General features: G+C 42.4%; 4 long non-coding RNA genes across 13 annotated transcripts; 2 read left to right on the forward strand and 2 right to left on the reverse strand.

Annotated features, from left to right (window-relative positions):
• Positions 1-68,636: 68,636 nt before the first annotated feature.
• LOC140641835 (uncharacterized) lies at positions 68,637-96,560 on the forward strand. 2 transcript variants are annotated; one of them, XR_012038447.1, is made up of 4 exons: positions 68,638-68,684; positions 70,953-71,030; positions 90,671-90,754; positions 96,164-96,560. It is a non-coding gene; the product is annotated as an uncharacterized lncRNA (long non-coding RNA). The 2 variants fall into 2 exon arrangements; XR_012038448.1 differs by lacking the exons at positions 90,671-90,754; positions 96,164-96,560 and adding an exon at positions 82,464-82,808 and having other exon boundaries at positions 68,637-68,684.
• Positions 96,561-97,537: 977 nt separating this feature from the next.
• On the forward strand, positions 97,538-138,334 carry LOC140641834 (uncharacterized). The gene is made up of 3 exons (XR_012038446.1): positions 97,538-98,227; positions 136,796-137,200; positions 138,197-138,334. It is a non-coding gene; the product is annotated as an uncharacterized lncRNA (long non-coding RNA).
• LOC140641832 (uncharacterized) lies at positions 129,583-157,289 on the reverse strand. The gene is made up of 3 exons (XR_012038436.1): positions 157,156-157,289; positions 137,026-137,146; positions 129,583-130,088 (listed from the first exon to the last, which is right to left on the reverse strand). It is a non-coding gene; the product is annotated as an uncharacterized lncRNA (long non-coding RNA).
• A 17,726-nt stretch (positions 157,290-175,015) lies between these two features.
• Positions 175,016-238,933, reverse strand: LOC140641833 (uncharacterized). 9 transcript variants are annotated; one of them, XR_012038441.1, is made up of 4 exons: positions 238,257-238,400; positions 218,057-218,092; positions 182,404-182,498; positions 175,016-180,563 (listed from the first exon to the last, which is right to left on the reverse strand). It is a non-coding gene; the product is annotated as an uncharacterized lncRNA (long non-coding RNA). The 9 variants fall into 9 exon arrangements; XR_012038439.1 differs by lacking the exon at positions 238,257-238,400 and adding an exon at positions 238,613-238,933 and having other exon boundaries at positions 175,036-177,858; positions 182,404-182,494; XR_012038442.1 differs by lacking the exon at positions 238,257-238,400 and adding an exon at positions 238,613-238,933 and having other exon boundaries at positions 175,036-177,858.
• Between the last annotated feature and the right edge of the window lie 49,425 nt (positions 238,934-288,358).

A 288,358-nucleotide genomic window follows, 5' to 3' on the forward strand; every position in this document is an offset into this window, starting at 1 on the left:
TAACTCTGTGAATGACTTTGGACAAGGTATTTAACCTCTCTGAGTTTCATTCTTCTCAATTACTAAGTGACGACCTATTTGCCTTCGTTGTAGGGTTGTAATAAAAATGAAAACAACAGAGATGACTATGAAAACTCAGATGCAGAAAGCTTATTAGTTATTATCATTAAATATGAAACCAGATCTTTTCCTCGAGTTTTGGGTGGTATTTCTACTGGCAGAGGCACTAGGTCTTAAGATGGAAGTTTCATTTATTTAACAAGCAGTGCTGAGGCTCATATCAGGCACTGGGAACAGAAAAATGTGAACAAAATCCAGTCTCAGCTCTTAAAATTTTGTGGGATCAGCAATTATCTAAGCCAATTACTGCAAAATATTGTGGTCAAGCATACAAAAGAAGCATATTTTCAAAGTCCTGGGAGCACAAACAAATGCCTTATTCTGCCCGAGGAATCGGAAAATGCTCAGAGAAGTGATGTCTAAGATGAGTTTTGAAAAGGCAAGAATTTAATAGATGTAGGAAGCAGAATAATGTGCTCCTCCCCAAAAGATGTCCATGTCCTCAACCTTAGCCTCATGCAGAAGAAAAGGGACTTTGCGCATGTGACTAAGATTAAGGCCTTCAGGTGGGGAGAGTGCCCTGGATTATCCAGGTGAGCCCCATTTCGTCACAGGAGTCCTTAAAAATAGAGAACCTTCCTTTCCTTGCTAAGTTCTGGGGGAGATGCAGAGACAGACATATGGTCAGAGGGATGTGGTGGGAGAACACAGAGCCACTGTTGCTGCCTTTGAAGATGGAGGAAGGGGCCACGAGCCAAGGGATGAAGACTGCCTAGGAAAGGTGAGGAAAGGGATTGTACACGAGAGCCCTGGAAAGGAACGCAGCTCTGTGTTGGACTTCTGTCCTCCAAACGTGTAAGGTAATAAATGTGTGTTTTTTCCACCCACCAAGCTTGTGGTAATTTGTGACAATTGCAGGAAACCTACAAAATGGTGGAGGAGGTTTACCAAAAATGGAAGCCTGAGCGATCGCCCAGAGGCCTACGAGAGTATGGAGTTACTGGTAACTTCCAGTAACTGCAAGTAGGTCCACGTGCTGGAATGCCAATTGTATGTGAGGGGAAAGATGGGAGGAGGCCTGGAGGGAAGCAGGCGCTGGGTGACAGCACCTGTGGTGACAAACAGCAGCCACAACATGATTACGGTCATGGTCACGATGGCTGGGCACCTAATGTGAGCCAGGTTCACGTCTCAGGGCCCTACATGTGTTAGCTCTAAACTTTGAAACCATCCTACAAGAGAGTGACTATCATGATCTCTCTGAAACCAAATCCTAGAGAAGGCAAATGACTCACTCGGGCCAACACAACACCACAGGACCAAAGGATTCAAATCCAGGCTCCCACTGCCACCCCAAACTCAACACACTGAAGGGCAGGGGTGGAGGCCCCGTGGAGTGTAGACGGGTGGGAGAGCACCAGAAGTCAGGCTTTGGGAACACAGGGGCCAGAAACAGAACTCAGCTTCCATTGTGTGTCCGCACTCTGTCTGGGCACTTATGGCTCATGGTGGAGACTCAGCAACACGGGAACAGAGCGGAAACTAAAAAAGGCTAAGGGGAAAGAAGGCAGTTGAGGAAAGTGAACCAGGGCCAGAGAGAGATTTCTCAAGGGTGGGCAAATCTCCTGCACATATTTCCAGTGAAATCTGTGCTCCTTATTTCACAACTCCCAGCACCTCTGTCCTTCCTGCTTTTTGACAAGAATCAGGAACTTCTTCCTTTGTCCACACTTCCTGTCATTCAGTCAGTTGGCATGTGTGTGCGTGCACGCCGCTGTGCACTTAACTCTTAAAGGCCAAAATGTTGGCAGACATATATTGCAACGTTGTTAGATCGTTTTGAAAGAAGCAGTATTATTTTGTCTTCCGCTGGGCCCCAGTAGAGATCCCATTTGGACGCCCGTCACACCACATGTGCGGACAGACTACCACAGGTCAAGCGTCTTCTACTTGCTCCTCACCCTTGTCTGCTCAGTGCTCTCCCCAGTGAGTAAGTGGATAAATGAATGAATGAATCCTTCTAGAAGCAGACTTTATGCTAGCTGCAGATGAACTAGGAGCTCTATGGGAATGCTGTAACACAACAACAACAAAATAAACAGGTTCCATCTTAGACTCATCTAGAGATTTTAAGGTATTTCGGTGCCCAGGACCCATCCCAGATCCATGAGAACAGAACGGTTAGGAGTGGGGCTGGTTATGATTATTTTTCAAATGTCCTGCTCCCTGGGTGATTCCAGCCATTAGGATTGATTAGGAAACCACCTCTCTAAGCTTGTGAGAGCTCTCTCACCTTCACGGAGAAAAATCATGCCTTTGGAGTCAGGAACACAGACTAGTTTGTTCTCCCTCCTTCAGTAATTTGAGGAAGTTTTTCAGTCTTTCTGAGCTTTGGAACTTCATCTCTAAATTGTGATTTAATACGTCTCCCACAGAGCTTTAGGAGGAATTAAATGACATCAAATACGGGAAGCCACTGGCCCAGCCTGACACATAGTAGGTGCTCAGGACATTGGAATTCTTATCTGGCTTTCCCATATTTCCTTCCCCAGAAATCCAGGTAGGACATCTGTGGGGAAACAAGCATGCTGTCCTCTGATGATCCCAGTGCCTCCCTCCAGCCAGACCTGTGCGCAAACTCTGTTACTCATCACGTCCCCAAGGGAGCTTCCCAGCACTGCCCTACACCTTTCCTGAGAAGCTGATGCCCAGACTTGGACACACTGTCCCTACCCTTTTTTGTATCTATGATTTTTTTTCTAAATTTTTTATTTAAATTCAATTTAGTTAGCATATACTATTGTTATTAGTTTCGGGGGTAGAATTTAGTGATTCATCAGTTGCATATCACACTCAGTGCTCATTCCATCAAGTGCCCTCCTTAATGCCCATCACCCAGTTACCTCGTCCCCCCACCCGCCTCCCCATCAGTAACCCTCAGCTTCTTTCCTAGAGTTAAGAGTCTCTTATGGTTTATTTCCCTCTCTGATTTCGTCTTATTTTATTTTTCCTTCCCTTCTCCTATGTTCATCTGTTTTGTTTCTTAAATTCCACCCATGCATGAAGTCACCCGATACTTGTCTTTTTCTGACTGACTTATTTTGCTCAGTATAATACCTCCTAGCTCCATCCAAGTCATTGCAAATGGCTGTAGACTTGTAAGAGCACACCCCCTCTTGCTCTGTAACAGAGGGGCTTGCTGGAGTGGTCCTTCTTTTAGAATGTAATCTTGCAGTATTTTTAGCTGCGCCCCAGCCCAGATCCCCTTTGCACTGGGCACTCATGCAGCCTGCTGACCCTTCTGCCTTTGAGTTCCAGCCTATAACAAGGGATCCTGCCTGGCATTTGCCAGAATGCTTTACTCAACACCATCTCGCCGGGAGCTTGCCAGAGACCAGTGTTTGAATATCTCTGCCACAAGGATGAGTTCTGGGGCACAACTGTTCAATAGCTCTCGCCATTCCAATCTCCTGTGGGCATCAAGCCTCTGGTATCCGGCCACATACCTTATATGTAAAATCTCCCTGAGATGCTACACTTCTGCTCCCAATTCCAGTGTGTGGCTTTCTCCCCGTACTAAGCAAAATCTGACACCCGATGGATGTCCTGTAGTTCAACTCAATTCTGACACCGTCTACCAGGAGATAGCATCACCCCAGGTGAGGGGCTCGGTCCTACAAGAATGCTCCTCGCCACTCAAACACCAACTGGAAGTCCAGATTGTTACTTGTACTTCTGACTGACTGGTTCCAAGATCCCCCTCCTTGAATTCAAATTATTTGCTAAAGCGGCTGGACGAACTCAGAGAAACATCTTACTTACTAGATTACGTTTTATTACAAAAGGAAATAACTCAGGAACAGTCAGATGAAGAGATGTGTAGGATAAGGTGTGTGGGAAGGGGCACGGAACTTCCACGGCCTCTCAGAGCACACCAGTCTCTCCCCACCTTCATGTGTTCACCAACCAGGATGCTCTCCGAACCCTCTCCTTTGGGGTTCTTCTGAAAGCTCGTGTGTAGGCATGATTCATTAAATCACCATCAACAGGTGACAGGTGATTGGACCCAATCTCCAGTCCCTCACTCCCCAGAGGTCCAGGGAAAGTGGGACTCAAAGTTCCAACCCTCTAATCACACAGTGGGTTCCTCTGGTGATCAGCTCCCATCCTTAGGGCAGGTCCAGAAGTCACTTCATTAGCATAATAAAAGACACCTTGATTGCTTTCAACAATTAGGAAATTGCCACGGTTTTAGGAGTTCTATGCCAGAGGGGGCAAATGAAGACTAAGTATATATTTATTATAAATCACAATGTTATAGATGCACTCAGGAGTTTGTCCTTCACGGCGTCACTGTCCCTGGACAGTGCTCCTATCCTATTGGAGGAGAAAAAGCAAAACCACTACCTCTTTTCCATTGACTCACAAATGCCACATTGGTCCTGAGAGCTCGATTCCCAGGCTAATGTGCCCTTAACGCGTACAACACTTTACAGTTTACAGACACCTTCACTGTCTTAATTTTCTTTAATCTTCCCTCAACTGCTATTGGGATAACAGGAAAAAAATTGTTAGCACATCCCCATTTCACCATGGAAAACTGAGGTTCAGAATTGGACTTCAAAGCTATCTCCTCTCACCAAACCAAGCACAAAATCAGACAAAGATGCTTTATATGCTTCAAGCCAGGAGTTGTGCGTTTCATTTACATACAGGCCTGCTGGTAGACTTGAACTCTCAAATAACACAGTTGAGACAGGAACCGTAGCTCAGTGGGCGTGTGTCATTATTCCTCTTGAAAGATGAAAAGCACCAAAATCTGGATTGACACAACCAGGAGGCCAGTGAGGAATGACTGTCCGTTTCTATTCTACCCAAATCCATAGTTAGCAACCAAGCTGTTCCAGATCTATTTGTTGACAAAAGTTCCAGAAAACTGATAGACCCTGCCACTCTTTATTTGCATGACAGGAAGAGTTTCTCCTGTGCAGTAACTCCTGCCCTGGCTGGAATCTGGGACTAAAATCCCCTCCCATTTGGAGCTACCCAGTGGCTTTCCTGGGATATATCTCTGGCGTGGTGGAGTGGATGGGGGCTCCTTCGCTAAGCCCCAGCTTTTCATGCCTGAAACCACAGACTTCTTTGCAGTAAGACCAATGAGCAGGAATTCCTGGGGCCCTGGAAAATACGTCTTTTTCCAGTTCTAACTACTGGAGGATTTGGGCTGCCTCTCTGGGTGATGCATAAGCCAAAAGAGAGTGAGACAGAGACAGAGAAAATCCATCCCTGTGGGGAGTCCCGAATAGCTGCCTGATGAGTTGTTTGCTGACAGTCAGCAGATCCTTCAGAGGCACCATTTGGATCTGAGAGACCCTCAGCTGTCCTGTGTCCTGATGTCACGGCCCACCTAGAAAGCCAGGTCTGGGGGCGGGGTGGTGGTGGTGGTAATCAACAACACTCCAGTGCCTCCGAGGAGATCCTCAAGGAGAGATTTGCTGGGTGGACACCGATAAGGAAGACAGATGTCCTAGCGCCCCGACTCCACAGTCACCAATAAACGGTGACAGCTAGTGCAGAAGAGCTAGGCGTGGGAGAAGGAGTAGCTCTGGCGGGGGGCGGAGGGCGTGTCTGACTCTCACTGGGCAGGTGCAGGTGGCTTCTCAGGCCTTGGCCTGGCCTCAGCGACGTCACCGTGCTCTCCGAAGGCTGCACAAGATCCCCACTTCTCAAATACCACCAACAGGGAAGTCAAAACTAAGCAGAACAAAACTCGCCTCATACTTCGAGCTCCAAAGCCCACTGAAGGCTGGAACTTGGAATTGCCTCCAGCTTAGCCCCCTTGGTGAAAAGTGTGCTAGCACATTTAGAAATCTCTTCTCGCTTGTCGGAATTGTGAAAGAAGGCCCAGCTTATGGCTATATCTAAGTGGGCCCCGACGCCGCAGCTAGAGGCATCCTCCAGAGACACCTGGAAGCTGCCCCTTGCCAATTAGGAATGGACCCGAAACATGTTTTTTCATTTCAGGAAGAAGCCAGAGCAGATACAAAAGTTCCAATCGAACCCTCGATGGTTTTACCATCAGTCGGTGAAGCATCCACCATGCGAAGCAAGTTCTTGTTTTCTCTTCTCTCACTCCAGGTTGTGGGGTGCCCGGCCTCCAGCCTGTGGGGACAAGGACGGCAGAGGGACAGTGAGAGAGTCCTCCCTGCATGTGCTTCCCCGGGCTGCTGTGTGCATCCAGGAGGTGACCGACTGGCTCCCTCCGGGGTAAAGGGCTCCACCACGCTCTACGCATGCTGTTCATTCGCAGTAGGGGTGCTCTTCCTTCCCTGCCCAAACTGGAATGTCTTCAGTGATCTCCCCAGCAGGGTGAATCTATTCTGGAGTGCTGTGTTCCCCCGACTTGAGGGAAAGCATGATAACCTACGGGCTCCTCTAGCCACAATGCCAGCGAAGGGTGGGTGCTCAACGTGCTTGGTAAAGACAGATGGAAGCAATGAGCCAAGGACACGTGCAAACATGGAGTGATCCTCCTGCTTCCTGGTCCAGGGGGTCAAGTGGGTCAGCTTGAGCTTGGGCCTGGGAGCCTTGTTCTCATGGGCCTTGGTCCCTGGAGACCTAGCAGTCCTTCACCCAGGAAGGCCCTTGGGTGTCAACACCACTGTGGGAAAGGGGCTTGTTCCTGCCTCCCTCACACCCCAGGAGGGAGGAGGATTACTCCCCGGGGGTATCCTGTTGTGCTTTAGTCAATCTGGGGGCCCTGTTGGAAATGCAGCAGGTGAGCAGGGCTAGAGATAGGAAAGGCTGCTGGGTTGGCCGACAACGTTGGTATTGACTTAAGATAGTGGTATGCTGGAGCCAGCCCAAAGTAGGGGTGGGGGTGGGGGGGAGAGACAAAGACAAAAAGAGACAGAGACAGAGAGAATTGCCAAATTCCCATGTTGGTATCTTGACTTTGGCTGTGGCCAGTGGTACTGACCCCGTGAAAATTGGTCACTGCTCCAACCGAGACCTTTCCTTTGCTTCCAGAGAGAGCTGGTCGTTCAATATTTACCAACACGCCCCTCACCTGAGGTTGCATTCAAGTGTGGAACTCACACTTTGTGGAACTCACAGGTGCTTTCGGAATTATATTCTTTTCTCCTCCTCCCAAGGTGGCTTTTGAATTCCACCCCCCCCACCCCCCACTCTTTGTGTGTACTTCTGGAGAAATCCTAGTGTTAGGTTTACAGAAGTCAAAGCCATCGGTTGTTGATTTGTACAAAGCGTTTACCTTGTTTGAAGTGATTGCACACACCGTTGTTCATTTTGATCTCTCCCACAACCCCGAGAAAGGCAGGGTTCATTCTCTTATTTCCAGTCTGCGGGTGGGAAACCGATGGTTCCCAGTAGATCCACGGGAAGGATGGGGCAAGGTAAGGGAGAGGACTCAGGGATTTTCCCACCACTTTGCTGCCTCCTGAAGCCACCAGACAAAGCAGCCACTATTCCTAGGACAGACTGTGGCCAGGGACAGCCAAATGGCAGTGAGAGCAGAAACAGCTTTTATGTGGTTTGGGGCTGCATTCTGTGATTCTTTATGTAGAAGCAAATCGTCCTTTTAATTATCGTGTGGGCTGTACTAAAATAGACGCGCATTCCTTGAGCCACTGGCAGCAGCCAGAATGGCCCAGGTGTGCTGCCTAAAGATCGGCCAAGTTTCAAACTGGATGCTTATAACTGGGAGTGGTATCTGGGTCTCTATGCAGAAAGTTTTGCTTTCTTCAACTAAGTCTTTGGAATATTGTAAATGGGAAGCACAATGGAATCGCCAGGCCATTCACCGCATATTCCATTATGAGAAAGAGCTGGGGACAAGTTAGTAGGGAGCCGGGAGCAGAGGGTGTTCACTGAGACTTTAAGGGACTCAATCCTGCCCATCCTGATCCATCTCAGCCCTGGGAACATTGTCACTGTTACCAAAGGGTAAGCTCACTTGGTTGAATGGCTGGGACCCACTTTTTAAAAAATACCCTCCTGTAGTTTATTTTTTAATTTTTTAAATTTTTATTGGAGTTCAATTTGCCAACATTTAGCATAAACACTCAGTGCTCATCCCACCAAGTGCCCCCCTCAGTGCCCATCACCCAGTCATGTAAGTTTGATGCAGGGAAGCATGTTGGTCTATATGGAATGAGGGTTTCCAGACAATCAAAGCAAAGAAAAAGCCAGCCCCCCTATCACGTATTCTTCTTTGTCCTTCTGCCTTGAGGCCTGGGTGATCCTTGCCCACTTGCTGCTGCATAGGAATGACCTCCCAACGAGGTTTGATCTCACCCCCCAGGGGGATGGGGCAGGGTCACAGAACTCCCAGAGCAGGTGTCGCTGTCTCCCCAGGACCCCTTCCCTCCTTTTTCTCAACGTCATTCAAATTGCTCCTTAGGAAACTTCTGCTCCTTCTTGTCATGTTGTATTTGTGGGACTGAGAGTCAGCCTTGGTAGAAACTTTAATCAAGTGCTCCTCCCCTCTCTTGGCCAAGGAGAGACCCCCGGCCCATCTCCATCACTCAGACTCTCTGGCAGGATTTCTGAACACAGTTCCACAGTTCTGAACAAAATTCCACAGGATTTCTGAACACAGTTCCACAAGGGGAACCGATGAGTGCTAGCTCACCCTGGGGTCTGAGCTGTGAGGCGCCCATCCACAGGTTCCTGAAGCCTTGATCCACAGGGCTGCCCTGGATCCGGGTTTATCTGTACTGTCAATCCTTCCTGCGAACTTACACTTTTCCAATAAATTCTTTTTTGGTTTGGTTTTCTCAAGTCAGCCTGTTGATCTATTGTTCTAGTCTAATTGGTAAAGTCCCAGATAAATGAATATCTTATCTGCCGAGGTGGTGGTGGTGGTGGGGCTCTAGGCACAGACCTCTGGCATCTCTGGCAGGTCTGAATGCACCGAGCAATAACATATCCCCACTGAGCTACAACAAACCAGAGATATCTTGCCCCAATTTGTTTCTAAGCTCATTCAGCTGTGATCCAATGGAACTGGGCCAGATGCACAGATCCTGAAAATAATCTATGATGTCACCACTGATGTTTTCTTTTATTTATTAACTACAAACTGAGGACCTTCTCTGTGCTAGGAACTGGGCCGGAGGGATGGATAGCACGCACTCTTGCCCTCAGGTGACGTGGTCAGAATGGTGTCTGAGGAAAACAGCCCAGGCTGGAGCCACAGAGATTCCGGGGGAGTGATGTCCTGGCACAGTATAGTCAGGGCTGCAGCATGCCATGGAGGCAGGAGGGGCTCCAGTGACCTACTGAGTAACCTGGGGGGAGAAGCCTGCATGACCCCATTTCCTGACTTAGGTGACAACGTGGCCCTGAGATATGGACGGGCCACCTTTCCCCCTCTCTGGTGGGTGATTGGAAGAGAATTAGGCTATGAAGGCTCAGAAGTCAATCCTTTTTTATTGTTTTTCAGGACACTTGCATTTCTCCTGGCCCCCCAAGAAGAAAGGCCCCTCCGCTCCAGAGTACTCGGAGACCACACAGCAGAACCTCCCTGACACCTGCTTTTCTCATAGTCCCTGTGCTTCCTAAGGCCGCAAGCAGCACACACAGCAGGAAACCACTAAGCAACTGCAATAGGAAATCAGAATTCCCAAATATTCCTGGGGGTTTCTTCCTCCCTACTTTTTCGCCTGTGTTGTTTTCAGTTTTTCAGCACTCAGTCATCATTCCATCCCGCAGCACACGAACCTGTTCTGTGGGCACCCCCACCCCGACTGCCCCACAGAGCACAGAGCGGGCCAGGGGGCTGCAGGGGCTCCAATTCCGGGGCTCCTGGGGTTCTCTGGGGCTGAGCTGACCCTGTTGGAGTTCCCTTTACTTTCACCCCCTCACCTCTGTGCTCTGGCCACCTCCCAGAGCTTCCATGCTCTCTCTCTCTCAGTCTCTGCACAGGCCGAGCCCCCGTCCCTCACCGTCTCTGTCCCTGTGACTGTGTGTCCCCATCTGGCATCTCTCTTGTTCTGTGATCCTGGGAGTGTGAGCTACTGCCCACCCTATTTGCTCCCCACGCTCTGTGTCTCTACTTGGGTCTCCCTTGGCTCCTTTCTATTTCTGACTCTGTGTGTCTCTAACATTCTCTTTCCATCTCTAAGTTTCTGTCTCCATCTCTCACCATCTCCCCGTACCTCTTGGTGTTTACTTTCTCTTTCTCTCTTCCTTTTCTTGTTCTTCCTCCCAGTCCCCCTCTGCCTCTGTCCTCTTTGTCTCTCTACCCGCCCCCCACCCCGTCCCCTGTCCTGCTGCTGACCCCCTCTCTTCCTGGAGCTCAGCAACTTGGCCCACGTCCTGCATGAAATGGGCTCAGTTTCTGGGAGAGCTAATAATGCACGTTGAGGGTTAATTTTTCTCCCTCCTCATCCACTCTCCTTCCACTTGGGGATCCCTGAGGCCAGCCAGGAGGGCTTCCTCGGAGATTGCCCACGTGCCATGGAAGAAGCCACGCAGCCACCCGCGGCCCGGAGAGCGCCAGAGAGGGTGAGGTTGACAACTGTGGCCTGCGACGCGCCCGGATTTCTCTGGCGATGCTCCAGCCAGTCAGAGCCAATTAATATGAAATCAATAGGCCAAATCGACGTTTTCAGAAGTTAGCTCAAAAAAAAAAAAAAATCCCTGAAGATTAACCAGCCTGTGGCCTTTGCTATGAAATTGTTACCACACCACTTTCTTTTCTTTTGAAAGTCCAGATGGGCAGATAAATCCAAAGTGGATCAACCACATCTGTCATTCCTCCACACAAATTACACCCCCCACCACTTCCCTCTTTCCTCCCCAACATGCAACAGCGCTCAGAGTCTGGGCTGGATTGATATTTCATGCCGCACTGTATGTTTTGAATTCCCCATTGTATTAAGAGGAACCGCATCGTGACCCCTCTGAGGCAAAGAGCTGGCACATTCTGAAATCTGCTTTTTCCACAGGCCAGGACGGCAGGGTGGAGGGGGACTGCTTTCTTCCAGGTTCCCAATGGCCCAATGGTAGAATCCAGCCCCGCCGGCAACCTTCTGCACCGTGCTGAGCCAGTGCTCAAACCCAGAAAGCTTAGGTGGCTATTCTTCATTCACGAAGCCCCCTTGTGTACGTTTGCCAGGTAATGTAGTATCATGCCCGACTGACACCAGGTTACTACCAAAGTCCTTCCCCGAGAGGGAAGCAGGGAGGTGGGAAGGGGAGAGGGCGGGAGGGTTCCTTGGGTGAGTAGGTCTTCCGCAGAATGGCCGGTGCTGCTGGAATTAGGGTAGTTGGGGGGTGTGGTGGGGGCTGGGGGTTAAGCCAAGTCTGAAAAGTTAAGACTGGTACCCCAGGAGGCCTGTCCAAGAGGATCCTTGGAACAACGAGGACTTGAAGCAGGTGTCAGAAACCAGAAAGCTTGGGAAGACCCAAGTCAAGATTGCATTGGGAGCACGGTGTTAGGAAATGCTTAAGAGACTGATGTCCACACTGGCTCTTAAATGTTTCATGGCGGGGACACAAAGGGGTGTGAAAAGTTTGAAGACAGACGGAATCTTGAGCAGGGTCAGGAGACTTCCCAAGGCCAAGCCTCCAATTCCGGAACACATGTTCCTCAGGTAAAACAAGTGTTTGCCACTTCCCTTATGAACTAAGCGGCCAAGTGAATGTACAGGGTTTCAGGTCAAGGGCACCTCCCGAAAGCTTACTTTCCCTTTAGAATTATAGAGAAAACTATAGGAAAATGTTTTATTTTGTGTGAGCTGGGGCTCTTGGCATGAAAACTGAGGTTTCACGTGAAAAACTAAAATTGTAGAGTCCCAGAGCTGGAAGATGCTTAGCAATTGATTGATTCATCCTCCTGGTTTGACACGTGAGGACACAGAAAGCAGGAGTTGAAATGACCCACACTCTTCAACTCCAATGTTGCAAGTTGGTCGTGTGGTTGTGACACTTCTTCATGCCATGTTTGGGGGACCCAGGGAATGAAACGAGCAGTACCTGCATAGATTGGCCCTCATGGGGTTTGAGGCTATAAATGATGGTTGTTTGAAAGGTTGAGAGAGCCTAGACCTACAGAAAAGTGTTGGGTTTGTATGGCTGTCACAACAAGCAGCAGGCCTGGTATGGTTCTGAGCTTCTAACAATGGTGACCTTCATGGTTTGCCCTGAGTCCTCCTTTGCTCTTGACAAGAGCATGGCTTGGGTAGTGTCCCCACTCCCTGTCTCTTGCTGCCTTCCACAATGGATCCTGAGAAGCCCTGGCTGTGTCCATGGCTTTCTTGACTCTGCAGACCTGAGCGGATCTGCCCCTGCCTTACCTGGCTTGACTCCAGAGCCTGCTGCTTGGTCCTTGACTTAATGTTGCCTCGAAATGGACAGTCTCTGTTGTTGTCTCTGACACAGGTTCAAGGCTACGTATGGAGATGACACACTGGCAGCAGGAATCATCAGCTGAGTGGTCCAACCTCAGTATCTCCCCACCTCTCCTGTCACCCACCAGTTCACGCACGCACATCACATACCTGGGTGCGCATTTTACGGATTAGTAATCAGAATCTCACAAAAAAGAAGTGACTGGCCCAAAAGCACACAGCCTGCTGTGTCAGAGTTTTGGCTCAAGGTAAAGACTTCACTATACCAAGCCACCTGTCTGGTTTCCATTCTCACTTCTCATGCAGAGATTCCCCTCGGCTTCTTGTTTCCAACCTACAGTTTATAGAATCCCGTCCTTAGTTCCAGTCTAAATGTGAAGTGATATAAGCCGAAGAACAGAATGGCGAGGTCCGGGTCATTTCCTATAACCGCAAAGTAGTTGGAATACAAGAATATTTTTTTTTTGAAAAATGTTAAGTGTTAAAGAGCCAATATCCATTAAGTGTTCCCTAGTACCAGGTCCTGTAACAAGCACTTTATTTGTATTAACTCATTCATTCCTCACGATAGCCCCATGAAGTGTGTATAGATTGTTCCCGACTTAGGACGGTTTGATATATGGGTTTTTGACTATACAATGATGCAAAAATGATACACATTCGGTAGAAACCATACTTTGAATTTTTGATTTCCCCCACGCTAATGACATATAGTGTGATCCTCTCTCCTGAGGCTTGGCAGTGGTGGCCACAGCTCCCTGCCAGCCATGAGATCACAGGGGCAAACAACCGATAAACTCAACCACCATTCTGTGCCCACACAACCACTCTGTTTATTACTTTCAAGACAGTATTCAATAAATTACGTGAGATAGTCAATACTGTATTATAAAATAGGCTGAGTGTGAAATGATTTTGCCCAACTGCAGGCTGACATGTATTGAGCACATTTAAAGTAGGCTGGGATAAGCTCTGACGTTCAGCAGATTAGGTGTATTAAATGCATTTTTGACCTACAGTATTTTCAACTCGCAATGGGTCTATCGGGATGTAACCCCATCGTAAGTCAAGGAAGATCCACACTAGCACTTTCCAGCTTTATGGATGAGGAAACTAAGGAACGCGGAGATTAGGTTACTCGCCCAAGACCACACTGCTAGTAAATAGCAGAGCTGGAATTCACCCCAGGTGGTCTGGCTCCGGAGCCACACTTTTAAGTGCTATGCTGGGCTGTCAAAAATATTGTGGCAGCTGAAGAAATAGTCCAAATCAAATACAACTCGAATTGTTGAGAATAGCCACTAACCTCTGCACAGCTCCCTGCGTGTGGCTTTCATCTGCTCTGTCAATGAATGGTCTCTCCCTGGTGCTCGGACCCCATGCAGAGTGTGGGAGACTCGGAGATGGAAAGTGACTTATGTGGTAAGTGGCAGAAACAAAATTTGAGCCCGGTCCAAATCAAGGACTGTTATTTCTTCCCCATTTGACACAAGGGGAAATTGAGGCTCGGAGGGGCTAAGTGAGATCTAGGCCTGGCTCTGCAGGAAGCCTGGCTCGGCCATTTCCTTGCATGGGGCCGAACATGTGTGAAGCCCTAAGTCAAACCCCGTCTCTGGACTGAACGGTGCCAGGTTACTGGACTCCTCAGACTCTTGGGGGGAGCCTGGGGTCTCCACCGCACTCATGCTGCGGAGGGGAGGTTTGCCCATGACCCAGGCAACCACTATAGGAGAACGGGAAGAGATTCAGGGAGAGGAGTGAGGGGCAGCATGAGCAAGGCTGAGGCCCTCTGAGAAGCCGGGGTCTAGGCTTCTGTGTGCAGGGGTGGCTGTGGACCCTTGGCCCGGACACCCTTGGAGCTGAGTCAAAGTGCATCAACTCAGTCCCACAGGACATAGCGTTTGCTTTCGGCCCATGTGATTCCAGTCCTAGATCAGCTGCTCTGGAGTCTTGCTTGATTCATTTATAACACGGGGTTGAAATGCTACGGATCCTGCTCAACTGTTCAGTGGTTAAGCGCGATGATGTGGCGCTTTCTCCCGATGGCACCTGGGCCACCCGAACGTTCTTCACCCACCTTCTCTGTTAGACCCTAGCCTCCTTGATGGTGGTCTGGAAAGGACACCCAGGGGATTTGATTTCCTTGCAAGAATGACATGGAATGAAAAGCAATTTTTAATAGCTTGCGGGTGTTAGGGGCTTTCGACGGCCACGCACGACTGGCAGCAGGGTCTAGTGCGCTAGTTTCGTAGGGCTGTCGGACGAAATCGCCACGAACTAGGTGTCCTAAAGCAGGGGACTCGTTCACAGTTCAGGAGGCCAGAAATCCAAAATCAAGATATTTCAGGGTTTGGTTCTTTCTGGAAGCTCTGAGAATGCTTTTTTGTGTCTGTCCTAATTTCTGGCGCCTACTTGGCACTCTTCAGTGTTTTTCCTTGGCTTGTCCACACTCCACTTCCAGGCTCTGCTTCCATCTTCACTGTGTGTCTTTGCCTTTTTTGTATCTTATAAAGACACTTGTCACTGGGTTGAAGGCCCACCCGCATCCAGGATCATCTCATTTTGAGATCCTTATCTTAATTGCATCTGTAAAGATCCTTATGCCAAAAAAACCCAAAAAGTTACAATCCAGCATTCAGGGTGGAAGGAATTTCGGGAGGTGATCACTATTGCACCCATTTCAAACCAAGTCAACAAGAGGCCGTAGATACATACTGGTCTGGCCGTGGATCCTATCTGTGCCTCTCACCGCTGATTTGCTGAGTAACTGGCCACACCGCTCCCCACATCTCCTTTTAACGGGCCCTCATGTGGAAGAGAGTGTTGTAAAGTGTTGCCTGAAACCGAGTGGGTTTTATGGCCACACAGTGGAGGCACACGAACCCGAGGGAAAAAGGAACCCCTGCGCTGAGATTATTTCCCCAGTGTCCTACCTGGTTGGACGGCCCTTTGCTAAGTTGGCCACCTCGACCTCTTCCTAAGTCAGCAGCTCCAGCTTTCTGGAACTCGCATGTCTGGGGCTCATGCCAAGAGAAGGTGACACACGAGCTCGCTGCCGGCTTGTCCACACTCCCGTGGACGGGTGTGCAGATCTCGTACAGCTGCAGTGACGGACAGCCCTGTGACCTGAAGCCCGTCCCCCGCGACTGTCGGTGGGCTCCCGGTATAGACGAGAACGGCTGCAATGCATGGGCTCCAGATGTTTATCTCCTAATTACAAGTCTCTGATGTGCCACTTACAGTAATATGCTTGTCCACGCTAAGATTTTCTCTGCTCCCGGAGGACCTGCCAGGGCAGATGCGATGAGAGAGACAGAGTGTCTCTAGCGTGTTTTCATTAGGCAGTGGCACCCCAGTCACAGCCAGCACCAGGTGGCTGGTGACGGATTGCAAAGCAGTTCAGATCAACCACCCTCCACTGATGCCTGAGATGAACGAGGCGGCCTTCGCTTTGAGGGGGACGCTCCGCCTCCAGGGAGGGGACATGACAGGCGCAGACCACTAATGAGCACGGAAGGTGATCAGGGCTCCAAACCAATCCTGGGGAGCCGGCTGTGAGGACTCCATTTGAAGTGTGGGTGCGGATGGGACACGTTAGCTGGGCTTTTCAAATGGGACAAGAAGGACGTGGTTCGGTAGACGTGGAGCAGGACGGCATTCCCGGCAGAGGGCACAGCTTGGATGAAGACATGGAGGCATAAAAGGCAGGGATATTTGACATGTGGCTGACGCTATTTGGGGAGACCGGGAAAGGGAGGAGGCCCAAGAGGGAGGCCGGGGACAGATCACAGGGGGCCTTGGAAGTCAGGCCAAGGAGTCGTTGCTGTAAACACCAAAGGAGGCATGGCCAGCTTTCGCTGAGAAGGAGCACAGTCAGGACAGTCTGTAGGTGAGTCACTTGCTATAGGCCAGGAGGCTGATGAGGGGAGGCCAGGCGAAGGACAGAGGGGAGGGAGGCTGCGGCAATACTCCAAGTTCAAGATGATGGCAGCCTGAACGGAGCAGTGCCCAGGGAACGGGCAAGGAGAGCCAAGAAGAGAGACCTGTCCATGGGAGGGTGAGGCAGGCCGGAGGGAAGAACGAGCCTGACCTTTCTGGCTCGGATGACGTAGAGGTGGTCCCTAAGTTGAGATGAGGGCTCCCGGAGCAGGTGCAAGTCTGGGGAAGCAGTGGAAAGGGTGCCGTGGAGATGAGGAGGGTCAAGTTTGGAGCCACAAGGTCATAAGTGTGTAAGCTCCCTCCAGGCCCGGTGGGCCATTTCTGGTGGCTACTGAGAATCTCAGTTTGCATGTTCCAGAAAGCCTGGACCACTGCCAGGACTACAGCAGGTGTTCCAACCAACCCACCACTCTGGCCTCACCTTCCCCAATCTTCTCCATGTTTTCATAAGTGTCCAGGGGGAGTTGCTCTCCAGCCCAGGACTCCAACCTCAGACCTCAGCTTCAACTCCTCCCCTTCAACCACAGGTCATTTGCCCAAACCCCTTAAGAGCCCACGCCCACCTCTGTTCCTTCAGAGTTCTCCCCTCACTCTGCCTCTCCCTCTTGTCCTACTGCCTTGTCCAGGGACACCCTGAGCCTCCCACTCTACTGGGCCCAGGGTTGGGGTTTGGTGGATGGTGGGGAAGCACTGGGCAGGAAGAGGGTAGCATCTCCACGGTCCTCCCTTTCACTTTCTCCCCCGACCTTGTTCTTCATGTTCTTCTTTTCCACCTTTCCAAGGAAGGAAGACTTTGTGGTCAGTTGGGGCTATGGGTTGAGGCTGTGGGGAGGGAGACAGTGAGGATGCTAGATGGGCCTGAGTGATTTGAGGTGTTAAAAGCTGACCTCACCGTAAGAGGCAACGCACAGTGAACCCCTGGCCTGCTAGACTCAGCGTGTAGCAGGTCTTCCCCAAATGCAATCACCAATCTCATTTTCTCTCCTTCTCCCATCTCCTTCGGTCCTTCTTTCATTAAGTGTGAACAGGGCACTTCCCCTATTGCAGCATGGGGCTAGTCCCTGGGGACACAGAGGTGGGGATGGCACGGAGGGTGTCCACCAGGAGCACTGGGTCTAGAGGCAGAAAAGGAAGCAGGTGCTCACCACTCCCCACACTGAGATCCCCGACAGAGGGAAGCCCAGAGGAAGGGGACAAGTGGTTTCAGAAGAGAGCTACTTCCCCCCAAGGAAATGGCACTGGAGCTGAGACCTGGAGGGCGAGCCTCCCCAGGGAGAAGGGGAGAAGAGTGTTCTGGCCTCTGCTGCATTCCCTTCCTGCCTTCCTCACCTTCCTCACACCCCTCTCCCATGGTGGCTTCCCAACGAAGCACTGATGACTCTACTCTGCTGGGGTGCTAAACCCTTCCTGGGCCTTGTGTTTATCCAATGCTGCCTAGGATGGCGAAGACACCCCCACTCTCTTATTCCCGCTCTAGGGATGAGGACAACGGGGCTCTGAGATATCCGGTGACCTCTTAGGAGGTGGCTCATGAGTAGTGGGCCCGGGCCGGATGACAGATGTCCTCCTTCCCCAACCGTGTCTGTCACCTCCCTTCAGACACTGGGAAAGGAATGTGTGTTTTCATCTAACCTGTGTCAGCAAATGCCTTCTTGCCTTTAAATGAGAAAGTGATGTAAATGGAGTAAGAAAGGCACTAAGGGGAAAGCCAGGAGACCCCATCCCATTAGCGATCCCCCGGGGGCATGAGGATAGGTCTATCTCTGCACCCCCTGCCCTGCACAGCTTGGGGTTCCCTGAGCAGAACAGACCAGACGGAACGGCCACACAGGCCAGGGGTTCGGTGTGGCTCTTGGGGTGGCCCAAGGCCCGCATGTGGTATAACGCCCTGCTGGCGCCATCCTAAAATTCTTAATAATTTTAACAAGCGGCTCACATTTTCCTTTTGCACCGGGCCCTGCAAATTATGTAGCCAGTCGTTCTTGGGAAACCCGCTTTCCTGCCCATTCCCTGTCACTCTCTGGCTGCCGCCCTTCAAGCGATTCCCCACCAGCTCCCCTGCGGCCCGGATCGCTCCTTTGATCTGAGACACGGGCTGGTTCCTGGGTCCACACAGAATAGCAGAATGATGGTGTCCAGCACCAGACGTGATTATCCAAATCATTTCCTCCTGTGACCAGGACCTGGTTTAATACTTCCCAGGTACCAGGTGTTCCCCAAATATCTGCATGTGGAAGGGTTTGGGTGGCTCCATTCTTTTCTCTTTCGATAAAACAATTAGGTCATTTAGAATATGAAAAGCTTTGAAATCATGAAAGTACTTTATTTGAAGTTAGGGAAAAAAGGACTTTGATGGTGAAAGGAAAGACAGCTATTTCCATTTTAAACAAGGAAACAGCAGGAGAGATTTCTCTAAGAAGGTAATAGCTCAGACTCCATTGTCCAGGATACTAGACTCACTCTTTTACTAACTGGGGAGGAGGCCTAATAGGTAGAAAGCATGGAAAGAAATCTCTGGATTCAGAGTGATGAAGGGCTTCTTTAGCATTCGGAAATTTCTGGAAGGGGATTTGACCAACAACACCTAAGGGCATGTCTCTGGAGGCATCAAGGACATTGCCTGTTCAAGGACATTCCGCACAGGGGTAGAGGAGCTTCAAGCATCCAATGGACACTTGGACCAGATGGGGCTTAAGGGTCCTAACAACCCAGGCAGTATGTGTTTAGTGGATTATAATGACTCTGGGACACTGAGTTTTTCTGACCCATGGTTCGAGGGTTCTTCACGTTTATACTTAAGCTAAGGTCACTAACCTTTTTTGTTTTCATTTCTACACAAGACAAAGGTAGAGTCCACATTCTCGTATCTACCATCTAATTCATAAACAGGAGAATATTGATTGCTTCAAATTCTGTCCAGATTCCCTGAAGCTGGGGACCTTCTCTGAAATGAATGAATGAATGAATGAATGAATGAATGGAGGGAATGGACAGGCAATGTGGATCATTTTAAGAAGAACAAAGTCAGAAAGACTATGACTCCAGATGGTAGTTCTCCCTGGATATGGCATCCCACAGTCTCAGCCAATCCTCCTGTCCCAGCTATTGCAGAGCCAACCGGATTCTGGGGGCGTCTAGCTCCCCCTCGAGTGAAGCTAAAAACATTAGCACACACACACACCAGGCCAAGGGCCTGGGGAGAAGATGCTCCTGAAACCTTAACAGAAATGTCATGGTGTTCCCAGCATTTCCTCAGGCACCAGCAACGTCCTGGAAACAGGCCGTGTACGGCGTGTACGGGTACATGAAGATGCAGCTGGAACATGCCTGTGTTTATTCAGTTGGAAGCATGGAAAACACAGGTGGTGAGTCAGGAGGCCTGGGTGCTCATCCTGGCTTGACTTTTGAAGGCCTAGGTGGCTTTGGCCAAATCCCTTCCCTTCCCTCCTTGGGGCCTTACTGTCCCAATTTGAAACCCTAGATAGTTAATAGTCCTACCCTACACTTGGGCTTATAAGGGTTGAATTAGTTAACATTTGTAAAATGGTTAGAAAAGGGTCTGCAGTTTTATAAACACATGTAAATAATGAAAACAAAAGAATCACTAGTCTTCACAGCAACCTGTTAAAACAGGCCCATTCCCATCGCCACTTTACCTGAGGAATTTGCCCCTCAGGTAGCAAGTGAGGTACTCAAGATCCTATACCTGGACCCGCCTTCCCATTGCCACCACCAGGGCTAGAAGAGTCTATGAGATGACTTCTGATTCTGATATCCAGTGATCCTGTCTGTCTAAACTGACAATGTTGCCTGGATTTCATTTCTCCCTTGGTTCTGATGGACACCAGTTAGACTCAGAAAAAGTTCCCCTTCAAGCTCGTCTCAAATCTCATGGATGGAGAAAGCCATTTTCAGCATCAACGTTTTGCTCAGTGTTAAATCTGGCCTTGGGAGCTCTGACGGGCCCTTGGCTCTGAAACCCAGAGCTGCTGGGCCCCCTCACTTCAGTGATACGGAGCCCAGTTCTTCAGCTCGGTGGTAGATCAGAATATCTTTTGGGGTTGCCAAAATAAATGTTGCATCTTGTTTCTCCCCATGGAGTCCCCATGTGGGTCAGTGGCATCAACACCCCAAGCCTTCCAAGCCACTAGATTGCCAGTGCCATTCTCTTCCCTCAGCTCTCATGGGCAATCAGTTGCCAATTCAGTCTGAAAGAGAAGTCCCAACATGCTTCTTGAAATCCCTGGAAGGATCTCCGTGACACATAAGGCATGGCCCAAACACGTCATTCCAGGCCCTTCAAGTGCGAGCCTCTCCCCAACTTCCCTCCTCTTTCATTCTCTTCCCTCATTTCTTCCCGTGAGCCTACGGGCCAGCCAGTCCACCAGCCGTGAGAACCTCTCACTATTACCTGAATATAACTCATCCTGCCCGGCCTTCTTGTGTTCTACACCAGATACTTCTGGAAGAAATGCCCATCCTTTCCTCCTCTGTTGTTACTATGGTAGAAGAGCTCCTCCTTCTCTCTGGCATTGGATCCCATCCCCCGTTGGCTTTCTTAGACACCCCTTCTGTCTCTGGTTTCTTCCTTTATCACTTGTTCCTTTCTGTAAGTCAAAAAACGCTCACACTCTCTCATTTTATTTTTTTAAAGATTTTATTTATTTATTCATGAGAGACACACACACAAAGAGAGGCAGAGACACAGGCAGAGGGAGAAGCAGGCTCCATGCAGGGAGCCCGACATGGGACTCCATCCCGGGACTCCAGGATCACACCCTGGGCTAAAGGCAGCTCTAAACCGCTGAGCCACCTGGGCTGCCCACACTTTCTCTCATTTTAACAGCACCTCCCAATACCCGTGCATCCCTCCAGCTGCCACTCTTCACAGCCATTACTTCCTGCCTATAATTCTCTACCTCCTATGTAGGCCTCCATCCCTTATATTCTGCTTCTGACCTTTCCAGTCTACTGAAATGACTCCTCATGATTTCCCCATACCGTCTTTCTCCTAAACCTAAAAACCCAATCACTACCATAATATGACCTCTCAAAGGTATTTTTCACTATGGATTACTCCTTACTTCTTGGAAGACTCTCTTCCTTAATCCTGAAGTTTGTTAGTCTTCCTTCTATCTTCCTGGCTACTTGGTTTCCATTGTAGGCTTCTCTGCCTTCCCTTTAAATGCCTTTCCCCTGCCTGATACCTTTATGAGTCAGGAAGGGCTAGGTTACACTGCACCAAAAAGCAACCCTTAAAATCCAGTGGCATACACTTATTTTTTGTTTTGGTTACATGCTCAATGTAAAGCAGTAGGGCAGATCCAAGAACCGTGGAAGAACCATTCCTTGGCATGAATAAGACTAATACTAATACTAACAAAGGAAATTCCAACATTTAACTGGTTAGAATTCGGAATTGCTCTGGTGACCTTTTTGAACAAGAATGTGTATAGCGGGTACCCTAAGCCCGTGCCACCACTGTGTGTGGGGGCAGATAATTTGTCTCTTTAGTTCACAGGGGTTCAGATCAAGAGGACCTGCACTCGCGGAACTATCCTTTAAGGAAATACACTGCAAAGTTTTTTCTGCATCTAAAACAGATTTGAATGATTAAATTCTGGACTTCAATCTGATGTTGTAATAGAATGAGATTTGGGGGAGCCTTAGAGAGGGGTATTTTTCATGTGTAAAGAATGTGAACTATTGGGGGCTGAGGTCAGTCTGTCATTGCCAGCCTCTAAGGTAGCCTTCAAGGCTCCTAGCCTTCTGGTATTTATTTTGTTGTAGAGTCTAATCTCCTCTCACATTGGATAGGACTATGTATATGACCAATAGGATATTTCAGAAAAGATGGAGTGTGGCTTTTGAGGCTAAGTTATAAAATATATAGCATCTTGTGTCTTGTTCTCTCCCCCCCCCCCCTTTGGATCACTCACTCTGGAGGAAGCCAGACGCCATATTATGAGGGCATCAATAGCCTATGGAGAGCTCCACATGGCAGGAAACTGAGACCTCTGGCCAACAGCCTTGTGAGTGAGCCATGCTGGCAGAAGAACCTCCAGCCCCATTCAAGCTTTCAGATGACACCAGTCCTTGTCAACTTTCTATGACAGCCTCATGAGAAACCTTGAGCCAGAACCTTCAGATAGGCTGTTCCTGAATTCTTGACTCAGAAGAACTATGTGAGATGTGGATGTTCATTATCAAGCCTTCATTCTCTCTACTTTCACCCTGCCCATGTTAATTCTTACCCAAACTATATTAGCTGCTTCTCTAGGGTGCCTCTTTGCTTTCAAGTATATGTGTTTCCCCAATTTCACTTTCCTTACAGGGACATGAGTGAAATGTCAAAATGTGAATCTTGTGAAGTTCCTTTAAAGATTTCCCATTGCCCTCAGGGTAGGGTCCAAACTCCTCCTCAATACGGCCTAAGACTTACATAGTCTGACCCTTCTAGACTTACTTCTCAGTGCTCTTTGCATTCAACTCAAAACTCAAACAACCAGATTCCTTCCTTCTTTCCTTCCTTCCTTCCTTCCTTCCTTCCTTCCTTCCTTTCTTTCTTTCTTTCTTTCTTTCTTTCTTTCTTCTTTCTTTCTTTTTTTCTTCTTTCTTTCTTCTTTCTTTTTTCTTTTTCTTTCTTCTTTTTCTTTCCTTCTTTCTCTTTCTTTCTTTCTTTCTTTCTTTCTCTTTCTTTCTTTCTTTTTTTATTCTTTCTTTCTTCTTTCTTTTTTCTTTTTCTTTCTTTCTTTTTCTTTCCTTCTTTCTTTTCCTTCCTTCCTTCCTTCCTTCCTTCCTTCCTTCCTTCTTTCCCTCCTTTTTTTCCTCTTTTTAAAATAGAATAACCCTTCCTTTTTCTTGACCTTTGGTTGTAACTCTCACACAAACTTCTTTCTGCCTGGATTACTTATCTGTTTTTTCCTCCCAAATCTTTATTCATCTCCCACTGATCCCACATTTCTGATAAGCCTGTCCCAACTTTTTTGTCCAAATGTGTCATAAGACAAACTATACCAAATCCTGGTTATAGTATTAATCATTCTGTAATATCATTAACTCATTATAAATAGTAATATTAATAATACCTACTTACAACAGCTGTCTAGGCCTACCTCTGAGTCATTTGCAGACATTTCCTTTATTTAAGAGCTCCTTTTGCCTCTATTTGAAAATGTTCTTTGGTTATAGAGCATGTCTGACCCATGCCTAGGGCAGGCTGAAAGTTCTGCAAGGCTGACCTCAATCAATGAGGCATAAGAGTTGGCAGATAAATCCTCATAGCTCTATTAGAAAAATCCTGAGGTGTGCTCTACACTGTGCTTCAGAGAGTCCCTGGTGCAAATGAACACCGGTATCACACAGAAAGTAACCTGCTCATTCATTAGCCTTATTAGTTTCTTCTTTTCACTATGTCACTTCCCTCCTCATAGCTTCTTGCATCCTTTCCCAAATAAACTACTTGTAATCTTGTCTCAGGGTCCGATTTTGGAGTAACTCACGCTAAGTCACAACCATTTAGTCAGCACTTACCATGAGCTGGATGCTGGGTCAAGCTCTTTATGTGGATTATATGTTTTAATTCTTTTAGCAACTCAAGAGTTAGGTGCTAATCTATAAAATTGGGGTAATACTACTTACTTAAAGGATTGTTCTGAGGATTAAACAAGATGATGCATATAAAGAGCTTAGCGCTGGAAGAGAAGATGAATTTTGAAGAGTTTTTAGCACAGTTTATTGCATAGGAAGCAATTGGTCATTTGCCTGAGATCACGCACATGCTAAGTAGATTTTTACCAAATTCAGTCAGATTCCAGAATCCTCCATTTTTATTCTAGACTGTCTAATGAGTTGTAATTTCTTTATTAAAAAATATTACATTTATTTATTTATTTGAGAGAGAGAGCACTAGAGAGAGAAAGAACAAGCACGATGTGAGGGGCAGAGGGAGAAGGAGAAGCAGGCTCCCCACTGGGTAGGAAGCCCAATGTGGAGCTTGATCCCAGGACCCTAGGATTATGACCTGAGCCAAAGGCATACACCTAACCAGCTGAGCCACCCAGGCACCCTTACTTGCAATCTCTTATTCAACTAGCTTCCACAGAAGATTGTGAACTCCATTGGCCCAAGAACCAGTTTTATCCAGGGAAACTTGTGTTCAGTAGATTACAAGATATTTGTGAACAAATTCCTCCCTTCTCCTCAACTAAATCTGTTTTATATTCAGTTTAGGGTACTCATTACTCAAAATAATTCTTTGAGGCATCAGTTAGAATAATCCTACAAATTATATACGAAAAAAAATGTGTCTTCCTTGGAAAGTCTGATTTTTATGTTTATCACTTCCTCTTGAAAAAAAAAATAGTACATTTCCATCATGGGAAGGTGATATATTTAGTGGGAGATCATGCTAGGTTTGAAGTCAAAAAGGCCTGGTTTGAATCCAGTATTTTCAACTGTCTGACCTTGGGTGGCAGGGGGTGGGGAGGGGTGGGAAATGTAGCTTCTCTGATTTGTAATTTCCTTCTATACTTGTTATCTACTGTTGCATAACAAATTATCTCAAGACTTAGTAGCTAAAGACAACCAACGTGTTATCTCACATAGTTTATGAGGGTCAGGACTCTAGTAGCTTAGCTGGGTAGTTCTAGTTCAAGGTCTCTCATGAGGTTGCAGTCAGGTTGTCTCCCGAGACTGTAGTCATCTCAAGGCTTAACTGGGGCTGGAAGATCCTTTCCAAGTTCACTCACATGTTTGTTGGAAGGAGTCTCAGTTCCTCTATGTGAGCCGCTCATAGCATGGCAGCTGGTTCCTCCCAAAGCACAAGATCTGAGAGGGAGAAAGAGAGAACACCCAAGAAGGGAACCACAGGGTCTTTTATAATCTAATTTGGAAGCAATGTACCATCACTTCTGCTGTATTCTGTTGGTCGCACAGATCAATGCTGGCACAATTTGGGGTGGGCTATGAAAGGATGGGAATAGCAAGAGACAGGATCCTTGCAGGCCATCTTGGAGGCTGAGTACAATACTTCTCATATATAGTTGTTGTGGAGGGTTTCATGTGCTGGTTGTCTCTCAAAAAGCATTAGTTCTATTAGTTCTATTTTGTGTATTCAAAGGAAGAGTGTATAAATTCTGGAACCTGAAGAATACATTCATCCACCCAGAGTTTAGCACCTTAACAACTACCCCAGAACAGTTAGCATCAAACAAACCTATTTACTAAAGCTCCTATTCTACTGAGGACTAAGCTCTGTGATACTGGGGACAGTCAACATCTACCTGCAAATCTCCTTATAGCCTCTAACATTTATTTACATTTATCATCCATTTTTCATTTTATGTCATCCTATATTTCATTTATCTCAATAACTCTATGGCATATTAGTTCTTATTGTCATGTGTTCCAAGTAAGGACATGATTTGTCTAAGAGAACGCAGCTACTCAGTGATAAAGTCAATATTCAAACCCAGGACTTCTGACCACAAAGTCTATTCTTTTTTAATTATCTTATGCTGCACCAGTAGCAAGTAACTCATACTATTAAAAAAAAAAGAAAAGAAAGAAGAATGAGACAATGTTGTTATTTTTACTCTTCAGAGTAACTTCTATATAAGCACAGAGCAGTTTCCTTAGGATTCTCTTGCATGTGATGGTTGTTGTTAAGTGGCCACGCATCTCCCAGAGCACGACCAGGTTAGCATATAGATCCCTGAGGTGTGTTGATGTGATTGCCTTAGGGAGTTGTTTTCATTTCACAATACCACAGGTGGAGGCTGGTGCATTTTGCTTGAACCAGCTCTCCACATTTCCCCTCACTGTCTATCACACATACAAACCCGGGGAGAAGAGGGCACATGGATAAAATCTCTCAGCCCGCAGATTCCCAGTAATTAATAATAGGGAAATGCTTTCTGTCAAGGGCCTGCTGAGACGTGGTGTGGTGGATGAGGTCTGTGTGTGTAAGCGGCACGGGCCTCCAGCCAGCAAAGAACCCAGACGGAGCCTCGGAGTCCTGAGAGCAGGTAAGGACAAGATGCAGATCTGTGGGTGTGGTACCTATTCCAGGGACTTGGACTTGCTGCATTCATAGGTCATGATGACAGCTTTGGTGCTGCTATAGGGGCAGACCCACCATTCAACCTGCCAAGTGAAGCATCAAGGAAGCAAGGGCAGGAAGACACAGGATCATACCAGGCCAAGGGACTGGAAGTGCTTCCTGTTTTGTGCTGGCCACTTCTGAACACCTTCTCACCCAGGTTCACTGCAGCCTCACCTGTTAACCTGTGTGGTAGCCTGGAAAGGGCTGTTCTTATCCCCGTCTGACAGATGAGGAGAATGTAGTTCAGAGACACAAACGACTTGGCCGAAGCCTAACAGCTAATAGTAACCACAGAGTAATGAATTCTAAGCTATTAATGAATTTTCTAACCATTTGCACATAAGAACCTGATCTCTTGGTTGGAACTCATTCCTGAGTCTCTGTACTTCCTTTGTCAAGGATTATTATGCAAAGCCCTTTCTCTGCACCCTGGGTTAGATGTTCTTAGCCTTTCCTTTCTTTCATAAGTTAGAGCATCATCTGAGGCTTATAACTCACTCACAGCAGCTGGAAGAGGCCTGCCATTTCTTAAAGGAATATGGCAAAGCCACTGTGATGACGTGGAGGAGGAGTCTTGGGGAGGTAGGAGGTTGAAATAGTCCCTTGCTAAGAAGCTGTCCTTGGGCAATCTTTCCTCCCCATCTCTTCTGTCCTCAGGGCCCATGTACTACAACTTAAAGAAGTAGTCTCCTCCTACTGCTCCTTTTTTTCAAAGAAGAGTCCTTGATTGAAGGAGGTGCTTTGAGCAAACAGGGACCATCTGCCCTGGAGATCAACCACTCCCTTCTTAAACTCACCAGGAGGTACACCCATTTGGATGTACGTTTCAACCATCCCCTCAAATCACCATGTCAGACTGAGTAATGATTATCTAGGGGAACATGAACTCATGGCCAACATAACTAGATGGGTATTGGCAGTACGAAAGAAAGACAACATTCATTATATATAAAGTAGAATTGCAGAAAGGACAAGAATTTAAATATGCATTAAAATATCCTAAAAGAAAAAAAAATATTGACAACACAAAATGTGAATAAGTTATAAAATTCCAAGTAATAATTTTAGGAATAAAAAGGACAATAGTTAAAATAAATGAAATAAGATATGGGACAAATCTTTTGGGGAAAAATACCAGAATGAATATAGGAGAAGAATGATTTAGAGGGTGTGAGGATTAGATTCCTTATAAAATAAGTCATTGCATATGTACAATGGAATATTACTCAGCCATCAGAAAGAATGAAATCTTGCCATTTGCAGTGATGTGGATGGACTGGATTGTATTATGCTCAGCAAAATAAGCCAGTCAGAGAAAGACAAATACCATATGATTTTACTCATGTGGAATTTAGGAAACAAAACAGATGAACATGTGGTGGTGGGGGGGGTGAGAAGAGAGACAGAGATAAGGGGAAGCAAACCATAAGAGACTCAACAGTAAAAAACAAACTGAAGGTTGATGGAGGGATGTGGGTGGGGGATCGGCTAGATGGGGGATCGGCATTACGGAGGGCACTTGTGATGATGAGCACTGGGAGTTATACATAAGTGATGAATCACTAAATTCTACTTTTTTTTTTTTAATTCTACTTTTGGAGCCAGTATCACACTGTATGTCGACCAACTGGAATTTAAATAAAAATTTGGAAAAAAATAAATACTATAAAATAAAAGAAGTCACCAAGGGAAGGTGGAGAACCATAAAAGAAAAGCTAAGGGGTCTAGAAATTGGAAATGGACTTGCTGGTGTTTGAATAATAGCAGTTTGAGAAATAGGGAAGTAGAAAAAAAACATGAAGGAAAAAAAAGAAAAACACTTTCTGAAAATCAGCAGACCATGTCCAAGAAGGCCCCACCTCTGTTCTGAAGTTCTGTTCCATCTGAAACAGCTACAGCGAAGAATAAACATTCTGGATTTTTAGTTCACTTTTGAGATAATGTATCTAAAATTTCTCCATCGAATGTGACATTTGCAGTAGTTTTTTAAGATTCCTTTTCCAGATTCCACTTGGTTTATATTCGCCTGATGTAGCTTTCTCCATCATGAGGTTTTTAAACTTTCTTGCATCTTGTTATCTAAGTGTATATGTTGAAAACACTGCTCGTATTCTTGAAAATCTAAAAATCTAAACCGGGACTCTTCCAGTTGGTGAGTTAAACCATTTATACCTACTATACGTTTATGTTAGTACTTCCTAGACATTTTATTGTGCTTTCTATTATGAAAATTGCTTTTAGGGTACTGTATAACTAAAACTCATAAATCAGTCTATAAAGTTTGATTTATCCAATAGACAAATAACTTGGTTCCTCTTTTCTTTTCTGTTTTCCAGTTTATACTAAGTTATTATCAGTGCTTTATTACACTGTATTTTCAATGAATTAATATTTATGTCTTTCATGAATGGGAAAGATTGTCTAGCATATTCTTACATTAATTTAGTCTCTGCCCCTTACTCTCACCCTCATCTCAGTTGTAATTGTCTAAAATTGTCATTCTAAATTCTTTTTCTTTTTCAACAACAACTTTATTAGGTAACTTGATTATTCTTCCATTCCATACCTCTTGATTTTTCCTCCTGATTTTATTTTCTGTCCATATGTGAGAACTTATACCGGAAGTGTTTCCAAAATGAGGTTTTGTGTCATAGAACTCCTGAGGCTGCTGCAGAATTGTGCTCCTTCATTTTTGCTCCCTACCCTAGACTTAAGAGGTAATGCTGGGATGATCATCATCTGCCCCAGCATGAAAAGCCCAGCAGGTCCTCAACGTTCACTTCCTTATAGGTCAGAGTGCAGTGAGTGCTTATTTTGAAATCACACTCTCAATTTCAAAATCCTAATGGGTCCATTTTCAGAAATGGGTCTCAGTGCTCAATTTCAGTGTCAAACCTTCTCCCTGCCCCATGTTGAGCTGTTTTGGGTCTGAAGCCTGCAGTAGAAAGAAGAGCATGTCAGCTTCTGGGTTTCTCTGCCTTATACTTCTCCAGCTGTCCCCCATCCCTACTCTTGCCATCCACTGCTCCCCTTACTGGTTTCTCCTAGGTTTCCACTAAGGTCCCAGGTTGAGGAGGGAGAGGAAGGAGAGATAAAGGGACAGGTAAGTTGTTATTTACAGATACCATTCTAAGCTGTCTCTGGGCTCTCTGAACCAGGCAAATGTCTAAATTTTCATAGACTTTTTGGGGGGTCCTTCTTGCACCCTTCTTTTTTGCCATTTCTAGATAAGAATGAATATTGTAACTCTTCTAACTGGTCCCTTTCAGTTCTTTCCTCAGCCATAGGATTCTAGTGATCCCTGTCTCCCAACCACCATCACCTGTTCTGTCTCCAACTCAAAATGACACCAATGAATAAATGGAAAGATAGATGCCACCCCCCTTCCCCTGCTCCTATACATATACACTCACAGAATTTTCTCTCCTATGTGGCTCACAACAATCCATGGAAAATACCCACAGATCCCTTGCTCCAACTGATGTCAAAGCAAACATGCTCTCCTGACTTTGGTCTGAAAGTTCTTAGTTGCTCTTCTCCCGAGATTTCCCAGGCAGCAGGGACATGGATTTCTGCACCAACCAATCACAGGTAACACATTTCAAGGCTCTCCTAGTGGTCCTACGGCAGTCCTATCACTTATCTTGAGTGAAAAGTCCCTTCTTTTGTCTAGCTCCAGGGTATCTGGCTTCTGCCTGGCTACGTGGTCTCCTTGGATTGAACCCTTTGCCCATATCTTAGCATTGGACAGTGCTCACCAAAGAATTCTCTTAACAAAATCCATCTACTCATTTTCAGAAGTGGTTGGGGAGATGGAGACAAACCACAGCTTGGGCTCTTAGTGTCAACTTGCCCAATTTCAAATGCTTATGTCAGATGACCTGGGATGAATTATGTATTTTCTCCATGCCTCAGTTTCATTATCTGTAAAATATGGGTAATAGTTGGATTTAGCTATAGACTTTCTAGGAGGATTTAATAAGGTAATGTAAGGGGAACACTTACCAAATATACTGAAAGTGCCAGCTCTTATTCTCATAACAAACTAAATCTCTGTATAAATAGTAGATGCTATCATTGTAACAGAATGATCCAGTAGGTTCCTCATGATTTTGGAATCAGAGTTTATAAATTTCCCTGAATCTGTGAGCTTAAGTATGCATGAGTATGAATCAGCTTGAAGAAAAGCCCTAGATAATATTATCATTATTTCCATATAATTTGCTGACAAATTGCAAAGTGCAGTGATAACATTTCTACAGAAAATGAACGAGGTGGCTCCTCCTTCACTCTCTGGTGTGATCATTTATCTCCCTGGCTGCTGGACAATGATGACAGGGGCTTGGGGATACCCTGCTTTCCTTTAGAGACTGACAAGTGCACATTCGTCAAAATTCAGTTCAAGTTTCATAACTTCAGTGAAAGTTGACCTTGACCAACTCCCACAAATAGAATTGTTTCCTTCTCACCTAGATTCCCATCTGGTTCCAGAGTATTTGGGGTTTCTACCTGTCTATGTGGCCCCCTTGGATTGAGCCTTTCACCCTTACCTGAAATAGGACTTTGAGTCTGGATACTGTCCTTCACATCTCCGATTCATCCATCTCAGGGGCTGGTGCAACCACACACTTGGGTGTGTCTCCTCTTCCTATCTTGATAATTTCAGCTTTTGGACCCCCTACTTGTATCTGATACTCCAGGGTCTCCTTGTCACTAATGGGAATTTAGAAACTAAATAGAGATGGAAACAGAAGCTAAGAGAGCATAGAAAAGTAATTTTTACATCTGGGAATGAAGAGGGTGGGGAAGAGAGGAAGGCAGAAGTATTTTCTGGGTGGAGATGTGTAAGTGTGGGTTTCCCTAGGGCAGATGGAACAGCATTGGCAAAACATGGAGGGGTGTAGAAAAGACAACTGATGTGTGGGAGTATAGGCTGGGAAGAGTGCTGGGGAGAATGACAGAAGGTGACACCGGGAACAAAGCACGAAGGTCAGTGGATGTTGGCTCCAAGAGTTTAGGTTTTGTTATGTATACGTTGTGGTGACATCTAAAGTTGTTAAAACAGGAGGGATGGGGGGCCAAAGTAGGAGCCGTATTTCAGAAAGATCACTCTGACTATCCTGAGGTTGGCTTAGAGGGAACATTCTATAGCATCAGCCTGGAAGGACCAGTCCCTTCAATCTGTTATAGCACCACGGATGTCTCCCATCCCTTGGCCAGCCACCTGTTATGGCTGAGGAGTGTGTCTAGAAATCGAACATAATGAGGAGGATTCTTTGCCTGGAGTGTGCACGCGGGGATTGGGGGAGACAATGGGGGTGCGGGAAGGAATGCCCAGGATGTTTGATCCTAGTGAATATTGGAGAATGTATACAGACAAGTCTGTGGGCCTTAATCAGGAAGAAGACAAGATGTCCAGGAGGAAACTGCTGGGAGGCAAAGGACAGGAGGGGCCCCAGGGCAGCAGATGGTCAGGAGAGATACGGGTGTTCTCCTGGGTCTTTGTGCCATGAAGAGGAGGTGCGCTTCATCGGTCCACTTATCTGTTCTGTTGGGCATTTCCCTGAGGCCTCTTCCTGCTGCTCTGCAGACAGCAGGGGAGTCACTGAGTAATGTGCCATCCTTCTGGCCAGAATCCTCCGTTCTTGGTGGAAGGCCACAGCTCCAGTCCAGCCTCTTCTGCTCCTTGCAGAACGGGGATGGTCAGTAAGAGTTTGCTCAGCAGCCTTTGTGAGAACTGGACCCTGGCTCCCTAAATTTTTCGCTTCTTCCTCTGGCTCAGGAACTTCAAGGGATTGTACAGGGAGGTGGACCCTCGGTGTAGAGTGTAAGGGCTGCTCGTTTTTTGGCTAATATTGCAGTTTGCTTTCAAGTTTGGAAGTATGTACAACTAAGACCCATCCTTAATAATTGTAAATTCATCCTCTGGCCTCCAGAGAAAAGGAGTTACCAGAAAGCATTTCATCAGTATGGAATCCTAATTGTGGCCCCAGGTCATTAGATTTTAATAAATCAGTGTGGCTGAATGATGGCTTAAGAGACTTTCTATTTCCAGGAGAACTGACAGGATTATGAGAAAAGCTACTAATGACTAATATCTCATGGAAGAATCTTAATTACTACAAAATTCATGGGAAGCACCTGATAGCTCCACAGATGATTTGATTAGAAACCACATTTTTAAGTCTGTCCTGGATGAGTCAGTGATAGCATCCTTTGGGAGCCAAGTCTGTGTGCAAGGTCCCATGAAGGCAATAAATCTCAACATTGAAGAAAAACAAGATTCCTTCAAAACCTCCATTTTTAATTTCTAGCCTAAAAAAAATATATTGTTACTTCTTTTTTTTTTTTTTTTTTACCAGAACTTTCTAGGCTAAGGATAGGTTGGAGCTAAAATGCTGGTGTACTCAATATTTTGTCATTCATCAATCACTGTAGCTAGAGATCAGGTAAGTGGCATGGCCTGATATGTGGGGCAGCACACCGCATGAAGCCACCCTACTCATTCATGCCTATATTTAGCAATCAATAGCCACTAGGCCCCTGGCACAGCTGCATGCTGGATATAGGAGCAGAGACAATGCAAAACCAAACACAGATTCTTGCTTTCTCGAGCTTACCATTTATTGGAGCAGTTACACCTAACAGAAAGGCATCCCTCCCAAAAAAACTAAATGGCAAGGAGCAGATACTGGTGCAATGAAACCAACGATGCACAGAATTGACCCATACAAATCAGAGAAGCCTGGCTTTCTGAGAAAATGATCATTGAGCTCAAATCTAGAAGAATAGTAGAGGGTGATTTAGTGAAGGGACATCAGGGGAAGGATTGGGTGGCGGGGGTAGGGGTGAAGCTAGGAGTCACATTCTGAAAACAGGGAAAAGAAGGCACAAAGGCCCTGGGGCAGTACAGAACTAGAAGAGGGTCAGTATCCCACACTCCTATGTTTTCCCCTGTCGCCCCAGTCAAGGTGGGTCACCTGTCACCTCACTTCCATGTCTGGGTCACCCGTCATCTCACTTCCTCCACCTGGGATGTTTTACCGTAGGTCATGATCACCAATCCCTGGCTACCCCTATTCCTCCAAATATCACCTGAAACATTATTTCCAGGAAACTTCCAGATCCCCACGAGGAAGGATTCCCTTTCCCCTCTGTGCTCACAGGGTCCCTGCACTCCACTTTGTCTTGTATGCAGGGAGAGGCAGAGGCTCCGATGTAGGGTAAGCAGGGTAAACATGCTCTCAAGGGAATGGACAGTAACAGTAGAGTTCATCTTTTCTCTGTACTTGGAATAAGATCTCAGCAAGTGGCCTACTCCTGTCTGTCGCCTTGATAGCATGTGGCAATTATAGGAGCACAGTAGGATTTAGGTGCTTTGTTTTTGTAAGGTTTACATGAATGAATCAATAATTGAGACTCAGTGAAAACTGAACTGGTTACATCCAATGGCTCTCAACTGGGGATGAAAATACTCCCCTGGAGGTGGGTGTTTTGAAAAGTGTCTGGCGTTCCTGGTCATTCTTAATGCCTGGTGGGGGCTCTACTCACCAGAGCGGCAGGGACCAAGATGGATAAATACGTTAAATCAAGGCAGAGTCCATTAGGACAAGAAAGTGGCTCCACCCCAGTGCCACCTGCGCCACTTAGGGAGGACGGCCGGCTCTAAATGTTGAGAGGCTAGAAAATGTTTTGAAGAAAGTTGTAGATCCTTTGGCTCTGAGGTAATTAAAAGAAAACAAGAGAATGTTGTCCCCATGGCCTTTCTCAACCCTGCCCAGTCCTGTGATACTCAACTCCCGGGGAATGTAAAATCCAGGCCAAATGGTCCGGACACAGAAGACCCACCCCTCTGGCTCATGCAGGGGCAGCCTCAGAGATTCCTGCTCCTGTCGGAGAGGCTTGGGCCTGGGCTGCACTCCCTCCGGCCAGGGGAGAGGCTGCCCGCTGCATGTACTTTACTCCTGGAGAAGCGACTCAGGGGGGTGCACACGTTTATATCTGGCACCCAGATAATATCACAACACGGGCTTCCCAGCTCAGCCTCGCATTTTTGCTTCTTCCTTTCTCCTAACTAAGCAAAGAGCAGGAGTTAGCTGTTGGAAGCAAGGCACAGAATGTGGGGAGGAATTTGAGCTGATGGCAGGAATAAGGGTGGCACAATGTCTGAAAGGAGAAATGACGGGCTTTGCAGGACTTTGTGAAGCCCCCTTTCCCATTCACCATGATGGAACTGATCACTCCCTCCCTTACATCGTCTATATACATAAATACATATATATATTTTATACGAGTATTTTATAGAGATAAAAATATACTTATATAATAAATATATCAATATGAATAATATATAGTATAGTTATATTCTCAATCAATAATTGTATTGATTGATTCTCATCAATAATTGTATTATAAAATTTTATTTTGATGTTATAACATTTTATTTAATAATATATTATTAATATTATCATGATGAATATAGTAATAATAATATCATTATTATTTTATTGTGATGAATAATAATTTTATGTTCCCTTCGAGTCCTGGAGGTCCCCGAGAACAGTGATATTTTATTTATTCCTGTGTTTCCAGGACCTAGAATAACACCTGACCACGTCCTTTCTTATACTTCATATGCATTCCGTTTTTATTCGAGAGCACATATAATTCTTAAGAAATGACACCCTTGCCACAACCTATGACACAAAATCTCGAGAGCCTTGACTATATACTATACTCACTTCTGTGTCCCCAGAAGCCAGCTGCGTTCCACGTACTCAGGAGTTGCTCAGCAAATTTTGGTTGAATCAAATCAAACCAAATCAGAATGAAAGGCCTAGTCTGAATGATCTGAATGATGCATGAGAATACTACTGAAAAAAAGTGTATCTTTTTTTTTTTTGAGATTTTATTTATTTATTCATGAGAGACACAGAGAGAGAGGCAGAGACATAGGCAGAGGGAGAAGCAGGCTCCCTGTGGGGATCCTGATGAGGGACTCCATCCCCGAATCCTGGAATCACGACTGGAGCTGAAGGCAGACGCTCAACTGCTGAGCCATCCAGGTGTTCCAGAAAAGTGTATCTGTTGAGGACAGGGGACTGATTGGGCTAGGGAATGAAGGGGATCTGACAAATAGGAAATAAATTTAGCTGCCTTGTAAGGGCATGGGGTTTTCTGACAAAGCAAGTGCTCAGGCACAGGGGTGGGAACCTCGGGTGAAGAGACTGAGAGACTCAACCAGCAGTCAGGGCAGGTGGACTCGTTGTCTAGAGATGTGTGATTGAAAACATCCCAGGAGCTGATGGAAACATAAACCAACTTTATCTGCTTGCTCTACAAATACAGACTCATTCACAGAGTTTCAAGAATATCCTGCTCTATGAGCCCAGTTCAGCTCAACACACTATGGAAGACACTAGGGATGAATAGAAAAATAAAATCTATTCCATACTTTCAAGTCATTCTGAGCCATCTCTTCCTCACAATTATATAAGCCAAGATGTTCTTTCTTTTTTTTAAAAAAAATATTTTATTTAAATTCAATTTGCCAACATATAGTATAACACCCAGGGCTCATACCATCAAGTGCCCTCTTTAGTGCCTGTCACCCAGTCACCTCATCTCCCTACCTACCTCCCCTTCTGCAACCCTTTGTTTGTTTCCTGAGTTAGGAATCTCTCAAGCTTTGTCTTCCTAATTTTTCTCCACTCAGTTTCTCTCTTTTCCCTTATGGTCCCTTTCACTATTTCTTATATTTCACTTAGGAGTGAAACCATATGATAATTGTCTTTCTCCAATTGATTTATTTCACTAAGCATAATACCCTCCAGTTTCATCCATGACAAGACCTCCTTTGACTTAAACTCTCTTGAGTTAGATCTCTGTGACTTTGAGTCAAGAGAATGTGGGCGAACAAGAGTACCAACCTTTGCTTCTCCCAACATACCATTTTTAAACAGCTTTTGATTTCTTGAATGAAATATAAAGATAATTCATTGTTTTGAAGAGAGAGGTCTGTTAAATATTGTTTCCCTTCCCCTTCCTTCTAGATTTATTTATTTATTTGAGAGAGAGAGAAAGTGAGCACACACTAGTCAGGGGAGGGGCAGAGGCAGACTCCCCACTGAGCATGGAGCCCAACGTGGGGCTTGACCCCAGGATCCTGAGATCATGACCTGAGCTAAATCAAGAGTCCAAAACTCAACTGACTGAGCCCCTCAGGAGCCCCCCTTCCCTTTAAGCAGCTACTTGGAGGGCTAACAACTCCTGAGTGTGTTTGAGAAAGGTCGATTGCTCTAGGTCAATGGGTTAGAAATCAGACTTTCTTGACAGAGACATTACTGATCGTCCTGGATGTTTGTTCTCAATCAACAAGAAGCAGGAAGAGCTACAGGCAGAAGGGGAGCCAGTGAGGAACTTCCGCTGTGCCCTGCCACCAGCTAGCCCGTCCTGCCTTTTTGACACATGTATCAACACCTGATTGGCCTCTCCTTGGGTTTTTATTCTGAGTGAAGGGAGCAATGAGTGAGTATATAAACCCACCAGTCCTTTCTTGACTCCACAGCAGAAAAGAGAACAGTATTGCTTAACTGGTCAGTATCTCTGCATTTTGTTGTCTGTCTCTCTGAAAATGCAGGTTCATTGTGGCAGCAGCATCTCTTCCCTGTTTTGACCAACACTCTATAAACATCAGTAACCACCTTCTTTAGTCAGGACAATACTAACTCCCTCCCGGCTTAGTGATGACACCAGTAATCATAACCGTGATCTGGGGAGACATGTGTTTTCCGTGGAGAGTATCAACATGCTATTTTCAAGACATTTCTTTGGCCCCTTTAGAATTGTGTGTCTCAGGGAACATGTTTACAATGAAAGCTTGTGAAAAATGACTCACTAGTTCCAGCCCCAAACAGTTACAGTTCTCTGACGACTCATGTATTTTTGTCTTACAGGAAAGGGAGAGACAGACTCATCTTGTTTGATCTTCCGGAAGCCAAATCTAGGAGACTGGCCTCTGGTCAATGGCTGCATCATCTAAAATATGTTATCAGAGACATTTGTGCACCTGCTGTGGCTGAGCCTTTTTGACATAGTTACATTCAGCCCTGACAAAGACGAGTTGGAGGCGGTCCTGATCATTCAGGCTGACAAATGAGAAGGCCTGAAAAATGCCATCCATGGAGCACTTACTCGATTCCAGATGTGACACCAACACTTTTCTAAATATTATCACTTTCTGCCCATCCTCCACCCCCACCCCTACCCCACCCCCCCCAAAAAACCCTCTGTCATCTTTAGGGATGAAGACATTGAGGCTCAGAGAGACAAATTGCTCAGGGCCCACCAGCTAGTGATTATGGAGCCCGGGGAACTCTGGAGACCGTGCTCCTCCTGCACCAGAGCAAGTAAGTGTTCTCCCTAATGTCCCTCACCTGCTCTTGGCGCAGCCCTCCAGCAGAGTGGTTCCCACAATGGACTGTCATTTTCTACTTAAAGCCCTGACTGCCCCACCAGTTTCTAAACTCTCAATTTTGCTAATCTCTCTACATCTTCAACCTTGCTCGGCCATTGGTAGGGACTCAGTAAATGTGCAGTGATGGAATGAATGTGTGAGTAAATGCACACATAAAGAAATGAAAAGACAAAAACACCTAAAATAAATGGATACTTTCTTCCGTAGATTCTTACTTGAAGTCTCTCCCAGGCCTTTTAAGATCTGCTTTACCCCAGATACACTGGAGACTATGAATCACGATTCGTACAATTTATGAACCTTTACAGAATGGAACCCTGGGCAGGTCCTTCAGGTGCAAACCTAGACCGAGGCCAAATCCTGGTCAGAAATGTTCCTTATGTAGGGAGGTGGGTAGGAGCATAACCATCCAACTATCATTGGTGGGTGCCGAACAGGTTTGTGTGAAGAATCCATGTTAGCAGGATTAGGTATCTGAAGGTTTCACATAGTAGTTAGTGCTTGAGGTGGGCCTTGAAGAATGCAGAGGATCAGAAAATTGGCCTTTTACTGTCAGAGGGAATTTCTTTCTTTCTCTAAGAATTGCATTTTTCTTAATTGCTCTTCAGCATTTCTCATCGGAAAGGGAAAGGATCGACAGACATGGTCACCGCTAGAACTGTTTATGATGTTAGGAACAAATCCACGGCGACGTGGCTGGGAAGAGTCCATATTGAAGCCCTGAATTCTGGGCTGTGAGCAAACTTCCCATTGCACTACGACTCTCTTTGAGAGTAAGAATGCAAAGAAATAGTCTACATTCCTCACCGCAGTGTACTCAGCAACTCCCCCTGCAGAGTACAGCTCTTCCTCCTGTCAACTGTGAATGGAAGTAATTTGTTTATGGTTAGCAGAGATGCTATCAGGCAGGGAGGAGACAAGGAACCACATCTTATCATCCAATCTGCCACTGCCTTTCTGCGGTATCTATAACTGTGTTACAACCATGGAACCCAGACACTGGAGCAAAACAGATGCATGGGCTGGCCATATAATCCTCCTGTTCTATACTCCAGCCACCATGTGTGGGAAGGGGCCAAATGAGATACACATCTGGTTAAGACCTAATGGAACAACAGCACAGAGGCAAGTAGGGGCCGCGAGACTGCCCAGAGCTCACATGTACTTGAGGGTTTGCCCACACCCTCAGAGCCAGGAGAGAAGCTTGAGGGTTGAGGTTTTAAGCCAAATGGGACTCATAACTGGAGGTGAGATTGATTTCTCCCCCGATTCCCATCAGATCCCAACTGACAAACTGCATTGACGACCATGATCTTCGGTCTTTCAACACTCCATGAACTGCCAAGTATGACTTGGTTCCCTCTCGCATAGTGACTGTCCATGCTCCGATTCTGGTTCTCATCATCCCTTTCTAGAATATCATAGTCACCTCCTCACAGGTTTCCCTGCCTCTGTATTACCCACCTGAAATCTATTCTGCACACTACAGGCAAATCTACTCATGACCATCTCTTTGAAATCCATCACTCACTCTCTGTAGTACTATCCATAGTATATAATAGCACTATCCACAGAATTTCTATGATAATGGAATTGCTTTGTATCTAGCTGTCCAATGTGGCAGCCACCAGCCACATGAACTGATTAAACATAGAAATATAGTTAGTTGGATAGAATATTATGCATTCAGAAAAAGGATGAGATCATGCCATTTGAGACAACATGAATGGACCTAGAAGGTATGACACTAAGTGAAATAAGACTGTGAAAGACAACTGCCATATGATTTCACTCATAAGTGAAATCTAAAAAAGAAGAAGAAGAAGAAGAAGAAGAAGAAGAAGAAGAAGAAGAAGAAGAAAGAATAAAAAAGCAGAATCAGACCTATAAACACAGAACAAACTAATGGGTGCCAGAGGGGAGGGAAATGGGGAGTTGTACAAAATGGGTGAAGGGGAATGAGAGATACGGCCTTCAGTTATGGAATGAGTAAGCCACGGGAATAAAAGGCACAGTATAAGGAATATAGTCAATGATATTCTAGTAGTGATGTAATGGGACTGGTGGCAGCTACACTCTGGTGAACGTAGCAGAATGTATAAATTTGTCGAATCACTATCTTGTGCACCTAAAACTAATATAACATTGTGCATCAATGATACTCAAATTTAATATATATATATATATATAATTAGTATGCTTGAGAAACTGAATTTTTTATTTTAATTTTCACTAACTTTTTTTACAGAGACACGTATGTCTAGTGACTGCCATAATAGATATTGTCAATCTTCAGGATGGTGTTCGAGCTCCTTAGCCTGGCATCGAAAGTCTTCAGGGATCTAGCCCCAATCAACATTACCTGTCCCATTTCTTATCACAATTCCTATCTGATTTCCCCCCACGAATAAGCAAGATTCTTTATTTTATGCCTAGCTATTCCCTCTATTCCAGTATCCTTTCCCTCAACACCTACTTAATTCAGATTTCAAGACCTAAATTAAATGCCACATCCTCTGGGAAGCCTGTCTCCACTTCTCTTCCCAGACATAATGAGGCCCTCCCTCCCCGGTGCTCCCAAAGCTCACCACATCTGCTTCTATTACAGCACTTAGCACACTCTATTGTAATTATTTGTTTACTGGGGCCTCTCATCCACTAGTCTGGGAACTCCAGAGAGCAGAGACTAACTCTTCTTCATCTCAGTAAACCTATTGCCCAGGGAAGTCTATGGTGGTAAATGTGTGGTGAACAGATGCAAACCTACAGAATGAATTCATCATTTAATCAATCAGTGTTTAGCTCAAAGAGCTCCCTGAACTGACAGAGACATTAGTAAACCCTTGGTACATCAAAGCTACTGAGGCCAACCTGTGAGGTCAGGGACAGATTTGTATCCGTGAAATGGTGCCTCCACTTTAAATCTGAAAACACTTGAGCTTGGATGGATGGTGCTCAGGGCTAGGAGATTAAGCTCAGGGCTAGAAGATGCTGGAAACTGCAGATGCCTAGGATAAGAAACCAGAATCCTGAGGCCTCTTGGTATTCAGGATCTTTGAACAGTTACTTAGACTGCCTTTATTTAATAAGCCAGACACAGAAAGATAAATGTTACATGATCTCACTTTATATGTGGAATGTCACAAATAAACAAACAGAAAAAAGAACTCATTATCCTTTACTAAAGAATGAGAAGAGGACCTGCTGTATAGCACAGTACATATAGTTAACAAGATGGTATTGTGTACTTTAAAATATGTTAGAAGGATCGATCTTGTTAAATTCTCTAATTACAGACATAAGAAGAACACAAAGAAATTTGGGAGGTGATGGATGGATATATTTAGTACCTGGACTATGGTGGTGATGATGTCATGGGTATATCTACATTCAAACTCATTAAGATGTATACATGGAATATGTGCCATTTTTTGGTATTTCAATTATATCTCAAAAACTATAGCTATATGGATATGTATATATGTATATGTATATGATCATGTACTAAAAAAATAGGTAAGAAGAAGGGAAGCCATTACATTTTCCTCTATAAAGAGAACTACTGCTTATTGAGCTCCTACTTTGTGCCATGTTTAATAGACATTACCTCATTTGACCTTTTAAAAAAACCCTGTAATGTCAATATCTACCTTCCACAGAGGAGGAAACCAGAGCTCAGAAAGGAGAAATGATTTTGCATGATCTCCTGTACCGTAAATGGTAAAGATAGGATCAACACCCAAGTTAATCTTTAAAACATAATTTCCCATCTGCCTTTTATATACACCTGGAGTAACCACGTGGAAGCTTATCCAATTTAGATTCTGGGCCACCTATTGCCTGAAGAGGTTCCAAACTCTCCCAAAGTGTCAGGGAAAACTAGAGTTGGAAAAGCCTACACGATCATCTGTGCAGCCCCGACATTTCACACTTGAGAAATCTGAGACCCAGAAAGAGCCAAGCATTGCCCCAATGTCACCTGGTGCCATTGGCCGAGCAGGGACCAGGTTTCTAATCTCAGTCCAGGGTCTTTCCGGCTTGTTTTCAGGTTCATTGAAAAGATGAGCTTCTGGTACTCTGCTTGCTGTGCATCACTGTATTAGCAAGGCTTTGAGGCAGCAGCAGGCACATGCCCTACAGTCCTGAAGGTACACTGGTGTCAACCTTCTAGAAAGCACTTTTGCCATCCATAGCAGGGACCTTAAAACTGCTCAAAAGAATTGACTAACTAGTCTGATTGCCTCAAGTCACCCTAAGGTCATTATCTGCAATGCGGGCAAAATTGATTATGTCAGCTTTACCTATGATGGCAACACCCAAACAGAACACTAAAAATTAAAAAAAAAAAAAAAAAAAGGCAGCAAACTTAAATGTTCTCAAATTAGAATAATAAGAGTTCCTGCCATATGGGAGAGCTAGGAGAAATACCAAATATAAAATACACGTAACCCAGTGCTTGGCCTACAGTTAGGGCTGGTTAAATTAGATTCTGCAGGCCTTCAAATTTGTCACTTCTCAGAGAATAATGAACCTGAGGACAAAGTATGTGAACTGAGCCAGCCTAAAGAGAGAAATTTCAGGTCTGAAGGGGGCCAAAAATGAAAATTCAGATTTGGCCAAGTGTACTTTTACCACAACCAGGTAACAAGGAACGCTCAGATCTCAAGTACACCAGGGAGTAAGCGTGCTTCTGGGAACCTCTTACAATATCTTTGTAAAGGTATTTCCAAGTTCTCAGTTCCCCTCAGATGGTGCAGAGTGAAAAACAGGCCAAGTCTGAGGAGCCCAGACCAAGGCCTTACTGCTTTTTATGCCATTTTCAAAGGAACAAGCATTCGAAGTTCCACCTGATTGCCATAAAAAGGAATTTCTTGCCATGCCCCTGTTGCTCTCTGTGTTTTCTTCCAGGATTGCTTTCTCCCACTGTCTTTAGGTCTATTTGAGGTTTGCTGGTAATGGGCCTATCCATGGCTTAACTCTTCATGGTACATTAGAGTAGCACTGGCTTTGAAGGGTTAAAAAGCATCCCTCTTCTCTAAGAACTGTGTTTAATCTCATTGACCCTCTTTCTCTTTTCTGCAAAAACAGGGATAATACTATCTGGAGGTTGTGTACGGATCGAATAGTATATGTATGAACGTGTTTGCACAGAGCCTGGCACCCAGTAGGGACTCTACCAAAGGGAATTCCAGCCACCTTGATCTTTAACAGCTTATGCAAAAGAAAGGAAAGATAGGAAATGTAGGGCTGGGGCACCTGGGTGGCTCAGTGGTTGAGTGCCTGCCTTTGGCTTAGGTTGTGGTCCTGAGGTCCTGGGATTGAGTCTTGCATCAGGCTCCTCCCAGGGAGCCTGCTTCTCCCTCTGCCTGTGTCTCTGCCTCTCTCTTTGTGTCTCTCATGAATAAATAAAATCTTAAAAAAAAAAAAAAAAGAACTGTAGGGCTTGTGCACATGATGGGGAAGCAGAGACTAAGCATGAGTGGCCACAGATCCACCAGGTGCCTTAGGCATCCAGGTAAATGTGGTGGAAGAGTCAGACCAACTGGTTAATATTCACCTAGCTCATGAACCATTTGCACTTCTGTATTATTATTATTATTGAACCATTTGCACTTCTGCCCCTTCTTAGTCTGCCCTGCATGGTTCATCTTTTGCAAATAAGGAGCCTCAAGCTTTAAGAGACTATCAAGGTCACTGTGAGTGCAAAGCAAAGCCAGGACTCATGCTGAATCTCCAGCTGTTCTCTTTCTTCCACACTGAGCTGCTTCTGCATTAAACATGTCCAGGAGGATGGTGCCTCAGGAGTAAGGTACATGTGAGGTTAATAATTAAAAAACAAAAGTCTATTTGAGGTGGCTTTGTATTTTCTCTGGCAGTATCTGCATAGGAAGCAGCCCAGCTAAACCCAGGGAGAAAAAAACCCCAAGCAATTGCATATTATATATTCACATGTAGACATATGTGTTCATCTATCCACAGACATGCACCAGAATATAAAAATGCCTGTCATGGTTGATCTGTCTTCATTTTTCAACTATGTGCTTTGCAACATGTAGTCACCGTGTATTATCCAGCAAGAGCCAGAACTGAAGATGAAATATGACTGTCAGAGTAGGAGCTGAGTTACCTGATTATTCATTTGTGCAATTATTCAGCCTCATTTTACTAAGTGCTTACTCAGCATCCTGAAATGAATAAAAGAAAGTAAAAACCTCCTCATTATTCTGAAGGCCCTCCCAGTTCTTATTTATTTCTGAAATGAAATAAACATTTGTCTCTTTGTATGGTAGGTCTAATAAACCATGACCATAAGCCCTATTTTTTTTATTTTTTGGTCCTAAAAACAGGCCAGGTGACCCTTCAAACAAATTAATAGTCTCCAGTCATCAAACTCATTGGCTCACAAAGCAATGTGGAAAGGGAAAAAGGAGGAGGTCAGAGAAGAAGGCAGAAATGAATCAGGAAAGATCCAGTTCTCAAAGATGTGAAAACTGGAATTTCTTTTTCTGGGGCCAAACGAAAGCCATGACAATAAACCATATATTATTATTTAAAAAGAATAAAGGTCATAGGGGGTAAGGGTGGAGAGATGAAGAGATGGAGTACAGAGGATTTTTAGGGCAGTGAAAATACTCTCCATGATCCCTTAATGCTGGATATGTGTCATTATACATTTTCTAAACTCACAGAATGTACAGCACCGAGGGTGAGCCCTAATGCAAACAATGGACTTTGGGTGCTTATGATATCAGTATAGGTTCATCGACTGGGACAAATGTACCACTCGGGCGGGGGAGGCTGACGATGGGGCGGCTAGCTTGTGTAGAGGCAGGGCACACACGGCACATCTCTGCATCTTCCTCTCAGTTTTGCTGTGAACCTAAAACTGCTCTAAAAAAAAAAATTAAGTCTTAAAAAATGCATCTATATAATTTAGGGCTCTAGACAATAAGGATTTAAGTCCGTTTACAATAAGGGCCAGACATACGGAAACTCTCTAAAAAGTAAACAGTAAAGCCGAACCGAAGACCTGAGGGAAAAGGAAAGTTTGGGAACGTTAAGGGATGACATAATTCACTGTGACCTGGTGAAGCATCGCAGTGGGGGTGCTCCGGGGTTCCCAGCAGTGGGGGATACAGAGATAGCAAAGCCTATAGCTCTTTTAATCTGGGCAGCAAAAAGTGTGAACGTTGCTTAAAGAATATAAAAGTTTGTTTTGGGGGTTGTGGCAGTTCTGTTTTTTGGGGGGGTCTTTCTTTTCCTTTTTCCCCCTGAAGTTGCATTTTCAAAGAAACATCTTGTTTAGGACCTCAGGTAAGGAACCACTGATGAGCAGAAAGACCGGCTTCTCGCCCTTGCAGTGTGAGCTTTTGGGAAAGGGGCCACATTCCCTCTCATCTTTAGATTCCTGGAGCCCAGAGGGGTTGGTGGCTCCGAGGAGAAGCTCAACAGGTGATTGCTAGGCCACACACTCCCCACTGTAGTGTTCCCGTTAATACAAAAGCAAATCTCAGGGGTACCTGGGGGGCTCAGTGGTTGAGCGCCTGCCTTTGGCTCAGGGCCTGATCCTGGGATGGAGTCCCGCATCTGGCTCCCTGCATGGAGCCTGCTTCTCCCTCTGCCTGTGCCTCTGCCTCTCTCTCTGTGTCTCTATGAAGAAATAAATAAAATCTTTAAAAAAATAAAGCTTTTTTAAAAAAAAGCAAACCACAGACAAAGAAGGCTGGTACTAATATTTGCAAAATCTCAGTAGCAGATCTTAAAGAGCAAATTGAGGAAGGGAAGGGATGTGACCCAAGTCTACAGACTTCCATTCATCTAATTTTGAAGGAATAACATATAGAATATACGAGAGGCAGTACCAATATTCAGCCCGAACCTGCCAGAACAGCAGAACTTCTTGCTTTCAGCCAGAGGCCACTGGGAGCGATGGACGGTTGTTAAATATTCTGATTATTCTGCTGCAGAGGGGAAGGGGCACACTACTCCGGGCTTGAACAATGCTTCTCCAATTCATTTCCTACATTAAAAAAAAAAAATTGCACGATAGAACCTTGAATGCCACACTATGAAGCCACTGTACTACTTTATAGTGTGAAATACAGTGTCGCGTGGGATGGATGCTTAGGTTTGTTCAAGAGCCCAATCTCTTTACAGATGGTTCTCCTACCTGGGTAGTCAAAATATCAGAAAATCACTTAATGACCCTGGAACCAAAGTAGGTGGAGTTTGCTGAATTTTCTACATTCTTGGCACAGCCCTTTGGGTTTGACTGCTGAGGTTCCTCTCCAACACTAGAAAACTTCCGGCCACAAGGCGCGGCTGGGGTGAGTGGGTCACAATACCCTCTCCCTTGGAGCCTCACTTCTTCGGCCAACATTTTTGGACAAAGTGCACGGAGATTACCCCGCGTCACCAAATAAGCCAGACTGCCTGTCGTGTCGGACTTCCATACAAGTAAGAGAAAACCTGTCGGGCCCCAATCTTCTGGAGTTGGTAACAGCCATCCAGGACATCCGTGCTCCGCAAGAGCTCCTGTTCACTGTCATTTTGTTTCTAAGTTTCCATCTGAGCATTATCCAGGAGAACAGAAGGAGTAGAAGATTTGGCCCAAGAGCTCACCAATAAACTATTTCACAAGAAAGAGGAGAAACCATAAAATCTTTAAAAAGCTTTTACAGACAAAGGGTTTCTGAGCACGACCACAGTCCTGAAACACTCGATGGTCTTGAGATGCAGGGTGCTATTGGAGCGCTTCCAAGACTTTAGATTCTCTGAAGATTGGCCATTATCCTTGCCAGACAGGCTTGTCCATCTTCCCATCAGTGGCAAGACATTTAATAAAAACAGGCTGCATTCATTCATGCTTGTTTTATGGACTGCTCCACGGGGCCTCAACTGGGTAAGCCTGCAAGACCCAGCCGTGCATGGCAAATGGCTAAGCAGATGGTTTCAGTTTAGATAGTGGCTGTCAATGGTTTGGTGTGAACAGCTCTTGCAAACCAGCATGAAGTGAACAGATTGCATGGTGGCTGGGAGAAGCATATGTAATTGGAAACAGTAGCCACTTACAATGGGGGCACATTTTCAATCTTGATCAGAGTGGCTCCAGCTTCGGGAAAAAGGGGTGATTAACCAAACGTGTTTCTGGCTGTGATGAACCCAGTATTCAGAAAGTTTGGGTAGCATCTCAGGAGTGTGTTGGGCATGGCTGGTCTGCCGCACGAATCAAGGCTGTCAGGGTCCCAGAGCTAATCCTGTTCCCTGGAGTCCGGGAGGCACGGAGAGAATCAGGAAAGCAGGCTCAGATAAGCCCCAAGTGGCAAGCTTAAGGTCGCAAGCGCTGAACGGGTGGTGGCGGAGAAGGTGGCCTGGCTCAGGGAAACTGTCTGCACGGGCAGGAAAGACCAGGAGAGGTAGAGATCCACAAGGGTTTTCTGGGGACGGAGAGCAACGGGGGGGCCGTGATTTTTTGGAGACCCCACAGGGAGAGGCCATGTGAAAGGCTGCAGCAGATGGTCTGGGTCTGGCCACAGGCTCCAGGCCAGGGTTAGATCAAAGACTGCGGATGGCGAGGGGAAGTAGTATGGGCAAGGCAGGGGTACTTCCCAGAATGACAGAGAAATAAAAATATTTGCTGAAACAGTTACTGGATGAATGGACCAAGGCGGGGGCTACCTCATGGCCTCCGAGTCGACTTTGCAGAAAATGCAGCCTCAGTATTTACAAACGTTTACTGAGTAACAGGGTGTAGGCCCTGAGATATCTCAGGGACACAAGGAACAACGAGACACGGGTGATCCTCCTCGACCCCTTCCCTGCACTGGCGGCTCCTCAGCAATGCCAGCACTCCTCCAGGGCGGCTTCCCCTGCCCTCCCGGACTGTATCAAATTCTCCCTCCATCCAGTGTGCCCAGAAATTGTGCAGTTGTCATTCCTAGCACCTGGAAGTCCTAGTTTCTCAAGGATCAGACCATGCATTTCTGGTACTGGACCCGTAACACGGGGGACCATGTCTGAGGTTGTTTTCTTCAATATTTTGCATCTCTTGGGGAATAAGCCCAAAGAATGTTTGCTTAATTGTCACATGGATGGGCGAAAGGGGCGAAGAAAAAGAATTTCTGTTCTCGAGGTTCTCAGAACCCAGGAGATAAACGGTGATAATGTCTAGGCAGAAGGAAGCACCAGGTCCGATGTCCAAGCCAGACCATGGGAAGTCAGGGAAGGCTTCCTGGAGGAGGTGATCCCTGAGCTAAAGTTTGAAGCTTAAGATGAAGCTGGGCCAGAAAGACCTGGGCAAATTTGATATAGCACCTGATGATGGGCTAAAGGTGCTTCCACGCCTTCTGTCCAATGCTCCCTGATTCTGGGAAATGGAAGATGGAATGGAATGCCCATTGGGTGTCCCCTGGCTCAGCAGTGGAGCATCCGGGAGCAAGAACTGGGGTCCAGGTAAGGTCTGCACAGGAGAGAGAACCAGACCAGACAACCAGACACGGGAGGTATAGCTGAGTTTTTCTTGGGGCGGGGGGGATATCGCCCTTCTCTGGCAGGGTAACTGAAAGCAGTAGCAGAGCTGGGGGCCTGGGTCACTGGCCATGGTGGGGGCCCACAGGAAGCCACCCACGCCTCTCTGAGCTCTCAGCATCACCAGGGCCTGAGCCAGTCTATACTCACCCACAGTGGCCTGGCCCTGCCTCTGCTGAAGGTCTGCTCAGCGGGTGGCACCCTTGGCAAGAGGCGCTGGGATCGTGGGGCTGCCCACCAACAGCCTGGCTTTCTCTGATACTGAGGCACTGTCTCCTTGAGCCAATTTCCTCCAGCAGTAACCTCAGCCCCGCACAAACACCCATGTGAAGGAGCCACTCTGCTCTCAGCCATATCCATAGTCTGGCTCTGCCCATTTGGCAAAGCTTGGCTTGTTGATGTGACAAGGCCACCCAGGCCTTGTGAGCCACCTCTACGCGCTGGACCGAATCAAAGGGAGCTGGATGCCACCTGGCCTAACACCTTCACTGACAGATGAGAAAACCGAGGTCCAGAGAGGAGAGAAGGGGACGGTCTCATGGACAGTCATTAGGAGCGTGGCGAGGACCTGGGCCTTTTGAAACTCTCCCCTCAAGTGCTGAGCCACCCGAGGAAACAGTTGGTGGAAGAAATAAGTCACCATCTGCAACCCCAGTTTCAGAAAAGCAAACAGTTAGGTTGGGTCTTGAGATAGTAATTGTGCCTCTGGACCCCTTACCACACCTGGAGACGCAGCTGTGTGCCTTTGGGCAAATTGCTTCAGTCTCTGAATCTGTGAGAGTGGCGTAAAAATCAGCCTGCTTCTCGCGTGGCTCTGCCCTTTAGAGGTTCACAGTTTGTTGGAAGGACAGGTGCCCCAAATCAATCGCAATATGAGTAGGATTCCAGAAATGTGCACAAAGTACACAACGAGTCTAAGGGATGAGAGTTTCTAAGAGTCCCAGGGAGGGCTCCCCAGAGGAGGTGACACTCGAGCAGAATGTTTCTGCAGTTCTTCGAGTGCACATGATGGATGGGCACTAAAGGCATAAGCAACAATTTATACCCAAAGGCACATTGTGGGAACTGGCCACATGTGCGGTGATCGGAGTACCAAGTGCAAAGAAGTGGGCAGGGGCCCGGGCATAGGGCTGAAGCAGGAAGAGCATGGGCTGAAGCGGGAGTCCAGAGTCCAGATAAGGAGGAGGGTGGCCCCATCTGAGGTGAAAGCAATCACTCTAGTTTGTCAGGTTCGACATCAAAATAGCCAACCCAACAGAGAGAGAAATCTACTTCTCTGAAATTTTCTGGGAAAAGTCAATTTAATTATTCAACACGCTCCTTATATCTCCTTACCTTGTTGGTTTGAATTGTATTGTTTCCATAGTTTAAGCTTGGTAGTTTTATTTATTCATCTATATATATATATATATATATATATATATATATATATATATATATTTTTTTTTTAAGCTTGGTAGTTTTAAACAAGCTACAAATGGAGGGAGTTTATAACTACTTTTATGCTTGCACATATTTAAAGAGCACGGAGTTAAGTTTTGTAAAAGCTCATCCGGAGATTGCTACGGAGGATGGAATATTTGGAACTGGACCCGAGTCAAGAAGGCCAGCCAGAAGGATGTTGCAATTGTCCGGGTGAGAAATAGTCCCTGAGACAGACTATAGTACATGGTTTTAAGATGTGGGGCCCTGTGTCACACTCTCTGGGGATGATTTTAGCTTCTAACTCATTTAAAATCACTTCTGTAAACGTCAGTTTCCTCTACTCTGAAATGGAGATAATACAGTGGACCTACCTCACTGGGTGACTATGAAGGTTAGTGACCATCCAGACGAGGTCCTTAGCACAGAATCTGGCTAAAGAATGTGTTCAAGGGATCCCTGGGTGGCTCAGCAGTTTGGCACCTGCCTTGGGCCCAGGGTGTGATCCTGGAGTCCCGGGATCGAGTCCCACATCGGGCTCCCTGCATGGAGCCTGCTTTCTCCCTCTGCCTGTGTCTCTCCCTCTCTCTTTCTCATGAATAAATAAATAAAATATTTAAAAAAAAAAGAATGCATTCAATAGCAATTAAAAAGGAAAGTTCACAGCAAATAATGCCAATGAAAGGCCGAGGACAAGACCATCGCCCTGCTTGTTGACATAGAGTTTTGGTGCAGAGGGAGAGAAGGAGAAATGGGGGAGAGAAATCCTCTGGGAGCCCTGCCGCCGCGCAACCAGCCCATGGAGCCCTGTGGTCGTTTCCTTTCTGGGCGTTTCTCTGGTGCAAGGAGGGATCTTAGCACTTAACACCACAGTGAGGTGAAAAATGGTGCCTTCACATCTGCAACTGCACCTCACTCCAGACCATCATTGGCTGTCTGCTGGGGGGGGGGGGGTTCAGTGAGAACTCTCAGGGTGAAGGCTCCTTTGCCTTCCGTTGAAATATAAGGTTCTTTTAGAAGAGTTCCCTGCGCATGGCACTGCCTTTGTCAAAGTAAGACATTTCTTTTTCTTTTTCAAGATTTTATTTATTTATTCATGAGAGACACAGAGAGAGAGAGAGGCAGAGACACAGGCAGAGGGGAAAGCAGGCTCCTCATGGGGAGCCCGATGCGGGACTCGATCCTGGGACCCCAGGATCGCAACCTGAGCCAAAGGCAGACTCTCAACCACCGAGCCACCCAAGTGCCCCCAAAGTAAGATGTTTCTAAATATTCCCACAAATCTTCGGGGCTCCTAGGCTGGGACTTGTCCATCCAGTATCCATCTTTAGTTCCTCTCTCTCTGCTCTGTAGCAGAAGTAAAGGCTATTAAAACTGTAAATGATAAATGTGGACGTTCCTTTCAGATTCACATTTTAACATTTAGGGGAAAATAGTCAAGGGTTGCCTTGACTCTTTTATTAGACCCTCCACTTTTGTCACAAATTCTATGTCCTATAACTTCAATGGGGGAAATGTTCCAATTTCTTAGCTTCAGTGATGCGGGAAGGTAAATTGCTTGAACATGAATATTCCTTTGCATCGGAGCAACACTGTGCCCCTGGTCAGCTTAAACCCAGTTTCCGAGGAATTAAAGAAGTCCAGTCTAGCGGAATTAGGAAACCACTCTGATCTAATTCAGAAATTAGAGAGAGAACTGGCGCTCATTCATTCACTCATTCGTTCATCTACTGAGCAAATGCTTATTGATCTTTAACTTTTTGTCACACCCCGTGACCTGTGCTGGGGATACAACAATCCGCTCAAATCAGTTTTGGACCTCAGGGAACTGTTCTTCCAGTAGGGAAGGCAGAGATTAGTCAAACTGAATTCATGACAGTGAGATGGCACTTAGCATCCCAAGTGGGGTAAGTGGAACTATGCACAGCTATAAGAGTATTCATTTATTAGGGAAATTTGATCTCTTCTGGCGGGGGGTGAGGTGGGGGTGGGAGGGGGTGGCGTGAATCACAGTCCCACCACTTTCTAATTACATGACCTTGTCAAGGATTTGAACTTCTGGGGCCTCTCTTTCGCCATCTGTGACCCAGGGCTCTGCCTTTCAGGGTGCTGTGAGGATTCCAGGAGGCCAAGTGTGGATGTGCTAGCACAAGATGGCTCAGTAAGTAATCTCCTCCATTGTCCCTGTGTCTTTGAGGTCATTAATATACCAAGTAAGAAAACAAGTTCTTCATGAGAAACTCCTAACTCTGGGAAACAAACAAGGGGAAGTGGAAGGGGAGGTGGGTGGGGGGACAGGGTGACTGGGTGACAGGCAATGAAGGGGACACTTGATAGGATAAGCACTGGGTGTTATGTTATATGTTATATGTTGGCAAATTGAACTCCAATAAAAAAAAATACAAAAAAAAAAAAAGAAAGAAAGAAAAGAAAACAAGTTCTTTCCAAAATGGTTTTGAAATTACAGAGGGAGGAATTAGTATATGTTTTCAGGTTGGTCACATCACTATCAAAATACTCTTTCTTTTCCTTCTTTCTCTCCCTCTTAAATCACTCTAGGCCTGAGCTCCAAGGCCAACAGAGGTGGGAGGCAGGGTAGTGGGTGGGCCCCTACAGCTGGAAGCAAACCCTTGACACTAGGGGGAAAGCACTTGCCAGCACTCGGGGTCTGGTTCATCTCTACGCACTGTCCATCGGTGTGCCATAAGCGTTCTCGGTCTGGCTAAGAGCATCTTGGGCAAAAAGTAGGAGTGGGGCACTGTTAATATTTCACCAAAACACCTCTTCCCAGTCACTGGTAACTCGGACACTGCACGAGGGGAGAAGTCGTTCTCTGATCACCAGCCCTGATCTGAAGTGGTGGCTAATGAAGCAGAACCTCCATAAAGTATGGACTCAACCAAACCCGAAAACAGCACATGCGGGGGAAAGAATGGAAAAGAAATGCACTAAAAGCATAAGAATCAGAAACGTGATTTTGTTTTTCTCCCCCTTTTACTTCCAGATCTTTGCCTGAACATTAATATCACGTATTCCCTTTTAAATGTTGAGATAAAGAATTACTAAAGAAGTGCAAATACGAGTGTGAGCTCACAGAGAAACTAGATTAAGCACATCTCTAAACCATGATAGCAACAGCAGCACAGATGCCCTACTCATTTTAGCAAAGCAAGAATGCCAGCTCTGGGATATTATCTAGGTGGGGGCTCCTTTGAAGCTCCCCCCAACCCCCGTTTCCTCCCTCTTTTCCTGTAAGTCTGCTTTTCTGGAAATGTATCTCTTGTGCTTGTTATCCTCCTTGAAACTCTTCACAACTGGAGTGTGAGTTCTCCAAGGTCAATAATCTTGTCTTGTTCAGTTTTGTTTTGTTTTGTTTTTAACCCTTGTACCTAGGACAAGACATCTACAAAACAATAGGATGATGATGATGATGATGACGATAACAGTAGGGAGAGGAAAAAGAGGGAAAAGAAATGAATACTTAACCACTGACGTGCTAGGTCCTTCCATGGATCATCTCATTCTGTGTTCAGAACTAACAAATTAGGTGCACACTGTTCATATTTCTAACTTTGATGACAAAGGCGAGCTCAGAGCTACTGTGTCCTAAAACCTCAGCAGGAATGTGTGAAGCTAAGCTCAAACCCAGAGCCCATGATGCTCTGCTATGCAGTGCGTGCTAGGCTGGGTTACATGTGGTGGACCAATTGACTCACTTTGACGTTAAACACATTTACTTTTAAAAGTTGTGCCATTATTGGATATCTTGAGGATCGCATGGAGATAAAAGGCAAATTACACACTGATAAGGGATAAGAAAGTGAAATGCTTTTGGGGGCTGAGTAGCAATGGGGGAGCAGTGGGATGAAGTTGAAACTGCATGTCTCATCCTTGGTGGGGGGGGGGGTCCTATGAGCCCTATTCAGTCTTTTGATGTTTTTCAAAGAGGCTCATCAGAGCCTGATGGTACAAAACAGAGAAATCCTGACAAAGCTTGAATAGACCTATTTTTCTTAAGCACACTTAATAGAGAACTTCAAAAATTCTTAGGAGGAATTGGAAGTTGGCATCAGAACCACACTGACTGATAATGATCACTTGTTCTAAACATTTATATTTAAATTAATAAGATGGTGGCATACATCAATTCTGAGTCCCACTTGTAATCAGTAATCTTCAATTGATCCTTCTGTTGTCGTCATAAAATATGGGGTACAAATATGGATACAAATGAGCCTCATTGCAAATCAACAATTCCTTTTATTTTATTTTTTTTAATTTTAAGGTTGAATTTATTTATTCATGAGAGACACAGAGAGAGATGCAGAGACACAGGCAGAGGGAGAAGCAGGCTCTCTGTGAGGAACCTGATGTGGGACTCGATCCCAGGACCCGGGATCACACCCTGAGCCAAAGGCAGATGCTCAACCACTGAGCCACTCAGGTGCCCCTCAACAATTCCCTTTACACATGAGTAACCTCAGCAGGCTACTTCTGCCTCTATGTCTCATGTTAACTGAGAAACAAGGGTTTCTGACTCAGGCTCTTTCTTAGTCACTCAAAAGAAACTCAGAGAATGGGGACTTCTAGAGTTATTTTTGTGCCTTCTCACCAAGGTCAATTCTGAGTCTTGGGTTCAAGTGCTACATTGTTCTTTGTGCCACTATAATTGAATTATTGTGGAGGAGGAGAAGTAGCTGAATATCTTACAAGGTTTTATCAAATACAGTATCTTCCAATCAAGTTAGTGAACACGTGCCAGGTAGTTTTGGAAAGTAAATACGGTTTTAAAATACATGTTGTTTCCTTAGAAAAGAATAAAGCAGTAAATAGCAAAAGCTAGTTAACTGAAATTGTTGTAGGAAAGTCAGGTTAGAGGTCGTATTTACTTATCTGTTTAGTTCAGGGGAATTTCTGAGAGCAATATAGATGTAGCTTAAATTTCTGCTCCCTCTATGTCTTTGCATCCTTCAGCATTCATGGAAATTCTACTATGTGCCCGGCACTGCTCTCAAGACTGGTCCTGCATTAATATGCTTACAACATAATGAGGAAGCAACTTACAACCAGATTACGTATTATAGAAAGCACCCAGGGGCGCCTGGGTGGCTCAGTTGATTAATCATTTGCCTTCAGGTCAGGTCATGGTTCCAGGATCATGGGATCCCAGGCCTGGGATTGAGCCCTGCATTGGGCTATCTGCTATCTGCTCTATAGCGAGTCTGCTTCTCGCTTTCTCTCTCTTTCCCTCTGTGATCTCTCTGGCTCTCACTCTCTCTCAAATAAATAAATAAAATCTTTGGGGAAAAAAAAAAAAGAAAGCACCTGGTCAACCCCTAATCATCCTTCAAAATATCTCAGCTGCCATCATCTCCATAGAATTTTCCTTCTTTGGAAGAATGAGTAATTATTTCTAATTGCATTTGTTAGTGTACATGCTGGGCTATCTTGAAATTTTTGGTTATATATCCATCTCTCTACTAAAGCAAGTACTTCCATCATGTAAGGACTATCTCTTTTCAAAATCTCTGTTTACGTCAAAGGGACTACAGATAGAAAGATGAAAAGAATAGACTTCTCCTAAATGTATGCATTTCTTAAATGTTGTAAATAGATTTTTCTTAAAACACATGGTAGGTGTGTGTCATGTGCAAAAAAAGCAGCAAGAAGTTGCATTAAGTGTAGTGCATGGTAGGGATAAAGGAAAGACACATAAAACATGGCAGAGAGGCTGATAAATATTGGAAGTAAAATACAAAAATATATAGAATATAAAAGTAAAGGGACTTATCTTCATGTTGTTGACACTGAAAGACAGAGTAAAATTATAAACACTTTGGCAGTTTTAGATTAACCAAAAGGGAGATAGGGAAATTGGCAAGAAGCAGGATACATTTAAGTTCAGCAGAATGTATGCTTAAAAGTAACTTTATGACTTTCTTTTTTTTTTTTAATTTTTATTTATTCATGAGAGACATAGAGAGAAAGGCAGAGACACAGGCAGAGGGAGAAGCAGGTTCTATGTGGGAGCCCGACATGGGACTCGATCCTGGGTCTCCAGGGTCATGTCCTGGGCCGAAGGCAGAGCTAAACCTCTGAGCCACCCCGGGCTGCCCACTTTATGACTTTCTTATTATTATCACCAAGATTCCTCAAGGGGAATTTTATTCTTGTATTTGTTCAGTATGGCACCTGACTCCTAGTAGCTCTTTCATATATCATATTGAATCAGATTTTAAGGCAAGATATAGTGGACAGAGATGATTAAAATAAGACAGTAAGAAATTCAGTGAATAAACCTGAAAAAAATTACTTTGAAAAGCAAGCACAGACTTTTAGTAAAGATTGTTAATTATACACATGCATTTCCCTCTACTTCGGTCTCAAAACTCCATTGGAACAATAGTTTGGGACTAAAAAATAAAGAAGAAAACCCAGAAGGATAAAGAATACAAAAGAAAACAAAAACAGTTTTTTTGAGGATGGAAAGCAGATGGAAACTGAATTAACAGACCCTGTAAAGCTGAATTATAAGCCAGCAATGGAGAAAGCTGCAAAATCCCCAGACTTGGTACCATAAAGTATCTCTATAAAGGGGGTTTGAAATAAGAAGACTAGTTGAAAGTATATCTAAAAATTAGTGAGACCCCTTGCCTTTCTTTCACCATGTAGCTAAATAACTGCTACTATCACCTCCTGGCAAGAATATTGGAGGCTTTTTTTCTTTTAAGAGGGTCAAACAGCACATCTCAAGATTGGAGAACATTGAACAGAGTCGAAAAGTGGGTGTCATACTGAAAATAAGTTATTGAATAAAAGTACATATTACATGTTATTCAGACTCTCCCCTCACACAGCTTCCAGGATCCAGTGATTTATACTTACACCTGCCAGACAGGATGCAGGAGGGGACTTTTTGGGGGGAATATGATCACTATGAAAGACAAGAACCTATAAACACTAACAATGGGGTGTGAAACGACCTGAGCAGATAACCCTATATTGAAGCCCACAGCACATCTCTCCAAGTACACAGAGCTTCTTAGTGTCCTACACTTAAATGTGGAACATTTGAAGAAAGCACTTAACATGAAACACAGAGACCAAAATAAATAAGCAAAAAAGAGATATGGCCTAAAAGACATGAAAATTTTAGAAAACTCTCATTAATATTCTCTAAGAGATGAAAGAAGAATTTGTATCAGTGGAACAAGAACAATATGTAAGAAATGAGAACATAAAACACACAGGGAACAAATTTTAAATGAGAGCATAAACAAAAATATTAAATGAAAGTGTTTCAAGGTAACCCAAGGAAATCATCCAGAAAAAAATATAAAGAAAAGAGATGGAAAATAGAAGAAAATAAATCATTCTAGAAGGGGTAACGTCTGAAAAAAAAGGACTCAGAAAAAAAAAGAAGATACAAAACAGAAGATTAGATATCATTACAGAAATAACTGAAGAAAAACATTGCAGAATTGAAGGGTGAAATTGTCAAGTTGAGTGGGTCCAGCACGATGGATGAAAATAAACCCACGGCAGAAAAATATCATCACAAAATTTTAGGTCATTGAGAACAAAGAGAATAAATTCTTCAGGAAGAGAAAGAAAATGTTTTCACACAAAAAGTGAAGAATCAGAAAGATAACAGACTTTTCCACACATATCCAAAACCTAGAAGAAAACTGAGGAATGTATTCAGAACTGATTTTTGATTCAGAATGTTATAGCTGGCCAAACTATCCATTAAGTGAGATAATAAAATAAAGATATTTCCAAACTTGGGGCACCTGGGTGGCTCAGCGGTTGAACGTCTGCCTTTGGCTCAGGTCATGATCCCAGAGTCCTGGGATCAAGTCCCGCATCAGGCTCCCCATAGGGAGCCTGCTTCTCTCTCTGCCTATGTCTCTGCCTCTCTGTGTTATTCTCTCATAAATAAATAAATAAATAAATAAATAAATAAATAAATAAATAAATATCTAAAAAAATCTATTTCCAAACTTGAAAGTCCTCAAAAAGCGACTGATGATATACCCTCACCGACGGAGCCATTTAAGAATGGACAGCAGCAAGAGACAAACAAGAAAGAAGCAGAATCAGTAAACAGCTGCTCCAACAGAAGAGACAGGCAAGGAAAAATGCCCGAGAGCCCAAGGCGTCAATCATGTAGGAGGGCGATGTGTCTACATAAGAGAAGTTCAGAGGACTCTGAAGGATTTCTTCAATATGAAATCAGTATTACCTACTATATTTGAATGTCCTAAGAGATATGTCATAACCTGGAAAGGATTTGGGAATACATTAGTGATGTGTATGTGAGAAACTAAGCAAAAAGAAAAATCTGTAGGAAACTAAAAGATTGTGCAGGAAAAGAAATGTACAACATGGATCGACTGTGAATGGCATTTCTGTAAATCATGTGACATAAATACTGAAGATTGATCAAACCACAATTAAAGTGTGGTTGTGTTGGGCTAAATGGGGAATCAAAATGTGCCTGGATTAAGTGGAACAAAAGGTGAAAGAGAGCTAAATCCTCATTTCCCAAAATGAGCAGTTAATTTACAATTCCTAAACTAAAATAGAAATTAAGAAGTATCACTATAAGCACGTTACCCGGAGAATATGGGGGCAGATATATGACAAAAATTAGCTAAAAGAATGAGTGAGCGTAATTGCAAGTGGAATTGTTTGATACTCTATGTGTGAATCACATTGATGAAAATACCAACTCCCTTTCTTTTGAATGAATATATCAAATTATGGAAAAAGGTAAGACTTTAACCTCTACCCTTGGTTCTCAGGGACATTTTAATTTCTAAATATTTGCATTCTCCAACACTCTTGCTCTTTCTTTAAGGATTTAAGATAACCTTTGGGACAATTTAACGTTTTAATTGCATCTTAGAGACTTATAAATCATTGCTTTTGTGATTAAAGTTGCTGTGGAAGGCGAAGCCTGGTGGCCACATTGTCTGTTTGCCTTAGTGAATTAGGTTACAAATGCTGAGCAAAGGCTTTGCCTCTCCTTTCTGTATTCGTGTTTACTCAGGCAGGTACCATTTTGTGGCAAAGCAGATAAGATCTGTTCCCAGGCCTGTAAGGGGTGACAAGTATATTATTTGAACATGTGGGAAAATTATTTAAATAGAAAACGCACGGGATTATCAACACCCCTATCACTCAGTTCAAACAGGAACCAAATAAATGTCACTCTGCCATCATGTACTTTGCAGCATATTCCCCAAATGTCTACAGAGGACGGGAGGAAAGGTGTGATAGCATTGAGAATTCACTGAGGTGTGTAGAGGGAAAATAAAAGCTGCAACACTATTTATTGGTTGTTCACAAGTTTTAAACCACGAGTATCTTATTTAATCCTTCGACCAACCCTATCAGGTACGGGATAGTATTCCTGATTTACAAATAAGGAAACCAACACTTCAGAGTCTAGGCATTCCCTAGGTCTCAGGGAAAGGGTCGGGAATCAAATTTATGTCTCTTTCACTACAAAGCCCAATCTTTTAACATTTACACTCTTTAGATGGGGACTTACAAATGCTGTTCATACAGCGGGGAGTTTTTATATTTTTATATGCGTGTGCATACGCATGTGTGTTCTTTGAGAGAGAGAGAGAGAGAGAGAAATAGAAGAGTACTAGAGGCTTCTGACATCCTAGTTTGATCTATCACTCCTGGGTCCCCTAGTAGTTTCTAAGGGGGAAAAAAGGTACCAAGGATAAAGCCCAGTCCACGTGCTGTCTTTGTAACTGTGTGGCTTTGTTCTACATATCTACAGGGTCCCTTGGTGAGCTAGGCTGAGGGGTGTGGAACATACCTACTGCCCATTGCTCTACTAGAGACAAAGCTCATCGTCTGTTCTCCTCTGGCCATTTTTCTAACCAGTTTTGTTGTGCTGGAGAAGCTTATACGGGCTTGTGAGAGCTGATAGCTAAATTTTCAGGAATTGTGCAAGCCAGTTGATGTCAAGTTGGTTGCTTAACACGGGCCAGGGTGGGATTATGTACACCACAGAATATGGCAAATGCTACAACTAAGGACTTCTTTTTCTTTTCTTTTCTCTCTCTTTTTTTTTTTTTCCTTTTGTGGTTAAACTTTCACCAGCAGATCACTGCCTAAACCAGCACCCTAGTTCCCTGCACCTTACCACCCTTATGCAGAGGAAAAGCCAGTCTGGGAAAGGAAATCTGCCAGGTGTGAATGCAGAGAGCTTTTCTGGAAAGGCTAAAGCCGAGCTGATCTTGGTCTAGTGGCCCAGATCTTCTTAAAGGGGGACAATGACAACGAGAACTTCCAAGTTTTTGTTGAAGATTGGAGCGGGCAGTAAGAGAAAGAATGAGAAAGTCAAAGTGAGCCAAGACAGATGGCAGGATCCCTTCCAGAACAGCAACCACTCTCTGCCTGCCTCCCCACCTCTGGCCTCAAACTTAAATCTCTTTACTCCTTCCCAGAGACAGTCCTCTCAAGAGCTGTGACCAAATACTACCTTGGAACTTTACCTATCATAAAGGATCCCCTTTTAAGTGGGGGGGATTTCAGCTTTCCCAGGGCTACAGCAACTTACTAGCTCTACAACTGAAAACAAATCATACCACCTGTTTGACCCACAGTTTCATTCGCTGTAAAACAGAGCTCTGAACACCCACCCTGCCAGGGATGCTGTGAGGAGCAGTGTCAAGGTCCCTCATACACTGCCCAGCAAGACAAATGTGAATGATTGCTATTGTCATTGTTATTATCCGTATTAGGATCATGAATTTTGGTATTTCCATCAGGGAAGATATTCGGAGATCAGAGGGACTCTAACTGATATCAGGCCATCCATTTCAGAGACTACAAGTTATTTAATGAGCCTTGTAATGAACAGGAGGCTCAAGAGCTGTCAAAGCTCCAGAGCCATCACACCGAAGATCAGATTAGCGCTTCCTTCCATCCCCAGCAGAATGAAAAGAGTGCATTATACTCAACAGTGGGTTTTATGATGATGCGCCACCACGTAAGATGTCTCTGAGAGGCACGTGTGAGCCACGAAGACCTTCTTTGCCAGTCTATCCATTTCTTTTGCCTAATCAATCTTTAAGAGCTGGTTTAAGACCTGGGGCCCTTGAATCCTTGAGCGATTTTTCTTGGGATACAATATGAATTTACAGGGGTGTTGTCCTCACAGAGGGCATCAGGCAGAGGTGTCTTTCTAGGTATTCCCTTCAGGTGGCTGAGTGATGGGGAGTTGAGACTAGAGTTATTCTAATTTGGTTGCTTACAGACCAATGGGCCTATAGACCAGTGGGCACGGCCTGTATATTTCTAAGCCCTCTTGATAAACAGTGATAGCATCACAGAATGGCTGGGGTTGGGAATGGCTGAGGATCAGTTACACAATCTCTCTAACACCTCTTCCTCTGAATCAACACAAATAAATGCCAAAAAGATGTCAGGACAGCATGCTCGATACAGAGAGGTAGCATTAAAACCAGCCCTCCAGCCCCTGAAGCAGCCAGAATGCCACCTCTCAGCTCCTACACAGGAAGTCTGGAGCTGCTTCTTACAACAGCCCTCATCAAACAGCCGAAGGGCTATGGTTTGAAGGAAGAAATGGAATCAACTGATTGACAATGAGTGGGATCTGCAAGGAAGCAGCTATGGCTCTGCAAAAACAGACCTTCTCCATCACGAAGAGTTCAGCAAATCAGGATGCTAGTGGCTGGGGAGGCGTGATATACACAGCCAGAGTGTTGAATAATACGGTTGGAAGGACACTTTGCATTTGATCGGCCATACCCAGATAGACTTGGAAACTTGCTCATAAGGAGGCCATCTTCACAGAGGGAAATTCATTTAGGAAGTTTGATCTCTTTTAATCTGGAGATTTCTCCATTGACAAGGCCCAGGAATGAACTACAAATGACCTCCATTTCCCGATAGCCAGTCCCTACCCTTGAAAGCTCTGTGAATAGCACATGAAAGGAACTTCATTGCTCTTCTCATTTGTATCACAGGTGGTTTTGATGGTTCTGTTAACAACAATGACTGTTATATAAGTGTCATGAATGTGTGTGCGTATGTGTGTGTGTGTGTGTGTGTGTGTACACAGAAAACAGTGGATGAATTTCTCTTTTAGTTTACTGCTTGGGAAAATTTTGTCTCTACCTATGAAACTCATACACTTCCTCTTAGTCTGATCATGACAATAAAGCTACATTCTGTTTCCTTTTTTTTTTTTTTTTTAATGCCTTGGCTAATGAAAGATTCAGTTCAATTTGATCCTTGCCTGTAGAAATTGCCTATGAATATAATTTTGTTAAAAGTATTCATTCCCCACCTCTTTTCCAAAGGCTACAAAAGGCAGCAAACTCCTATTGTAAATCTGGTAGAAACTGAATGAATAAATAAATCAAATAAATATTGAAAGGGTAAATTTACATATAAAAGGTACGAGTGAGCTGGTCTCTCAGAACTCTACTATTGGATGGCTTTTACCCGAGTGTTGTCTATTACAGTTGCCTAAAGGAATAGAAAAGTTTGATAATTGCTTCAGATGTATCATGTCTTAGTTTTTCCTCTTAGTAAAATAAGACAACAATATCTGTACTTTTCTTAGTGTATAAAAATACTGTCAGATTCAACAGGTGCATATTTGAGCACCCAGGTTATACATAAAATTTGTGTTACCTGTTTTGCTTCTGGGGGGGTTAAAAATAAACATCCCTGTTCCCTGAGAAAAGAAACACCTTTTGAAAAAAATGAATAATAAGCGTGTCAAATGTTCAATAAATTTGTACCCCGTACTCTTTGCTGTCAACATAACATTTTGCAAGGCCGGATATGAATTTTGCAGTAGCTTTGTGAAAGAATATGGGTGTCACTTTTGTCAAACAAACCAACCTGTAATAAAACATTCTATGTTTGATAAGCCTTCTGTCACCAACATATCATGATTGAATTATCGTCATGCAAAACATGGACTTGGCAGTGCAAATGCCAATATTGATATTGACCTCACCTTGGCCACCTAGCACAAAAGAATTTTTTCCTTTTATTTGACTTGCTACTTTTTTTTCATAAACATGGTCTTGTACATATTTACCCTCTCGCTCTCCAGCACCTCATACCCACAGATACTGGGAATAATCAGGCTATCCCATTTCCTCAATATTCATCCAGCTTTGCCTAGATTTATTATTTATAAGATAGGGCATTCATGTGAACAAATCCACCCAATGATAAACAATAACCAAGCAAAAAATTAATTCTCAAAATCACTTCCTGTGGTATACATGATGGCTTCCAAGACTAAGAGTTCAATTTGTTGGATGATATTGATCAAACTGTACACACGTATACACACACACACACACAATGTAAATTTGTACATGATTTTTTCATTAGGTGGATCAGTGAAGTAATAATTGGTCAAAATTGCATGTATTGTAAGTCATAAAGGGAATAATTGAAAACTTCAATTCAAACAATTTAACTTAATTTCAAATAATTAAGACCAATAGACATGGATAATACTTCCATATATTTAAATCTAGAGGAATTATATATTAAGAGTACTATCTACCCAAGAAGAGATTGAGTTGCATTTTTCCCAATGTAAATTCAGGGCTCTATCAGCCAGAGGACTAAATACCCACTGCTATGACTGACCCCCCTGCACAATCTGTACACCATGGAGAGACAAAGGTTACTTCATGAGATGCCATGAAGAAATGTCAGTGAGATGTGGATTGTCCCATTATCCCCTATTTACTGCTCAAGGAACAACTAGGAGACACTGAGTCAAGGGAAAAACCTGGAATGAGTAGATCCTAAGTGACCCTGAAGATAGAGGGCCTTACTGTCCACAAGTCTCAAGTACCTCATTTGTAAACTGGGTAAAAATTCTGTTTACTATGACGCCGTGATGACCAGTGAGGATACGTGCCCAATGTTTTGTACGGTGCTGGCCTATTTCTCTTCCCTAATTAAAGATGAAATTAGCCTCAACACATCTTCTCAGCTTTGAATCAGACAAAACACCTCTTTTCACACATGCTCTGAGTACAAAAGGCCCTGAGCAAGGAGTCTGAGAGTCTGGGCCCAGGTCCCAGACATTAACCTCTGTGAGAATTTAGTCACCTCATTTCCTCAGTTTGAGTTTGTTTCCCCACCCATAAAATGTGGCCTTGACAATTTCACGTATCTATCTGGTTTGGTCATTCTGGTCTATTCTGGGTTCCTGAGAGTGTTTCCTAGTAAAGGGTGTTATTAAAGTGGATATTCTAGTATTGTCCTGACCCTGGTAGAGTGCTTTAATTATTTACTATAAGGAAGGACTAATATCCAAACCTCTTTATCCTTGCAGAATATTTTTCAGGAGATCTGTGATGGGAATCCGTAAGGTCTAGGAGCAGGATAGCAGAAGCAAGAGAAGCCCATGTCTGTTATCTAGTTAAATTTGTTGCCCATCACTCATCATTCCTCTTCTTGGCACATTCTTGCCACAGTCTGCCTGTCTGGTAAATTCCTTTGGGATTAAACTGCAAATTGCATCATAAGAAAAGGAAATGTCTTGTCTTATTTCTCTTAGGTTGTGTTTGATATCCTTTCTTCTCTCCACCCTCAGTGCTTGACCCTTAATAACTTAATACCGAGTAGCAATGGGCAAGTCGGATGTTCAGGTTTACACATCAAAATGATCATTTGAGCGGCATTAGAGAGCGGGACCTGAGTAGCAACTATCTGCCTCGTATTCCATGAAGTGTTCAGGGTAAAATGATGACTGGCCTACGCTCCCACTCTCAAGAAGCCCATGGTCTCTTGGGAGAACACGCATCTTCACATAATGTGGAGGAAGGCATAAAAGAAGGATATTTTAGATCACAATATACTTTGTCTTCAGCAGTGAAACTCATTTTCCAAGAGATTTCTTCCCATGCAATACAATAAATACATAATATACTGCAAAGTCTTTCTCCTGGAACCCTTCTCTCAACCTAAAGGTTAGATGGAAGCAGTAACAAAATAGCTGAGGAGAATCAGAAGTAGGAGGTACTTCTGACAGAAGGAGAAGAAGGAAGCAGAAGTCTATCCTTCTATGTTCCAGTCCAATCCTGGCTTCCAGGGAATCCCTGACTGATGGGGCCTATCTGGTTCTTGGCTCCTATTAACTGCAGTTGTGTTGAGTAGGACCGAGTTGAATTCAGACTATCACAAGCTGCCTTCTTTCACAAGACGTAACATTGTCCACTCTTGTTCCATGGACTGCTGGACCATTCACCTCTCAGGGCAAACCACTCTGGTCATATTTCAAAGGGTCACTATCTCTAAGTTCTGGGAACATTTTATGCCTTCTATACTCTGATATCACCCCTTAGATAAATGCTCCTTCTTCTGGAGGAACTTTTGTAGTTTCATAAACTGGTGTAGTAAGTATCCTACATGGTTGTACCCCTCACTTCCTGAACCTTCCACCCACTACCTTAAGAACCTGCACATTTTGTCATTTAATGTTTTTAATCTCTGAGACAGACGAGGGATGTCATCAAGTCTTGAACACGTATTTCTTCGTTCCTAGCACCTGGTATATTACCTCAAATATTAGAGTCACTAAAATGTTTTGGGGTGTTTAAAAAAATTTTTTTTATTATTATTAAATGCAGACTGAATGAATGATGAATCAATGAAGAAGATAAAAAGAGTCTTTTGTGATTGTCCAGACTGCTTTAAGATTTCCAGACTAGATTTGGAATTTGGAAGAAAGAAGCTGAACATTCTGCATGTTCTCACTGATTCTCCATCACACATTTGGGGGTGAGTCTTCTCATTGCCATTTTGCAGGTGAGAAGACCGAGGTCAGGATCCCACTGTGAGACCATACGAGAGCTGATGCTCCCACCTGGAGCCCGTAGGCCTGAGCCTGTGTTCTTTCCACTCCTAACATCACCCTGCCTTCCTCCTGGTGAGTGAAGCGGCAACAATAGCCCAATTTCCCGTGGAGTTCTCCGGAGTGGCCAGGCGCTTTCACAGCCAGGGCCTCTTTTGTGCCCGCGTGGCAGCTGTCACTTGGGAGACACACACCGAGCCCTCTGCTCTGTGAAAGAGCCAGCTGCAGAAGGCACAGCCAACAGCTCCCAATCAAAGGAAATCCTGAAAAAACAGCTTCGGGGATCCTCTGTGCATTCTCCCCGTCATAGTCCTTGGCAATAAATAATACATGAAAAGACATCAGCTCATGCCAAGGTAGACTTCAAAGAGGGTGGGGTAACAACGTTGGAACCCTCCATTTGGCGTGTGGGTCGCCTGCCCATTCCAGAAGTTAATTCACAGAGAGTGGGATGAAGGGAAGGCCTGCCTCCCCTGCAGCTGATTCGTGGGAACTCTGTGTCTGCGTTAACAGGAGGCAAGAGCAGCTTGCTAGGCTTTAAAGAAAGTTCTCGCAGCTCCAAGCCTTAGAGCTAGGCCTTGAACTGCTGCTGTGACATGTGTTCTGAACGAGTCCCAAACAAGCGCAAACACAACAGCCTCCCCTGATCAATGCGGCAGGACGGAAGGATGGAATCCAAACCATGAGCCCAGAGAACAGAAAGTCCCAGCGCTCGCTCTGTGCAAGTTGCCATGAGCTCCAAGCCGTGCATCCTGCGGCCAAGGATGGGTGGCCCCCGAGCAGGAAACTCTTTGGCAGCCTCTGCTGCGTGCTTTGCCTGCTGACAAGAGCACACCCTGGCCTCGGTTCCTGCCCTTATAAAACAGCTCGAGAAGGATGGGAGCCAAATGTTTTAAATGTGCCTGGAAGAAAAATGTTAACTATGAATCCATGCGGTAGAACAGTACAGTACAACTGCAACAACACGCAGCAGCCAGGGGCCCGGAGGAAGGCGCAGCTGGGCGCCCAGGCTCCCAGGGCCTGCTCCTCTTCCCTGCGCAGCTGGCCTGCGGGGCCCACGGCTGCCTGGACACCCACTCTGCAACAGAGTCTGAGAAATGGGTGCTCGTGCGGCTGTGGATTAGAGGCATTGAATTTTCAGGATGCTCCCGATTAGGAGAGATGGCACTAACCATTTAGTAAATGCATCTAAACAGAGGAAGAGATTGAAGCCCACAGGGGTTAGCAGTAAGGTCTAGCATTTTTTATTAAAATTAATTTGCAGTGTTTTCTTTCTTTTTTTCTTTTAAAATTTTATTTATTTATTCATGAGAGATACAGAGAGAGAGGCAGAGAGATAAGGCAGAGGGAGAGGCAGGCTCCATGGGGGAGCCCAATGTAGGACTTGATCCCAGGACCCCGGGATCACCCCCTGAGCCGAAGGCAGACGCTCAACCACTGAGCCACCCAGGTGTCCCTCTGCAGGGTTTTCAATCCATACTTCGCAGAACAAAACTAGTGGGGATAGCATGCCTTTCACGACTGGTGTCTACGAACCCCCTAGGTATTTTCCCCCATATCTTATTGAATCTATAATACAGTTCTATAAAGGAATATTAATGCCTACATATTAGAGAGAAAGAAATGAAAACTGGAGGTTTATGTGCAAATTGTTTACCCAGGAAGTGCTGGAATAAGCATTCAAACCTGAGCACCCCTGACTCCAGAAAGTAAGTGTTCTTTTCGTTGTGCCATGTGAATGGCATTGGAGGTGTCTGTTCTATTTCTGAGTTATTTGGTATGCATTTTTTCCTAATAATTCTAATGAAGATATTCAGAGGAGGTGATGAGAACAATTTACCCATGAGGAGAAAATCTACTTTGCCCTACTTTTTGGTGAGAAACCAGAAGCATCACAATTAACAGAAAGAAAAAGATACTGGGAGCCACTGGTGACATTAATACTTATTGTCTTTCTGGACAGCTTACCAATATGATAAAGCAAGAATCAGAAAAATGAAGCAAAAAATTCCAGCGAAAGAATGTAAAATTGTTAATTTTTTTTTTAGAATTGATTATATGTGCAAAACTAAACAAAAAAAAACTGACAAGACTATCAACACTAATAATAGAACTTGGTAACTTAGCCAAATAGGATTGAGAGTAAGATCAATAACTTTTCTTTATAGAAACAACCTCCATTTAAAAAACAGAGTAGATAAAGATTGATTATAGTCACATTAAAATATACTCATAGAGAGATTTACTAAAATTATGTGCTTTGTTGAAATAAAACCTCAAAATTTTATAGGAACTCAGAAGAAATTTTACAAAATCAAGAGAGATTTCAAGTCCCCAGATGAAATAAATGAATGAGGATGCCAGATGTTCCAAAATTAATAAACAAGCTAATCATGGCAATAATGGGGTTCTTACATTAAGAAAATGGTTGCAGGGATCCCTGGGTGGCGCAGTGGTTTGGCGCCTGCCTTTGGCCCACGGTGCGATCCTGGAGACCCAGGATCGAATCCCATGTCAGGCTCCCGGTGCATGGAGCCTGCTTCTCCCTCTGCCTATGTCTCCGCCTCTCTCTCTCTCTCTCTGTATGACTATCATAAATAAAATTTAAAAAAAATTAAAAAAAAAAAAGAAAATGGTTGCAAAGTTACTCAGAAGAGGATGAAGGGATGAGAGCACCTGCTAAGAACAAGCTTGAAATAAGAAAAATGAGAGGGAGTTTGTCCACCAAAACATTATAAATACTACTATTATTAAAACAGAATTATGTTGTCAAGAGACTAGACAGCTATATCAGTAGAACACAACAGAAAGTTCTAGAACAATTTAAAACACTATGGAACTTAATATATGATAGCAGTGGAAGCAACAAAACTCAGTGAAGAAAAGGTATAATATTCACCAAATGATATTGGGGAGTGTGGCTAAAAAATGGGGGGGAAATAAACTTTTACCTTAACCTCACCTCACATAGCCAACAATTCAAATTCCATCTGTTTTATAGATCTAAATGAAAACGAAGAAAACCATTGTTAAAAAATGAAAATAACAGTAAATATTTCAGTTGTCTTGAAAATGGGTCGTAACTTCTAAATATAAATGAAAGAAATCACAAATGACAATGTACTGATCACAGGATAGTAGACATTTTTCCTACAATATAAATACAAAAATAGATGAGAAATAAGAAAGTGGGAGAGCAATTTCAACAATTATGAACAAGAGTTTTGTCTCCTTTATGCCCTCTTTAAAAAGTGGAAGTATAGTTGACACACAGTGTTGCATTAGTGTAATTTCAGGTGTACAACACAGTGATTTGACAAGTCTGTACCAAATGCTGTGCTCACAAGTGTAGCTACCATCTCTCACCACACAGTGCTACTACATTGACTATATTCCCTGTGCTGTGCCTTTATTTTTATTTTTTTAAAGATTTATGGATTTATTTTTAGTTATAGAGTATGTGAACACACAGTGGGAGGGGCAGAGGGAGAAAGAGAGAGAGAGAGAAGCAGAGTGCAGAGCCCCGACCCAGGCTCCATCTCACCACCCATGAGATCATGACCTGATCTGAAACCAAGAGTCAGAGACACTCAGCTATCTGAGCCACCCAGGTGTCCCAAGGTCCATTGTCACCAAATACAAACATTCATCTAGGTGCTCTCTATCCATCATCCAAACCTCACATAAAACATAGTAGATAAAGATTGATTATACTCACATTAAAATATACTCATAGAGAGATTTACTAAAATTGTGTGCTTTGTGGAAATAAAACCTCAACATTTTTTTTTCCTAAAAAAAACCCCAGGGTTTTTATTTGGGTGTACAAAGTGAGAGTATTGAGACAAAGGGTGGTTACGTTATGTGCACAAAGTCACACAGCTAAGTTGGGGGGAAAAATCAAAACCAGATCCATTTGTCTGTAAAGATCTCAATTCTCTACTGGACTGCATAAAAGTGGCCAAAGTCAATGAACACCTATTTCAGAGAGGAAGAAATACATTTGACCAATAAATGTACGATAAATATTCAGTCTGCTAGTAATCAAAAACATGTAGGGGATACCATTTTTTAGCTATTAAATTGACCCCCAAATGAGAAATAATATGCAGAATTACTCATTGTTGGTAAAGATAGACTCCTTAGTGCTTGTGGAGTCAAAATTTTATGAAACCTTTCTGGAATGGAATTTGGCAAGATAAATAAAAAATCCTCAACATGTTCTTACCCAATAACTCCACTTCTAGGAATTCATACTGAGAAACCCATCACAGAAACTCATAAAAATGTTTTCATTTGTAAGGAAACTCATTACACCACTGTTTACAATATTTAAAATAAAGAATTGAAAGTAAAATTAAATTGTGAAACATCCAAAAAAATGGGTGCAGTAGGCTACATAATGCCCTTGCTACCCACCCACCCCCACCCAAAAATAACCCCTCATCCAGGTCCTAATCCTCTGAACTGGTGAATAGGTACCTAACCTGGCAAATGGAATTTGTGGAAGTGGTTAAATTGAGGATGTCGAGATGGAGAGATTATCCTGGATTACGAAGTTGGGTACAATGTAATCACAAGGGTCCTTATAAGAGGGAGGCCAAAGGGTCAGAATCGGAGCAGGCACTGTGAGGATGGAAGCAGAGGGAGGGGAAACAATATTATGATGGAAATAGAGGTCAGAGTCATGTAGGGCCATAAGCCAAAGAATGCAGGCAGCTGGAAAAGGCAAAGAAACAGATTGTCCCCAAAGCTCTCAGGAGAACCACAGCCCTGCCAATGCTTTGATTTCAGCCCACTAAGACTGATGTAGCACCTCTGACATCCAGAACTACAAGACAATAAATGTGTGTTGTTTTAAGCCACGAAGTTTGTGGTCACTTGTAATAGTGGCAATAGGAAACTACTTTTAGTACTGAAATATCATTAAAATCAAATTTTCAAAAGTCAGTGATGATATAGGGATAATTATCAGGATGAATATTATTTGAAAACAAAGATTAGAAAAGATTGTATAAATGTTAACTCAAAAGTTTCAACTATCACCAAGATTCAACAAATACAACATTTCAGAGGGAGGTGCAAGATGCAACTTTCTAAAGGAAATGGATATAAAAAGGCTACATGACTCTTTAATTTCTCATCCACATCCAGGGTATGAAAAAGATCCCATTTTGGAACTAAAGAAAGAGGAATCAGGGGGAAAGTTTTGAAGAGATCTGTCATGGTGGGGTAAGTACCCACCACGTGTCTACACAAAGTGTGTAAGCATGTGTATATGGGGGTGCCTGGGTAGCTCAGTCAGTTAAGTGTCTGCCTTCAGCTCAGGTCATGACCTCAGGGTCTTGGGCACTCTCTCTCTCTCTCTATGAAATAAATAAAATCAAAAGAAGAAGAAGAAGAAGAAGAAGAAGAAGAAGAAGAAGAAGAAGAAGAAGAAGAAGAAGAAGAAGAAGAAGAAGAAGAAAGAAGAAGAAGAAGAAGAAGAAGAAGAAGAGGAAGATGAGGAAGAAGAAGAGGAGGAGGAGGAGAAGAGAAGGAGGAGGAGAAGGAAGAAGAAAAAGAAGAAAATGTGTGTGTATATATTTTGGGGGTGGAGGAGAGTCCCTGAAATTCATCTAGAACCAACTGAGAAGAGATTCAACAAGACTGCCCAGAAACTTAATCAATGCTTCTGTATTTGGGAGTCGTAGAGTGGAACATCTCAATGAAGAGAGCCAGCTTGGCTAGCCCTATGGTGGGGGCGGTGAGGGGGAGTGGTTGGGGTGGATGGCAGGCACTCCCGCGGGAGCAAACATCAAGAGGGAATGAGAGAGGACCCCCACGGGGCTTTGTCCTGAGGAGGAAAACCTAACTCTTTCTTTCTTCTGTGTCTTTCCTGCACTCTCACACCACTGCCACACTCACAACACTTCTCACACCGGGTGTGTGTGTTTTGCCCACACCAAGCAATCCTGCAATGCCAGCTGGGTGTCCTGCAACTTAACTCAATTCTGACGTCATCTACCTGGAGATAATGTCACATCCCACAGTGTAAGGGCTCAGTCCCATCAGACAGCCTCTCCACCCACCCCAGATGCCAGTCCAAAGGCCAGGTTGCCCCCTGTGCTTCTGAGCAATCTGTTATAAATCAGAGGTTCCCACGACTCCTCCCCAGGTTTGATTAATTTGCTAGAGCAACTCAGAGAAATGCTTACTTCCATTTACCAGTTTATTAAAGGACATGATAAAAGACATAGATGAACAGTTAAAGTGGGTCTCGAACGAAGTAGCTTCTGTCCCTGTGGATTTGGGGTATATTACCCTCCCCATAGGTGAGTAGCATGTGCTGCTGACCAGACAGGTCTCTGAACCCCACCCGATTAGGATTTTATGGAGGTTTCCTCATGTAGACGTGATCAATTATTGATTTCTTTCCCAGCTCTTCTCCCCTCTCTAGACGATGAGGGGTAAGCTGAAAATTCCAAGCTTCTAATCACGGCTTGGTCTCTCTAGCGACCAGCTGCCATCCAGGAGCCATCTGGTAGCTCACCCAGAGTTGCCTCCTTATAACAAAAGATGCTTCTAGTTCTCTTATCACTTAGGAATTTACAAGCATTTCAGGAGCCCTATGTCGGGGTTGGACTCGAAGACCAATTATTAGAATAAGGGACGTTCCTGGTGCTCTTCTCACTTAGAAATTACAAAGGTTTGCGGATCCCTGGGTGTTGCAGTGGTTTGGCACCTGCCTTTGGCCCAGGGCGCGATCCTGGAGACCCGGGATCGAATCCCACATCGGGCTCCCGGTGCATGGAGCCTGCTTCTCCTTCTGCCTATGTCTCTGCCTCTCTCTCTCTCTCTCTGTGACAATAAATAAATAAATAAATAAATAAATAAATAAATAAATAGAAATTACAAAGGTTTTAGGAGCTCTAAGCCAGGAACTGGGGTAGAGAGCGATACATGTCTTATCCTCACAAGTCTATCCACCAGGACCCCTGGAGGGTAGAGAGGCCCCACTGCAGAAGAGCTGAAGTCGTGCTGAATTAAGTCAGGGCTGAGAAAGGAGTGGACGTGAGCTGTACATGAAGAGTGTATCACCAACATCAAGAGAACCGCAGGTAAAAGCTCTCGGGAGGTGTGCTGTGGAGGCAAGAGCGTCCTGAAGAATACATTACAGGCCAACGGGAGCTCTGACTTTAGACACCTGCCTGCTCCAGGGAGTGGGAAGCCTGCTGTGGACCGTGCCAGTCACATAAGAAACTTCTAGCTCCTCCCCTGACTCCAGACCTGGAGGGGTCAGAAATGGACCAAAGTTAGGGTGGAGGGCAAAAACTGAGCGTGGAAACTGACCGCACCCTTTGGGCCTTCTTCCGGTTTTGGCAGCCAGCCTGGCTGGGGAAGGGCAGAGGACCATCTCAAACCAAAGTTTCGATTTCTGTCAAGGCCAAGGAATCGCAATTTCTGAATTGTGACCGTGGTGAAAAAAAGGCCATCCGTTCTCCGTTCTCTTGCCACTTGGCCGTGATCAGAAGAGTCATGAGGCTGCCCAGGGTTTTCACTGTAGGGCAAGGGAAGAAGGATTGTTTCTAATTAATTTTAAAGAGATAGAGGAAGAGGAGAGGAAACAAAATAATTTTGTTTCGTGATTGTTGTCTCAAGATGTATTCTGTCCAAGATATTGGTTACAGTCCATTTTTTTTTAAAACACACAGAAAGAAAAGAGGAAGGAAAGAAAGGAAAGGAAAGGAAAGGAAAGGAAAGGAAAGGAAAGGAAAGGAAAAAGACTCCTACCAAAATATTAGCAGTGTCCTTTTGCCTTGATTAGGTGATGCTTGAGTTTTATTTTTTCATTGTCCCCTCCTCCTAATATCTTGCCACCTTTATAATTAGACAAAAAATTCTTACGCGCATCCACCCTCCCGGGCCAAACATCCGACTCTCGGTGCCTGCATAGCACCAGACTTTATTAAAGGAGACTTCCAAAAATGAAAAGGTCTTGGCCATCGAGGGACTGGGCAAGCTTCTTCATTCCCAAGTATCACAGGTTTAGGTCTGTGTGTCTACAGGAACTTTCGGTACTTGACTCTGTAGCACCCTTGCAACTGGACTGACTCTTCCTTCCAGAAAGAACCCACACACGGTGGGCAGGAAGCAATTGAACAATACAACTCTGGCAGCCAAAAACATGAGCCGGCAGTTTTTAGCTTCAGTTCCTAAAAACCAGGGTGGCATTTTGTTAATGGGATGCAGAAAACACCAAGAGACACGAGGCCTTCTGGGTAACTGAGAGGGACAAAGAGGGAGATTCTCCTAAGTTAAGGCAGCATGTTCCAGTAACATGTTCTATTCCCACCGCCCCCCTACCCCTGTCACACAGCATCCACCTTACAGCACAAACGTCTAGGCAGGCAAGCAGGAGCTGAAAGAGAATTTGGGACATCCCTGCCTCCCAAAGGATTCTTGGGATGGCCAAGGGCAGAAGGTGTCTCGGGCCCAGTGCTTATCCCATTGTAGGTGCTCCAGGAAAGTGAGTGCTCTTTTCTCCCAGAGGCCTCTCCTCCTCCCCCTGCCCCCTTCATAAACACATGGGCACCTCACTGGGGTGGTTTGGCACCAGATGTCTCCTCCTCTTTGCTTTCTTTATTCCATTTCAGACTCTTGGGTGAATTGTCATGCCTGATATGGTTGATTTCAAAGCCAAGTTTAGACGATGTGAATAATTAAAATCATGAAACTTAAACTCTCAAGTGAAACATTTCTGAGTCCTGCACACAGAGGAAACTTGAACGTTGAATTGGAAAGGAGATGCCAAACCGCAGCCAAACGAAAAAGGCTACAAATCCAGCATTTTAGGGACCACAGAAAATTAAGCACAGCAGGCAGAGAGGCAGCAAAGTTTATCTTGAGTCCGGGCCAAGAGTGAGCCAGGAGGAAAACAAACAGACAAACAAAAACTCTCGAGCAAAATGTATTATTCAACTAAGGTTCAGGAGATACCGGTTCAACCTTTGAGCTGATCCCCACTGGGCGATGGTCTGTCTTCCAAGGCCACTGAGCCACTGAGCATTTGCAGATCCAGCTCTGCAAGGCCATGCGTCGTCTTTAAATACAATAGTAAATTAAAGGTCTTTGGGGAGACCCAGAATAGTTCACAGAGGGTTCTGTGGTTATCCTGGTGCCTCCGCTCTTTAATTCTGCAAATGCATGTGCTGAAAAACGCAACAAAGATCCCTCCTGATAGACATGTGGCTCTTGTGGGATCTAAGAGCTCCTTCCGTCAGACCAGCGCACTCACAAGGAAAATACACCCACACTCGTCCGCACACATACGCACCCGCACACGGGCCCACAAGATTATCCCAGCTGGGTGAGGGTGCACAGACACACACACACATTCTGACAGACGAGCATGCATGTACGTGTGGGCACATGCTAGCAAGACATTCAAAAGGGAGTGTGGAAATTCAATGTTAAAAATAAAATCCAGCAATTTCCTCCTGAAGTAAAAATAATAAATAAATAAATAAATAAATAAATAAATAAATAAATAAATAAATAAATAAGATCTGAGGAAAAATCTGATCATAGTTTTAAGTGGCTACCCCCATCTTTGGTTCCACCCATTTTTCAATGTACTTCGCGGTATTTAGCATAATGGCCTCTGATGAAACTGGAAAAATTCAAACACTTAGGCTCTGACACTACATTTCGAGAAATACAACTCAGAATGTGTATTGGAGTAGGTTCGGGGGTACTAGCAGGGTTTCCCACCTAACAGGTAAATTCATCAAAAAATTTTTAAAAATCAAATTCTTATTTTTTCTCCTTTCCCCTTTATTCCCTTTCACTATTTTTTATATTCCCCAAATGAATGAGTGGGAACTATCAGAAAGGGCGACAGAACATGAAAGACTCCTAACTCTGGGAAACAAACTAGGGGTGGTGGAAGGGGAGGTGGGCAGGGGGTGAGGGTGACTGGGTGGCAGGCACTGAGGGGGGCCCTTGATGGGATGAGCACTGGGTGTTATTCTGTATGTTGGCAAATTGAACACCAATAAAAAATAAATTTATTAAAAAAAATCAAATTCATCCATGGAGTTCATTCTCTTCAGTGGCTGATGAGATAGGTAAAAGTGGGAAGATCTTGGCACAGTTGCCAATAATCTTGCTTAAGACAGCCGGTGTCTATTGTACGGGTTACTACTTTAGAAACTCTATACAACTACATTTGGAGTAAATTGACTTTTGAGGACCTACTTATTTGATACCCTGGGTGTCTACTCTTTGTTGGCCTCTACTACGGAGGCTACAGTTCTTCCCTCCAGGAGCTCACTACCCATAGGGTTGCACACTCCCCATCTCATTCAAAATACTTGTCCTTACCACATTTACCAAAGATGAGAAAGAGGAGTTGCTATTTCCCTACTTGGCAAAAGAGGAAATGGAAGTGAATCACTCTGGAAGTAAGTGGATTCAAAGGCATGCTGGAACTGGCCTAGAAACTCTGTTGGAACAGACCGTTCTTGCACTGGGCTGAGCTCTCTGTACCACGTGCAGGACAGAAATATTCACTTACCAGCTGGAAAATGGCCTGGAAAGTACATGAGTTGCCTTGTTAGGTTTAACCCTGATGGCCGCAGCAGAACTTCACAACTCCAGGACTGGCATCACTTTAGAACTATAACCAACATTTAGCTTTTCCTCCCCTACATCAACCAATATGAGATGTTCTGTGGTTGCACTGGCCAAACTGCCTAGTAAAGCTGAAAGGGGTGCTTTTGATTTCAGCTTGGGGCCTACTGTGAGGACTTGAGCAGCAGCATCAGTCACTCTGAAGCAAAGGGGAGACTGTGGCTGGAGGACCCTGGGCCTTTGTGCTCAGTGAGACCCCTGCCCCACATACTAGAAGATGAAGTTAATGCACCCTACAGACCCCTGTCCTTCTTCTTATGTTTCTATAAGATGAAATCAAACACTACTGACTTCCAAACACTATACATCCTGAGCTAGATCTCAGAGAGTACTGTACATCACAAATGGTATCTTCATTTTAGATTTTTAGCCACCATGTTGCTTAAACATGGCCGCCAAAGCCACAGCTTAACCACAACCTACTCAATCTATATGTTTAGTCATAATTTTGTGCCTGAGTTCCAGGCTTATAACTACAACTTCCTGTTGAATGTCTTCACTGGAATGTTCTACAATCACCACAAACTCAGTATATTAACAGACGGAAGCTATTTGCCCCAATATCCTCCCCCCAACAATAACAAATATGTATTTTCTATAGAGCAAGATTCAGCCAACATTTTTCTGTAAAGTGCCAGGTAGTTAACTTTTGTAGGCCATATAGTCTTTGCCACAACTCCCTGACTCAACCATTGTAGTGTGAAAGCATCCATGGACAATGTGTAAAGGAATGTGTTTGGCTGAATTCCAGTAAAACTTTATTGAAAAAAAAAAACCAACAAGGAGTAGTCTGTTTTCAAACAGTCTATGAGCCACCCACTCATAGTCATTCAAACTGGAAATTCCTAAGTTATTCTAGACTCCTCCTTTTCCCCTAATGTTTTGCACCTTCTAATCATTCACTAAATCTTGCTGGTCTGTACTTTTTAAGAAAAAAAAAAAAAATCAAATCTCTTTTCTTCCACTCTACCACTAATACCTTTAGATCAATTATGGTAATTTGTGCTATTTTGAGCATGACCAACTGCTTTGGGCAAAAGCAAAGCATCATATGTATGTCCATTGACCTATTTCCCCATTGTTTTTACTTTTTAACTCAATAGCAGCCACTTAGGGGTGCGTGAAGAATGAGACATGGTCCTTCCCCCCGCACAGAGCTTCCATAAAGTAAAAGGAATATAATTTTAAAGAGTATAAAATATCCCAGTCTCTGAAAGTGGTTTTTGTCTACATATCAAAAAAAAAAAAAAGTTTCCCCAATTTAAAAGCCAATTTAAAAAGATAATTTGTCAAACATTTACTAAAGAGAAATAAACTACAGCTGACCCTTGAACAATGTGGGGGATTAGGGGCACTGAACCCCACCCACAGGCAGTCAAAAATTTGCATACAACTTTTGACTCCTCCCAAAGAACTAAAATAGCCTATTGTTTACAGAAATCCTTATTGGTAACGAATAGTCGATTAACACATATTTTATGTTATATGCATTATATACTGTATATTTACAATAAACTAAGCTAGAGAAAATGTTACTAAGAAAATCATAAGGAAGAGAAAATATATTTGCAGTACTCTACTGTATTGATCAAAAAAAAATCCATGTATAAGTGGGCCCGTGCAGCTCAAACCTGTGTTGTTCAAGGATCAATTGTGTATATTTGTGTATATTTGATATATATATACACACACATTTGTGCATATGTATATAGCATATATATACAAATTGTATATATATAATTGTATATATATACATTTCATATATATATATTTACATTTCAATATAAACCAATTGTTTAAAGTAAATAAGTATGGAAGCAGAACTATCTTAGGTATTGAAAGAATAAGGTATTCCTTATCCTATAAAAATTTTTAAAGTATGTATTAAAGGATTTGGGGATATTCTTACCTCACCTCTCCACATTTCTGAGTATTCTAAATACCAAAGTTGGTGTGTATTGATAGAAATTGCTAAATAAATTTAATTTACCATAGAAAAGATCATGCTGTTATGTTAAATCTAAAATATATTCCCATTTGGAGAGTTATAAGTTAAGTAGTATAAAACAAGGAGAGGGGTGAATAATAGTATACAAACTCTATTTTTTATTGCAGATAGACTAGAGCACCTTCACAAATGGCAACTGAGATGTTTTGAGATGCAAAGAGCAAACATATTAAGAGTAAATTGAGTCATTTGAAGCTACAAAATATAAGAACTGGGGACCATAATCTCTGCATGAAAATAAAAATCTGGCATAGATGGATGGATAAATAGATATAGAGAGTTTGATATTTTATATGTTTTATATATAGTATTATATATGATATATAATATGTAACATAAAAATATCTAGAAATAGGGGCAGCCCGGGTGGCTCAGTGGTTTAGCGCTGCCTTCGGCCCAGGGTGTGACCCTGGAGACCCGGGATCGAGTCCCACATCGGGCTCCCGGCATGGAGCCTGCTTCTCTCTCTGCCTGTGTCTCTGCTTCTCTCTCTCTCTCTGTGTCTCTCATGAATAAATAAGTAAAATATATTAAAAAAAATCTAGAAATATATAGTCATAAATAGTATATAAATGGAATATAACATTATAAAAGATACATTGTTTATATATTTCATATATAAAAATATATTTCATATATATATATAGGATTGTAATCCTAGGGGCACCTGGATGGCTTAGTGGTTGAGTGTCTGCCTTTGGCTCAGGCCATGATCCTGGAGTCTTGGGATTGAGTCCTGTATCTGGATCCCTGCAGGGAGCCTGCTTCTCCCTCTGCCTCTCTCTGTGTGTCTCTCATGAATAAATAAATAAAATCTTTTAAAAAAAGCATTTTAGTCCTATATATACATGTATACATACATTATAGGATTACATATTCATATATATATGATTACCTTTATCTTAAACTATAGCCCCAAGAATGAAAGCTCTGCAAGAGAGACCCAACTCAGTGTAGAGATACTTCCACAGTTTGAGCTGTGCATAAATGGCCTGGCCTTCCTTGGGTGGGAGGTGTTAGACAGAGTTGCATGTGAGAGGCTGCCTGGCTTCCTGGTAGGATTCTGTAACAAGGAGGCCATCCTTGGCTGGGAGCTGGCCTTGTGGCCCTAAGAGTCTATGGGATCTCTAAAGTAATCCTTGTGTGTAGAAGCACAGATCTCCTCCACCCAGAAAGAAATAGCATGCAAACTAGTAATGCGCCAGTGGAGGAAGCATTCAGTGAATATTGTGAAATGTTGTGTTGGCTGGAAAAGTATGAGTACATGCTTAATGCTCACAATGGCATTTTTCGTGGTGGCAAAAGAATAGATCGTAAGTTCCAATCTGGGTTCCAAGGACATTTCCTAGCATCTGATCATTGAGAGAGAGTAAAACAGATACGTTGGTTGCGGTCGCTTTGGAATCACATTGAGTTCAACTCCTGCTTCCAGAATTTACTTGATGTAGGAACTTGAGTAAGATACTATCAATGGTAGACTGTTATTTGTTCAATATATTATGCACTGGGCCTTCCCTGCTGGAGTAGCTTACTATCTGCCTCATCAGTGGCAGGCTTGGCCATGTCATCCGTTTCATGAATAGAGTCGAGAAGACCTTCTCAGTCTGTAGCTTTAAGAGCCATTGTGTGTTGTACCTTTGCGATATTCCATCTGCTAGGACACAGCTAGGTTGCAGATAAGGGCTACTCTTTTCAACGTGGTTCCCTCTAAAAAAAAACTAACATTAAGTTACAGCACATGCACAACATGAGAGGGAAATAAAGCTTTCCTGTTGTGAGTCAGTGAGACTTGCGGTTGTTTGTCACTGCAGTACAATTTAGGTTATGCTGTTTAATATTTTTAAAAACCATTCTCAGTTTATCTCTCTGTAAAATAAGGATGATGAAAAATATATTTTAGGAAAAGTGTTGGAGTGAGTGAGTTCATGCATGAAAGTTACTTGGTCATTGTCATTGCAATTTAACTACATAAAAATTCCGAGACTAATGCCTACAACTTCTTAGTGCATGCTTTGCCATCAATGCCTGATACACAGGGAACAATCAGTAACAAGGAAGATCCCACCGAAAGTTAAATTTAGCAAGACCAGTCCTGAACGAGCTTTTATAAAAGATATTTTATGGAGGAGAAATAATATGTGGAGGCAGTGGGTGCCACCACCATGCTGGGAATGAAGAAACCAGGCTTTAGAACCTTCCACTCACTGGGCCTCAGCTTCCTCCACTTTGAATGAGGGGGTTGGACTAGATGGTTTCCAATGCCCTGGCAACTTGCACGTCCAATGACATTCTAGCAGAATACATTTCCACATCACAAACGACACATTCAGAGGATGAAATCGTAGAAGGCGGCCCTGGGGTACATTTGTTTATTCCGGTTCAGCAGTGGTGGAAATTTGAATTCCAGGTGTCCAAGCAAAGTTCTGGAACCCAGAAAGGCTCTGTAGCATACCCAGGAGATGCCCTGCCTTTCATGGGCTCCCAAGCCTTGCAGGGGATGGCAGGCAAAGAGCCAGGCCTTTGTATTCCAGCTTTGCCGACATTTTGTGGCCGAGTCTTATGGGAACTCTAGCTGACATGTTTGACAAACATATTCTACTCATTTGTGTCCCCAAAGCACTGGCATGTGGGTAACAATCCAACACCTGCCACAGAGGGACAGATCAAACTAAAAAGGCCTCTGACATCTCCAATGTTTATTGCCATGATTTCATAGTCAGTCTCTAAGAATTCACACAATAGCTGAGTGGCAAGTTTTTAGCCACACTTCAACTGGGAGAAACCTTCCCTTAACAAATTCAATTTAAAAGACATAAGACAACCTACAGTGCTAAGTTTGTAGTGGGAAATGGCTTATGAAAACACTGCTGGTGGTAGTGTAAATTGATAAAAACTTTTCTGGAAAGCAATTTTACAATATCTACCAAGAACAGCAAAGTAGTTCATTTCGTTAGACCACGTGACTCAACTCCAGGAAATTTATTTTAAGGAACTAGTTTCCTAAAAGGGTAGGGGTGGAAGAAACTAAATACAAAACGAAATGTATTGCGGTGACTTCCATAACAGTGAAAAATTAGAAACAACTTTAAAGCCCCCAAAGAAGACACTGGTTAAATAAATTGTGCTACATCCCCTCAACTGAATTTGATGTGGCAAGTAACATTATCCTTTAAAATAAGACATGTTCACAGGAAGTGTCTATGACATAGGGTTAGGGGAAGAAAGCCAGATATAACATGACTCCATATGAAAAAGGAACAATTAATGTGCTTGATTCACTAAAATGTTGAAATAATCTTTTTTTTTTTCATTTATCCATCTGTTGATTGCTGACATGGTTATAGGACTGAATATTCCAGAACTACATCTTCATAAGTTAGAAAACATCCAAGAAGAGTCATACCATTCTACTTTTACGTATCCCATTTGTTCTTTTTTCTACCTTATTCAAGACTTACGTTTTTTTTTTTCTTTCTCTAGGGAAGAAGAAAATTTTAGTACCATATGGAAAGTAGTACAGACCTATGATTTTTCTATGCATTTGGTGTTTTTGGAAAAGAATGCATGTTGACTTTCGTGAATTTATTTGTAAATACATTGCAGTCTAGCTGCAATGCAGTTTGAATACTTTAAAAATCCACAGCCAAGGTGAAAGGGTCATGGTTTACAAAATGTCTAACAACTTCTTTCTTTTTCACTGCTAAAGCCAATGCTTGTATAAAAAAGGCAGCCTGGGAAACATCACACAGGCAGAAGGAACCATCAAATGAAAGCAAATTGTGTCGCATTATCCCGGGCTGACCATTACTTTCCATCTGCTATGAAGAAGGCAACTCTGGCCAAAAGCGATTTCACTGGCCAAGCCATCCTCACAGGGCACTGCTTTTCCAGGCAGCCTTGTTCAGCCCTTGCAATTAAAGACCCTCTTTTTCCCTATCCTGCCAATCCCCACTTCCTGAAACAAATCTACGGTTTCATTTCAGAGCTGAGATTCCCATTCCCTCTGCCAAGAAACCTGTGGGAGCGATGCTTTTATCTTTGAAGGAATGTACCTGTGCAGGAAGCCAACACCCGTCCGAGTAACATTGACTCAGGTCTATTCCAACGTGCTAATACTCAGAGAAGGTGTGGCACTGGTGGCAGAACTTTCTAGGTTACACAGACAGGGAGTGAAGATCTCGGTTCTGTCCGCTGCTTGGTTGTACAGCCTTCCCCAAAGTCGTTCTCCGGGCCTTAGTCTCTTCTTTTGTGAAATGGGGATCATTTCGACCACGTTGCCATGATGATTAAACAAGATAAGGCATGCAAAGCATCTGACACACAGTAAACACTCAGTAAGTGCTATCTCTTATCATTATCTTAGGTATTTCATTTAGCAAGAATAACTGGTGCAATCTACCAGTTAGTATGTGAGCCAATCCATGTGATTAAAAAAAAAATGGACACTGTGTCATTGCTTCATTTTTTTTTGCTTCATTTTTTTTTAAAGATTTTATTTATTTATTCATGATAGACATAGAAAGAGAGAGAGGGGGGCAGAGACAGACACAGGCAGAAGGAGAAGTAGGCTCCATGCCGGAAGCCCGACGTGGGACTCGATCCCGGGACTCCAGGATCACGCCTTGGGCCAAAGGCAGGCACCAAACCGCTGAGCTACCCAGGGATCCCCCATTGCTTCATTTTGATATTTCTTTTTTTTTCTTTTCTTTTTTTTTTTTTTGTCCCCCTAGTGACTCTCACTTGGCAGTGCCTTGTGCTTCATACAACGTACAAATGTTGGAAGTCACAAGGGCAAATAGGTAGGGGAGGAGGATAAGAAATAATAAGAGGGGGAGGTGTGGTCTAGGCAATTTGCAATTTATCAGCAAGAAGGCATGCAACTTGATCTTAATGTTTTTTTAAATGATCATAGGACCAAGTAAATACCCACTTTGTGATGACAAAACGTTTTTGTTGGTTTTGTGACACTTAATACTTTCAAAGGCCCATTTAATTTGGGCATTTGAATGTTACATCTCAAGAGGCATCCTGGATGCATCCATCACTTGTATGTGAATACATTTAGGCGGCCCATTATTCAGCTCTCCTTCCCCTGGAGGATAAGAGGAGGAGTTCCCATCACATGTTTCCTGGATGGTAAAATGAAAGACTATCTTCCCTCTCCCATTGGCAGCCAGGGCGCAGGCACATCCTACGCTGAGGCAGAGATACATTCCCACTAGGAGAATAGAATCAGAACTGAGAAATGCCAAAAAGCAGCAAAGTTGGAAGCGATGGTGGTGTCATGCAGCAGCCATGGTGCCCAAGGTCAGTGTCAGCAGTGGCAGTGATGACCTGTCGTGCAAAGCATTGTCTAACGGCAGTGCTGTGTGGCCCCGATCAGACTGCTATTGCTCCCCGGTCCCCAGACACTCTCTGAATCTCATCTGTTTGCCAAACCTACCTCATCAAGCTTCCGTGAATGACACAAATTCTCTTTTATCCCAAGGGAGTTGGGTGCTATTGTCTGTTACCAAGAAGTCTGACTGGTACACCATTTCTCCCCCTGGCCCCAAACCACCTCTAACATCTGTGTCTTCATTCTCTGCGGATCCTGTCCAACCCAGATTATATAACATCTCCAGCCATGGCTCAGATTTCAGTCTCCATTGACCCTTCCTCTTGAAAACTATGGGTGACAAGGACCTTGCCTGGGATGTAGGGTGTGGGTGTTGAACAGGATCATTGATTTTAATGTTGATCTTTGATTGTGTTTGTGTTTTTCGTAGACCTAGTGGGCTGCTTGGCCCTATGTCTCTTCACTTGCGCTGTTGTGTCCTGTTTCGACTCATCTGCTTGTAGTCCTTAATTTCTACTATGCACATCATGTTTGGTGTATACGAGGGTTTAACTGTGTATACCAAGGCTAGAGTTGAATTCTTTTAGGGTACTTAATGTACAATTTTGTTATACATTTGTAAACACAGTTCTCATAATATTGGGGTTGGTTTTGTTTCATTTGTGCAGAATACAGCCATGGAGTTTTCAGCCATCCACCAAATATGGTCACCCTGCCAGAAATGAACATAGGGCTTGCCCTAGTCAATAAACATAAAAACCACAGTTCAAAAAGTCTGATTGACATGATGATCCAAGTGGAGTCTTTCATGAATGCAACTGGTTTTAATGCAGTGAAAAATGACTCTTGAGGGCACTATCTAAATTGTCTACCCTGTTCTATAAACTGGGACCTACCATTCATTTGTAAATATTAGGCTCCTAATAATTCCACATTAGCTCCTCTTAATTCCATATCTTCCACTCCTACCCACTACCCTAGGAAATAGGAAAGATTTCTCTGGGTAGTCTCAGCTTTCTTCTCTCCTTTTTTGCTGTGTGTGTGTGTGTGTGTGTGTGTTGTGCTTTATATGTGCTTCAAAGTGGAAGTATATCTGATTCAGAGCCCAGAGGCATGTCTGGAGACTCAAATCTCTGTTCTTATTTTGAGGCCTTTCAGGTGTGCGGTGGTCATGTTCCTCGAGGCTAAGTTGGCTGTTTAAGTAAGCATACTGAATGCATTCCAAGGTCGAGATTTGAGGACAAGGAGGAGGAAGATTGCCCAAACCACATTCTCTCCTTCAGCATTACTAGCAAAAATAGTTATTTTTGTCTCCATCGTTCTGACTTCTCTCTCAGCTGGTTTCAAACACCCTATGTATGCGTGTGTGTGCATGCTTGTGTGTCCGTGCACATGCCCGGTGAAGTTGGAAGAGGTAAGTGAAAGTAGAACTTCATGGGCATCATTCCAAACTAAGAGAGAGAAAATAAATAAACTTTCATTTTTTCTCTCTTTCTCTGTGATGCCAAAAGTGTTATCCTATCTCCTTGCATCATTTGGGCTGCAAGATGACATCCCTCAAAGAACACTTATTACATTGTTTAATTGACATTTGTTTAGTGCTTGTCTATACCAGGCACTGAAGTGGACCATGCCTCAGAATACAAAGATGGATGCAAAGGATGGGACTGGGAAGGAGGACATTATGAAGGACCTTTAATAAAGGGCTAAGGAATGTTGACATGACCTGGAAGTTACTCACTACCTGTTATCTCAGCCACCTACTTATCAAAACAAGTGTGCAACCCGTAGCAAGACTCCAAACTGACCCTCAGAGCTCTAGGACTTTACAGAATCACTTGCGGGTCAGTCAGTGTGAGGAATAGGTCAAGTGTAAGGGCTTTTGGTCTCACCAACTCCAATCAGGACCTTCCAGATTCCCTGAATTGTATACTTAAATGTTACTAAGAGTTCTTCTGAAGAAAGGGCATTTCAGCTAAAACAAAATAAAACTCAACCTTTTATTTTTTAAGGATAAAACTACCAATTTACAACACTTTTTTTGGAGGATCCTGCTGCAAGTACTTAACATTAAAGACCCAACTTATTTTGTGTGGAAGTGTGGATCTCAATTTGCATCTCCAGGTGTACAAGAAATAGCACACTTCTGTTTTCTCTTTAAATCAAACTGAATATGACTCTGAGTGGTCATTTTACCAGGGCAGCAAGAAGTCAATCTCAGTAATGAAGGGTAGCCCCATTCCTCCCCCATGGCCATGTCAAAAATCTAAGAGTTGGGCAGCTCGGGTGGCTCAATGATTTAGTGCTGCCTTCAGCCCAGGGTGTAATCCTGGAGTCCCAAGATCAAGTCCCATGTCAGGCTTCTTCCATGGAGCCTGTTTCTCCCTCTGTCTGTGTCTCTACCTCTCTCTCTCTCTCTCTCTCTGTCTGTCTCTCATGAATAAATAAATAAAATCTTTAAAAAAAAAATCTAAGAGTCTTCTTTGGTGTTTCCAAAAGAGGAAGGCTCTCTAATTCCCAGTCTATCATGGTCATCATGAACATCTTCACTAAGCCTGAAGCAGCTCCTTGAAGTCTAGCTGCTTCTATGTCAGGTGTGTGGGACTCAGCCATTCCAGTGCCAGAATCCTGCCCTCTAGATACACCAAGAAGCCAAACATGGTCAGGTTTGATCAACTTCCTAGAGAACAAAACAGGGCAGGGCATGAGCCTGAGCTTATCATTGTACTCAGAGCCTTTCTTCATCTCTGAGATGCCCCCATTTTCCATCTCTTTCCTCAAGGACACTGAGCATAATGCTCTCAGTTAAGGCTTCAACGAAAGGCTACTTGCTATATTGCAAAATTCTATGAAATGTGAAATTGATTAAAACTTGCTACCTGCTTAAAGTAGAGGTCAGAGAAAACATAAGGAATATCTTCATAGGTTAGCACTTCAATAATATAAAATGCAGGGGTTTGTTTTTAAATCACTGCATAAATTGCCAATTTTGTCTTTCTAATTGCTGACTCCTCTTCCTGGAAAATAACAATTTTGAATAACTGAAGAAATTACTTTGCACAGCTTTTAGTCACCCTAGGGACTTATGACCTTTTATCTTCCTTTTCAAACAGAGACAGAAGTCATCTATCCAAGGGCAGTCTTCAGAGAAGCTCCCTGGAAGAGGACAGAACATAGCATTGACTTTGCAGTTTGGGAAGGGGTTTCTCTTTCCCTCTGAGCCAGGTCATTACACAGGCGCTGCATGAGGCCAGAGGACTCTGAAAGTCTCTATTGTTATTCCAGTTCTTCATAGTCTCAGTGAGAATTCAACCAGCGTCACCAGTCACTGATCTCTTCTTCACTGGCATGTGGGGCTGGAGTTCTTGACTCAGAAAAGGGGTGGACTGGGAATGGCTCATCTGCAAAAGTGCAAACCCAAGGAAGATTCAAAAGCTCCATCAAGAGCCAAACCAAAGCACCAACACAGCTGAGCAGATAGAAGGGAACCAGGTACAAGAGAAAAACAGAAATAACATCAGAACAGAATAAGCAGCTTCAGAGTGCTCATTGCCTTTCTGTGCAAGGGTGTGGGTTGGCTGTGAAGGTTAAAGTAACAGGATCCTGACTGGGGCAGTGGGGGCTGGGGGTGAGGGGAAAGCCAACAATCCCAGGATAGCTACAGTGCTCATGTGCCACAGTTTGTATCATCTTGGATGTGAACCACATTCAAGAGTGGCCACATCCCCTCTTGGTCCTTGCTCCATCTTTCTTTCCCTCCATCTAATGGAAGTGGGGCAAATTACCTTGTTGGTAGGCCACAGCCATTATTTTCAACTAGTGGAGCTGATTCTCTCAACTTATTTTAAAATTTTTAGATTGTCTCTATTCCCATCTCTATGTAGACCAGCGGGAAGGAGGTCTGTGGCCAGACAAATGCCTTCTGCTCCTTAAAGATGTAGGCTCTAAGAACGCCATGACAGAACAGGAGAGAATGAATTACCAGTGGTTTACAGCAAATCCCAGGGACTGATAGAAGTGCCAAGATCATCAATAAATGGTAGCTGCAATATTGTCACTTACATATGACTCTGTTAGTCATTTCCAGGGACAGACTCCAAAGGCAACATTAGAACATGATTTCCAAAGAAACATAAGAAATTCATATATGTTAACTATCTTCTATGTGCCAGGATCTGTACCTACCTTGCCTCATTTAAACCTTAAATATCCCTGCAAAATAAGCGTTATCTCCATTTTTTACAAAGGATGAGATGGGTGATTTGCTCAAAGTCACCATTTGGTAAATAGTATAGCTGAAAATTGATGTCCAGTACTTCTGGCTCTTTCTAGTACACTATGCTCCAGAAGAGACCATCTCAAGGGGGCTGGCTATCATTTTGATATCTACTTTCAGATTTGCAGGTTAGAGAAAAACCAATCCTATTGTCTATACTCTATAGTCACTGCTTTTTTTTTTTTTTAAGATTTTATATATTTGTTCATGAGAGACACAGAGAGAGAGGCAGAGACACAGGCAGAGGGAGAAGCAGGCTCCATGCAGGGAGCCTGACTCGGGATTCGATCCCAGGTCTCCAGGATTATACCCTGGGCTGCAGGCAGCGTTAAACCGCTGTGCCACCAGGGCTGCCCCTATAGTCACTCTTAATAGAAATGTTCTAATGATAGCTAAGAGCCTAGAAATGCATGGGCCAACCAACTTGTCATCAAATCAAAATGGGAATTTACTGTATTTCTCCAAAAAGAGAGGGAGAGAGAGAGAATGTGGTTATATGGCTGCCTATTTATTCCTCATACCCCATTTTGAAAATTGTCTTTGAAATTGGTGCAGAAGCCTTTTAGAAAAACCCCAAATTGCTCCAGCCTTGGTTCATGGTTGACGACAGAACAGAAATAGGCAGCAAGGCAAGAGTTAGGGGGTCAGCATTCCCCCTGGTGGAGTATATACAGCCCAGCAGCTCATCCATGGTCTGCTAGAAAGATGGTGTCATGATGTCAATGCTTTATTTCAACCTCCAGAACCACAGAGATGTATGGATTCAGAATAGAAAAGACCACCAGAGTGAGTTTTCCAGAGCTTTTAAGAGAACTCTTTGGCCTGTATGAAATTACAGACAGCCAGAGCTGTCTGTGGTACTCAGAGAAGAGTGCCAGCATCTTCCCTGGGTTTTAGAATACTCGAATTTTCATACATATCAAGCAAGGTCTATAATGGAAGCTTGAAGAACCTAGGAGAAATGATTCATTTCATTCATCATTCACTCATTCATTCATTCATTCATTCATTTTTCCAATACTTCTGGAGCACCTCCTTGTGCTAGCTTCTTGAAATACTGAGATTGCAATAAACAATATAGATGAGCAATATATAGTCCCTGTGTCTTGAGTCCCCAGCACATAGTAGGTATTCAATAATTATTTTCTGAATGAAAGAATGTTCTTGAAAGACACATTTAAAAGAGAACATATTAGTATGTATTATTGTGCTGCTACCATAGGATTGCATTCAAAGTATTGTGATGTTTCAGAGAAAACTATTGAAAGGAAAAACCATTTGATCTGGGTTTTGAAGGACAAACAGGAGTTTGAAAAACGTATAGGGAGAAAAGAATTCCAGATAAGAGAAATAATATGCACACAGATGTGGAGATGGGAAAAAAGATGGTGTGTTCTAGTGCCCACCAGGATCCCTGTGACATGGGGTTATGAATGCATGGGGGTGGATGAGCTGTGCAGGGGTTGAAGCTGAAGAAATCACCAGGGCCATACCTTGCTAAGCTAAAGGACCTGGACTTATCTTGTAGGCAATAGGGCAAGGAGGCACCCAAACCGACCAATATTATTTTTAGGAATGTAGCTTCCTAGCAAACAGCGATGACTCAGCACAAGCTATTAGTGTTCCCAGAGCCATGCTCAGCCCTCTTCTCCTGCTAGTGGGTGGGCATGATGTCTCTGGGCAGGAAGACCACCCGCCTGGTGTCATTGCACAGACATCTGACTTCCATGGGGATTTTTCTAAGCCCCATGGCACGAAGAAAGCTTATTTAGAAATCTGGAAGGCAAAATTCTCCCATGCTTTCACTCATACTTTTGTTCTCCCTCCCCCCCATTTGGTTCACATTCTTTTATTATTAGAGTCATAGGATTACTTCTTTCTGCAGCTTCTTTTACTTTTGCAACAGAGAAACTATCACCTTGAACATCTCTTTCTCTGATTGGCAGATAATTCCACCCACACTTCAAAGCCTAGTCAAATACCACCATGCATTTTGTCCAGCAAATGTTTAATCGTCACTTACCTGACACTTCCTGACCCAAGTCCTGCAGCAGAAGTGAGGCATTTTCATCGGAGCTTCATATGGGACCCTTCCATCAGCTACTCTGCACTCCCCTCCCTCCAGACTCATACAGAGATTAGTCTCCTGACCACACCCCCTGGATACCACCCCCATCTGGCATTCACTCTGGCATATGCTGACTCAAACCTTGATTAGGGGTAGCAGAAATATGAGCAGCAAGAAACACAAAGAATAGAATAAGTGCAAAAGGTAGCAAACATTTATTCAGTGCTAACTCTGAGCCAGCCACTGCTCTAGGGATTTTCATATGTATTAACTCATTAAGGGATAGACAGTAACAGAGACCCTCCAGCTGGAGGGGCTGACCAGGAAGAGGAGGATAGAAAGAGGAGGAAGGCTGCTGTCAAGAGAAGTGTCAGCTTTCACTGCTTGCCTTCACTACCACATAGCCTACTCATGTCTCTGCTCAGTAATGGTATTCCATTGTTTCCCATCCACCAAGGATTTTGTTTCCAGTGCTTCTGTTCTTAAGCTCATTCCTCTTCCCTAACAGAATCTGCAATGAAGGGGGAATCTCAGCCTTCCCACTCAAGGAGGTTTATTCTGTTGGAAGGGCCTCTTAAAATAAATCTTGAAGGTAAGAGGAAGCCATTGAAGGTGTTGGAATAGGGAACAACGTAATCCAGGTGGTGTTCTAGGATTTGTGGCAGAGGGTTTCCCCCTGAATTTCTGGCTTCACATGATGGTAGAACATTCTAGAAGAGAGCTATAAAGTATAAGAGCACAATCGCAGCTACTCAGGAGAATAGCACTGTCCATATAGAATGACAGTTGGCATCACACCTGTTCGCCAGTGAGCATTTAAAAGATTTTGAACATCTTGAACCAGCACTAGTCTGCTCTCTCCCCTCCCCACCCCACCACCTTTCACCAGGCTGGTAATCAATGAGAGAGAATCAGCAACTCGCCAGCTCACTAAACACTTGACATGGAATCGTAGGATTTCCTTTGAGTCCTCTCCCTCCCACCCTGAACATTCTTGTCTTCATATCCTACAGCCATGCTGCCATCTTCCTGAGTACCCAGTTGTAATGACCCAGTCAGGACCTACCAACTATCCCTTCTTTTGCAACCATTCTGACTGTTTCTCCTGTCCTGATCACTCCCTACTCCTTCTTTTAGGCATTCATTCAACAGAAAATTATTTAGCACTCACTATGGACTAAGTACTCTGCTAAGAAAGGAGGATACACCTCCTGGAGCTAAAGAAGAGGAAAGTAAACAGATAAACAGACCTGGGAAAGGGATCTTGATTAGGAAAAACTAGGAGATATGGAAGCAGAAAGCCTTTCTAATGTTACTGACTGCCGAGAACAGAAGAACCACAGAAATCACAAAATTTAGATGAAAACTCAGCAGACATCACAAATATGGGTGTAAATTTCATAGTAATTTCACTCGAAGAGGGACAAAGTGGTAACTTTGTCTGAATGAAATTTAATTAAAATCATAGCAAAATTAGTAGCTTCTTTATCTAAATGTGGCCAGTTCAAGATAAAAACTTGGTCATACTAAGGTTTTCTCCTCCTCCCCTTCCTTTCCCAGCATAGTCTAAGTTGGGGTAAAGATAGCAAAGTGGTGGGGAGCTGCCTAGCATGGGGGTGGAGCCATACCTGAGCCTCCACCATGCTTCTGCACTTCCCCTGCATCTCCCATCACCCACCAGCCACCATGTTGCCAGGCCCACCCTTATGACACCTGGGTCCCTCTGAGTCTCCTCTTCACTCTGTCCTTTAAAGCCCCAGGCTCTACATCTCTAGATTCTCTACCTCCAGAGGCTACAAAACATAGCTCACACTCAATCTCTCCTCTCAAAGAGATTACTTTACAGGCAGAGAAATTGGTCTTCCCTTTGTCTCTTAGCATCTCCCCTCCATTCTAGGTCCCCAGGCTTTATATTTGAATAACCTGTGGCCTTGTCAAAATATGTTTTATAACAAAACATCAATATTCCTCCAAAGATGATGAACTCTGCTAAAATATATAAATAGATACAGTTCTTTAAAAATGAACTTCTTTCCCTTTTGTTCTGCTTCCTGTAAAAAAGGTGAAGTCCAAATCTACTCTCTTCCCCCTGAACTGTGCAGCCCTCTAAGCATTCAGGCCACTTTTCAGTCTTCTTGAATTTATTGAGGCTTGTTTTGCAGTCTAACATGTGATCTATCCTGAAGAATGTTCTCTGTGCACTTGAAAAGAATGTGTATTCTGTGGTTTTGGATGAAATGCTCTGTATCTATCTATTAAGTCCATCTGGTCTACTGTCATTGAAGGCCAATGTTTTCTTACTGATTTTCTGTCCGGATGATCTATCCTTTGATGTAAGTAGGATATTAAAGTCCTCTGCTATTACAGTATTACTGTCAATTTCTCTCATTTCTATTAATATTCACTTTATATATTTAGGTGCTTCTATGTTGGGTGTGTAGATATCTACAATTTTTTAAAAAAGATTTTATTTATTTATTTATGAGCCACACAGAGAGAAAGAGAGGCAGAGACACAGGAAGAGGGAGAAGTAGGCTCCATGCAAGGAGCCTGACGTGGGACTCGATCCTGGGTCTCCAGGATCAGGCCCTGGGCTGAAGGCGGTGCTAAAACAGCTGAGCCACCCAGACTGCCCAATATCTACAAATGTTACACCTACTTTTTGGGTCGACCCATTATCATTATGTAATGCCCTTCTTTGTCTTTTGTTACATTCTTTGTTTTAAGGTTTATTTTGTCTAATATGAGTATTGTTACACTGGTTTTCTTTTCACTTCTATTTGCATGGAGTATCTTTTTCCGTCCCTTTGCTTTCAGTCTGTCTTTATTTTTTTTTTTTCAGTCTGTCTTTAGATCTGAAGCGAGTTTCATATAGGCAGCATATAGATGGGTCTTTTTTCATTATCCACTTGGTAACCCTATATCGTTTGATTGGAGCATATAGTCTATTTACATTTAAGATAATTATTGATAGAGGTGCCTGGGTGGCTTAGTCAGTTAAGCATCCAACTCTTGATTTCAGCTCAGGTCACGATCTCAAGATTGCGAGATGGAGCATTGGGCTCTGCGCTGGGCGTGAAGCCTGCTTAAGGTACTCTCTCTCCTCCCAGCCTTCTCCCTGCTTGTGCTCTCCTCTCTCTCTCTCTCTCTCTCTCTAAAAATAAAAATAAAAATTTAAAAATTCAAAAAATAAAGTAACTATTGATAAGTATCTAATTATTGCCTTTTGTTCATTGTTTCCTAGTTGTCTTTGTAGCTCTCCCCTATTCCTTTCTTCTTCTCTTGGTCTCTTCCTCTGTGGTTTGATGGTTTTCTTTATTGTCATGTTTGGGTTCCTCTCTCTATTTTTTGTGTATCTATTGTAGGTTTTTGGTTTGTGGTTACCATGAGGTTCATATATATCAACCTACATATATAGCAGTCTATTTTAAGCTGATAGTCATTTAAGTTCAAACATATTCTAAAAGGACTACATCTTTACACCCTCTTACCATGTTTTTGACATCATATTTTATATCTTTTATTTTGTGTATCCCTTAACAACTTATTGTAGCTATATTTGATTTTACTGTTTTAATCTCAAAACTATCTTTTTTTTCTTTTTAAGATTTTTTTAAAGTCATCCCTATACCCAACACAGGACTTGAACTCACAACCCTGAGATCAAGAGTCACACGCTCTACCAGTTGAGCCAGCCAGGCGCCCCATAACCTTCATACTATCTTTTAAGTGGCTGATCCACTGCCTTTACTATATATTTGCATTTAGCAGCCAGATTTCTTCTTTCAGATATTTTCTTATTTCCAGGCATGGCCTTTTCTACTTCTGTCCCTTTACCATTTCTTGTAGGTCCAGTTTAATGGTGATGAACTCCTTTAGTTTTTCCTTGTCTGGCAAACTCCTTACCTCTTTTGATTCTGAACAATAACCTTGCCATATAGAGTATTCTTGATTGTAAGTTTTTCCCTTCCAGTGCTTTAAATATATCTGTCACTTCCTTTCAGCCTGTAGAGTTTCCGCTGAAAAATCAGTTGATAGTGTTATGAAACTTCCTTTACTTGTGACTATTTTCTCTCAGTGCCTTTCAGATTTCTCTTTAACTTTTGCCATTTTACTTTTTTAAAGATTTTGTTTATTCATTCATGAGACACAGAGAGAGAAAGGCAGAGACATAAGCAGAGGGAGAAGCAGGCTCCCTGCGGGGAACCCTACGGGGGACTTGATCCAGGGACTGAAGGATCACGACCTGAGCCACAGGCAGCCACTTAAACTCGGAGCCACCCAGGTGTCCCAACTTTTGCCATTTTAATTATATATATTGGTATGGATTTCTTTGGGTTCATTTTGTTTGGAACTCTCTAGGCTTCCTGGACCTGCATGTCTGTTTCCTTCCCCAGCTTAGGAAAAGTTTTCAGTCATTATTTATTCAAATAGGTTTTCTGCCCCTTTTTCTCTCTTATCCTTTTGGGACCCCTATTTTGTGAATGTTCATATGCTTGATGTGGTAGATCCCTTACACTACCCTCATTTTTTAAAAAATTATTTTTTTCTTTTTGCTCTTCTGATTGGGCAATTTTACTATTCTGTCTTCCAGATTACTCATCTGTTCTTCTGTATCCGCTACATGCTGTTGATTCCCTCTAGTGTATTTTTCATTTCAGTCACTACATTCTTCAGCTCTGTGTTCTTTCTTGCAGTTTATAACTCCTTGTTGAAGTTCTCATTGAGTTCATCCATTCTTCTCTTGAGTTCAGTGAGCATCTTTATGACCATTACTTTGAACTCTTTCTCGGGTAAACTGCTTATGTCCATTTCACTAGGATTTTTTTTCTCCTGAAGTTTTATCTTGTTCTTTTGGGGAATTTTTGTTTGTTTTTTAAGATTTTATTTATTTATTTGAGAGAGAGAGAGACAGCAGGAGGAGAGTTAGATGGATAGGGAGAGACAGACATCCCCTGCTGAGCAGGGAGCCCAACGTGGGGCTCAATCCCAGGACTCTAGAATCATGACCTGAGCTGAAGGCAGATACTTAACCAACTGAGCCACCCAGGTGCCCCTTGCTCTTCTGTTTGAAACATATTCCTCTGTCCTCATTTTGTTGGATTATTTGTGTTTGTTTCTAGGAGTGAGGTGGAACAGCTACTTCTGCCAGTCTTGAAGGAGTGACCTTATGTAGGACCATCTCCTGCATAGACAGCATGTGCCTGGCAGCTGGCCAGCTGGAGCTGGAGTGGGTGTAGGCCGGGGGGGTGGGTCCCAGGACATACTGAACAGAGTTAACTTTGGCAGGTTGGCTAGAGCTAGAGTAAGTTCCCAACAGAGGGTTCTAGGGAATTCTGTACTGGGGCTGCCCTGGCAGGATGGCTGGAGTTTGATGGGGATCTTGGGGTGCTCTGTGCTGGGGCCACCGTGGTGGCACAGCTGGATCTGAAGTGAAAGCCTACTTTTGTATGGAAGGATTTTAATGTTGGTTGTTTGTTCAGTTTTCCCAGGTTCCAAGGTGATAAAAAATATTGCATGAATTATGGGAGTAAATTTGCCTACAGATCCTTAACAATGGTTATGAAAGCCCTTCATCCCACATAGACTATTTTGCATTTTCCAGAGGTACATGTTCTACTAGTTGTGCCATGAGCATAATAAATTCAAAATATAAATATCAAGGACTTGGGGTCTATATGGCCTCCTGGATTACCCATGTCTGTGTTCCTTCTTTAGCACAGGAAATGAAAGGTAAGCTCTCTCCTTATTATTTTAAGAGAATATATTTTCAGGGGCCCATTTCCTTAAAAAGCTAAAGATCAGTCAATAACACAAATAGAGAATCAAGACATGTCTACGGTTAGTCCTATGGTTAATTTAAAAACAGAAGGGACTGTTCCTTTCCATATATATCCTCTCACAACCACACTCAGGCTTCCAAATATATCCACTGATTGAATTCCAAGAGAAATGTTCTACCTCCAGTTCCATCAATTAAATTTATATTCCATCTGAACAGGTTAGGCTGCACATGGGTAATCTGAGTTGGAGAGCTGCTTATAAGGAAGACTCTAGAGTGGAGAGGATCCTACAGCCAAGGTCAAAGTAAGAAGGGCGTTACACAAGTCAGCCTGGAGCAGCTTGGCCAGGTTATCAGGTTTTTCCCCAGGAAACCAAAAGCTCTTTGGGCATCAGGACAGCAGAGCATGTAGTGAAATCATAGATGGGTGTGAGATAAGAGCTACTGATGAGGAAGGTGCCAGGGTAAATGCATATTGCTGAGCTTCACAGGGCACTGGTATAATGCTGGTACTAGTGAACGCATTCTTCGTGGGTGCCTACCCTCTAGGATCCAGGCTGACACATGGCCTTTCCTGAAGGCCTATGAGAAGGCCAGGCCCACTTTCCACTCAGAAAGTAGGGAAAACACACCTTACATGTGGTAAGCATGAAGTTAGCTGCATGCTTAGGGCCGTGTGGTCCCCATCACTTCTTGTCTCTCTTTTCCAGGCCTGTGCCGAGCTATAAATTTTTTAGAGAAAGATTTCAGATAAACACAGTCTCCTTGTTATTGGTTTAAGTTCAGAGATCCTTTAAAAAATGACGAACAAATTATTTCCTTGTTCAGCCACACAAAACTCAGCAGCTGTGCTCTCATTGCAAACTTATAAGGTGTGCAGGCAGTCAGAAGAGGCTTTGATGTATGCCCTCTAAACAGTAAAAGTTTATATTCCATGGGCCCAGAGGTACCCCTGGTATTCTAGATGGGAAGAAGAACATCCCTGATGGTCTGTTCTCTGGGCTGGGAGCCTCAAAACATTTGGTTGTACCTAATACTCAGTTGCCCTTTACCACTTAGGGAGAGGAAATGGAGAAGGGGAAGGAATTGTGGGTCGGTCTCACATTCACCATCCTACCCATCCCTTTCTAAAACGGAAATTGTAGCCTTTTAATGATCATTATAAACCCATTTTATACATGATTCTTCCAAGATCACACAGCTGGCATCATGGATTTAGAATTTAAACACAGATCCCCAAACCAAATATCTACCATGCCTTTTTTTTTTTTTTTTAAAGGACTGTTCCTGCCAAAAGGAAAGAGGGGTGGAGATGGAGAACATGACTTATTTGCCAAGGTCCCGGGATATCAAAATTCACAGATTTTCAAAGATGCTGCTAGAGTCTTCGATAGAGTATGTGGTCCTTTTGAAGTAAAGCCAGGGTAATGGGAAACACTGAATTTGCTTTGTTAGAATCCCCTTGTTTGACTCTTCCAAGGTCCAGCTTTTTCAAATAAAATGGCACGCTAACAGCATTTTTGCTTTCCTGAGTCTGAATGGCCCCAATGTGGCAGCTTCCCAGAGCATGCTGGGAAAAGGCAGAGTTCCAAGGCATGTCCAGTGACCCAGCATCGCCTCTTTCCTGACCAGAACCTGCTGCTGCTGAGGCTACAGATGAGTCAGTCTCCTTCCAAACCAAACGGTAATTAAGAGAGGATGCATTTTTAGACTGCTGTGGTCTGGTACTTGCTGGCAGCTTTTGAAAGCTGTCAGAGCTCTGCCAAGAAAAAAAGGATGGGACTACCATCTATTGGTTGAGGAGCTATGACAGACTAGGCGCTGTGCTAAGTGATTTACATACGTAGTGACATTTCATCATAAGAGCATTCTTGTAGGATAGGACGCTCCTGCCCCACTTTTTAGGAGGATGATAATAAGATTCAGAGAGGAAAACTGACTTGCTCAAGGTCACCCAGCTGTGGGACACAAAGCTGCTAGGATTTAACCCCAGATGTGCCTGACTCAAGAGTCTATTTTAATCTTACACACCAGTCCTTGGAGCCAACTTTTAATGTCCCTGGAATTTGCCATATGCTCTGGATTCTGGGCCTCAAGAAAAGAGATCAAAACAATGGAGACCCAGGAATTCCACATTCCATTGTTAAAGTTCACGTGTGTTCTTCTAAATTCGACGTGTCCCTTCTCTTGAGGACTGTGCTTCTTCCTCAATATGTCACTTGTGGACCATGCTGTCTGAGCACTCTCACTGATCCATGATGAGACAAACAACAGAAACCTAAAGTAAGTAAATATTTATAGCTACGTAACAGAGTCATTTTTTTGCAGCAAATCCAATTACAAGGTATTTAGGGATGTATTGTGTGTATCTTTCCCTCGTTTTATTTTTCGTAATTCGTTTTTCATATGCTTTCCCAAAATATCAGTATGTAATGGGTTGGAAATTAAAGAAATGAGATGGATTCTTTGTCTCAAGTTTGAAAAGCACTGTCCCAAAGTTTGAGAGATCTTCAAAAGGACCATCATTCAGTGTCTATCAAATGAGTGCTTTGATGTAGGTCTGGGTAACTCAGTAATCTACCACTTAAGGGACAGCTTCTGGCTGAAAACCATTTCTGACCTATACCACTGGCCACTTCAAGCATTTCTGATCTGAAGGGAGGCAAACCAGTGAGGCAATTAAAAGCATGCTAGAACAAAAAAAAAAAAAAAAAAAACATGCTAGAGTCAGAGGAAATCGGACTTGGACTTGAATCCTATGTCTACTATTTAGCAGCAGTGTGATCTGGAGAAGTTACTTAGTTTTGCTACGGCTTAGTTTCCTCCTCTCAAGAGACAAACATTAGAAAAATGCAAATCAAAACCATAAGGAGATACCAATTTGCATCCATTAGGTTGCTACAATAAAGAAAAGGAAAATAATGTGTTGATTAGGGTGAGGAGAAATTGGAACCCTTGTGCATGGCTGGCTGGAGTGTAAAATGGTACCGCAGGCATGGAAAACATTTTGACAGTTCCTTAAACAGTTATACATAGAATTTTCATATGATCCAGCAATTCTACTTCTAGGTATATACCCCCAAAGAATTGAAAACAGGATCTCAAACAGGTACTTGCACACCCATATTCAAAGTAGCATTATTCACAATACCCCAAAGATGGAAAAAACACTAATATCCATCAATGGTTGAATGGATAACCAAAATATGGTGTATACATACAATGGAATGTTGTTAAAAAATAAACTGAGACATTACAAACTTTGAGAGTTTGGGCAAAAAATCTATGTGAATCAGACAGACCAAACAGGAAATGGTTAGGAGTGTTCCACAAACCCAAGGTAGGGCAAAGATTTCTAGAGAAAGTGAGGAAGAAAAGCAAGTGAATCATTCGAATGGCTCTAGCTTAAGGGTTTGCTTTATTTGAGAAAGTCTAGCTGGCACTTTGTGATTGGTTGTGACTAGGTTTTGATTTCTTAACCTTGAGGCATTTACAGGCGGCTAAGGCATTAGGGCCACCTCAGTCTAATGAGTTCCTTATTTAATGAATTTAACACCTTTAGAAAGGAAGAACATTCTGACACACAGCCCAAAATGGCTAAATTTTGAAAACATTATGCTAAGTGAAACCAGCCAGACACAGAAGGACAAAGACTGTATGATTCCATTTCCATGAGGCATCTAGAGTAGGCAAATTCGTAGAGATAGAAAGTGGAATAGAGGTTCTCGGGGGTTGGGGGGAAGAGGGAACAGGTAGTTATTGTCTAATGGGTCCAGCGTTCCAGTTTGGGACGATGATGGAAACTGAAAACCGATATTGTCCATGGCTGACATGACGAATGTACTCAATGCCACTAAATTATATACTTGAAAAGAGTTCAAATGGTAAATTTTGTGTTCTGTATGTTTTGCCACAATAAAAAGAGAGAGATAAATGGTATTTTCCCTCTTATTCTATTTGTAACTGCTGTTGGCATACGAGTCATGTCGAGCAGAGGCTGGCAGGAAACGTGCCAGAGCATTCCATGAGGGGCTTTGCCATGGTCTGTACTTCCCAAGGGTTCTGTAGTAAGCGGACATTCTTCTCATGGCTGGCAAACAAAAACTAGGCCCTAAAATTTTGTTTGAAAAACAGGATTTAAAAACTGACGCTCTCCGCGGTCAGAGCTAAGACGGCTTTGCCTTTGCTATAGGATCAAGCCACGGAGTGGCTATTTTTATCCAGAGGCACCACCACAATCAGCTCAACCCAGCCACATTTTGTGTGTGTCCAATGTGTTGGGCTGGTTTTCAGACATCTCCATGATTGGGGAAACCCAGCGGCGCTTGTCTGGAAGATATTGGCTCTTATTTTCTAAGGTAAATTTGAGGCACATGTATTGCCATCTCTCTTCTGTCATCCGCCCTTGAAGTGGGCTTGCCACTGAGCTGAACTTCAAGGTTTACCCCAACGGCACTGCCTTGGTCTCCCCTAAATTACTTCCTGTGGTTGGCAGCAGAAAGGCAGGCAGCATTTGGAGGGTGCAACTCGATGTACTCATTCAGCAAATACTAGGGAAACAGCTCTTGGGGCCCAGGCATGAGAGACAGGGAGCACTGGGTGAGGTTTCTGCTGCTGATGGGCTCACAGTCCACAGGGAGAGACAGAGAAGGAAACAAATGAATATCTGGAGTATGACAGGGGTTAGTTACAAAGCTAGCCAAGGACAATGAGAACACCACCAGGGGTCAGACAACTCAGGAAATCTTCTTGTGGCCCTTCCATCTCAAGTGGAAAAGCCTGGTGGCCCTGCCTGAGCTTCCTCTCCCACCTCCATCTGTCCCTCTGCGTCATATCCCTGGTGTAACTGCCTTCGTAGTAGCTCATGCCACCTTGTGTATTTGCTTGTGATTTACATGGTGACGTGGGCTCTGGCGTTGGGGATGCCATGTCTCTCTCGGTCACCACTGCATGTCCAGCATCTAGAAGAGTGCTTAGCTCTGCACAGTGGCACCTACAGAGTTTCTTCCCAGAAGCAACCTACACGGAACGAGAGTCAGGCTAAAGCTCCACTTTTCAGCAAGCCCTTTTATTACTTGTTTGTGATCACAAGTATACTTGGCATGGCTTTAGTAGGGAGGCTGTTAGGGATTCCGGAAAAGTAACTGAAGACACCTCTCTCCTAGCTGCCCCCTTGTGATAACCACTGTCCCATAGCCTGTTAGAACTCCAAGGGGGTGTGGGGGGGGGATGCTGCATATTCATTGGTTTTCGACTTCTAATGCAATTCAAACTGAAGCATTCCAGAAAGAAATTACAAAACTTATGCTGCTTTTAAAATGTTTGCATATAATGAAGGAATGTTTTAATAACAGAAAGAAATGTTTTGCTCTTGGTCACAGAATAATTCAAGTATTTTTAAAAATTTAATAATAATGTGCCTTGAATAATGTGTTCCTACAATGGGGCACACATTTTAAAATTGCATGGTAAATGGCTTCCCTTCATCCTATAGATCACCTCATTTTGAGAAAATGCCTCAAGCCCCAACCTATTCTGATGAGGCCCATGCGAAGCAGTCCCTAGGTCCCAACCCCCCATTTCACCATGCTCAGTATAGGCCCTTCTGGACACATAAATACTGATCACCAAGTGGCTTATAATTAGATGCTAAATGAATACACAAATGAAGGAATGACGTCAAGAAAAGACAGTATATGGGTTGGAGTTTACAAAGATAAGCAGCATCCCTGGAGGCTTGGTGGTAGGACGATAAAGAGCCTTCTAGGATAAGGGGACAGGCAGGTGAAAGTTTGGAATTGACAAATAGAACCATGTGTTCTGGAAACTGCAAACAAGACAGAGCTACAAACAATGCAGAGGGTTCAATGCAATCTCCAACGTAACAGGTAGCAAGAAGCCAAATCCACTGGGCTTTGGGAAGGGCTTGGAGGCACGGAAGGTCTTTAAGCAAAACAGCAAATATGATTCTGCTTGCCTTTTGGAGTCATCCCACTGACCCTAGTATAGAGCAGGGGCAGCCAACTCTGGCCTGTGGGACAAATCTGGCCATCCACCTGTTTTTGTAAATAATCTTCTGTTGTAACACAGCCATGTTCATTCATTTGTGTATTGTCTAGGGCTGCTTTGCCCTGCAATGGCAGTGTTGACTAATTGCAATAGAGACCACTGAGCTCACAAAGCCAAAAATACGTACCCCCAATCCTCTTAGAGAAAAAAGAATTGCTAACCTCCGGTCTAGAGGAAGAGGGAAGATACAGTGAGATCAGAGGCAAGGAGACTAGTTGGGAGCCTGCCAGGAACCAGCAGAGTAGGGATGGAAAGGAGGGAACAGATCAGGAGATACTGAGGGAGTAGAATCATCAAGAGAAAGAAAGGGTGTTCAGATGACTGAACTCTCTCTTGGGTGACCAGCTAGAGGTTGCATCTTCATTGAGAAAGGAAAAGAGATACTGACTTTGGCTTTCAACTTGTTGAGCTTGAGGCTCCTCTGGAACATCTAGGTGGAGTGGTGCTCTAGGCAACAGGAAAACCAAGCCGGGGGCAGCGTGGAGACACAGATCTAGGGGTCTCAGCATACCCAAGGAGGTGGTGAAAGCAGTAGGGGAGAATGTACACCCAGAGAAGAGTCGTGGACTGAGGAGGGAGCTCTGGGAACATCTCAAAGCTCAGTTGGGGGCAGACAGAGGCGTGAAGAACCCAGAGCCTTGGGGAAGGCTACCTTCTACCCAGAAGCTGGTGCTCGGCTTCCTCTAGCCTTGCCCACCAAGACACAGTGGGGTTTGGGGCTTGAGGGAGCCCTGCCCCCCAGCTCTAGGAACACCATCATTTCCACACTGAGAGGCCTGTGGGAGTCTAATCATTTTCTATTTATCACCTCACGCGTTGCTCCCAAGCCATGCCAAAGTGACGCCAAATGCCAGGATGAAAAGAGATCGCTCTGTGAGATGCTTGGAAGCCTGCAGTGATGAACTAGGTTTCTCTCTGTTCATCCAGGCAAAGGAATACCGGTGGCCATTCATTCTCTCAATGTTCACTTAAGGAACTGTCTAGATATTGTCTTCCAGAGCCATTTCAGTCAGGCCTCTCTCCCCAGGATCATTACCTTAGCTCTGGGCTTAGAGGAACCATATAGAAATACAACATATGCACATATAGATGTACGAATGTGTGTACGATATACAGTGTGTGTAAATATGTATATTCACAAGCAGGTATGTACTCGGTTTTAGTCCAACTGACAAACTGATACCCAAAAAGGCGAAGAAACTTGCAAGAAGGTCACCAAGTTAATGGCAAAGCCAAAAATAGCCCATGTCTTTTTATTTTTAAGATTTTATTTATTTATTCATGAGAGACACACAGAGAGAGGAGAGAGAGACAGAGACACAGGCAGAGGGAGGAGCAGGCTCCCTCTGGGAAGCCCGATGCGGGACTCGATTCCAGGACCCAGGGGTCACACCCTGAGCCAAAGACTGAGCCACCCAGGCGTCCCTATCCCATGTCTTCTGACTCAGATCCCAGTGTTCCCTTCAGCCTGTTTTCTCCACTGTTCCACAGGCCTTCACTGCCTGGATGTGGATTTGAAGGGTGTTCCGCTCTCCTTCCCACATCTTCCACTCAAGCCCTTCACCCCCAACCCCCAGCCCAGGAAGGTGTCACACAGACACGTGCAGGCATAATATTTAGGTTTCAAGGGGGGTGGAAACCTTATTCTCCACGCCTCTGAATTTTCTTGAGTACTTTGGCCTCCTGCCCCGGCCTGACTTTTTCTTCAGAGATGCAATGAGTCCCTCAGTTGGAGGGACAGGCTTGCTGTGTGGCTCCCTATGGGTACCTTCATCAAAAATCTTGAGCCTAGGGGATGCTCCCCTCCCACCCAGTGGTTCGGAGGCAGTGATTGTGGCTTAGTGGGTCTGCTCTGCAGACTCCAACCTTCTCATGGCTTAACTATCCCAAAGTCAGGCATGCTTGGCTCTAACACAGAACCCCGTGCCACCACAAGGTTTTACCATATTGAAAGTCGTCTCCTGGTATCCGTCATGCTGACTCTTGCATCTGTCTTTCAATTTGTTCCAACTGTATTTGAAAATTAGAGACGTAGTCCACTTCTCAGAACTTCGGAGAAGCAGGAATTTTCAAAACAAAACCTACAGGGTATCTGTGTAAGGTGTGGAGAAGGGGGAGGTTGTCTCCAATATTTTGTCTTTGTGGTAATTTATGTGAAGCTCACATGCTTTACCCCTCTGAGAAAGAGGAAGTCCAAAGCTGAAAATATTGTATTTGGCTTGGGAACGAGGCCTGTCGCAATCTGGCCTCGGCCTGCCTATCGAGCCTCATTCACCATGGCTGGTTGCTCTGCAGCCAAATTCTTTTTTTCCCTCAGACATGATCCAAACCTTTCAGCCACTAGGCCTTTGCTCACTTGGGTCTTCCCACAGCTACACTTCCAGCCTGAGTCTGAGCGTCTGTGAACCAGGTCTCTGGGAGACATGAAGAAGAATGAGGTATCTCAAGGCATGAACCCTCTGGTCCTGTATTCGTTTCCTAGGACTGCCAGAACAAAGTACAGCAGTCTGGGTGACTTGGAATTTATCCTCTCACAGTTCTGGAAACCGAAGTTTGAAATCAAAGCATCAGCAGGGCCATGCTTTCTCTAAGGGGTAAATCCTCTCTTGCTTCTTCCTAGCTTCTGGTGGTGGCTGGCAATCCTCGGTGTCCTTGAGCTCACAGCTCTATCACTGAATCTCTGCCTCTGTTGTCACATGGCATCTTCCCTTTATGTCTGTGTGTCTCTGTGCTGTCATAGGTAGGGCATCCTTCTCTTTGTGTCATGCTGGATTACGGGCTCGCCCTAAAGACCTCATCATAACTTGATTACAACTTCAAAGATCCTATTTCCAAATACGGTCACAATCCTAGGTACCTATGGTGAGCGTCTCTTTTTGGAAGACACAATTAAACCCACCACAGGTCCGATGCATTTTCTGAGACTCAGTCTAATATCTTTGGAGAAAATTCCCTGATGCCCGAACCAGATAGGGCCTTTCCTTTCTCTGGCCTCCCAGGAACCAGTCTCCGTCTTCTGGTACTTGTCTTATACTGCCTTATAGATGTGGAGGGAATGTGCCCTGTAATTTGGAGAAAGTGACCAAGAGAAATGGGCTATGCAGGGAGAATAAAACATTAAGTTGAGCCCAAGATACTACTTCAAGCTTACATAGCCTTTCATTGACTGTAGAGTTTTTGCATTTATTCTTTGGCTTGACCCAAAATTCTGCATGGTGACCTGGCCCAAGGAAGCCTCTCACGGAATCCAGGGTTGAATGGAGGCACTGGCCCAAACTCCCCACAGCTGGCCAGGAAATCCCTGGCTGACAGATGCCCCATGGGTCCCTCTGTGGTGTGTGCCTCAGCCTGCCTGCCAACCAGTGAGCATCCCCCTACTGCTTTCTCTGGATATTGCTGAATCCAGAAAGCGGGCTCTTCAAGAGCAGCATGTGGCTTGGCTGACTCAGGCCCACTTCCTATCCCCACCCTGGTATTCACAGCTCCCTGTAGCAGCCCAACTGGCAAGTCCAGGCTGCTTCTCCACCTACGTTCCTTAGCCACCCCACGTGGCCAAGATGAATACCTGTAGTCTTGCCTCCAGTACTGGAGAGAGGCTTGCTATTCCTTAAGAGGCCAATTACTGAACTGGGTTGAATCCTAGATACCTACAAATGTCCAAGTTATAGCATTGTCTAGCCCGGGCTACAGGGCAGGAGGACTTTGTAATATAGAAATCATCAGAATGGGATATCTCTGTGTTCTGAATCCCAGTTCTGTCCTTTCGGTAAAGCTCTGGCTTCAGACAAGGTCGTGTAAGTCTGTGATTCATCTCATGTTGAGATGGGTTTAATGATAATTTCTTTGCAGCATTACTGGAAGGCAGCTTAGTGGCTATGAACATGGGTTCTAAAGTAAGCCAGCCTAAATGCCCATATTCAAAAGCAAACCGTCAACATGAAACACATCACTTACCCTATCAAGTTTTAATCTCTTCCACGGGGGCTGTTACTAGGACAACCGTACTAGTTTCCTATGGCTGCTCTAACAAATGATCACAAACTCACTGGCTTCAAGAACGTGTATCTCTTTGCTTATAGTTCTAGAGGCCAGAAATCTGAAGTCGGTCTCACTGCGCCAAAATCAAGGGGTCAGCAGGGCTGCACTCCCTCCAGGGCTCCAGGGAAGAACCCATTCCCTGTTCCTTTTCAGCCTCAAGAGTCCATTCCATGGGTTGTGGCTACTCTGTCCATCTTCAAAATCAGTGGCATGGCATCTCCAGATCTCCCTCAGCTTACATCATTACCTCATCTTCAGGCTTCTGTGTCAAATCCCCCTTTGCCTCCCACTCGCAAGGACACTTCTGGTTGCACTCGGGGCCCACCAGGATGATCTCCCCTCTGAGATCCTTAATTTAATCACATCTGCAAAGTCTCCTTTGCTGTCTGTATAAGGTAACATTCATAGATTCTAAGGGTGAGGACTTAGATAGCTTTAGGAGACATTACCCAGCCTACCCCACAACATTAAAAATATATATTAAGCAGTGTAATGTGGCACAAGCCTCTCAAAATGGGCCTCTGCTTTCCTGCCTCACGCAAGGGGCAGAGGCATCCAGAAGGGTGGAGAGCCACTCAGGGAGATCAGGGCAGCCGCTGTTTACTAACTGGCTTTGAACTACTTTAATATTTTAACACCCAGCCGTAACAGCTAAATATGAGCCCTGCTATTAGTAAATACCACAGAGAGGATTCATCATGATTAGTTCTTAGTACAATGCCTGGCATGCAGTAAGTGCTCAATAAATGTTAGCTCTGACTATTGCCACCAATAGTGACATGGTGCCTCCTAGAAGCCTGAACTCTAGTCTGAGTAAACTAATTCCACCAAAAGACAAGAGTGTCCCTCCCAACCTCTCAGCCCCTGCCAAGCTGCCTCTCCGCTGTCCCTTCAGGCAGCACAGACATCCCTGTGTCCCAGGGCACTTGCTCCTTGGGATGCCAGTTTTCCCCATCTTTCTCAACTTCTTCCACCCTTCTTGGACTTCCTGGACTCTCACTCTCAGCTCCTCTGGATTCAGGACTCAATCTATCTTCTGCAGTTGGCACTCCGATGAGAAAGTTGGGTCAACATACCCATTCATCAGCCCCTAGTTTGCCCAAAGAATAAATTATGCTTCCCACTTCCTCATCTACATATTATGCTCTGTGGCCAAGAATGCACTGGATGCTTCCAACCGCCTGGGAGCTGGCCAGACATCCTGAGCCTGGAGTTTGTGCATTAGAGCCAGCCTCTGACAGTTGCAAGAAATCGGCTGGAAGATCCATTAGCCTGAGCTAATTTGCCAAGCCTGAAAAAAGGCTCCAGGCTATACCCATCCTTACAAGCTGACTGTGAACTTGCCCTAGGAGCCTAAGAGCTAGGCCCTAAAGCAACTGCCCTCTCATGAAGCTGAGTAGATACAGGTCCCCTGGAATCCTCTGTACAAGGAGGAAGGTTCCAGGTTTCTCTTCCCTTGGTGCTAATGGCCAGCTAATCTTTGAAGTTTAGCTCTCCAAATAGATTATATGTGTGTGTGTGTGTGTGTGTGTGTATGGAATCTTTATCTATATATCTATATCTATATCTATATATATGGAATCTTTATCTAATAATTATTAATATTAATAATAATTCTATATATATGGAATCTTTATCTAATAATTAGAGTGCCAATCTTGAGTTATAACTCTTGCCTGGCTCTGGAAATCCAAACTCAGTGATAATAGCTACTTCTTATTAAGTGCTTGTTCTGTGCCAGAGAAGGTTCTAGGAGCTTCCCTCAGTCCTCCAATTGTAGTAAGATGCAGAAACTGAGGCCCACACAGGCTAAGTAACTTGTCAATGGTGTTGTCAAGTCTTCAGCTCAGGATGTCAAAGTCTAGTTACGTTTTGTTTTTTTTCCCTGTAGTACCATACTGCCTGTGAATAAAAAACAATCTTTGACATCAGAAAGTTCTAGAGGGAACATGCTTGGTAATTAAATAACATTCCCTCCTACCATCTGAACAAGGTGGTGGGAGCAGAGAAAATATAGAACTTCTCTCCTATGCCAGAGGATGAGAGCCAGTAACATCCCCAGAGACCACCTGATTTGACTCCCCCATTGTGAACGTGGGGAAACTGAGTCACTGAGAGGGACAAGGCCTCCACAGAGCTTCAATCATGAGTAGGGAGAAGAGCTTGGATTGGAGTGGCCTCCTGTGGCCCAAACCCACACAACCTCTCCTCCCTGCTTCTTCCTACTGCCAGGGCCCCGGGGAAAGGGAAGAGCTGGGATTAGGGCTGCCAGAGTTAGCAAAAACCAAAATAGGGTACCCAGTTCGATTTGGATTTCAAATAAACACAAATATGTCTTCATACATGTAATTTACAAGCAATATTTGGGACACACTTTTACATATATATATATATCATGTTTAGTTGGGTCTCCTGTGTTTTACTTGGCATCTGTGGTTGGGATGGATCCCTGAGCAGTCAGAGTTTTGGGAAGGGGCAGGTTGGGGGTGAGCAGCACCCACCCATTGATTGATTTCCAGTTGATTATGTGAAATTCAGAGAAGTGGTCCAAGGAGCCAGGGCAGGAGGAAAACAAGGGAGAGGTCTGGATGATACACAACTAGAATCCATAGGTTCCAACAAGCTAGAAGGTCCATACTCACAAAAGCCCTCCAGAGGGAGGAAGGGACATGGAAAGATTGGCCAATGTAGCAACAGGAGCATGAAGGAGGCAGCCAGAGGGACTTGGGTGAAGGGCTTCCAGAGAAGGGACAGAGCTCAGAAGAAGCAGAGCTCTTCCAAGAAGGGGTGGTCAACAGGTTAGGGTAGTGGTGGTGGAGGCATCCCAGTCAGAAAAAAAAATCAGTTCAACAACACCTGAACTTTTTGTGCCCTATGCTACCTTTCTCAGTGTCTGGTAGCTCGCTCCCATGGAAAAAAAAAAAAAATTCAAGATTTGACTTAAGAATTTCCAGCCACAGGGCACCTGGGTGGCTCAGTGGTTGAGCGTCTGCCTTGGGCTCAGGTGGTGATCCTGGGGTCTGGGATTGAGTCCCGCATTGGACTCCCCACAGGGAGTCTGTGCTCCCTCTGCCTGTGTCTCTCTGCCTCGCTCTCTGTGTCTCTCATGAATAAATAAATAAAATCTTAAAAAAAAAAAAGAATTTCTAGTCACAATACCACCACTTCCCAACTGTGTGACCTGGACGTGCTAACAGAGTGCTTCTGAGCTGTTTTCTTTATCAAGTGGGTTCCACAGAGCTGTTGTTCAAATCAAATGAGAAAAGGAGGCTACAACTTGATCGAGAGTGCTGGTCTGAATGCTAGCTCTTACCGGAGCGAATGCTCACTCAGTGTCTGCTGAATGAATCTTGGTTTTGTATTTCCTCGCTCTCCCCTTCTTAAACACGTCAGGATCTTAAAGCAAAACCCATATGTGAATTGAGTCCTCTGCTGCTTTATTACTCCTTGCTCTTCCAGTTCGAGAAGAGGATAATTGAATGATTTGCAGCTCTGAAGGGGCCCCTGGGTCCCTGGTTTCTGTCGTCATTTTAGGGAGTTGCTTTGGTTCTCAGCAGCACCCTGGGCACTATTAAATAATTTGCTGGGGCAGCAGTTTGTAGGAAATGGTCCCTTGGTGCATAAAAGTTTTGAGAAGGAGGTCAAATGAGGATTATTGGTGTTAAAAAGCAATTATGTTTCAAAACAGAGGTGGGGGCTGAGACAATGGGAGGGGTGGGGGGAAGGCAGGCAGGAAGGAAAGGTGTACAGTGGAGAAGAGATAGGCCGTGCTAGCATCTGGCTACTGTCTGCCTGGAGGCTGGTGTATGTGGGGACCGAAGCAAATGCTTTAAGCTCCCTGAACCATTTTCCTGACATGAAAAAGAGGAGCCTCTATTTACAGATGGGTTGAGCTGGATAATTACTAAAGAACATCGGCCATTTTACTAATATTTATGTAATGCCTATGGGATGCCTGGTACATTCTGACCTATCATCCTACTTGAATCTCAAATGACTCTAAAGTGGGCAAGATAGTGATTACAGTCCATGTTTCATACTGAGATGCCAGGAGATCCATGATTTTCCCATTATCCACAGGCCAGTAAAAGGCATGGCTGTTATGGGACTAATTCCTCTTCTCTGTGACCCTGGGATCCAGAGAGCACCTGCTGCAGGGTAGGTCTCGTGGTCCGGGCTGAGAGAGTGACATCAGACAAACAAATCTGGTCCCTGTCTTCATGGAACCAACTGTGTACTAGAGAAGAAAGACATTACATAAACAAGCATGCAACTAAGTATGTAATTACACAGCATGCTAAAGGAGACCATGAAATAAAATCATGAAGTCTCCTGGAGAGTAAAACAGAAGGGAGATAACTGAAAGGGAAAGAATGCAGGAGAAGGCCTTTCTGCTGAAGGAAAGTATGAGCTGAGATTTGAAGTATGAGCAGAATTGAGCCAAACCCAGAATGAGGCATTCCAGGCAGAGAGAAGAGCATATTTGAAAGCTCTAAGGCATAAAACTGTAAGGATCTTATTACGGTCCAAATGCTTTCTTTCTTTCTTTCTTTCTTTGAACATGTCTTTTTTCAATGAGGGAGGAACATGAAATTACTTGCAGAGTTAAATGAGGGTAGCTCAGTGGTCCTTAACCCAGGCTTCTTCTAAGAGTCACTGGGGGAGGTGTGAACAAGTACCAGTACCCACATCACAAAACAGAGATCATGATGGCTGGTCTGAAGTGAGCTCTGGACAAAAGAATTTTTAAATAGCTCCCCAGGTGATTCTAATGTACAACTAAGGCCAAGAACCCCTGGGCCTCTTAGAATAGGATGAACTTTCTAGAACAGGATGAGGTGTTTCACTTGCCTCCTAATGGATGGGCATTGAACGTTGTTAAACAGGAAGCAGGGCAACATCAGAGGTGCATTTTTAGGTGACCACTTGGATGCTGTATGGAGCTCTGAAGTAGGGAGATGACTGAGCAGACTTTCAATAGGTCAGGTAAGATAGGTGGAAGCTGGGTCTGGGGTGTGAGCAGTGGAGGTGGAGAAGAACAGAAGGAGTCAGATATACGGGGGAAACAGAATCAGTGGGCAGCATATTTGTAGGGCTCTGCAAGCTGTGATTTCCAAGACTGGTATTTCCCGGATAATCATCTGGATGAATGGAGGTACCATATACTGAAGTCAAGAAAATGGGAACAGAAGCAGGGCTGGCATGGTTTTAGATCCGTTAGGGATGAGACATCCAAGCTGAGCTGCCAGAGAGGCAATTTAATGTACACTTCCAGAGCTCCAAAGAGGTCTGGGCTGGAGATGAAATTTCAGAGTTGTCAGTGGGTAAATGACCTTCAAAGAGACAAGTACCTGAACAAGATTGTGTAGGGATCCCAAGAAGAATGAGAACAGGGCAGAGGATCCTGAGTCCTGAGTATCTCCAGAAGTTAAGGGGTAGAAAGATTGAGAGATGCTGACTGAAGGACTAAGAAAGGAGGGAGGGGGAAAATCCTATAAGGATGCAGCGCAACTGCAGACAAAGGACAAAGTGTTTGGGGACAGGGCAACGATGAGAGTAGTCATGGAATGCCGCTGGGCTGGCAAATTGGATGGAAGGCTCACACAGTCCACTGGGCACAGCAGCATAGAGGCTTCCCACGACTTATAGAGGAGCAGCTTTGGTTAAGTGATGGGGACAGAAGCCAGCATACAGTGGTCTAGAGAGTGAATGGGTACCCTGGGACCCAGCGGTGCCACTCGTTGTGTTAGAAGATAAACTGAGTCAAGCTAAAAATATATATTTGAGTGACAATCTGTTTGAGTCAGGCAACACCAAACCTTAAGGGGTGAGGAGCACTCTACAGACAGGAGCTGGATAAAGACTTCGACGGAGAAGATGCAGAGGCAAAGCCAGGCAATCCTCTGATTGGCTGGAGCTTAAGGGTTTGCCATATTTGGAAAAGTGGAGTTGGCTGATGGTGATTGGTTGTCCTTTGGTTTTGATTTCTTAAACTCGAGTCAATTTACAGGCTCGGCTGTGGTTTTCTTACGTAGGCTACCAACGCTTTGAAACAGCCTCAGTCTAACGACCTCCTTATTTAATTAATTCAACAATTGTCTGCGGAAGACACTTGTGTGTGAAAACAAGGAGTTCCATGGAAGCCTGTTTATTGAAGCAGTGTTTGCATTTGCAGAAACAAAACAAAAACAACTTAACTACCTATCTAGGGCCAAATGGAAAATTAAAGCAAGACAAGGAAGGCAGCTATAGGGTTCAGTGGTCGAGGGTAAAGACCCTGGAGCCAGACTGTCCGGTTCACATCTCCCATTTTCTACTTATTTGCAGTGTGATCACAGGCAAGTTACTGAAACTCTTTGTGTTTTAATTTTCTCATCTGGAAAAGAGGACTAATAGTAGACCATCTACCTCGTAGGAGTGTCTGAGGACTAAAGTAAGTTAAAATGTATAAAAATAAGTTCAAATGAACAACTCAAATAAATAAATCAATACCATTTTGTAACTCAAAGGGTCTCAAAATAATTTTCACCACCCCAGTTTACAGAGAAGGAAGAGGTGGCCCAGGGAGGGAAAAGTGGCTCATCTGCCTCAGCCATGAGCCTGACCCCTAGATGTTTCTGGTACCAAGCTCCTTCACCATGCCTCTCTGCCCCACACTGAAGACTCAGGTCTCATGATTCTTTTTTTTTATTATTTATTTATTTTTAATTTTGTAAATTTATTTTTTATTGGTGTTCAATTTGCCTACATATAGAATAACACACAGTGCTCATCCCATCAAGTGCCCACCTCAGTGCCCATCACCCAGTCACCCCCACCCCCCGCCCACCTCCCCTTCCACCACCCCTAGTTCGTTTCCCAGAGTTAGGAGTCTTTCATGTTCTGTCTCCCTTTCTGAAATTTCCCACTCATTTTTTCTCCTTTCCCCTTTATTCCCTTTCACTATTTTTATATTCCCCAAATGAATGAGACCATATAATGTTTGTCCTTCTCTGATTGACTTATTTCACTCATGATTCTTGTTCAATGCCTTGATAAGGCAAAATGCTTGGGAGGCAACACAAATATCACTTTTTAAAAATATATTTAAAAACACAAGCTCGCATCAAACAACACAAATAAATATAAAATGACATTCATAAGTCCTAGAACTCATCGATGAAATAAAGGAGTTAAATTAGAAAAAAAAATAATGTCTTGGCCTGGAGATTGAAGTTGTTGCCCTTTGTGGCTATTTAAGGTTGAGAGCCTTTGCTTTGGTGACCTCTTTGCTTGCTTTTTTGTTGTTGTTGTTGTTAAAATATAAAGTAATCTGCGTTCAGCCTAAATTTAATCCAGCCTTGTTTCCTTCTTCAGCCTCCTTCCATATTCCTGAGGCTTACTCTGCTCCCTGGTTCTCTCTTCAACCCCAGAACCTGGGAGTGCCTGTCCAGGACCCAGAAGCTTCCCACCCATTCTCTCTGCCTCATATGCTGCCCTTCAGCCCACCCTCCACACTTATACCAGTCACACTGTTCCTTGTCCCTCAGAAGGAAGTCCTCAACATAGCGGGCGAGACTGCTCTGTGACTTGGGGGCTCCCACCTCACCTGTGGCTGTGACTCTCTTCACTTCCATCACAATTCCTCCCCTGAGCTCTCTCTCACCTCCCTACCTTTGCCCAGACTTCTCTCCCTTTCCCCTCTCTTCATCTGCATAGCTCCTGCTTATCCTACAGGATTCTAGTCCTGTCTCCCACCCCCAAGAAGCCCACCTTGGAATGCTTACCTACCCCTTCCCCACTCTGCCATGGGTTGGCCACCCTTATGGGCTCCCATAGCAGCATCCTGAGTTTGAGGCTACCTTTTGCACTCATCACAACCAGCTACTGGTGTTTGGTTGGTCTCTCTTTCTTTCCCTCTCTCTCTCCACTAACCTAGGAACTCCCCTAAGGCAGAGACCCATTCTCAATCCTGTCAAAGTCCCTAGCAGGTCTGGAAAGTGCTACATGAAGACATGATAGATGTGCAGGATGGAATTCTTCAGGGTCTTGAATTTGCTTTGTAGCTGGGAATAGACACAGAAGAACTCATGGCTTCCTGTTTTTCCAACATTTCTAATTGTACACAGTGAGGCACTGCGCATATACTTGCTAGATGTTTTTGAGGTACTAAGAAACTTGTTTTGTCTGTAACTTAGAGCTCTGATGAAAAAAAATCTGTGTTTATGTTTCTCAAGTAAGATAATTAGTTAGAAAGGCTTCACATTGTATAATTCCATAGATACTATGCTGCTCACTAGTTACAAAAATAATTGAGTATGCCTCATAAAAATGACTTAATTTCACAAATGAGTTGTGCTCAAGTAAATATTTACTTCTAAATGCAATTTTGTTGAAAAACCTCTCAGAGCACTTTCATTAAGCTCACATGATGCATAGGCTGTGCAGTTATTAAATCATTATTCAGAGGGATGATAATTTTCAAATAAAGAGAAACATGTTTTCAATGCATCAAACATTTATTTAGGGCTGCTTACGTGCCAAGTCTTGAGGTGACCACAATCCCCTTGATTTCTCCCACTGGACATTTTCTCTCTCTCTCTCTTTCTCTCTCTCTCTCTCTCTCTCTCTCTCTCTCTCTCTCTCACACACACACACACACACACACACTTCATTGGCAAGTCCAAAACAGAACACAATCTCTTACTTTCTCTCCATCCCACCGCTCCAGCTCTGGCCAATGCCCAGTGGACTTCAACATCTCCTATTTCAGCTCATCATCTTTCTTTCTTTCTTCTTCTTTTTTTTTTTCTTCCAAAACAATTGGAAAACATTTATTATACTGAAATGTATACATCTTACTATTAAAAAAAAAGTAGCAAATCTGCTGGTGCCATAATTTAACCTGTCTTTCTTTCTTCTTTTAAAATATTATTCATTTATTCATGAGAGACACAGAGAGAGAGCCAGAGACATAGGCAGAGGGAGAAGCAGGCTCCCTGTGGGGAGCCTGATGTTGGGGCTCAATCCCAGGACTCTGGGATCACACTCTGAGCCAAAGGCAGACACTCAACCACTGAGCCACCCAGGCGTCCCTCAACTCATCATCTTTCAATCCATTTTCTGCACAGCGGCCGAGCAACCTTTGTAAAATTTAAGCCATACTATCATACTTGTCTAATGCCTTCCAAGGACTCCCCAAATTACTTAGAATAAACTCCAGACTCCTTATGTGGACAACAAAGCCCCATATGACCCAGTCACTGTCCCCTTCTGATATACCACTGTCCCCAAAATCTCTATGCCTCAACTGAGCTGGGCAGTTCTCTTTTCTCCACCTTGATCACCCAAGTGGGTTCAGTTCTCATCTGAGCAATTTTGCAATCACTGTTCCTTGTCCCTAGAATGCTCTCTCCCCAGACCTTTGCATAGCTGACACTTCATCATTCAGCCCTCAGCCAGAACCACTTCCTCTGAGAGAGCTTTCCTTCTTTCCTTCCTTCTACTATGTAACTCTGTTTTATTTTCTTCACGACACCTCCCTCTCACTGAACTTAGCTTGCTTCTTTGTCTATTTTTGATTGTTTGCCTCCTCTCCCCAGCCCCTCTGAATAAATATCTCCATGTGAATATGGATCCAGTTTGACTTGTTCACAGCAGTATCCCAGGGCTTAGGATGGTTTCTAATCCAGTGTACCTGTTCAATGACATTTGTCGAATAAAAAAAACTAAGACATGACCATTTGTAAGCCATTTTCTTTTCTCCCCCAGCTGTCATAGGAAATTCTGTATTATTATTATTATTATTATTATTATTATTATTATTTTAAAATATTTTATCTATTTATTCATAAGAGACAGAGAGAGGCAGAGATACAAGCAGAGGAAGAAGAAGGCTCCCTGTGAGGAGCCCGATGCAGGACTCAATCACGGACCCTGGGATCATGACCTGAGCCAAAGGCAGATGCTTAACCACTGAGCCACCCAGGTGCCCCATGGGTAGTCTGCATAATTATTGATAACCAGTGTATATTCCTGACACTTTTGATAATGATACATAAAAATAGAACATTTCTGGCAAATAAAAAAGAAAATGAAGATTTTCTGAGCTAAAAAAGGACCTCTGAGTGTGGAAAATGTTTCCCCAAGGGTAGGTCCACAAAGGTCTCTTTTTTTCTAAGACATTTCCTATAAGTATACAGCGACTACGTGGTGGTTGCATTTTAATAATGCATTAAAAGATCATTTCCATCATTTTTAGTCTTAATTTTCAGAGCATAAGAATTAATAATTTGATTTAAACATTATTACTTCCTTGCCTTCTGATGAAGGTCTTAGCATTTCCAATAGGCCAAAGGCAAACATAAAGCAGGAAGAAGAAAGGCCTTCCTTCCTAGATTACCAACCACCTGCCACTGGAAGAAGACCTAGAGGAGTCGAGTCCACTCATTACATTCCTAAGTATTCACATAGATTGTGATACAAATAAATTAACTTTGAGCTGACAGAAGAAGAAGAAGGAAAAAAAAAGGCATGACCTCTGCCTGAAAGATCATTGATTTGTAGAATTAAATAGAAAACAGGGCAATCTGAGACAAGTGCTATCATGGGAGTGAAGAGGTTCTAGACCCTTTCCCTCCTCACCCTTTGATTATAATGAGAGTGTCCCAAAGACTTCTGCTTCCCTTCCAGTTCCTTCTCTGCAAGGCAGTGAGTGCTCTGTCCTCTACTCACGGCCTCCAGAATAGTATGAATTCATTAGCATCCATACAAGGCAGCTCAAGTTTTGGTCAAGCTGAGCTCTGTCGCTTTACTTCTGGACCCCTCTCTCTCTCCACGTGTCTTTCAATCCTCTGAAACCAAAACCCTTGTAGATGCCAATCAAGCTAGCTTGGCATTTCCTACGTGTTAGGAATATCCTGTTCCCTCCACCTCCATTCGATTCCACTCTCCATTTCTTAGCCTGGCTGATACCTCCTCATTGCTAAAGGTTCACTCGAGACGATTTCTGATCTAGAAGAGCTATATGCTCCCCTTCACCTTTACTTTCTACCACAGGCTAGGTGGTGCCTCCTCTTTGTTCCTATCGTTTTTCATGCTCGGATCCATCCTGGGACTTAGCTCACCTGACCGACCGGAGATTTATGACCAAATGCCACTCCAGAGAAGGAGCAAGCACATCGTACTCAGATACAGCATGATGGGGAGAGCTCCTGGAGCTACTGTGTAGACTGCATTTAGCCAGCTTCTTCTGGAGAAGCAGTGATGGCTGAACAGGATGGCCAGAGAAAGATGGAGGAGTGGGCAATGAAAGGATGGCTCAGAAATGGAACTTCTGGCTTTAGTTTGCTCTTTGAATGTTTCTCTGTTAGGTGGCACACTTTCTATTTAATTAAAAAAATTATCTTTTTAAATTTTAATTCCAACTAACAAACCATCTTGTTAGTTTCAGGTGCACGATATAGTGATTCAGCAATTCTCTACATGACTCTGCTCATTGTGAAAAGTGTTCTCTTCATCTCCTTCATCTATTTCACCCATCCCTCCACCCGCCTCCCCTCAGGTGACCATCAGTTTGTTCTCTATAGCTAAGAGTCTGTTCTTGGTTTGTCTCTCTCTCTCTCTCTCTCTCTTTTTTCCTTTGCTCATTTGTTTTGTTTCTTAAATTCCATATATGAGTGAGGTCACATGGCATTTGTCTTTCCCTGACTGACTTATTTCGCTTACCATTATACTCTCCAGATACCTTCCTGTTGTTCCAAATGGTAAGACTTCATTTTTATGGCTGAGTAATATCCCATTGTGTGTGTGTGTGTGTATGATATATATGATATATATCATATATATCATATCATATATATGATATATATGAAATATATGTATACATGAAATCCTGTTTTATATATATAAAATCCTGTTTTTTATATCACTATATCACTCATATATATGATATATATGAAGTATATATATATATACACACACATGAAATCCTGTTTATATATATATATATATATAGATAGATAGATAGATAGATAGATAGATAGATATAATCCTGTTTTTTTTATATCACTTCTTTATCCATTCACCTATCCATGGATGCTTGGGTTGCTTCCATAGTTTGGCTATTGTAGATAAAGCTGCAATAAACATAGGGGTGCATATATCCTTTCAAATCAGTGTTTTTGTATTCTTTGGGTAAATACTCAGTAGTACAATTATGGATCGTGGGATAGTTCTATTTTTTTAAAGATTTATTTATTTGAGAGAGAGAGAGAGAGAGAGAGCACATGAGCAGGGGAAGGGGGCAGAGAGAAAGGGAGAGAAAGAATCCTCAAGCAGATTCCCAGCTGAGCACAGAACCCGATGCCTGACTGGATCTCAGGACCCTGAGATCATAACCTAAGCCGAAGTCAAGAGCTGGCTGGCCACTTAACTGACTGAGCCACCCAGATGTCCCAGATAGTCCTATTTTTAATCTTTTGAGGAACCTCCATCCTGTTTGCACAGTGGCTGCACCAGCTTGCATTCCCACCAACAGGATATAAGGGTTCCTCTTTCTCCATCCTCGCCAACATTTGTTGTTTCCTATGAACCAGGACACTGTTCTTAATGCAGCAGACCTCACAGAAGAAAAGAAACAGAAACCATCTATGTGTCTCTTTTCTCTCACCCAATCTCCTTTTGAAGCAGTGGTAAAAGAAACTCTTCTGCAGGTGGCTAGGGTGCTTTGAGTATGTCCTCCAGGTTATACTTGGTTTCCAGTGCTGAAACCAAACTGGTATTAGCGCTCTGCCTCCAACAGCTGCACCAATTAGAGCCAGCCCTCTCTGAAGGTAGGTCTGTTTTTTACACAGCTCTACACATGCCACCTGCCTCCCCACACATTCTACATATATGTATACATGCACTTTCAGGTTGTATAATAAATCATTCCTTCATTTATTCCCTCAATATGCATTTACTGAGACATACTGGGTTACTGAGGATACAAAGCTGAGTAAGTCATAGAGTAATATTAACTATGCAGTTTTTCCATTTTGAAGAATCTTGGAGGTTTTTCATTATTGTTTGGTTTTGTTTTGTTTCCATCACCTCGAATGGCTAATGGACTTGAGCTCCTAACTATCTACAGCTCTTAATTTCTTAACTAGGGGTGTTCTTTGGGGCATTTCATAATGAGGTCCCTCACTTATTCCCAGAGATGATTTAGTTTTACTTTTTCCAAATTGCTTTGTCAGGGCGATAACGAATCTTCCATCCTTCATGTAAATATCAGACTCTGGAAAAGCTTTCTCTGCCCTTGCCCTTCTCAGTATTAATTATTAGCAATTTCCTCTTCAGTGCCCCCATAAGCATGCTGACATTGCATTTCTCTCACTTGATTGAGATGCATTTGGTTCCATGACAGCTGTGAAATTTAATTTCCCTCTGAGCTCCAGAGCATTGCCCAGGGCCTGGTATGCAGTGGATGCTCAGCTAGTGTGGTCCTGAATAAATCTAACCAGGCACAGATATATCTGCTCTGCTCTATTGAAGTCATTGTCTCATTCAAAAGAGCACTTCTGTTAGTCTGGAGGACAGACGTGTCATGCCAGCCTGTTAATCACCCCAAATAGTGGAATGGCTCTGCCTTGCTGTAATGGCCTTGTGGAGATGTATGACCTAGCAGCTCTTGATGTGTTGAGCTCCACTCTTAGTCACCATGGGAAGGACCCAAAATGAGCCCCAGATCTGAGTGAATGGGAGGACGTTAATGAGTGGCCTGGATGAATTAGACAGGCCTGGTTTGCTTCATATTGTGCCTCATCCAGTTTCCATGCATCTTAGAAAAATAAGGACAAATATTTAGGCAACGTTGCAAGCCAAATAAAACAAAAATGTTTTGTGATGTATGTGTGGGTCACTAAAGGAGCATATAGAATGCATACCAAATGCCCGCCTAGGGAATTGTTGAAGGGAGAAGCTAGATGTCTTGGAGGATTTGGCAGGAAGGCTGCTGAGAACTGTGTGCAGCCCATCAGAGCATCACAATTCCGTTTCGGGGCTTATGTAACACAGTGGAAATGAGGCCCTTGGCTTCCTCGCAGAGGAGAACAGCAAGGCTGACAGGCATGAGTATGGATCACTTTGGCACTACTTATCATTCCTGCCACTACTTACTGCTTCTAATAAAATCCACAGCCTGGCAGTTTGTTCGCTACCTCACAAAAGGAGGTCTCACCAGAGAAGAGCAGTACGTGTCCAATCTAATAATATTTCGTTATCTTTAACATGGTAAATGTTAGGGACCTGAAATGCATCAGAGAAGAAACAGCTTAATTAGACACATATTTCTCCATCAATTCATTGTTTATTCAATGTGGGTCACTCACAGACAGGGGGAGGGGAGTCTAAAAGGCAACCAAACAAAGAAGATCCTCATTCTCCTCCTCCTCACCCATTCTGTTGTGCTTTAATGGAAGCCGTAAGTGAAACAGATGGGAAGCTAGAAGTATATCTTCTTGTCTGCAAGGACGTACCCTGAGGTGTGTTCAGTAGTGTCTTTGAGCACTAAGCATGTGACAATTTATTCTCTCTCTTAACCACTATTCTTCCAAGGTATTTTTAACTGTGAAATATGATGTATGTACACAGAGGAGCTTAAACCTATAGACATAGAGTTTACAAAATGTTGTTGAAAACCCATTTACCACCACCCATGTGTGGAGATGGTCACCAGCACCCAAGAAGATGCCCTTCCTAATCCTGATGCCCAACTCCTCCCATCTGCCATGGTCCCCACCCTCCTAATCCTCAGGGTAATAATTTTGTTTATCTTCACTGTTTAACCATTTTTCTATCCCTCCTGAAACAATATACTCTTCATCTGCGTTAAAACTTCATATAAACAGACTTCTTATTGTGTGTATTTTGAGTACGATTTCTTTTATCCTACATTATTTTTCAGATTCATCCATGGTGTTGTATGTATCTGTAGATTCTTTTTTATTGCTATATAATACCCATCATGTAACTACTCTGTGACATTTTGATCCATTCTACTGGTTGACAACTATTTACATTGCTTCCAATTTTTGGCTGTTTGGATCAATGCTAATATAAATATCTGTGTTGGAATTTCCTAGTACATATGTGTACACATTTATGGTATCTGCTTAGGGTAGAGATTTCTGGCAAAATGGTTATTCGTATCTTCAACTTTGATAGAAATGGAAAAATGTTTTAATACAACAAATGTCATAGTATCTTTACTAATAAAAAGCATTTGATTTTAATGTGGGTAAATACACTAAGAAGTTCTCATGGACAGATGATTCAAGCTTATTTTGGGGATTTATCACACACACACACACACACACACGAACACAAAGACATCAGAATGTCACTATGCCTATTTTACCAAGAAAACGGTGGATTTCCTTTACTGTGAATATTCTCTTAGCCCCTTATTCCAGGGGTTCAAATTGGGAATGGGAAATCATAAAATGGTAGATGTACACATATTTCTTACTTAACTAAGAACATATATTTTTTAGAATTAGGATGGTTTTCTGTCATACAATAGAAGATAACATGGGCCTTCTAGTACTCGTTCTATCCAAGGTTCTAGAAGAATAAATGAATTTAAAAACTTAATAAAAGAATTAAAAAACTTAATAGGTAGAAAATGTTTGGGAAAAGTGAGATAAGGACATGCGTTCTGAAGGAGAGGTAACAGAAACATGATCTTAGCACCCTGGTTTCAGAAAGGCCCTGGTGGGGAATAGCAGATAGACCTCATAGCAAGATTTTAAAAGAAATACATGCATTTATTTAACAAACATTGTATTGTGCTAATTACAGGCCAGACACACTCCTAGACCCATGAGTGGACTCTCAGGAGGGAATACGTTAGATGAATTTTCCAACAGGATGCAAAGCCTCATCATAGGGAGACCTCTTGTCTCTGGAGGTATGGGGCCTCAGAGAATGTTCTATGAGCTGTGTGGGGTGATTGATATACAGGACATGAGAGCTGTTCTGCCCTAACTTTGTGGCCATGGGCAAGTTATTGAACATTTCTGGACCTTAGTTTTATGATCTGTAAAAAGGGAAAGGATAGTTAATAATAATACCTTCCTTATCAGAGCTGTGGGTATGGGAGTGGCTGCATGTTTTGCATGATGCTTGGCACATAATACATACTCAGGATATCAGCTGTTTTGTTTGCTATTGTGGTTATGCCAGATGACCTCGAAGGTAACTTCAGATGCTTATATTCTATATTTCCACACAAGTAATAAGCACAGCATAGACTGATGATTGATTGATTGATTTGACAAAGACCATCATCTACATTTTGGCTGCTGTATATGTGAAGTGCATGAACTTTGGCAAGTTAAAGTTTGTAACTTGTCTCTCATTTGTAAAAGAACAGTAATCATAGTCACCAAGTGGTTGTCAGAGTGATCAATGGGTATGTAGTGTAAAAAGTATAGCATGTGCCTGGGGATCCAGTTGACCCTGGTGATCTCCTTGTTTCTAGGCAAGCTACTTATTTCCCCCAGAATTCTATTTGTTTTTGGTAAAATAAGGAGAATAATACCTGCCACAGTTTAATACAGGTAAAGACCCTGGGATGGGCATAATCTGTAGTGAGGCCTGAGCCCTATCTTCCCTCTCTGGGTTTCTGTTCACTTTTCTATAAAATGGAGAAAATGATGCCAGTCTTTTCTAACTCACAGGATTCTTGTATCAAATAAGATAATGGAAGTGAAATCACTTTTTAAAGTAAGAGGAGCATGACAATAATAATTTAAATTAGCAAGAACCTAAAGCAGATGACCAGGATTAATACTGCCTAGCTTTATTTGAAAAAAAAAGCGAATATGAAAAAAAAATGCTTTTAACATCCAAGATCCTTCCAAGTATTGTATTCATTTATTTATTCGATGACTCAATGAACATATGCTAATCAGAGTATTTTCCTAGTAGAATCGTCTTTTTAAATTATTCTGATCTAGTTCAAAAGATAATCTCATAGCAATAATCAGAGAAAGAGGGATACAAAAGTAAATAAAGGAAGAAATTGCGATTAAGGGAATAATAAGAGTATATAAAAATAAAATGAAGTCAGAGGCAAGATTAATCCATGAAAACTAAGATATAAATCTATACTCTGATAAAGATAGGCTACATATTTTACTCATAGGGGACAATGCAAAGAGAAAAGCAATTGGTTATTGAATGTTTTTCAAAGAGTCACCCATTGACTTTGCATCAGAATAACCGGGGATGCTTTATTTCCTTTTTCCGTCACTTGACCACCTGAAATTCCACACATGTTCACGTTGCTGTGAATATTTGACAGAAGCCCTAATGCCTTAATGCAGAGTTATCAAATCACCATGTTGTACTCCTGAAACTACTGTTAGCATTGTGTGTCAACTATAATTCAATAATTTTTTTTATTTAAAAAAAAAAAGCCCTAATGCCTATGTAAAGCTGCTCTGTTATTTGGAATTCAGGATACAAGGAATAATATCCATGGCACCCTTGGTAAAACCTTTGGAAAATAATTTGGCAAAAGTGGTAAAAAATGTTAACAATCAATATTTGAAATTCTTAATTTTTTTCCTAAAAAGTGATTCAATGAAAAGAAAAATAAAGACTAAGAAATAAAGAGGATAATTGCAACTCTATGACTGGCTAAATTGAAAACAACCTGGTTGCACAAAAATAGAGAAATTCCTAGTTAAAACATAGAATACCTTTTCCATTGATTACTCTGGAGACAAAAAATAATAATCATGACTTTACCAAATTGGCTCAGTTTCTTCACTGAAACTTGGAGAGTGAAATTTAAAATGACTGCATTGATGTAAAATATATAAAGTGAAGACTAGAAAATAAAACTCAAAATAGTATGATATTTTATTATGGATGTATCATAAATGATTTGGTTTCGCATTTTTTAAATTGTCTTTTATTTTGCTTGGGTTTTGGCTGTGTGTGTGCTTTTCATTCAAGCCTAGGCCAATTTGTTATCTCCATTAATGTGCATTATTAGAAAATGAAGAATCAAGCTTTAATTATTTCTACTCTTCCATTTCTGGGCAAGGTTAGGGTGGAAATAAGCAGTGAGGTGAATAGGCAAAGCTTATAACATCACTGAGAGAATCAAGAAAGACCATGGAAATATAAATTCTATGCACAACCCTCAACATCTCTTGGGTTTTTGGTGTGTGTGTGTGTATATGTGTGTGTGTGTTTAAGCATGCTTTTCTTGGCAGCTGCATTTATCAGCATATGTGAAAATATTATCCAGGGTGCATTCTGTATTTTCAGATATGTGACATGATAACATCCCTTAAAGAAAGGGATTTGGTGGTGAACATCCATCAGTTTTCACTCATGGGACTCCCTGAGGCAAGACCTTCTGTCCCATGTCAACATCCCCCCCTCCCCGCCGCCTAGCGAAACTGGGAGATATAAGGAGAGATAGCATCTCAGCATCTTGTCATCATTGCCTTCCTCACCCCCGATCCACCAAACCTCCTTCCTCTTGTGCAGGCCAAAATGACAGGAGGAAAAATGTTGCGGCTATTGCCTTTTTTTTTTTAAGAAATAATGTCAAAGATAAACAATATTTACAGATTTAACCCAAATGTTAGTCATAAAATGATCTTCCAATGCTTGGATGTGTAATAAGGCATCTAGCGCCAAGTTAATACTGTCAACAAAAAACCCATCCAACTTTCTAAACTGTCTTCATCTGAACTTGGGGCAGCTCTCAAGATACTATGAGGGATAATCCCATAAAACAAGTCAAAGGGTATATTTGCCTCGGTTTTGTACCATTAGATCCTAATTTTTCTCCCATTACAAGAGAGCATAGAGTTCTTTGAGGAATGATGAGGGGGGCAGGAAGGGAGGGGAGTCCCTTGTTCAGCTGTCCTTTCCAGAAAGAATAAAGCACTAGATCACTCTTTTCAGGACCAACCCTCTGCTTTTTAAAAGGCATGTGAAACTCTCTTTCTTTAGCCACTACAACATTGCACTTGATAGTCATGTTCCCTTCAATGATGGTGCAAAGAAAAGATACATAAACTGTGTTGTGAGACATAGTCACGAGAACCCTGGGTCTTATACTTCTGAATTTGGGGTAGACAGTGGGGTTTTTAGAAACTGAAAAGTTTTCTCAATGTTCTTGGGGGCGGTAGCCCAAGCTGAAGTGACAACCCTTTCCCTAAATAACTTACGCTTCTAACTTTCTTCTCCCCAAAGAAAATTGAATTGGCTCAATTTGCTGTCATTCAGCTTGGAATATCTCTATTGGTAAAAGTTTCCGCCTGGACATCTCTGAAGTAGCTGGCTTTCTCCAGCTGATCTGTCCAGTCAGCGGTGCCCAGGAGCAGAGTTGGTTTTTCTCCAAGCACACTGGGACAGTCATAGTGATTTATGTAAAAAAAAAAAAATTCAATTTAATACTCTTTCATCCAAAACATATTGTGCATGTGGAATTTTGGGCTCTATAAACTCCTTAAATCCTCTTTATTATAGGGAGATGGTTCTATAGGTCCAAAAGGGTGCTTGGAGGATGAGTTATATTGCATACCAATTCCAACCATACATGGGAGGCCTTCCTCTCCCCTTTGTTGCAGAGCTTGTAATACAAGAAGAGGACAAGGCTTGTTTTCCACTGGAATAGTGTGGGACAACTATAAAAGCTTCTTAAAGTAATTATAATAATTATGCTGACTCCTTTTTTTTTCAGTGCCCACTAGAATAAAACAATTTAGCTATGACAGTGCTGATATTTAAATGGGTTCCTCTACTTATTGTTGGTACTAAACTTAGGGATAGAGAGAATCTGAAAAGCCTTCCTGACCTTCCCAAAAGGTCTTCCTGACCTTCCCGAAATGTTTTTCACTGGTAGGTGGAAATGCACACTACTTTGCCTTTATTTCCTTATAGCACTTAGCACCCTCTTCAAAATGCAAATATTAGCCAAAGATATCCATATAAGATGGTCAGTTGACAAAAGGATAGAACTTCTCTTTTCCTACATCCTTACTGAAATTATCACAAGGTCATTTTTTAAAAACTAGGAAAAGGCTGTCTTTGTGCATCCTGGGGAACAATCCCTCTATTATAGGGACCTCTGCTAAACGGAACCAAAAAGTTAAGAGGAAGTCGAGGAGGCAGATGTCAGTCCCATGTCTGAGAAAGTAAAGAAGCGGAAGAGATCCATGACAGCCCCCTGAAATTTCCAAGTGGAAAAAGGCAAGAAGAAGACACAGGATAAACAGGAAGCTCTGCATTCAGACACTTTTACGGTAATTATCATGGTTCTGACACAGAAACTTTGCCAGAAAGTTAGCAAAGGAACTGAGTTTTCCTCTACTCACCAGGCTCTGGTACTGGGCTACGGCACACTTTGTACCTGGACCAGAAATAAGATCGGATGCGAAACCAGATGCGGGAAGGTGACCCTTGGAACAATGATTTAAGCAAACATAGAGAACAGGCAAACAGGCTTATAGCTTCAGCTCTCCTCCTTCTCCCCTCCTACTACACTTTATCAGTCGACTGGAAATAAATATGGATATCCACTTACCTCCGGCCGATGATGCAGGGGACCAGGTGAACAGAGAAGGGAAGCTTATTTGCACGCCTGGTAATTTTTAATTGGAGGGATGGGGTGGGCAGGGGAGTTGGAGGAGAAGGAGAAAGCTAATTTTGCAAAAATGGTCTCAACCCTGGCAGAAGGCATAAATCAGCATAAAAGAAAGAAAGCTGCACAGAGACAGAAGGGAAGAGAAACTGTCAAGAGTGAATGACGCATGTTGCCTTCCCAACTCCATGTTCAGGTTGGTAGCTAGAAACCAGAGTGCAGAAGTTTTTACACCACAGAAATAGGCAAATTCAACAGATCAGGGCTTCCCCTCCTACCCTTTGGAGAGCCTGCTATTAAATATTTCCCATGACTGGATTAAAAGCAAGCATTTAAAGGGAGGTCAGGCCTAAAACTTACTAAGCACCTTTGACACCCATGCAACCTTATGATATAGTTATTACCCAACTTTGCAGGATAAGTAGCTGGGAGTCAGAAGAAGTTAAATTATTTGCACAAGGTCCCACCCAGCTAGAAAGCGGCCGAACTTGGACTCAAACCCAGCTTTGTCTAGCTGACTCCAAAGCCCATGGTCTTTCCACCGTGTTATGCGGTTTTGCTAAAATCCAAAGTCCATGATTCTAGATGGCTCACTGACAGCACTTGCTTATCACATTAATTCTCCTTAGCATTTTTATTTCCCCCAGTGACATTCAGGCATCTGAGAGGCCACTGCAGCACTTCCAGCACATTCATCAGCCTTGCTCCCATGGCTCCAAAGTCAGCCTCCCCATTAAGATCCATCTTCAAAGAAACTGTCCCAGAGTCCAGCAAATTGGAGTTCAGTAACCACTCTGCATTTTCTGACATTGGGAAGATATATTACTACACTCGGGTGACTGTGATGTTTAGAACAGCTTTGGAAGAGTATTGTATCAATTATATTATCCCTTTGGGAGCCCTATTAACATTAAAATGTCTTATGAGACTAGCTAAAGACTTGAACAAAGAAAACCTCTCCTACAAAGGCTTCCTCATATTTTATAGTTGTTAAGGACCGGAAAAAAAAAAATCCACCTTGCCTCTCCCTTTGCATATGACACTAGGATAAATGGCTCTTCTTGGACTATTTTAATCAAATTATCTCAGAAAATGAGGGGTTATCTCAGATTACCTCAGACCAAAAGCAATGCTGTGTAGGAAGTGATGTGAGGCAGTATGGGTAGGAATTACGCATACCTGGGTTTGAATTCTGGCTCTCCTACTTACAATATCAACAAAGCAATAAAAAATGTAGTTATAATTTACGGAGCAACTATCATGGGCCAGGGGCCTTATATCAAAATAGTCTATTTTTTTGAATTCCCACATCAACAGAGCAACGTAGCTATTCTTCTTCCTTTAAACATGGGGAAATGAAGACAACAAGAGGCTCATAAATGTAGGCATCTCAGACAGGTAGTGTGGCGGGCAGCTTCACATCCTTGTGTGATCGCCTCCTCTTTGGCGTGGGCTAGATCTAGTCACTTGCTACTAGTGGATAGAACACAGCAAGTGAGACGGGCTGCCAAGATTAGACTAGAAAAGACTGACTGCCATCTTGCTTATACTCTCTCTTTTGCTTGCTCATTTTGCGGGAGCCAGCTGCCTTTGTTGTCAGCCACCCTCTGGAGAAACCCGTGTGGTGAGGAATAGAGGGCAGCCACTTGCCAACATCCCATAAGGAACTAAGTCCTGCCAACATCTTCTGATTGAACTTGGTCATGGATCTCACCTCAGTTGAACCCTGTGATGACTGGCCCTGGCCAACACCTCGATTGCAGTCTTATAGGACATTCCGAGCCAGGAGATCCAGCTTAGCCCTGCCAGGATTCCTGAGCCACAGAAACTGTGAGCTAATAAGTGTGTGTTATTTGAAGCTGCTAAGTTAGCGAGTAATTTGTTATGCAGCAATAGATAATTAATACAGGTGGTAAGATACCAAGATGAGGTCTGAAGCCAACTTTCCAACTTCAAAGCACAAGCTCCTTTCCCTGAGCTAAATGGTCCCTTTAAAAGCCGTGTGGACTTTGGGAAAATTACTAAAAGTCTCTGAAACTCATCATCTACATGAATAAAATAGGAATGATGCCTATACCACAGTGTTTGGGGGCAGCTTAAACGAGATAACATATGTAATGTCTTTGGCTTCATTGTCAGTTGAAATATAAAAGCAGAGAAAACAGTGAAAGGTTATCAGAAGACAATGTCTTAACAATGCCAGGCAGTAAATGATGGGGAGCCTGAGAAATAGTTCGAGGGCAGACTGCAGGCAGCAAGACCAGAAGTGCAGGCAGCGAGCAGTAGTCATGTGACTTAAGTCCAGCCAATTTACATCCTGGGCCCAGTTTCCCAGGGACATGATAATAACGATGTACACCTTACAGGAGACTCCTGAGGATTAAGTGAGATCATGTTTGTGGACTCACCCAGACAGGACCTGGCATATAATGGATAGCTAGATTGATACTAGCCAGTTTTACATTATTTTCCTAATTAGCATGATTTTTATGAATCATGATGGTGTTTCAGGGACCTGTGTGCAGCTGAGTACAACTTCTGGATCAAGGCCTTTTCAGAAATCCTCATTATTCTGTACTCCCTCTCTACTCCTTACAAACATCAGCTAAGTCTCAACATCCATACGTTGGTTCTCCACCTCAACCTCTTTTCCCGGATCTATTTATCAGATCTTGCAGCGGAGCTATAACCAACAGTTACACCCTACAACAGAGAAAGGCTCCATCTATGTTAACCTGTACAGGGATTCATCTGAGGAATTGGTCTTCAGGTATCTGGCTTCCTGATGACATGGGTGCCACTACTGATGTCTCCACAGAAAATGGCACACAGTAGGCACCCACCATGACCTACTTGATATCTTTGAGAGTAAGAGAAGAAACTATACAGATCCTGCTTCTTTTAAAAAAAATATTAATTTATTCATGAGAGGCACTGAGAGAGGCAGAGACATAGGCAGAGGGAGAAGCAGCCTCCCTGCAGGGAGCCTGATGCGGGACTCTATCCCTCCAGGATTTCTGGGATCACACCCTGAGCCAAAGGCAGATGCTCAACCACTGAGCTACTCAGATGTGCTCAGATCCTGTTTCTTTTCATGTCCCTAGGGTCTGGCAAAGGGCCTTGCTTGGAGTAGGTACTCAAACATATCCCAAATTAATGAAAGAACTGAAAAAACATGCTGGCTTTTTTACTCTTCCTAGACAATCATTGTTTGATTTTCTAGAAGGCAGTGTGTCCATCAAAAATTTTAGTTCATATGATTGGTTACTCTACTGGATATATGCAACACTTACACTTTTGTGTTTTCTTTTTCCCTATTGTCTTCTCTTATATCCTGGCAAATCCGGCTGAAAAATACAAGGGTTTGCCTCCCATACACAGATTCAGGATCTACTCAGTTTCCTATGAAAATGAAATGAAAGAAAACAAAAGAGGTGAACATCAGTGATGGCCATTATATATATTTTGCTTAGTGTGAGTTTACTCAGGTGCTGAAGCCACATAGGACTGCCGTTAGCCAGGATTCATTTCTACTGCCACACAAGACTCTCTCACTGGAGGCACTTGGGCCCAGTCACCTTTTTTTTTTTGTTTTTTTTTTTTTAATTTTTTTTTAATTTTTATTTATTTATGATAGTTACAGAGAGAGAGAGAGAGGCAGAGACACAGGCAGAGGGAGAAGCAGGCTCCATGCACCGGGAGCCCGATGTGGGATTAGATCCCGGGTCTCCAGGATCGTGCCCTGGGCCAAAGGCAGGCGCCAAACTGCTGCGCCACCCAGGGATCCCCCAGTCACCTTGTTTTAAACCTCAAAGATAATGTGGACATATTTAAGGATGTAGAAAGTCATATAGTTAATCCTCCACTAAACAGCCCTATAAGTTTATGTAAATCACCACAGCCCGCTAGCGTCAAGGAAGTCGATGAGGATAATCATTGGCATTGCATTTTGTACGCTACCCATTGATTTATTTCCCCTAGACCAAATCAAAACTACCAAATATGCAGACCCAAAGAATTTGCACAGACGATCTAGGGATGGTTATTTTATAAAGGTCACAACTTCACTTATCCCCCTGTTTTTTAATGCATTTGTTCAATGGGATTGGGATGCTGAGGAGTTAAGGAAAGAAAAGATTTATTCAGTTAGAAAAATCAGCAAGATGTGAACCACATTTTAGAATTAGAACCAGCAGTTGTATTAAAAGGGGGAAAAAAACCACCCCTGGACTTAGAATTTAACACGTGTGTGTGTGTGTGTGTGTGTGTGTGTGTGTGTGTGTGTGTATGGACATGCTTATCCTTGGCCTCCTTTAACTGGCGGAGTAAATTTAAGTCACTTCATCCCTGAGAGCCTCAGTATCCTTATCTGTAAAATGGACAAAATCATTCTGACTTCCCTCTGGCCCTGTGGTGACGTTTCAGGGAAACATTTAAAAGAAACACCAACGTGCCAGGCATTAGCTCTGGGCAATAGCAGGCGCGCAGTAAAAGTTTGTTAAATCTCAGTATGAATTGGAATGGCTAGCCACAAATGAAGTATAATTAGAAAATAAACCTTTGAATGGTTAGTGGTGAAAATAAAAATGTTTTTTTTCCCTCCCTATTCTATTTTCTATTTAACACTGGGCATACTGGCACAATTAAGGGCCCAGACTTTGTGACAGTTACTGCCACAGAAACAGCCGGATTTATTAATACCAATAATAATAATAAACAATAGTTATTGCATTCACCACGTTCATGTTGTTTAAATTAAAATCCAGATCTCTAGGTTTTGCTAAGAAAAACATGAAAAATGTCTACCTCTGCAGGAACAAGTTACACTTTTCAGAATACTTGAATGTCCTCCATGGTTGGACCACCGAGCCTTAGCACTCCCCAACAGATGATGGGTTCACAGTCTTTTTCTCAGGTCTTTCGGACTCCTGATTTTTATCCCCAGAGGGAAGTTAACCTCACTTTCCAGAAGACAGGGGAGCTGCAGGTGGCTAGATGACTGTGTCTGCTGGGCCCTGGCTCATTCAGAGTTCAAGTTTCTCTTGGGACTTACTCTAGCTCTCGCAGCCCTGGCACCATCACGGTGCCATATGGGTCTAAGGATTCTATTCTCTTCTCACACGCTTACCTTGAAGTGCTGGTTTTTGCAACCTCTCCTGTGCTTGCATATTCCCGATCATCAGCCCAGTTTTGTCACATCTCCAACACGTCCTGTGCAAGGACAAGTTGGACGCATGTGCCACCATGTCCCATCATGTACTAAACCAATGCAGCTTATCCTTCTCTTCACTAAACCTGGTTCCCTCTCTCCAAGAATAGCACCATCATCTGCCCAGGAACCATGAGCCAGAGACCTGGGAGGATACCTAAGCTCCCCTTTCAGCCTCCCCATCTCCCAAATCCAGAGTTTCCTGATCATCTCAATCTTCATCAATCAGACCCATCCTCTCCCTGCCTACCATCACTGTTCTGCTTCAGGCTCATAGCATCTTTTATCTGCCCTATTGCATGTGGTCCTAAAAGGTCTTCCATCCCCTTGGCTTGTGCTGCTCCAATCCATTCCCCACATGACAACTATAGCGGCATGTCTGACCATGGCAATCCGCTGCCTACCGTATCTCTATACTCCTTCCAAGGTTGGAGGCGATATAACTTGGCATCTTAGACCCTCTATGTATTCCTACTGGGTTCTCCGGCCTTGGCTTCCACCACTCTCTTCATAATAATATTCAAGCAATACTAATCTCCTTAGAGTAGCTTCCACTGTGATTCCTGCTATTTCACAATGCTGTGCCATTTTGCCTGACATTCCTTTACACAGAATATATTTTCCTCTTCCAAAATTTTTTCAACTCTTCCAACTCGATTGCTTTTTTTTTTTTTTTTTTGGAACACTTCAGTGAACTCCCAGGCTCCTTCAAGATCACACGAGCACCTCCATTCTGGAATGAGTTAGCAATAATGAATTTTTTTTTTCTTTTAAGACTAGTCTGAGATCATTTTTAGAGCAGAGAACTAAGCAACACAATGTGATCTTCAAGGATACAAACTCTGAATCTAGAACCTTGGGGTTGGAATCCTATCTCTACGAGTTACTAGCCAGTGACAAACTACCTGGATTCTTTGAGCCCCAGCTTCTTTATCTTTTAAGAGGCGCTAATAACACTGAACTCAATGAATGATTATAGAATTCAAAAAGCTGAGTTTTAAAGGATGAGAAGGACCTGGCCATGCAAAGACTAGGAGAACGCACACTTCAGGGAGAGAGAACAGTAGATACAAAGGTCTGACTGATGAAACACTGGGCACTGAATAATTTACAGCCAATGACCCTGTCCTTCCTCCAGCATGCACTCAGTCTAGGATTATAGTTTCTAAGAGAAAACAGTCAAAATCTTAGAATTAACACATGGTGCTTTGTACAATCTGATTAGCTGTAATTTACTTCATTTCTTCTGTCCCATTGAGATTCTTCCCATATTCTACTATCACACTTAAACCTTGGGTGAAACTCTAAAGCCCTTAGAAGTGGTGAAAGGGCCACACTGGCAGGGCTCCAAGGGATGAACCTGGATGCTGAGTGCAGCCCTCTGGCTCAGTGAGGGCACCATCCAAAATGGCATGCCTCTGAATGAACACTGCAAATACATACATTCAGGGAACGCAGACTTCTTGTCAAACGTTGACAGCAGGTTTATTTCAGCATGAGATGCATTTGCCAAATGAGCAGAGACTCAAAGATCGCACTGGTTTTAAAGATGATTTTTGCTTTGTAGCAGAAAAATCAAATGATTTATGAGTTTGTCAGGGAACGGATGTTGCCTTTTGAAAAAAAAAAACTTCCCTGTTCCAAAGTGTCATGAATTGCAAATGAACCAACGGACGATGTGTATGTGTATGTGTGTACGTGTGTACGCACACATGTATCTTAGAGCTCGTCCTCTCTCTTCTTTGCCTCCGTGGTTTGGAAGCCAGCTCTACCGTGTGCCTTCACTGATGCTGCAAGCAAATTGTAATTATAATGCCGAACAGTCATTTCCAAGACAAACCAAATCTGTGTTCCATTAAAGTCATGGAATAGTTAAACATTATTTTTTTCCCCCAGCCATAATAAAAAACAGGCTCCCCATTCAATCTGATGCTCCAGAAGTCAGAGGATTCCACATGGTCCCCTCCATGATATTTGGAAATAGATTCTGATGGTGTCCCAGGCATATCAGCAGGAGGTCAGTTTAACTTATGGTTTATCTTGCTCACTGTGGTTTGGACAGCGACTGCATGGAAGTCCTGAAATGGTAATCGATTTCCTCTCTGAGATGCTAAGCCTGCCTGCCAACTAGTAAGCCTATTCCCTCAGTGTGTCCTTTCGAGATTTTCGATGGAATCACAGAAATGAGAGCTGTACCTTCTGTGGAACTAGAGATGAGAAAACGCTGCTCTTTGGGAGTTGTCTCAGGAGGGAAAAATTATGCTTGAATCTTTTTATTCACCAGTTTGCAAGAATCATTCCGATGATACACTATTGTAAAACGGTCTTTGAAATGAAAGCTTCCTCTATAACTCACCAGTTATTTTATCCCAATGCCCTAAACGTATGTGTATTCGGGGAGCATTTTAATCATAAAAGTAACTCTTCAAAGAATATTAGGATTAAAAGAAATGTTCCAACACCCACTAACAACCATTTACGTCCCACAGAAAGTCTAGTTTATGTGAGCTTTCTGTCTTCTCTTCTCTTCCCATGCTGAGAATTACCAATGATTTAAACTTTCACTTTCAAATATCATAAACTTTCAGCCAATTCTTCATGTTATGCCTCTCGATAGAGTGGGGGATCCTGCTCTGTTTTGGTTTCTAAAGATCTCCCTAGTTTTCTAGTCTAAGTTCAGCTATGCGCTTGAACAGTGGATTTCAAATTCTGGGAGGGACTCACGTAAAGCTGTGCATTTATGTTGCAAACCAGTACACACAAGAACTTAACAATTCATGCAATGATACTTTTCCTTACCATCTACAGTCCACTCTGATATTTTCTTTTCTATTCTATTCCATTTCATTCTACTCCATTTTAAAGATGCTTGGCCACAACCTACTAAATTGATTTTCCTACACATCAGTGGACAAGGTCTGCAGCTTCAAAACTCTAATTCACCAATTTGAAAGAATATCTCTGATCCTCCTTCCCTTCCCTCTGTTCCTTCATCAGTATTCTACCCAGAAGTTTCATGGATTTTGTAATATAAGGATCTTCAGGATATTGAAGGGATCATGTTTACTCTTTACAACTATAAGTCTCTTTATCCTCATCCCTAAAATGAGAATAAAGATAGACAGTATTGATAACACAGGATTATTGTAGGAATTAAATGAGATCATTTATATAAAGCACTTAGCTCTGTCCCTGGCACATAAAATGTTCCCAATTAATGGTAATGAATCCCTATGGCAGAGTCCCACCTCTAATCTCTTCCTTTTTACCCCACAAGAAATATCTTTAGATATGATAAAAAGATGGAAAATTAGTAGAATGAGCCTTCTAGCTCTCTATTTGGTAGTTTCTGCCTATTAATAGTCATTACTTGTTTTGTACTCCATATGGGGTATGGGCTTGTGACTCTCAGAAACTACGGAATTCCCTTCGCCATTATAAATAATGTTGGTCACATCTTAACATGGAACACAGTGCATCCTGAGAGAAGTTTGACCAGTTATTTATTAAAGAGTCCCAACTGATAGCCAGAGGCTGTGCTTTTGAGTTATTTAAATTCACCTCAAATACCACAAAGGAACAAGTCCCTGCCAAGTGGGCCTTGGTGGGATGCTCCACAGAGATTCTCTACTTCTCGCTTTCTTTCTGATTTCCATCCTTCCCTTCATGACCTTCTCTATCAGCTGCTTATTTCTGCTCCCTTTTCTTAGAATGTGAAGAATTGGTCCTAATTCCTATTGTTCCTTTTTATGTCTTTCAAACCCTGCAATTCTTTGACCATTCAGTTCTTGATGGATAGCCAGATGGATAGAAGATGGTGGTTGGGTGTGAGGGATGTTTTCATTTTGGCCTGTGGCTCTTTTTCTCTGAATTCCTTGATGTTAAATATAATATGTAGCTGTGAGAATTGAATTCCTTCTGTAAACCACCTCGTCTATTTGACATGAGCCTTGGATGGTCCTCCTATTAACATGGTTTTGATTATATTCCTTAAGAAATTATAATCCTGGCCTTAGAATGCTAAAGGCCCATCTGCCTCTTTCCTTCTCTGAGCTGCACTGGAAAAAATACCAACATTAATTAATGAACATGTCTCTGTCTCTACCATCCAGATAAATGATTTATCCAAAGAATCTCCCCATGGCTTCTTCGTGCCTCCTGGAAGGACTGAAAGTTTCTCACCATGACTTCTGATGCATTTTATGGCTTCGCTCTCACCTACCATTCCCTCCCTATCTTCTGCCATGGTTGGTCTGCTCATCTACCATTTATTCCTTCTGCCCTTCTATCTCTGCCATATGGAATGATTTACCATTCTCCCCATTTTCTAGACTTTCCCCCCAGGACTTTGTCCAGGCTAGGCTCTCTTCCTCCATGGAACACCTTCCACCCTATTCCACCGCTTCATCTGACCATCATTTATTCATTCCTCAAAATTCTTCCCATATTGTAACCCTTCCTTCCATGACTCCCCAGGCTGTGTTAGGCCCTGCATGTCATACCATGCACTTCTCAACACTGCAGTAGTGGCACACACTGTAATTAGCTGTCTCTTTAACTCTTTTTAATTCTTAAAATTTTCAGAAGTAAAGGCAGAATGGGTGTTCAGCAAATATTATTTGGGGACTTAGTTAACTTATTAATTAATCTTAAGTCTAACCTCTTGTACTGATTCAAAGCTGAATTACTTGGATTCTCTAGAACCACAAGATGAGAATGGATTTTACTGTCCTCAAACCCATGAAATTTGCTTGGTCTTCCTTTGCCTCCTGTCCCATCTGGAGAGACATCTTTTGGTGCTTCAGTGTGGTTTGAGTTTAGATGGATACGGTCATGTGTGTGTGTCCATGTATGTGTGAGAGAGATGTGACAGCTTATCTCATCTTCTGTGTGCTTTTAGATTCCTCACTTTGAGCTCATGTCCAAACAGTCAACTTATCAGCTCCTGAATTATTTATCGGCATTTGAGACAATGGAATGTGGTCCAGATGGGGATTTCTATCTAATGGAGAAAGTGCTTCCTCACAAACCTCCCCAGTGTTCCAAAACTGAAGCCTGTGGAAAGTGCAGAATTCTTCATCTGTCAAGAAGATTGGCTAACCACCAGTCAATAAGTGGGATCAGACTTACAGACTACACATTCATTCTTCAGTCACTGAGCCCAGCATCTTCTCCCTCTGCCATGTTTTGTGCCAGGCATTGTGCTGCACAGGTGTTCAGACTCCGTTCTTGGCATCAAAGAGCTCAAAGTCTGTTGAAGTGAAGAAGAAAAGTGAGCAGATCATTAGGATGGGCTGTGATAAAGGTACGTATAAAAGTAGGGAAGACGGGATAGAAACTAATGAGGAAGGTATAACAAGACTTGATGTAGGGAGAACAGAATTCACCAGGTCAATAAGGAAGCAAATATTTTTTCAGATGTGCCATATGAAAAGTGATTTGGGAACGTCCAAATTTGAGGAGGACCCTCAATTCTGTCCATATTGGTTTGAATGCCATTTGAAGCAAGATTCTTTAGAACATTCTGGGGAATCAGAGAAGACAGTTGAGTAGATAGATGATGAATGGTGAAGGATGAAGTCAGCATGAAGGCATGAATGTGTAGAGAAGAAACTGCCACTTGGGAGACTTCCTTTTTCACTCTATTGGCTGAATGTTGAAGCAGGATGAAAGTAGCGAAGCAGAATTCAATTTAATTATTTTTTTTTTTTTTTAATTTTTTATTTATTTATGATAGTCACAGAGAGAGAGAGAGGCAGAGACATAGGCAGAGGGAGAAGCAGGCTCCATGCACCGGGAGCCTGATGTGGGATTCGATCCCGGGTCTCCAGGATCGCGCCCTGGGCCAAAGGCAGGCGCCAAACCGCTGCGCCACCCAGGGATCCCTAATTTAATTATTTTAGAGCAGTAGCTAGAAACCATCCCCTATCATTCTGAATCCCCTGGTCTTCCTGCTTTCACCAGGAAAAAGTGGCAAATAGGATGGTGAAGATAAGCAAGTTGACTCTTCAAGTTGCTGCCATGCAATTACATTATAGTGAGACCCGTGGCTGACCTCAGGATAGATTTTGTGATGAGTAAAGAACGCTTCAAAATATGAAAGTCAGGAGATGATCTATGCTCTTGAGAGCCCTGATGCTGTCCCCAGGAGTCATCCTCAAGTTGTCATTGACTTTGCTATTATCTCCTAAAGAGTTTCTAAACCTGGCTAAAGAAGCTTGGCCCTCTCTGGTTCCTTTCTTCTTTGATATGTGACTCATCTTATGATCATTTATATAACAACTGCCATATTGACTTATAGGTACCTGAACTGGTACAAGCCTTCAGTCTGGGAGATCTACTCTACTATCTTCAAAATACCTATCTCAAAGATGGCAGAAGAGAGGACTGGAAAGGATTTAATACCTTGCCTATGATTATACAGTTAATAAATATTAAAGAGGGCATTTAAACCAGGAATGTTTGGTTCTATTTTTTTCTACTATATTGTTTTGGGAGAATAAATCAATGCTAAGAATCATTTGTGTCTCCTGAGGGAAACTCATCTCTCAAGTACCTTGAAGTATCCCTAAACATCTAAAGGGGTGTATCTTGATGTGTCCTTTAAATGATTTGTAGCAAACTTTATTCTTGAGAAAATAGGCAAAGATCCATGGGGGATCTTTGTCTTGTCCGTTTCTCAAAGGGTTTTATGTGACTAGATTGCATCTATATGGCTGGAGTGCCTTAGGCGAAGTACTTGAACTTCTGCAGTGACTTATGCTGTCTGAATTGCATCCAGTGCCCTGATTCTTCACATAGTTGGGAAGATTTGTCACATGTTTATGCTATTTTGACAGTAGCTAGACTGAAATAATCCAGAGGCAAGTAATATTGCTTCTCTAACTGGCATGCCTATAGAGCAGGGAGGTTCACCATTAGTCATTAAATGGCTGGGACAAATGGCTTGGATGCTTCTCTTGAATGAGGCATGCAGCAGGGCCACAAGAGAATCCTGTCTGAATGATGACAAGGTCATAAGAAAGCAGAGGCTGCTATCATTGATACATTCCAGGCACCAGTGAACTATTTTATACAGTATCTGAACAAGAAGGAACTTAGAAGTTCATCTAATCCTAAAAGCCACCAATTAAAGGAGACTAAGGGCTGAGGGGGTCTTCTCTCAGGTCATAAAGAACAGATAGAATTTAAAACTGCTCTTACCCAGAGTTTGAGCCTCTGGTTTAAGCATTTGTGAAGGTTAAGTAGGGTCAGGTGTAATTATTATATTTACAAAGTAACTGAGGCAACGATTTGATAAATTGTGCCCTCACACACCTGGGTGGCTCAGTGGTTGAGCGTCTGCCTCTGGCTCAGGTAATGGTCCAGGGGTCCTGGGATCGAGTCCCGCATCAAGCTCCCAGTAGGGAGCCTGCTTCTCTCTCTGCCTATGTCTCTGCCTCTCTCTCTCTGTGTCTCCCATGAGTGAATAAATAAAATCTTAAAAAAAAAAAAACTGTGCCCTCACAAGGTCCGCATACAGCTCACCTGACTCAGATATATAGATACTGTTGACTACCTAATTCAACTGTCAGACCCTACTTCTTCCTTGTTAATAAAACTCTGATTTGACTCACATGGTCATGTGCACAGGTCCAGATAATCAGTCATGATTGGCATGAACCAATCACAACAATGCCATGTCCTTTCATCAGTGATTTACTCAGAGTTGAGCAGACAACCCAGTTCCAGCCAATGGGATATAAAGAGAAGTCATAGGGACTTCATGATGCTACGAGCTGCAGCACACATCTCATGACCACAAGAGGAGACATTGCATACAAACTGAGGATGGTAGAGACAAAAGAGCAAAGGAATTAGAGTCCTTGATGGCATTGTTAAGCTGGCAACCACATCTGGATCCTCACATCTCTGGATAGTAAGCTAATCCAACAGCAAATGGCCTTATAGGTTAAGCTATTAATATTGTTACTTGCAGCTGCTCTTATTTTAAAGATATATAAAGAAAATTTCCAAAGATGGCTAAAACTTTGAAAACTAATTTGTTCATCAATGGACTAGCACATTCCTCAAAAGCAGAGACTGTTAGGTCTTTCAGTTTTATATTCCCAAGGACCAGGTCAGGGTCTGCCATTATGTGGATACTCACTAAATGTGTGAAGCATGAATACATATGCCCTTATAGACAAATAAATTGCAGAGTAAAGTTTGGGATGGGCATGACTAAACTTGAAAATTTAGTATTTGTTGAGAACCTAACACAAGCCAAACCAGTGGATTTCCCAAACCAGTATGGTACTGAGGATAAGATGATGTGAGCTGTCTACACTGGGTGCAGGCAGTAAGGGGTCCATTGTCTGTAAGGAATTTTAAAACAATGCCACAAACGGACTGAAAAGTTGGTCTGCTCTTTATTATCACCACGAGTCAGAAATTCTAAACAATGTCTGTGATAAAATACCCTTTCTTGAGAAAATTCTTTTGTTAGTCTAAATTCTAAACAATTGTTGTGGTTGACTATTGAGTTTTAATAATATATATGTAAGCTTTAAATTAACGGTTTTTTGTTATGTATCCTTTAATAAATATATTCTATACAGAAGTTAATTCCAAGAACTCTCAGCTATCCTGGCAGCACCCAACAGGCAGAGACCTAGCTATGGGTGTTCATGTGAGGATTATGTTTGTGACAATTTAGAACCATTCCAATTCACATCCTTAGCACTTGTGGTATTACCTATCCTTGTACTTAAATGGGTGATTCTGAATCAATATCAACAACATAGTGATTAAAATAGATGAGGGAATAAAACTGAAGTTATCGCAAACCTGACATTCTGGGTGACCAGCTGGAGAACTATTTTGCATTTAAAACTTAAAACAGGGATCCCTGGGTGGCGCAGCGGTTTGGCGCCTGCCTTTGGCCCAGGGCGCGATCCTGGAGACCCGGGATCGAATCCCACGTCGGGCTCCCGGTGCATGGAGCCTGCTTCTGTCTCTGCCTCTCTCTCTCCCCTCTCTCTCCCTCTCTCTCTGTGACTATCATAAATGAATAAAAGAGAATCCTTTAAAGAAAAATAATAAAACTTAAAACAGAGTCAAAGTACAAGATGTTATGTTATTGGCTAGTAAGTGCAAATTTTAGCTCATAAATGCAATCTTGTTCTGAGTGTGAAATTTTCTGAAGTGAATTTTTTGGTGCTAATTCGGCACCAAAAATACTACTTTCAAACAGCCAGAATCAGCCCCATCAATGTACCTTAGAAAATCATCCTTTAAAATTAGTCCTTGATGTTTAGGACAAAGCATTTATGGAAAAGGTCATTAACTATATAGCAAGATGTAAGGAAATAAATATTTTGCATAAGAAAAAGTCAAATTTCAAAGAAAAATGCAGAAGCAGCAATAAAAGATGTTAGTTTTACATTGCTAGGAGAAATCTAAAGGACAAAGGATGTTTGTCTCATTTTCTCAAGAAACTGGAAACTTGTGCTACAGCAACTGATTGGATAATGTCAATATTAGTTATCATGGAGCCATTATCTCTGATTTTTACAGATTTTATAAAACATAAGATGTGTTTGATAAACTTTCTGGTGAAGTTATTTTAGTGGGAATTTTTTTTTCTTTAGTCTCATAGAGATTTTGAAATTGGTAGTATTGATTCCAAAGACACATAATCTGTGTAACAATTTTCTGGAATGTGTTGTAAAATAGAGTTTTTAATGCATCTGCCAAACTTATTCTATGTATAATATTTCCTAAAAAAAAATTTTTTCCTTAACTATTTGTATAGCTATTGGTTCTTACGAAAGATAATTTTTTTAATTAAAATTAATAGGGTTGCCTTTTCTCTGCATCCTCTCCAACATTTGTGGTTTCCTGCCTTGTTAAGTTTCCCCATTCTCACTGGTGTGAGGTGGCATCTCATTGTGGTTTTGATTTGTATTTCCCTGATGGCAAGTGATGCAGAGCATTTTCTCATGTGCATGTTGGCCATGTCTATGTCTTCCTCTGTGAGATTTCTCTTCATGTCTTTTGCCCATTTCATGATTGGATTGTTTGTTTCTTTGGTGTTGAGTTTAATAAGTTCTTTATAGATCTTGGAAACTAGCCCTTTATCTGATACGTCATTTGCAAATATCTTCTCCCATTCTCTAGGTTGTCTTTTAGTTTTGTTGACTGTATCCTTTGCTGTGCAAAAGCTTCTTACCTTGATGAAGTCCCAATAGTTCATTTTTGCTTTTGTTTCTTTTGCCTTCGTGGATGTATCTTGCAAGAAGTTACTGTGGCCGAGTTCAAAAAGGGTGTTGCCTGTGTTCTCCTCTAGGATTTTGATGGAATCTTGCCTCACATTTAGATCTTTCATCCATTTTGAGTTTATCTTTGGAGAGGATGCGGAGAAAAGGGAACCCTCCTGCACTGTTGGTGGGAATGTGAACTGGTGCAGCCACTCTGGAAAACTGTGTGGAGGTTCCTCAAAGAGTTAAAAATAGATCTGCCCTACGACCCAGCAATTGCACTGTTGGGGATTTACCCCAAACATACAGATGCAATGAAACCCCGGGATACCTGCACCCTGATGTTTCTAGCAGCAATGTCCACAATAGCCAAACTGTGGAAGGAGCCTTGGTGTCCATCGAAAGATGAACGGATAAAGAAAATGTGGTTTATGTATACAATGGAATATTCCTCAGCCATTAGAAATGACAAATACCCACCATTTGCTTCGACGTGGATGGAACTGGAGGGTATTATGCTGAGTGAAATAAGTCAATCGGAGAAGGACAAACATTACATGGTCTCATTCATTTGGGGAATATAAATAATAGTGAAAGGGAATAGAGGGGAAGGGAGAAGAAATGGGTAGGAAATATCAGAAAGGGAGACAGAACATGGAAGACTCCTAACTCTGGGAAACGAACTAGGGGTGGTGGAAGGGGAGGAGGGCAGGGGGTGGGGTGACTGGGTGGCGGGCACTGAGGGAGGCACTTGACGGGACGAGCACTGTGTTTTATTCTGTATGTTGGCAAATTGAACACCAATAAAAAATAAATTTATTATTAAAAAATAAATTAAAATTAATAAAAACAAAGACGCTTTGATCAACTATCAAAGAACATAGATTGATAAGTATGGCTATACTGTCTATCGAACATAAATAGACAAAGGAAACCAAATTTCACAAAATTATTGACATATGTGTACAAGGAACAAAAACAAACTGTATTGTTATTATGTAAATGTAAATGTAAATGTAAATGTAAATGTAGGGTTTTTTTCCCTTTTCAAAATTTTTTAAAAGATTTTATTTATTCATTTGAGAGACAGAGAGCAAGAGAGAGAGAGAGATCAAGAATGAGTAGGGGGAGGGGCAGAAGGAGAGAGAGAAGCAGACTCTCCACTGAGCAGAGTCCAACACAGGGCTAGATCGCAGGATCCCCGGAGATCATGACCTGAGCCAAAGGAAGATTCTTAACCGACTGAGCATCATATATATATATATCACTGTATTTTTTTTCTTGCCACTATTATTATTCATGCATTTCATGATTATTACTGAAGATCATTTTGTTGCTCAGAGGAGGGGGGTGTTCAACATTATCTGTCTTTATGTGTCAGACGTGCTAGGCTCACCACTTTTTAGCAGCTGTGCTTTACAAATGAGAAAACCAAGACTAAGCAACATTAAGTGCACAAGGCCCTAAATTTAAGAACTCTCACGAAGATAGTCCTTCATGAGATTCAGGATTCACTGGTTCAGGATTCAGCAGATTCACTGCTATCCTTAGAGCCCACACAGCTCACCAACTCAGCCCATGCCTGAGTACAGTGTGGGGTAGAGTTAACTCTAAGCCAATAGAAGGAACGTTGTGGTCAACTCATACGTATTCATAAATTTTACTTGAATATAAGTCAACCCTCTTCTTCAGGCCTTTCACCCAGAGTCCTTTGCTTCACCCAAACAAATTTTTCCACTAAAAAATAAATATCAACTGTGAAACAGCCTATTTATGTAAGCAAAAACATTATCTAATCCTCATTTATTATGATTCATACATATACAATGTACTTGATTATACTTTTTGGTAATGTTACATTTCTAGTAAAGTTTATTAAAAACAGAACTCTTTAGGAGATGCAAAAGGAATCACTGTGAAAATCCACAATAAACCCCATACTCCCAGCCTCATTCCCCTAGTTAATGTCGTTCTTGAAGATATACACAGGAAAGGCGTATGGGGGCCCCTTCTCAGTTGTGTTATACTATATGCTGTTTCCATGGGAATACATACTCAGGAGATGAAATCATAAAGTATTCTAGAAGGTGCTAATATCTCAATGGAGCATAATAACCCGCTGAAAATATCTATATTCACATAAAATACAGCAAAGGAGAACAATGGAAATTTGGAGGAGGAGAGAAAATGAGCATCTGCTATGGCAGTACAAGTTGATACTAACACCATGCTAAGTTTAAAGCTGTGTTTAATAACTGTGAGTCACATGGAATATTAAAATGCCATTGGTTGCTATTTAATTTGGTCAGGGTCAAGTTTCTCGCTTTCGATCCCTCTCCCGCAATCCTGTAGAAGTTCAACCCAATGAATCCTTTACATAATTTTTTCTATCATTGTCATTATTCTCCATCTTCAAATTTATCTCTTAGTTTTCATCATGTAAGTACCAAGTGATTTACAAGGATCACCCCAGCTACAGTCTAGAAGGCTCTGATCACGTAGAAATTACTTTCTTTTCCATTTCGCTGTTGAGGATATTGAGAATCAGAGAGGCCAACATAGCTCATAAGCAGGATGAAGACTCAAACCTAGGTCCCTCTGAGGCTACACCCCAATTTCTTATCAATGCCATGGTGCATGCGGCCCTGGATTCACCTATTTCAGATCTGGCAGCTTACAGACATCCTATGAAATGGAACAGTTTCTTGCAGGTATGACAAGGATCTTAGTTCAGCTTCAAGCTATCCCAGTCCAGTCAATAAGTCAGGACAAAGGTGTGTTCAGAGTTTTCTCTACAAGTCAGATGTCATGAATATATTGACTAAAAGATTGTAGGTTCAGGGTATACATATCTAAAGGGAAAGCACAAGAGCAAGGGAAATGCTACAGTGAAGGTATCTCAGAGTGTTTCCTGCTGGACCCCACGAACTCCTGTCAAAGCCCTACAGAGAGAGAGAGCTGAAGGAGCTCTTCTCCTGAGGGGCTCTGAAACAGAGGTGTCAGCTAGTACAAAATGTAAAGTAGAGGGGGAGAGAGTACACCAGCCTAGCCCCCCATGGAGAACCATATGGTTGGTGGAGGGGAGATAGGGTCGATTATCTGAAATAACAAAATAGACTCAAAAAAAGTGTAATGGCTCAAGCTTAGAAGTGTTTCTTATTTGCTTGCTTTTGGTTTTATGTTTTTGGGGTGTGTGCACATGGCGTGAGTACGTGCTGACTCAGAAATAGCCCACGGTTGGCAGCCCATACTGGCGGAATGATTCTGGTCCCAAGTCATTTGAAGATCTAGGCTCTTTCACCTTCAACACATAGTTTCCAACATCATCTCAGGCGTTAGTTAACATCTAGGAAGGGAAGTGCAGAGAGGATCCCCCATGAGAAGTTCAATGAATCAGGCCTGAAAGTGACACCCCTCACTTTTCACACCCACTAGTTTGAGAGGGGTCATATGATCAAATCTCACCGTAAGGGAGCCTGGGAAGTGTAGTCTTGCTGGGTGCTCAAAGAGGAAAGGAATCTGGCAGGTGACCACCCAGCAGACTCCAGGGAATGCATCCCCACTGGCAAGGGCAGTTTTAGGAACTCCAGGTAACAATTCTCAAAGAAGATTCCAGTCCTTGCAGTGGGAAAGCAACCCCTTGCAGCTTCCCAGTCAGCAGGAAAGGCCAGAGTTTAATGGAAATCTACCGCTAAGAGCCAGAGGAAGATGGCTGTTGTCCTGAGGTAACAGATACCTTCTGAGGGCCCACAGGAAAGGGGCCAGGGTACTACTGCAAGAGTCAAAGACACCAAAATTAGCTTATCTGCTAGTTTTTTAATATCCAGACAGTAAAAGAAGGACTAAAAAAAGAAATGAATGTTATTAATAATCATTCAACTTGGAGTTTAAAATTATTAACATTTTGGCGTATAGCCTGCCAAATGCTCGCTCGTTCTCTCACTCGCTCACTGTCTATCTACATTGTTTTTGTGTATACATGTGTGGTATGACACATATAGATATGTATATGTGTATAGATATGTGTGTGCTCTTTTTAATGATACATATTTGTTTTCTGCTTTTTTCCCCTTAACCATTAAAGACTCTTGCTCTTACGTTAAGTAGATGATTGTATATGATCAAGTCAATTCTTCATAAACGAAATCTTAGTCTTTTTCTTCTTTAGAGTTATCTATATTCTTTTTGCTTATAAAAAATTTGCAGTGAAAATCCTTGTTCACATGTCTTGAATCGCTCCTCAAATCATGTACATGGGAAAAATTCCCAGACAAAACAACTGATGGATCACACATCATTCATACCTGCAAGCTCAGGTACATGACACTCAGAGCATACACATTTAAAAATTTGAAATGCATTTTCAAACTTCTCTCAAGAAAATTATACTCATTTACCTTAGCAGTATACGAATGCTTGATCCCTATAGTTACAAAAACTAGGTATTTTTATAATTTTTAACATTTGTCAAAAAACCAAAGATGAAACTCCCATTTTTATTTTAATTTGCATTTGTTTGATTATTAGTGTAGCATGACATCTATTCAAATGTTTATTGGCCATCTTGTATTTACTGTATTTGAACATCTGGCAGCTCAGTGTCCCCTTCAATGCTAGTTCCTTTCAGAAAATTTTTACTATGCTAATGTTTATTTTAGATGAATTTTAAGATAATTTAATAAAAAATTGTTTTTACCAAGATTCTGTTAAACATACAGGCTTGTTCAGTGAATAATGCCATTACTAGAGGATCCCCATAAGAACCAAGTGTAACTTTTAATTTATTCTCCCCTTTTCATGATATTTGATGGACCATGTAAGCTCTGAATCCTTAATTTTTCAGCTTATTCTTAAATATTTTATGTCTTAAGCTATATTTTATACCAGAATGTTCACCATTGTATTTCCTATCTGCCCCTTCTTGTTATATGAGTTTTGTAAGTTCATTTTTTAACCAGCTACATTACTGGTTTCTCTTTTTACATATAAGTTTCTAGGCTGACTTCTTGGGTTTTTTTATGAAATAAGAAATTTTACTTTTTTCTGAGTTTTTCTCTTACTTTATTTTCTAACTACTTGCATGGCTTATTTTTCCAAAACAGTGTGAAATAATAGTGCCGATAACAGACATGTTTGTCTTGTGTCTGACTTTAAAGGAAATGGCATTGTGTGTGAATGTATGTCCATATGTGTGTGTGAATATGTATGTATACGTATGTTTATATGAAGGAAATAGCACCTTAATTCTGTTCCTCCTAGACTTTTTTTTTCCCTCCTAGACTTTTAACAAGGAACAATGGATAAGTTATTAAATGCCTTTTTTTGTTAAGTAGGCTCCATGCCCAGCATGGAGCCCAATGTGGAACTTGAACTCACAACCCCAAAATCAAAACCAATCAAGAGTTGCATGCTTAACCAACTGAGCCACCCAGGAACCCCTACTAAATGCCTTTTTAAAAAAAGATTTAGTATTTATTTGACAGAGAGAGAGCATGTGTGTGCATGAGTGGGGGAACGGCAGAGGAAGAGGGGGACAAGCAGACTCCCTACTGAGCAGAGAGCCCAACAAAGGGCTGGATCCCAGGGCCTTGAGACCATGACCTGAGTCAAAATCAAGAGTCAGAGGCTTTAACCAACCAAGCTACCCAGGTGCCCCTTAAATGCTGTTTAAATATCCATCAAGAAAGTAATTCTTACAGCTAGATTTTACATTTGTCAGGGAGTTTCTGAGCAAAAATGGGGGAATAATTTTAGTTATACTGTATTCATTGCCTATAACATGGAAGGACAAATCTTTAATTCTGTAAAGCTGCATCTCCAATAATCTCAAATTTAGCCAGTTATCATAGAACAACCTCAGTGTACTCTTTAAAAAATAAATGATGATGCAAAGAGAGCAAAATAATTGTTATGAAACTGAACAAAGATCAAGTAATTATGCGGAAAATCTGGAACTTCATTGGTCTTGGGGATTACAACGTGAAACTAAAGATTTCTATGGGCAGAACAGAAAGGGTATTTGGTTGCTTTTTGCTTGCAAGGAAAGCCAACGGTTGCTTTTTAAAATAGACTTTTTTTTTAGGGTCCTTCAGGGCGATGAAGGAGTTGATCTTTAACGTCCCTTTCAGATCTGCTAAGCCAAAATGAGGGACCACTAAGTAAGGCCACTAACAGCAACATGGCAAAGCACGTCAGAGATTTAAGAAGAAGGGGTGGGGGCTAGTTTTGTTTTGAGCTCGTTGACCTGTAAAGACTCTCTTAGCCAGCAGGGAAGGAAGGCAGAGTGTATTTTCTCTAGGAATCCTTCCCGTATATCATCTTCCACTTCCATTCCTAATAAAACTGGACTCTTCTCTGCATCTAAGCCTACACTATTTAGTCTGCTTCTCTTTGGCACTTTCTCTTCTAATTATTTATGTACGTATCTTTTCCCAACTAGAAAATAAGACCATGGAAAGCAAAATTCATGTGCTTCTCTTACTCCCACCCACACCCTAGGGCACCCAACACTGGACCCTATGTACAGCAGATGCTGTGTAGTAAACACTCATTGAATGAATAAATAACTATAAGCACAAGCTTAACTTAGATCCCTTAACAGAATGACTACTGATAATAATAAGAATGGTAACAATAGCTAATTTTTTATGAAGTGCCTAGTATGTGCCAAGATTTTAATATGAATTATCCCTTTAATCCTTATAATGGTCTTGGCAGGTAGATATCATTATCCCCACTCAAGAGATGAAGAAACAAGGCTCAGAGATGTCACCTAACTTGCCAAGGCTTACATGAAAGAGACTGGAAGGCCTTTGTGACATAACAACTATGTTCTTTCCAGCTTACAGAGTTGTCAGATGTCAATAGGAATTTCAACTTATGACATGAGCTGTTTGGTGTTCCTTTTCTGCAGAGATTCCTTTGAAGAATTCTAGAAGGAAAAAATATGTTCAAATGTGGGTGGGATTTCCAATGAATTTTGAAATTGGAGAAAATGTATTGCCAAGCACTAAACAAACATTGAATCTGTTTTATGAGTTAATGGATTAAGTTGGATTTCAGTGGCATTCCTGTATTGTACACAGCATACACATGCTCATGCCTTTCTTCAAAGCTTCAGAGCAGTTGGTGTTGATCACAGACACTGCCAACTAGCTAGGCTGTTTCAGAAGAATGCTACACACAGAGTTCGTATCTCAGACTGTCGCTTTTTCCAAAAAAGTTTGTAAAAGCATTTTGAAGCCCAAACGGCCCTCCTGAAAACAGAAGAAATGGGCTCCCTAAAATTTCTTTTCTCAGTTTAAAATATAAAGTATTTGGAGGCAGGAACTCTGTCTTCTTTCTATACAGAGAATCAGCTGCTGCGTAATAGTTGCTCAATAATCATTTATTAAAAGAATGGAGCAAAATTTAGCACTATGGAGTTTAAATCAGGTACCAGCAAATCTGGTTTTCTGTAAACAATTTGAAAAGTCCTGAAAGGGAAGCTTCAAAATGAGAGGTGTGAGCAAAAACAGAGGAAAATAAACAAAATCCTTGGACGCCAGCTGACAAAGGGCCTTATGTATCATGTACAGAGTAAAATAAAAAAAAAAATTCACTAGAATAAGCACATTGAAATACTAGACAACCAGCTTTAAATTTTGATAAGAGGATAGAAAACTGTTTTCAATTGGCATAATATTGATAAGTTGTTAATTCAATTTCTGGAGCTTCATGCTGAAAAGAGTCAGGGACCAGACACAGGCTAGGAGAGGAAAGAGTGTCGTGATCCACACTCCTAATGCCTGGTAGTCCTCGTCTTACTGGGCACAGTGCTGGTGCTCAGGCGTGCATGGATTGAATACCCTTGGTTTCAAAAGAAAAAAGAAAGGTTATGCTTTTACGAGAGTTTGGTCTGCCGGTCATTTATTCAGCTATAGGACTTAGTAAAGAAGCCATTCATTTCTCTTATAAAATATATTTGAGTAGCTGAATTGGTAAGGATCACTTTTCCTTGATTGAAAACTATTATGGCCTTGGCCTAGCATACATTCTGCTTCTTTTATTAGCCATGTAAGAAGGCAAAGAGGAGGACTGTAGAACCTTCCATCTGGCCCCTGCCCCGGCCAATACACATGCACAGCCCCGCCTGTGCACACGGGGGGAAGTGGGACAAGCGAACTCACCAGAGCTGAATGTGAGCATGAGGAAGCCAGACCATGGAGGACTCTGAGGCACGACTGCAAGGACTCCCAGTGCCAAACCACAAATAGTTGACGAAAAAGAACATTGGTCCTTTGGTCCTCTGGTTTTCACACGCTGAGGAGCACTGGGAGTTGGAAGTTTCCCTAGAGGAGAAAGGAAACCCAAACTGCTGGCTAATAGCAGTTGAACTCAGTGAAAGAAGATATTTGATTTTCACCGAGCTATTTGCATGTCTTGAAATTTTGCTGCAGATTTTAAGTTTGAAAACAACGGTAGATGCTTAATGATGATTTTTCATTTAGAAACAGTATTGGCTACAATCTGTGTTAACCGTCTTTCTTGCAGTCCTGCAAAGCAACAAGGAACATCTCTTTTAAATCTGTTCAGCTGTTTTGGTAAGTCTTTTTTTTTTTTTTCTTCTGGTGGCAAAATCTTTAAGTGGTACGCAAAATAGTAAAAAATGAATGAATTACGTCATGCCTATACCTATAAGATGACTGTTTTTATGATGAGTTTAAGAAAGTGTGCCCATTGTTCTAGGAAATGGAAGACTAGGAAAGTCCAGAATTGTAATTTTAAAAAATACACATTTGTGTTTCTTCATCTTAGCCAACAGCAGTGTCTCATTTCTTTTTTTTTTAATGTTCAAACATAGTTTTATTGTTTCTGTATAAAAAAGAAAACAAAATATAGGCATTGTAAAAAAAATCAAACAACCCTGAAAAATATATCAAGAAATGTTCACTGAAGTCCCACCTTCCTCACTCTTAATTCTTTTTTTTTTTTAAAGATTTTACTTATTTATTCATGAAAGACAGAGAGAGAGGCAGAGCAGTGTCTCATTTCTTCACAATATCTGAGTCTGCATGATTTTCAGCATTACTATATCTGAGCTTTCAATTAGAAAGTGCTTGGAGTCTGTTCTGAAAATGGGATATGAAGTAAACATACGAACAAACAAACAAACAAACAAATAAGCATTGCTTAGATCAAACTCCAAATCCAGAGCTCTTCCACCACATGATGGTTTATTCTGCTGGACTATTTTGAATAATCTTGAAAAGAAATATGAACATTTTATTAATGAAGGATCTCAAGGAATGAACAACTATTCCAGCTGTATAAGTCTTAAGATATTGATGATCTTCTTTAGAAGCCATTCCAGGGATATACTGATGCATGGTGCTGGATGTACTGGCCACCAGCAAGGACCCAACAGTGTGTGCTCCTTGGTTCTCTTCAGTCCAGGCTTGCCAGGAGTCCCCATCACACACATACCATCCCCACTCTTCCCCCAAGCATGATATCATGAATCATGATAGTAAATTTTCTACTTAAATCCATTCTACCAACTATTGTATAACTTTGGAGGCCTTGACCCTGATAACATATTATCCAACCGACTCGCTGCTCTTATTCAATTTCAATGGATATTTTAATGGAAGAGAGTGGCTGCGAACATTTTATGAGTAGCTCTACTTGCTGTCCTTCAAATATATCTTTGATCACCAATTCTGTCTCTTGGTTTATGTCTAACCTTCCACAGAGATGGTTTCCTCTTGTGTCCAACTTCTTTAAGGACCAGCTTACTTTCCCGTCATGTTTTCCATGCTCATCACTGCTAACAGTGATCTTTCATTTGAGTTTCTGTATCATTTATGTGTGCTTCCTCTCCCTTTTTTCTTATCAAATAAAATAGTTTTTATTTATTTTTATTTTTTTAAAGATTTTATCTATTTATTCCTGAGAGACACAGAGAAAGAGTCAGAGACACAGACAGGGAGAAGAAGGCCCTGCAAGGAGCCCAATGCGGGACTCAATCCCAGGACCCCCAGACCTGATCCAGGGATCAGCCCTGAGCTGAAGGCAGATGCCCAACCCTTGAGCCATTCAGGGGCCCCAAATAAAATAGTTCTTAGCTGAATATCTTAACTTCCCTAAAAGAAGGCTAGTTCTTCCAAAGTAGGATCTCTTCTCTAATTCGTTAGGTGCCAAGAACCTAAGAAAAGCTCAATAAATTATTTTTTAACTATGAATAAGTGAAAAGATAGAATTTTAAAATATACTGCTAATAGATGTTATCAGATTAATATATTATCAGATTATGTACTGCTCCTAGGACCAACAGTCAAGTTTTGAATTTTTACGACAATGAATCATGGTTACCAATCTTTGAAACACACAGTATCCTCCCACTGCTTGATTTTACAGCAACATACCTCCCTAATCTGGAAAATGATTCATGGCATGATTTTTGAAGAAAAAAAGTAAAATTAAGTTTCTATTAAAATATTTCTTTGGATAAGTGTTATGAAGGAGGTTTCATTTCAGGGTTATAAATCATGGTTAAGTAAAACAATGCTTACAGGCACGAACATACTCATCAGGGCTATATTAGTTTCCTAGGGCTGCCATAGCAAAGTACCACAACTGAGTGGCTGAAAACAACAAACATTTATCCTCTCACAGTTCTGGAGACTGGAAGTCTGAAATCAAAGTGTTGGTAGGGTGTACTTCTCACACCATCACACTGGGCATTGATCAAGTCTCATAACCAGACGGCAACACAGTTGATAAAATCTTAGCTTCCCAACTTTTGGACAATGCTTTCTACTGCCTCAATATGTATGAAATGTTGCCCTATTTCATATGGATGAGCCTCTTCCTCTTCAACAATCCCTACTCCAAATGTTCCTACTTCCTTCTCATGGAAGAGCCATTTTCTTCTCATTATATCAATGTTCTCTTTGATCTTAGCAAGGCACAGAAGGCTGTGTGCCCACAGAGAAACTGAAAAAGAGTGTATTCTTTGGAGCTGGAATCCAGTGAATTATTGACAAAGCCATCATATTTTAAAAATCTCTTTCATTTCAACTTAATATTAGGATCAGCAAAAGGGACTGAAGCTTGGTTTTGACATTAAGAAATCCAATCCTTGTTTAGGAGGCAGATGCATGAATTTATCATTTATAATATATGGCAGGTTCTAATGAGCATTACAATTCGAAAACTGTCTTTGACCTAAGAAATGCAGCACTCAGCGAAGTTTACATGTAATTCTCTCTCATCATTTCTCTTTGAAGAAAATGAGTAAGTAATTCAAAATACTTTTTATAGAGATTAATACTCATCAGCTTTGTTACAGGGTTGGTATTTTCACTGGAAAGGACACATAACCTCCATACGGAAGCATGCACACAGGCATATAAGCAAATATTAAAAGACCAAGTCCTTGAGTTTTGTCCATAATAGCATGGTTGATTTGCCAAGGGAAGGAGGAAAAAAGACAGGGAAGGAGGAAGAAGGAGAGAAAAGGAAAAGTGAAAGGAGAAAAAGGTGGGGTATAGAGGGAGGGAAATCTTTTCTGAAAACAAGAATGGAAAAAAGATGACTTATGAAGCAAAGAGCAGAATGCATCCAATGCATTCCAGTCTGTGTGATCTCTGAATGAAGCTCTTGAGTTTCAAAGTCCTTATTTGTAAACTGATGGCTTTGCTACCCCCTTGGCTCATGCAGATTTAAATGGCAGGTTGCTGGTACAATGCAAACTCTCAGCTACTGGTATAACGAGTTGTTACTCACATTAATTGAACACCTACTTGAAGGGAGCTGCCTGTCATGATTCAGTGTCTCTAGCATTAGCAGATTCAGTTATTTCAACAAAAATCCGGTCACAGTAACTCCCTGATGTTGCAGACACACACATAAAAAATGATCAGTGGTTGAAATTCTTATTTTTTGACTAACTCAGTGCCATTGATACATTTCCTTTTCGTCGCACCTCTAGACACTCACATTTTCTAAAATTAACTCATATGGCTCAAATCACAAATTAAATTCCAGTAAAAATGAAAGTTTCAATAAGTCAACCCACCAAATCTTGTACTTCAAGGGTGATTTCATACATCGAGAGAAAGTTAAAGATTTTGTCTTGAAGAAAGCTCTACGTATCAGAGAGATCTTCTGAAAAGTGAATACTCTGTGGCTAAAATAGGTCCCGAGTTGACTTTTATTTTTTTTTTTAAATTTATTTATGATAGTCACACAGAGAGAGAGAGAGAGAGGGAGAGGGAGAGACACAGGCAGAGGGAGAAGCAGGCTCCATGCACCAGGAGCCTGATGTGGGACTCGATCCTGGGTCTCCAGGATCGCACCCTGGGCTAAAGGCAGGCGCTAAACCACTGTGCCACTCAGGGATCCCCCCGAGTTGACTTTTAAAAAGATACCTAATTATCACAGTAATCTGGAGATGATTCAGGCTTATGCTTAGGGATGTCATTGAAAAGGTGCTACTTCTGAAAACTTCTATATTTACGATGCTGCACCAAAAATGCAAAGCTTTATCCTGACTATTAAGCGACAGTCCCTTTTTGTAGATGTTCCCTTGTCCTTGCTGCAGGAAGAAATTTTAATAGTTCTTCTCCTCAAACAGATTTTCCCCATGTGTTCTCCCTTGCTGCCATGCTAAGAATTTTATGAGAAAGCTGAATAAATATTCCAAAGCATGATAATATTTTCTTATATACCAGACTTTCGGGGTTTTTTAAATTATATTTGGTTATTTACTATAAGCAGAGCTCTGTACTAATAACTAGTTACTTGGATTCAGGTGAATTTAGCATATATTTTCTCATTTAATCATCCTAGCACCTCTGTGCATGGGAGATTCTTAAAATCACTGAATGAGAAAAGACACTACGACTTAGAAAACTCAAGTAACTCAAGTAAGTAATGGAATAAGTTCCACATTCTTATAATAATGGAACCAAGACTCAAGCCCAAGCAGTCAAAAGGCAGATGTCAAGCTCTTCATCACCCCTACTCTATGCGGTCACCTGGCTGGCCATGACATATTAAGTGGAAAATCCAAGTTTCAAGATATACAGCATATACAGAATAATCTTTGGCGTGATATAGTTCCTTGGTTTATGTGGATAGACATAAAATATGATATTTATATAATATATGTATATATAGGCATGTGTACTTTTATATAATATAAATATTAAAAATAATGAGAGTTATGTAGTACTTTTTATAGTACACACTTCCTATATGCCAGATGTTTCACATACATTATCTCATTTGCTTCTCAAAATAACCCATTAATATGGATACCATTATCTCCTCCATTTTATAGCTGAAGAGAAGCTCAGAAAAGTGAAGAAATTGAACCAAGGTCATAGAGCTAGCAAGTGGTTAGGAGTCAACCATATAATGATACTCACACATACATATACACACAGTTGTATATGCACATACATACACATATGCAGGTATATGCATATGTATACACATACATATACATTTTTTAAAAGATTTATTTGTTTGAGAGAGAGAGCACTTGCATGTGGTGGGGGGCAGAGGGAGAGGGAGAGAGATGGTCTGGAGCAGACTCCCTGCTGAGCAGGAAGCCTGATGCAGGGCTCTATCTCACAACCCTGAGGTCATGACTTGAGCCAAATTCAAGAGTTGAATGCTTAACTGACTGCGCCACCCAGGCACCCCACACACATGTACTTTTTTTTTTTTTTTTTTTTTTAATTAAAAAGGACCTTCAACTAACACGGCTTGAAATATCCTTTCCCATTACAAAATGAACTTTAAGAAATTGAGTCCTAGTATGTGATCTCTACTGGCCAAGGTCATCCTTTCCTGAGTCACTTAGGAATGGGCACTGTCCTGAAATGCCTCATGAGTCTCTTTTGTCTTTTCTTCCATGGTTTCACTGGTTAACCAGATTCCCTTCAGACTGGCACATTCATTTTTCAATGGCGGTGATATCTTCAATTAGATCACTATAAGGTCTTGTGGACCGAGAGACATTTTATTTCTTTCTGGTGAACGCCCCTCTATTCCAGAGGTCAGCAAATTACAGCTTTGTTAGTTTGTTTTGTACGGTTCATGATGTAAGAATGGTTTTTGCTTTTTAAAAATGATTAAAAAGTTAAGAGAGCAATATTTCATGACATACGAAAATTATATGAAATTCAAATTTCAATGTTCATAAATAAATGATCACTGGAACACAGCCATGCCTATTCATTTGTGCATTGTCGAAGGCTGCTTTTGTACTGCAATGGCAGAGCTGAGTAGCGGCAACAGAGACCATATGGCTTGCAAAGTCTAAAATATTTACTATCTGGCCCCTTCACAGAAAATGCTTGCCAACCCCTACTCTACTCTAATGCATTGTGTGTTTATTTAAAGTTCAACTTTCTGGGAGCTTCTATTCTTTCCAAATTCATTCGGGGCACCTCACTATTGCCCCATGTCCTCCTTTGATCCCTCAAGGACAAGCCACTTTCCAACAATCCTTTTCTAAATATGGCCAGAGTCAATTGTTTCCTCATTACACAGGAATGTTGCTACAGTTCTTAATGGTCCTAGAAAACCTGGGTATAGTACAGTGGGTGATCGATGGAGAGTCTAGTTACAGTCCTTCTCTTCTCTGGGCCTCTATTTCCCCGTCCGTAAAATGAGTGCCTTGGATGAGATGGCTGAGCACTTAGGTACTTAGAGATAGATGTGGATCCAAGAGCAATACCCCATCTATTTAATTAACATGTATTGATTATCTACCGTGTGCAAGACTCTGCTGCTACCCAGTCTGTGATTCTCTCCCACCACTTCCATCAATGGTTCCTCATTCCCAAGTATTGGCTCCACTTGCATGATAGTGGATACATATCATAGTGTATGATAATGCTTTGAATGATTTCATCTACTAAGGAAATAAAACCTAATATGTAAAAATTTATCTTCCTCTTACCAACATCATACAGAAAACTCAGAGCCTCAAATTCCCCCTCCTAATTATGGGAAAACTCACAATTCTGAGCAGTCATTTTGAAGTTTGTAGAGGACCTGTAGGTCAGCCCTTAGGGGTTTAGAAACCACAGACCAAGGACCGCTGTTGTTCTGGCCTTGCATCACTAAATGCTGACCTCATAATGCCCCATCAGAACCAAAAAGCTAGCAAGATGTGTTGCTCAGCTAGGTCAGCAAAAATGAATACATTCTCTCCCTTTCTTCCTCTTTCTAATTTAGAGAGAATAATCACAGCCTTGAACCCTTGTCCCGTGTCCTGAGCAGAATTAAACAAGTTCCATGCTCATTAAGTTCTTTGTGTTCTGAAGGAAACAGGGGGAAACTGTTTGTGATGAGAGATAAACTGTCCTTTGGAATCGGAATTACTGTTTCCAGGCTGCAAGAATGGAGATGAAAAAGGCTCAGAACAGCAGGGCACACATGACCAAAATGAAGGAACCAAGAACTAGGCTCGATTGCTGAGAAGACATAAAGGACAGAGAGGTGGTATAAGATTGCTCAGTCCCATGTCACTCATGCCAGGGCTGATGCATGCTACTTAGAAGTCTAGATTTTCTTTCTAGAAGACAAAGGTGGAATTCAATGAAAGTGGAGTCTGAGAAGTTGAATCGCTTTAGTGTGGCAAACTATGAGGAGAGAAGTGGCAATGACACAATGTGACAAAGCTGCAGTACATGACAGTGACCAAACATGAGCTTCCCTCTTCCCTGAGCCTCCTGACAGATCCCATGAGCCCTTCACCTCTACAAGTGTCACTTTCTTTGGTCTCAACTCTCTCCCAGAAAACTGCAGCCTCTTCCACTTATGGACACCATGGTCCCCAGAGATTCACAGTGAACTTTCATGAAAGAATAAACTACACTCATCATCTCTACTTATTGACGGACATCTCATTCACTCTTCAATTTGACTGAATTTTTTTATTCCCCTACTGCATCCAGCAATGCACTCACAGGGGCTTCCATGTGCAATGCCTGCCAAACACACAGGCACATTTCAGAATTGCTTTTCCTTGACACTGCTGTCCGTTCCTTCTAGAAACTACTTTAATCATGGGTTTTGGTGATACCATTTTCCCAGGTTTTTTTCCCTTTCCCCTTGAGTAATTCCTTGGGCTGTTTCCAAATTTTTCTTCCTCTGCGCATTCCTTAGGCTTGGTGGACACTAGAGTCCAAAGGAGAAGACTCTTCTCTATGCTTTCTTCACTGATGATATCTCATTTCCTTGATGGCTTCAGCTATTATCCAAACTACATGCCTAGGAGAGACTATTTCCTTGCCCCATCAGCCTCTGGAGATTGCTTGCATTCCTTGGCTCTTGGCCCCTTCCTCCAACTTCAAGGCCAGCAGTCCATCATCTTTAAATCTCTCTCTTCCCTCTCTGTGATCTCCACACTTGTCATCATATCTCCTCTAACTCTGACACTCCTGTGTCCCTCTTACAAAGAAACTTGTGATTACACTGGGCCTACCTAGAGAAACCAGGATAATCTCCCTGTCTTAAGGTTTTTAATTGAATCACATCTTCAAAGTCCCCTCTGCCATGTAAGGTAAAATTTACAGGTTTGGGGGATTAAGACATGAACATGCCCTAGGGAAGAGGGAAGTACATTATTCTATCTACCACACTATCTATGCTTGCTTTTTCAACAATGACACACTCTTTGCCAAGTTGTCCAAACTAGCAACCTACAGTCCTCTTTGAAGTTTTGTTCACCGCCCCCCCACATCTAAGCCACCACCAAATTCTACAAACTCCACCTGCTAAATCTCCCTCCATTATTCCTCAGCACACCTACTTCCTCTGCACCGTCTGAACCTTTTCTGCTTGAGTCTACATAATATCAATTCCAATACTAAGTCCTGAGATAAAAATATATAAATCTTGAGACATGTTTGGGAAATTTTTTCCTGATATTTTAATAGGAAGATAAAGCACTGTCAGAGAGATCTAGGTATGCGTTCCATTGAGAGGAAGCTGTAGCAGAGCAGCAAGTCCTGTGGAAGAGAGATCCAGGGCTGATTTTGAGCTATGTCTGGCTGTTCTGTAACCCCTGACATCTGGCAAGTTATCGAATGTTCTAATTCTTGGTTTCCTCGTCTGTAATACCTAACTTATAAGTTATTCAGAGACTCAAACTGCAATGACGTAGGTATTTATACTGTTCATATGTAAGTTGTTAGTAACACACTTTTGATTCAAAGGACAAGCCATTATATAATAATGTCAGCCAGAGCCTGGAAACATTTTAATATTCAAAAACTCAGCTGAGGCAGGCTCAAGCCAGTAAGCACCAGCTTGTCCGTCTCTCAAATATTTACAACGAGGCAAGGAGCAACTTTCTGCTCATTTTTATCTAGGGGTAGATTCCATTGTTATTTTTATACAATTGGAGAGGCACTCCTCAGGAAAAATAACACTGAATCATGAATACAACATTCATTATAAAAGGGGGGGATCAACTTAGAATGCGAAATGAAATCACATACACAAAAAAATAGAAAATCTTTCTTTGCAAATATTAGAGAATCACACGACCATGTGAAAGAGGTCTGAGCAAGTGAGTAGCCTCGAAGCTTAAATTTTCACAGCTTCAGAGTAAATCTCTTTCTGCTTTGTCTATTCCTGTATAAAAAGGATCCACAGTCTCTATGTTCTTGAACATCGCGGTTACCCCCAACCCTGACACATATAAAAAAAACTTCCTTATTTGCAAAATTGAGGTGCTAAATATACTACTAACAAATGTTACAAATAAATGTCACATGGATTCTGTGGCTTGCTAAGAATTAAACATTCCTGCTCCAAATTCGTTTCAGTACTGCATTAACACAAATCTGACTGGTATGGGGATTCATTCTAAATTCCAAACAGAGCTGTGAGGAACAACAGAGAAAATCTTTGCTCCTTAAAGGACTAGATACACCTACCAAGAGGCAGTCGAACTTGTGTAACTGCTACACATCCCAGCGTAACCAAAATAAGTAGTAAATAAACTGTTCTATTATTTTTTTCAAAAATGGAATTCATGGAGTGAATGTCACCTCTCCACGCCATCGGTTCGAATGGATAGGTACAGGGCATTGCTGTGGATGCCATAGTGCTCTCGCCCAGCTCTGCACTCTTCAGAGCCAAAACATCATTCCCTGGAAGATGGGGATGTCAGTCATACCCCTCACTGGGGATTGCCCTCAGCTTCGGGAAACTGCCTCTGGTATGGCTACATCCTCTCCTGCTGATCTGCTGCAATGCAAGGCTACAAATGCGCAGCCCTTTGCCTCGGTTTGGAATAACTCTGAAGAGCCATCCTAGCTCCAGAGCTTCCCTGGGACCTGCCAAGGTGCCACTGGCAACCACATTGGGAGGGCAGCTCCTCCTTCTTCCCAATCCTGCCTGCCTCACTGTGTGATTACATGTATACCACCTGAGAGCATGTCCTCATCAACTCTTATCTCAGAGTCTGTTTTTAAGAAACCAATCTAAGACAGTAGACACCAGAAGTGGTCCTAAAAGGCACACTCCAAAATGAGATCAGAAATGGATCACTCGATGGATGGCTGCAGAGAATGTTAAACTTTTAGCCCCAGATTTTCTACACGAAGTAAGGGCTGAAAAGGGAAGGAGTACAATAGAAGCAGAGGTGGAGGCTCTGACTGAGCCCAACAGCATGGCTTCCAAGGCATCAAGGATGATCTTGCTGTCACCATTACCAATACCTAGAAACAGAAGCCAATAATAAGCCCCCAATGTGGTACTGCCCTTCAAGAAAACCAGTCAGCCACTTGGAGGTAAAGTGACTACATTCCTTTGTATGTGATTACAATTCCACCCCTTTCACTATGGAAAGAGCAGTGATGCATATTGACTGAGGTCCATCTATTTTCTAGAAATGGGTTTGTCCTTCCTGCCTGCAGAGCCTTGGTCAGCACAGTTATCTAAGAAATCACAGAATACTTGATCCGCTAACATGGCATTCCACACAATACTGTCTCAAATCAAAGGCCCTATTTTTCCAGGAACAGAGGTGCAACAGTGGGCATATATCCATGAGAATCCACTGTTCCTTTCACAATCCATACTCCTCAAAACCCACTGTCCTGACATGGTAGATGAGCCTCTTGAAGGTTCTGCTGAGGTGCCATCTTGGAAAAGATATCCTGCTAAGATGAAGCACTGTCCTCCAGGAGGTGGTTGTACCCTAGATCAGTGATCCTTTTATGGTGACATATCCTCAGTAGATAGAAGATGTGGATTTGGGAGCCAAGGGATGGAGTCTAAAGTGATAATTGAGCCAGGGCTCAATTACCAGGATCCCCTGTGATGCACTTGGAGGATTTATACTTCCCATCCCTGAAGTCTGAAGCTCTACGGGTCTAGAGATCCTGCTTCCCTTAGGGGAAATCCTTCCACTTGGAAACACAATGGAAATCCCATTGAACTTTAAGCCCTGGCTACCACCTGGTCACTTTAGGATCCCCATACCAAGAGAAGAGCAAACAAGGAAAGAAACCACCACATTTACAGAAGTAATTGATAGTGATCAACAGCAGGAAGAAGTTGCTGAGAAATCAGCTATCAACCTGTCGATTCTTAGTCCATGATCTTATCTTTGTAACTACTTCTAAGATATTTTCTTTACCTTTGGTGCTCCGAAATTTCAGGGGCAGATATCTTTTTACTGATCTTGCTTGACATTATTAAATCTGAGCATTGGTTTTTCTACACCAGCCAATGTTGGAAAATTTCTCAGGTACTATCTCTTCAAATTTGGCTCTGTCTCTATTATCTCATTCCGGAACCCCAGTTTAACATATATTGGATACCACTAATCAGGGGCCATTAAGTTAAATTTATACTTTGTGGTTATTCTCAAAAGAAAGATACACTCTCATCCCTCCAACTCCTTGCCAGGCCACTCTACTCCAGTCAAGTCCAAAAAAGGTCAAGTATACTGCTCTCTGCTCCGTGGAGCTGGTCTTACTTCTATCATGCATTCAGCAGAACTTGGTGGATTTCTGTTTCTTTGCAATACTTTCTATAATCACTTCTCACAATGCTCAAGGCCTGGACCTTGTCTCCTATGGTCTGCTTCCCTGACCTATTAAAACTAAGGACCCAGCTAAGATCTGCAGAGTCCATCAGGCAACCAGCACTCATTTACACCTCTGGCATCACCCTCTCTTGTATTTTTCTCTAAGTGTTTTTCTCCCTTCACCACAAGCTCAGTCATGCTTTTACAAAATGACCCGATTTAAGTCTCTAGGTTACCTCTACTAGGAGTCCTTCTCTGCACATCTCTTCTGCCATATGGTTATAAAAAGATGTTTAAAATCTCTCATTTTTAATAATTTCCAAAATTCTCAACTAATCTTTTGATCCTCAGAAGACCTGATTTACTACCTTCTGACTCTACAAATGGGACAAGTTAATTCACTTGCCCTTTCCTCGGCTCTCTGTAAGCAAATAGAAGAGACGATGATCTTACTTCACAGGGCATTGTGAGGACTAAGTGACCCTAATCTCTATGCTAGTGCAAACAGGGGCACAATCTTATTTACTCTCAGTGTGAGCCATGCTGTTCAATTAGAAGGAACTTGTGTCCTTTCAGGGCTAACTGACCACATTCCTTCTCTAGCAATTACAGATCTGCTGGGCTGCTCTGTGTCCTCTGACACTTCCACTAGAACAACCAGTGGAGGAGTTACCATAGCAGATGGAGCCAGGACTCGAGCTGGCCACCCCTTGCAGAGGTCTCTTAGTTTTTCCTGAGGTGAAAGGCATTCAGGACATTTGTTAAATGTTCATCCACTTTGCCAGTTTTACCCAAGAGTTGATTCTATTTCATGTTTTCTTTCCTTTTTAAAATTTTTATGAAGCAACTGAAGTTGTACGCATTTCTCATATGTTCTCAGAACTGCTGAAGTTTCTTTCTCATGTTGTAGCTTGTTGCTGCTAAAATGACCATGCTGTTCTTTGCAAACCAGGCCAATCTATTCGCATATCAAGAACCATCCTGGAGTGATTAATGTCCCCGCTGCATCATCCTAGCTTAATTCAAATATAAATGAATGGTAGGTACACACAAGGGCTTTCCATTCCCTAAGACAAAGCTTAAAAGTCTAATCCTCTTCGCAACTTTCCCTAACCTTCCCCCACCACCCCCAGACAGATAGTCACTTTCTCCAGGGCCCTCCCTCAGGACTTCACGCAAACATTATCTTAAAAGAAAAAACAAACCTTATCCACTTTGGTTTGGTGTCTTGTCCCTATTTGTTTACATGACCCAGAAGATGTTCAGTCTCCTAAGAAAGGGCACCTAGCATAGTGCCTACCACATAGGAGGTGACCAATATTTACTGGGTCAAAACAAGAACCTTTTAAAGTTCAGTTATATTACAAGCCTACAATTACATAAGATTACTGCTTAAATTCAATGAAACTAATATAAAAAATGTCAAGGCATAACTACTATATCCTAGTTAAGAGATAGTACTCTCTGGGACACCTGGGTAGCTCAGTGGTTGAGCATCTATGTTCCGTTCAGGTCGTGATCCCAGGGTCCTGGGATCAAGTCCCGCATTGGGCTCCCCGTAGGAAGCTTGCTTCTCCCTCTGCCAATGTCTTTGCCTCTCTCTCTGTGTCTCTCATAAGTAAAATCTTTAAAAAGAGAGAAGGAGAGAGAGAGAGAGAGAGAGAGAGAGAGAGAGAGAGATAGTACTTTCTAAATGTACTTGAAACGCTTTGAGGCATAACATTTCCTGAATTCTATTTGGTGTTATTTGGATGGCTTGATTATGGGGTGCTTTTTCTGAAGGAGGAATTAACTGTATTGCATCCACAAATGCCAGAGCAAGAAGAGGACTTTGAAATTGTGCAACTTGACGATGTCTATTTCCTTTCCGTGCTTTATTTTCTTCAGAGTACTTATCATGGATTCAAAGTATATAACTTTAATGTTTCCAGACTCTTTTTTCTATCTCGGTTGTTAGATTATCAGTTCCATGAAAGCTGGACCCTTACTATCAGGGTAAGGCAGGCCCTTACTGCCATGGTCCTACCTCTTAAAATAATGCCAGAGGCATAGCAATGTCTTACAAAAATATTTGTTGGATGGATGCATGAGGAGATGTAAGGATGGATGGCTAGGAGGATGGATGATGGGATGGATGAGTGAGGAGATGGAAGGATGGGTGGTTGGGTAGATGAATAGGAGGGTGGGTGGGGGGATGGATGGATGGATGGTGTACAGATGTGAAAAGGGAATTGTAGGCTTAGACTCAGGTATTCTTATTCCCGGTCCAGCATCCTTTTACCTTAGAACAGTGCCCCATCTTTATGTGAAATAGTTCAAATCCCCAGAATTAAATCTCAAAAATCTCCATCTCATCCCTTTTTTGAAATTTCTGGTGGGTTGCCATAGTCCAAGTTCAAAAATTCTCACCTGTAAATACATTTCTCTGTCTTAGACATGCATCATACATACATACATACATACATTAGAATGACATCAGCCAGGTATTCAAAAAAAAAAAAAAAAAAAAGGAAACTCTTTCTGCAGATGTACTGATGAAAAAGCCCAGGAGCACCCAGCCATTCATTTACCCAGTGAACATTTAGGGAAAGCCTATTATGTGCCAAGCCATAGTTCTAAGTATTTGGTTACTTCAGTAAACAAAACAAACAAAAATCCCTTTCCCAGTGGAGCTTAAGTTCTGTTGGGAGAGAGGGATGGGGAGATGGACAAAAAATCACCATAATGAGTAAATTAGATAGTTTGGCTGGACAGTGATAGATGCTGTGGAAAATAATAGAGCAAGGGAAGGGGGTGAGAGCGCTGGGAAATACCATTCTCCCCGGGCCACTGGGTCAGCAATGATCTACAGAGGAACAAGGACATAGACATGGAGATGTTCAGGGAAGCCAGAGAGAGTTCCACCGCACATCTCACACCCACACACACCCACACACACCATACACACCCCACACACCCACATACACCCACACCTCCCCCCCCCACACACACCCAGACAGGCAGACACATACACAATCACAAATCATCCATCCATACGGGAAGCTGACTTATGCTGAGCCCAAAAGGAAGCCCTAGAGATGCACACACAGTACTTGCTCCCTAACCAACTGGCTGTGCATCTCCTCCTTTGCTTGGATCCTTTGTAACATTTCCACCACAGGCGTACCCGGCCTTCTCTCACATTTTCCGGAACAAGGCCTTTGCCCTTATTCAATGCAGCCAGCTTGATTTTCAGACATCTGGGGTGGTTCTTGCATTCTTGAGTTAATCTAAGTGAAATCTGCCTTCACAGTTTCCATCCACGGCCCTGGTTGAGCAGACATGGGAGGAAGTGGGAAGGCACGGAAGCTCTGGAGCAGTCAAGGCCTGTGTTTGGCCACAGCCCCACTGGTGCCGAACAAAGGGACTCCCTGCGAGGCGCAATGTTTTCAGACCCTCGGTTTCTCATTTATAAAATAGGGATAACAGTTGCATAATTGGGGCTCATGAAATACTAGTTCCTTCGTCTTGCCACTAATCTGAAGACCATATTTACCAAAATAAAAATAGCCCAGCCTGTGCCTTCAAGGGGCAGACCGATCTTCCAAGCATCACCTGTTCCTTCAGCCACTGCTCCTGTATAACAGACCGAAGTCCTCTCGCTTCCAGGCATGCCTCACTTTGCCTCTACTTGTCCCACTGTCTAGCCTTCCCCTATTTAGATTAATTGGGCTTAGGAGGCATCTTTTTGAAAAACTACCTCTAACCTCAGGTTGGATCAGAGCAGCCTGGGTAATGGAACCATCTAGACTTAGATTCAGGAGTCCACGGGGCCCTGGTCCAACTCCATATCCAGTTCCCTGTGCAACCTTGGTCAAGTCATTTTCCTTCTTGAGGACTTGACTGCTCTATTTACATGGTGAGGGACTTAAATGAAGTAAGTTTGTACACTTTGAGTTGTAGCTCAGATGCCCTAAAATTCTAGAACTCGGAGGTGGAGGGAGAGGCGGTGGCGAGGGGATCCATCCTGAACCCTTGGTGACATACCAATTCTTTGATAATTATGGCTTCAAGCCGAAAAGTGTTCTGGGCACTTTTATAAGCATTCTCACTTTATTATTTTGAAGCGTCAGCAGTATTTCCGCGTGGTAATGCAAATGGCCCCGGATTAATACCAGGGAATGTTCTTGGAGCTTCCTGCTCACTGCCACCTATAACTGCACCTGTCTCTTCCAAAAAAAAAATTTTACTTCTTAATTGCAAGGCCTGCACTGAAAAATAGAATTGAATCTAGCATGTGGAATGAGAGATGTGTGAGTGTCTGAGGGTATGTGTGTGTGTGTGTGCGTGTACATGTCATGTGTATTTGTCAAATTTTAAGAAAATGAGTCAGAAGCCATTTAAAATCTTTACCAAGATTACACAGCCAGAATTATCCTAAAAATTGTAATGAAAATCCAGAATTAAGTGAACCTAGCAAGATCAATTCCCAAAAGCTGCCTTTATAGTTGGCACGTCTCAACACCTGTTTTTCGACCTCCAGAGGCTCATTTCCTCAGTGGTTGCTCTAGAGTTTCTTCCCCTGGGAAGGGAGGATGGGGGACTAAAGGGGTCCCTCGAGGAGGGTAACGTTGGGGCAAGGGAAGCCACCTTCCTTTGTTTGGGTGTTTCGTCTGTAAGAGAAGAACCTGGCTTATGGAAAACCTCTGGATCCCCAACTTGCCATCTTCCAAAATCAGGAAGAGACATTCACTCAAACCAGGTGGGGAAGGGCAGTTGGCAGCACAAGTCTGAGTTTGGGGACAGCAGCATTACCTGGAGCCCCTCAGTGGGAAGGCGGTAGGGACTGCCCTCCATTCCCCCTGGTTCCTCCTCGGTGCAGGTTGGCTTTAATAGGTCTCGACTGGCTGGCTCAGCCTCTCCCACTCCTCCCTCTTGGCTCCATGTCCCCAATAGCAGCAGAGAGTCGAGGATCACCTTGACATCCGGGGCTCCAGGATTGCCAGGGAGCAGAGCCAGGGTGGGGGAACAATGCATCATTCTCATGGTGGGTGGCAGGCTTAGAGGCCCACCCTCTTCATGGGACCTGTGGCTTGGGGCTCTCCAGATCTGCAGAGTGGCCCCCGAGCCACCTCCGTGGTCTGTGTTCACCAGGGGAAGCCCTGTTGTGATCGCTTGGGAACAAGAGAAGGTGGCCTCACCTAGAACTCAGGCCTCGGAGAACTTGGATAGGAGACTCCGATGCCTCTGGTCCTTGGCTCTCCCTTCACTCCTGGGCTCCTGCACCCAACCTCCAGGCCAGGATTGCTGCGAAAATGTCACGGGTGTTACTGAGTGGATCCAGAAAAGGAACCAAACTAAAATGACCAGATGGAAGTGCTTTCGGGTCTTGATCCATCTGGTAGCTTTCCCACTGGTTTGTCGGAAATTTTTGCTGCATGATCCCCTCACTCTAGATTTTTCTTTCGAAAGATACTTTTCCTCTGGTGCAGATGATAGACACCCTGCCTATGGGGCTCGACAGTCACTATCAACCAGAGCTTAGGAATATCAGTGTGGAGGAAATTGAGAACCGGGTGAGCCAGCCCAATAAAATATATGCTTGGAATGACTTTTATGTAAAACCAATTATATGTTAGGGGTCTGCTGAACAGCCTTGAACCCAGAGTTATGGGCGGGAATTGCCGTGTCCCCCCAAAAGGCATATGTTGAAATCCTAACCCCTATCATGACCAAATTAGGAGGTGAGGCCTTTGGGAGTAATTAGATCATGAGGACAGAATTTTCATGAATGGGACTCATGCTCTTATGAGAAGAGACCCCAGAGTGGTCTCATCCCCTCTCTGTTGTGGGGAGAATATAATTTAAAAAATGAGCCTATCTGCAATCAGCAAGAGAGCTCCCACCAGAACCTGACCATGTTGGCACCCAGATCTCAGCCTTCTAGCCTCCAGAGCTCTGAGAAATAAATTTCTGCTGGTTATAAGCTTCCCAGTCTATGGTGTCCTGTTATTCTGAATAAGACACCCAGTAATAGGCTCACGTAAGAAGTGGTAAGTAAATGAATTAATCCAGTGGCTTCCCAAGCATTCGCACAGCCTCCAAAGCCCTACTTGATCCTAGGCAGCCCCTGGGTGCCTGCCCAACCTCATCAACAATCAGTGTTGACTTCTCTTGCTCCACATGCCACACTAGCCTTCTCGCTATTCCCACAACATCAAGCAGCAGGACCTGACCTCCGAGCCCTGCTCCTTCCTCGGCCTGTGCCGTTCTTCACGAGATGCCCAGGGCTCCATCCTCCCATCCCAAAGGCCTCAGTACAACCTTCCCCGGCCAGACGACTTACCATAGCAGCTGTTCTCCCTCCATCTCCGTGTCTGGCCTTACTCTTTATTATCACATTAATCACTATCTGGAGTTGGGTTACAGAGCTTTCCATTATTTTGCATCTGACTGTTCCACCAAAGACATAAGCTTCATGAGGCCAAGGGTTTCAGTTCTTGTTTGATCTTCAATGCCTGAAATAGTACCTGGCATACGGAGTCCTCTCAATAAATACCTGCTGGATTGGTTTTTAAAGGCTAACAAGTGGATTTTTTTACTGTCTTATATTTGTCAGATACCATGGTGAACATTTTCAGGTATACAGTTTCACGAGGGCCCTCTCTATTTGCTTTTTATCACCCCCCTCCATCTCCTTCCACCCGTCTTCCCACCGGCTAATGGAGTTTATTGCCTCGCGGCCTATGATTTCAAACAGTGTTGTCTGGTTTTTCACCCACAAAATTTAACACACTTATTTCTTCTTGTCCATACCTGTCTCGCCCTAGATCTTATGCTTCCAGAAGATAGCAGCATGTTCTTGTCCATCTCTTTTCCCAGAGCTGAGCCAATTCCCAGGCATACCTAAGAGTTCTCTACAAATGTTCACTGAATGAATGAATAAATGAAGGAGTGACCTTGCATGTAAAGAGAAAAGAATAAGCAGAGGCAGAGAGAAGACAAGTATCTGACTCTTTTTGGACTTTCAGAGGCAGAGTGTTTGAAAATAGAATTTAGAATCAGTCAGATTTAGATTTGAACCCATCTTCACCACTTACAAATTCTTTAGTCTTGAGCAATTTACATATCCTCAGCTTTGGTGTTCCCTTCTGTAAGCCAGGAATAGATCCTCCTACTTAAGGATTAAGTAATATAATGTAGGTAAGTATCTGGCATGCCAGTTCCTTTCTCCCCCGTGTGACACGAAATGGCTACACATTCTCAGAGTGGGATAACCAATCTGGTTGAATTATAGCTCTGGGGAGGAGTGAGAGAATGGGAACGGAGAAGCTGATTACCCATCTGTCTCTATGATGGCTTTCTCTATAGGTGATTTTTGTCACTTGTACATTGGTGACAAGAGATGCAATTCTTGGGCCAGCGAGAGTTCCTCCCTATTGCTTTAGCACTGAGGGTCCCTTCAACCTGGAAGTGCATGGACGTTCAAGATCTTTCTATGATCACATGAGGAAGACACATATACAAATTTCTCCGAGGGCCCTTTCTTTGAGTTTAATTATTTGTCAAATAACAGAATCTTAAGGGGCCTTGGAAGGATCTAGCTTCAGTCCAGCATTTAAAAAGTCTTTCAACATTCATTTGTTTTGGCTCTTTAAATTTTTTCTCTCAAAAGAAGATCCTGCTGCTGCTGCATGATCTATGTGTACCTGTATCTCATAATCATGAGAGGAAAGATTTCTCGAAAATGAAACAACTATTCTGCTTATAAAGTTGCTTTACAACTTTAAAGGGGGGTTGCTTAGGGAACCAATGATCACACCTCTCCCTAAGAGTTCTGAACCTATTAAGAAAGAAACACTGGGGTCAAACAAGAGTCTAGATATTAGTGTTATTGCTGGGAAAGTGGTATTGGAGAATGTGACATGAGAGGTTCCTGTGAGCTTCTATTCTTTTTTCCTAAGTTCTAGATCTTGAGACCCGCACCTGAAGCAAGTCAGGCCTGACAGCTTCCAGCTACAAGGAGCATCATTACGTGTTTCAATGAATATAGAAAAGTCAAGAGACAAAGGCCACTCCTGAGTAGCATCATTTTATCCCATCCAAAAATGCTCTCCGGACCAAAGTAGACTTCTGAGGTCTCACCAATCAGAGATAGGAGGCAGGAAACCGAGCCATACTTTTAAGTAGGAAGTAGTTCCTATGTCACAGTCCAGAGGAAGATGCGGGTGGGGGTGGCTACTGGTTGTTCTGCTGCCTTTATCTTGCCTTAGTAGATCCCTGGCCCCTCATGAATTATTCCTTCAGAGTATGGCCGAGCATATGGCCTCCTTCTAAGCCAATCCTTATTTACACCATACCGGCTCTCTTTAGTTCTTCCCCACATTTTCTTTTTCAGAACCAGTGATTATTTTTGTCATCTTATCCCTGGATCTTCTCTAAATTCCATACTTTTTAAGTCAGGAGATCCTCAGAAATAACTGCTAATGCTAAGATCAACTATATGAGAATTAGATTTTCCAATAATAGGAAAATTTTCTCCACACTGTCTGATGCACAACTTATGGGGACTTATGGGGACTCCGAGTACTTCTTTCTGTTAAAAAAAAAAAATTGATTGATTTAGAGGGAGAGAGAGAGAGAGAGCAGGGGGAGGGACAGAGGGAGAAGGAGAGAGACTCTTCAGCAGACTCCCTGCTGAGCACAGAGCCTGATGCAGAGGGTTGATCACATGACCCTGAGATCATGACCTGAGTGAAACCAAGACTCAGAAGCTTAACCAACTGAGCCACCCAGGAGCTCCTGAGCACTTTTTTCTTATTCAGTAAACAGTAAACAGCCCTCTTCTGAGCGGCTGCATTGTAGTTCCCCCAATGGCCTTCACCGATCCATTTGGCCAACCCCAAGGGTAAAGAACACCCCTAATTGTAATCCAGTTTTCCCAAGGGCTTGCTCTCATACCAATTTACATAAAAGTATAGCTGCCCTTCAAGTATCAAAGATGCTAAATAAATTGCTGAATAAACTGCCCTTCAAAGATGTTAATTAAGTTGCTGAATACTTCAACTTCCTCCAATTCACTCAGAGGAGAAAAGAGCCCCTGAATAGCCACTAAGCACCTGACCATGTTCAGACTCTAATTTCTTTTTTTTTAATAAATTTATTTTTATTGGTGTTCAATTTGCCAACATATAGAATAACACCCAGTGCTCATCCCATCAAGTGCCCCCCTCAGTGCCCATCACCCAGTCACCCCCACCCCCTGCCCACCTCCCTTTCTACCACCCCTGGTTCGTTTCCCAGAGTTAGGAGTCTTTCATGTTCTGTCTCCCTTTCTGATATTTCCCACTCATTTTTTTTCCTTTCCCCTTTATTCCCTTTCACTACTTTTTATATTCCCCAAATGAATGAGACCATATAAAGTTTGTCCTTCTCTGACTGACTGACTTACTCAGCATAATACCCTCCAGTTCCATCCACGTCGAAGCAAATGGTGGGTATTTGTCATTTCTAATGGCTGAATAATATTCCATTGTATACATCAGACTCTAATTTCTGAGAGCCATGGAAGCACATGAGCAATTCTGGAAATGAGGACTGTGGTCCCAAGGACCAGGAGATAAAAGTTTAACTAACAGGAGATCGGAGGCGATCTGCTGAGGGTAATGAGGACCAAACACATGACAATTGTCTTTTGGAAACTAATAACAATTATGGCAACCAAGATAATAGCCCCTACATGATATTATACCCTGAGTCCTTCCTTTTCTTGGGGAACCTTGGGTCTCCCTCAATTATCTTGCTAATCAAAGAGGCAGTTGATGTTAGGTAGACCAAGCACTAAGCTTGGTATCAATTTTCTGGTGCTAGCATTCTCAGAGCTGTGACTTTGGGCAAATCACCTTATTTCTCTGAGCCTCAGCTTCCTCATCTGGAAGTTGGGCATGATACCTATGTCACAGTTTGTTGTATTGTTCAAATGGGATGATGGATACAAAAGCGCGTCGGAAACTGAAGAACTATGCAAACTGAAGGTATTTTTATTGCTAATAGCAGTTATTATTCCCCCATCCCTGCAAGGCATATAAAGGGATGAATATTACATTACCCATTTTACAGATGAGAAAATAGAGGTGCAGAGGCCCAAGTGATGGTAATGTTGGAAAATACCATGTGCATCAGAATCAGGTGGATCTGAATCCCGTATTTTATTTTTTTTTATTATTTAGAAAAGATTTATTTTTATTTATTTATGATAGACATGGAGAGAGAGAGAGAGGCAGAGACACAGGCAGAGGGAGAAGCAGGCTCCACGCTGGGAGCCCAACGCGGGACTCGATACCCTCAATTCCCGGGACTCGAAACCGCTGAGCCACCCAGGGATCCCCTGAATCCCATATTTTAGCTATATGACCTGGGATTAGTTCCTTAACTTCTCTGAACTTCAATTTCTTTTATAAAATTGGTGTCTTGGGGCAGCCCGGGTGGCTCAGCTGTTTAGCGCCACCTTCGGCCCAGGGCCTAATCCTGGAGACCGGGGATCGAGACCCATGTCAGGCTCCCCACATGGAGCCTGCTTCTCCCTCTGCCTGTGTCTCTGCCTCTCTCTCTCTCCCTCTCTGTCTCTCATGAATAGATAAAATCTAAAAAAAAAAAAAAAATAGTGTTTTTGTGGGACTGGCCCAAGATAACACAAGGAAAACACATGATACATTTATCTAACACCTAAGAAGTGTTTAAGAAACGGTAACTGTTGTAATCATTTAATGAAGTCTGCTCTAGGTAGCAGGCTTGTTTCAGCCCTCGTTATTCTCCTGGAACTTTTAGTACTTTAATCAATGTTTTTGTTATTTCTGAAAGACCACGATCTGCAAAGCCCTTAACTACTTTTACTCCTTGAATCACTTTGTGTTCGTGGAATACATTGCCAAAAGGGAGAGAGGCAGTCACACAGTAGGAAGCTTAGGAGACTGTGTTTTAGCTGGACAAGCATGAACAGTTTCGCCTTTGGAGAGCCACAGGCTCCTATTGGTAGCAATGTTTAAAGACCAAGCTAATTGGTATCAACTATGTATTACGTAAAGCAAAAGTGTTCCCCCCCACACATCACTTAAAAATACGTTTTTCAATAAAGGAAAAAGTGATGTAACATGAGCCTTCACAGCTGTAAACAGAGAGGCTTGGAGCCGAGTGGCAGGGCACCCCAACCCTTCCTCTGTCTTTCCTAAATAACAAAAGAAAAAGGTTGGCTGAGACAGGGTGTGGGTGAGTGTACCCCACGGTTCTGGGCACTGTGACTCTCAGCTCCCATCTGTTGGCTGTCTGGGCTCCCCACACCTCTCCCACACTGCTGGGATAGGGTGCCACCATTTGTCAGAAGACTCCAGACAGCCAGCAAGATAGTTCACTTAAAAACCTGTTCTGGGGGACGCCTGCGTGGCTCAGTGGTTGAACGTCTGCCTTTGGCTCAGGGCGTGACCCCAGTTTAAGGATGGAGTCCCACATCGGGCTCCCTGCAAGGAGCCTGCTTCTCCCTCTGCCTGTGTCTCTGCCTCTCTGTGTCTTTCATGAATAAATAAATAAAATCTTTAAGTAAGTAAATAAAAAATAAATGGATAAAAATAAAAACTTGTTCTGAGCCTCCTAGAGAAAGGGGCCCTTGGGTATTAACATCTAGGCACAGCCCAGGGCAGAGAGTCCCACTCTGATCTGGGCAGAAGAATAGTGTGTGTGTGTGTCCCTGTGTGTGTGATGTGTGTTTATGCAAATGTGTGCTAGTGTCTGTACATACGTGCTTGCGTGTGTGTATATACACACATACAACTTAGATTTCTCTGGAGTCCGCTTACTGCCTCAAGAGAGAAAGGCTGAGGTGAGGATTGGGGCCGACGTGTCTCCGGGAGGCCGGGGGTCTGGCTGCCTGCCAGAGCTCCCTCTGCCTCAGATGCATCTCTTGCCTTTTCCTCCTTGCTCAGTGAACATCTCGTCCTCCCGTTCTCCAGGCACCTGGCCTTTTCCAGCAAAACCATCCTTGATCTCTAGCACTTGGGCAACCCTCCCTAATTACAAACTCCAAAATCGTGTTCCTTTCCCTGAGTCAAGCATTCTCCTTTGTGGTATTTACCAGGAGCATGTTTTGACATTGCTCTGAGTGATCCTTTTGTCTCACTCACTGGGCTGCAGTCTTCAGTGGGAGAAGGGGCAATGCGTGTGGTTGCGGACCAGGGTGGCTGAGCACACAGCAGATCCTAGAAAAGATACCTGGTATTCCAGGGAGCCTTGAGTGGAGTCATCCCTACTCTCTGCCTACAGTACCTCCTTGTCTAGTGGGCAGGGGAAGCCTGCAAATAGATCCTTACAGTCGAGTGTGCCAAGGGCTAGGGTGCAAGTTTTTACTAGCAGCTGTAAGATTAAATAAAGATAAGGAGAACTTTCTCTGCTCGGGCAATTCAGAATTCACCAGGGCAAGGGAGGTCTTCTAGGCCAAAGAACTAACAGCACATCCACAGAGGAGGGCCGTGGGAGGGAAAGCAGACCGGGGACTCCCCCGTATCTAAGAGCCAAAGTGATGTAGGCCTCAAGATGATAATGGAAAACGATGCCAGCGAGGGCAACTTGACTTGCATTCTTGCTTAAGAAGAGAAAGCCGATCCCCAAATTCTTTGATGGAAGCGAAGATCAGAACAATGGCCAACTGAAAGAATGTGGAAAATGGTTAAAAAAAAAAAAAAAAAAAAAAAAAAAACAGCTGCAGCTCCCTGGACTCCCTAGAGCGGATGGTTTAGACCAGAGGTTCCCCCAGTGTGGCCCCCCCAGCCAGCAGCATCAGCGTCACCTGGGAACTGGCTAGAAATGCAAATCTGCAGGTCCTCCTCTAGGACTACTGAATCAGAAAGTCTGGGGGTGCAGCCCAATCATCTGAGCTTTAACAGACCAGCAGGGGGATCTGATGCAGGCTGCGGTTGGTGAGCTACTGGCTTGGTGGGGGGGCAGAGGGCTACAGCTTTTTCATATATTATATGTAATATTGTATATTATATAATTCACAGAGGTTGATAAATGAAGAAGCTCTTGAAAATAGCATTTTATTTATTGGCCAGTAAACAGGGGTTTGACATATTCAAGGAGCCTTAAGTCTTAAGCCACTATCCCTTCAGGGCCACTGAGCTTTGCCAGCAAAATCAGTGCCTCCTGTTGCAAGACAGGTACTTTTGCCCAACAGCGGAGAGGAGGGAGCCTTGCTCAGGGCACCAGCGCAAACCTGGGACCTCGTCCGGCCACAGCCTGCCAAGCCTGCCTATGGGTCTGGAAATCAGGACAAGACAAGATTCCCACGTACAAAATTAGATCTTGGAAACAGGTTAGTTATCTTGGACAGACTTAGCAGGGAGGAATGTTATCGCCGTAGAGATCTACACACAGATCTGTACGAAACTGAACTGAAACTCCGCAGTCTTTTAAGAGAAAGCCACCAGCCAGAGAGAGCAGAGGAGGTACAGGATGCCCGTGCTCCTCCCCGCATGGAAAAATCAAGAACTGGGCTTCTGTGGCCTATGTGAGGTTGACCTCTCCCTCCCCATGGCCATGGCCTACTTTCCGCTCAGGTCTAGGCGCATGCAGCCTTCAGGGGACACTTCTAGATGTACGGGCCTCCCGCAATCACCTGTCAAAAGGAAGGGACACGAAGTCCAGGAGAGAGTGGCCACTCGAGGTGTTTAACTTGCTTAGAGGCAGACTGTAATTACCCCGCGGAGTGACTGAATCAGCAAGGCACCGTGTATGGTGTTGCTTGACAACTGTGAAAGCAGCTCTGGATGTCGTGTAAATACTCTGTTCCTTCACCCAGGTCATTAACTTTTAGCACCTCATTCGTTGTTTGGCTGCCTCCCTCTCCTCGGTGATCTGGCCACTTCTGTGGCATAGGGCAGGAGAAGCACTAGGGGTTTCAGAGGCAGCCGGACGTGGGCGACACGCACCAGCTGGGTGACCTTGGGTAGGTCTTTTCGCTTCTCTGAACCCCAGTTATCTGGGAAAGCAAGAAAAGAGGAACCTGCCGTTTCTATGAGGATGGAGGGAGATGCTCTTTACAAAAAAGCAGGGACAATGACTGGTCCCCTCTAGGAGATCACCGGACCTTTTTGGTGCCTTTTCCTTCTCCGGGGTCCTTGTGAGACGACCTGAGATCATCAACGTGAAGGGCACTGACATACAAGTGTTGGTCGGCTATTGCTATTCTTCTTCTTTTTCCTTTTAATTTTTACCTCCAAGCTTTTCTTTACCATAGTTTTACTTTTCATAGGAATTTCACAATAGTAGCTTTAGAAAAGACACCAAGTGTCATGCCCACAGGTACCGCATGTCCCTTTTTTTTTTTTTTTACAGTTAAACTCCACTCCAAGGAGTTACCTGTGGTTTTGCAGTCAGGACCAGCTTTTGAGCCTACCTCGGTCTGTTGCTCCAATTTGTCCCCCTGGGAGAGGCCTTGGAGGTCCTTGTCACCCAATGCCCAAGCTGCAGCCACCAGGGACTTGTCCAAGGTCACATAACAAACCGCAGGAAGCACCAGGATTGAACTCACAGCTCCCAGAGCTCAGCTCCAAGATCTCTGCTCCTCTGTGTGTTTGAGTCACGCTCTCTGGACCCAGGAGACAGGCAAGCTCTAAATCGTCCTTTCCCAATCACAGAGGAACCTCTGCTTTGGCAAAGAATTCTCAGAGGTTGCTGACTTTGTGCAGCGTCTAATCCCGGAGTGAGGTGGGGAGGCTGGGGGGTGCAGGGGGGTGGGGGGGGGAGGGAGATCTTTGGGAGCTTAGTTCCTGTTTATCCGTATTTCATTCTTTTAGTCCCTGGGGCTATAATATCCATTTAGAAAGATTAAATCAAACAGGATTGGGGACAGAGAAAGGGGAGCTAAGGCAGAGGCAGGGAGAGAAGAACGTGGAATTCTCTAAGCATTAAAATAAAGAACCTAAGACATTCCTAATTCTCAAAGAGGTCTCACTTCTTAAAGACCAGCTGCTCCTTGGGCGATCACTGGCAGGTGAAAGCAGTTTGTGTGATTTTTTTTTTTTTTGTCCATGAACCTGGCTTTTCTTTCCAGCATTCTCAGGTGCACTGGAGCCCCTGGGAAGAGAGAGGACTTTTTCAAAAGACACTTCCACCTCCTAATCCCTGTGCCTACAAACCAAATATTGATCTATTTAGTAAACCAGCCGGTGGGAGGAGAGATTGTAAAGCCCTGTTTACTCAGCAGTTGGGCCCCCCTGACAGCTGTTCAATGGGGGATTATGATGTCACAGTGGTAATTACACTATAAACAAGGGATGGGGGGAGAAGAAAGCATGAAAGGAAACTGTGGGGCTAGTTACCAGGCAACCCAAAATACGTAACCTGAGACCCGACAAGCACGTTAATTTTCTTGCAAGCCTCCCAGATGTCCTCACTTTATGGCCAACGCTCAGTTTCAGTTTCAATTTGTTTATTTGCCCTTCTTTGGTCACAAATGTGGAGTTGAAAATCCTGGAAGAGAGGAGAGAAAGCCGAGAAAGATGGGAAAGGAGGAGGGCTTGTGCTTGCCCCCTGGGAGGCCGGCAAGTCCTGAGAGAGCTAAGGGGCTTGCTGGTGTCTTTTCAGAAGGAGGCGGAGGTCACTGCCCAAGGAGGGAGCTGAACCAGGTGCATCAGTGAACGGCACCTGAGAAAGTGACCCCGGGGGGGAGAGAGGAGAAAGGGGAAAAGGAAGAGAAAGTGAGATGAAGCCCGTGAAGTGAGAGGAGGAGAAGATTCCACTGTGGGTTCACCCCCGCCCTGCCCCGCAGGCTAGAAGGGGCCCCGGAGGCCCACAGCCCCACCTAGTGGTTGCCCCCACATCATCTTTCCTACCTGTCCTGACCAAAAGCTCTCTATAGGGCCGGGCAGCCTGGCCCCTTCTTCTTCTTTTTTTTTTTTTTTTTAATTTTATTTATTTATTCATGAGAGATACAGAAAGAGAGGCAGAGACAAGGCAGAGGGAGAAGCAGGCTCCATGCAGGGAGCCCGACATGGGACTCGATCCCAGGTCTCCAGGATCACACCCTGGGCTGAAGGCAGGTGCTAAAACCGCTGAGCCACCCAGCCAGGCCCCTTCTTTAGACAGCTTTATCCAGAAGGTACATTGTTGAGCTGAAATCAGGAAACGTAACTCACAGGCCCACAGGGACCCAGAAACAAGGACTAGGACACCCTGGGTTTTTCTGCTGGATTCTCATCCCATTCGCAGTTCTCCCTCCCAATGGGCTTTTGTTCTTGCTTTTGTTTTAATCGGGTTCTTTCCTCCCCCACTCCCTGAACAATTTTTCCATTTGTCCATGTTCCTCTTATAATCCGGGCTTTGAAACGAGACACCCGGTGGGGTGAGGTCTGACCTCAGGGAACTAAGCAGGATGGACCTCGGCACCACCTCGGGGCCCCTCTCTTTGCGGAGCAGTAGAGGTGTGATGACCCAGCCTGCGTGGCCTCCGCCGAGCTGACCGTGAGACTTGCAGCAACTCGGCCGCTGGTGTTGAAGTCATCCAAGTCATCCGTAGCTCAACACCTGCCGCGGTGACAGTATTTACACCACGGTTATTGGCAAACACAACAGATCAGGGCTTCGCTTCGCCATCCTCCAGACAGCGATTCAGCAGCTCGCTACTCCTGCTGGCCAGTCACCCCGGCTGGGATCCAATGATTCGCGGGGCACTGGCGGAGACTGTGGCCGGGGCGCCCTGCAAACCACAGGCCTCCACACAGAAGCTACAGTTGGAACCGGATTCTAATTCCCCTTGACTGTCTTCCACCCACATAGTGGCCACAAGATGCTGAAGGGCCAGGTTGGGGGTGGGAAAACAGGTCCCCCGACCTGGACGGTGGAGGCGGCTGCTGCTCTGGGCACCGGCGCCAATCCAGCAGCTGGTACAGTCAACTGCGTTTCTGCAACCTCGGGGATTCCATCACATTTCCTCTCCTCCTAAATTCTAGTAATAACGGTCTAGAATGACAGTTTGGTGACAAGGCTAAATTCCAGTCCTGGCTCGGCCACTCCTTCAGTATCTGATGGGAAGCCCCTGCCTGTCCTTCCCTGAGCCTCAGTTTCCCTCGCTGTCAGCACGGGGCTTGAGGCTGGGGACCTCTGACTGCAGATGACTTTTGCAGCTGGCTCCAGCGTGGGCCACGGCACCAGCAGCCTCACGGGCGCCCAGAGCAGAGCTCAGTCGTGGGGGAGGAACGATTTTCCACCCCATAATTCTCACTGTGTGGACTTGTTTCTCGCCCCCACTCCTGCTGTTGTCCTGGGGATGGTTTGTTTGTTGTGGCTCTCCTCAGATGCACTACGAGTCGGCCCCGATATTGCAGCCCTAGGCCACGTTCTCTCCCAGGGACGCTCACCCCAGTCCAAGCTGCTTCTCAGTCACTTCCTTAAACCCGGCCACCAAGCCTCAGACGTGGCACAGATCCGGGCAGCTTGGCAAAGCCTCCATCCCTCTGCGGAGATCTTCCCTTTGGCTCTCACCTGAGCCTTTCGCAAGAGAAGATGCGGAAGGGGGTGGGGGGGGTTCTTCTGCCAACATGATGACAACTTAGGAAGCGGCCCAGCGTTGCTGCTCTGCATCCTCAAGCTGCCTCCCTTTCAAGGGCCCAAGTTTGGAAGTTAGAGACTTGAACATCGTTTGCTAGCACATTTCTGATCTCCTCTCCCATCGCAGCTCCGCCTCCTGCAGCATCTGGACACTTCTTGCCCCCACTTCCCGGATCACTTGTCTTCCCACACGTGTCCCTGAGACTTGATTCCCCTGAGTGTCTGTTCCGATGGTACATCAGGCTTCCCTTTGACAACTCTGTGTGCATAGCAACGCTCCTTACTCCTCTCCCTTCCAGTTTAGCCTGTCAGCGTGTCGCTGTCTGAGTGATGTATTTACCTGCCTTTAACTCTTTCCCAAACCTTAGATCCATGAGCACAGGCGTTTTGTTTTGCTCACTTCTGAATCCCCAGTGCCTGGAACAGTGTCTGGCCCATGACAGATACACTGTAAATACTTGCCCAGTGAGCGGATATACAGTCAATCCTCCTTACTTGCATATTCCATGTTTCTGAATTTTCCCTAAAATTTATTTGTAACCCCCAAATCAATATTTATGACAGTTTCATGGTCATTCACAGACTTGCCCGGAGTGGTGGAAAATTTGCCCAGTGCACCTGTTCCCAGTGGAGGTTGAGCAAAGTGATGCTCTGCCTTCTTGTTTCAGCTCTCTTTTGTTTGCAGTCTACTTGGTGGCATGTTTTTCACATCTCTTGTTGGTGATTTCACTGTTTAAAATGGTCTCAGGCATAGTGCTGAAGGGCTGTCAGATGATCCCCAATGCTAAAAGGCTGTGACGTGCCTTATAGAGATAATACGTGTTTAGATAAGCGTCATCCAGGCATGAGTTATAATGCTATTGACCATGAGTTCAATGTTGATGAATCAACAATATGTATTAAATAAGGTGTCCTTAAACAGAAACACACATAAAACAAGGTTCTGTATTGATGGGTGATGAAAATGTTGCAACCAGAGGCTTGCAGGAACCTAACCCTGCATTTCCCCTAAGAACATTGGCTCCGTATTCTCCAATTCTGTGTTCACAGACACTTGATAGCTACCATGAATAATGAAAATCACGTGTACCTGGGTTTGAATTTTAAGTACTAACCCACTAAAAGCAGCAATTGAGTGATTATGATTCTCTGAATCTTAGATTCCTGTCAGTTGGTAATAATAGTGCCCATCCTCATAGCTGTTCAAAAGAGTAAGCTAGATGATTACTGTAACCAAATGCCTAGTACAGCATCTGGCCCATCAAGGATGGACCATAGTCATTCATTCCTCTTACCTTTCTTTTGTTCATAAACATATTTGCAATCCACAGGGAAAATACATTTTGCTTTCTTGTGTCATCAAAAGTATTTCTCCAGGTAGTTCTCAGGACTTTGAAACAGCCTATCAGCTGTCCTGATCCTTTCTCTTAGTGTTGGACATGAGCTTACACCAAATTTTGAATTATGCAATGAACAACTTTTTTTTTGTTAATGTCATTTTTTTTCTCTTTTTAAGGCATTTATGTCTTTACAATAAGCTCCCAGGAGTAGAATTACTAATTCAATGGGTACAAATGATTGGATAGCCCTGAAAGTAAGTTCTGATAGTGGTGATAAGAAGAGACTTCTTGGCAGACACTCTGCTGGGTGTGTGTGCACGGGACTTAGAGGTTCACCAAGTGATTCACCCATTTTCCTGCAGCTTTCAACTTCTCAGAGAATCTAGACCTGGGAAAAACCTTAGCAATTGCCTCATCATATCAAGAAGGAAACTGAGGTTGTAGGAAAGAAAGGTGGTATGACTAGTCAGTGCCAGATGAGGACTGAGCCCCAGGTCCACTGACTCTCAGATCAGTCTTCTTTCTACCACCCCTTGGCCATAATGAAAAGTAAAGTGTTTCTACTAGATGTACTAATGCTGCTTTCTCAAGCTTTTAGGACCTATTGCTTTGAGGAAAGGAAATGTGACAGAGACAGTATGTTTCCTACAGAGAAATTTAAATGTGCTATTCTGTTTATTTCTTCCTTTTTAAACTTCTGTGTCAATATAGTGTCAAATTGGATAAGACAGAGGTTTTGTGCTTAAAACAATGGTTCAATATCAGAGAGACCAACACAGAATCTAAAGCCAACCAGCACAGCTCTGTCTCTACACCTGTCATTGAAACTCTTCTCACTACATTCTTTCCATGGGAGGTAAAGACTACAACTCCCCCCGTAAGACTGTGTAACACACACTGAGCAGCACTTTTCTGATACAGTGATGGCATAAACCATCATGGTGGTAATTAATGGTTCCTAGAGAATGACAAGGCCTCGAGGAGTCGTCTGTTCTATTAATCCAATTTTCAAACCACGCTAAAACTTAGTTGTCTACATTGCCTCAAAAAGCTCCCTGTGATATCAGGATAGAACAAAGCAGAATTGGAACTACTCAAGAGTCCCAAGGAGCTTTTATGATTTTAGAAAATACAGCTGTTGTTCAGTCTCACCAAGAAAGAAAATTCCCCAGATATTCATGGAACCTGTCTCCATGCTGGGCCGATGGAGCCAATGATTCTTAGGTTGAAACTAAGTAAATAGTTTCACAGAGACTTATGCCTCAGTTACAGTCTTGAGTTGAGAATGATGAGATGGGCTTACCTGTCATCAGAAGAATTGCACTGATGTAAGAACAAACTTTCCATTTTCTCTCTATAGAAGCAAGAAGCCCCATGTGTTTGCCCAAGATTGCCTATCTTTAGGCAAGGGAAGGGAAGGGAAGGGTAAAGGAAGGGAGGGGAAGGAAAGGAAGAGAGAGGAGGAGAGAAAGGATAACCTTTTAGTTCCACAGAAATCTCTCATACAAAAGAAAAATATACATAGACCATATAAAAAGAAATGCATATCCCATTTCCTTACTTTTTAGTAAAAAATATTTTCTCTTAACCAAAACCTAAGAGTTCTTTTCTTTCCACTTGGATATGATTAAGTGTCTTTTATTCCAATCAGCAGCTATCTTGTATGTCTTGGATAAAGGGTCAACCTCTTCTCCCTGGAGCTAGCTCTTATTTTTCCATAAAGACACTTATCTACTCTAACATTGGTACCAAGGATAATAGCCAAGATTTTAGCTATGTTTAATAAGGATCCATCAGCAACTATGTGTCTAGTATCCAGCAAATACTCAGCTCGGTCCTAGGGAATTAGAGATGTACAAATCACTGAACAAAAATGTATTCAACTATTATTTAGCTCCTGCTCTATGATGACAGACATATTTCCATCCTAGATCCTGCCCTTAGGGATCTCAGAAGGGAAATGGTCAGATAAAGAAAAAAATTAATCTGAGTGACACAGGAATAGTAGAGAGGAGTGTAAGTTACAAAAATAATACAAAGGGAGAAAGAATTGTCAGGGGAGTAGGGGTGATCATAGAAGATTCCACTTAGAAGTTAACTGCTGGGCAGCCCAGGAGGCTCAGAGGTTTAGCTCTGCCTTTGGCCCAGGGTGTGATCCTGGAGATCCGGGATCGAGTCCCATATGAGGCTTCCTGCATGGAGCCTGCTTCTCCCTCTGCCTGTGTCTCTGCCTCTCTCTCTCTCTGTTTCTTTCATTAATAAATAAAATCTTTAAGAAAAAAGAAAAGTTAAAAAAAAAGAAAAAAGAAAAGTTAGGAAAAGAAAAAAGAAAAAAAAAAGAAAAAAGAAAAGTTGACTGCTGATTTGTAAGTTTTGTAGAATAATTAGGATGAATGACCTAGAAAGAGGAAGGACATGACAGTCAGTTGGAACCTTCAACATGGAGGCCTTGAGCTGTCATCCAACAGAGGGGACATTAGATTGGAGGTATAGGTAAAGGACCAATGATAAAGGCCATTGAATGTCATGGTGAACATTTTAGACTCTAAGAAGAGGCACCAAAAGGATTTTGAGAACTCCCTTGGGCAGCAATATGAAGGGTAAGCTGAAGGCATTAGAGATAAGATCTTACAGGGAAGAAGAGCTCTTTGGCATGGTCTTAGAGAGTAGAAGTGAGGCAGGGAGAGCAGTAAGGAAGGGAAAGCAGGGGAAACCATGTCAGGGTACTTGACCATAGATAAATTGCCCAAGAAGTGGAAATCCTATCCAACAGGTCAGCATTTCTTAGGAGGGATCAGAAAATGCCCAAGCCTGGTAACATACCATAGGATGGTCCTAGACAACTACCTCTAGTTTCTGAGCTTTCCTTTCTTAATCGATTCATAGTCCTTTAAATGAAAGAAAGCAGATATTGCTCATAAGTTTTCTCTGGATCTGTTGGATGCACAGCTCTCTGACTTGGAAGCGGTATTAGCAGAAATCATCCTAGGCTGAGTCTCACAGCAGAACGAATGCCAAGGTGAGACCCCATGGGCAACAAGGACTATAATATGGCCACTGTCAATTAGGAGGTAACTCCTCAAGGAAATATTGAGAAGCCAGGAACATAGCCTTCTTCCCTCTATGTCCCTAGTCAAAAAGCTAGAGGAAGCTGGACAGAGAATATTTGCTTGATGGGTTTCCTAGGAGGAAAGAGATAGTGAGACCACAGTAGCCTCCCAAGGCTCTGCTTTGGTGGGAAAGCTTTCACTTGAGTCTCTGCCGACTAATTTAGCAAATTATGTGTGTCTCCCTGAAAATGTAACCACTGGGAAAAGCTGAAAAAGGAAAAGTATACAAGGGTTTCAGACACCCAAAATGGGAGGAGGGATGTAGCTCCTGTGACATATATACATCCTATCCTCTTTAATCCTATTGGTTCTATTAGATGTCTCCTTAAAGAGTGACCAAGCGGACAATCCCATTCATAGTTCTGAATCAAAGCGATTGAGGCCTTATATGACTAAGGTAACCTCACTGACTGTACTGAATTCTATCCTAAAAGTTCAGAAGGGCATAAGGATAAAGTGGCTCAGTAAACAATGGGGCAAACAAATAAAGAGGGTTATAAACCATCATGCTAGGCGATGCACCATAGAATATACTGAGAGCATTGTTAAATTTTTTATTAGATCAGTCTTTGAAAGAGCATGCCTTGTTATTTTAATTTCAATTATTATAACTCACATCACTGGATTCTTGTTATACCAGCCCTACTACTTAAAAAAATTCACGACAATTGGCAATTCTTTTACCTGAAGGCCCACAAATTACACTAAAAAGAATCAATAATTTTCCCTAATCATTTATTTTGAACAAGCCTTGAATGGAGATGAACGTGGATGTGAAATATCTTATGAACCTACCAATTTTGATCGAAAGGACAGATTTGTCACCACATGAAAGCACAGTGGGTAATTACCAGGTGGTTGAAATGACAATTAACTCCATCGTTAATAATTATAATTTGACAGACAATAAATCAAGATGGCAGCCATCTGTAAATAAACACCCACGGAGCCAGCTGAATAGTATTGCACAATAGCTTAACCTCATAAAACCAGCAAACTAGTTCTGACTGGTGAGCAAGTAAATCTCCCAAAGACCAGAGAGAAGTAAATTTTTAGGTCACCATGTTCCTACATTTCTCAGCTGGATACAATTGAGGGCCTAATGTTGTTTTATTTTGTTTTGTTTTTATTTGATTTTTTTTTCTAGGACAATTATTGTTATTTTCCACAAAACATTTGCTCATTTTAAAATATGGGATTATGACTTTTTGATGCAAATGGAACTATCTTCTCAAATAGCTCTCCCCAGGGGCCTTATATACTCCTTAGGAAAATTAGCCCTGACCAGAGAGCAACAATTACAGACTTACTGCTCCCCTTTCTTGAAGACCTCTCCCCACTTATCTTCCATGATACTCCCCTACTTTTTCTATTTTTTAGGATTCCTTCCTGATTTTTGATGATAACAGTGATGTTAGCATCAACAATAAATGTCACGTATATTCTTTGTTACTGGCTGATGACTGATTTCTGTGCATTTTATTGGTTAATTCTCTTAACAGTCCTCTAATGTGGAAATCTTTTTTCTAATTACCCTTGAGAATATGGAGGCCGAGAATCATCCAGTCACTTCTCCATGGTCATAAAGCCGGTAAATGGTGGAGCAAAGATTTTTTAACTCAGGTGGGTAACCCCAGAGCCTTTGCTCTCAAGTCTGCCACTTTATCTGCATAATCTTTTTTGTTGTTGTTCCCAAGTTTTATGCTTGTCTTTTGTTTTTTGTTTTTTTTTTTTTCAAATCTCACTAAATACCTTTTCATTGGTCTGTCTTAACTACTCCTACACATATGTGACCTCATTGCTAAGGATTCCCAAATCTATCTTTATCCCAGGTCTGCCTCCTGAGTATCAGATCTTTGTAGCAACATACTGCTATGGTCCCCACTTGGAGTCATTCTTTCATTCAGCAAATATCTATTGAACAACTTGTGGTCAGGCACTGTTCTAGGTATAGGGAACAGAAAGGGCAACGATACAGGAATCAGTGCCATCATTGTACAATGTATTTGAGATGCAAGAGAATGGGGGGAGACAAATAATAGATAAAGCCCAATGGTAAAATAAAGACAGGTAGTGATATGTGCTAAAGAAAAAAATGCAGAAAAGAGGGGGATGCACTGGGAAATCAGAGGTAAGAGGGAGCCATTAATTCTAGTAAGGCAATCAGAGGAGGCATCACTGAGTAGATGACATTAGAGTGAAGACTTGAGGAGGGGAGGGAGATGATTGGGTGGGCATCTGAGGAAAAGCCATTCCAGGCAGGGGAACAGTCACTGGAAATTCTAACAGGCAGAAGCGTGTCAGGCGTGTCTGAGGAAAACTGAGGAATCCAATGTGGCAGAGAGGTGCCAGAGAGGGCTGGAGTAGAAGGGGGAGTCTCAGCAGAAATAGGATCAGGGGCTGTGAGGCTTGAGACTTGCAAATCACCACTGTAAATCCTTTGAGATTTTGCTCTGAACAAGATGGGAAGAATATGGAAGCTATGAAGGGTGGAGTCATGACCCGACTTCCTCTTAAGAGGGCCACTCTGGCTGTGGTGTTCAGAATAGTCTAAGGGAGAGCAAGGTGGAAAGCAGGGAGGCACTTTAGGGGACCATTTCAATAATCCCCATAAAAGTCGATAGTGGCTTTGATAAGAGTGGTAGCAATGAAGATGGTAAGAAGTGATCGAATGCTGGACATATTTTGAAGAAAAAGTAAATTGAATTTGCTGAAGGATCAAAAAAGAGGATTTAAGAGAGAGGAATCACAGAGGACTCAGAAGAGTTGCCATTTGCTAAAAAGGGGGAATTTGCCTGGAAACAGGCCTGGAGGTGGGACTGGGGACAATTTCAGGAGCTTAATGTTAAATATTCCCAGGTGGCTTTTGTAACATGTATACAAAACAAACATCTATCATTTCCAATTGAAAACACACACACAAACCCCACACATTTCTCCTATATATTCCTCATTCCATCAACGATATCACCATCCCATCCTGACATTCATGCCAGATTTAAGGACTGTTTTTCATGCTCCCCTCCCCCTCAGTCCCATACTGAAATGTCCCCCAGTTCATTCCTCTCAGCATCAGACAAATTTTCATTCCATGAATACACCTGGTTTTCCTGTTTTAGCGTACAAATCCTTCCCTAGATCTAGAGGATCCGCCTAATTCCTTTCTGCCCTACTTTGCTTGGCCAATATCAACTTCTTCTTCAAGCTACAACTTCAATCTCTTTTCTTTGAGGCCTTCCATGAGCCCATCAGCAAAATTGTCTGCTCACTCCTCCTACTGAAGTATCACTTACCCATCAAGCGTATAACTTTTCCACTTTGGGGCATTTGTTGGCATTTATAGTATAGCATGCATGTGGGAGTGACGAGAGATGAAGCCAGAAGAGGAGAAAGGAGTGGGTTTAGGAAGGACCTTGAATGTAATGCCAGGGGATTGTACTTAGTTCTGAGGTTATTAGGAATAATGGCATTGTTTGAAGAAGGCGAGGGGCCCGGTTTAATGTGAAGTCCTCAAGGTTTCACTCCATTGACCATGGGAAGGGTGAACTGGATAGCAAAGTAAGTCAGGCAAAACTCGGTGACCTCCTGAAAGAATGCAGGAATAATGAGGATGAAGATGAAAAAGATAGGACTTTTCTGCACCACACTCCATGGCGCTAGGGAAAATAACATTTATTGAGTTTTGCCATTTTATCAGGCACGGATTTAAGAACTCCCCCGGTGTTAACTCCCTTCATTCTCTCAACCATGTCATGAGGGGGACGGTTTTCTTACCCCCATTTTGCAAAGGGGTTAAACTAAGACACAGATTTCATAAGCTGCCCGAGTCACATAGCAATTAACTAGTGGAGTCTGGATTTAAACACAGTCCTTCGCTCCAGGACCCGGGCTGCCCTCCCCTACTCTATACCTCCGACCACATAGTGAATTAATATAAAACTATATTTAGCTGCACGAGAATGTTTTATAACCCTTATCAATCCAAATTGAACGTCTACTTCAATCTTTCTGTAAAATCACCCTCCCAAAACACACGATTCGTGAGCAGTATATTCCGTAACTTGTGTTTATATGGATGCTTAGCCACTATGTGATGTTTTTCTTAGCCTTTTTTCTCCCTCAGTCAAATGAGGGGAAACATCCAGCATATGGAAGCATTTCCACACTGCAAGTTATACTGAAGGGGAATATTATGCAATTTGCAAACACTGTCAAATGAAATATAAATATGCATTAGAAAAATGCTACACAGAGACAAAAATATCTTTGTATCAAAGATCCATTCCGTCAATCATTTTTTCATTCAACAAACATTAATCAGGCACCCAGTGGATGGTGGGGGCAGTGGTCAGCAGTGAGATGACAGAGGTGAATAAGACTTATGCCTTGTCATGAGGAAACTCACAGCCCTGTGATTTTTATTTTTAAATGGCCACAGCTGGATGAAACAATTGCCGTTGACTCTCTGTAACCCTCTGAAAGATAAACAGAGCTCTGTGCTTTGATTCGGATAGAGCTGTGGCCTCTAGCTCCACTTCTTAGAAGCTGGACACATCACTTCTTCTATCTGAGCCTCAGTTTCCTCAACTGAAAAGGAGACACTCCTTTCCATGGTGGTTATGAGAACTGGGGATTATGCACCGCACATAGATCCTAATTTGAACCAATGAATAGTAAATGAATGACTACCGTGGCTTTTCATTTTTCAGTCATCAGTAAGCTTCCCTAGGGTCCAGTCAAAAATTCGCAATGAACCAAATATCACCACCTGTTCCAAAACTAGCAAACAACAACAAACAGCAAACAAAAACCTCCCTAGTGACGTCAAGTAGGAAGGAAATGGCCCTGCTATCAGGAATTGAGTTAACCAAGTTCTTGCAAAAGCAGCCAATGCCTTGTCACCACTAATGCACACCAGGAGGAAGGACAAGCTCTTTGAGCATCAGCCTCTGGATGTGGATTGAAACTTGCTAAAGAAATGGCGAAGACTCATACGGCAAAGCTGAGCCCAGTGTCCCTGGAGAGAGAGAAAATTGGAGTTTTCCTGGACATGTCCTAACAGGTTTTCTTCAAAAAAGTGACACCAGGGAAACAGTTGGTTCTTTGCTGACAAGGGGACCCCAGTGAACAAGGTTTTAGGAACAACACAGTCCCACCCACCGTTCCAGCTATGAGTCAACCGGGGACTCCCAGTAAGAGAAAGTGGTCAGACTGGTTCCCCGACCTCCACAGGGCAGGCATCTTACCATATAAGGGATAACGAATGCAAGGCTAATTGGAGGAAACCAACAAATACTGAACACACTCCATGTGTCAAACATTGTGCCAGGCTCTCTTCCTTGGGCAACTTGTTGAATATTCACAATAACTCAATTAGGTAGGTAAGTAGGTAGCTATTATTTCCATTTTGCCGGGTATAGACACTAAAACTCAGAGAGGGTAAGTTAGAACTCTCCTGAAGCTGTCCAACAGATTTTCTCCAGAAAAGACCCCAAGATATAACCACTGGTACGCGAAATTTGAGTCTAGAGCTTTCTTACCTCAAAACCTCTGTTCATTCAGTTATGCCTCTCCGTCTCTAATCTGAAATGGGTTGATACAGGCTACTCCCAAATAAGTCTCTGTTCTCTGTCACTGATCCCCAGCAGACTCAGCTCAGTGATGGGTATTCTCGGTCTCCTTACCCTTTGGCATCTGGTTGGGTTTGGCCAATGGGGGGACTGGAGAGTACAAGGAGAAAGACGTTGGGACATGTGTTCTCCTGTTTCCACCCAGCCATCCTTTTCTGAGCCATGCTGCATTCCTCCAGCTGTGGGGTGTATTGGGCCACCTCTCTCCCAGAGATCCAGAGCCCAAGTCCTACCTCTTGCCCCCTCCATCTGGGGCAGTAAGAGCTTCCTGATGTTGACAGCTCCTGAGTGCCTCACCATTCCTAGTGGATTCCCTTCATGGTACCCATGCGTCGTAAATACTCTCTTCACAACACTATATTCAACTAAACCCTTTTGAGCGTGCCATGAGTTTCCTGCTAAGATTCTAATGATATATATTGAGTTAAAAACGATTGTATATTTAATCCCACCATAGTTTAGGTTCTTAAATTGGTCTTTGGGTATCTAGTAAATAGTATCAACTTGCATCTTATGGAAATGAATCAGCTGAAATTGAAGTGAACACATTTTGTTTGGATACGATGAGCTCGCTGAAGGGACAATAAACTCCCCACATGTTATTGGCAAGCTCTGTGGTGAATGAAGCTTCCCAGTCACACTTGGAATGTGATGTTTTTTTCATGAGGCCATGCTACAAAGATGAAATCCAAAGAATATGAAAACACACTTGACAGATCCTGCCAAGAAGTTCTCTAGAATGTATGCAAAATGGAGCTAAAAAGTATTTGTAACTCTGTCACAGAAAGTGGAGTTTCAGTCGGGAAAACTTCACTGAAACCACTTGAGCTCTCCTGTCACTGGCTTTTGGAAATGATGACTGAGTCATTTGAAAATGAAGTGAGAAACGTTTCAGCCTTAATGACCTTTCTGGAGTTTTCACAGGGCTCCCACACAACAGTAGTATGTCCAGGAAACACATAAACAGGCCAGATGGGGGGCTTGCAGTCATGCCTCAGTGGGTCTGCAGAGGAAGGCAGAGCCTGAGCTCTGTTCACCTTATGAAAATGAAGTTGAGATTTTAGCTCAGAAGTATGCCCCTCTCCCTACCAAGAAGAAGTGCACCAAGGAAACAATTGCTAAATTGCTTTTCTTCTCCTAAAAATTCCTACACAATCGTCTCATTCTCTGCCCCAACCCACACCTAAACACTGAACTTATGGATAGCTACAGACATGACACACAGAAGCTGTTTGTCCTCAGCAAAGTCTGAGGGGACAGTTCTGTGTCTGGGGCGGGGGGGTCTTTGGTCTTATCGCTTTGGGCATGATTGCAAAGACGGTATTTCGACTTTTATGCATTCTCTCCTGAAGAACATTTTCTAGGAGAATATGTTTGCTCTTCTAAATCCACCTATGAATCATCCAGTATCTGTCTTCCCTCTCCTCCCCTCCCCCCAACCCCTACAAAGTTTTCCTGCATGGACTTTACACCCACAGTAGAGTACACGGTAGGTACTCACATATTTGCATGCATAAATGCAAGCACTTCATTAATCGATTTATATGTTTAGTTGGTGACAACTTTTGTGTGGGGTAAGGAATAGGGCTACAGTAAGCATGACCAAGTTTTAATTGCCCTGAACATTGGAGGTATTCTTTTTCACCCATCTGCTAGCTAGCTGTGTGGCTTCAGGCAAGTTAACACAACACCTCTGGCTTTCCCCCTCCATACACCAGGGACATGAACTCTTGTTTCACTGATTGTTGTGGTGATTAAATACTATAATCTTTGTGAGGGGCCTAGCACAGTGATGGCCTCGTGAAGGAGGTTTCCTAAAATCCAACCTATGCCATTCTTTCTGGACTGATACCAGGGACACATCATGTAAACAGAGCAAAGCATGGAGGGGATTAAGGGAGATCCCCACTTTGGAGGAAATGTGGATTTAGTGGACAATCAAATTGTACCCTACTCAAAGCTTTGCTGATGTTTTATCTTGTGCCGAGGCAACCTGCTTCAGGTTTCCCAAGAAGGCAGATAGTATTATCAGGCAGCATGCCAATATCTGGTTACTAAGAATATTTCAAATGACAGATTTTATATTTAATACGATCTTTCCATCTCTGAATCTTCTTCTAGCTCTCTAGCAGATGCCACTTGGTGGTCCCTGATAGTTTAAGTCACTAACCCCACGTGCACTTCCAACATTTTATTTATTCATCATTGTATTGCAATTATTATTTAGAAGTGCCTTCCGTGTGCCGGGCACAGTGCTAGGAGCTGAGGTTATAGTAATGAATAAGACATGGTCCCTCAGTGAAAGGAGTTCACATTCCAACCAGGAAGACAGATTCATGAATAAATTCTACAGTGTTCTCATGATGACGGGATATAGGCGATGTTGAAACCAGGGCCAGGATAGAGTGAGGCTACATGGAAGGAGGCACTCGCTGTCAGGGTAATGGGGCATGCAGAGTCAGTGCTTGTACCACCCTGAGGATGGAAGCTTGCTGAAAGTTTGCACCCAAGCCACCTCATTTGCACCTTCATCCTGGCCCTGGATAAAACACAGAGGAGAAAGATGAAACACTTCTCCATGGATTCCAGGAAGTTTCCTGGAGCAGATGACTTTGAACTCAAGCCTCTTAAAAGGGAATGAGCTAGCCAAGCAGAGAAAGGTGGGGAAGGATCGGAGAGCATCCTTGGCAAACGATCAGCAAATGCACACCTGTAGAGGTGAGAGAGAGAGCACAGCTTCTGGACACACCTTCCATAGACTGATACAGCCTGATTACTGCAGGGGGGGGGGTATGGGGAGAGGGGTGGCAGGACAGGGGCTGACCAGGAATGCGTCCAGGACCAGTTCACAGAACTCAGGAGAGTCGCAGGCTGTATATTTAGGAAGACTGAATAACTTATCATTGAAGCAGGACACTTTTGATGGTGAACAAAGGTGCTGTCTATACTTGTGAGCGCAGCAAAATCAAAGTGGGATATGTCTGTGTGCAGCACATCTACATTCCCCGGCAAGCCGACACCTCCTGACTCTGTCCCCAAGGGGTGCTGTCCCGCTCCCCCACATGTTGGGCACACACCACTCCTCTTTTGTATCTAGGGCAGACCTGGGAGAAACAGAAGAAATCAGACAAATGGCTTGTGACTAGGAATCTAGTGAACCTCCTTCATAAATGCAAGTTCTAGAACTATGTTGAGGACAGTATCACACTTTGTATGTAAAGACCATGTGGCCAGCTTGGCAAAGATCTTTCTTTCTTTCTTTTTTTTTTAAACAAATCTGCACTTTCTTTTCTTTTGTTTTTTTTTTGTTTTGTTTTGTTTTTTGTTTTCATTTATTTATTTTATTTTAAATTTTTTTATTTATTTATGATAGTCACAGAGAGAGAGAGAGAGAGAGAGGCAGAGACACAGGCAGAGGGAGAAGCAGGCTCCATGCACCGGGAGCCCGACGTGGGATTCAATCCCGGGTCTCCAGGATCGCGCCCTGGGCCAAAGGCAGGCGCTAAACCACTGCGCCACCCAGGGATCCCTGTTTTTTGTTTTTAAATCTGCACTTTCAAACATGATGGTGTTGAGTTTTGACTTTCTTTTTTTTTTTTAAGATTTTATTTATTTATTCATGAGAGACACAGAAAGAGAGAGAAGTAAAGACACAGGCAGAGAGAGAAGCAGGCCCCATGCAGGGAGCCCGATATGGGACTCGATCCTGGGACCCCAGGACCACACCCTGGGCCAAAGGCAGGCACCAAACCGCTGAGCCACCCAGGGATCCCAGAGTTTTGACTTTCAAGTGGGAAAAGGATTGTAGTATTTCTGTATATAGTTAGTGAATAGGCCAGAAATTTTAAAAGCTTATCCCACCAGGCATGATGCCAGCCTATCAGCTCACAACCCTATTACCCTCCAAGGGGTTCCAGAGATTTCTGAACAAGCTCTGCTGATTCATGGCTGCTGAATGCAATGAGATTCCAGATACAAGTGAGGTTTTGATGTACCGACTGGAAGAAAATTATTCTGAAAGAGAATAGAGAATACTCATTTTTTAAATGATATTTAATGCAAATTAGGTCTTTGGGGAACATTATCCCTCACCTTCATAGCATTGTGATATAGATATGATTTTTGTTTATTTCATTTTTTATTACCATATATAGAAAAGTGGAGAGAAAAGTATAATAAACACCTATATGTATATCACCCGGATTTTTAAGATTTTTTTTAAAGCTTATATTTATTTATTTGAGAGAGAGAGAGAGAGAGAGAGAGAGAGAGAGAAGGAGAGAAAGCATGACTGGAAGGAAGGGAAGAGGGAAAAGCAGGCTCCTCACTGAATAGGGAACCCGAAGCTGGGATCACTGTCAGGACCCTGAGATCATGACCAGAGCCAAAGGCAGAGACTTAACCTACTGAGCCCCTATTACCTGGATTTAAATAGCAATAACATTTCACCACATTTTAGTTCATATGTGTATGCACATGGGCACATATGTGTACACACGCACACACACACAAACACACACAATTTCCAGAGTAAAGCATAGATACCAGGATATTTCTCCCTTACATACTTTGTTATGAAATTCTAAATGTAAGAGCAATTTCCTTCAAATAATAATACTTAATAAAACTAACAACTGAAAAAAATCAACAGTAACTCTCTAACATCATCTACTATAATTTTTTATGTACAAATTTTCCCCATTGCATTCCAACTTTTCCCAGACATACCTTCAAGCTTGTACCAATCCAGGACCACGCATCGCATTTAGTTATTATCCCCCTTCCTTTAGCTTTTTTTAAAAATCCAGAATGGTCCCCATTCCCTGGGCCCATTGAAGATGCCAGGCCAGTTGTTATATAGAATGCCCACTTTTTTTTTTTTGAATGCCCACTTTCTGGGCTTATTCTCTTACTGTGTTGTTTCCTCATAAAGTCTATTCTTTGTGTTTCTAGTAAGCTGAAGTTGCATCTACAGGTTTACTTACATTCTAGCTAAAAGTTTGTGGCAGGAAAACATCATAGGTGAGTCCCTTTACTTTATATTAGATCATTAAGGAGCACATTTTACCTGATTTATCATAAAGGATATTAATGATAATGATATCAATTAAATTGACCCATTTAGAGAGGAGAATTCTAAAGTTAGGGAGACTGGTAATGTGCCTAACATCATGATCATGCGATTAGTTTTTTTTTAATAATAAAATTATTTTTTATTGGTGTTCAATTTGCCAACATACAGAATAACACCCAGTGCTCATCCCGTCAAGTGTCCCCCTCAGTGCCCATCACCCATTCACCCCCACCCCCCGCCCTCCTCCCCTTCCACCACCCCTAGTTCTTTTCCCAGAGTTAGGAGTCTTTATGTTCTGTCTCCCTTTCTGATATTAGTAAGAGACTGAGGTGGAATTCGAGGTGTTGCCTGACAATGCAAGTTGGGGGAGGGAGCAGGGGAGGCTGGTAGGCGGATTCTCAAAATATCCTAAGTGGATCACTGGAAGTATACAATGGGACATAGAGGCTAGACTGTAAGAAACGCTTATGGAAAGAGAACTGTCCTCAAGGGCAGTGGGTGGGAATAAGGCTATGAGTTGTGACCAACTCAACATAGCAGCTGACAAAAGCTTAGTGGGAGACTTTCTTTTAAAAGCTTGTATTACAGTCAATTAGGCATGAGAAATAGAGTAAACTTTTTAATGCTCTCTTACAAACAGATTTGTGTTACAATATTTGAGAGAAGGCAGTCAGAGACTTGTGTAAGGCATCATTCTCAATGAGCTTATCTGGCACATAATAGGCAGTTAATAGCCATTTGTCCAGTGAATGAACCTATTTGTGTCAGGTGCTGATAATTCGTTCTGCTTCAGTCCTGACAGCTAATCAATCCCAAGGGCCACGGGCGCTAGCTCCTCAGTATCTCTTGATTCCATGTGCTCTTCTGCATCATGACTCCCAACAGCGTTAGGACAAGGCACCATCTCTGCTGCAGATACTGCAACAACCTCCCGATTGGTCTATTCTCTTCCACCCTCACCCCTTTCCAACCCGTCCACCACGTTGCTGCCAGAATAATTTTGACACTGCAAGTTGGGTTTAAAATAAGGCTTAAACCCCCTCGGTTGTTTACACTTAGGAGAAGGTTCCAGAGTCTTGTCTTACCTGACAAGGCTCTGCATGGTCTGTATCCCATCGTCTTCTTCTGTGCCTTTTTGTTACATTGCTCTGACTCCTACTTGTCTTTGCTTCTTCCCTGAATGCGTCCATCTCTCTCCTGCTTCTGAGCTTTCCGTGTGCTGTTCCTTTCGTCTGCTATCCTCTGCTTGATAGCACAGATGTCCTATTTCACCTTGGATAGCACTTTCTTAAGGGAGCTTTCTTGGGTTCTCAGATTGGGTTAGATCCTCCTATTAGAGTCCTCATTTAATGCCTTGCTTTTAATTGGTAGGTCTAATCAAGTTTGTGATTAAATTACAGCTCATATAATCGTATATGTTTGTACATATCGCTTTCTAACAGGCTGTTAATTTCCAAGCTATAAGAAACCACCTAGAACCCCCAGCACTCCACGTAGATCTAGCACTAAGTAAGTGCTTAATAAAAAATAACTGAATGAATGAATGAATGAATGAACTTATTTCGTAGTTCTAGTCACACATCATTTTCTACGACTGGTTAGTGGTTTTGGTCCTCAGTCCTCCATAGGGTTTCAGCTTTCCAAACCCTCCTTGATCAATCAGGATTCTGCAACATTAAGGTCTTGGGTGCCCTGAGATTTGGGCTCTACACTTAGCTTTGGAGCAGTGCATTCCTCCTTCATGCATGTCATCTACAAGGTGGTTGTGCCTCAGTAAAGGATAGAGCAAGGGCCAGGAAAGCCCAAAGGTGATAACTCTCCCAATTTGGTGTAGGGGAAGTAGGCACAGTAGAAGAGACTTCCTAAATAAGCAGCCTCCTGACCTAGTTTGTAGAATTGTTCATGAGTTGGCCAGAGGAATAAGGATAAGGGGGATGGGCATTCTAGGCAGATGGAACAGCATATGCAAGGGCATTGAGAAAGCAGATAATATGGCACTTTCAGAGCATTGCAAGTAGCTTAGTGTGACTGAAGTATGAGCGATGGGACCAGAAGCTAGGGAGGTAAGCGAGGTGTGAATCACAAAAGATCTTCTAGCCATATAGAGGAGCTTAAACTTGATGCAAAATATAATGGAAAGCCAGTGAAAGACATACAGCAAGGAGTGAAATGAATAGATATAAATTTTTAAGCGATTGCACAAACTATGTCTCAAGCAAAGAAGAAAGGCACACACTCCAGATTCAATTTGGTAAGTGTATTGAATTGGATTTGATAATTCTTGACTTTGTCAGGACATGTGTTTTTGTGCTTCTTTTTCTACTTGCCAAATCAAACATGCCTATAGCACTGTGTAGAAGTAGCATAATCTGCTACTTAACCCTTTCCTTCTCTAGAGCAGGGAAGTCTGAATTAATGCATTGCCTGATTGCTTACATATGGGGCAGGGCCCCCCTTAAGCTGTCCCAGATAGTTGGGTTCTGCTGCTGGTTTTATAGTTTTTATTTATTTAACCAGAGCTAGAAACATGGAAAACAACAGACTCTGAGCACGTGGATGGGTTTCCTTGCAGGAGTCTGAGCTGGCAGTTATTTTAATTAGCAACACATTTTATAAGGGCAGAATCAGAAATGGAAACATGTCAAGGCCTCTTTAGCTATTAAGTTTGGCAGACTCACATGAGTGTGCCTGGGCATGGTAATCAGCTCCTGACTACCCTCCATCTCTCCCAAGGGAGCCACAGGAACATACGGAGCTCTCCCTGTGCGTAGAGCACCCCCTTGGGTGTCGGAGGACTTAACAGTGTCACACACCAAATGCTGAGGACACAGGAGTCCTCTTGGAGCTAGTCCTGGGAAATAAAGTCTTCTCAATGTAGGCCTAAGGTCATTCCTCTTTTATCTACCTCCAGGCCAATTTCTCTGTTCTATTCCCTTTCAAGGATCAGTCCTCCTAGACATGCATCCCGATTTAGTAAGTTTATCTCTGTAAAATCTACTTTGCATTTGAAAAATGATTTCTTCCTTTTATTTGCCACAGTGGTTTCCCAGAATCCTGGGGATTATATATATTATATATAATATATATAATTTATAATAATTTATAAATATTTATAAATTCATACATATTTTTAAAATCTAAAATATTATACATTATTAATTAAATATTATTAATTAGTATAATAATATATAATATAATGTTAATATTATTAATAAAAATATATTATACATTATATTTATACATTATTACAAATAATGTATAAAATATATTAATAATTATATATTTTAAATTATATTTATATATTTAAAATAATATAACATATATAAAATATATATTTATATTATATATATATTTAGAAAGGGGATTATATACATAATCCTCCTTCTAATAATTACTGGCACCTAGGTATACTGTTCTAATATGAAGCTCTCCTCAGCGAATGAAGCCGACGGGGTACCATCTCTATTCCCTCATCCATTCACTGAAGAGTCACTAAATTTCTTCCTGCTCAGGCATTTGCTAAATGTGGGAGATAAGAAGAAACAGGTCTGTGATTTTGGAAAATCTCAACTTAATTGGGGAAACAGACCCATGGACTAGTTTAAAACAAAATGGTAAGGGTGGTGCTAGGCACATACACAAGGTTCTTTGGTTTGCAAGTGATGGACACCAATCTGAAGCAGCTTAATAAAGATAGAGAATTTGTAGACAGGGGGAACATATTGTGTTAAATTCGGAGTCACATTTTGGGAACAACCAGCCCCCTGGGATGGGCTGGAAGACTTTGGAGCCTCTCTCATGCTCTCATTCCTTGTGTCTCCTTTATTCTTCTCTTCCTGCTGACTGCCTTTCACCACCTCATTCAAGCTCCTAATATTTCATTATCCGAATGCAAACAAATATCCCCGACTGAAATTAATCTCTTAGTCACAATTCAAAAATTTCAGGGCAGAGAATCTGACTGGATTAGGCAGCTATCCCTGGTCTGATCAGATGAGGCCAAGTGGTGACCTGTCTGCCACAACCGATAAGTGGCAGTTATTTCACACAACTACAAATCGATACTCTGAAACTCAACACGTGCAATCTCTAATTTGCTCTCAAGAGGAACAAAAATCATTTCCCTACTCGGTGTTGCTTTTCTTTCCAATAAGTCATTAAAGTCAATAGATATCTTTAATGTGATTGGCTGGCTTAGTCACATGTCTTTGAGGGACACAAAGACTCAATGGGAGTCAGTTTTAAAGTTTTCAAACAGAAATTGATGAGGGAGGGGAAAGAGGAAAGAAACACTTTTATCCTAAATACACAATGCACTGAAATTTCTAAAATATATTTGATAAAACACTGTTTTGCACTATGTTCAGTTTTTACGCCAAAGATGCCAAGATTGTGGCTCATCCAATGAGGACAGCTAAGCACCAACTGACAGAAGCTCATAAAAAGAATTGTTTGGTTTAGAATATACTGGAATCTTACTCATAATTTCTAGATTCAAACAAGCTCTTGTTCTGCCCCTCAAACACCTCCTGAAAGCTATAGGAGCTTTTCAAGGCCATCGACCTGAACCCCTAAATTATTTTTTTTTAAGATTTTATTTATTTATTTATTTATTTATTTATTTATTTATTTATTTATTCATAGAGACACAGAGAGAGAGAGAGAGGCAGAGACACAGGCAGAGGGAGAAGCAGGCTCCATGCAGGGAGCCCGACATGGGACTTGATCCCAGGTCTCCAGGATCACACCCCGGGCTGCATGCGGCGCTAAACCACTGCGCCACTGGGGCTGCCCCCCTAAATTATTATTATAAAAAACAAAATCTCTTCCGTCCATGGTCCAACAACACCGAAATTATGAAGACCTGTCTCAATGCCTCTAGAATTTAAGAATTAAAAGCACTTGCTAATTTATTTTGGAGCAAATTGGGTCAAGACAAAAGAGAACAATCTTGACTTTTGGGCACGTGGTCTCCAGTTTAGGATCTGCTGCTTTGGTATTTTAAAAAAAAATACTTTGTAAAATACACAACTACTTTTGCCTTGAGAAGCTGGCACCTGCAGTCAAGGGCTGCAGACAGAAAACCCAAGTCTTCCCAGGAGGTGGCTGCAATAAACAGCAGAGTTGGTATTGGCCACATAGTTCACTGAAGCATTAGGTGGAGTCTATCTTCACTCCCTGTCAAACATTCATCCTACCAGCAGTTGTTCCTAAGGAGTCCTACCTCTGAGCCTCTGTGGAGAATCCAAGGATGGGCAAAGCATGGTTTGCTAACCACACATCATTTCCATCTTAAAAGGAGGGACAGATAAGAACCCACATAGCTAAACAGCAGGGTAGAGTGTACTAAATGAGGTACAAGTCACTAAGAACTTTGGAAGAGAATGTAGTACGTAAGGTCCCTGGCTCTGAAAAATGGAAAAACTGAAGTTTTGAAGGTTTGTCATCTTCTGACTATGTGACCCTGCTCAAGTGTTTACTATCATTTAACTTCAGTATTCTCACCCACAAATTGAGGATTATAAGAATATTCACCTCATAGAGTTGTGGCACATATCATAAAGTTGGCAAAGATTGGAAAATAGTGTATTATTGTCATATAGCAGAAATGTCATTTATTCTAGGCCTGAAGGATGCTTTCTATATTGGAAAAATAATGGAAATGATGTACTATCCTGTATCATACATGTCAGTAACACACAACTTAGAAAATATTGTAAGTGTTAAGAAAGAAAAACAAATTCCAGAGTTCCCATTTCTGGAGATGAATACCATGGCAGTTTTGGTGAACTGCTACCTGGTCTTTTTTCTTCTCATAGATTGTCACATGTAACAAACAAATCATACAGTCAAATTTCCTACATTTTATTTTATTTTTTATTTATTAATTTTTTAATTTCCTACATTTTAGAGGCAACTAAACTAGTTATTTCCTTTATAATTTTCCAATATTTTTTATTTTGGAAGGCCTCCTCCAATCTAAAACTTAGATACTTTGTTTTAATTTATACTGCATTATAATACCCTCAGCTAGGGCTTCTTCAACTCCCTTTTACAACTCAGTGATAACAGGACAAGATAAAGTAATAAATTACAAATGAAGTAAGCTTTTCTAAAAAAAAAAAAAAAAGGAAAAGATCTATATTCAAAAGCATGAAAAGAAGTTGCTCGCTCATTAAGCCCATTTCTGTGTACACACTATGTACTGTTGTGCTTGGCTCTGAGGATCCCGAGGCTGCATTAAACCTTGCTTTGTCCCAAGGAGAAATGCTCTTTCAAAGAACTTAATCTGACCAAAGGCAGCTAGAAATTCTTATTAAACTGTATGCCAATGGGAAAAGAAAGGAAACCAGTGTATATGGGGCTTCTACCCTGCACGACATTGTACCCTTTCCCTCTCCTGGCAGCCCTGAGAGGCGGGGACGGTTAGCCCACTGCACACGTGAAGAGATGAGGGCAGAGAGGAGACGTGACTTGCTCTTAGTACCAGAGTAGGTGAACTAGACCTGGACCCAGCTGGCTTCAGGGGTGCAGTCACACAGGACCTGCTGCTCAGAAAGGCTCCAGCTGGCACCATCTTGAAATGATCATTTAAAATCCTCTTTTATTATGATTTTTATGCATAACTCATCTTGTAATAATTTGATGTCTGAATTTGAGTTCATAAGTCAAGCTTGATAGGATGGTGATGCACATTCTGGGAACTTCAAGCCCCAACTCAATGTATGCTCTCCTCTCCCACCATCCCTCTGCCTGCCAGCATGGGTTCTAGGCTTCTCGCTCCCTGACACTGGCTCTCAGCTGCCCAGCCTTTCCCTCTCACTGGGCCTTCCACCCAAGACAGCGGCTGGGCCTTGTTGGCAGAAAAAGGCCTGCCTTCTGTTCTTGCCCTCTACCCCAGGTAGGCCTGTGGGCATGAGGATGGTTACTGTCAGGCACCCAGCCTATAGCATCTCCTCATGGGCCAATGCAGTGGCGGTTCTTGCCGTGGGCTGGCAACACCATATCACGTCCAGCAGGCAACTCAGTGGGGACCCCTTACTCACTGCTGTTGGGTTCCTGATAGTGTCTCTGCACAGGGGTTGTAGTGCCTGCAGGGTTGCCCACCAGCCATCAGGTCTATGGTCCTATGAGGAGAGGAGACTGACTTTCCCAGCTGGCGTCACATTTTCTCTTTCCATGGGCTCTGCCAATTATGTAATGGGCCTGCCAGGAATCCAGACCAGAATGACCTCAGAGCCTTTGTTTCCTATGGTGTCCCACAAGGTTGGGGATCCTGCGAAGCAGAGGGTGAGTGTGAGGTCAGAGGGCTCCAGCCAGCTGCACGCCAGAGGTCCAGATAGGAACTTGGCAGCCTTGCTGCAGTGCCTCTGGGAGTCTGCACCAGCTGCTGGGGACAACATCCACCATTCTTCCTGGCCAAGTGGCAGCTTTGATCATGCCTGTGTTGTCTCCCTCCTTCCCTCTCTCCCCGTGGGGCAACCCCTTTCATTTCACTGCACAGAAGCAACTCTCTGTATCTACACAGTGCCTCGGAGAAATCATGCCAGTGGTGACGGGTGGGTGGGGTTGGGTGGGGACAGACCTGACTGGTCTTGGAAAGGCACACATGCACAGGAGGAAGGAACTGAACCAGGAAAGAGGTGACGGAAATGGAGATAAGGGGGAGAATGTTCTGGGTTGCACAGAGCGGAGTGTTTTCCCAGAATGTGGAACATTCAGTGCTAAAGGATGACAGTCCAGGAGAGATGTGGATGGCTGGTCCCCCGAGGGTCAGATCATAAAAGCAGTGACAGCCTAACAGTGGCGGTCGTTTACGGTGGTGGAAAGAGCCAGAGCTCTTTCCCCTCCGTGATCAGCTCTCATTCTGACAAGAACCGTGGGAAGAAGGCAGACATGGGCACCCTCCCATTTCAGTTATGAAGAAACTCAGAGATGACGAATGACTTCCCCCCAATCAAATACTTAATAAGTACTGGAACAAGACTGCAAATCCCTTATCAGTTCACAAAACAGAAATAATGGAGCCTGGTAACCGATTTCATGTGCAATAGAAGAAAGAGAGAAGAGAGAAGAGACAGGCTTTTGAGTTGACTGAAAGCCAGCTGCTTCATTGAAAAGAAATTGGGAAACTAAGAGGAAAGGATCACATGGGTTGGAGTCTATCATGCTCTGAATCCGCCGAGTGACGCAGAGGTCCTTAGTAGGCCAACGTCTTGAACATGCTTAGCCAAAATCATGTTTGCCTAATCAGCCGATCTGTCTCGGATACCGCAGAGCTCTGAGACACACCTTGGCCATGGCTTTCTGCTTCTACTCAGGAAATATTCTGGGTCACCTTCTTGACAAGATAAGCACAAGAACTGGCAGTAAATGACTGTGACTGTACAGGTGACAGGAAGTCAGAAGCACTCAGCTAATTCTCTGCCGGGACCTGAGTGTGGGAAGCGCAGAAGTCCAGAAGCGAGGGGAGAAGAGATGTTGGGATGCTATCTTCAGGATTTTTTTTTCATTTGCATCCCCCCCACCCCGCTTTATCATTACCCATTTCATTTTCAGTTAATTTTGTTTCTCTGACAATCGATTTCCAGGAACCACCCTACATTCAGAGAATGCAAAGCCCCAGTCCTGCCACTGAGAAGCTCATGTGTCCATCACTGGGGTGCACAGCCTATATAGCCAGTGCAGTAATACAGGTCTGTCCCTGTTTAGGGGGTGGGGGGAGAGTCTCCAGTAGAAGTCATGCAAGTGGAGCCTTGAAGAATGAGGATAAAGAAATTCCAGGTAGAAAGGGATAGAAAAGTGCAACTCACTTCCTTCTTCATTTATTCAGCTAAGAGTTATTTGGCATCCATGGTGTGCCTGGCCCTCTCTTAAGTGACTTGTCTCCAGATACATGGCTCAGAGGCTGTGCTCAAGCCTTTCTGACTCCAAATTACCTATATTGAGACTCCTCCAGAGAGTACATGACCTTCGGGCAAAAGGCAGGGCCTTTAGGTTGGGTCCAAAGATCAATTCCCCTATAGTCCTCTGCTGCAGGCTTATCTCCAGGTAGGCCCTAGGTATGCAGGTAGAGAATTTAGGAAAAGAGTACAATATGCACAGGAGCTCCCACTCCCGAAGTACTTTTCACAATTCCCAACCCTGGGCTACATCAGTCACATTTTAAACTCATTCTAACATTCCTCCTGATGCCAAAATGGAAACTCAGAAAGGTTATTAAACACTTTACCCAAGGCCACACAGCCAATAAGTCAGAGTCCAGTGTCTTTCTGACTCACATTCTATGTCCTTTTTTTTTTTTCTAAGATTGTATTTATTTATTCATGAGAGACACACAGAGAGAGGCAGAAACACAGGCAGAGGGAGAAGCAGGCTCCCTGAGGGGAGTCTCATGCAGGACTCGATCCCAGGACTCCAAGATCACTCCCAAGCCAAAGGCAGACAGACGCTCAACCACTCAGCCACCCAGGCGCCCCACATTCTATGTCCTTACCCCAGCACTGAACTGCCCCTAAAGCATGTAACTGGTATGTGCCCATTTAACTGTGAAATTCTCAATCCATCATATCTTACATTCCACCAATTGCTCTACTTTTACCATTATCGTTACTCCTTCTTCTACTATAAGAATTAATAATTAGCAAGTGGGAATTTGCGTGACAATATTTCACCACAAAACTACAATGGGGCTTTTCTAGGTTTTTCCAACATGGAACTGCTAGATGCAGTTAACAGGGAGAGCTTTAAGACCTCTCCGCCTCCTGAAGTGTTGAGTCCCTGAAAACTCCGGAGTAAGGCTCAGAATTAATCTTGTTGAGTTTCACTGGTGACCAACATTTTTTGCAATCTCCCCCCCACCCCCCATCTCCGCTACTCTCCCAGCTTGTTTGTTTGTGTTTTGTTTTTACTTGTTTGTTTGTTTTACTGTGCATTGCTTTAATTCCCCCAAAATGCCAGTAGAGGTTAGCAAAGTTGCGCAAGACCTCACATTATCAATCTAGGCTATTCAAAGCATATGCTAGTACTGACTGTTTTGTGGATATTATTCCTCTTGGTTACAATTTATGACAACCAAACAGAGCCTTTGCTACAAACAAACTTGCAATTACAAATTAAAAAAAGAAAAGTATCTGGGCAACACAGAGAGAAAGGCTATATCTCTGAAGTTGACTCTTGGTTTTTGGAAGGAGAAGTGGGGCGGGGGGTGGGGGGGCGGGGAGGAGAGACGATTATGCCTCCTAAATCCAGAGATTCCATCCAGAGAGCAGCCCAGCCTCACTTCTGTGGCCGAGAACTTCGACTCCAGCTTCCATCTGGTTTCCATAAGGCAAGGCGACTTGGCGAATGGCTGGCCACGTAACCGGAGCACGTGCACATCCTGACCACGAACGAGCACCAGTAAAAGGAGCCAAAGAGAATGAAGAAATTTCCCCCAGTCCCTCTGTACGGGCTAGGGCAGGAAAAGTTGCTTTCGAGAGAAATCGAGTGCTCTTCCACCCTGCTGGGTAGGTTCACAAAGAACTAACCACTTCAACTGAATCAAAAATGCCCAAACCTAATGGTGAGGTGGGACCAAGTATTCTAGAAATGTCAAGTAAATGTTTTAACGCCACGGATGCAATTAATTCTAGGCAGCGTGCGCACGCACAGGAAGCAGGATCTAAGAGAAAGAGCCTGCACTTGGATCCAAAAGGATATGACTATTCTGTTACTAACACTGTGGAGCCTTGAACAGATTACTTAGACAGCCGGAAAAGTATGCAGGGTATCCTTCATTTATGAGATTTCTTATTGACGATGTATATAAAACATCTTGTACCCAGTGCGTGCTTAATAAATGGTTAATTCATTGAGGCTGAGGTGATGCTTTCCTCCAACACTTGTAAGCGTCAAAACATGCTTACACGCTTTATGAAAAGGGTATGTCTAGCCTGAGGATACTGCACATATGTTGCCACCATCGATCTTTTTATTAACACACCTTTGTTGTTTTTAATTCATACAATTCACAGGGCTTTTGTTCGAAGAATTGTGGAAAATGCAGCTTGAAAGGCATCTGCAGTTCCCCCACTGCACAGATGAAGGCACCGAGGATGTCACAGCAGAAAAAAAGGCCAGATGGTCTCCGATCCAGATAGCAGGTCGGTAGTAGGTCCCAGCATCCTGACCCTCTCTATTCCCCTTGATCTCCTAGATCTTTCCAAGGCCACAGTAATTTCAGTTGTCCCTCTAAAAGACTCACCAGGGATCCCTGGATGGCGCAGCGGTTTGGCGCCCGCCTTTGGCCCAGGGCGCGATCCTGGAGACCCGGGATCGAATCCCACATCGGGCTCCCGGTGCTTGGAGCCTGCTTCTCCCTCTGCCTATGTCTCTGCCTCTCTCTCTCTCTCTCTGTATGACTATCATAAATAAATTTTTAAAAAAATTAAAAAAAAAAAAAAGACTCACCATAAAATTACATAGGTGGGAGAGGTCTGAAAAGTTCCTAAAGCACTATTTCTAGCGGTGAGGTAGTCTGGACAATGGCCCCCAAAGAGGTCTTGTCTCTGGAACCAGTGAATGTTAACCTGGATTTAAAAAAAAAAAAAAAAAAAAAAAAAAAAAGCAGGGGAGGAGAGGTCTTTGCACATGTGGGTAAATTAAAAGGATCTTAAGTCAGGGAGATTATTCTGAGTCATCCAAGTGGACCTGACATAATCACAACAGTCCTTACCATAGGGAAGCAAGAGGAGTCAGGGTTGGAGAGAGGGCCATGTGGTGGTGGAAGCAGTAAGTGGGGGGATGCATCCAGAAGATGGAGGAAGAGGCCCCAAGCCAAGGAATGCACACGGCATCTCGAACCTGGAAAGGCCAAGCAAACAGACACTTCTCTAGATCCTCTGAAAGGAACCAGTCCGATCGACGCCTTGGCTTTAGCCCCATGAAACTGATTTTGAACTCATTGTCTCCAGAACTGTCAGAGAATAAATGTGTGTTGTTAGGAGTCACTCTATTGATGGTAATTTGTTACAGCAGCAATACGGAAACTAATACAACATGCAACATATCAAAACCATTGACAATCAAAGTATCCAACAACTACTACAACCAAATTATAGTAGAATACAATGTAGCCTTTTTAAAAAGTGTTGACTCATCTTTATTGAAATAGGAAAATGTGTAAATTATAACTTTAAATTTAAAAAAGCAGTTTATCATGCCACATACAGAATATGACACCATTTGAAAAGGAAAAGAAAATAAGACTGGAAGTATGTGTTCCAAGTTGTTTACAGTGATGATCACTGACGGTAGAATTTTTCTATGTTCTCAATGTACTTTTCTGTATTCTCCAAATACGATGAGTAAATGTGTTAATTTTATAATTAGAAAAAGAGATTCTGGGCAGCCTGGGTGGCTCAGTGGTTTGGTGCCGCCTTCAGCCCAGGGTGTGATCCTGGAGTCCCAGGATCAAGTCCCACATCAGGCTTCCCTGCATGGAGCCTGCTTCTCCCTCTGCCTGTGTCTCTGCCTCTCTCTCTCTCTCTCTCTGTGTCTCTCATGAATAAATAAATAAAATCTTTAAAAAAAAAAAAAGAGAGAGAGAGAGAATTGGTTTAAAAATAAAAAAAGAAAAAGATTCTTTAAAAAAAAAACAAATCTATTTTTCCCTGATTCTTTCATTTCATAAAATAAGAAACATATGTAAAGCAGAAGGGTTGCTGACACCCACCCACCCCCTTTTTTTTTAAATCTAGGATAACATTCACTGGTTCCAGGGACAGCTAGACCAAAGTTCTCAATTCAGAATTTGGAAGCTTACCCCTAATGTATAAAAGGCATAAGAAGCCCACCTTGAATCATCCCTATGAAAGCTCATAGAAATGACACATCATGGCTTCTCTGCTTTCGATTCTCCTCTACAGATTGTCCTTTCATAATTAGGAAGAGTTAATAAGCGCTTTCTCCCTTCAACAAGTCATGAAGAGAGCTGGAGAGCATAATTACACACGGCATTTTGCAGACTTGCACAGAATCCCCCAGTGTAGATGCTACACCAAAGGATTTCACTGAAATGTAAAGAGACAGATATTCTAGGCCACTCTGATATTCTCACAAGCCAAGAGATTTCAGGGGTTGCCAGTTCTCTAACTACTCATTTCTACTCCGCTCTTAGGAGTTCTCTGACTCTTCTTGCTTCTTCTCATCTCTCTTTCCTCAGAGCACAGGATATTCCTTAAGGAATTATCCCTGGGTCTTTCTTGCTATTAATATGCTTTCTGTCCTGTCTAATTCAATCTGGAATATTCCCGAGTTTCTACCAACTGCCAAAGACTGTATAGAGTTATCTATCTGGGGTTGCAAAGATTAATCAGAGTCCCTGCCTTCAACTCACTTCCAATCTGGTGGCAGAGATAAACACATGCAAAAGAAGTAAATCCCATATAGGGAAGGTTAATATTAAAGACTGCCAGGGGTTTAAGCAGCACCAAGGAAAGATCGAGACTGAATGTGATTCCAATAGGAAAGGAATGATTTCGCCAAGGGGGCACCTGGTGTTTATTTGCCTCTTGGCTCTGGGTTCCATTCTTCGCCCTTGTTCCTGCTCTGTACTCTATCACAGGAGGGCTGATTCCTGAAAAATACATTTCCCAGGCTCCTTTGCCAACTAGCTAGCTTCACTCAGTGGGAGGTTCAGGCAGGAGGCCAAGTATTTGTGTGTCTCTCTATGCTTTAGTTGACATCTCTGGCTATAGCTGAATCTCAGTGATGCCTCAACTCCCACGGGATGGCCCCAGCTCCTGGTCTCCGGGACCACCCCCTCCTTCTGCTGTCCCTCCAGCCCTGGCCATAGCAGTGCTAGCAGCTTCTCCTAATGCCTCGCCATCCTCTGTTGGCCTTTTCAGCTCTTCCAACAGGTCTTCAACTAGTTCCCCAGGTTAAATACTTTGCCTTTAACTACCAGCTGTGGTCTCTGTCTTATAGATTGGACACTCAGAAGGAGTTGAAGAGCTAGGAGTTTCTCAATAGGCAAAGTGAAAATAAATAAATAAATAAATAAAATAAAATAACAAAAACCCTTCTAGGTAGAGATGACAGCATGGCCATGGTTCCAAGTGGAGAAAAGTGACCAGGGCAATGGAGCTGTGTCTTGGAAGTCACTGGGGAATATCTTGGAGAATATGATTGGCAGTCTAGGGAGAATGAGAGCACAAAGGCCTCTTGAGTTCACAAATTGAGGAATATGAATTTTACTCCATGTACTGGAGAGTTGTAGAGGTGTTGAGCACAGTAAGGTAACCAGACTCATTCTTTAGGAAGTTCAACCTGTAAATGCACAACCTGTTTGTGCAAACAGCAAAGAGAAGGTACATTTGAGCAGAGCCAATTTAATTTGGCAAAAAGAGGGGCACCTGGGTGGTTCAGTCTGTTAAGCACCCAACACTTGGTTTCAGGTCAGGTCATGATCTCATGGGTTGTGAGACTGAGCCCCTTGTCAGGCTCTGCACTCAGCAGGGAATCTTCTCAGGAGTTCTCTCCTGCCTCTCAGCCTGACTCACACGAGGTTGCTCTCTCTCTCTCTCTAAAATAAATAAACCTTTTAAAAAATAAAACAATTTGGCAAAAAGAAAGGGAAATCTTAGGGGTATCTGGGAAATGATGAGCCCAAGTGATTGAGTGGCCATCCCAGTGACCAGGAGAAAACTGCCGAGGTGAGCTTGATCTGCACTGACACGACAGGAAAAGCACTTATTTGAAAAATGTGGGCTTGAAATTCATGGTAGAGATACCTCCGGGAGAAATTTTTTTCGAAAAGATTTATTCCCTTTGGGTGGAGGCACTGTGGGGGTAGTACAGAGTACAGAGATTTGGAATGAGGCTTTGCTTTTTTTTTTTTTTTTTTTAAGTAAACTCTACCCTGAGAGTGGGGCTTGAACTCATGACCCCAAGATCAAGAGTCACCCACTCTACTGACTGAGCCAGCTGGGCACCCCCAGGGGGAAATTATTTTAAAAGGCATTCTCACCCATTGATGAATCAGTTTGTTGGACTGAAGGAAACACTTAGAACATTTGTGTTAACAAGAAGCAATCACCTTGATTAAATTAATGTACAGTAATTTTTCATGTTGCTATTTTATTAATGACAAATTCATAAGAAAATGGTGTTTCTAACACACAGCAACTATATTATTAACTTGTTTTTATTAGTGTTACAGGTAGAATTTTTTTTTTACAGATAGAATTTTTAAAAATGTTTTCATGACTTATATTTTAAATACTTGAATGAAATCATCAGCATTTAGCGATGATAAAAAGAAGGAAGCCTGGGCTGCTGGGCAGATTAGTCAGTCAAGCATCTGAATCTACATTTCAGCTCAGGTCATGGTCACACAGTTGTAAGTTCAAGCCCCGGTTTGGGTTCCACACTGGGTATGGAGCCTACTTTAAAAAAGAGAGTGAGAGAGACAGAGAGAGAGAGAGAAGGAAGCTTAGTTGATCTTTTCCTTAAAGGTGGCAGGAGTTTTATGCTCTTCATGTGTCCCAGACCAGCACAAAGGGTGCAGAAATTATTAGCTGCTGTGTACGTGTGTGTATTCTTCTAACTTTTTCATTTGTCTTTCTAGACTCTGGGAATGTCTAGAAAATGCATAACAATGCATTTTGGAAATGCATAAACAATTTCCAAATGTCATGTCATTATATGAGTAAGCACTCTAATTAGAAATTAAGTGACAATAATTTGCTTTATTAAAAAGTTAGCTTTTTAAAAAAGGAATGATTTATTTCCCTATAATACCACTTGAATATGATGCAAAAACCAAAGAACTAATTTTTTTATAGTTGTCAAAATCAGTGTACTTGAAACCCAAACTCCCATCTAGTAATGTGACTTTGTTCATATGATTTTGGGGTCCTGAGTAACTCCCGGGTGAATCCATTTGTTCCAAAGTTTGTCGGTGCTTTAGGAGAACTACTGCCTGAACAATGTACATTTTGCAGCTACAAGGTGCCACTGGGATCTTTAATTCTATTTTATGGAGGAGTAAACTGAGACCTACAGGAAGCTAAATAAATTGCTTGAAATGTCACGACTAGTCACAAGAGCCCAGCCATATCCCTATCCAACATTCTTGCCATCATCATGACACAGGCTTCTGGTCTTCTAGCACTGGGGACACCTCTGGTCCCACTCTGCATGAAACCAGGGCTTGCTGCTTGATCTGGGGCAGGGAGCCTCCCAGAGCCATCAGATGTCCTGCCTCTGGTGATGGGTAGGCATCAGAGCAGAACAAAGTCACTCAAGCTTCACCTGCGGGGGATGCAGGTTTTATTAACCTTGTCACACACTCACACCTCTGGCTGCACGGCTGCAGCTTTCTGCATACAGCCCATCCCACTCCAGTGGGTCCTCCTCCCAGGGCCATGTCTAATAGCAGCAGACTTTGGATGGTTCTGACCGCCTTTCTGGTGCAAATATAATGGCTTTATGTTTAAGCACACATACATGCCACAGGACAGTGAACAGAGATTCCGACTTGTGACAAAGTCAGGCATGTGCTGTCAAACATAGCAGGATGGGTGTGAATTATTAATAGCACCCCTCCCTATGGACCCAGGACCACTTCCTTTCATAGAAGTTCTTTCCTACAGGTTGTTGTACAGCTTCAAAATTCCAGAACTGTCTCTAAACACAGTAACCAGTCTGCTTTCTTTTCCCAAACCACTCTTTCAGGAGGATCTCTGTGTTTCACCTCTATGACATGTGAGGGTCTAAAGGCAGCAGAATGGCCTTTTTTTTCTGTGTTTCTGCTTACAAGAGATGTGAATCAGGGCAGCCAGGTGGCTCAGCGGTTTAGCGCCGCCTTCAGCCCAGGACGAGATCCTGGGGACCCATGATCAAGTCTCAGGTCAGGTTCCAGCATGGAGCCTGCTTCTCCCTCTGCTTGTGTCTCTGCCTCTCTCTCTCTCTGTGTCTCTCATGAATAAATAAATACAATCTTAAAAAAAAAGAGATGTGAATCTCTCCCCTATTCTCAGGGGTCTGGCTGTAACATAAACCACATATAACCTGCCTGAAACTTTCTTCTGCTACGGGAGACAGAAGAGAATCGATGTGTTATTGGATCAGCTTAGATGCTCAAGATGCTGAATTGTCCCCTGAAACCCCAAATTCATATGTTGAAGTCCTAACCCCCAGGACCTAAGAATGTAACTATATTTGGAGATAGGGTCTTTAAAGAGATAATTAAGGTTAAATGAGGTCATGAGGGTAGGGTCTTAATCCAATATGACCAGTGTCCCTATAGGAAGAGGGGGAGACACCAGGGATGCATACACATAGAGAACAAGTCATACAAGGAAGAGAGAGAATGCAGCCACCTGCAAGCCAAGGAGAGAGGCCTCAGGAGAAACCAAACTTGTCAAACTTTGATCTTAGACTTCTAGCCTCCAGAGCTGTGAGAAAATCAATTTCCGTTGTTTAAGCCACCCAGTCTGTGGTGTTTGGGTATGGTAATCCTAGAAAACTCATGCATAGGGTGATCCAGAAAGTAATATGGATCATGACCTTGATTATAAAACTCAGCACCCAAAGGGTGCAAGAAGCTTTGTGCTTTATGTCACTTGACATGAACAAATCTGACCAATTTCCCTGTGGAAGAAGCACAAGCCAAGGTAATCAATCTCACAAGCAACAGGAAGGAAGAATGGTGGCCTCACAGCAAGGTGGATTTCATTTTGGCAGCTGTGGAACAGAGTCATATTTCATGGAGCTCAGTCATATTTCATGGAGCAACCCATATCCAAGATTATCTTGCCCAAGAAAATGTCTGTCCTATCAAATATCCTTAGTCTATACCTTATAGTCCTGGCATATGTAAGAAGAGCTCATTAATTCAAACTTCCTACTTACTTGAATTTTGTGACAAAAATTAGACTAAAGTTTCTCTTTATGCAAAGTATGTGATTTAATGAAGAAATCAATCCATCAACTTCAAGGAAATGGTATATTTACTTAGATTGGCTGGCTTCAAGAACCTTAGAAATATGCATCTGCATGTAAATAATGATTGTACTGAAGTCTGGGGTGTTCATCTCTCTTCCCAGAGCAGCTCCCTGCCTTTCTCTCCTACCCTAGAGAGTGATTCTTAACCCGTGTACTCACTTTGTACGTTGATCTAGAAAAATTAGAAAGATGAATGAAAATCTAATGAACCTACAGGCACAAGAGGACAGGATCAGTATGATTTATTACACTTAAACATCTCCAAATTCAGCAGAAGTACCTAATACATAGCAAGTACTCCCTACATGTCATTTCCATTCCCTTTTCCCAATTAATCTAAACAGTAAGTTTTACTACAGTGATTGATATTGGTGCTGAAGGATCATAAAAGTTCATGAATTATAAAGCTGAAGTGAAATTAGAGACCATCCACTCTGGCTCCTTTAGGCTAAGATGGAGAAACTCCAAGACAGATGAAGTGACTTCTTCATGTTCATTCACCCACCAGTGAACACCTGCTGTGTGGCAAGCTTTGGGCTGATCAAGGAGTTGGTTGTTGACAAAGTCAGGAGTGGGTCACAGGGTGTTGGACCTTGAGCTTCTTCCACCCCAAACCCCAGAGCTGCCCCTGAACCAGTTTTGTTTCAGAAACCATGTGATCTCAGGCATATCTTGCCACCTCTGCCCACAAGTATTTAGGGCTGATTCTCCTTTCTTAAATGTGGTAAAAGAAGATACAGAAAACAAATCCCTAAATGCTGACAGGATTATACACAGAGAAAGGAAGAAAAACGTCTTCAAATGCTCCTCTGGGTGTTTGGGAATGCCTGACTGGCTCTCAATGACACTCGACTTGGAGCAGCATGAGGCAGGGTGGAGCTGTAGGTGACAGGGCCATTGGGAGGCTGTTCACAGAAGGGATTCTGTGATGGGGGTTGTACTGAGCAAGCATGGAGGTGGAGGTGGGGAGGTTGGGAGCAAACTGAGAATGACTCCAAGTTCAGAGACAGAAGGGAGTGCTGCTCTAGGTAGAGGGAATAGGACCAGTGCATATGCCCGGGAGCATCTGTTCAATGTGGAATCTGAAAAGGCTTTAAAAAGTAGAAAGTAGGATGCAAAAATGTGTCATTATTAATAACTTGTAATCCTCCTGTCTAAGAATTTATGTAAATAGGCTATTTTCAGCCTGATTCATTTTTCTTGTAACCTGGCTTCCTCAAGCCTCTCAGAGTGCCTTGAATGCAAACGCAACAACTTTGTTGAACAAGTCAATATTTACCCTTTTATGTGCTTTCTAATTTCAGCTTCGTCATCCAGCTAATATTTTAGCAGGGCCTCGAAACTGGCCATAGGGAAGCCTGAGATGCTTCCTGGGCCTGGCCTGTGAACGGACCAAACATAATATTATATCTGCTAGGCTCACAAATAGTGAGCTCAGTTTACTAGTCCAATTTTTTTTAAAGTGATAGTGATAAATTTATTTAGAAGAACATTTATGAAATCCAAGTAGCAGCAGCAGCGCATGTATGCACATGTAAACACAAATACAAGCATGCACACGTACACACACATATACACACACATACACAGAGTCTTCCCATCTGTTTCATACTTTGGAATATGAGACCTAAAAATTGTCTATCTTGTATAGAGTCCCAGGAACATTTTAAAAGGAAGAAAAATATCAGCTGATAAGGAGATACTTCAACTTTCTCATGGTTATTATTAAAAACTAAATCATGTTTCTTGGCCTATGATAGAATATCTGGTACCAGACTTGTTCTCCTCATATACACCTAAAACTAAGAACAAATTGTCAAAAAATTCAATTAAAAATAGTATTTACAATAATATCACAAACACAAAAGTCTTAGAAATAAATTGATGGAAGATGTACAAGACCTCTACATTAAAAACTAAACAAATGTATGTTTATGGATCAGATAACTCAATATTGTTAATGTGCCCACCTCATACAAATTAATCCATAGATTTAGTGCAATCCTAACCAAATTTCTAGAAGACAAGATGATTCTAATACTTATATGTAAATGCAAAGGGCCAGGAATAGCAAAAACAGTATTTAAAAAAAAGAACAAAGATTAGGTGAGGTACACCATTTAATGCAAAGATTTACCGCAAACTTCATTAAGCAAGACACCATTCTTTTGGCTAAAAATATAGTTATAGATCAATAAAGATGAAAGATATAAACCCACACATATCTGGCCAACTGATATTTGAAAAATGCAGCAACATAGTTTAATGGGAAAGGGGAATCCTTTCGAAATAGGCTTCTGAAACAGCTGAACCTTCAGGTGCCAAAACACACAGACACACACACACACACACACCACCAGAATCTCAGCTCCTGTTTCATGCCACACACAAATCTAATCTAAAATGAGCCACAGACGTAAACATAAAAAGTTAAATTATAAAAATTCTACAAAAACACATAGTACAGAATCTTTATAGCCTTTGGGTGGGCAAAGATTTCTTAAATAAGATACAATAAGCATGCACTGTAAAGGAAAAAGGAAGTGATAAATCTAGCTTCATCAAAACTAAAATATTCTGCTCTTCAAAAGACAGTTAAGAAACTGAAAATGTAAGCCACTGACCAGAAGAAACTATTCACAATACAGACATATGACAAGGGACTAGAATATAAATGCTCTCTCAACTCAATAAGAAGAGAAAAAAAAATAAACCAAAAAAAAATGCGCAACAAGTTTAAATAGATACTTGATAAAAGAAGATATTTCAACTGGCCCAGGAGTACATGAAAAGATAGTAAACATCTTTGCTCATCATGCAAATACAAGAATAACTAGAATTAAAAGACCGACAATACCAAGTGTTGACAAGGATGAGGAGTGGGAGACTCATACATTGTTATGGATGGCAAAATGGTGCAACCACTTGGGTAAACCACTTTGTGGTTTCTTCTAAAGTTAATCATACACTTAGCACAGTACTCAATTACTTCAATCATAGATATTTGCTCAAAAGTAATGAAAATGTATATTCACGAAAAGATTTTGTGTGAATATTCAAAGCAACTTTATCCACAGGAGCTCAAAAGTGGAAATAATCCAAATGTCCACCAACTGGTGAGTAGATAATTGAAGTGTTGCATAGTCAAATGATGGAATACTACTCAACAATAATAAGGAATTAACTGCAGATACACACAACAACATGAATGAATCTAAAACGTTACGCTGAGTGAAAGAAGCCAAATATGAAAAAGTAGATCCAATATGATTCCAAGTATATGAAGTCCTTGATCATGCAAAACTAGCTAATAGCGCTAGAAATGAGATAAGTGTTTGAGGCAAAAGTTATGGGGGGTTGCAGGGAAGAGAATCAAGCACAAAGGGCCATGAGAGAAGTTTCTGGAGTGATGGAAATGTTCTCTATCATACTGAAGTGGTAGTTACTCTTGTGTATACATTTGTCAAAACTCATCAAAGTATCCACTTAAAATGTAAGAACTGTATTGTATGTCAATTACTCTAGAAGAAATTTGAAAATATAAAAATCATAAACAGAAACATGCACAGCACTGTTTAGAAAGGCATTTCACTAAAAAAAAAAAAAAAAAAAAAAAAAAAAGAAAGGCATTTCACTGTTTGGTTGATCGTCTTAATCCTTACCACCACCTTGTGAAGTAAGCATGCTACAGGCTTCTCTTGTGAAAAAGTTACTAAATTATATAGTCTGTTCATGAGCTAGTATCTCTCTGAGCATAGGATTTATCCCAAAACATCTTGGAGGAATGAGAGGAACACCACACTCCCCCACTTACACCAATTATGAAAGCTGCTTAGGATGGAACACCACCTAGATTTTCGGGGGGGGGGGAGTGTGCTCATAATAACAATGGCCATATTGATTTATTATTTAATTATAAGGTCCCGATATGTGCCAGACATTGTGGCAAGCTCTGAGCAAGCAATTCTCAAAACAGTCCCGGGAAGCAGGTATTATGATCTCCATTCACACATGAGGACTTCTTCTTATTCCCTTCCATCTCTCTCTTCCTGGGTCTTGCATTCCTCCTGCAGCCCTGGACTTGACACTATCCATTCCTTGCTTCTGCTTGGATCTGCTGGGTCTACCCAGGCTTTGCCTCAACTCTCTGTCATCAACCTGCCCACATTCCCTGCAGCTGGCTCAGATGAGAAGGACAAGAAGAAGTTTCTGTTCTGATTAAAAACAACAACAACAATAATAAAACAAACAAAAAACCTCAGTGACATAGGCCCCAGGCCTGTCCACTGAATCCCCTCCTGACTGGACCTTAAAGAAGGCAAATCTGACCATATCATGTACTTTTTTTTTTTTTTTTCATGTATTCACTAGAGACACACACACACAGAGGCAGAGACACAGGCAGAGGGAGAAGCAAGCTCCATGCAGGGAGCCCAATACAGGACTCAATCCTAGGACCCCGAGATCATGCCCTGAACCTAAGGCAGACGTTCAACCACTGAGCCACCCAGGCGTCCCCTATCTCATGCTCTTGATTAAAATCTCCTTCATTTTTCCTCAAGATAAGATCCCTAGCATGACCTGCAAAGTCCCACAGGACACAGTTTATAGCAACCTGTCTAATTTCTTCTCTCTCCATTCTGTACCTCCACCTGCCACAACCAGCCCCTACATGTGTCCTCTACTTTCCGGCCAGTACCCACCAGCACTTCCCAAATGTGATGCACTCCCTCTTGCCCCAGGGACTTTGTATATCCTCTTTCTATTTCCTGGAATTCTGGTCTCCCACATCTTCTAATGCCTTTAATGTTCATCTCTTTTATTCTTCATGAGTCAGTTTAGCCATCACTTGGAAAATGATCTCTGATTCCCTGGGGCTATTCAGGATCCATCTTGCCTGCATCCCTGGATCTGTAAGTTTCTATTATAGGCCTGATTACCATCAGTTGGCCTTATTTTTTTCTTTTCCACTAGACTGTGAGCACTAGGAGAGTGCATTTGCACTCTAGGTAGAGGGAGTAGGACCAGTGCATTTGCACTCCTGAATGCCCAGCACCTACCAGGGAGCCTAGCGTATAAGGGGCACTCAGTGAGCACTTGCAGAATGGTTACATGAAAAGAAATCAGGAATGATGAGTGATAACTACATACCTTTAAAGGAGGTTGTAGGCCCTGGAGTAGATATCCCTTAAAGGAAAGGAAATGAAAGGGAGAATTTCAGCAATACATTTTCTGTGAGATTTCCCAAAGGATCCCAGCAAATGGGGCCAACAGCAAGCCAAGACCACCAGACCACCCTGGAAAAGCAAAACCTTCTACTCAGAACTGTGTGGGAACCCCTTCCACCCACATTGTGCCTTCAGCCCACTCAGTCTGGAAATGGAGTGTCACATATTTTGGTCTGTGCTATGCACTGGCCTACTCCAAAGTTGAAGAGAATGGCATTCTCTACGCACAAAGAATGCACCCAGACCCGCTGATTAGGAATGCATTTTGAAACCAAAAAGTTTGGGAAGAGTTAAGCAGCCTGGAAGCTTTTAGAAATCTTTAGCAAATGGGATTCAGCACAAAGACCTCCCAGGACGTAGAACTTGTCCCAGACAGGAATCAAAGCTGTCCCAGATCTGGTAAAGATTTCTAGGGGCTTAAGTAATTACCAAAGATCTATTTGCGGCAGGTCCCCAAGGTGGATACTAAGACTCCTAGGGTCTGCTCTCATACGAGACCTACAAATGCAGGCTTCTTTGCGCCAGCAGATGGGCAAGTTTTGACAAATATAGGTTGGGTTGAAAGAGTACCACTGGATCCTTGAGATACAGTTGAATAGAAAGACTGCAAAACCCATTTCTGGCCCGGTCATTATATGGATAGATCACTCGTAACTGTCTCCTACAAGCTCTATTTCTTCATCTCAAAAATGCAGACCCACTGACACAATTTCCAGGGGGCCAGCAGTCAGGACATGGATCTGACAATGAGCTGATATGACACAGCACTTGACAGGGGGACAGGGTGGTCTCTGGGATTCAACCTGGACCCTATCACTCAGGTGACTGTGAGCCTCACTTTCCGCATCTGTAAAATGGGAATAATGAGAAGACACGTAAGGGTAAATATACAGTAGAATTAGAATTTAATATAGAATCCTTGTAAGTCTTGGGACACAGTAGAATCAGTGAGTTTCAACTACCATTAATGACATGGGGCTCTCCTTGACAATCTGAGGTGCAGAGTAGCCAGGGGATGGATCAGAACACAATCTTTTCTCAAGTGGCTCCCTTCCCAACATTGTAAAAGAACTCTGTAGCTCAACTATCTGATGCCCACTAATTTGGATTTGTTTTCTGTGTCAATCGACATATATTTACCAAGATTCCTTGCCCACCCAGTGCTCAGCTCCGAGGCTACAAAGATGAAGGAGGAATGGTCCCTCCTTCATTCCGTTTTCTTAAACTCATGGATGAGTGGGAGAGCCAGATCCAAACGGATGTCCTGGCAGAACAAGATCCATCTCAGTACAGTGTGATAAGTGAAAGAAGGAGGTAGGGTTTCTGTGAGTGCACAGAACGGGGGCCACAAGTGTGTGGGAGGCTTCCTAAATGGCCGAGATTCAGGGGGAGTCACAAAAGAATGAGAGGGCTGAGTTCACCAGCTGAAGAAGGGAAGAGAAGCATGTTCAAAGCAGGAAGGCCAGCCCTGACAAAGGCCCAGCGATGTCACATTCTTTGGGAACTGTTGGAATGACCCAGAGATATGAGAGTAATTCATCTCAGCTAGAGGCCAGGGTATGAGGACTCTGATGAAACTGGAGCTTGATGTAAGTAGAAAAGATCTCAGGGAAATCCCAGGGGCTGAATTCAGGTATCTCCACCTCATCCTGCCCTTTTGAGTAGGATTCTTGTTCACTGTGGGTCCTGTCCTGTGCACTGTAGGATATTTACCAGTATCCAGGGGCCTGTACCCTCTGAGTCCCAGTAGCATAGACACCTCTCCTTCCACATTGTGATGACCAACAATGTCTCTTGACCTTGTCAAATGTCCCTCAAGGGTCAAAATCTCTTGATTGAGAACCAGCGGATTAAACTAAGGATTTTGGACTTAATGCTGGCTTAGAGGTTCCTAAAGTAAGACCAAATGTAAAATTTAATTTCAATTGTTTCAATTAGAAAGAGTACAAGACAGCCAACTTGGCTTTTGTGACCATCTAGGAAAGAGATTATAAATGACACAGAAATGCTAAAGAGGGGGTGTTCTCTAGATATAGATATAAACATAGATATATAGAGTTTATACATCTCTCTCTATATATATACTCTGTGTATAGATATATGCATATATGCTAATCATATACTAATATATACTAATGCTAGTATGTATATACATAGTATAGAGTATGTGCGATACTAATCATACACTAAGATATATAACTCCCACACACTAATTGACCCCATGGGAAAATAGAGGGAGGCTAAGAGAGAATGGGAAAATAGAGGGAGGCTAAGAGAGAATGGGGTGATGAGTCTTTACCTCTCCAAGGACAAATATGAAAACTTTTTTTTGAATTGTTCATAACCCTCCAGAAAAATTATGAACGCCACCACCTCACTTTAAAATTAATAACACAATTTCACAATCACATTAGCTCATGAAATTCACACAACAGGTGCGCAGATTTGGGCTTTATAATCCTCACCTTACTAATGGAGAACCTGAGGTTTAGAGAGTCAGTTTACCCAGAATCACACCACCCGTAGACTGTGGAGTGTGGACTCACTTCTTGAATCCAAATCCCGTTCTCTTCCCCCTCCCCCCCCCGCCCCCCCCGTATCACAAAAGATGTTTCACAACATCAGGCTTATGGTATTCCGACTTGTTGCAATCAGATTTGGGGCATTTTAATACGAATTCCCGTCTAGCTTTTCAAACAATACATCTCCAAACAGATGATCTCATAAAAATACATAGAGAAAAGAACCACAAAACGTTCTGGAAAGTTTTGTATGCCTTTTTTTTTCTTTTTCCTTTTAATTTTTGGTATGTGCTTTCTTTCTTTTCTCCCCTCTTTCTTATGGTGTTAATTAAGGATGTGCTGTCCCTTTTGTACTCAGCTCAGGCTCTTATAACTTGAGCTTGTCAGCCTTAACCGAAGTACTCATCCCAGACCCACGCTATTCCCCGGGAACTCCTCAGGTTTCTGTGAGTGTGACGCCTGGAGTCCATGTGCCACAACCAGGCCACTGAGGGGCAGAGAGAATCAAGCCCTTTGCTTAATTTGTTTGATTTGCTCTGTTGCTGACAAATTTTTCTGCTTCAGGATTAGAAACAGAAAAAAAAAAAAAAAAAAGTGTTCCTTTTTTTTTTTTTTTTTTCCTGCATGGTGCAAAGCTTACAGCTGATAAATCTGTCTAAATGTTGTTAACAGGTCAAGTGCACCTGGGGGCCAAACATGATTTCGCCAGACCCATGAAGAATGTGTGCATTTTCCCCAGTTGTGCCCACACATCATTTGTTACACTGTTTGAAAGGCTTGGCCAGTGGCTGTACTCAGCTTCACTCCCACCTCAAGTTACAGAGCTTGTTCCACTTACAGAGTTTTCCAACTATTGCAGGGGAGAAAAAAAAAAAAAAAAAAAAAACCTTTGCAAGAGGAACATCGGCATTGTTCTGTACCCTGGGAAAGACACAGAAGAGCTCCAGAATGTTAAGTGTGCAGTGGCTCTATTCTTTCCATTTAGGTTTGTTTGAGGATTGCATTAAAAGTCAGAGGGAAAAAAAGAGAAAAAAAAAGTCAGAGGGAGAATTTGGCCACTGGAGGTGAAAAGAAATCAGTATTTATCCAGAGCTTTCCATAAGCTAAGCCTTACACTAATCTTTGCCTGCTCATCTCATTAATTGTCACCACCATCCTGTGAGACATTATCCCTTTTTCCTCAAGTTCTAAAAGGAAACTCAGAGGCCCAGAGACTATAACAGACTTGCCCAAGACCACTCTGCCAAGGAAGATAGAAATAACAATATTTCTCACTCTTTCAGGTGCTTGATGAATGCTTTTGGCAAGCCCTGTACTGGGCACTGAAGACACATCTGTGAACACTGAAGACACATCTGTGAACAAAACAGATAAAGACCTCTGTCCTCGTGGAGCAACCATTCTTGATGGGGAACAGATCATGAACATGGTAAAGGTTTAAAGTATCTCGTGTGTTCAAGACAGCAAAGACCCCAGGAGTCACCGAGGCTGTTCACCAAATAGTTCCTGTGCTCTGCTTTCCGTGTGTCTGGCTCTCCCAAATGAGTGACGAGAGGCTCCACTTCTGGCTGGAGCAGCTCACTGCTAGTGTGAGACTCTCCAGGACACGCTCTGTCCCCTCGCATGGTGAGAGGCAAGGTTTCAGGGGATGATCATTCCACCAGCCTGCATCCCAGGTAAGAACTCAAGGGTCCAGTGCAGGAAAGAGGGGGACGGCTGTTTGGAGGTGAGAGGTTTAACTGCAGGTGCAAGTGGTGGACGTTTAATTAGGAATAACGCAGTAAGGGGAACTCTGAGGCCCTGCCCTGGAGTTCAAACCCAACATGCAAGCAGCCTAGAGCCTAGAGCCTACGAGTCGCGTCCCATTGTGCAAGGAGCGTGGTGGAGCACATGAACTGTGGAAGGTGACTCAGGCAGACATGGGTTCAAATCTCAGCTGTACCAGGAACCAGTTAAACAAAAAAATCTTGGCTTGGAAATACTTAATATTTGAACAGCAGTTTACTTGCCAATGCAAGTAACAGTCTTGCTTGATAGCGTTGTTGTAGGAAGGGCCAAATAACGTGGAGGATGTGAAGTCCAAGTGTTTGGTCCCGTGTTCATTGACTATCAGTGTCCCCACAGTCCCTCCGTCTCCCCAGCCCCAGTGGCCTTCTTTGGGCCTCCACTCCTGAGAATTAGAAGTTGTGTGTCGTCCGCCACAGGCTACAGACATGACTTTTTCTCCGTTGGCTGTAATTAGACTGGCTTTCCTTTTAAGAGCCTGGTTCTTGTATTCCTCACTTGGGTTTCTTTGTTTTGTTTTGTTTGTGTGCTTTTTTTTTTTTTTTTTTTTGCCTCTTTTCATTTGTCTTCAAAAAATCATTTATGTATCCGCTGTTTAACATTCCAAAGACTAAACACTGATTCTCACTTCCTATGGCAGCTGCTATAGCTCCTTCTCCTCTTCTCTTGGCTTCTCTTTCAAAAAAAAAAAAAAAGTGAAGAGCACAACTTCCTAGCTCCCCTGCAGTGGTCTCCATACTGTGCATCATCCTCTCCTCTCTTAGGACTCTGTCTGTTGATTGAAACATATAATTGGATTAAGCAGGTTTATGTCTCTGTTTCCTGTATAATTTGTGTCCTTCACCACACATCAGTAAGGGGGGGGGGGGGCGAAGGGAAGCGTCTTCCTTGTTCACAGAGAAAAATCAATTATCCTTCTTCTAAAATGAAATCATATGTATTTATTTGGTGGGAAGTCTTCAAAGAAACCAAAAGGATCCTTCTAAAATATTCAGGCCATCTTCACAAAGCCCCCCACTCCTGACCCGAGTCTGGCTTAATGTTTTATTATCTAAAAGTTTATTGGTTACCTGCTGGGCACTAGATATCAAAATATAAACAAGAAGTGGTCTCTCTCCCTAAGAAGTTCACCGTCTGAGAGAGAAGTAGACATGACTCATTACAGTACACGGTGATTCATACAGTATAAGAGTGCGGCGGTCAGAGGTGGCCCAGGGGAAGGTGTGATTAATGCAGTGGTGTTTGGGGCAGGAGTGGCGGGTCAGAGGGGACAGTGAGGTGGGGCATAAGGTTGGAGAGATCGGCCAGACCAGGTCATAAAGAGCTCCCATTTATGGGGGGAAAAGTTTAGACTTTTCTTGTTTCTCCAAGGGAAGAATGGATGAGAAGATTGTGGATATAGAGGTGGATACTGTAGTGAATCTAGATTGGTTCTAATCCCAAAAGGGAAAGAGGAGAAGATGGAATTAATTAGACTCTGTGCCGGGAAGTTAAATTACTTCAATTACTTCGTTTGAATCTCAGAATGCCCCAGCATGCACCTGCTTGGCCACAAGTTATTTGTATTCCCGTTGTATGCATGAGAAGATGAAGGTTCAGAAGCATTTGCCCTGCACCTGCCCGATGGACTGAGAGACTTGGCAAAGCTCTTCTGAGTGCTGGTTGGGAATCCAAAACGAGATGTCCTCACCGCATGGGTTTTCTTCCACTAATTTGTCCACTCCAGGGGCTTTCATGATTATGGTTTCTTAAATCTGATGGAAGCTAGATGAACCAGTGATAGCGGGAAAGATAAATACCCAGGCAACTGCACAATCGCCAAGGAAGGCAGATTTCCCAATGAAGATGTCAAGGCCTCTGAAACAGCTTTGCTGTTTGGAACTTTGAAACAATGGAACCCATTGTTTGGAACTTCAACACGGACCCACAAAAGGAGCTTAGACCCCAAAACATCACAACTGGATGAACAGCGCTTGCATAGAAAACATGTGGCCTTCACAAAGCTTTGCCTCAGGATGTGGAGAAGCACTTCTTGGGGGCCCAACGGGAGCCATCTCATCATCACCAACCAGCCCGGGCATGTTTGTCACATCTCCCTCTGACAAGAGGAGATGGATGGTGGCCCTAGGCACTCCACACAGCTCCCACTAGCAGGCTTCCTCCCTGGGGTAGGCTACCTGGAAAAGGAAATCTCCACCCTTGCTACTGTGGGGTCAATCAAGAGGAGTTGACCACTAAATTTAAGGAGTCCTTGTCTCAAGCCCACATCCTCCAAAAGGATGAGGATTTTTATTTTGCAGCAGTGTGGTGGTTTGCAGGCTTATGAAGACCTACCACCAGGTGACATTGGTCAACAGAGGGCCAATAACTGACCGGCACCTGGGTGGCTCAATGGTTGAGCATCTGCCTTCAGCTCAGGTCGTGATCCTGGGGTCCTGGGATCGAGTCCTCCATCAGGCTCCCTACAGGGAGCCTGCTTCTCCCTCTGCCTGTGTCTCTTCCTTTCTCTCTCTGTCTCTCACGAATGGATTAAAAAACAAAAAGGCCAATAACAACAGACCTTTGGGCTGTTGGGCAGGACAATGGCCACTGGAGCAAGCACCTGGTTCCCCAGAAACAAGTCCAAGCCATCGGCTCCGGATTACATGTGGGATAAGGAGCTGCCAGGCTGGCTGACAACGTGAAGAAACTCAGATATGTGGCCAAACACTTCATCTGTTTGGAGGGTAGGCTTCCAAGAAGGGAGGACGTAGCTCGAGGTAGGATGTGAGGGGTTGGGGGGTGGGGAGGGTGGCCTGTCGATCCTCCTCAGGTCAGCCTCAATCAGGCCCAGTTTTATCAGATGGGATGCAGCTCCACCTCTTTGTCTTGTTTCCTTGAAATGTACTGCCCAAGATTAGCAATTCTTGCTTCCATCATGTTGCGACACAACTGATTCTTTGGCTCAAGTTTTGAAAAGCAGGCGTTCCGTGGGTTGCCTGGCACACTCGGGGCCCCTGCAGACCCCTAAAAACCCTTCAGGACAGATGAAGCAGATAATACCAATGACCTCTCATCTGACAAGTGAGGCCTCTGACAAGGGGACAGCTTTTCCCAGCCCATGGGGGAGACCACCTGCCCAATCTGCTCAATTTTCTCCCAGAATGTCCTGCGGGATTGAACAGCGTGGCCCTGGTTCTCGCTGCCACACGCTTGCTCGCCGCAGTGTTAAATCCAAATGACTCTCTCCTCTCTCAAAGTGCTGTAGGGCAATAGTTTCATCATGCAGAGGAACTCCATCAAATTTAGATTTTATTTATAAGATGAAAGGTCCCCTTTGTGTGCAGGCAAAATGGGAATAGGCTACAAGTCAAGACCATCTTCCTGAACCCTTATTATTTTATTTATTTTTCTTTTTTTGGTCTATCTCAGCGCAATGCTGTGTGTCTAAAAAGATCCAAAGAGTCATCACTATTATTGCTATATTTGTTGTTATAATTCTTCTGATTGCTTGCTTGCTTGATTGGTGGTAGTGCTGATTGTCTCGGGCTCACTCTCAAGCTCTCCATTCCTCATTGAAGCGTTCGTTTTTTCTGACTTCTTTACCCAGACCTTATAATGACAAGAGATTGACCATCTACTTGGCCCTGCTCTGCCTCCCTCCCCTCCCTGATCGTTTTTCCTCACTATGGAAGTCAGAAAGTCACACACACGCAGGCTTTATCCATTTCCTATGGTTGTAAAACTTCATGGCTCTAGAATTTCTATCTAACTATAAAATGCTCTGATTCAAAATTCTCTGTGCCTCTCTGTCAGTGCCAAGCAGCATTTCTGCTATCAGATAATTTAGGACAAAAATAATATCTGCACACATTATTCCTTTTCCCTCTACATTCAAAATGAAGACAGCTGTATTGGGTCCCTAAGAGGCCCTCATTGCTGGAGGGACCATAAAGTGGGGCTGCTCACAGCCAACTCTTCTGCCCTTCATCACAATGGCCTTGGGAGTTGAGGGTTGCCCCAGGGCAGGCTCCTCCATCTTTACAGATCCCCCGACTGTCAGAAACCTAAGGAAACTTCCCTAGCACCACCCTCAGTGGTGGTACCAATGAGTTCTAGTGATGTCTGTGCTGTTGTGTCTCAATTTGTTTAATACGATACTTCTGAGCTGGTTTTGCTTGTAAAATACAGCACATTCGTCAGTAAGTCTGACTTTAAAATCTCATTAAGAATTCTATGGTGAATGATGTATATACAACTGATGGTCTGTCCTTGGGGCCTATTTGACTTAACATGGTTTTTCCTGTGGCTATTTCATAATATTTTTGATTTGTGAAGAGAGTTTGGGGAATTCTTCTGTGTACATATTGCCATTGTTCTCTTTTGACAATAAAATCAATATGATGTCAAAGAGTCAGAAAATAGGATTTATAATCCTATTTGCCTCTTGGCAAAGTAAATGAAAGAATATTTGTTGTGATTTCTTCATCAGTATAATTTCGGTGGGAAATGGATTGGTTTGAAATAGATTGTTAAAAAAAAAAAAAAGAAATAGATTGTTAAATTATTTACTCAAGAAATACAGCCGGTGATAACAATGAAGACTCTAGTCTAATTTCAATCTGATAAGGAAGCCTGAGCAGATACCCAGTTTGTTTGCAGGGCTATCTTTCTCCTTTTCATTCTACAAGTTAAAAAGAACAGAGGGCGTAGTAGGGTCAGGACTTCACCCAGGACGCACGGGAGGTTGACAGCTGGGCTGCAGTGAGAAGTGAGACCTGCGGACTCCCCGGGCAGAACGTGTCCACCCTTTCTGGGGCTCCTTCCTAGCTCAGGACCATTCTCTTTTCCTATTCCATGCCGGGCACCACTAAACCCTTTCTCTTGCATTGTACTAAATGGCTGATGAGGGAGGCTCAAAGTAACATAGAGAACCATAGTTTCACATCCCTGTGTACACATATTTTTGCCATGTCCTCGTGGGAACTGGATCTTTTAAAGTACGGTATGAGAGAGCAAATCTGCTCAGTTGAAGAGCAACGTGGTACACTAAGAAGAGTTCGGGTTTTGAAATCAGACCACTTTGGGTTTTTAACCTGATTCTATCTATCTCTAACCAGTCGAACGGTCTTGACCACATCACAGAGCCTCTCCGAGTGTGGTATCTGGACCATGGAGATGTCCCATGTACATGTTGCGACAGCCTGTGCCAGGCAAGATAGCAGACAGATCATATCTGAACATTCAGAATACAGAAGTGGCTACAAAAGTTCCCAAATGTGGGGGTGTTTTAAGGTAAAAAATATTCACATGCTACTCCAATATCCCATGGGTACATGCAATCTGTAATATTGGTTCAATCTACAGATAGTTCTTGGGACATGTATACATTTCTCAAATCTTGTCCTAACTCTGCAGGTAAACCTACCCTGCCTTCCACGACAATAATCCCCCTTTTGGCTCTCAGGATAATCCCCATCTGGCAAATACCTGATTAGTCAAGACCCATATCACATATTTGCACTTTCTGTAAAGACATGCCAAATACAGGATATGTAGTATCAGAAAATATAATTTTCTATACAAAAAAATATATTATCTTCTATTATAATAGAAGAATAAAAGGACACTTTTAATAGATGAGGAAATCCATTTTCTTAGAAATTATAAATTTAGAAAAGGTATTTATCTTTTAGTTGTTAAGAAAGTAAAGTTAACAAAATAAGCTTTTTATCAGTCTATTACTTAAATGTATCTTTTGAAATGTAAAAACTGTACTGTTTTTGTATATTCTTTTTCTAAGACTTTCAGATTAACTTCCACTAATTTTTTTTAATAATTTTTTTAAGATTTATTTATTTATTTATTTATTTATTTATTTATTTATTTATGATAGACACAGAGAGAGAGAGAGAGGCAGAGACACAGGCAGAGGGAGAAGCAGGCTCCATACACCAGGAGCCCGATGTGGGATTCGATCCCGGGTCTCCAGGATCATGCCCTGGGCCAAAGGCAGGCGCCAAACCACTGAGCCACCCAGGGATCCCAACTTCCACTAATTTTTGTAACATTCTCATCAGGAAAGACAAAGACAATTGTAACTGGATCTACTCAGATGAGGCATAAAAAAACAAGTTATGTTTGTTTGACTGGCCTAGAGAGTCAACAATAGCTAGAACACTCTGAAGCAGGCAATACGCAGGCACATCATGATTCCTCTGCCCTTTGGCCCTTCACCATCCACAATCATGAAGAGGACTGGAGGTCACAGTGGTATCATCCTTCAGTCCAGGATCTGACCCAAAACAAGGGTCCTATGAAATAAGTCTGATGAAAGTCTCCAGTAACCTAACTGGGTTCCTCTCTGCCACCACTTTTTGTGTGGACCCAACCCTTCCCCCCAAATCTTCATAGACATCAGGGTTTAATTTCAAGGTTTCTAGTCACTACTTCATTGTTTTTCTAGAGTCAACCATATGAAGCTCCATCCAATTTCCTTGTCACTTCTAAGTTATACCAAGTGAGTCTTTACTGCTGAATGACAATTATATTAAATGGAAACAGTCTGTACATACAATGATTTGATGTGAATAAATAGGCCACTTTCCCTGATGTTGTGGGTCTCTGGGTATGCTAATGTCTTTGGGACAGGAAAGGTGTATTGAATGAATGTGCTTGCCCATGTGAATTCCCATGTCAAGACCCATACTGCCTAACGCCAGTTCTCAGAGAGAATTCTCCACTGCCAATCTCAAATTGCATATTGTTAATGCATGCCATTAAGATTAATCTTTGCTTTAGCTGTCAGTTCTTATTTACAGACCCTAATTTTCTTTGCTGCAGTTAACTCTAGCTATGAAATCTTCCCTGATTCTGAGGCCCTTGTGCCACCTTAAATTCACTAGCCTTAATTTGAGGATGGAATGTGTATGGAGGGGATTAAGACCCATCTGAATTCACATTCAGTTAATACAGATGAAACCTCCCTATCTTGTAGATTCTTCAAAAGAGTAGTAATATGGTGCTCCCCAAGTTTTATCACACAAAAAAATTACCATGTTCTCGGTCAAACTTGGATGACCCAAGGGAAGGAAACTACCACTTATAGAATACCTACCATAGATGAACATCGTGTGTGCCCACAACTTTATATACATTAACTCATTAACAACAACCCTATGAAGAAGTTTTCTCCAAATTACAAATAAGGAACATAAATCTTAGAGAGATAAAGTAACTTCCCCAAGTCAAAAAGCTTTTTAAGCATAGTGGTTAATATTTTCTTAAAAAGTAGGGTTGGCATATCAGTTCTACCAGTGCTTTTGTCACTAGAACACACAGAACTAGAAATTAAGAGCCTCCAATTTCACTTTCCCAATTAATTAATGCTAATAAGAATTATGTTCTATGAGTTAACATTATTTAGCACATAATGCAAAATAGTTGTATCTCAGATTTAGATCATATCTAATTCCAAAGGATGTAAAAAGAATTAGGGAACTGATTTATAGGGATCCACATACTTTTTCTTGTCTCAGGACTGATTCTTCATGCACCGCATAGGTCACTCCCACCAAAAAGCTTATTGTGGGTAAGAACTTTCAATAGGATACCCCAGGATCTATTATACTAATTCTATTTTCTAAAGAACCTGTGGCTCCATACACTTAGTGCAAAGAGACATTCCTAAGGTTGAGTCCTAAGGAAATCCACAGGTGACCACTTAACTGTCAGTCACAAATATGACTCCTCCTCCTTCTCCTCCTCATGGGGAACAGCAGTTTGTTTGTTCTTCGCACAGTTTGCACGGGACTGGAGTGACTGATAGCAGAGCTGTCTCTTTTGAAGCCACGGATAGGTAGAGTTAAAGACACCAAAACAAACTCAAACTCTGTTCTTGCAGGGTATAGTGATATGGTTAGTGCTTGTGGGAAAGAATCAAAGAAACACATTAAAAAGGGAAGAAGACATAGCAGCCTCACCAGATAAACTTCTTGAAGAAACCAAATCCAACCTCTGCTTAAAAAGGTAAGGCTGAGCACACATGTTTACCCACATCCCCTCCTTCCCAAAAGTCTACTTCAATGCCATGAGGCACTATAACGTGTTATTATTGTTTGTTCATCTGACTGCCTGTTTGTTTGCTTTAAAACATAAATACACAGGGCCAAAGATGACAGAGGAGCTAGAGCAAGAACCTGTGGGAAGGTGGAAAGTAACTGGATGACTAGTCATAGATGAGCAGAACCCTAACTTGAAGAAAGATGTAACTTCAAAACAATGAGAATAAAGAGGATCCTACAGATTTGCAGAGAAGAAATACAGCTTTCATTCAAAAGTTTAAAGGTGAGACTGGCATCATAGTTCCTAACACAAATCTCAGAACCGAAACAAAATTGAGCAATGCCTTCAGAATTCCAAGGAGTATTATTTCCCACCCAGAAGACTGTGCCCAACTAAGCTATTAATTAAATGTGATGGGAATAAAGCCATTTTCAGACACACAGGTTTTAAAAAATATTTTCTCCTTGTATCTCTTCTTGGGAAACTGCTAGTGGATGTACTCCATGAAAACAAGGGAGCACAGCAAAGAGAAGAAGCCAGGAGATCTGGAAAATAGAGAATCTACCATAAATAACGATGTATCCATACGATTCTCCAGGATGGTAGTGAGGAGACGCTGCTAGAAAACTCCTGTGCAGTAGCCCCAGAGAGTAACTAGTTTCAGGCTGGTTCTCCAGAAGTAGACTCTGAGGAGTTTGGCAGGGAGAATTATTTATTAGAGCTTGGTGTTTCTCAGAATATGGGAAGAAAGGAGAGGGAAGAGGCAGGATTGAGTAGATGGAGAAATTACATTGTGATGCAGCTAAAATGACACCTCAGCCAGTCCCTCCAGGAGCTCTGCAACATTACAGCGCATTGGAGTTGTCTCCCAGTGGGCTGAAGTGACTTTTACACCCCCTCCGTTATCAATCATTGGATACAGGCCACTCTTGGGAAGGGCAGCTCTCTGCAGGTCAGGTAGGAGAAGAGGGGGCCGACAGCAACTTACACAGAAAAGATCCCCCCTTGAAGGGGCTTCTGGGCAACATACCTCCATGTCCACCATACTGTTCCAGGCTGGAGCCCATTAAAAGAATTAAAAAAAAAAAAAAAAAAGAATACAGAAGAAAGTTCTTCAAGGAGATGAAATTAATAAGATACCTAATATGTTTCAAAGTTACGCAACTGGCAATAAACATAGGGATGAACTGATGAGTGCACAGAAATCTAAGCAAGGAACAAAAGCAACATTAACTCCAAAGGCAATGAAATATTGTGTGAGAAAAGGAATCATACAGTACTGCACGCCCAGCTACACAAGTCATCTACACACGGTCACACCGTGAGATTGAGAGAATGGGGAGATGAGCAATGCGGATAGGGGTAAATCCTCAGCTACTCTAGTGGGAAATCAATATTAGTACTTAAAATTGTTTTTGCAGAGCAAGAAATGGCAATGGTCTAATATTTAGTTTGCTTTCTGAACTACAAGTGTATAATACAATAATAGTGGTATTATTGTCATTATTATTTGTAAGAACAAACAAAAGGATGGGATAGCTTTTATTTAGTGATCTGTAAACTTACCCTACTAGAAATGATGCCTGCCTATATATAATCTTCTGGACTATCTTATTCCAGAATATTTTAATACATGGTTAACAAGGGTCTCAAATTATCACATGTCCCACTTCATCAATTCTTGTTCAGTGAGTGGAATGATGGAAGAAAAAATTGCCGTGGCCCTGAAGACAACTTGGATATTTATCAGACGTTCCACGTTTCCAGGCTTAGGGCTTTGCACATGCTTTTCTGGCTTCCTGGGCCAATCTGGTCCCCCCTTTCTGCAGAAGTTGCTGCTTCTCATTGAAGCTTAAATGTCAGCCCTAGCCTGAGGCCTTCCAGGAGTAGGACCCCTCTATCTCAATGCATCTTCTGTTACTACACAACTGAGTCCCCAACATTTCCAACAAGCTCCAGTTATTTTAATTTATTCACTTCTCTGCTTTGTTTTTTTTTTTTTTTTTTCTTAACTCTCTCCCCACTCAAAAGTCATTTCCTTGCAATGAGGGGACTTGCCTGTCCTTTTTACTCTGTATCCAGGTACTTGGTACGTGCTCAACAAAGTTAACTAACTAACTAACTAACTAACTAACTAACTAACAACAATGAGTCTCACAGTTAACCTGATTAGGTAACCATCTGATTAGGGGTTGTATTTCAAAGCAGTTCCAATGTCACTGATGGCAGCTGTCTGACTTCATCACTGCAAATGCGGGACTGAGCACTCTCAATTGAATTTTCAAAGCTACTCTACAGATAAGAGCTCCTATGTTACAAACCATGCCTTTCTAAATTCCAAAACTCAGAGCCACAGCTGGTAATTCATCCAGCATGTGCCAGCCATTCCACCAACATAGAAATTGACCGAGCAGAAAGCAAAGACATGGACACATTATCATGTATTGAGCATTTACTGCATATAAGGTCCTCTATGTTTCTTCTTAACAGTCCTGGAAGGATAACTTTTGCTTTTGCTGTTGCTGTTGTTGTTTTCATCTCACTTTAAGATGAGAAAATGGAGCCTCAGAGAAGAGAAGTAACTTGTCTAAGAAGGCACAGCAAGTAATTATCCGAGTGCTGAATGAGAACTCAGGTCTGTTGTTTCTGACACTAGTGTTCTTTTTGCTATAAAATGTCACCTCTTAAAAAAATAAAATAAAATAAAATAAAATAAAATAAAATAAAATAAAATAAAATATCACCTCTAGAATGTAAATTTGTACCTTTTCACACCCAGAAGATCAAGCCACAGTAGCTAAAACTGTGCCATTATAATAACACAGCCCTCTTATGAAAGGAAAAGCTAGGAAGCCAACTCCTTCTTCAGTTTGTTGTCAAGAAATGTAAAGAAATTTTTTTTCGTTCATGGATCACTTATGCAATTTTATATAATGACCCTGAGAATTGTGGCTCCATCACTAAGGTCTCAGCATAAATCAAGAGGGAAAATGATAATAAATATCTTTGAGCTAAAAATGGAGAAGTACCAAAGTCTTCCAGGGGTTACAGGTTAGCAGGAAAAGATATAAAATGTAAATGACACTTCATTTACTGTAAGAACAAGGTACAAATGTTCAGAGTAATTTCTTTCTACCATGAATTCCTAATGAAATGTTGAGATCAATGTCAAGCAGATTACGGAAACAGGACATGGAATATATGTCAAAATAAGTCAAACTGAATGAAGTAAGTTAGAGGAAACAGAGCCATATGATCCTTTGTCTTTGGTTTCAAGAACAAAGAACCACTTTTTTTTTCTTCTTGCAAAGCAATAGTATTTAGAAATTATTAGTTATGATGAAAATGCCAATTTTTTTAAAAAATATTTTATTTATTCATGAGAGATACAGAGACAGAGAGAGAGGCAGAGACATAGAGGGAGAAGCAGGCTCCTTGCAGGGAACCCGATGCGGGACTCAATCCCCGGACCTGGGATCAAAACCTGAGCTGAAGGCAGGTGCTCAATCACTGAGCCACCCAGGTGTCCCGAAAATGCCAAATTTTTAAGGCAGAGTTATAATTTCAAAAGATGTTGGACAAACCGAAACAATCTCCCCCTTAAAACATCAAAATAATTTTTAAAGCAATCTCAATTTCAGGTATTCATATTCATTGTTATTTTGATGGATAAACCAAGATAATTTAGAGAGAAAAAATGTATAGAAAAATCTTTGTTCATCAGAACACATCCTTATTTTCCTATATCTGAAAGATCATAATCACATTTTTCTAATTATCAGATAGACGTTCATTATTTGCAACTTGAAAAATGAGAAGGAAAACCCTCCCATAATCCCACAAACCATGATATTTTTCCTATAAGGATAAATATGTTTATATATTGCATATGCAATAGATATTTCATGCTTGATTTTAGGATGTTCATAATCCTTTCCCTACTCTGTGCTTGGGGCTTAGGGTTTTCCAGGATGATCATGATTTTATGTAATTATTTTCTTAATTAACGTGGTTTTCATTGAATATGTGGTTGTACATGATATGTTTCATATTCCCTCAAAAGACGTCTCATTTAGATACATTTGGGAGTTTTACTGGATGGTGTTCTGAACCCTGGGCCCAAGGGTCACGTGAGGGCAGCTTTCCACTGGCCTCTCCAGGAGGGCTTGAGAAGTCAGCAGCTTAGGAAGTCTGGAGGGGCCTTGGAAAGCCCTGTCCACCTCTAGGGGACATAGGCCTTCCTAGAGCGCACCGTGCCACCTGCTTCTCTCCTCAGGGAGATGGAACATGTGTCTCTGCAGTGGTGGTGGCCCCGAAGCAGGCTACGTTCCTCTGAGGACAAAACTCTCCCTGACTAAGCTCATCACTAGGCCTCTCTGTGAGACACAGCCTCCCCCGCAGCTGTGAGGGTGCAGTGTCTTCACCCTGAGCCCCAAATCTATGCCACTAAAGCCCCACAAGCACCTTCAGCCTACCTGTGTTATCAGATGCCCTGTGGCTGGCCTTACCCAGAAAGAAATGGGTTTCGGGTGTCAAACTGCTTCATGCAGCTTGACCCTGCTGGCCCCTCCAACACCATCTCCTTTTCTCTTTGCTCAGCAGCCACCTACCTCAAGATCTGCTTCAGAATCGCACACTGTAGTTACCTGTGACCAGGGAGTGGGTTTTACCCTTGCCCATTATCGCCTTAAAGCCAATCCAGAGGCTTCCTCTTCCTTATCATTAGCTACTTTTGGGGATACCATGGCCCTGACTATCTATTTTTTCTCTTTTCTCTTTTTCTTTTTTCTTTTTTTTTTTTTTGAGGAAGATTAATGATTGTCCCATGCCATGAAAAAGAGGGCACAGAGCACTTCTTACAGTTCAGCAAAGCCGTGGGCTGAAGCTGTAGAGGACCACGGTGTGGACACTGCCACCCCGCCACCAGAACACCCAGGTTTGTCCCTCCACCTCACACTCCCCACAAGGTCAGTTGTCATCCTCCTTCCAAACCCTGCCGCAGCCACAAGCCAGACAGAGGACCTTTCTCGGATTTCCTGCATTGGCGTGAAAGTTCATACCCTGCTTCCCTCAAGCCTGCCCTTTAGGCCTCAAAAGCTCATGCTGAAGGTTGAAAAAAAGCAAAAGGAAAGTCCTGCTTCCCCCCCCGAGTCAGTGTGAAAGCCACTGAGGAATGGTCACGTGCAAGGGAGGGTAGAGGAGAAAGAAAATGTGATGGTTCATATTCCAAAACTTCATCCCACTGGTTCAATTACCATCTGCTCCTCAACGGCTGTGAGCAAGCAGCGTGAGGTCAGGAGCACCACTCTCGATGCTTGCGCCCCAGTGCTTCCTGCCACTCCTGACACCACTGCACAGCCACAGGAACTACCCACAAAATGGATACACATTGGGCTATTGCGATTTTTGATGATCAGATATGGAGAAATCTTACTGCAATGACAAATGGTTTCCCTAACAACTTCCAAGAGTGCAAAGTTCCAATTGAGCAGCAAAATGCTTTCCTTCTAAGTGGAGTACTGGAGTACTTAGTGTAAACTGTTGAATTAAGCAGATTTATGATAGTTCTGCAAAAGTAAAAGTTTACAAGGTGTTTTAAAGAAACTGATATCACAGGCCATATAATTTCCACCAGCCTTTCAGCGTAAGACTGTGTAATCCCTCTGCATCTGATGGTGATGTAAGTGCAGGCAGCCAACCCTCCGCCCTCCACCCTCAGTCAAATGGGATGACCAATGGATATAAAATTAGGGAAAAACCAGCATCAGCGTTGGAAAATAGGAAGGATGCCATACATATGCCCAACACGTTAGGGGATGTATATTTCATATAGGCTAGTGGTGATGAACCCAAGGCACCATTTAGGCTCTATTCATGATCGTCCTTGTGACAGAGAAGGGATAGTGAGGAAGTAGAGGGACCACAACAATTCCTATGAGAGCAACTCATCTGCAAGGGTGAAAAGAGATCTTGGGATGGGAAAACCCAACAATCAAAATGCTAGTCTTGCTGTGAGGCTTTCTCCTTAAGCCAGGATCCATGTCAAGAAGAAAGTGTTCGTGACAGAAGTAGAAGGCCACCCTGAGTAGGAGGCCGTACCCAAGAGGGGGTCGGTCCTCAGTCCCAAAAAGAAGCTGCAAATCCAAGAAAGAAAGTCACCTTGACATGAAATACTACTTTTAAAACATTGATGCTAAGAAATAAGAACTCCGATATGCTAATTTCTGTCTCAGAAAGATTCCGGAGGGCTTCTGAATGAGTCTCTGATAATAGAGTCAGCAGGGGAGGTTAAAAAAAAAAAATAGTTACTGAATGTGGTATATAGATGACTGTTCACCAAGATTCATGGTCCCCCTTCCATTATCATTCTAGGAAAATGTCTTCCATGTCACATTAACGTAAAGCCCTAGGAGCAGTGCTCACCACAGAAACAGGAGGAAAAGTGAATAGTCTGTCCCTCTTGGACTGAGGCCTCTGAGAAGCCAGTGTGCCTTCTCTATGAAGCCTGTCTACTTGGCAGAAAGGTCATCAGGAGTGGAAGGAACCTGGGACTCTGAATCGTCAAGGGGGAGAATGAACTTCTGTTGCTAAGAAGAATCCTGGAGTCTGTTGGTGCAGATTGTTTGATGACTGCAAATTCCTTCCCTCTTAGGGTCCATGCACTGTTAGGTGTGACTTAGGAGTGCCTTGAGGACATAGGGAAACTAAAGAGACCCCATGAAGGATGGCTTTTTTTTTTTATCCTTTTCCTGCTTCTATTCTTGCTAGGACCTGCACCCCCACCTTACATACTTCTTAGGGCACAGATAATGTATATCTTCCTTGCAATGGTCAAGGAGTTAAATGGTTTGCTTGGAGTCTTCCAGCACAATAGATAACATCTAATGAGTGACCAGGTGGGGTTGTTATGTACATTTTCCAGATCACTGATTCCAGGGCATAAATGGCTCTAGGGCACAAGTGGCTTACAGAGGACATCTAAACACTCAGGACACCTAGACACTCAGCTTTGTTCCTGGATGCCTGCGGAGATGTGAACACCAGACCACAATTCTCAATAAAAACCCCAGACCCCAAACTTCTTTTCTTTCCGAGTCTCCCAGACCTTCCATCTCAATCCGTACTCTCTCGGTGTCTTCAGTAAACTCTGCTCTCACTTCCTTTCAGCTTGTGTTTGATTTCTATCCTGCACAAAGGCAAGGACCCTCTTGGAGGAGCCTGCGGGAAAGCCTCTGAGTCCTCGGACCCAGCCAGCCTACATCATTGGGAAAGGAGAAACTCTATTTCCTCTCTATGTTTTCTTTACCGACTAAAGGAAAACTCGGTTTTTCCACACTGCACTGCACTCACACCTATAGTTGACTGCTGATACCAGATGTGTGGGTTTTTTCCTCCTGCACCAAGCAATTCTTCAGTTCCCTGGGGACAACTGGGCAATGCATCCCCCTGAAGCCAGCATCAGATCCCACAGGTGAAGGGCTTAGTCCCACAGGACCGCCTCCACCTCAGATGCCAATCACAAGTTCTGGTTGTCACCTGTACTTCTGACTGACCGGCAATAAATTGAGGGTCCATGACCCCCTCCTTTGGTTCAGCAATGTGTTAGAATGGCTTATAGAACTCAGGAAAACAATTCACTAACTAGATTACCAGTTTTTTATAACAGGATACAGCTCAGGAACAGCCAGGTGTAAGAGGTACCCAGGGAAAGATATGGGGAGAGACATGAGCTTTTCTACCCATGCTCTCTCTGGCACGTCACCTTCTCAGTACCTCTAAGCGTTTAGCAACCTGAAGTTGTCCAGACCCCTTCTGTTAGGATTTTTATGGAGGCTTCACTATGTAGGCTTGATGGATTAAGTCAACCACCAGCCCCGCTCCCCTCCCTAGGGATTGGAGGTTGGACCTGAAAGTTCCAACCCCCTAATCATGTGGTCGGTTTCCCTGGTAACCGGCCCAGACCCTGAGGCTATTCAGGAGCCCACCCCCTCCCCCCTCCCCCCCCCCAGCCACCACCTTCTCATTAGCATCCAAAAAGACAAGTCACTTTGGAGATTCCAGAGGTTTTAGCTTTGGAACATAGATGAGGATCGAATATACATTTCTTATTAGAAATCACAATGTCACACCTTCTATCCAGAGGTGGATGGAATCTGGTTGGTCTTGTGACTTGTTTAGACCAACAGAAAGTGACAGAAGTAACATGGGCTAAGTTCTAGAGCCTAAGCCTAGTTCTAGAGCTCTTGTCTCACCTACTGGAACATCCTCATCACCGCATAATATGGCCTGGATCAGCAGAAAGAGAGGATGGACAAAGACCCTGTAACAGCCAGTCCCAAGGTCCCAGGCTGCATGAAGTCATCTGAGGCTTAGACTCTCTAGCACCAGATGAGCAGATAAAGACGATAGCCATGGGAGTGAGTCCAGGAGAAATCAGTAGAAGAACTACAGAATACAGAATGTGGAAAAAAAATAACATTAAAAAAATACAATACAGATAAAACAGGGATCTTTGTATTGTAAATTTTCAGAAACAATATTGGGATCCCTGGGTGGCGCAGCAGTTTGGCGCCTGCCTTTGGCCCAGGGCGCGATCCTGGAGACCCGGGATCGAATCCCACATCGGGCTCCCGGTGCATGGAGCCTGCTTCTCCCTCTGCCTGTGTCTCTGCCTCTCTCTCTCTCTCTATGTGACTATCATAAATAAATAAAAATAAAAAAAAAAAAGGAGTGGAGAGGAATAGAAAGAGATGGAATTTGGATTTAAAAAAAAATAGGGTGGTACTGAGAGCATATTGAGGGGAAAAGATTGTGACAAAGAATTCTATAATTAAATAATTATGTATATGAAGCTAAAATAATTATACTGAGGGATATAAGACATACCATTCATTTATGCTTCCAGAAAATCATACATGGATAAAAATCACTTAAAGATTTAATCAAGATACAAACCAAATTTTTAAAATTCAAGAATGTGGAAGTTGTGGTAGAAAAGCTTCAGTGATACAAATAAAATCAGAGTTAAATGTTTAAATAATTATAAATATGGTTTTAAAATCTATTTATAGACATGAAAGTTATTTCTTAAAAGAGAAGCTACATGATGAAAATGATAATAATCTGGGTCAAAAATCAAAAATTATCAATAAAAATTAGGATATGAGGGAAAAGATATACATAAGTATGTTAAATTTCTTATGCAATGGAAATAAATACAGCTTAATTCTCAACATCAATAATTAGAAAAAACATAATCACTTTTTTTAATTAAAGGGAAAAATATAGGCTAAATTTAAAAAGTTGCATTTTTAAATTTTCACCAGTGAGACTTTGAGCAAAATATATCTCCACTCCAGTGATTTCTTAATAAGTTATATATAAACACATGTACCATTGTATGTACATGTATATCTACAGTAACAGAATCATGGAGAGGAAAAGACAAACCTGAAATTAACACTAATTTAAAATAAATTTTATTACATTTCTTAATAATATATTTTCTTTCCCTAAAAATAATAACTTTTATTGAGAGCAGAATGATTAAATTTGCCTTCAATGTGTTTGAAAATCCTGGTTCCACATCTTGCAATAAAGCAATTCAAAGGTGTCATTCCGGATCCATTTTTATTTCAAGCTTGGTTTGCATGACTAATAACTGAATAAGTTCCTCCACAGAATTTAGGCAAAGAGAAGGCAGAGAAGTATGTCATTGGCTACACTGAATAATCACAGCACTTGTGTTCTAGCCCCTCCACCAATTATGTAATTGTTATTGTTGAAATGTGGTAGTAAATTTCCACTTTCAATTGTTCTTGAAAAGGTATCAGTATGTGTTACATTTTTATGCTTCAACAAATGGGTTTAAAATTCTCTAAAAACTTTTAAACAGGCTAAAAATTCTATTTCAAGTTTTTAAAGTGTGTTGATATGAGAGATTATCTTTTATACATGTAACATTTATATCGATTTCAGCAATGTATCAGATAGCAATGGAAACACCAGGAAACATTTCCAAACATCCGTTTTAAAATGCTCTCTATTACCTCATAATGTGGCTGATGGTGAATTCCTGCCAGGAAAAGGGAAAGTATTACCTAGCCTATTGGGGGGGTGAGACGAGGAGGGAGTATTGAGGGGAGAGAGTAATTGTTATTGTTCTCTTGTGTTTGTGTTTGTATAATGGACATTACTTTTAACTTGCCTTTTTTTTTTTTCAGGAATCATTTAAAGTTCTTGCCAATTTTGTGAATTACCTTAGATAAAAGTAAGAGAAATAACCTTTAAATCCACTTAACTGAGTACACTGAAACTCCAGTGAGTCAAGATAAGTGAGTAAAATGTAAAGGTGTCAACATCATTTACTCTGACTTTTTTTTTAATTAAATTAAATTAAATTATTTTTTTTTAATTTTTATTTATTTATTTATTTTTTACTCTGACTTCTCGAAATCACTCTCTTCTACCTCTCTCACTATGAATACAGAGCAGGTCTGCCTTACATGTGGACCTGAGCAAAATACTGGTATCAATGCATATTAAATATTTGTAAAGCTTAATATCTTTCTTGTTTATAAAACAATCATATATTCTTTTGAGTTTCTTATACACCAGCTGGGGTATATGTGTTCCTCTTTGGAGAATAAAACTCTAATGAAATAAATCAGTATGGAAGCATGATAGAAAGAAGATCATAGAAATGAAACCAAACATATTAATTAGGACAATAAATAGAAATGGTTAGAAATCAAAACCTAACAGGAAGAGACACCTCTAACCCCAAAGTATTAAATTATTTTAAAAGATTAAACACACAAAGACAGGGAAAAGCATATTTATGTTTTAGCAAGTCCAAACAAAAAAGAATTAGGACTCACAATACAAATTTCAGACAAAAGAGAATATTCAGCAAGTGGCCTTAAATAGGACAGGGAATATGCCTGCATATTGACAAAAAGCACAGTACACAGAGATTTCAAGAATAAAAATGCATATATATATTAGAAATACTAGGCAAAATGTCCAGAAACACAACTATCGGAGACTAAAATACCACCCCAGCCTCAGCCATTCAAGTAGATAAAAACCAACCAGGGATATAGGCAATAAATATGAGTAATAAAGTTAATAAGTGAATACATACATAGTGAATTCAGGAGAAGAAACAGAATATTCCTTCATTCCAAGACCCTATGGAACGTTTGCATATACAGATCATATATTCAGCTGCAAAAATAAAGCCAAGAAAAATTCCCAAAAGTAGAAATTATATGGGTCATGTTGTCAGAGGACACTGCAATTTAAATGTAGAAATTAGTAACTTACACGGTCTCACTGGCTTTCTACTATAAGCTAGTTTCTCTAAACCATATGCTTTCCACCAAAACATCATAGAAACCACTGTGATCTAGGAATACGTAAATTTATTATGTTCTTGGAATATTCCCTTTCTAATTTTATGGAAAAGGGTAATTCAAATTGTAGTTCGCTTCAGAATTGAAGAAATACATGTATATTGTAAGGGATTCTGACAATCAATAAAAGTTAAAAACAAAAAAGAAAAGAGAAGGTAAAATAATCTATAAGCACACCACCCAGAGATATTTTTTATTTAACCACTTCATGCTTTTTCCTATATACACATACACTAACACACACGCAAGCAACCACATACTTTTTTCTCCCCACAAAATAGTCACAGTGTAAGTTTATAATTTTCTATTCATTAACTAATGTATCACAGACATATTTCCACTCCAATAAATGACAGTCTACACTGTTGTCTTTAAAAACAGTGATTTTCCCTAGTGCATGGATGTGCCAGGAGTTAGTTCATCAATCTTCCATTGAACTCTTTCTGTATTCATGGATCTATTAATACTTGACCGCATTGCTTACATATGTTCCAGTTTGTCATATGATGGTGTTAATTTTCTGTGGATTTTTTCTGTTGTCTGGTTGATTTAGTTAATTTTTAATATTTTGTAGTTTTGCTGGTGTGGTTTGGTTTTGCTAAAATATTTTTAAGATTTATATAGTCAAACCTATCCTTGTTTTTTTTTTATAATTTATGATTTTAATGTCATTTAAAAAGGCCTTACACATCCCAAAATTATAGAAAGATTTTTTTCATATTTTGGTTTTAAGTGTACTTTTTAAACTTCAAACCATTTGAAATGTATCTGGGTACAAGGCATGAGGCCACATGTGAGACAGTAAAACATAATAGTTCATAGCATGAACCCAGAGTCTAGACTGTCTGGGTTTGAATTCCAGCTCTACTCCAGACTCTTTGTATGATCTTAGATGAATTACTTAGCTTGTCTGTGTCTCAATCATCTCCTCTGTAAAATGGTGAGAATAATAGTATCTACTTGTGGAATTCCTGTGAAAATTTAAAATGTTAATTGATATAAAATATGAAGAGCTATCCCCAACACATAGTACTAGTTACCATTTGCTCAAATGACTAGCCAATTGTGCTAATCCATTTACTAAATAATCTGCTCTTATTCCTAATTTGAAATCTCATTTTTCTCTTACTAAAATCTCTTTTTTAGTCTGTCTGACCCTATCCTTGTACCAACACTTTTTAAATTATTCTACCTTCGTTTTTTATTTATTTGTTTGTTTGTTTGTTTGTTTATTATTGGAGTTCAATTTGTCAACATACAACATAACACCCAGTGCTCATCCCACCGAGTGGTAGAGATACCAAGGTAACATCCCCCCTTCAGTGCCCATCACCCAGTCACCCCAACCCCCCGCCCACCTCCCTTTCCACTACCCCTTGTTCATTTCCCAGAGTTAGGTGTCTCTCATGTTTTGTCACCCTCACTGATATTTTCACTCATTTTCTCTCCTTTCCCTTTATTCCCTTTCACTAATTTTTATATCCCCCAAATGAATGAGACCATATAATGTTTGTCCTTTTCCGATTGACTTATTTCAGTCAGCACAATACCCTCCAGGTCCCTCCACATCGAAGCAAATAGTGGGTATTTGTCGTTTCTAATGGCTGAGGAATATTCCATTGTATACAAAAATTATTCTACCTTTGTAAACATGCTTTCATATATCTGCAGTAGGTATGCCATCATTTGTCTTTTCCAAAGTGTTCTTGACTCACTCTACCCTGATATTTTTCTAGATGAACTTGAAAATAATTCAATTGGAATTTCAACTGGAATTGAGTTTAATTTATGGATTGATTTAGTGGTAATTAGCCTCTTTACATCAAAACATTTTAATGACAAATAATTTACATTTTCCAAAAATATACATTGCCTCCATTTAACAAACAAGGCTCAAAAAAGCTTAGGAGCTCAGAGGAAACAGGTGTTAGAGTCAAGTTTTATATCTGGATCTAAGTTGTCATCTAGATGAATGTGTAACTTAGGTATGTGATTTATGATAGTTAATTTGAATAAAAATATATAAAAATATAATTTTAGAGGTTAAATATTTTTTTTTACCAACATGTTCACATTTTCACATTTTCCTAGCTATTCTTTTTCTACCTCATGGTGTGCATTCCAAAAGCAACATGTAATCTTGGATGTCAATAAATTCTACAAGCAGTGGCAATGTTCTCTTCCCACAGCGTGACTGTAAGCAGAGAAACCTCACTAAATGCTGACATTTATTTCTTTTAGGAGATCTAGAGACAAGATGCAAACATGTATGAGTTTTTCCTGAGCTATATAAGGTATGCTTAATAAAAGAACTTTTCAGCTTTGTAAGTTTTTTTCACTGTTTGTTTGTTGCAAAAGCCTTTGACGGTCTACTCTGTGCTAGCATTTATATAGGTCCTGGGGTAAAGAAGTGAATAAGAAGACACAGTCTCCTGCCTCAAGAACTATAGAGTTAAGTGGTTGATACGTACAAATAGTTTAAATACACTTGGATATTATTGTACTTCAGTTCTTAGGAATATGGACAAGATAGAGGGAAGGCTTATAGAGCAGAAGAGCAGAGAACTCTCTGAGGCCCCCTGAGAGCTTCCCTGAGCATATGATCTTACCTTGGTCTTGATGGATGAGTAGGAGTTTATCACTGGTTAATAGCAGAAAAGGAATTCCTGGAAGAGAGAAAAAAACATGAAAAAAATGGTAAGGTCAGAAAAGCAGTTGTACTTGAGTAACTGCACATGATTTCATATGCTGACTATTAAGTATAATTTCCATCCCTCAAAAGATGCCTTAGAACTTCAGTATATGAAGACATAATCAGACTCCTATCACCCAATCAGCCATTCCTTTTCTCAAAGTCACTTTTCATATCACCAATTACTTCAAGTCTTATCTCTTCTGACTTGATACTTCCCTAATTTCTTCTTTGATAGTTTAGAAATAGTCAAAGCAGAAAAATTCATAAACACCTTCTAGCTTCTCTTTTGCTGGGGTGAAAATTTGACTAAATCTTACCCATTCGTAATAGTCAGTTGAAAAGTATGGTTTATGTTGTGTGATATCAACACATCCCACATTAGAGTAACAGTCCCCCTATTTTTTGGGGGGGACACTATACAATCCCCAACTCCCAGTGTTTTGTGAAGCTGGATGTAGGGCCTGGGTCTCTGCATCATCTCTGAAGCAACAGCAGGTTGAAGAAAATATCTAGGTTTGGAGAGTGGACTTAGGTTCCAGTCCCAGCACTGCTACTTGTTCTGTGTGTGATCCTGGGTAGTCATTTGTCTTTCTGAGCCTCAGGTTCCTCAGCTAGACAAATAAATATCATTGGATTTGCTTATTTGTGTCTCTATGAGGAACAAAAATGAATTACACGAAAAGTCCAGGTAAACTCTCAACTTCTTGAGGATGTCTTAAAGCCTGAGGAAAATAAAATCCTATGAGTGAAAAAACTGGCTGACATCCAGCTCAGTAAAAATTGCCAGTCTTTGAGTAGATTTGGTTCTATCACATTGGTAAATCAGTTTATGATTCTCAGCTGCAACACATACCACATGGTATAAATCACAATTCCTGGGCAGCAAATGTTCCTAAATTGTGGCCATGATGATTTTATAATTAGAAACAACACGTGTGGGAGGCAGAGACTAAGTACCTAACAACTGCTCAAAAAACCTTGCAGGAATCCACTTATCTAGGTCCTGCCTTGGTCTGGGGTAGATCCAAAAAGACAAGAGTAGGGACTTGAGGATACGTCTTTGCAAGTTTGTCTTCTGTCTATGCTGATGAGAGTCATCAGGAGGCATTTCTGACTCTGTTGCCCTCCACCTCACTCCTTTCCTGCTTCCTTTTGCTTCTCTTATGCCACTAGCATGATAAACACCTTAGTTTTCATTCCCAGACTTATTTTGGCAGACTGTCCATGCTCATACTTCCAGTCTCATGTGCTGATAGTCCTAGCCAGAGCAATATGGCATGAAAAAGAAGTAAAGTTCTATGGATTACAAAAAGAAGTCACCTTTCTTTCTTTCTTTCTTTCTTTCTTTCTTTCTTTCTTTCTTTCTTGAGACACAGACTGAGAGAGAGAGGCAGAGACATAGGCTGAAGGAGAAGCAGGCTCCTTGCACGGAGCCCGATGCAGGACTCGATCCGGATCCTGGGATCACGACCTGAGACGAAGGCCGGCACCCAAATGCTGAGCCACCCAGGCATCCCACATTTTCTTTTATTTACAGAAGCCATGATTGTTTATCTAGAGAAGTTTTAGGACTTTCTCTCTCTCTCTCTCTCTCTCTCTCTCTCTATATATATATATATATATAAAAACTACTAGAACAAAGAAATAAATTTACTATGGTGGCAGGATACCAGGTTCATATTTAAGAATAATTATATTTCTATATAATGATGACAAGCAATTAGAAATTTACAATAGCATCAAAAATATAAAATACTTAAACTCATTTTAAAAAGAGAGATTTGGGGGTGAAAGAAATGTTCTACATTTTGATTACATAAGTACTTACATTTGTTAGAACTCTTTATACTTAGAATAAGTGCATTTATTATATGCGATTTTAAAAATTAAAAAGAAATAGATGGCTAGATTTTTTTTTTTGAAAGATATCTCTAAGATATGCTAAGTAAAAGAAGCCAGACACACAAAGTCCCATCATGAATAACTACATTTGCATGAAATGCCCAGAAGAGGTAACTCCTTTGCTACAATGCAGACTCACATTGCCAGGGGCTAGGGAAAGAAGAGAATGGGAGAGACTGCTTAATGGGTACAGGGTTTTACCTGGGAGTGATGGAAAGGTTTTGAAACGAGACAGAGGTAGTGGTTGCACAACATTGTGAATGTACTAAAAGCCACTGATTTGTTCTGTTAACATGGTAATTCTATGTTTCGTGAATTTCACCTCACTAAATTATTTAAAAATAAGCATAAAAAATGATGTTGGAATAGGATTAGAACATAGACTGAGGAGTGAGTTCAAGACCTGGAGTTGGTGACCTGCCCCCTCTGAGCCTCAGCTCTCCAGAACTACAGCCTTGGGGCATCTGCAGGGTGCCTGGCCCTGTGCCCCACATGCTCTACATCTGTTTCCTCATTCGATCGCCATTTACAGATGAAGAAACCAGGCTTAGAGAAGTTGAATGACCTGCATGTCTATAATACCACAAAACTGGATTCTCTATCTCCCATCTCCTGAAGTTCTAGCTTTTCCAGGGTCAGATCAGCAGATTGCCTCCCTGCCCACCTCCACCTCATCCCCACATCCTTCCAGGGCCAGGGAGTGAAGTGGATCTTGGAGACCTAACCAGACATGGGAGCTCTAACAGGGCCTTGGAATAATCAACCAGGTCCAGACACTCAAACCTCTGGTCTAACATCAAGCACTTGCAATCATCCCTGGCTACAGGTTTTATCACTGTGGAGTTCCAAGTACCTATCCTTTCTGGAAATTAGAGCAACGAGGGGATTCTTCAAGTGCTTTCTCTGTGATTATATGCGGAAATGAGCACTCAATACTAACTAGCACGCTTTATTCCTTTGAGCGCCCTTTTATTTTCAGTTGAGTGGCTTGTGTGCAAATTGCAATTTGAGTTCTTTCTTCCCGGGCTTCTGCAGTTTTCCAGTGTGCAGCTTACTTATTAGTCCCTGCAATGTCATAATAACAGGTTAAACCCAAGCTATTGCAGGGCTTGTGCCAAGATGAAATTTTTTTTTCTAATCGTATCTAAATTACTTCATGAAATAATGTTCCTATCTGCCTCCAAGCTGCTGTCAAGGCTGAGGCCAAAAGCTGTGCTAGGAACAGAGCAAACTGAGCCAGGGGTCCCCAGGGAAATAGTGGAGTGAAATCCAGCTCTGGGGAGAGCCCTCAGTAGACATCATCTTAGTGCATATTTTCCTCTAAATGGTATAGGTGTTACCCTTTGCAAAGTATATTTCATAATCAGATTGTGATTCCACATGGGTTAGAAGCCCCCAAACCATATATCCCTGGCTTTTATCTAAACTTCTATTATGATGAAGATGAAATAAGAAGAAAACAACTCAGTTTTCTTAGACTAAGAATCCTGATCCTTAATGCGAAATTTTGTCATTCATTTATTTAGCAAACATTCTCTGAATGCCTGCTAAGTTACAAGCCCTGGATATAAACATATGCATGGAAAACATTGTCCCTGCCCTTCAGAAAGTCACTGTCTAATGAGAGCAGTAACCATATAAATAGATCATTATAGTACAAAGTGATAGGAGGTATTATTGTTGAAAGGTGGATTAGTGACGCTTTGAGGGTCAGTGCTGTATTATCCTTTCTATTCTCATTTGTTTATTCATTCTTCATTCACTCAGCAAGCCTTTACCAAGTAATCAGAGTATGCAATGTGCTATTCATTATTCTCGGGGCCACAAAAGTGAATTGAACAGTCTCTTCAACAAATGATGTGAGGGAAACTGGACAGCAACATGTAAAACAATGAAACTGGACCACTTTCTTACACCATACACAAAAATAAACAAAATGGATTAAGAACTTCAATGTGAGACCTAAAACTATAAAAATTCTAGAGGAGAGAACAAGCAGTAGCTTCTCTGACATTGTTCATAGCAGCATCTTCCTATTATATATGTCTCCTGAGGCAAGGGAAACAAAAGCAAGCAAAAATAAATTATTAGGACTACATCAAAATAAAAACTTCTGCTCAGCAAAGGAAATAACCAACAAAATGAAAAGACAGCCTATTGAATGCAGTAGATATTTGTAAATGACATATCCAAGAGGGTTACTATCCAAAATATATAAAGAACTTATACAACTCAACACCAAAAATGTCCCAAATAATCCAATTAAAAAAAACAAGCAGAAGACATGAACAAACATTTCCCCATCGAAGACAAACAGATGGCCAACAGACACATAAAAAGATGTTCAACATCACTTATCCTCAGGGAAATGCAAAGCAAAACCACAATGAGATACCACCTCACACTTGTCAGAATGTCTACAATAAAAAACTCAAGAAACAACCAGTATTGGCGAGGATGTGGAGCAAAAGGAACCATTGTCCACTATTGATGGGGATGCAAGCTGGTGCAGCCACTGTGGAAGACAGTATAGAGGTTCCTCGAAAAATTAAAGATAGAATTAAAAATAAAAATTAAATTTAAATTAAAAAATTAAAAATAGATTTACCACATGATCCAGTAATCATTCTACTGGGTATTTACCCTAAGAATACAAAAACACTTATTCAAAAGGATGCATGCACCCCTCTGTTTATTGGAGCATTATTTTCAATAGCCAAACTGTGGAAGCAACCCAAGTATCCATCGATAGATGAATGCATAAAGGAGATATGAGATATATATAATGGAATATTATTCAGCCATAAAAAGAACAAAATCTTGCCATTTACAACAATGCTGATGGATCTAGAGAGTATAATTCTAAGCAAAGTAAATCCGTCACCAAAAGACAAATATTATATGACTTCACTCATAAATGTGGAATTTAAGAAACAAAACAAATGAAGGAAAAAGAGAGACAAATCAAGAAACAGACTTAACTACAGAGAATAAACTGATGGTCACCAGAGGGGAGGTGGGTGTCGAGATGGGTGGGTGAAATAGGTGAAGGGTATTAAGAGGACACTTGCCATGATAAGCAAGCACTGAGTCATGTACAGAATTGTTGAATCCCTATATTATACACCGGAAACTAATGTAACACTGTATGGTAACTATACTGGAATTAAAATTAAAAAAAGAATTGGATAAAATTGTGTGCACAGTGCAGAGTTTTTATTGACCTATTAGAGAGATAGTGCATGTGCTAGGTACTTTCGGCTGCCCCTCCGGAACTGTTATTCACCTATTCCACTCTTCTCTGATCCACAAAGTTCACCTTTAGTAGACTTCGCCATTGATATATTGTCCTCCAAAATGTGTTTTCGAGAGACATACCACTCCACCTTTTGAATTACTTCATCAGTATTCTTCCAGCACAGCAACACTAGACACATTTTCCCCAGGGTCTTTTCCACATGCATCACAATAGAGATATTTCTTAATTTATCCAGTTTTTTTCCTCCTGTATTAAATTTTACAAATTATACCTTCTGCCATTGCAATCTGTTGTTGCTGTTGCTGTTGTTGCAGTTGCTGAGGTTATTTCACCATTTTTTTTTTAACATTCAGAATATTCTGAAGATATGACCTCATTAAGGTAATTTAATCTTTTATCAATTTTTAATCAATAAGTTTAAATACATGTATCTTTGCTATTATCAATATTGCTTTATGTTGACCATCTCTATGTGCAATACTTAGCTGTGATTTCATTACGTAAAAATAAAAGTAATATTTTTAAATTCTTTAACTGCAGAAGAACTTTTTGTTTTACCTCAGTAGGATTAAAATGGCAATGTCAAAACAATGAAATAAAAAATATTTTGCTCTAGGAACGCCTGGGTGGCTCAGTGGTTGCCTTTGGCCCAGGGTGTGATCCTGGGATCTGGGATCGAGTCCCACATCGGGCTCCTTGCAAGGAGCCTGCTTCTCCCTCAGCTTGTGTCTCTGCCTCTCTCTCTCTCTCTCTCTCTGTGTGTGTCTCTCATGAATAAATAAATAAAATCAAATAAATAAATAAATAAATAAAATCTTTAAAAAATATATTTTGCTCTACTTCGGACAGCTTCTTGTATTTATACATCTATAAAAGCATTGAGCACAGTACGCTGAGATTCATGGCTGCCTCCCTGAGGAAAACACAAACTCCTTAAGGGCAGAAATGAAATATTATTCATCTCTAGGAGGCCAACGCCTTACCTGGCCTGCCCCAGATGATGTTGAGTGAATGTTGGTTGATTATAGGGTCATAAGATTTATTATTATTATTGTTATTATAATTATTATTATTTGTATATTTGTATACTCTTCTGTGTGTATGACTTTCCAGGTGTTTCATCTAAAGAAGTAACCAGTTTAGTGTTGTCAACATTCTTAGATGCGGAGAATCCTGAAGCACAGAGCTGGTATCCACCTACTTTGATGATCTCTGTTCCTACTCTTGTCACCATTCGTGTTCAGTTCTCCACGCCCCTTCCTAAACCCTAGCCATGGAGTAAAAATATTCAGTCTCACAATACCCATCCTCCAGCCTTTGAGCTATCATTCCTGGGGTTAGGTTCTAGTCATCCAGGAGTTGCAACGGGAGCTGAGGGGAAGTGGGGTGAAGAGGGGTGGGGAAGAGGGAGCCCAGGAGGAAGCAGGGGGAGAAATGCTATGCTGGTGGGCGTTCATTAGCCTGTTGATTGAAAGCTCCATGGAGGCAGTGAATTCAATTATGTTATTCACTATTAAAAATCCAGCTTCTAGAACACTGCCTTACACATAGTAAATGGTCAATAGACATTTTTAATGGATGGGAGAGACTTGATTAAGGACACTTGGATTTACTGAGAATCTTCTATTTGTTAAGTTCAGTGCCAATGACTTTAACTCCCAGTCTCATTTGAAACATCATCCTAAAACCATGTTTGTGATGTAGGTCATCTTATTCCTGTTTTACAGAGAAGGACACCGAGCCCTCACTTCTATACACAAGCTGTTGGTAAAGTTTTGCAGATTAGACACCATGGAGTAAAAGATTTGTGAGAGTGAAAGAGAACTCAGAGATGATCTAAGCCAACCATCTCCATCTCATCTGATGGAGAAAATAACACCCAGATGGCTGAAGTGACTTTGTCCAGGTCTCACAGGGGTTAGGTTGGGAGGCTGAACCTGAACTCACATCCCCCCCCCCCCAGTCTGTTCTGCTTTGATGCCTCTTGCTTTTCTTATCACTGCCACATACACAGGATTGGAAGCCAGCAGTCATACTGGGTTCAACTCCAAAGAGAGCTAATTCTAAGCCTTCTTTGAATCGTGTTCCACCCACGTGATTACCCACCGCATCCCCTTCTGACTGCCACCAACTCCATGAATTTTGTTTGTCTACCAGGGTGGCCCTGCACTCAGCTCTTGGCCCTTTAAGCCTCTAGCCTTAGATGTGGACTTGAAAACTGTGGAACTCCTATACTTGGCAGAGAAACATTTGCCAAAGAACAGAACATGATCTTTTTCTTGTTTTAACTTGACTCCATTGTTCACCAAATGTATTTTTCTTTCTGTGAAGTATAACCCAACAGTTTATGACAGGACTTAACATTTAAACCTGTAATATAAAGATCTCTCTTTGTCTCTGTACCCTGACGGTTTGTCAAATAAGGTTAATGTAGATGGCTAAAAGCATGACGATGTTATTAGATAATTCCTCAGGTGAGCTCTTTGGGTCTGTGCATGTTGCAGACCGCAGCATCAACAAGGGGAATGAGGATCGGGAAGCAAAGGAAGGGGAAATGCAAATATGAAGTTGAAATTCTGATGGGCACCAGTTCTGCTCTGGCGGGCCACGTTCTGGATTCCTGAGGCTGGCATCATACACTGTTTACCTCATTTCCTGGGCCCTCCCCTGCTATGCATCTCAAGTAGACACTTCCCTATTGTCCTCACTTATATTTGTCATTCAGAACTATATAATTTGATGTATTTATGATGCAGAACATGAGCTAGGTGTTTTACCAAGCAAACGAGACAGTAAGTAGGTGCAACCAACGCTGGTTAATGGTGAATTCACACCCACAGCATCTCTCGAGTGGACTGATGGAAGAATCTCTTGACCAGTGTCTCTGTTTCCTTTCTGCCTCCGAAGGATCATCTCAAAGTAATCTCCCTAAAATACAGATCTCATCATGTCACTCCCCCTCTTGCTTATAAACCTTGAATGTTACAGGATGAAGTACCTGACTCATCAACATGGTAAAACCTGGCCCCAACCTACCAGTCTGATGTTCTCCATCTGACACGATCCTTTCCACAATACTTGATGACTCATTTTCAACAAGACAGACTGTTACTTCACAAGGATTACTCCTGTGCCTTTTCTCAAGATCTCCTACTCACACTTCAAGACCCAGTATAGAGGTTCCATCCCCTGGAAGCATCAGGATCTTTCCAGGTAAAGCTAGTCATGTCTTTCTTTCATTAGAACCCAGGTCCCACTGAAACCTAGTTATCTGATTACTTATCCATCTACCCCATTGGACTGTGAGCTCTTCAAAGCAGGAGACTATGTCTTATATTTACTTATCATGCCAGTAATTAGCACAGTATCTGCAAAAGAGTAGGCGTAAATGTCCATCAAATGGGCATTGACTATGTTCAAAGCACTGGGCTAACTGCCATAAGGAATACAAAGATGAAAAAAAAAAAAAGAATGCAAAGATGGGTTATTCAAAGTCTATCCTTAAGAAACCTGCTCTTCAGGGGGCACCTAGGTTAGTTAAATATCTGACTCTTGGTTTCAGCTCAGGTCCTGATCTCAGGGTCATGAGATCCAAGCCCAGAGACCCAAGGTGGGCTCTCTGCTCAGCAGGGAGTCTGCTTCTTTCTTTCCCTTTCCCTCTGCCTTGCCCCTTGCTCAGCTCTCTCTCTCTCTCCTTCTCTATTTCTTTCTCTCTCTAAAATAAATAAATAAATCCTTAAAAACAAAAACAGCAACCATCAAACCACCCCCTCCCTGCTCTTCAATAGGATAGCTATTACCCACATTCATTTGTAGATTATATGTACAAATATATCTGGATGGCAAACTTTGGTGGCACCCTGCTGGAATTAAATTATACCTTTCCTTGATCGCTCTTCAGTATCCTTTGAGAATTTTTACCATTCTGATTGTCCTCTCATACACTCATGAGGCAAAGCACTATGTGTGTTCCAACCAACACAAAATCATGCTTTGATACTGCTTGGTTTTCCTCTGTTTTCTGAAACAGTATATACTTGTAGTTGAAATAAAATTAAATGTACATGCTGATCAAAGTTTGACATAACATCTGAGATGGGCTTTGGTACTTCTGGGGGACAAGACATGCCAAATGAACTGTGCTAACCTATCCAGGTAGTTATCATATGCATATAGTCTTTAACCTAGCGTGGACCCTATACACACTGTAAGAAAGAGTTTAAAGGTCTAAAATATAGAGAAGAAACAAACAGGAGGGCCAAGGAAAGCTGCACAGAAAAGGGAATTCCAGAATCTAATGGAAAAATGGAACTTACGTTTAAACCCTGTAAATAATTTAGCAAATTTATCTGAGTCACTTTGTGGAATTTCAGTAAGAAAGGTAACCATCACAGAGGATTTCAGCCAGAGCAATCTGGTGATGAAATATATGCAAAACGAAAAGAAAGTCAACCCAAAGATGTAATTAAGTAGCATATGAGGGAATCCTCTAGGTAGTCCAGGACTGGCCACAGGCTCTTACCTTAGAGTTGCATTCTGTGCTTGCTAAGATAAAAATCACAAGATTGATCCCAGTTGAGGGTGACAGGAATGAATAACAGAAATGTTTCTGGGGGCAGAAAACATTTCCTCCCCAAAATCCCAGTTTAACTATGAGGAAAACATCAGACAGATGAGGGATATACTACCTAACCAGGACTCCTCGAAACTGTCAAGGTCATGAAAAAACAGGGAGGTCTGAGAAATGATCACACACCAGAGGAAGCAGAAGAGTCATGACAATTCAACGTAATGTGGGATCCTGGATGGGATCTAGAAAAGAATGAGGACATTCGGGGAAAACCTAGCGAGAGCAAAATAAACATAGAGTTTAGTTTATAGTAACACAGAATTGGTTTCTCAGTTGCGATGAGTATTCATAGTGATGTCATCCATCAGGCCAACTGCATGAGGAGTATATAAAACTCTGCAATTTTCATGACTTTTCTGTAAATGTAAAACTATTCTAATTTTTTAAACTACATTTATGAAAAAACCAACCTTTTGAAACCAGCTCAGTGGTATAAGCATCTTCCAACAGACAGATCTGCAAGGGAGAAAAACATGAATGGACTAGTGAAAAATCACAAGTTCAAATCCCTCCTAGGACTTCACCAGTTGAATGACCTTAAAACTCTACGGGCCTCCATTTCTCCCATTACAAAACAGAAGTAGCAAGACTCGTCCTGCCTACCTACTTTAAAATAAAGGGGTGGGGGGGAGAAAGAAGTACATTTTAAGTGCCAATTCTGTGCCGGGCAGGCAACTTGCATTTGTATATCTTATTTAATCTTCACAGCAAGAGCAGACACTGTAAAGTCCATTTTGCAGACTAAGGGGGCTCAAAGAGACAACGTAAGTTGCCCAAGGTCGTGTTAGTAAGAAGAATTAAAGTCAGGTTTTTTTTTTTTTTTTTAAAGTCAGATTTTGAACAGAGGGTCTCCCCTCCCTAAGTGGCTCCCCGTTGCTTCCTTTTCTCCAGGGCTGCCTTCCATGGGAATGCTTTCTAACCTGCCACAGCTCGGTGTCCCTGCCTGAACATCGCTTCCAACACAGATGCCTGAGAGCCCAATTGAGTGCCCACGCACAAATGTTGGAAAGGGTCTTTTGCCATTCACTAGTATTAAATAAAGAGCTCCCCAATGGGGCAAGGAGTACTTGAGCAGCCTTCCAAGGCACCATGAGCCTGCGCCTCCTATGAGCTCTCATGTTCCTCTTCTTGGTCTTTGAGGCTGCCCTTGGGAATGCTCAGCCTGCCTTTTGGCAACTTCACAGACTCCTTCTTTCTGTTGCTGAGTGCTCCGTATCAGGGGTGTCCAGGGTTGGAGCCTGAAAGGCGTATTGGTAATGTGATGCGATAATAGTGTATCGAATTCAAATTGCCACTTCTGCCAAATGGAATTTAATTAAGCACAAAAGTGGGTTACTGCAATGAAATACACATGTGTTCTTTAAAGTCATGCGTGCCTTTGGGTATTTGGAAAATACCCTAAATGCATGTTATTACAGGAATCTTGTTATCAGCCAGAAGGAAGGCTTTAGATCCTAGGTATATGTTTTGAAATATGTGAGCATCTTGGAACCTCAGTGTTAATGTGTCAGTTTATCTGCATGAGATAAGCAGCATTTTGTGCCCAGGCCAAGACATAATCTTCCCCCTCACTAATCAAGATACAATGGACTTTTCTAGTTTAAAGTTTCAGCTTTGCTTGCAAATCCAGACCAAGCTCTCCAAAGTTCTAGGCAACTAAGCGAGTTTCTATTATTATTTTCACATTTAATAAAGGCATTAACTGCCTCTGAACACAATCGTCTGTTATCACGGGTTCATAAAAAAAAAATCATACATTGTCTAATCCAGAGGGCTATGATAGGTCATCTAAGTCCATCTCTTCCTTTTACAAATGGGGAAACTGAGGCCCAGAAGGATAAGTAGCCCAGGATGGCACAATGAGTCAACAGCAGAGCTGAGTCCATCCATAACTCAGGCTCCAGACTTGGGGCACATGGCTCGCAAAGACAACCAGTTTGGGACCAGGTGACCCATTAGATGACTACATATGTGACAGAGTCTCTTTTAAAAGTCACTCACCCAGTGGAAGATGAATTACGTGAATCTAACTGGGAGGAAACATCAAATGTATCCCAAATGAAAAATTTTCTAATTTACAAATAGCAAACAAATTGAATTCTCCCCAAATCTCAGCATGGTAAAACACAAACAAAGGATGAGGAACTGTTTCCGATGAGAGGAAAACTAGAGACATGATAACAAAATGCATTACCAGCTGGACCTGTACCAGAGGAGATGCTGCTGGAAAGGACGTTCTGGTATCGACTGATGATCGAAATATAGACCATACACTGGATAAACATATTGTGTCATTGTTAAACTGATTGGGGCTGATAGCTGTACTATGCTCATAGAAGACAATATCTTTCTTCCTAAGAAATGAATAAGACATGCAACTTACTCTTAACTTGGTCATAAAAAATTTATAGTTTATATAGATAGACATATAAAACAAATAGTGCAAAATGTTAACATTAGATGAACCTGGGTATAGGCTGTAACAGTGTTCTTCGCTCTATTTCTGGAAGTTTGAAATTCTTCCAAATAAAAAGTAAAAAAAAAAAAAGAAAATTTAAGCTATGCGAATGATTACCACCAGCACCACAAATTATAGCTACTCTCCAGTCAAAAGCAAAAGAGGACTTTTGAAGAGCATCTACAAAAATATAGTCATGACATCCTTCATGCATATTTACTACAAAACCAAAATCTCAGTAATGAAACCAATGAGCAGGGTCACCTCAGAAGGCCTCCCGACTTGGTGTTTATGCCTTGATTTGGGGCTGGCACACTATCCTTTCTAGGAGTGATGCCATTCACCCATTTTGTTATGGTCTTTTGTAAAGAGAAGAAATTTCCTATTATCCTAAAATTTGCAGTGAGAAAATTGATGCCTATCGAATGCAGCGAAATCATTAACCCACATATTTTTCCTTAAAAAAAAAAAGGGCAAAAAATCTAAAGGTTACATTTCTGGATATGAACACAAAAAATGGTCACATCAGGGATCCCTGGGTGGCGCAGCGGTTTGGCGCCTGCCTTTGGCCCAGGGCGCGATCCTGGAGATCCGGGATCGAATCCCACGTCAGGCTCCCGGTACATGGAGCCTGCTTCTCCCTCTGCCTGTGTCTCTGCCTCTCTCTCTCTCTCTCTCTCTCTCTCTCTGACTATCATAAATAAATAAAAACGTAAAAAAAAAAAAAAAAAAAAAATTTAAAAAATGGTCACATCAGGCCACGTTAAGGGTCCTGGTTCTAATGAGGATAGACAATAACCATTCCCCTGGTGGCTTGAACAATCCACTTCGTGACAGAGCTTTATTTACATGGGCATTATTTACACTGGCCAGAATAGCAACGCCTGCCCATCCCACTGGAAAGCAAGGCTCCTTCTCTGAATTTACTCTGGGCAGTGCCTGTCAGTTGCCTGCTTCATGAGTCCATGCCAATACTGACTGTCTACACAAACCATGTGGTTTCGGTGTTCCCCGAGGATAAAAGTAAATTCTGGCCACGACACCATGTCTCTAGATCCCTAGAGAATGTACTAATCGATGATTTCTGTTAATAACAGGGCAGCTTTCCTAAGTCATTCACAGATAAAATGATACCATCAGATCATACCCGGTATGTTTGAGATCTTGGCATGTGCTTTGTTCTGGAGAAGGAACTAACAGAAGGAACTGGGTCCTGCCCTCAGGGAGCTCGTAATCACATCAAAATCACAAAGAGCATGTAAGGCAACACAGGCAGCCACGCGGGCTGCAGGCCATGCACCGTAGAGCCCAGGATCCTCTGCACAGAAGAGGAGTGTTCCCTGCAGTAACCCTGGCACGGAAGGCACCTGCATGGCAATGTTTCTATCACGTTGATTAGCCCACCTGTGATTAGCAATCCAGCGTGCCATCGTCTCTCTTATCTTCTGGCCTTTGTACATACTGCTCCTTCTGTTTAAACATTATCTTTCGTTCCATCCACACCGTCCTACATCCCACCTTCCCACCACCAACCCACCTCCCTTTCCTTGGTTAACTCCTACAGCTTCTGGCTCGGATGTCATCAGCCCTAAAATGTTTCCCTGACCCCTCCCCTCTTGGCCTGGGCTAAAGGTCTTTCCTGTGTCCTCCCACTGGGCTTGCAGATTGACCCATTATATCCCTCATCCCACTGCATAGCAAGATGGTTATAAGGGAGCCTCTAGAGCCAGATCAGTTGGGTGTGGATGCTCAGTCCACCACTTACAGGCTTTGCGGCCTAAGTCAAGTTAGTCAAATGTATAACCTCTCTGTAACTCCTGGGGCACATTATCTCATTGAAGTTCAATTCCCTTTGAAGGGTGGTGTCCTCACTTTACAGACGAGGAAACTGAGTCTCAGAGAGGTTACATAACACTCTGTGTAACACACCTGGAAGCAGAGATTCAAAGCTAAGTCTTGGAGGGCGTTAAAGACAACAGTATTGGGATCCCTGGGTGGCTCAGTGGTTTAGAGCCTGCCTTTGGCCCAGGGCATGATCCTGGAGACCAGGGATCGAGTCCCACATCAGGCTCCCTGCATGGAACCTGTTTCTCCTTCTGCCTGTGTCTCTGCTTCTCTCTCTCTCTTTCTCTCTCTCTCTCTCTCTCTGTGTGTGTGTGTGTGTGTGTCTCAGGAATAAATAAATAAAATCTTTAAAAAAATAAAATAAAGACAACAGTATTAAGCACCATCTCAAACTTTCTCAATCAAGCGTTACTAAAAGTTCTGGTACTGTCAGGAAGGAATCTGAGTAGAAAGAGTTGGGGTCGGGCAGGAGTCCCAAGAGATCTTGAACTGAGAAACCACCCTGGAGACTGTCTTGCACAGTGAGAAAACTCCAGGTGACAGTTCTAAGAAACTGTTTGAGAGCTGTGTCAACATCACATTTAGTGATGTTTTTTTCTGATTTTTCCCACTTCTATTTTCATTTTCATTAGAAGTGGCAGAGAGAGACATGAATCATCCTGACAAAGGATCCTGATCACTCCTTCCTACAGGAGCTTGGAATAGTTCACCATTTCCTAGAGAACAGAAATGATAGGAGTTACACAGAAATCCATGGGATTTAGTTGAAGTAAACGGGGGTAAAGCACAGAGCTTAAATTCATGGGTTTGGGAATCAGACAGAGCTAACCCAGTCGCTTCATAGCTGTGTGTTCTCGGGAAAGAAAACAGGAATTCAGGTTTTCTCCAACCAGAGTTAGGCTGAGTATTCCAAGCCAAGTGGGTGTGTTGGCCAGATCATCATAACGGGGGAAAGAGAGGAGCCCAAAGATGATGAGATAGCATGTGTAAAGACAGTCTCAGTCGGTCCTGTCCATCCGGTAACACCTCTAAATGGTGCGGCCAGAGCCCCACTCCTGTTCATCATGATGCATCCATTTCTACTCCACAGTTGACCTCAAATCCTTCACTGGTAAACATGTTGCAGTAATTTCATCTCAGCTGTTTGTTTAGAGGTTTTTGAGTGCTAAATTTTGATTCTGAGGTTAAATGATCCTTTAAGAATAGTTTCAAGATGCCCTAACTTATGCAGCAACTAAAAGGGAATAGCCATTTTCGTGTCATAGGCATCTCTAGTTCAACGCTAAGGTCTTCCTTTCCAAAGACTTTCTTCCATCAATAATATATCTGCAGAGAGCTATAGTGTAATCATATTCATCTTCTACACTTTCAGAACCACTATCCTCGTTGCTGAAAGAAAGAAAGGATGCAAATGCCTTCATTGGGGTGACACATAATCTCACTTTCTGAACGTCAGCTCATAGGTCTTTTACAGGCCCAGCAAATTGTCTGGTCCACAGTTAGGAATTGTAATGCAGGTTGGAAGGTGAGGCTTTGGGGATGGAGTCACATGGTAGGTTTGGACCAACGGGAGAGTAATGTTGGGCAGATGGTCATTAAGATCTACCAGGAGGCCCTTGGCAGGCAGGATCCAGTCCTGGAGTCCCTGCTTGATCACCTGGCCAGGCTCCTGCATGTGATGGGAGCCTCTAGAAGGCTGACGTATCCTGCCCAACCTGTGCTCGCACCTTTAGTAAAAATACCACTCGATACACTCGGCGAGGTGGGAGGACAGGGCAGGTGAGAAATAATGAGCTGATCCCCCTTCTAACAGCAACATCAGTGAATGAAAGAAACTACATGAGTAACAAAAAAAAAAAGTTTATTTCTTCATAATTGCCCATACTATAGGGCATGTCCAATGATAAGGAGCGTGGAAGCATTTTTTGGATTTTTATTTTTCGTTGGGATATCGAAATGTTTTTTTGGTATGCAAGGTATTTTAAATTATTAGGTAACTAGCTAGCTTCCCAGGTGTTGCTGGCACGACTCTTTTTCTGTCATTAGCTTCATAAATACTCATTTGAATTATTGTCAGTTTTACACATAGAATTAATTGTACCTGCAAGAAGTCCCATCCTAATCAAGGCCTATAGTTTGAAGTTCTGTCCAGTGACTATTGACCAGGGCTCACACCTGAAATTATTTGTCTTCTCTGTCCACAGTTTAGCAACCCCAGACTAGGACAGCTTGCTTCTCTGAGCAGCCACACGAGGACCTCTCCAAGAGAAGCCTATGGATGCCTCAAGGCCTAGATGTTGAGTCAGATCTCCCCAGACATAGTTTTGAATTTGACAATTTGTTCAGTCGTTTTCACAGGACACATTTAGAGGGAAAAAAGAACCTAGCAAATTAATTTTGCTCATACAGATAATATTAGGCTAATAAAATTTGTGTATAGCTTTTGTTCCCCTCACTGTAAATTGTGAGGACACAGTATTGTACTTAGTGATATAGGGAACTTGGATTCCCAAGATGATTTACATTTTTTATTGCAAAAGCAGTGACAATGCTGAAGAAGAAAAGTGACATTTTAAAGAAGAAAAATCATCCCTAATCCCAACACTTCATCAAAAAAAAATTTATTTTTACTATATCCCTCATTCCTATCTTTAGTTTACATAATTGCAATCATAGAACACATAAATTTTTTTAATCTGCTGTTCCGCTTCACTCTCGATTGCAAATATTTTCCATGTTGATATATAATTGTTATGTTTTTATTTCATTTTTTGGTACAAAATCTGCAATTTTTCTGGCCGCAGAGTTCCTCAAATACCACAACTTACTCAGTCCCCTAGTAATTTAGACACCTGATTTGTTTTCAATTCTATGTTATTTAAAAATTAAGGGGGGTGGGGCTGCAGTAAGTAACATGTAACTATAGTTTTCCCTTAAAATAAAGGCCCAGAATTGAGATTTGTGAGATAAAGGTAAGAATACTTTTTTGGCTTTTGACCGAATTCAGTTATCACCAGCTCTGGACGAGCCCTGGGTGAGAAGCTTTGCCAGCTCTCCTCTCATCAGTCTAGGATATGACTTCTCTGAGCTCCTGAGGTCCTTTTTGCTCTGCTGCTACCCTTCCACTCCCAACCCCAGGGCAGGCAAGGGAAGGGTGCCGACCAGCATTATAAGATTTGGCTAAGCCAATCCCAGTCAACTTCACACTTCATTAATTTTTCTCCACCCTCCTTTCTTTCTAAAGAAATGCCATTCCTTATCATGAATGGGGTGCGTATGAGCCCTGGATGTTTGGGGTGCCCTTTTTAAAATCCACAATTATGGCAACCTAGCAGGCTATCTGAATGAGGGATGTGACCGACACACCCATGGGGCTAATGCTACCCCACACACACTGGAAGAGGTTTGGTGAAGAGCAAAGAAGATAAAATATGGGAAAGCCCTTTCTCAATAGCACAGAAACATGCAGAAAGTTTAATTATATGTAGCACCCTTCAATTTACCTTTACATGTGTGGTATAATGGAAAAAAAATATATATATATATATTTGATCTATGTTGCTGCTTCCTGACACAGAGCTCCTAAAACACTAGGAATTTTCTGAATATAGAATTGAATTGATAGGAGTGTCTTATGTTATTATAACAAGCTACTTTGTTTTTATTTATTTATTTTATTTTATTTTATTTTTTTGTCGGGAGAGAGAGAGAGAGAGTGCGCACATGGTCCATGGGAGGGGACAGAGGGAGGGAGAGAACCTTAAGCAGGCTCCTATGCACAGTCAGAAGCCCATCATGGAGCTCAATCTCAAGTCTCTGAGATCATGACTTGAGCTGAAATCAAGAGTCAGAGGCTTAACAGACTGAGCCACCCAGTCTAGAACAAGCTACTTTAGATAAAACCTGAGGTTAGGCTAATGAGGTAACTCTCTAGAGGCCCCTAGATATCTTCAGGATGGAGGATGGTCACTGGAAAGACTAAGCCATGATGAGAGGATTGGAACTTTCAGCCGCTACCCTCACCTACCAGGAAGGAAAGGGGCTAGAAAAAAAAAAAAGACTGAGTTCAGTCACCAGGGGCCAGTGACTTTAACAATCATGCCTACATAATGAAGCTTCTATAAGCCCCCTTAAAAGATAGGTTCATAGAACTTCTGGGTTGGTGAACACATGGAGGTGCTGGGAGTGGGGTATGCCTGGAGACAACATGGGATCTCTGCACCTCTTCCCATATACCTTTCTCCATGTGTCTCTTCCAATTGGCTGTGCCTGAGTTATAGTCTTTATAATAATTCAGTAACAGTGAGTAAAGTGCTTTCCTGGGGTTCCATGGCTCATTCTAGTGAACCTTGGAAACTGAAGAGGGTAGTAGGAACCCATCAAATTTTCAGCGGCATCTGAAGTGAGGGCAATATTATGGGGCTGAGCCCTGATGCTAATTCCAGGTAGATGATGTCAGAACTGAATTGAACCATTGGACAACCAATTGGTGTCAGGAGAAATACAGAACTGGTACTGGAAAAGACATCCTATATTTGGTGTCAGGGGCAAACAATCTCGAAATGTGACTTATTTGGGGAATCTTACAAAAATGCAGATTCTGATTCAGGAGCAAGGACTTCACTGCTCATAGTGCAGTCCATCCACAGCATCAGCTTCACCTGTGAGCTTGTTAGAAATGCAGAATCGCAGATCCTATCCCAGACCTACTTAACCAGAATCTGCATTTTATCAAGATCCCAAGGTAAGTCATAGCCACACGGAAGTTTGAGAAGAACTGAACTGAGCTTCAGTCTTCTTGTTCCTAAATGCTTCGTACCTGGCACACAGGTACCGGTGTACCTTCTACACTCCATGAGTGGAAGCTGCTATAGACACGGCTCCAGGTTCAGAGTTTAGATTTAGATTAAAAAGAACATTCTTTATAACTGAACAAAGTAGCCATTGGTGGGTTAAGGATTTACACTCAGGTGCAGGGATAGGACCCACAGATCCAGCACAGGGAGAGAGGGGGTCACCGCAGAGGTACTTGCTTGGCTCAGGTAGAGAAGGGATATCCAGGGGTGCTTGTAGGCAGAACACAATATCTGTAGGCACAATCTCAGGAGCCTATGAGGTAAAATTAGGCTTGGACCTGAATGCCTGAGACATCAGCTCATATCTTGAGTCCCCAGCCAGTTGGACGCTGGCTTGAGCCCCAACACCAGGCCCTACAAGATGGTGGCCGGTGACAGGGATACTCTTGAACCTTCCAAACTTCCTCAGCTGCAGTATAGGACTTCCAGAAGCAACTGTCTCCTAGTGACCTCCCTTTACAATGATCTTTAAATATATATATATATATATATATATATATAATTTATTCATGAGAGATACACACACAGAGAGGCAGAGACATAGGCAAAAGGAGAAGCAGACTCCCTGTGGGGAGCCCCATGTGGGACTCGACCCTAGGATCCTGGGATCATGTTCTGAATCAAAGGCAGACGCTCAACCACTAAGCCACCCAGGAAGATGCTTTCTCAGAGTTAAATTTAGAAGATAAATGGCAAACTTAACTCCAAGGCTTTGGAACTGTAGGCTTAGCTTGACTTCCTGTATGCACCACTGGGCCGTGTGACCCCATCCACAGGCTCAGGCCCCCACCGCGTGGAATCAGGGGTCCACCCTGATTGGAAGCAAGAGGGACTGAAGGTTTCCCAGCTCGAAAACAAGAAACATCAAATATCCTCTGGCCTTTCCAGGCCTTGGGTTTGAGCCCATTGTGATGTTAGTCAGACGAACATGGTTCGCATGCTGGTTTTGCCTGTTCTTACCGCATGTCCTGTGGAGAGTTACCTCATCCCTTTATAACTTCGTTTATCTCACCCAATAAAACAAAGACAACAATAGCTATCTCATAGAACCATTGTGAGATTTAATGAGAAAACATAATTATAGTAGCTAACGGGGTGTAAAATGTGCCAGGCCCTGTGCGCAGCTCCTTACATGGATTTACTCGTTTGCTCATTTGATGCATTTTTATTGACTACCTATCATATACAGGGCACTGTTTTCTGGGATCTGGACTAATAATATTGAACACTTACTATGCGCTGGGCACATTTCTAAACAAGCTCTTTCTTTTAGTTTTTCCAGATTTATTAAAGTGTAATGGGTAGACTAAAAAAAAAAAAAAAAAAAAAAAAGGGAAAGAAAAATAGGAAGGAAAGAAAGAAAGAAAGAAAGAAAGAAAGAAAGAAAGAAAGAAGAAAGAAAAGAAAATAAAGAAGAAAAGAAAAGAAAAAAGAAAAAAAAGAAGAAAAGAAAAGAAGAAAAGAAAAGAAAAAAGAAAGGAAGAAGCTGCACAGAACTAATGTTTATAATTTGGCGAGTTTGGGCATATGTGTACACTCACGTTATCATTACCACAATCTAGGCAGTAAATTCCAAGTGTTTCTTTATGTCTATCTGTTCTATAATAAGGTATTTTATAACAGATCACATTTCTAAACAGTTTGAAATTTCATAGTACTCCTCCGACTTTCTTTAATCCTCACAGTAACCCAATGAAGACATAATACATATTATTTTCCCGTTTTTACAAATGGGAAAACTGAGGCCTAACGGTAAATGACTTGCCCCAAATCACACAGCCAATAAATAGGGGACTCGCTAGATCACACTCTAAACTATGCAGATATACTGTGTTTGAGGTTAAACTATACGAAATCCCCAATATCCCACCATGATTGATCCATACAAATAGTAATTCTATATGCTTTTACCAACCCCCCTTTTTTAAAATTGTATTTATTCGTGAGAAACACAGAAAGGCAGAGACACAGGCAGAGGGAGAATCAGACTCCCCATGGGGAGCCCAATGTGGGATTCAATCCCAGGACCCCAGGATCATAACCTGTGCTGAAGGCAGGTGCTCAACCACTGAGCTACGCAGGTGCCCCATACCAACACTTTTTTAAGGGGAGTCTGTAGAGCCTGAAACATAAGCAGGCTTCAATAAAAGGTCTTTTGTGTTCTCTTCTTTTGTTGTGCTTTGTTTTATTCATTAGAATATCTCTTCTCCCATATTCCTCAGACCCAAATTTGACCTTGTGCCCCAGGTCTAGTATGGGGCTTCCGTGTTCTCCTGTGTGTCTGAACTGGATCCTGGCGGTAGGCTTCTACCTTACTTTAGCCTGTTAGACCTCTTGACTAGCCCCCCAGGAACTGGCATCCTCAGGACCTTGCATTAATACTAATATGTAGTAATAGGAAAATGAAGAATACATAGGGAATGCTCAGTAGGCCCAGTTCTAAGAGTTATTTATGCACTTAATCCTCACAATAATCCTATCGGCTAAATGTTATTATTTTTCCCTTTTTATAGATAAAGAAAGCTAGGTATAAATAAGTTAGATGATTTAGCCACATTTGCTCCCTTCAAAAAGATCTCCCTGTCCAGCTGCATTTCCGGACATCACTTAATTCAGATTTTCATCCTGTATCACTATGACCATCCACCGATCTGGACCTCTGTGTTTCTAGGATCTATCTGCTCCTGGGCTCTCTGCATTTTTGCCTTTTTCTTTCCATATCTAATTCTGCTGGCCACTGTGGCATCCTTGGGAACAATCCCTAGCTCCTTCCTCACCCCCACTTGGCCCAACTAGGGCACAGCCCAGACCCTCATTAAACCAGACCTGGAGCCAAACCCAAGCTAGACCTAAAACCTGCCCTTTCTCCAGAATAAACCTTCAGGACTTAGGGTCTTTGTAGCATTCACAGATCAGTGCTAAATTTAAAATGTTCTGAAGGCTTCAGAGAATACAAGAGGCAGATTAACTTTAAAAATAATTCAACAGCCCGGATATACTCTAAACAACCAAGGATATGATATATTCCTGGAAGAAACAACAGTATTTTTAATTCTTTCATCCATCCTTCCACTCAAAAGAAATTCACATTGCATCTTCTCCACACCAGGCCCAAAACAAAGTTCAGGACACACTGAGATGAATAATAGCAACTATCCTTTAGGGACTCCCAGCCTCGTGTAGAGAGGTAGATCTGTGAACAAAGCATTCCTACCTAGTGTATTAGTGTTAAGTGCTTCAGTAGAAGGGGACATGAGGTGCCTGGACACCCATGAGAGAAAGTAAACAACTCTGTGGCATACCAAGGGAGATTTCCCCATGGGCTAACCCTTGAAGATGAGAAGTGGCTACCTACCAACTACCAGGCAGGAAAGAGAGAAGAATATTTAGGCATTAGGCATTAGAAAAGGACAATCCAGGTAGAAGAAACAGCATGAGCAAAGAGAAGTACATGGGAACTAGAGTAATGTAGGTAATAATACAGTGAGGCTGAAGCCTAGGGCCAGAGAAGGGAGAAAGGAGAAGCCAGCAAGAGTTAAGTCATGGTGGGCTTTGTGCCATTGGCTGAGGGGTATAAGGATGATAGAGAGTCTTTTCCAATAGGGCAGTTAAATCACCAGATTGGGTTTGGGAATGGGCACAGCAAGAGCATGGAAGATGAATGAGTGGAAGGGACTTTGAAAGTCATTGGAATAGTTCAGCCAGGAGGAAAGGAAACAACAAAAGCTTTAGCTCTGGCTCTGGCTGTGAGGTGGAGGGGAAGATACAGAGAAGAGAACTTTATAGGATAGAATCCACTGGTATCTGTACCACTGAGGGAGCATAAGTGAAAGGAGGAATTTGGGAAGACTCTTTTTGTCTACAAATACCTCTATATTCAAATGGGGATGATTAAAAAAAAAAAGTCTTTATTTATTCATGAGAGAGAGAGAGAAAGAGAGGCAGAGGGAGAAGCAGGCTCCCTGTTGAGTAGGGAGCATGATGCAGGACTCAATCTCAGGATCCTAAGATCATGACCTGAGATGAAGGCAAACACTTAACGGACTGTGCCACCCAGGTGCCCTCAAATGGGGATAATTTGATAAATTAATTATAGTCACTGGAATCAAAAGTCAATTATTAGCCACTGAGCAACCTTTTATTTGGCTGTAGAACAGACTCCTAGCTGTGTAAGAAGGGCAAATCATCATTTTCTCATAAAATCTCAGACCTGAGGGTTAAGAAGGATATGAAAAGGTTGTTTTTCTAATAGGTTAAGAAGAATCTCAAAAGGTTGTTTTTCTAATGGGTTAAGAAGGATCTCAAAAGGTTGTTTTTCTGACTTCTATATTAGTTATCTATTGCTGCATAACCAATTACCCCAACACTTAGTGGTTTAAAACAACAAGTATTTACTATCTCACGGTTGCTATTGGCTGGCTATTCAGAAGCAGCTTAACTGGGTGGTTTTAGCTCAGAAAGTTGTAGTTATGATGTCATCCAAGCAGCAGCCATTTGAAGCTTGCCTCGAGCTGGTAGATCTGCACCCAAGATGGCACACTTGCATGGCTATGGGTCTCATGTGTAAGTTCCTTTCTGGCTGTTGGAAGGAGGTCTCAGTTCTTTGCCATGTGGCCTCTCTATAAGGCTGCTTGAGTGACTTCAACACATGGAAGCTGACTTCCCCCAGAGCAAGTTTTCCTGGCCTTGAAATTGACATGCTATCATTTTCATTGTATTTTATTGACTTACCCAAGCTGGTCCTACCCAGTGTAGGAAGAGACTACATAGAGCACAAAAACCAGGAAGTGAAGCTAATGTGTGGAGGCTCATCAGCATACCCTTCATTTCAGTTCAGCTGTTGTCATTAACACCATTTTACAGATGAAACAGCAGAGGCTAAATGTGAGGACAATGCAATGTGGTGGAAAGAGCTTGGTCAGGAGTCAGATGGCTCAACCTCACCTCTATGGCTATTTGCGTGACCCTGAGGAAACTGCTCACTTTTCAGGTCTCAAATTCAACTACAAAATCAAGCGAGCACCTTTATACTTCTGGGAGAGGAATCCTGGGGCCTGACATTTGGGGGCATGAATGCCAGAGGAAGGGGTTGAGCAGTTAACCTGTGGGTAGTCAGTGAGCCTTAAAGGTTTTCAAACTTAAGAATATGAGGAAAAATTATCCATTTTGAGGACGACTTTGGAAGCAATATGGAGAATTAAGGACAGGCACCAAGAGTCAAGCACACCTGTGACACATGATATTCGGGCACAGGAGCCCATTCTCAGCAAGCTGTGTTAGGAATGAAAGCGCAGAACCCGAAAGGCTCAGGAACCCACCCATCACATCACCACCCTATTTCTATTTGTGTGGCATTTACCAGAAAATATCTACTTAGTGTCAAAAAGAGTATAAATCTCTATGCTCCTTCCTCCTTCCGCTTTTCCTAAAATAACAACCTGTGTCTTGTGGTAGTTCCTGGTTTCATATAGTCCCACTAACCTTCTGCGTTAGGACCTACAAGCCACTGAAGGCCACCAGACCAACAGGGAGATGGGAACTGTAAACGAGGCTGTCTTCATTAGACGGCCTGCATTTCACTTCAAGCTCTTTTTCAGACTTAGTGAAGGCTCTTACTCTCATGAAAACATTACAAATAAAATAGTTTTAAATTGCAAAATAGGATGCATTCATCACAAAGGCAGAGAGAGAAAAAAAAAAAGTAAGGGAAAATAAAAGACTGCAGGCTGGCCTCCACTGAAAATATATGCCTCTTCTTTGTTTCTCCCTGAATTCAGAAAGAGTATAAATACTTGCTGTGTACGAAGTGCCAAAATGAGCTGATAGGGTCTATGTCTTAAAAACATAATGAAGACAAATACGAGTTCAGAACTAAAGCTTTCACTGTGGGGACAGCTAATAGGACCAGTTTAATTTTTTTTTTCTTATTTGTAGTGTACATAAGGTGGGGGATATAAGCTGCTTTAATAGCTTCTCTTTGAATAACAAGAATGTCTTCTATTAAATGCAACCTGAAAGATTAGAGAAGAACCATAAAAAATAATTTTAACAGCCACGATCTCCTGCCTTCTCACTTAAATAAACTCTGTTTATTCTATTAATTATTGTATTACGCCATAAGCTACAGAGCTAGGAAACTCCCACTCTTTCCACAGATTCACTCATGCATAGAAAGTTTGTGATTGATGGACTGGTGAGGTTGAAAGGTAGCAAATGGAAATGGAACATCCTAGGATTAAACATCTTCCCGGTAGGGGATTGGCACTTTTCCAGCATCTTTAGCTTGGCCAGGCTTTGCTGGGATGAGTATTCAAGGAAAGATGCTTGGTCTTGAGCAGAGACTAGAATAACCTGTCCCCTTCTTGAACCTCTCAATGTGCCCCAACAACTTCCTCTTTCATCTGTACTCATTTGTTCAACAAATATTTGAGGACCTGGAGAACCCACTCCGAGCAGGCCCTGAGGAGGCACAGTTAGTTAAAAAGGATTCTAAGATCAGAGGAACTTGGAGTCTATGAGAGTGTTTCCCAACCCTGGGTGCACATTAAGATGATCTAGGGCTTGAAAAAAGTACTTATGCTAACTAATTAAATTATAATCACGAGGTGAAGCCCAAAGTAGAACCAAGGTTGAGAATCACTAGCAAAGATATAGAAAGATGATTGTTATGCGTTGTTATTGAGGAAGTACAAGGTCCATTAGAGCCTAGAGGAAGGACTCCATTCTGACTTTGAGAGAGTCAGAGAATGGCTGCCAGTCACCTGATATCTTACGTTTTGCCTGAAGAAGAAAGGAGATAGCAGAGGAAAGCAGGGTACAGAAGGATGCTTGAGAGAGAAGTATATGCAAAATGAGAGATAGTATGACATTCCCTAGAGTTATAAGATGCTAATGTAGCTGGAGCAAAGGGTTCAATGGAAAAATGATAAGAGGCGAGAGATGGGGCTGAAGAAATAGAAATCCAGTTGTACTCAACCTTGGTCCTTACCTTGTCAGTCATGTCCAAACAAGGAACTTGTACTTTATACTGAAGGCCATGGGGATCGATGAAGGGTTTTTATTGGGGAACAAACTAATGTCTCAACTGGATTTCTATTTAATTTAATTTATTTTATTTTAAAAGATTTTATTTATTTATTCATGAGAGATAGAGAGAGAGGCAGACACAGGCAGAGGGAGAAGCAAGCTCCCTGCAGGGAGCCTGATGGGGGATTCGATCCCAGGACCCTGGAATCGCACCCTAAGCCAAAGGCAGATGCTCAACCATTGAGCCACCAGGTGCCCCAGATTTCTATTTTAGAATCACCCCTTCCTAGCAGATGAAGAGAAGTGATGGATAGAAGAAAGATTTATGACAGGAGGTGAGGAATAGAGGAAGAAGGACAGTTAAGACAATGATGATAGAAGGAGAAAGATGATGTGGTACTGAATTATGGCAGGAGGGATGAGAAAGAATGGGTCTGAGAGACAATAGTGGCAGGAGAGGTGAAATTTAGTGACTAGTTAGATGTGAAAGTAAAGCAAAGAGAAGACGGACTCCCAGATTCTTGGCCTGGGTGACCAGGTGCCTGGGAGAGCACCTAGAGTAGAGAGGGTGGCACTTTCATTTTTGTGGCACCCTGTCCTGCTGTGGCTCCTGCCATCTTGCTCTTTGACCAGTTCATAACGGTGCCTTCCAACAGCATTTGAGGGAAAGGCATATGGGTTTTACTTCTGTAGATAACACAACAATGGGAAACCAATGGATGGATGCTTTTGAAAGGCTATTAAACCTTTGAAAGAGTTTATTACATCCCATTCCTCACTGGGGCCTCACTAGCATCAGTCAGTCAAGTACCTTCTCTTTCCCAATTCTTGTTCCTGACTGAGTGAGTATCTTCTCAGAGATATATACTCCAGAGATATCAGAGCCTATCACCCCAAGCCAAGGAGGCCGAGAAGCAACTAGTTTCTTCTATCCATAAGCAGGATGGAAGAACTGAAAGACAATGGGTGGGCAAATCCTCTTTAGCATTGCTCTATGCAGGAACATTAGATTTTAGGAGGTCAGGTGATGCAGATAACAAAACTAGATACGTAAAATTATCTGAAGCTAGTTCCAAAGATTAAAAAGATTATCTAAGACTTTATGACCAGCAATTTTATTCTTAGGGAGATCCCTAAAAGAAAAGCACATAGGTGGTGACCGAAAGGCACTAGAGTGTACTAGAGCATTCATGGCAGTATTGGTAGTAAAGCCAAGAGCAGGAAATTATCCAAGTATCCATTGAAATAAAATGGATGATCTGATGTTACCCAAAGCGATATGGACAAATCTCAAATTCATCATGTGAAACAAAATAAATCCGAGGCAAAAGAGCCCATCCTGCACAATTCCATTTATTTGATGTATAAAAACAAGCCAATCTCATCTTGAAAGTTAAAAAAAGTAAGCTGCAAAACGTAAGGATAGTAAGTGGGAGACTGGGGAGGAAGTGGTAGAAAGAGACTGGGAGTCAGACCCAGGGTGGCTTCCAGAAGCCTTCTCAGGTTTTCCTTCTTAACCTGAGTGCTAGTTACATGGGTGTATTTAGTTTGCCAAAAATCATTGAGCAGTATGCACTGATAACATGTGTATGTTAAGATTCAAGAAAAAGGTTTTGTTTGTTTTTTGTTAAGATTTTATTTATTTATTCATGAGAGAGAGAGAGAGAGGTGCAGACACAGGCAGAGGGAGAAGCAGGCTCCCTGCAGGGAGCCCGACATGGGACTCGATCCCAGGTCTCCAGGATCACGCCCTGGGCTGAAGGCGGCGCTAAACTGCTGAGCCCCCTGGGCTGCCCTGTTTGTTTGTTTTTTAAGGTTGTATTTATTTATTCATGAGAGACACGGAGAAAGGGGCAGAGGTGTAGGCAGAGGGAGAAGCAGGATCCCTGCTGGGAGCCCAAGGTGGGACTTTATCTCACCCTGAGCCAAAGGGTGCTCAACCACTGAGCCACCCAGGGATCCCAAAAAAAGGTGGGTTTTTTTTTTTGTTTTGTTTTGTTTTTTTGTTTTTTTTTGGTTTTTGGTTTTTGGTTTTGTTTTTTAAAAATCTATGGTTGGGTTTTATAGCTGGATTTTTCTCTTACCTTTATTTTGAAAAAGGAAATGAAGAATTTTTATGTCTAAGAAAAAATAAAGGGAAAGAATAATGAGCTCAATTTTTGTTATTATGAGTTTGAGATGTTTTAGAAATGCTAAAGTAATGGTATCTAATAGACATTAGTTAAATGACTTCGTTGCTCAGAAGAAAGATCTGTACGAGATCCTCACGAAAATAAAAAGGGAACTTGTTCTTATTCTCTTTCTGAAAATACACTTGCCCAGAACTAGCGTACAAAGTGAATTATCCCCTTAACATGGGTGCTTGCCTCTGAGTACACCACATTTTTTTCTGTTCCTCATGGGTGCTCCTGTAGCAGCATTTTCCTGATGACCACAGCTGCTGGTTGGCAGGAGGCTGGCTATTTTAAACTATTACGTACACATTGTCACACGGAATATGAATGGCGCACACAGGTCATTCCACATTCTTCATGCAGTGAGACAGAGGCCAGCTAGCTATTCACCATTACCCATTTCCTCTTTGTTCTGGGCACACAGTGAAAGCACCATTCCCAGCCTTTCTTACAGTTAGACTTGGACATGAGGCTGCATTTGAGACAATGCAATATAAGTAGAAGTGATGGGTGCCATTTCCAAATACGAGTCATCAAATTCTCCCACATGCAATCAATCCTCTACGAACATCCCCTTCTGCCTGCTTGAACCAGACAAGCATGGCAACCTTGGGAGTCATGCAAGGAAGGTAGTAGAGTCCCGAGATGGAAGGGACTAAACCCCAGATGATCTGCCATCAGAGCCACTTGCTGACCAGGAACACCCATTTTAAGCTTTGTGAGATGATGAAATAAGCTTCAGATGCCATCTTTTCCCACTACCACTTCTAGATAGTTCCACAAAAAACATCTCTCTTCCACCCCAGATGCAGATCATGCTTTATTTGTACTTGTCTCCTTTTCGTGCTATTTGGATCACGTGTCTACCAGACCAAAATGCTGAATAAGAACTGCTCCTTTAGGGTCAGCCCGGGTGGCTCAGTGGTTTAGCGCCACCTTCAGCCCAGGGCCTGATCCTGGAGACTCAGGATCCAGTCCCATGTCAGGCTCCCTGCATAGAGCCTGCTTCTCCCTCTGCCTGTCTCTCTCTCTCTCTCTCTCATGAATAAATAAATAAAGTCTATTAAAAAAAGAAAACTGCTCCTTTAATTTTCAACTGAGAGGCGAACGTGTTTCCAAAGACTTTTAGTCAGTCAATAATACTTGTAGAATGAATAAATGAAGGCATGTTTGGATGCATTCATGCATACATAGATGAATATGAGTGGCGAGGGAAGGAGATGCCTGAGATTTGAAGCCTGGCAAGAATGGAGAAAGCTAACAGAACTATTTACTAGTAATGCAAATACAGCCAGAAAAGGAGAAATCAGTCTGTGTGTATTCATTCATTTATTTAGTCCCCCATCCATCTCTCCACTCATCTCACCCTCCCTTAATGAAAACAAACTGAGGAACTCTTATAATGAGATAACATTTGTTGAATATTTATATGTGGGAGATGGGGCAAGACACTTTTGATGGAATAACTCGTTAAATCTTCACAACAATCCATAGGTGTGCACTACAATTCCACCCATTTTATAGATGAGAAAACTGAAACTGAAATAAGTAACTTGTCAAAGTCACGCAGCTAGTAATGGGGCAGAAACTCAGACCCAGATGAACTAAGTCTCCAGCCCAAGCACTCAACCACTGTGCTAGAGCAACTCCTACATGTCAACCGTGATTTTCCTCAATGGAACTGCAGAGAAGCATAAGGAAGGACACAACCTTCTCCTCTAAAACCTCATCGTATAATTAACTAGTAATCTCATTACAATGTCCAGTGTGACATATACTATAGCAGAGATGCACAGAATGATGGGACAGGATATGGAATAGAAAGGAAGGCTTGGGGGTTTTATCCAGAAGGTGGCCTGGTACATGGCTGGGGTACTTCTGCACAAGGATAAGGTGGATTCTGGAGAGAGTCAAGCAGACAGATCACCAGGAGCCAAGGCACATAAAGAAAGTGTCCCCATGTGGCCAAAGCATCTGATGCTTCAAGTTGGAAGGGGGTAGAAAGAAACAAAACTTTAAAGGAAGTTTGCATCTGGGTCATAAAGCTCCTTGATTTCCACGTTAAAGGATTGCGCTTTGGCTTGTAGGCAATTAAAGAAGAGTTTCAAGCAGGGATTACAGCAGGATAAAATCTGTGTTTAAAAAAATTCTCCTGTGTGGTGTGGAGTAAAAAGCGTGGAGTGAAGAGACATGAGATCAGGGTATATACACAGGTTGAATAGTACCTGCCAAAAATTCATATCCACCTACAACTTCAGAAGGTGACCTTATTTGGAAATAAGGTCTTGGCAGATGTGATTAAGGTCAGGACGAAGTGAGATCATATTAGATCAGGGTGGTCCCTAACTCTAATGAGAAACTCCTTTTTAGAGACAGGAAAGGACAGAGAGGACAAGGTGACATGAAGATGAAGACAGAGACTGGAGCGATGCATCTCCAAGACAAGCAATGCCAATAATTGCTGGCAAGGCCAAAAGCTAGGAGAAAGGCATGGATTCTCCCTCAGAGCTTCCAGAAGGACCTAACTCTGATGACATCCTGATTTCACATTTCTGGCTCCTACCCTGTGAGATTAAAAAATTCTGTTGTTTTTAAGCCATCAAGTTTGTGTTGGTTTCAGTATGTGCCCCCAAGAAACACATAGGGAGATTAGTCAAATAGTTACTACTCTAGTCTCAGAGAGAAAATGTCTCCTGAATTAGGTACAGTGAAGGTACATGGACAGAGAGGAGAGGCCAGACTGAAGAAATGAAGTGAAAATGGACAGGAAATGATCACTTGTTGATTGAGGAGGAAATAAGATGAGAACGTCAAAGATGGTATTGTGGTTTCTATCTGGGTCACTAACTGAGACTGAGAATATATGAGGAAGAGCTAATGAGGAAGGAGGAAGTCATACTTTAAAAATGAAATTAATATACTTTATTGTTCTTTAAGCTTTGCATTAAAAAGCAGAGAAGTAGGCAGAGAGGTAGGCTATTAGGCTTTCTCTGTGTACATTAAATAGAAGGAAGGGAGGGAGCTAGGAGGGAAGGATAACTTCAGAGCAGACAAGGTCAAGGAAGGGAATGAGACAGGGATGTGAAGGAAGAAAAGAAAGTTCTTTTGAAGATTATGAAGTAGGGTGGCATCATTTGAAGAACAATCTCTGGCTCACAGTAGGTATTCCTGAATCATAGTCCAGAAGCCAAAGTATACAGTTGCATATTTCAAAAGAACAAGAATACCTGGACAACTCTCAATTCCATCTCTCCAAACCAATCGTAATTACAGATACCGTGTGAGCTGTATGGGTGTCCTTGAAAAAATAACAATCACAACTTGACTGACATATTTAGCATGGCCATGCCATTAAAATGAGGGTCAGAAGAACATGGTAAAGTTGACGGTGGTGAGTGGGCCTTTGGCATAGGGAGGAAGGGACAGAAAATAACTGGCCAAATGGTGTGAACAAGAGGACAGAGGCTCTAGGAAACTGGAAAATAGATGTGAGTCTGCTTTTTAGATTCAGAAAAACTGGGTGGATTAAACTACTCTTGCTCAGTTGAGTTTATGTCTGTGCTCCTTGGATGCTTGCATGGCTGCCTATGATTCATGCAAAGGCGAAAAAAAAGCCCCAAAGGATGAATTACTATGATAATATTTGTAGTCAATATAACTAAGGCTTCTTCATTTCAGATTTATTTTAATTCCACTCTACAAATCATATTCAAAACCTAAATGACTCAGACGATACTTTGAGTATGTTTTTCATGAGTGTCCTAAGGATTACTATGGAAGATTATGCCAAAACTACTTTTTTTTTGCTTGTGACTAGATACTAAAGTATATATTAGGGTGAATAATTATGCATTTTATCCGTTGGGACATATGACAGATTTGTACAAAATTCTAAATTGGGAAAGTTTACAGGATTAGTTGTTTTTTTCTTTTTGGCATGAGCCATACATGGCTATATGGATTTTCCTCTTATGACTACTTGCTCAGAAAACACAGATAAAAAAGCATTTTAACCTAATAAGAAAAGCAGAGCTTGTTTATTTCTGAAATATAAGATGCAGTCAGATTCCTTTTTCTAAATCTTCTGTACTAATCTGACTCTCAATTAAGTTGTGCCCAATTTAGAACACAAACTCATAGATAAAATGTATTTCTGTTTAACTATAATTACTTCTTAGGGTCAAAAAAAAAAAAAAAAAAACCCCGGATGATAGTTAAATTCTTCTCTTATTTTTGTCCTCAGCTTCCTCTTCTTCTTATAAAACATAAAAACTTATTAATAAATACAAGTGACCACGGTGTAATTTAAAAGTAGGTCTAGAAAGAGAATTAAGCCATTTTATTCCCTAGTCTTTACCTTTAAACTGGCCCCACACACACACTCCCACACATGTGCATAGCCACAAACACGCAGCGCACACACTAGTATGACTAAGCATTTGCCTGGCCCCAACAGGATTCTCAGGACACAGACTTTCATTGATAAAACTACGAATGTCTTGGAAAAAAGACAAAAATCATTTAGTCACCCTAACACATATACACATGACACACATACGAATTTTATCCTAATTTCAATTGCTTTAAACTGCTGCAACTACATAAAACCCGCTTTATAGTTCTCTGTCCCCACTCCTATACAGTGTCATATTCAAGGTCCCAACCAGTTCAGTAAAGAAAGAAAAAGAAATAAAAGGATACAGATTATAGAAAAAGAAATAAAACTGTCTCTCTTCATAGACTGTCTATATAGAAACTCCCAAGGAGTCTTTTAAGAAGTTACTAGCACTAATAAGTGAGTTTGGTAAGATTACAGGATGCAAGCTGAATTTATTGAAAATCAATTGTATTTTTATTGGCTAGCAATGAACAACTATAAATAAAAATTGAAAAAACCAATAGCACTCAAAATAGCACCCAAAAACATAAAATATTTAGAAATAATCTAACAAAATATGTGTAAGATTTATATATTAAAACAAAATGCAGATAAAAAATCAAAGAAAAGCTAAATAAATGGAAATGTGTTAGAAAACTCTATATCGTTAGGATGATAATTCCACTCAAACTGATCTATAAATTCAATGCAGTAGAAAAACAAAGGAACAGGAATAACCAAAACAACATGGAAAAGAAGAACAGTGTTGGGAGACTCACATCACTGGATTTGTACACTTACCATATAAAGTTATAATAATAATGACAGTGTAGAAATAGCAAAAGAATAGAAACAGAGATCAGTGGATCAAAGTAAGAGTCCAAAAGTAGACTCACACATTTGATTTTTAGCAAACATGAAAGTACCTTTTCAATAAATAATATAGAAAAAATGGACATTCGGGGTGCCTGGGTGGTTCAGTAGTTTAAATGTCTGACCCTTGATTTTGGCTCAGGTCATAATCTCAGGGTTGTGAGATGGAGTCCTGCTTCTGGCTCTGTGCTGAGCATGGATCCTGCTTGGGCTTCTTTCTCTCCCTTTGCCTCTCCTCCCATTACCTTGCTCTCTCTCTCAAAAAAAAAAAAAAAAAAAAAAAAAAAAGAAAAAGAAAAAAATGGACATTCATATACAAAACATAAACCAGAACACACACTATGCATAACATACAAAAGTTAACTCAAAATGAATCATAGAACTAAAAGTAAAGCCTAATTTTATGGGGCCCCTGGGTGGCTCAGTGGTTGAAAGTCTGCCTTTGGCTCAGGGCGTGATCCCGGGGTCGTGGGATAGAGTCCTGCAGCGGGCTTCCTGCTGGGAGCCTGCTTCTCCCTCTGCCTGTGTCTCTGTTTCTCTCTCCGTGTCTCTCGTGAACAAATAAATAAAATCCTTTTTTTAAAATATTTTATTTATTTATTCACGAGAGACACGGAGAGAGAGAGAGAGGCAGAGGGAGAAACAGGCTCCCTGCAAGGAGACCAATGTGGGACTCGAACCTGGGAGTCCAGGATCACGCCCTGAGCCAAAGGCAGGCACTCAACTGCTGAGCCACTCAGGCGTCCCATAAAATCCTTTTTTTAAAAAAAGCCTGATACTATAAAAATTCTAAAACATAGGACAGAATCTTTGTGACCTTTTGTTAGGCAAAGATATCCTATATACATTAACAAGACATAATCCATAAAAAAGATCAATGAATTGGACCCCATCAAATTCAAAATTTCTATTCTTCAAAAGACATCATTAAAGGAAAATGAGACGACAAACCATGCACTGAGATAAAATGTAGGTGAAACACACAGCTGACAAGGCTTTTTTTTCCAGAATATACAAAGAACTTTCAAACTTTAACAATAACAAATAGACCATTCAATTTTTTTAAAATAAGCAAAAATGTGAAGATACTTTGTTGAACAAGAAATACAAATTGCAAAAATATGAAAAGACACTCGATGTCAGCAAGAAAAAGTTAAAATCACGGTGGGATAACCATTATACAGTTATTAGAATGAAGAAGGAAGAGGAGAAAGGAGAGAAGAAGGGGAAGAAGGAAGGGAAGGGAAGGGAAGGGAAGGGAAGGGAAGGGAAGGGGAGGGGAGGGGAGGGGAGGGGAGGGGAGGGGAGGGGAGGGGAGGGGAGGGGAGGGGAGGGGAGGGGAGGGGAGGGAAGGGAGGAGGAAGGAAAAATAAAAATCCCACTCTGACAATACCAACTGCTAGAAGTGTTGGTACAAATGTAAACGGTTGGAATCCTCATGCTTTGCTGGTGGGAATGCAAATTTTTAAGAGTCACTTTGAAAACAATTTAGCAGTTTCTTACAAAGTTAAAAACACAATTGCTGTGCAATCCAGTAATCCCAGCCTTGGTATTTTTTCAAGACAAATGAAAACTATGTTCACACAAAAACCTGAGCCTGATTGTTTATGGTAGATTTATTTATAATCATTCAAAAACCATAAACAATCCTAGAGTCCTTAAACCAATGACTAGATAAATAAACTGTGGCCCATCCATAAATGGAATATTTCTCAGAAAAAAAATTACCGATACAGGCAACAATATGGATGAATCATGAATGCATTATTCTAAGTGAAAGAAACGAGACTCAAAAGACAATCTAAAAAATAAAACAATAAATTCTCTATGATCCCATTCATATGACACATAGGAAAACTTATAGGGACACAAAACAGACCAGTGGTAACCAGGGGCTGGAGGTCAGGGGAAGAGTCGACCACAAAAGGACATGAGGGAATTTAGGCATGGTGATGAAGCCTTACCACATTTTTTTAAAAAGATTTATTCACTTATTTTGAGAGAGAGAGAGAGAAAGAGAGAGAGACAGAATGCCCATAAGCAGGGGAGGGGCAGAGAGAAAGAGAGAGAGAGAACTCCAAGCAGCCTTCCCACTGAGTGGGCAGCCCAACGTAGGGCTTGATCCCAGGGCCCTGAGATCATGACCTGAGCCAAAACCAAGAGTCAGATGCTTAACTGACTGAGCCCTCCAGGTGCCCCAAACCTTATCACATTTTGATTAACACAGTGGTTACATACTATATGCACTAGTAGAACTGTACCCTAAAAACAAAAGATGAATCTTACCTTCAAAAAATGTATCAAGGTTTCAAGTTATGAAGGTTCTTTAGGTCGGGTTTATCTTTTTAAATATTGTTCGTCTGTTTTTAAATTCATGCCAAACATATAAAAGGAAAACCAATGTAATTAGTTGGAACTTCTCTAAAATAGAAAAAGAATGAAATCAACATATTTATTATTTTTTTTAATTTACAACTTATTTTCTGATAGAAGAACATGCTAATGAAGAAAATGTTGAAACTGTGAAATAGGATAAAGGAGAAAAGAGAACTTCTACAATTTGACCCCCCAGAGTCAACCACGATTAATATTTTACTTTACTTACTTTTGATTTTTACTCCAAAATTTAAATACAATTATTCCTAGTTTTGTGGTTCTGAGATTAAGCTCTGGAGTCAGGCAGCCTGAGATTATCTCAGAAAACTGAGACTCAATTTGTAAAATGGAGATCATAACATCTAGGTCAGGAATTATGGAGATTATATTAGTATAAAATATTCAGCACAGTTTGTGACACATAGAATACTCACTACAAACATGGAACATAGAGGCATCTGGATGGCTCAGCTAGTTGGGCTGACTCTTGGTTTCATCTCAGGTCATAACCTCAGGGTCATGAGATCAAGCCACCCCCCAGTCGGGCTTCATGCTCAGTGGGGAGTCTGTTTGAGATTCTCTCTGATTTTCTCTCCTTCTGCTTCTCCCCTCTTCCCACCCCACTCATGCACACTCTAAACAAACAAACAAACAAACAAACAAACAAAAGAAATCTAAAAAAAACACAACACACAAATATGGAGCACTGAAATTTTGCATTTCAGTAAAAATTTTTGTAAACAGAATTTCATATAAAATTCCAGGATATGAAGTTCTATATAATATACCATTCTCCTATTTATGGATGTTTAGGTTGTTTCCAACTGCTGTTTATCATAAATGACATGAAAAATATATTTTGGGGGCATCTGGGTGGCTCAGTGGTTGAGTGTCTGCCTTCGGCTCAGGTCATTATCCCAGGGTTCTGGGATCGAGTCCTGAATCAGGCTCCTTGTGAGGAGCCTGCTTCTTCCTCTGCCTATGTCTCTGCCTCTTTCTCTGTGTCTCTCATGAATAAATAAATAAAATCTTTAAAAATATATATTTTTTGCTTGAAACTTTTTCTGCATTTTTATTATTTCCTTTGGATTGATTCCTGTGTTAAGGCATTTAACCATTTTTTAATTTTATTTAATTTTATTTTTTTTTTAGTTTTACTTGTTTAAGTAATCTCTACACCCGATGCGGGGCTCAAACTCACAATCCTAACATCAAGAGTCACATGCTCTTCCACCTGAACCAGTCAGGTACCCCAGGGCATAAAAACATTTTTAAGGCTCTTGGTAATTCTCATGTTATCTTCCCAGAAGACTGCACCCATTTACACGCCCACCATCAGCAGATGAGAGTTTCAGTATCATTACGTCCTTCACAATATTAATTCTTTATTTATATGCATGTTATACAAAATGCAATTAATATGGAGATATTTATCACCCTGCCAAGATGGTGATTAGTAAATGAGTTACTGTCTCTCTTTAGAAATGCATAAACATGCTGAGTTAAATATAACAACTAAAAAAATATACAGAGCCAAGTTTCAGAGAAAGAAAAAGAAAATCCAAAAGAAAATCCAAGAAACAAAAGAGAAACTCAAAGCCTGACCGGTAAAGTTCAGCAAACACCTTGGCATCTCATGAGTATTAAACCCCAAAATCAGCCTTAGGGCCAAGAGATGGGAATTTAACATCCGTATTGGGACAAGGGACATGCCCAGTTGAAGAGGTATCAGCATTAGCTTTGGACCCTCAGAAAGGCAGTCTTTTTCATAAAAAGAGAATTAGAAAATCCTGAGCAACAACCCTCAGATAGATCAAAGAACTTTACTATTGGCCCAAGAAATAGGAAAGGGAAAAAAACAGATGAGGGGTAGTTTCTTCTTTTTTTTTTTTTTTTTAAGATTTTATTTATTTATTCATGAGAGACCCAGAGAGAGAGAGAGAGATTGAGGCAGAGACACAGGCAGAGGGAGAAGCAGGCTCCATCCAGGGAGCCCGACGTGGGACTCAATCCCGGATCTCCAGGATCACACCCTGGGCCGAAGGCAGTGCTAAACCGCTGAGCCACCCGGGCTGCCCAATGAGGGGTAGTTTCTGTAAGAAATCTAGATGCCCAGTCCACACTACACATGGGTGTGCATTAGAATGACCAACTCATCCTCATTTGCTAATCCTTTCCTAGTTTTAACACTGAACATCCTGTGTCTCAGACAATCCTTATCCCTTGGTTGAGGCCTTCCAGGCCAACCTGGAAGTATGACCAATCAGCAGCCAGATTATACAACCTATATTTTATAGGAATCCCAAGCCACATGTGCAAAAACTGGCCTGATCCTTGGGAATTTCTGTGGATTCAATGGACTCAATTGTACAATCACTCTGTAGACAGACTTCCACAAAGCAGGGTACTGGGGACTCCTTCAGAGTGAGTCATCAGATAAAATACAGTTTGTCCACTTAAAGTTGAATTTAAGTTAAACAATTTTCAAGGTACAATCTGGGGGCATATTTACACTAAAAATATAGTCATTATTTTTCTGAAATTCAAATTTAACCGGGTATATTTTGATTTGCTAAATTCAGCAACCCTGCAGCCCCAGAGATAAACAAGAGCAATTAGCATAATGACCATGTGTCCTGGAGTTAAACTCACTGGCAAAAATTGTTTAAATTATATAAGGAAATGAGCCACTGGGATAGATAGTAGATGCAGCAAATGGAATAATTTGTACTCCCAGAGCCAGAAATTATAAACTCAGGCACTACAAAATAAATGTCTTAAATTATTAAAGAGATTGGGGCACCTGTGTGGCTCAGTCGGTTAAGCATCAGACTCTTGGTTTCAGCTCAGGTCACGATCTCAGGGTCCTGGGATCCAGCCCCACACCTGGTTCTGTGCACCCAATGCACAGATGAGTGTGCCCGCTTGAGATTCTCTCCCTCTCCTCCTCTCCCCACCCCCCTTCTCCCCCCTCAAATAAATAATTCTTTTAAAAAGCCAAGAAATAAATAAAGAGATTGAAAAAGGAACAGAAATTATAATAAAAAGACAGAACACTGACAAAAGGAACAGATGGATCTGTAAAGGAACCAAACAGAACTTGTAGAAATGAAAAATGTGGCCATTGAAACTAAAGTCTCAAGATCTAGGTTGAATAACAAATTAAATAGCTGAGGGAGTTACACGACTATGGGCTAGTTAAGTAACTGTGTGCCTCCTATTCTCGTTTGCAAAACAGGGATAATAAGAGAACTTATGCCATATAGGTCATATATAAAAACAAATATAATACAGCCCAAACACTCAGAATAGTGCCTGAGCTGTCGGAACTTCTCAGCCAATCTATCAATCAACAACTATTATTTAGTCATGAATTAAGTCTCTAGAACATCCTCACATAGCAGGATCTCCCGGAGGTTCACAGGGAGCATCACCATAATAAAGACCCTAAGAAGTTCTGCTGCTTAGCCTTGTTTGGACGACAAAAATATGACAAAATGAAGATTCACCGAGGCTCTGCCACTTGGCCAGGTCTTTTAGCTGCTACATGGTGGATTTGGTCTATAAAATCAGGGTGGTCTGGCTCCATAGGCCATGGTTTCAATGATTGCACCACACTGTAAAGTTGAGAAGAAGTTTATAATAATCCTTCTCTTGTAAGATGGCTTCTTTCTGAAAGCACAGAAACTGAAAGGTAAAGTTGCCCTGGGGTTCCTTCAAACTCACCTGCGTGTCCCCCTCAACAGCCCCTAGCCAGCCTCTGAATCCCAGAACGGAAGCTAAGGGTCCTTTGAGTATGTCCTCTCTTCCTGAGGTTCAGGCAGGGGATAGTGGGAGTGGGAGAGCAACTGGCTTCCAGGGCCCTGCTTCCAAGGGCTCCCATTGAGCACCCCTCAGTCACATGGTTGCTTTCCTTCCACAGCATCTAACTCACACAGCAGTGCTAATACCTCTACATGGCCCCCCAGCCAAATAGATGTCGGACCTCCTTCAGAAAACAGCATTTTTTTTTTAAAGATTTTATTTATTTATTCATGAGAGACACACAGAGAGAGACAGAGACACAGGCAGAGGGAAAACCAGGCTCTTTGCAAGGAGCCCGATGCAGGACTCGATCCCAGGACCCTGGGATCACGACCTGAGCCAAAAGCAGACACTCAACCACTGAGCCACCCAGGTGTCCCAGAAAACAGCATTTGAAAGCAAAGGAACAAGATACTGATCCACTAATATTGTTGGTATTTTTCACCTTAAAATTTTTTTTTTTTTTTTTTTTTACTAATTAAGTCCTTGACTGTTGTGTGGTGACTGCCGGGGTCATTGTCGTTTTTTTGCACATTCAGGTACCCTCTTTGCGGGAGATGAAGGTGGACTTTTCCCCATGTCATTTGATTCAAAGCAGGGATCTGCATTTCATGAGAACCCATAGGGCTTGGGCAATGCTATCCACTGATTTCTATTAAAGGCTAAATCTACCCCAGTTGCAAGTTAAGTTGGAATTTACATGCTGGGGGTATCACTTTTGTTTTCCTAAAGCTGTACTTTTAATAAGACTCTTAACTCTGGGAAACGAACTAGGGGTGGTAGAAAGGGAGGTGGGCAGGGGGGTGGGGGTGACTGGGTGATGGGCACTGAGGGGGGCCCTTGATGGGATGAGCACTGGGGGTTATTCTATTTGTTGGCAAATTGAACACCAATAAAAAATAAATATATTTGTAAAAAAAAGATTATGTTAAAACCATTTAGACTATACTCAGAAGTCCCAAGGTAATCAAATCATACTGATGACTACGGCTCATCGGTATGAACTGGAAGTTTAGAAATGCTAACTAATGATTGTCAAAGATTCTGACTACGTAGAAATTCTGCCTAAGAGAATCCTCAGTATCTGTAACAAGTGGCTGCTTTCTTCATTAGCATTTCATTCCTCTCAATTCAACAAATTTGAATGAATATGAATAGTAATTCTTAGAGATATTTCCAAACCTCAACATAAATTGCTTAAGCACTTTTTAAGTGTGAGCCTGTAAACTTGGCATTGGAGATTCTAATATTAATAAGACAGGCTTAGCCTTCAAGGAACAAACTATAGATAAAGAAAAAAAAAAAACAAGTAGTTAGAAGTCATCAACATCAACCGATTGCCTCACCAATGGAGACACAGCAACATACACGGATCTTAAAATACACGTTAGGGAGCTAATTAAAAAAGAATGTGGTGTATGATACCATGGTATTTATATAAATTTTAAGAGCATCTATACACAAGTACGATGATGGGGCACCTGGGTGGGTCAGCTGGTTAAGCAGTTGACTCTTGGTTTCAGCTCAGGTCGTGATCTCAGGGTTGGGAGACGGAGACCTGTTTTGGGCTCCATGCTAAGCATCTGTCTGCTTAAGATTCTCTCTATCCTGGGACGCCTGGGTGGTGCAGTCAGTTGAGCATCTGACTCTTGGTTTTGGCTCAGGTTGTGATATGAGATCAAGCCCTGCTTTGGGCTCCGGGATCCGTGCTCAGCACGGAGCCCATTTGAGTTTTCCTCTCCCTCTCCCTTTGCCCCTCCACCCCCTGTAAAATAAATAAATAAATAAATAAATAAATAAATAAATAAATAAATCTTTAAAATAAAAAGATTCTTTCTCTCTCTCTCTCCCTCTATACCTCCCCATCACTCTCTCTCTCTCTAAAAAAAAAAAAAAAAAAAATACAATGAACATTTTGCAAGAGCACAGACAAAAGGATATACAAAATGAATGTTTGGATGGATTCTTGTGGAAGGGGAGGAAAAGGAGAGTGGAGGAAGGAAGGAAAGAAGGAGAGAGGGAGAGAGAGGTGAGAGGCTCAAGGAGTAAAGGAAGAAAGAAAGAAGAGGTTTAATATCCACGCAGCGGGCCCGGCCATCTGGCACAGTCAGTATCCCTTAGATGACACATCTGTGACCTACCCTTTGCCTTCTCTGTCCTGAGTCCCCAATTCTGAGGGATTTTCTTCATCAGAAAACTGTTAAAGAAATAAATTCATAACTTGTGCCTCTACTGATTTTCAGAAAACAAGGTGAGCTCGCGGGTGTGCAGAGGGCAGGTGTACTCACCAACCTTGTGTAGACCCCAGCTGCACCACCGGATACAGTCATCACAGCAGGGCAAGGAGAGCCAGCAGCCTCCTTCCTCCTTCCCCCCAACTCGGGCAAATGCTCATCACCCAAGTCTATTTATCTTCACTCAGGTTGCAATTTGCATTTCTTTTTAGAGAGATCAAGACTTAACTCCTCTGGAGTTTGGACTCTTCTTCCTCAAAACTTTAAGCTTGAGAGAGACCAGAGGAAAGTCTTTCTGAGCCAGCCTCTCTCCTCTTTCCCTGAGATTGAACACAATCGTCAACCAACGTTTATCAACTGCTCTCCTCTCCCAACAAAGTCAAGTTCTCCTGGAGAGTCCCCAGAGTATCTTGCCAGATAAAAGACAGGATGCCTGGTTCCATTTGAGTTTCAGGTAAACAACGAGTGATTTTTTTTAGCATGGGTATGTCCGAAAGATTGCAGGGGACATACTTAGACTAAAAAAAAAAATCACTCGTTGCTTATCTGACGTTCAAATTGGACTGGGCCCTCTGTATTTTTAGTTGCTAAATTTGGCAATCCTACCCTAACGCAAGGGATCAACGTCTAGAATCTAAGCTCGGTCTGTCGAGAGTTGGTGGAGCATACTGTGGAGGACCGCAGGACAGGGCTAAATTCAGGAGGTAAAGCATTTCACATTCTTTTGTTTTGTTTTTCTTTTTATCGGGCATGCCATTCCAGATGGAATTAGCACAGTTTAGTCCTATAAATGGACTAGAATTTCTCCTCATGACACCCACCTGGTAAGAGCAGCAGTATCAAATAGGAGAGATACGAGGGCTAGGAGTCCAGAAAATCTAATTTTAGTCCTAGCCCTCTACTTCCAACTGGATGTGTGGAATGAGGCCACCTTTGTCCCATTATGTCCTCGGGACCTCTCTTGAGGCCCTCAGTCTCCACATCCGCAAAATGGGAAGGGGAAAGGAAGGGCTAAATGATTTTTAACCATCCCTCCTAATGCAGCCTTCAGTGCCTCTACGATATTCATCATATTTACTTAATTTAGTAAAGACAGCTTTGTTGGTCTTAACCCATGCAGGAATAATAAAACATAACACAAATGAGGAGTTCTTCCCTTTCCCATATTCCAGTAAAAATTGCTCTTTGAGGTATTGTGGTTGTTACAAAAACTGAAACCAGAAGTTCAGGCTCAGTGAGGAGGCCAAAGATTGCAAATGCCCTATTACCAAAATAGAACCAAAGCAGAAGCTTTGCTCTAAACAGCACTCACTGTCTTTTGGCAGACAGGGAAGGATTTGGTCAGAGCAGACCTTAATATGGCTCAACTGGGCTGCTAGAGGCAGGAAAAGACCCTTACGTCTCCCCAACAAACCATTTCTCCGTAAAATGGGACTAACAATCCCTCCTACTTCCCTTGTGAAATTGTCTTGAAGGTTAAATGAAATAACATCCATAAAAATGTTTTTAAAAAATGTACAGTTTTACACCAAACACGACTACTTGTGTTGTGATTTGGGCTCAACTTGATATAAACAGTGAATGTTCGTTGGCCATCCCTCATCTATCCCTCTTTCTTTTGTCGACCTGGTTTTGCTGGGGAGAATTGGCTCCTCTCCTATCCTTATACGATGTGATTTGGAAAGTGCTGAATTGATACACATTTTCAGGAAAGGGAGGGTATCATAGGCCTTAGCCAATCAGTGCATTACATTACTCTGGACACAGGAATTTGTTCAAGGATAAAAATGTCACCAAATACAAGCCAGTGAAAATGAGGCCCAGAACTTTTTCTTCAAACTATTTGTAGAAAAGGATTCATTTTCTCAAGATTCAAAATTTTAGAGATAGGAGCTGAGAGATCTTGGCAGCCACTTTGTCACTATGAGGAAGAGCTTGGGAATGAAAT

The sequence above is a fragment of the Canis lupus genome, chromosome 10 (assembly GCF_048164855.1).
Source record: "Canis lupus baileyi chromosome 10, mCanLup2.hap1, whole genome shotgun sequence".
NCBI classification, from domain to species: domain Eukaryota; kingdom Metazoa; phylum Chordata; class Mammalia; order Carnivora; family Canidae; genus Canis; species Canis lupus.